The 288358-nt window shown below is 39.4% G+C and overlaps 4 protein-coding genes across 10 annotated transcripts in view; 3 read left to right on the top strand and 1 right to left on the bottom strand.

Annotated features, from left to right (window-relative positions):
* Window positions 1-63182: 63182 nt before the first annotated feature.
* On the top strand, window positions 63183-82700 carry GDNF (glial cell derived neurotrophic factor). 3 transcript variants are annotated; one of them, XM_075020533.1, is made up of 3 exons: window positions 63183-64094; window positions 65357-65455; window positions 80948-82700. In XM_075020533.1, exons 2-3 carry the CDS (start codon window positions 65383-65385, stop codon window positions 81430-81432), a joined length of 558 nt encoding a protein of 185 aa, XP_074876634.1. In that variant the 5' UTR covers window positions 63183-64094; window positions 65357-65382; the 3' UTR covers window positions 81433-82700. The 3 variants fall into 3 exon arrangements, with proteins under 3 accessions (XP_074876634.1, XP_074876633.1, XP_074876635.1); XM_075020532.1 differs by having other exon boundaries at window positions 65357-65554; XM_075020534.1 differs by lacking the exons at window positions 63183-64094; window positions 65357-65455 and adding an exon at window positions 69356-70327.
* Window positions 82701-107348: 24648 nt separating this feature from the next.
* WDR70 (WD repeat domain 70) lies at window positions 107349-249438 on the bottom strand. Its single transcript, XM_075019702.1, has 18 exons — window positions 249389-249438; window positions 249214-249276; window positions 248886-248969; window positions 246922-247036; window positions 242552-242756; window positions 209909-209968; window positions 204657-204790; window positions 199471-199624; window positions 197617-197693; window positions 166386-166560; window positions 144480-144579; window positions 138114-138198; window positions 136886-137024; window positions 120050-120150; window positions 118486-118565; window positions 116194-116310; window positions 115644-115806; window positions 107349-107825 (listed from the first exon to the last, which is right to left on the bottom strand). Exons 1-18 carry the CDS (start codon window positions 249408-249410, stop codon window positions 107741-107743), a joined length of 1959 nt encoding a protein of 652 aa, XP_074875803.1. The 5' UTR covers window positions 249411-249438; the 3' UTR covers window positions 107349-107740.
* Window positions 249439-253133: 3695 nt separating this feature from the next.
* NUP155 (nucleoporin 155) lies at window positions 253134-286586 on the top strand. Of its 5 annotated transcripts, XM_075019887.1 has the most exons (36): window positions 253134-253330; window positions 254693-254830; window positions 255169-255265; window positions 256398-256468; window positions 257065-257157; window positions 257970-258136; window positions 259621-259726; window positions 260272-260345; window positions 260654-260745; window positions 260878-260975; window positions 261069-261221; window positions 261483-261583; window positions 263016-263186; window positions 264240-264350; window positions 265255-265349; window positions 266881-266969; window positions 268283-268345; window positions 269462-269524; window positions 269631-269781; window positions 270646-270712; window positions 271618-271736; window positions 271941-272044; window positions 273906-274039; window positions 275825-276016; window positions 276676-276814; window positions 277481-277616; window positions 278048-278201; window positions 278473-278577; window positions 278711-278865; window positions 279368-279497; window positions 279767-279880; window positions 280360-280480; window positions 281447-281557; window positions 282836-282972; window positions 283733-283833; window positions 285087-286567. In XM_075019887.1, exons 1-36 carry the CDS (start codon window positions 253195-253197, stop codon window positions 285223-285225), a joined length of 4227 nt encoding a protein of 1408 aa, XP_074875988.1. In that variant the 5' UTR covers window positions 253134-253194; the 3' UTR covers window positions 285226-286567. The 5 variants fall into 5 exon arrangements, 4 of the variants coding, with proteins under 4 accessions (XP_074875988.1, XP_074875989.1, XP_074875990.1 ...); XR_012648881.1 differs by lacking the exon at window positions 282836-282972 and having other exon boundaries at window positions 285087-286586; XM_075019888.1 differs by lacking the exon at window positions 268283-268345 and having other exon boundaries at window positions 285087-286566.
* Window positions 286587-288007: 1421 nt separating this feature from the next.
* Window positions 288008-288358, top strand: part of CPLANE1 (ciliogenesis and planar polarity effector complex subunit 1) — a 61032-nt gene continuing 60681 nt past the window's right edge. The window contains exon 1 of the mRNA XM_075019913.1: window positions 288008-288301. The gene's annotated coding sequence lies outside the window, so the exon portion shown is untranslated. The remainder of the gene's footprint in view (window positions 288302-288358) is intronic.

Here is a 288358-nt window from a genome sequence, read left to right as displayed (position 1 = left end):
TGGGATATTCAGGCCCATGCTCAAAGGACACTGAGCGAGCATTACACAAGAAAGCCAGTGTGGATGTTTGAGACCTGCTTTGTACATGCTAGAGACCCTACTGTATGTGGAGAAGGATCATGCCAATCTCAGGGTCTCTAGGTTACTTGATATAGCATCCTCTCTCTCTGAAAGCTCCCGCCAGTCTCATACTTTAATCGTCTTGCTACACATATCTGTCATTGCCATGCCTCCTCTGTGAAAAGCCAAGGACTGTAGCTGACCCATGAACAGGACTCTGAGCAGTGGATGGATTTCCACTTTCCAGTCCTCTGCCACTTTTCCCTTCATGTTGTAACAAGCATAATTACCCAGTGGAAAACCCCTTCTACCCTCAGAGCAACTCACTGTAAGGGAGCAGGAACTTTTGCTCTCACTTCCAATGCAGGAGATGATACCCCAGGCAACTTCAACCAGGACACAAGTCTGCCCTTGGAAAACAGAGGCAAGCCCTAAGCCCATAAAGTGTACTGTGCTTTACGGTCACTTTCAACAGAGTTCAAGGCTTCAACCTTTATTCTAAAATAATCTGTTATCCTCTGCAAATACAAATGCAGCATCAGGATTTTATCTTCAGACAATAACAGTCACTTCTTTTTTTTTGCCTTGTCTCACTCTGCAAGTCTGCCGTTTCAAGTAGCTCTCCCATTTCTCCCATGCTTTTTCCTCCTGTGGTTTCAAGGTTCTTATTTTAGTAAATAGGAAGCTTCAGATGCCACCCCTGCATTAGACACTACATTCTGCATTATTAATTATTGCACAATTTTTACATACACAAAATCAAGCAAAATATCTGGAACCCTTCAAGAAGGTATTTTAGAAAATGCTTATTTCTGAGCACGTTAAGTAGTAATGCAGTGGGATCGCTTACATATTTCATTGTCTTGCTGGACAAATTTCAGTTTTATTCTTGTCCTAATTCTATTTAAAAATAAACAAAAATGTTATCTTTGATCCTAAAATATAACATTCATCAGAAAGATCACATTTCAATGTGTTAGAGTCTGAAATCCAGATCAATCGCCATGATGTTAACCACTTAACATTTCAATGCAGTTGTTTTTATTTTACTTCAATTGATAAGCCTGTGTAAGTTTAATATCAATGCCTAAATGATGAAGCCATTGCAAATATACTCGTACGATATTAAGCATTCAAGGTTATTAAACAGAGAGGTAGATGGTATCCCCCACTGTATTCAGACCATGGTGGAACTGGACTGTGTCTCAGAAAGAGGACCAACTCTTTGAATTCCTCATGATTTTCCTCTGCCTTCCTAGCAATTGATCCCAGCCCAATACAATCAGTCTAAACAATGGGATGGTCAAATTATTAATGCTTGTCTGTATTTGTGACAAGGCAAGCAGTATGTATGCATATCACTTTCTGTATTTTCCCATGTGTGCTATCAAGCAATAGCAGACTTGATGGATAGCAAGCTGCTATGTCAGCTGCATTTGTGTGCAAACCATAACCCAGGGATTATACTATTATTTCTGGGTGCATTTTCAGAGGATGCTTAGGCATAACATGTCTTACGAACAACAGAAATGAAAAAAATGCAAATTCTAAGCAGTATATACACACAGAGGCTGGGCAGATCTACTTCAGTGTTACAGCCTAATGGTATTTTTCTCTTAAGTTAAAAGAAAAACGTGTTAGTCAATGACAAGTTCAGTTCAGTTTAAAAAAAAAAAATCTTAAGGCCTGCAGAATGGCATTTAATGTAATAGGTTTCTAGAAGATACTCCCATGAATTCAATTCATGAAAGCAAAGTACAGAAAAACAAGATGCATGCAATACTCAATCCACTAAGCCTCTGTATTACTGTATATACTGAAGTAGTTTGCAAATTATGATTGTTGCTATAAGCCTTTTTAAGATCAATGTTCTTTCCTTTGCAATTCCTTGACTATAAATGCACAAAATCAATGTGAGAGTTTTGTCTTCTTAAGGACTGGATGGGGAAGGACATTGTACCAAACCATATTGCTATGCAATTACAGCAGAACAAAATGAATCCTAGTTGAGGAGGTTGTTGTAGGAACAAGCACCGTAGAAATCATATCATAAATTCATGATGCAATTACTTGAAGATGCAATTACCTAAAGACCAGCAATATGATATTAAAGTACATATTAAAAAATAATGTAGCATTTGGAAAGAGTTAAATAGACTTTTTTTTGAAGTGACAATCTTTGGGCTGTACAAATGTGTTCTCTGAGTGGCAAAATTAAATAATGGATTATAGGGACATTTTCTGTAAGTAACATAAAATAGTTTCTAAATCCCAGAATTTTAAAAGCAATTTTTCAACTCAAAGTGGAAAAGAAAACTTATTTCCAAGGACCAGCTCTACCATGAGGGTTTTGTTAGTTAATTCTTTCAGGAATATTTATTCTGTGTGTATGTGTTTCTCTCCCTCTCCAGAGATACACAAGATGTACAGCAAGAATTTCCTGAATTTGTCAGAAGACAGTGCTAACAGTCAGAAGCCCAGGAGTTTACACGAAGTAGAGCAACTTGCCCAACCTCAGGAGCTTTTTTGAGTGTAATTAATTTACAATGCTTCATTTCTGTTCAGGTGACATGGAAGAAATACACAGAACAGCAGGTCTTTGGCCTTCTGGGAGTGCAGCCAACAAAGCAAACAGATAACTGATATTTGTTGCTCTTGCTTCCTTTTGGAGAATTTTTTAACCTTTATCTTTTCTGTGGAAGAAGTCCTTAAAATCATCATCACATGCAGAATTAGAACACATCTACAGTCCCGTGAACAGTCCCTCACAGTCCCAGCTTGCTCCATAACCAGCTGCAATCCAGATGCCATGTGACTGCATCAGTGTAATGACAAGACTGGGCTATAAATCCTGCCTTCCAGAGAGCAGACATGCAGCTGTCGGCACCACACATGAGCGTCCTTGATGTCTCAGGACTAGCTCATCAGTAAGCCAAGGACACTGAGGGACCCAGTGAGTGTCAGCAAAGCTAGACTTGCCAGGGGAGGGAGCTAACATCACGGGCAGGGTTACCATCTTGCAAGCAGTGCAGTGACACTGTGTGCCTCCAACTGCAGACTTGCCCTGGACACAGATGCCCCTAAGAGCACAGCTTCACCACTCCTGCTAGCCCGAGGATGAGATGTGGTGTGTACACCACGTTAAGTAGCAGAGGAGAGAGTGTTGCTTTGCTAACACCTCTGAAATCTGTTTGAGCACAAGACCTGGCACTTCAGCCTCCTGTTTATTCTAGGCTTCCTTGTATACCATGGCTTGGTTGTGCCTGGGCTTACAGTTCTTTGTATGCTTTAAGCAACAAAGCTTAAGTTACAAAGCGCAGGCATTCCATAATTATCCTTAAGAGTGAGAGTTCTGTATACATTAAATCCAAAAATATTAATGGCATAACAGGCTGAACTTGAGTGTGTTTGAACACTTCGTTAATTGGAATTGGTCTCTCTCTGTTCTGGTCTCACAGATATGTGCGACTCACCACAGCCATATCATCTTGTTCACTTCTAGCATGACTTGCCCTCCAATTCCACAAGCTTAACTTCAATGGTTAAGCTTATTTCTTTAATGTTAACCTTCATATTCAGTACAGTTATTTTCTGTTACTGATTAGAAAGAGAACTGACACAAGTGGCTCTCTGCCTTCCTTTGGCCCATACTTGGTATCTCTCACAGCCCTGTCCCTTTCCACCAGAATGCATTAGTGCTGTTACAGAAAATCCAGAATGCTTCTCAGCTTTGATAAGGCTGTAATATTAATCTGTGTGCTGTACTAGAAATGCATTTAAAAGTTTTGTTGGCTTGTTAGCAGACATCACATAATCTCACTTATATCAGAATAGTATAAAATGTTATCAGCCTGGCTAACCTAAGATGCAGTACTTCTGCAGCGTAGTGTTATGTCTAATCAATGTACAGCTGCCTTATACTGAAGCTTGCAGTTATATAGTTTTTGAGAGCTGTTTCAGACTGACAATAATGAGTGTAGAAAGATGTTTTCAACTGTTCCCCAAAGACGTTTGACCTGCCAAGATCAAATAAAACTCTGTCATAATATAGGCACAATAGATTAAACATGGCGTTTAGGTTTAAATCTTTTTCCAGCAGTGACACTGTAATCGGCAAGCCAGAAAGCTACATGAAGACCATACACTGAAATATTCCCAAGAGGAAACCAAAGCAAAATATGCAAAAAACTCACAGAAGCCTATTGCAATCTCACGGTCCTGAAATGAGTATTTCCCTCAGAAGTCAAATCACTGAGCAATGGTGGTACAGTTATTCTGCTTTTTAGTTACAGCTGTGCTTCATTGCCTGTATAATTGTAAAACACAAAAAGGAAGGAAGCAGGGGAGGCATTAAAGTTGCTGAATGGTTTTGATGGGGTCTTTTTCTGGCCCAAGCGTGGGAGGTTACAAAACATCAGAACTTTGGGTGCAGTAAGGGCAGCTAATGACAATCAACTGGATGTGAAATGTCATTTATGGGATGGAAATATGGCCAGGGCAAACTGTTTTATGGACAGATGGGCAAAAATTTTTTGGAAAAAATCCATGGCAGCAGAATTGTGCTTTAAAAATAGTCCTAGTGGGGTTTAGTTTTCATTTGAGCTTTAGCTCCTTCTCCATCCAGAGTTCGTCACTGCAGCAAAATGATTGAGAATACTCACATCAGTGCATAGAAAAGTAAGAGCAGGTTTTCTGTACTTTTTCAAAGCCTCCTGAGGTGACTGAGAGTTTTCTCCTGGATTCCTGAAACTTCTATGAGTCCCCAATGAAAAGAGGGGGCTTTTCCACACAAGCACATCATACTTCTCCTGTATCATAGGCATCAATTTGTTGGACAGCAAATGAATACCTCAGTTGCTCTGTCAGCAGCATCACAAAGGGCTTCAAAGTTTCTCTGAGAGGTTCCTTTCTCCTATCTTTGTATGCAGGTCATTGAATTTTGTTAGCATGGGTAAGTTTACTCCTGCCATTTGTATGTCTGCACATCCCCCTGTTATCACAAATTCTGTAGATTATAATTATTGATTCAAGTAGTTTATAATACTAATCAAGTAGATATCTAAACAACATAGCTCATAAAATAGTGCTTTATTTTTTGCATAGGGAAATTATGTTTATGTAGCTGTGATATCTGTACGAACAGGACCCTATCCATCTGTCTCCTAGGTCTCCCCTAGTAGTACCCAAATCCCTTTACCAATTTCAGCTGAATTTAACAGAAAATTCAGCACCTGCCATTAAGAGAGAGAGAGATGGCAAGACAAGATGCTCTCATTCCTTATTCACTTAGTCCTGAGCAGGGCAGGCCAGGCATCTAACCAGCCCATGAGCCCCTCAAGCGGTGCACAAGGTCCCCAATGCATCACTGCACATGCTGTCTGCTGCCAGGCTGGCAGGATGGAGGTGGGAGAGTGTGCTGAGGACATTGGATTGTGATGGGCGATCTGAGGGGCTGCGGGGCCCAAAGAAGTGAAGGGCCAGACCTGTGGGTATTAAAGGAGGAGAGAGAGTGAGGAACTGGGCAAAACTGAGGGCACACCAGTGATGTTGTACAAAGCACAGAGGGAAAGAGACAGCTGTGGCAGGGGCAGGGAGAGGGAACCAGGAGTCTTGCAGGAGGGCCTGCATTGTAAGGACAATAGATCAGGAATCCATAGGAACCCTCAATTCTTCTGTTCAGGGAATAACTTGTTATGAACACTCCTGATAGGATATTTGGTGTAAATCTGCTTACACTGGCATCATACCAAAACCGTGGTTTTGCTGGTATTCTCTGAATCCAAGAGTAGGCTGACCTTCTATTTCCCATCTTTTCCTTTGTACAAATTCAGATGTACCAACACCCCAATCTATGGGAAAAAGTTGGTCTTTTCAGTAAAAACAGAAATTCTAGCATAAAGGTTAGAAATGGCTTCAAAACAAACCCCTCCTAATAGTTTCTGAGAAATCCTGCTTCTTTTCAGCTAGTGCTACCCTCTCTCCATTTTTCTGGATATGGAAACCATTTTTTAATTATTATTAAAGAAACATTGAGGATTTTATCTCAGTTTCTAACTCAGTATTTTTTTTAAAAGTTATGATTTTGTAAGTCAAGTTCAGATTTTACTTTAAAATGGTTGGTCTTGTCAATACTGGGAAGCAGTCTGGGGAGACAGCTTCTGTTCTCATCTCTGTCAATGACTCTTCATGGGACCTAGCCATTTAAATTTCATGCTTTCTCAGTTTAACCCATCTGTAAAATGAATGCAATAAGCAACTTCATGAAGTTGTTGGGAGGCCTCTTTAATGCCTGACAAGTATTTTCATGTCATCCCACAGTTGCTTGCTTACACAGGCTATGGTTATTTTAAGTGCTTTTTAATTCCTATTTCCCTTTCTCAGCCCAATCTTGTTTTCGTGTCTCTTTGCTGCAGCCTTGTCACAGAACACTCTGATTTCACCCTGTGGAATCTGTTAAATTTGTGCTAGATAGGGACCAGAAATAGGTTTGTCTTTTGAAGCACAGATACCATATTATGTGCTTTATAGAGATGTAACTCTTTCTCAATTAACTTTTTCTGGCATCTTACCAGTTTTTAGTAGTGTAAAATTTAAAGAATCTGGAATTCACATTGTACGTGTATACTAAGTTCATTTAATTAAATGGAAAATGCGCTGCATTGACTATTTTTCTTTAAAAACTAATGCTTCTCTACTTCCAAGTTTTAAAAACTACATGAAAACAATCTTAAGGTAGACTGAAAAGACGTTCATGTTCCGTGCAGGGTATTTCAGAGATTACATGCTCAAATGTTTTCCTGTGCAACTTCAACTCTGTATTAGCTACTGCAGTTGACTCATCTTTATTAAATTAAATTTGAAATAAAAACCAAACCATACAGTATAACTTAGCTGAACATAGTGTAATTCTGCATCCTGATACTAAGAATAAAAGTATTTTCCTGACATATTCAACACACGAGCTATCCCTGTCTAATGCTAAATCTGTGACAACCAGAGAAATCCAAGAAAATATGAAGCTAATGCTGACATTTTCTCCTTAGTACTTTTCAATACCTCATTCTCCTAGGAAATTATTCTTTGATTCCAATGAAAAGCAGATTTCCAGGTGTCAGGGTGAAGTGAGACCTAAAACATGCAGTGAGAACAACTCCTTATGTCTTTCCATGCAAGCTGTACTACAGGTTACAGCCATGAGTCTTATCAGAAGGACAGAGTGTTCGCCTGTTCAGAGTACAGCTGATATGGATTAGATTAGAGGACTGTGATTTAAGGTATTAATAAAGTGGTGGGAAACACAGGCCCTTTCCTCCAGATCTGGGAGTTCTAATCCCTTCGGGAGCAAGGCATACAATATACTCTACATTATGTTATTTCTTAGTAGCTCCTTGCACAATATGCTGCCTTTAATGAATCCTATCTTAAGTCTCAAAAGTTAATACAGCACTAAGGTAGTAACTTAATATGTATTGCATGGTCACCTTAAGTAAGATGCTACACAACTGATTTTATTTGTTCTGCATGGTTGAATATTGAGACAAATGGAACAAGAACAAGGGAGACCAATACTGAAAATGCCCTTTAGTATCCTTCAGGTACCATCTCCTTCAGTATCAAGACATCAGTGTCTATCTTCAAATTGCCCAGATTGTCAGCCAGCATGGTTTGCTTGTTAACATCTCTGGGCTTTCCCCAATAGTACATCTCACACACACTGTAACTACCAGCCAAATAACTCATTTTTCCTACCACAGCTCACTGCATGTTCCACATGTTCTACCTAAACTTTGATAACAATAGGGCTTATGTTAACTAGTGTACTAGGACCATGTTTATCAACTCTTTCTTTGTTTTCATCCTATATTTAAATTTCAAGTTTCTTTGGTGCAGAGAGTTTTTTTCTCTTTCTGCAGCACGTAACAAGATAAGGTCCTACTGCTTGACTATGCATTCCAGATCTTGAAGCTTAATAACACCAAATCCTACTCTGACATCCTCTGAGAAATTGCTCAGAACCATCAGACCACACTACAATACAACACATTCATGTTCACACTCAAAGGACTTAGAGATGGGTACCTACATGAAAAATTTAAGTCTCCAGTGCTCTGCTTACCTCTACAAGTACCTCTCTTCTGCTTAAGCAGAGACCCATGTTGCTGCAACCATACTGTTCCAGGGCACAAGGTGTATCAACTACCTTATCAGAGTGTGGGAGAGATACATGTGTGTACTGGCCTGTGTATGCTTAACCCTAAATTTTTCACCAAAACGTCTCTTAGGTAAATCCATTTTTGCTGCTGGCCATAGACATAGCTGCAGAGATCATGACTGTACTGTGCAGCTCAGTTCCTGCCTCAAATTTAAACCACAGTTTAAGATTTCACCCATGAGGTACTCTCTGCATTTTAAGGAAGAAAGAGTACTGTAAGCCCACTTCACCACTCACAAAATGGCAGACTTGATGCCAGAACCACCACCTTATTTTTATTTAGAAGTCTAAAGCTGTGGGGTAGACCAAAGTGCTAAATAACTAATAAACTAATAACCAAAGTATTGAAGTACTGGGATGTAAATAACCCAAATTCAAGGCCACGTAAGGTACAAATTGGAGCAGAGATCTGAAGACAACTTCCAAGAAAATGTTTTAACCACTAGGCTATTGAGCATTTGAAGGAATGCCATGTCTCCTGTTGAAGCTGTTGTGATACTGGAGCGAATGAGAACTGTGTGAATAACTGATTTGGGATGGTTTGGTGAACTGAAAGACCACCAGACTAAAGCTAGATAATTACCTATTTTTGCATAGATAATTAAATATTCACTGGAGCAGGAGCTTGAACATAACCCTCCTTTATTTCAGACAGATCTCTGCTGACAGAGCTGTTTGCCAGAAGTGCAAATGCACCACACACTCCTTCCCCTCCTCCTATTCCAGCTGCACTTTATGTGAGAAAGGCCTGGCCACCCACCTACTTGCAGGAAAGGATTCATGGCTGCAAATGCCAAGAAGAGACAGAGGCACCTTCCTTCAGAGTTAGCTGCCTAAGCCTCTTCGAGGGACAGAGTAGGATGAAAGGCTTCCCACATCCGCAGCTTCTCCATCAGCCCCTTGCTTAGTGTCCCAGCTTAACGGTTCTGTCCTTTCCTTGCACAGTGGGCAGACATTCCTAGCTGCCTACCTCAGGACTGCAAATTCTGCTGTTTGGGAAAATGGCTAAAAGATGGGCACCACAACACGAACCCAACAAGCTTTATGTTGCCCTCAGAGACTCCCCAGCAGTGCAAATTTCTGAACCCATTTTATTTGGGTTAGGAGGATTGCAGCATATGAATGAGAAAACTTTGACTACTTCCAGACATATTTGAGACTCATCCTGAACCAAGCTAAATCTGTAAGATTGAATAATGGTAACATGTGGCTCCAATCCTCCATTTTGGCTAAGCACTTCTATATAAAAACACTTTATTACCAAATGGACACAGATTACAGAATTACTATCCACTCATAACATTATTTTGCACCATTTGCATTTAAACCACCCTTGGCTAATTAAATTCCGATTGGGGAAAAAAAAGGAAATAAAAACCAGACTAGCAAATCAAGATAACCTGTTCTTTAACAGCCGTCTTTTCCCTACGTCAGCCAAATTCTCTGACCTATGTTATGGACTTGTTACAGAGCTTACAATCCCTTAATCAAAACCAAAAGAATTTGTGTGATATCAAAATGAAAATCAGGCTGAAGATAAGTAATGCCCATGTTGCTGTTGGTTTTAATTAAAAAAATATAACTAATTATCCAGAATTAATTGTAACAGGTGTTCCAAACAGAAAATGTGTTTACTATTGATTGATGCATTTTTGCCCTGAACCATGAAAAATGCATATTTATAATGCAATGTGACATTTGCTATCCATCATTTTTACTGCACATTGTTTCACACGCACTCAGCAGACCTGGCACCATACAAGCCACAGTCACTGCCTCTACACCCACTTTTAAAGATCATTTGGGGAGCAGGGGGCTACTGCAGGGTCTCTGAGCTACTGACCTCCATATACACACAGACCCACAGTTAGTCTACGGACTGCCTGCAATCTGCCCATCTGGGTGTACCTAGCACCCAACTCACCCACAAAGTCTGGCATTTTCCAAAGGACATTTCCAATTACACATCTGCCTTACAGAGCTTGCTTTCACTTGCTCTCAGTCTGGTCTTGAAAATGGCTACAGCTATCCTGCAAAAACTAACCTAGAACACCTTAGAGAAAGATAACCTTAGTCATGAAAACATGATGGCTTGATGCTTGCTTCTACAAGGACAAAAGGCACACATCTACACACACTCAGTGCCACGTTACTGCAGTAGGGATCCAATGCAGATGTACGCAAGAGTTCATTTGTCTTCACCTGAGTGCAGCAGCAGGGCCTGGGCCCATGACAGTTTTGTGCTGGTGAAGAGATCAGAGTGAATAACTGATTTAGGAAAACTGGGTAAAGCAAAAACCCCACCACCCTGAGACAAAACCTTCTGCTTTTATCCAGCAAAACATGCAAAAATGTCTTTCAGGTGATACATTTCACTTCCAAGGGGAAGGAAAGCTAACCTTAGGAGGGGGTTCAGTAACAATAAATCCATGCACATTACTGAATGGAACACAGCGGACTGCTGAAATTTTGTTCCTCAAAGATATCAGACTGCAGCATTTCAATGCTTTCCTAAAATACCTCTTTTTCTGTATAAAACAAATTTCTGAATTCTAGATGAATTTATAAATAATTTCCAGGCAACTGAAATCTATGAATTTGACAAATACAAGCGATGGTGGACACTAAACCAGAAGAACCTAAAGGTGTTGAGAACCTCCCAAAAGGCATTTGGTTCTGTACAGACTCAGACCATTACAGTGGCAGCCTGAACCTTATGTCCTTGTAGATGTGTTCCATAGCACCCAAAGAGATCTCTGATTAAAAGATCCAGTTCCCTCTCCAGTATATGTGGCAAATACCCATATGGCCTACTGGAAAAATCAAAGCTTTCCTTGGGCAGTGAGAATCATGACTAGAGTTTCCAAAGCTATTATAACCAAGTTCAACCAATATTCATAAATTTTTATCACTTTTTGCTAAAATGGCGTGATCATATTACTGTGATATTTAATGTTGTTGTTTTTTAAAGGGCACAAAACCTCTAATTTTCTAGCAAAAATACTGTTTTCAAATATGAAGAGATATAAAATGAGACCTTATCCCTTATTCATGAGAGACAGATGTTATTTTTGGCTGCATAGTTTAATGAATACCATATTATGCTCTTTTTAACCTTACACCAGAAATAACATACTTCTAGCATTCATGAACTTCAAGCCATTATCAGTAAAAGCTTCTATTAACAACCAGAACTTTTCTCGGTTCTCACTGCAAAAGCTTTAAGCTGTCAGCTACAGTCCCTATTCTGGAAGGATTTTTTTTTTATTTTTTTTTTTTTACCCATCAAAAGATATTAATGCAAAAGATATAATCCTTAGCAGTCAGCTAGCTGAGGTTGAAAACACTGCAATATTTTCCTGTTGTCTTCTTTACAGTATTGAATTTACACATGGTGCCTTGCTGTATTTTTGTATTTGTGTTTTGTTTTCTGGCCTTCTAAAAACAAAAACACTGCACCCTTTTAAAAATGCTATTATACTTCTGTTTATTTTCACTGCTTTGGAGTAATGCCTGCCAGTAAGTATGAGCTGAAACTAATTACCATCAGTACAAAATCTCCAAGCTGAACTGGGATGCTGACAAAAATGCAACCAGAAAATGAATAAAATGTTTCTTGGGAAGCAGAGAACAGTTTCGCCAGCCAATGACTACAATGAAAAATAAAACCCTGCATACAAACAGTTATTATTAGCATTTCAATTTTGTGTGGATAACTTTCTTCATAAAGGTTGTGGCTCATTCAAACTGCTCCATTTAAGCCAACCTCAAAAGATTTTGCAATGCCTACATGGCAACTGTGTCAGTGTGTGCAACAGGATTTTTCCCACTGCATCTAATACAATGACTTGAAACAAATAAGGCTGTTCTAGGAAAAACCTTTAAAATCTAAAGTCTTGGGCATCTGTCTCAACTTCATATATGAGAATACAGCAGGATATCTCCCAAAGAGGTAAGCACAAAACCATCCTGAAGTGATGGTTCCTGGGCCTGAAGTACAAATGAACAAAGCTCAGGAGCTAAGGCATGGAGAAGGTAAGATACCTTTATGGCCTGCCACAAGCTCAGGCTGTATAAACAGCTTCCCTTTGAAGGCAGGTGTAAAAGTGTCTAAATCACCACCTATGTTCTCATGGCCACAAGGAGCCATTCTAGCAATTACAGATCTCGAACATGTCTTTCAGCTACAGCAACCTGCTGCTCTACGCTTTATATAGGAACACACCAACAAGAGTGCTGAACTTAAAAGCTGATCCAAAAGCTTTACTAAGGAAATATCAAGCTGATGAGAGACAACAAGGAACAAGAGCAACACAAGATTAAACCAAAACAACAAACTTATGAGTAGATCGTGCCTCATATTGCATAACCGGGCTGAGGGAAAACAGAGCAGCACTTCCATGGCAGCAGGGGAAGACAAATTCCTGGCACTCCAATTCACCTCATGATTAGCCTGGCTACAGCACCAGTCAGCAAAGTTACAAAGCAAAGTGGATGTGATCAGAGGAGACCACATGTTGTTACTGTTCCCACAGAAGCTGACACTCTCTGTTGAGATAAAAAACAAGTGCCCAACAACACACTTCTTCCCAGGACAAGTGGAGCTTCTAGCTGTGTGGAGCACACCCAGTGACAAATGCCATCTGCAAAGACCCGCAGCAGTCCACACAGGCTAAATTCTTGGGACACTAAGGAGAGCCTCAATTTACACAGGCAACACAAGTGCAGGACATGCCACATTTCTCCTGGGCACCTTACTGTTCTGTTCTTTAATTTTCTTCTGAACAAAAGAATGGCCATGACACAGCCGTAAGTTCTTCCAGCTCTATATCTTGTCTCTGAAGGCAGCCTGGCAAACTAGCAAAATAAATGATAGCAGTAATACCAGTAATTGTTTGCATTTGCCATGTTACCAGTGGCAAAAGGGAGTCAAATATGAAGTCTGACTTACCCTTAGGGAGTCCACATACTTAGCACAATTGAATGGCAAGAGAACACACCCCTGAAGTGTAAGTGAAACCCAGCAAGAGAAAGTAATGTATTATTGGCAGTAACAAACAGAGCTTACTGGATAAAGCCGTAGTAAAGTGATTTTAATGCAGCTGATCAGAAGACAATTTACAGTATTTAGACTACACCAGTGCTGGCATTGACAAATATCCTGAGCAGGCCAAAAAACCACTCAAAACTTTTAGGTAAATTTAAATATGTCTGCACATGTACATGAATGACTATGAATGTTTTATCATAATTTCTTCGTTTCCTTTTAAATATTTCATATATAGTATAATTCACCCTCCTGACCACTGACCTGGAAATTTAAATAATAAAATGCCTCAAAATGCTTTGAAGTTGTAGATGTCAATGAAAAGTGCTCATAAAATGTCTTCAACTTTTATTACTGTTTGTACCCTTTTACCTCAAAAATCATCAAATTGCCTTTATCAGATGCCTTGAGACTTCCTTGTGTTCCTGCATTCAGCTGCTGATGGCCAAGTTTTATCCAAAAAGTCCCTCTTATGATTCCACTAAAATTAGACAGGAGTCAGAAATATATGGCTAGGGTATGCTGATAGAGAAAGGTTTTGATCTTGTAATAGGGAAAAACAACACATTTCTGTGGGACAACACTGCCAAGAAAGAACAAGATACAGGACAGAAAACAGCAATATTGTTCCTTCACAGTGCTGATTTGCATCAGACAAGCATTTGTCCCCCAGGTTTTTTTCCTATTAAATATTTTGCTTTTATCCAAGTGTTCAGAATGTTTGAGGGAAAAATGCAAGGTGTGGGAGCCAAAACACTGCCTGGAGAGCTGGTAGTTCCTTAAACCATTTCATCATACTGTCTCCACTTGGGAGACTTGGGATAAAATTCTTCCCTTGTTGACTGAGCTGATGCAAGGGCTAATCTATCAGTATTTCAAGTATTTTCTAAAGGACAAGTTCCATACAGATTACAGTCCTGCAGAAATCCAGTTCCTGGGCCTGGAGCTTTTATTCCTTGGGTTATATTATGTAAATAGTCTAACAGAGGTGCTCTGTAACCTTAGATGACTGCATATCAGCAAGCCCTGTATGTGATGGGAATACCTTGTTATAAATCACCAGAAGCCCTATTTCATCAAGACCAACCCATAACAGATAGGAGAACAGCTTCAGGACAGACAGATTCTGCACATAGTTAAGCACTTAATTCTCAGTCATTTCAGGAAAATGGTGATTATGTCCACATGGTGCAACAGAGAATGAGGTAGAGGGCTCCAAGTTAGAGCCAAACATGCTAGCATGTACCCACAGAATGGGGCAAAGCTGTGCAGAAGCCATACCTCGACCCTCAAACTAGACATTGCCTCAGCATGGTATGAGCCTGGTACTAATTAGACTGGATGTGAGGCTCATAGCTAAAAGACACTGCATCAGGGCAGCCATGTTGCTTCTGATTGCAAAGTTTCCTGAGTTGCTGGATACTTCTTTCACTGCCTGAGGCACTCAAAAGCTTCTACAGATGCTTCCCAAGATCTCTAAGCAGATTCATGTACCCAGATTTTAACTCAAGAGTAGTTCCAGGGCCTCCACTAATGCCACTCCTTGAACCAAAGTCACTGAAATAGCCAAATGTTTCACTGATGCAAAACAGCTGGGGCCATGCCTGAGGCAGGAAGGAGAGGCAAGGATGGAAGATACCAGACAAAAAGGGGAAAGCCAAGCCAGTTTTAGTATCTGACGGGAATCAGGGACTGTGTAACTCAGCCACCTGCATCTTTGCAGAAATATTTTTTAAGCCCAGAAGCTGTCCTTGATGGATGGACAGTTATTCTAGCTGGAAATGCATCCCACAACAGCAATTTCAAACCCTCCCATGGCAGCTGTCTTTTTTGTTCCACTCTCTTAACAAACCCTCCCTGCTCAATTTATATCTTCATTGCTGCTTCGTCTATAACTATTTCTACCATCCTCCTGGATTAACATGAACAACGATGCTGCTTCTCCTTGTAAGACTGTTTTGATGTGAGATAGTCAGGTCCCATGTTCCCATCAGTCATCTCTGCATTACATATTCTCACTTCTTTCCACATAAGTCTTCATTTCCAAAACATCTATCACATTAGCTGCTCTCCTCTGATCTCTCTCCAGCCTGTCTGGGTCTTTTTTAAAACATGTTGCCCAGAACTGAACACAGTACTACAAATCATGTGTTGACTACAGCAAGCTAAGAACACTTGCTTCACATGTAATACCCTTGGTAGTTCAATGAAATACAATAGTAGCCATTTTTCTCATTAATGCTGCACTGTTTACCAACTCATACTCAAACCACCATCAACTATAATCCCCAGATACTTCTCCATGGGTTCATGTCCTAAAAGATTTCCCACATTCTATATTTATTCTTTCTTATGTGAAACATGCTATGTTTGCATTTGAAACTTCACTTGATTGACTTCAGTCTTCTTCAACAGTTATCACCCAGGAAGTATTTTTAAGCCCTACTCTCCAAAACATTTATGACTCTTCTCAGACTACTTTTATGAAAAGTTAATAATGAAGGTTCTGAGAAACACTGAATCCTCCTTGAGTACAGGCTCCTCATACATCAGCATGTCCTGGCAATGAATGAATAGCAATTACTGATTATATTTGTTTAACTTAACCTTAGTCAGAAAAGACTTAGAGTTTCACTATGGCAGCTACACCTCCACCACATTCCTGAGTTTTTCAGAGGGAAACTTCACACAAGCAAAAAAAACAGTATGGGCACTGCATTTCTTTTCTTCATTAAGATAACCACCAAACACATAATTTAGCTTGTCATGAGTCATTTGTAACAAACCCACATTACCTTCTCTTCATTGTCTTGTTTTCCTCAGTTAAGATTTCCCTCTGGTCTCTGTGACTGTAGTATTTAAGGATATCAGTGGGTGAGAAATAACATCTATGAGATTTCTTTCTTCTGTCCAAGCCAAGAAGTGGGTTAATTAACCTGATGCAGTCTTCCATCTTTTGATCTCTTTCAGTACCTGAGCTAGCTAAGTCCGTATCTCTACACTGCACTCCAGTCTGGAACACACACAGAGAAGCTCTTTTTATCCTTAAGTACAGACGCAGAACACAGAATAAAGCAGATCTCTTGCAATCACTGATGGGTAACCGAGCATCCCATAACAGTAGGGGGGAAAAAAGGCATCCCCCTTTACACACCAAATATACTATGTGGGGAAAAACAAGACTACAATTAAACACACCTCCAGCTCCTCTCTCCTCCCATTATGACCACCACCAAGTTAAAAGTCTCCACAAAAGGAGAAACTTTTGGAAAACATTTATAGTATTTCATTCTGTATCTGCCAGTGGAGGGGTCCAGCAGAAGGCAGACTGCAGTGAGCAGCAGCTTCGGAAGCACTTGTTGCCTTCATCAATTTCCATTTATTTCTGGCAGAGAAGGCGAACTATGAAACTGTACTTAAGAAGTGGGAACAGTTCTGCATGCCACATAAAAATGAAAAATATGAGAGATGTGCGCTTAAATAGAGTGTGGAAAGAAAGCCAAGCTCTAGAAGAGTTTGGGGGTGATATAAACCTGAAGAAAAAATTCCTCATGTAGACAAATGAAGAGGAGAAAGGATAACAAGCCAGGTCCATAACATGAACTAGATTGTCACTAGGATCAAAGTCAAAAACTCTAGGAGACAGATGATTGAAACCTTTGACAAACAACCCTTAACAAAGCAGTTATGATTTGCAATGGGAACAAAACTACCCACTCTGGAATGAGGTGGGCATGGCTATTGTACAATAGACATGACAGACAATCAAAGACACTATAGCTGAACAAAGTCTGCACATCAGATTAGATGGGTATGCTTGAGCTTCACCATGATAGAAAACAAGATCACTAACAAGCAACAGAGCCTTACCATGGTTTGTGATTTTCCAGACCAGACAGGCATATGCTGCTAAAGATTATGCAATATGCTGCTCACATCTTCAAAGAAAGAAAGCACCAAGACTCTTGTTTTGTCCAAGAAAATGTCAGGCAGGCAAAACATCAGCCATTAGAGACAAGAGAGCCTCAGGATACAAAATAATTCTGACAAACTAACTCCTTGTTTTTGAAAACCAGCAGTGCTAGTAGTGCAGGCACCAGCTCTTTGCATACATTCAAACTTCAATCAGATCCCATAAGGACCTAACTAAACCTATTACAGGACACTGTTCATAAAGGCCAGTAAGAGTGAGAAAGACTGAATTAATCCAGTATCATGGTCAGACAATGCCATCCAAGGGCTGCATTAAGATTAAGTCTGCTAAAAAAATGAGAGAAATCAGCAGCAGAAATCAGTAAGCCCAAAAGGAAGTACTAGAAGTAATTATTACTCAGCTGATTAATGAAATTGTGGACTATTCAAGCCACATCTCTTTAGAGTCCTTCCAAAAGAAGAGTTTTGGGGATCAAAGAATAATTGAAACTATGCCAGAACACATAACTTCCTTACACATGCTTTGAACATCAGGAAGAGCGACCTCTGGGCATTACAGCTTCCACCAGTGACAGGAGAACCCCAAACCCCACCTCAGATGTGATTCTTTCTTTACTGTTGCCACCTCTCCCCTGCCTACCCCTCTTTTGCCTACCATCTCCTTCACACGCTGTTTCCCTCCACTATGTCTCCTTTTTTAGCCATTTGCCTCAGAAAAGTCTGGTTTAGATAGACCACAGTGTGTCTTATGGTGTGATCCAATGTCTTCACAGAAAGCTAAAACCAGTGTTCAGTGAACAGGTTGATGCTAGTAAGTTTGCCAAGTTTTGTAGCGACTGTAGTTTTTTTCTCTGAGACTCAGAAACTCAGAGTCTGTGTTTGCTATTTCTACTGCTCTTTTCTGCATCTTCAGTCCGCTTATCTTGCTTTGCTTCAGAAAGAGAATCAGATTTTAATGACAGCAGCAACATTGGGTCCAGCCACAGAACCCAACTCATGTCTTCTTTTTCCCAAAATGGAAAGGTTTTAACTGTTGCATCTGAAAGACTATTGAATGGGAGCTTTCCTTAGACAAATTAAACCCTCCACAGTAAAAGGAAAAAATCTAATTGAAACCATGCTTTTACTTTCCAAATGATCTAGCTGTCTCCTTTTTCTCTTTTATCTTTTAGAGTTACGAAGATTTTGAGAGGCTCTAAGCAAATTGAAACCTCTGTACTCAAAGCCTTTAGGACACTATATATAGTTCCAGGCCTATCACTTGGGCATCTCCAGGTTCACTGGTTCCCTCAGAATTAACAAAGCATAGGACACTGCAATGACTAATTGAACAAGTTACTAACAAGTTAAGTTCTTAGTTTGGCCTTAAGTATTTGCAATAGCCTTCTACTAATGCACTTACTCAGGTGTGCACCCTATACTAAGGAACAGTATCCTCAGGCCTAGGCTTCATGGACTTCAGGCATCTCTAGCCTCAGTAGTGAAATACAGAACTGCTGCTGATCCACACTGGTACGGCCTGTAGCGAAGTGTAGCACCAGTTATGCTAGCTCAGTCCAACTACCCCAGGATGATGATGCTCCTGAGCTAACCAGCCCTGACTACAGCAGCACCTCACTGACATGCTAGAGCTGGTTCACATCAACCCACTGCTGTATCTCAGCAATTATGCTCCATCTGCTTCTGTCCCAGGGCTGGCTCTTGGGTGTCTCTGCAGTAGCTGCAGATCTCTGCAGGGCAGCATGAACAAGACGTATGAAGCTCTTGTATATACCTGGTATTACCCAGAGCCAGCTGAGAAGCCATACTGAGAAAAAAATCTCATCCTTTGCAAACACCAAGAGAGGAGAAAACGTGGGCGTTTACTGACTGCATCATCACGATTTCTACAAATAAGGCTCAGTTCTGCTATGCCTCTTCTGTGAATAAGTTGGAATTTTTGTAATCAGAGACTGATTCTCTGAGGCTGTTCCCATTTTATGTTACCGTTTAGTTCTGATTCTGTGTTCTCTTGTGGTGGTTTTATCCCCTGTAATGAAGGGAACTGCCCAGAGAAGTAGAGTGCAGAATCCTTATCTCTTTTTTATTATAAAATTGTATTTCAAAGTGTTCATTGATTTCTGACTATTAGAACAACAGAAATTTTCATTTTTACTGCCCTGCCATCTTCTTTTGCCAGTATCATTACAAAAATGAAGTCAAAAGCCTTCCTTTCTACATACTCCAAAAACATCTGGAATTAGGCCTCAGAACTAGTATCTCAAAACTACAGCACATTTCAAAGCTCTGGCTTTCAGTGTTCTGCAATACAAACGACTTTTTGCTGTCACGTATACTGGCTCCATCTTAAAACTATGCACTTTCTGACTACCAGGGCTGAAAGTTAATACACAAAAACATCTTTGTAAATGAGTGTATTCCTTCATTACATATATCTTCTATAGAAATAAGGTATAAATGTTGTAGTCAAGTGATCTCCTGAATTTTTCTCCAAAATATCTCATCTACTGCTATGGATCAGTAGTCCAGAGGTTGTTACTGAAGGTTTTATGTTTGTTTCTAAAGACTGGAATGGATACAGATCCTAATCGAAACCTCACTCAAGTTAATGAGATTCTTTCCTTTCCTGCAGAATTTCTGGAGCAGTTTCATTACTGAGGCTTTTATGCTAAGATTTCATCTTTACACAATAGGCCAACATCAAATCTGCTGCAAATGAGTACAATTCTCATGATTTTATGTTGGCAACAAAGACTTAAAGCATTCCTTAACATCACAGTAACCACTGAATGTGTGATGCTAGGGTGTCAGCAAAATCTTTGTTGGTCAGGTTGAGTTTCCACAAACTTGTAAGATTCACGTTTTCCAAACTTGTAAATCCTACATCTTTTAAAAATAAAAAAAAAATCAAGGGAAAAGCAGTTCAAGAAAAAACATTAGCAAAATAGTTTATGCAACTGTTTCTATGATTCACTTCAACCTACTGAAGCAAGGTTTAGATAGCTATCATTGTGCAACTTTAGGATATAAATCTAAAAGGCAACTTGATAAATATATTGTGTTACGAGTCATACCATAAACTCTAAACTATTGGAAGTTTTGTTTTTGAATTTAAAGCATTCCACTGATGCTTTACACATGAATAAGTAAGAGCATCTCTAAATAAATAACCCTCCAGATGTTACCTAAAGAGTAACTGGTCTAACATGGGAGATGGATGAGTGAGTGAAGATTCCAGACACTGCATGGAACATGACAGAGATAAGTATCCATGTTGTGCACAGTTTATTCTGAAAATATACTCTGAGGTCCTAACGGTGCAAGGACCAAAGAAAAGCAATACCAAGGTGGCAACACTGGAATGTGAAACAAGGTCCTTCTGGTCCACCAAGCCCAAGAAAGACTAGTAAGGCTAATAAGGAAGCTGACAACCAAAGAAGAGAGTGCCAGATGAAAACCAATGGTGGTAAATGCAATATAATGCAAAATGGGGGAAAGAGTTAAATGTAGTGCAAATAGTATCCAAAAAGCCTGGTGGCTAAGATGCAAAGCAGAACCTGATAGTGCAAATCCCATTCTGAACAATTAGGCCTAGTAAATAAGTAGAGTTTATTAGACTTACTTACAAAAATCCAATGCTGGTGCCGCTATACAGCATCTTGGAAATGACAGTAGACTGAGCACCGCTGAATACCCATTGCATTGTCCAGTGCTGCTATAACTTGAAAATCATCATGCTAACCTTCACAAAGAGCATTCACCAAACTGAAGGAAATATTAACAGATATAGAAAGAGAGGTGGAAAATAATACCAAGTACATTCTAATGCTCTTACGTTTTGGTATGACATGCTCCCACCTGGAGTCTCACAAACTACCTCTTTGGCTCAAAAAGACACCCAAGCCTTTTATAGCCCTGAACTGCAGCTAATGAGACCCAGGCGACCTGGCTAACAAAACAAGTCAGGCAGTTCATTGCCCTCAAATCTTATGTATCCTCACATACTCCTTCCTTGTCTGGGGTTGGAAGCTCTCAAACTGAAACTCCTGTGCTATCCATTATATCACATCTACAAGCCTTAAAATTGTTGCTAGAAAACATTGTTCCCAGTACTGTTTCAAAACATTCAATTAAATACTGCTTTACATTAAGCTAAACCTGTGACTCCCTTGAGTCATTTTATAACATCTTGCCCTGTAAAATACATGCTGCAAATTGACAGTATTTCTCAGTTTGGAAGTAGAGATGACAATGGCAGCATTTACATTTGACAAGTCAAATATCTCAACCAGGAATTCTCCGTGTTCCCTGTTAAAACAGCAGTGAAGATTCTGTCTGCCAAGTGGTCTTGGGAATTCAAGTTCCCTCTTTCATCACTGGACTCTCAAAAGCCTAAGAAAGAGGGGGTCCAGCCCAAGAACACAAGCTGAACTGCCCAATCCAACCTAGGCAGCAGACTTTGCACCGAGCATGATGTGCTCAAGCAGTACATACCCTTAACAGCACCACAAGTGAGCAGGGCACAAATGGGGAAGGGGGGAAAGAGGCCTGCAAGTGTCACAAGATGTCCACCCCTCGGACCACTCTACCACTTCTGATGTGCTGCAGCCCAGATTAGCCCACGCCTGGTCCAGAAGGGAGTCTGCTGTGCCTTGCACAGAGCCCTGTACGTGGCTGCATACCAGCACCACACATCAGAGCCGAGTGCGTGGCCTCAGTGGGGTGGTTCTCATGGCTCAGGGCAATGAGAATAAGTGGGCTGCACAGCACTGTCCACCCTCTGTGTGCACCTTCTGTGTTCAACCGAGGATACCCTGGCGCAGGCTGTGCGTACCTCGGTGCGTCACGCCTGCTGGCTCTGGGCGACACAGACACACCGACGGCAGCAAGACAGGCAAGCAGCTGGTCCAGGAAGGATCCACCATTTCGGCGGGTACCAGGCAATACCGGGGTCCGGGACCCAACATGGCGCTCGCTGCCAAACTCCACCGTGATTGGCTACAGCCTGTGGGCGGGCAGCTGGTTGCTATGCTGCCTCGGGTAACCTAGCAACCCGGGCCCAAGCAGGGCCTGTGCTGGGCAGGCTGTAGGCCACAGAGAGTGGCCCAAGGAGGGGTCTCAGGTGGTGTTCCCACATCTAATGTCAGGCCCTGGTGAGGGGCTGGGGGATTCCTGCATGGTGCAGGGTCATCGGGACAGTTTTTAACACCTCGAGGTGTGTTAAAAAGCCACCACGTGGCTGCTTGCCTTCCTAATGGGAATGGGACCTTGTTACCATCCTTTGCATGCGTGTGGGTTTCCTGCAGCAAAACTTGGCTCTTTTCCTCCCAGCAATGGGGCATGAATTTTGTTTCTGTTGACTCTCAGCCTTGGAAAAGGCCTCAGGCAATACTCTTCCTTCACTTCGGTCAGCTCGGGATGGGCCTTACAGAAAACCCAGCATTAAGAGCCCTGCTGGCAGGTAGAAAACAATGCTGTGTCAAGTGCAGAAATTAGGAGCAATTTGACTGACTCTCATTTCTACAGTTGTCTCCACGTGTAGGTGGATGAGCAGAAAGCCACACAGTGATGTGAAGTCTTTGCTGTTCTTTTCCCCCTATTAAAGTCACATTCTGTCAGCCCAATCCCTCAGCTCTCGGGAGAAAGTCTCATTAATTTCATTTTCAGAGTATAAAGGAGTAGATAATCACAATGCTAAACTCATTAGCAAAGTTAAAAAAAGGAACTAATTTAAGCAGCATTTACTTCTCCGCTCTGCAACACAGTTCTTAGCCAATTCGAAATTAGGGGCAAATGAAGAAAACATTTGCAGCAAGGAAGAGGAGGTTGTAGCATGCCATTAAATTCACCCATGGCATTCCAAAGCAGAATCTCTCGCTCAATGCATACAGCTTGCTGGGGGCTTATCATTGGAATCCCCACACGTGCCTGCACAGAGAACTGCCATGGACCTATATATATAACTATTTAAAAACGCATGCGGGGGAGGGCGTGGGGTTTTCCATTTCCTACAACGTCTAATTGGAGCTGTGATCCTTGAGGTCAAATTCTTGCAGGTAGATCCAATAAGAGAGTTAACCCCCGCAGATTAGGCACCGAATACCTGGCCTCTAAGTCTCTGGCTCCTTCTGTGAAATTCAAAACCCGGAGCTGGGTGCTAAGCCTCCCCCCATTGAGCACATGCAAAGTTAGACCTCTCAGAAGGGCCATCCAAGAAAGCACATGTAAAGCGGGAGCCACTTGGAGCTGGAAATGCTAATTGCAGGAGCGTGGCCGAATTCTTGTCCCCTCTCCAGAGCCATGGCATCCACTCATGTCAGAACTCCAAATAGAGCCTGACCCTACTCCCTCCCGCCAGCAGGCAGCTCTCGTCAGGCTTCTGTTTTCTTTCTAAAACACAGCCAGGAGCCTCGAGCGGTGTCGGCATTCACGCATACATCATGCCTTGATGCTGGTAGTACCCGCCTAGGGAGAGGCACATGGGTGCAGGGGCTCCTCCACTAGACAGGTGGACTGTCTCCTGCCTCCCAGCAGATCTGCCTCACTGCAGACATTTTGGATGATGTGAATTGGATTTCCATAGCTTCCCCTGGAAATCCTAACTTTAATGATGACTCTAGCAGCAGGTCTCAGCACTTCAAGTGTACAATGAAAACGGATGGAGTTTTAATGCTTCACAGGAACTGACTTTCTATGGCCACCCATCCCCTGCTATCATCCTAGACCACTATGAGCTTTCATCTACCTCTTGTGAATGCCAGATATACCATCCTTGCAAAGATCTTTCTACTTGAAACTCAGGTTTCACCCACTAGAAACCAAATGCACTCTCTCTGGAGTTTGTCCTGTTGTATAAAAGGATAATATTTACTGATGATTTGAGACAATCCACCCAAACACACAGTGGCCTTTTTCAGTTGTTCCTTGTTAATTTTACAGTTTTCTCTTTTGGCCACAACACACACACCTGTACAGTAACTGCCATTGCTTTTACACAGGAATATATTTTATGACACAAAACAGGGTTTAGTTAAAGCTAACCTGTCATAAGCTCTGAGTTAAAAAGAAACACACATTTAGCAGTGATGTTTGACATTAAACACGTGTCCTTAAAACATATCACTTCTTGTGAAAAATATTTCTTTTAGCAATGAAAGAAATTTTGGTCAATATTGTCCCTGAACCCAAAACAAATAATAAAATGGCACGGTGATCTTTTCGAAAAATGTAAACTTCATGTCTATCAGTATTGATGTCCATAGACATTAGTGGTAAAATACTGCTCTGAAATGTAACTCTAACATGTATCTACGTTGTATTTCTGTTTTTTCCCTTTGCTTTGAGCACCTGCACCTGAATTCCCTATCGTAAAATCAGTTAAAGTCAGTATAATATAACAGATAATTATATTTAGGCTCAGAAGGAAAATACCGAGATTCAGATTACATGGCAGAAAATAAGAACTCCCATTAGACCTGAATCATTCAAAATAAAAGTTATCTTTTAAAATCTTAAGGCATGGAACTGGATTACTGAGAGACCTTTTTTTGCATCTGAAAATACTACTTTGAATTTGTCTGTGTTGCCTCACTGGAAAAAAAAATCTGGAAAACGAGTTATGATTTACACCCTGCAGCATTGCTATAAACGAGTAATTCAAGAAGCTCCACAGAAACCTCAAACACATAATTCCAAAATAAGTAGCATTGAAATGGAATTTAGCAAAATATGTTCCCTGACATGTAGCAGGAGAGTGCAGGGCATACACCTCCCAAGTTCACACCAGTCGCAAGTCAGGACTTTTACTTCCCGAAGAGAGGGACTGTGGCCTCTGGCTATTAAAACAAAAAAAGAAAAAAAAGAAGAAGAAGAAATTAAATGAAAACCAGTGACAGACTGTGAAGAAGGAATATGTCCTTGTTCAATTTGCAGTACCAATCCTAAATGGAAAATGTTGGCAAATTACTGAAAACTTGGGTGCACACTAGAAAAACAGGCTGTTAGACAGCTGGGGCATGGACACAAGAAGTTTTTAGGCAGACCTGCCATCTAGAGAGTGCTCCCTGCCACTGACATGTGGTACTATGGTTGGGGAAAGATGATTTTTCCAGGAGACAAAGGTTTTGTATTTTTCCATAAAATGGCATAAATGTGAAAGTATGTCTTCCAAAACAAGCTTACAACACTTGGGCAAATGAAATGATTACAACTAAAGACCTCAGCATCTGTTCTGGGGTAGAAGAGCCACTTTTGTCATTGTTCAATCCTTACGCCATTATGCAAACATTTCCAAGTCCTCCTTTTTAAAGCAGCTTCCTGCTAAACTGATATCACTTCAATGCTTTCCACTATGCATATCTGCTAGGCTTTCCTTATCTGGCGGCCCCCTCTGACTTAAATGGATGGAAAGAAGAAAGCCAATATATGCACAGGATGTCTCTATCTGAAAAAGCAGGAGCAGGTAGATAACTTTTATCACACATCCAGGCACTGAGCCAAATTTTCAGTGCATGTAAATAAGCATAACTTCACTGAAGCCAGTGGATATTTGCCAGTAGAAAACTCACCAAGAGCCTATCATTCTCTTTAACACAGTACCAAGCTGATATCCTAGGATGAAACCTGAATTCCTCAAGACAAAAAAAAAAAAAAAAAAAAAAAAAAAAAAGCAAAGGTATTGGATGAATAAGTGTCTGAAAGAAAATCAGAACCCTGAAACTGTAAGCTCTCACTGTTACCTTGATATAATCTATTTAATGAATATTGCCTTTACCCCTAGAAGTTTAGACAAGGTAACAGGTGATGTTCTCTGCACATATGACTGTTATTGAAGCTGCAATACTTCTCTCACCCTGGATGAAACTAAACAAATGATTCTTCAAAAGTAGGGATTAATTTCTCAGGATGGTATGGCTAATTTATCTCGTAAACTAAAATCACTCTTGCGCAGTTGTGACTCACTTCAGATAAATGAGGACTGATCTTGTCTCAAAGTACTTTGATACTGCATCTTATTTCCAGAAAACGTAGGCACTTGTATGACTCAAATATTATATGTCAAACATTCATATATGCTGGCAAGGTTACTAAAGAGCAAATAGGTAAATATAAATATACCCATAATATAAAGGAAAAACCTGTGCATGACTGTGAGCATACAAAGCTTAGAAACAAAGGGCAGAATCCATGCCAAAGTTTTATGTACAAAAAATGAGTACCATCACTTCAAACATTTGGGAGCTAAGTCCAGCAGGTCATGAACCTCAGTAAGAAATTTCTATGTGAGCATTAATGGTACGCATTATTTAATAATTCACCGGGAATCGGGGTGGAAAAATTATATTTCTTGTTATATTATTACTAAGTTCTTTCAGAAATCACAAGAGCTTCCATTAAAAGAAAGGCAATTTTTACAGAAAAATGAAAACAGCACAAGAAATTAAATGTGCAATGTCTCAGTCTGAATGGACTTGTAAGACTTGTGGCGGCTAAACTGAAATATATTTTACATTACTGTAAGGTTTTGGATTGCCCTGAGCCTAACATGCTGAAGTTGCCTCATCACCTAAAGTAATACTTAGTATAAATTGTTGCCACTATTGCAATTGTAATAACTTTAGTTAAAACAGAACAAAACAGTGTGGGAAAAATACAAATCAATTTGTAATGTGCTTGTACTATTTTTTTCATCTACAATCATACTATCGGAGCAGCATTTATTAGCATCCCTTTCATCTGTCTGATGTCTGCCTGTTGAAGATGCAGAAATAGATGCCTGATGGTCTAGTTCACCAAGTCTCTCAGTAATCTCCATTCTGGCACAGAGAAGTTTATATGAGCAAAGGCTTCATGTGCCTTTAGGTTTTGAATGCTTCCCCCCATACACATGGTTGGTTGAGTCAGATTTCCAATGCACAGAAGAGCTAGAGTGTGCAAGTTTGAGAAATTTGTGCCATTTTCTAGTCCTCTTGCAGTAGATTATTGTTATTATTTTCTGATTAGCATGCAAAGTTAACCCCATGTGATAATTTGTAGAAACATAGTCATTAAAATGTACACTTCTGTAGTCTCTGCATTGCAAAATTATGATCAGGCACAGCAGTGAAGCATTGGACCTTACTCACTCTCCCTCCAATTCAGTTTATACAAGATTTTTTCTATTAACATTTTTCAGAGGACAAATACTTCTCTACCGAATAAAGATTTATATTGTGGTTTCCTAGAATAATCTTCAAGAAGGAAAAGGTATTTCCTCCCTCACAAATCCCCTCACTCCATGCACACACAACACCATGCTCTGAATAGGATGAAGAAAAATTAGTGAGGATATGATTACTTTACTAGAGAAAGCCTACTCTCCTCCCGCGCCAACAAGATATTATAGGTCAAGTCAAGTAAGGTCAAGTGAGTTCTTGTCATGTCCAGGATCCCTGATTTATTCTGTCAGCTGTTCACTGTCATGCAGCACGTTGGGGTGAGTGTCAATACTGAGATAGTGCAAAGCGACTGGACATATTGATTTAAACTAGAGTGGCTCATGTTCACTTGAAACACACACTGAATCCTGCTGGGTGATTATGGATGTCATGGGGAGTGTGGGATGAACAGTATATTAGTACACATAATTTATGTACGGGGCTTTCTTTGCCTTTAAGAATAGAGCCCTTGTAATGGGGAAGTCCCACTGGTTCCCGTGAGCTCTGTTATGCCCTAACGGACAAGGAGATACAAAGGAAGCAAATGCAGAAGAGCTGGTGCAGTTAAAACCCACTGCCTCTCCTCTTAACAAACCTACTCAAGGTCAGACAGCAAAACAGAAATACAGCTAGGACCCGAAGCCATGAGTTCCTGTTTGGCAGCTACCTGCCAGCTCAGTGGGGTATATTACTTCCTAGCTCATGTGAAACTACACTTCCAAGGGCTGCAGTTCAACATTTCCATTGAAAAGACAAAGTATATATGCAGATTTGTAGTGGTGGTGTTATGCAAGTAAATGATGGCATCAACACCACAACTTTTTTTTTCTTTACTTTTATTGGTAGATTTTTATTTTTGGCTGTCCCTTTATTAGGGATTAGGCATATTTGTTTATGCTGATCTTTTTCACTCCTTTTTTATAAATACACATTTTCTGTGGGCAGAATGCAAAGCAGAACAGTTGCTGAAAGGGATCTGATGACTATCAGAACATCCTGCGTTTTCTTTAAAGCACTAATTTTTGGTAGCCTCAGATTTTACAGGCATGGTTTTCAACAGCTCAGGAGTCAAGGGCCTCACTTTGAGTGGTAGCTGCAGCCATTCATCAGATATGGAGCCAGAGGTACTATAGTTACATGCAATAGTTGTATCACTGTCCAAAATTTCAATTTGTTACAGCAAGTGTATATGGGAACTAGACTATTACATATGCATGCATTTTTGTGCATTAGCTTATGCAAAACCAGAATTTAATAAGGAGTCCTTTAATAAGTCTGGTCAGACTATGATGCAAAATACCTGGAAACTAGATTACCTAGAAGTCAGGTATGCCAAGAAGCCTTATGTATTGTGGGCAAAACCATGGCTCAGATGAATTCAGTGGCAAAATTTCCATTGATGCCAGTGCACACAACATTTATCGGTGTGAGTATGTTATTAATCAGGGTTTAACCAAGAGCGGAATGAAACAATCACCTTCTAGCTGTGATATACTACCTTTTGTCTAAATGATACTGATCTGGGCCTGTCCAAAGCCTGTTATGTTTCCACTTCCCGCAGTGTAGTGGCTTTTGTGCCAAAACCTTCAATGCCTAAGTCTGCATTTCTGCATGGCCTTTCATGGGAGCTGTGGCAAGACTAGGCTGACACTTTGATAAACACACCGAACAAGCATCTACTCTGTGGAGTAAAGGGAAGGGAGAAGACATCAAAATAACAGGAAACAGTGCTAAAAATTACTTTTCTTTACAGACTTTGATACCACTGGAGCCAAAGGAGCTGAATACTGTCAGGTAAAGCAGATGGGACTCCATGGCTGTACTGTCTCTGGAGCCCTGCAAGTATTTCCACTGGTTTCTCTTCACAGAACTCAATTTCATTTTGAATTTCAGATTCAGGAAAGAATTTACAGTTTCCATTTCTATTCAGTTCCTGAAACATCCCACAATTCATTTCTTTCAGATATCAAAACCATTAAATAACACCATAGCAACTTGGAACTTTGCCCAAGGCAGATCAAAAAGGCTGAGTCTTTGTGCCAAGTACCAATGCTGCCAGGGCAGAAAAGGTCATTGACATTCTAATTTTTAGCTTTGATAGAGAAAATATTTTATGATCAATATTTAGTGGCCTTCTTCATGGTAGTCCTTATTTCCAGACCTGCTTTTATTGGTTAGCGCTCCAAACAGCAAAATACTCGGGCACACACATAACTTCAAGCAACTGAATAATCCCAGCACTTTGGGCTGCACTGCTGAAGTGAGTGGGAGTCTTGCCATTGAATTTTATAGGAGCATTATCAGACCGTAAGTGCTTTGCTGGTTCAAGGCCAATATTTTCTCAGACTTTAGAGGAAGCCAGATTGGGCCCGATCTCTACATAGCCTCTCCTAGAAAGACCAAAATAAAAACAAATGATCCTAAGCAACATGAATGCACACAGCAAAAGGAAAGGATCATTGAACACAAGACAAGCCGAGCAAGCATTAGTCATTGAAATACCGGTATGGGAGAGAATGGTGGCAGGTTGTTTTCTTCACAATATCCTTCACACTGGGTTTTAAAGACAGACAATTTGTCCATCTAGCAAACAAGCATCTGTCTGACGGAGATCCAGACAGACAAATAAGCCTGCCGCAAAGCCAGGGCTGCAGCCTTTCTCCAGCAGAAGGGGCTTATGCTGCACTCGTTAGAGAATGAGCTGTGTGAAATACTGTGTGCAATTACCATCTATTTCACACACCTGTAGCAGCAGTGAGCAGGATCAGCCCCAGCTACAAGCAGAGTAGACAACTACCTGTGGAACCTCCAGCAGCACCAGAACAAGCCTGGCCCTTTTGCTCCTTTAGTCTGCACCTGCAGCCAGGGTGAAGGGAGAGGTGAGAGCAGTTGAGTGTTGGACCTCTCTCCTCGCACCAGGCACCCGCACGTCACTGCCACACCAACCCAAGCTGCCGTCCAGAAACAGCCACTTCTGCCCCTGGTGGGAACAACCTTTCTAGAGCAGCAGCAGCCAAGTCCTGAGCTAGCCTTGCCCTAACACCTCCACAACAGCATTTCGGGGAAGTCATTGCATCTGCATTACAGCACTATTTGGCTTAATACAGCTCTGTTGAAACTGTGTTCGGTGCTATGGTACTCTCCTTGCATTAAGAAATTCTTCCCACGTTAGGAATTGTGTAGACACCCATTTTGTCCAACCCGTGTATCATTTACACGCACTCAAAGCTTGATATATTCTGTGTATGACCCACTGTAAGTTGTAATGTAGCATCTACCATGTGTAGACATAACCATGGGCAGTGATCAACATAGCTCCTCTAAACCAGCTGAATCCTGCAAGAACACAGTCTCTCAGGTCCAAGACTGCTGGCTGATATATCTTAAATTAGGAATAAAGCAACCTCGTTTAATTTTTTATTAGTAAGCAGGGCTTTTTTTTCCCCTGTTGTGGCTGCTTTAGACAATGCCTTTTCAGGTAAAAACCAGCAGGTATACACTTTATGTCTGATTCTGTTACTCCTTTAAGAGTAAGCCAGTCACATGTGTTGCTACTCCCATTGAAGTCAGTATGATTATTTTTCTGGGTAAGATTTTGTCCTGGTTTCAGCTGGGATAGAGTTAACCGTCTTCCTAGTAGCTGGTAAGCTGCTATGTTTTGAGTTCAGTATGCAAAGAATGTTGATAACACTGATGTTTTCAGTTGTTGCTCAGTAGTGTTTAGTCTAAAGTCAAGGATTTTTCAGCTTCTCATGCCCAGCCAGCGAGAAAGCTGGAGGGGCACAAGAAGTTGGCACAGGACACAGCCAGGGCAGCTGACCCAAACTGGCCAACAGGGTATTCCATACCGTGTGACATCACATCTAGTATAGAAACTGGGGGGAGTGGGAGCGGGGGATCGCTGCTCAGGGACTAACTGGGTGTCGATCGGCGCATGGTGAACAATTGCACTGCGCATCATTTGTACTTTCCAATCCTTTTATTATTGCTGTTGTCATTTTATTAGTGTTATCATTATCATTATTAGTTTCTTCTTTTCTGTTCTATTAAGCCGTTCTTATCTCAACCCACGAGTTTTACTTCTTTTCCTGATTTTCTCCCCCATCCCACTGGCGGGGGGGGGAGAGGGCGGGAGTGAGTGAGTGGCTGCATGGTGCTTAGTTGCTGGCTGGGGTTAAACCACAACAGATTTATTCTTCCAAAGCCACAAAACCCAAACCCTTGGTTTTCTTCTGTATTTCCTTCAGTGGGATAGCCCATGCTGGGAGAACATTTATTTACTCCTCTCATTCCACTCAAACACACAATTAGCCAACTTTTTTAGGCATGTATGTCTTTTTATGAAATACAAACCAACTACCAAATGCTCTGTTGTTTCAAGCCAATTAAAATCAATGCTCTACAGAGCATATGAACAACTCAGTTCCATGAAAGGCACATACCTTGAATTGCTAACCAGCTCTGGATAAACTAGAGAATGCATTTTAAATGACAATGTCATATGCAGCTTGTGAGTGAGTAAGCAGCTATGCCACTATGATGTCTCTGGAAATAAGCACTACAGTTTTCCCTAGGCACCTCATGACCTTGTGTGTTGATCTCAGTCCATTTTCCAGGACTGTAAATAAGAGCACTTGGAAAAGCTTTTCTGTTCACACATTTGTAGTTACGAGGGAGAAGTCCTGAATGGAAGCATGGCATCCATCAGGGAAGCACAGCAGGTGGCACAGGACAGACTGCATTAAGCAGATCCTACAACAGGGATTTCTACAGCATTTTATTAAGGCAACAACTGAATATATATTTATCAAACAACATTAAATAGAAAAAAGTTGTTCCCATGCACAATAGTAAGCTGTGTTTCCAGTCAGCAGTTTTACTGTTGGCAACACAGACAAATCACTTGCTGGGTTCACCAAGCTGCTGGGAATCTGCAATTACTTTTATCCTGTTATCTAGAAGCACTTCACTGACCCAGTAAGGAACTTTGTTTGGGCACCTATATACTCCCAGAACATCTCAGATTTGGTTGAAAGAAACTTACACTAGTTAAGCTGAACTGTTTCATTGATAGTGTTGTAAACATGTTATAAAAATTACTTTTTTCCTCTTTTTCCCTTTCACAAGTGGTGACATTTTCTGCTTTCTGTATTAGTTTCTATTTGTATTGTTCTGTTCAGGGCTATCCATGCTGGATGACTAAGAAGCAAGTAAGATTACAAAGTGACTTTTATCAATTACAGGGGGTTTTCATATTGTCCCTGCTAGTGTGATAGAAAAAAAGGCTGCCAGCATAGTGTCTGGTTGCTGATCTGAACTAACTCTAATCCTAAAGGCAGAAAACCACAGAGACTCTTATCACTTTCACATAAGGAAAGAAAACCCTGACATGGAAAATGATATCTACAGGATAACATATGTGCTAAACATGCTGCCAAAACGAGAAAGCACTAAGTCCTCAACACCTGTACCTATCAAAACCACTAATGCAATTATAATGAGTGCATCACTATTTTTTAAAGAAAAACCTACATCATCCCCACTATTTCCTAGAATCGCCTTTAGTAGTTTCAGACACATAGAAAAGAATTAAAAATAGAAGGAGAAATAAGTAAATGGGAGACAGCCGTCATTGTTGGCAAAGTTTCTGCTGCTTCCTTCCTGTAATTTTATAGATTACATCACCTGCATATTGTTCTCTATATGATCAGCTATAACTCCTCATCTGCACTTGCAAGGCCAGACACTGCCTACCCCAACCTGCCTTGCAGCTCCCACCCAATTTTGAGAGGCCAAATGAAACACAAGAGATAGGCCCTTCCTAATGGCCCCATTACAAACTGCCATAATCTATTGCTAAATTGTGAAACAAGTACCTTCTTTTTTTCATCACATTAGTCCTCGCACTTGGGAGCAGCTCCCTGCAAGCAATCACAAAGCTGCCTCTCTGTCCTCCTTCAGATTCCTCCTTAAAATTTACTTTTGTGGTGATGTCCACCAAGAGCTGACAACGGCGAAGTTCTGAGGCTGTGGCGTAGCCCCCTCTTCTGTGTCCAGCTGCAGGCTGATTTTCTTCCACACTAAGTCCCTTAAGGCATGAGGGCTTATCCCAATGATCAGTAGAACTGAGAAATGAGGATAGCTTTTCCTTTCACAATATCCATTCCCCTTCACACAATATTGAAGGGTTTAATTAAAACACATTCTAGCTTGTCAATGACTTCTGCGATCTCAGAAACCTCCCTGAGTACAAGAGCCCTTCCAAACTCCACATTAGGGTGGAGACTGCTCATACAGGGATGAGAGGAATAAGACCAAAACCCCACAGCCTTCAGATATGCCAAGTAAAGTACCAAAAAGAGGATGTAGTAAACCCCTAGAGCTTCATATAGCAAAAAGTTCATTGGATTTAATACTAGACTACTGTTCCTTCTCATAAAAAAAATAAGAAAAATCCAGTAGTTTCACCAGGAATTACTCGCCCCTTGAAGTTCAAGAAGAGAACCTTTGCCAGGAGGAGAATGAGAAATTACAAAGATAAGCCAGAGAAAAGTCTAAAAATAATGCAAAGGGAGTGGTAAAGAGAGAGTGTTCAAAAGGATCCTTACACACTGCAGGACTAAGGATTTCTTTCCTGTAAACATCTTCCACTTTATTAAAGTCCTTACTGGCTAGAAACAAATCCCAGCCCTGCAGTACAGCATGGGAAAATGATGGAGAATTATAAGACAGAAAAATTACACTGAAGAAATTGCAGAATTTCAAGTAGGAGTCTAAATAGAAGTGGTTTTCCTCTCAATTTCCAGTCTGATAGGCTTAAATTTTTACCATCCTGTGGCATTACTAACACTTCAGAAATGTGGCATTTTATCTCATACTCAGTAACAGGGCAGGAAGGAGGAGATTGCCAGTAACAACACTGAAGAAAGGACATGTCTTTTCTCAAATCATCCAGTGTTTGGAGTTTCTGTAGGACCTCCAGCCAAAGTCACTTGTGATACTGAGGCCTTGTCCATCAATGCCATTAGGTTTGTCCAGTCTTTTTTGGAAAGGGAGACTGATAGTAATTTTTAACCCCTGCCAAAAACATGTTTTCCTATACAGTCTTTTGAGCTGCCAAACCTTGAGCCAGACCTTTCTATAGCAACAAAGCACAGTAGGAGTCATTCCTCCTGGAAGCTTGGAAGGGCAGGAAGAAAGATATGCCAGTGTCTCTCTATTTATACCTTTAAAGCCTATGAGGAGACTGGCGGGGCATGAGGACCATGGCCAGCTAGGAATTCCTTGCAGAGCTAGTATTGCTAGCTACTCTGAACCTAGATTTCTGTGTCTAAGCTAACTGCTGCTCAATGGAAATTACAATTACAACTCGTGTTTTGCCAATATTTTGAGACAAATAAATTAAGATATACTGGAAGCTAAGGGATCATGTGTTTTGTTAATAAATACAGACCGCATGGTATTTTCAATGACTTGGTTAAGCCACACAAAATAATCCATTAATTGTGATATTTTAAAAAATCCAAGTGTTCCATCCTGCAACTACCAGAAACCTAAGGAAGAGGCTACCACAACTGCCCACAGATATGGGCAACTAAAGGAGGGCCAGCTGCATGCAATAAAGGCACATATTTTATACTAACAAAACCAATTTACTATACAAGGAAAAAATATTTATTTGATCTAGATCTGCATCACATCTGATAAATATTTCTTGGTACACTAAGTTTTTCCCAAATGAGTCAAACACTTATGTGCAATGTTAATAATGTGCATAAATACCAAAAAAAAAATCAGCTTTGTTTCTGGAAGCCAGGAGGGAAAAAAAAAAAGCTGTCCTTTCTAAAGAGAAGAGTAACCTGTTTAAAGCATGGCTCAACATACAAGAAAATGAAAATACATTTAATGATGAAGCAAACCTGCTTGCATTTTATTGAGCTAAAAAAAAATTTGCTTCTATTCCTTCCAAAATAGGAATGTCTGTTAGGTAGATCACTAGAAACACTGAAGAGTGTTTTTAACTTTATTTTTAGAGCACTTCTTAATTGTTCTCATGGAAAAATATGTCCTTTCAGTACAGATTCTGAGAAACTTTCAGCAGATTATTTCACTTCTGTTTCTCCTCTAAGCCAAGGTTTTGGGTTTTTTCTTTCTTTCTTTTCTTCTTTTTTTTTTTCTTTTCTCTTTTTCTAACAGAAAGAGCCAAATCCTTCTCTGGTGTAACACCAATCAGTATACATCAGAAATTAAATTGCTTTATTCAGCCCTTATCAGATAAAACTTTGCAGCTTTGACTGTACCGATGCCCTCATTGATTGATTTCAATGGTTTAAACTGTTGCACATACCCAGAGAATTTCCCTCACTTTGCCTCATTTGACACTACTAGCTGATACAGGATTGCCTGGTCTTTTCCTTCCTTCTTTGGTTTTAGCTTCTCTCCATTTTCCAGGCTCATACAAACTGAGGTTGTTTTGTACTTGCATCTTAGCAGTACTCTTTCAGATTCAGCTGTATGCTCTTTATTGGTGCAATTTGATAATGCAGCCCAGAGTATTCAAATCTAATTTTGCACTGCCCCCGTTCTGGGAGCTTGACTGAAAGGGCTGCCCCAAGAGTTTTGCAGCACCTCAGAACCACTGTATCTCCACACCTCAAAGCAGCCCCAGGTCTGCACTCACACCCTCATTCTAGTCTGTCTTCTGCAAAGAGGGAGGGCAGTGAAAGGCTAAGTCAAAGCTGTTTTTACATCTTCGTATTGAGAAACTTCAGAGAACTTTAGATCAAACCCTCAACTGAAAAATATTTCTGATTATTCATTACCAACATACATTCTTCCTTCATGTGCTCATTTTTTAGATATTCTCTGGCAACAACTCAGTATCTCTGATCTGTTGATTCATAAAGTTCATTTTAGGCTTCATATTTCAAATCTGGTTCAGGTCTGCAGAGGTTTATCCAGGAACAAAACAGCACTCTTTCTAAAGAGGACCTTAAACAGTTGCAAATGGATGAGTGGTTTGTCTCAGCCCCATGAACAGCCATTATCCTTCTGAATAACAATACAGGAGGGAAACTGCTCTTGAAGTTTGGTCCCAATCATCCAAATGTTCCAGGATCTGCCTTTAACAAGTCCAGAACTAGTTGCTGCAAATGCAAGGCGAATAACCCAGCAGTAGACAGATGGAGGCATGATCTACTCCTTATGAGAGGTCTCATTCCAGTCCATAATTGTTAGCAGAAATAATAAATAAGATGCTATTTATTACATGATGTAGCATTTTGTCAACCTAAAGCTTTTTTCTTTTCTTCTTCTAGTGCTTCTTAATTAGTACCTGGCCTTTACCATCTGCTGAAGAGAGCTATGATAGCAAACACCAGATTATCTTCACAAGTATCCGATAGAGCTAACTGTTTCATGTCAGAATAACCTAAAATGTTTTTCACTGAAGGAAATGATAAATCACAGCCCTCGTTTTTCAGTACACATTCCAAGGCAATGGTTTCCAAACTGCTTTGGACCCTGCCCCGCTGTCAACTCTCAGCATTACTTACATGCCATCAATCACCATTACAGTCAAACATTTAGCTGAACTCCTAGGAAAATGTGGCTGTGTGTGCCAGCTGTACGACATGCCCTCGCAGGCCACCATTTGGGACACTCTCCTGCTAAGAAACAGGTTTATATGTACAGGCCACAGTACAGTCAGAACCAAGTGTCCCCTCACCACATAAGAAGGAGATCTGAGACACAAGAAAATTTCTGTCTTCCTGTAAGTCCCAGGTGAAGGTCAGGGATAAATAAAAAGCCCAATGTTCAGATGAGCTCAATGATCCTCTTTTTCTCTGCATGCTGAAAGATTAATGATAAAATGCTTTTGCTTGTACAGGCACGGTACAAAACATTGGAAATCATCTAGTAGAAGGAGTCCACCAGGACAGCAATACAGGGATTGAGGTGTGTGGAAGACATGTGAAGGGTACATGTTTATATACCTTCTTCATATCTCCCTGCCTGCACGCAGAGGAGCTCATGCAGCATGTGTACTTGTGTTACTCAGCAAGAAGCTCTTGAAGGTGCAGGTTTGTCCCGTACACCCTACCACCTTGATGAAACATTGTCCTCGTCACAGTGCTGGTCCTAACTAGCTCTGTGAGGCTGCCTTCCACTCCTGCACACTCTCCCTTGCAGAGCTGTTCTTTCCCTGTACGCAGCGGTGCCAGCAGTTCCAAGGAGCTGAACAAGGCCTTTGATTCACTTGATTCAGTGACTGTGAGGCTCCTGGCTCCCCTCAAACACCTGGGCCAGACCCTGCTGTCATTGAAGTTCAGGTTTTTGTGTTTGAATTTTATGAGGGCCACACTGAAGCCTGCTGCCTGCTCAAGGGACTTGAACCATCCTGACCAGACTGGTGGAAAGAGGGAGGGCTTGTGTTGTGTGCCTGCCCTCAAATTTTGATGCTTCCAAGCTTTCCCCAACAAGTCATTCTCCAAACTTGAAAATTATGCAAATGCCCAAAGAGACAAGATGCAGGGAGTTTCTTTCCAGCTGACTGGCTGAGGATTTTAACTTTCTGGCCTACAGTCAGCAGAGCATCTACCAGCTCATGTGAAGCTGTAAGTGTGTCATCAGGATACCACATGCTTTGATAATTACTCTAGTGGGTATTAAAGTTATTCCTGTGCTGTATAGATCACTTACAAAACACAATAACTGAACCAGAAATCCTTATGTGAGACAGTCATAAAATCAGTGGCTGAAAGTGCCAGCATGTCTCTGACACGTCCGGCGTAAACTGGAACCCAAAATTCCTGCCTAGTGCAGCCAGTCAGGAATCCAACTGTCCTGTGATTATGAAATCTGAGGCATGGCAGAGCAGCTTATGTCAGATCTACTGTCTATCCATGAGTCTTAAACCAAGACTTGTGAATATAAGCCATGCCCTTCCTGGCTTGTGAGAAGGGTCATGAGCAACTGGTGAAATTTCAGACTGAAATAGCCAATGCATCATTGAGAGCACCCAGCTCTTCTTTCTTTAAAGACCAGACACCCATCCCAGATGCACTGGTCCTACCCAGCTATATTCCCAGCACAAAACCCCCTGTTCTGGAGAAAGCCTAGAGAAAAAAAATTCTAGGCTTTCTCAACCCTGGCTCAAGGCAGGACACAGAGCTAAGTCACCTTTACAAGCATGATGGAGAGGGAAAGATACCCATCCTCCTCACTTGACTGCTATTCTTTGCTACCTCTGTGCATCAGCTGATACATTATAGTGTTTTCACAATAATTTTTCGCAATACTTTCACCATACAAGTGGTGAAAGTCCTCAGAACTATGATAAGATAGTTTTGATCTTTCCCAATAGGAGAAATTCAGTGAACTAAATAATAATGGCAAATAGCATGTCCTCATAACATCTCCCTTGGATCAGTATTTTCTCTGTTTTTTCCTACGGCTGTGTATCATACTGCAGTGAATAATAAATTTGATACAGAAGCAGGACTCTAACACTGGATAACAGTCAGCACCAAGTATCAATACCGAATATCACCACCTGCTGCCACGACAGCTGTCTAGAGTTTGGACGATACTGGCTTAAACGTGAAGAATGGTTATAACCCACTAACAATGGTTGAAGGTAGTTTTATCCATCTTGAATCATCTGCAGGCATAAAATTATTATCTTTGCCTGAACATTTCCAAGCAGCTGCCTCCACTCTGCTGGATTCAACATGTGCTCTGAAAGCAGTATTCATGAATAACCCTTTCTGTATATCTGGTTAGGTACAAGAACCTCCCTGTACTTTCAGATGGGAACTTCAGCTTTTAAGAGACATCAAACAGTGCAAAGACCAAAGTAGCACAAGATGTTAGGAGGATACCAAGCCCGTCCGTGCTATAAATGGGCTCAAATCAACTCCAAGGTCTTGATAATTACCTTCAAGGTATGCTTGTTGCCTAAGTCCAGGATATATAAAAGGCTATGAGTTAAGGGTAGGTAGGAAAAATTTCCTCAAAGACCAGGAGTAAAACCCTGGGTACCTCAATACTCACTACTCTACACATAAGGCTCTTTCTCTGATCTTATCCTCCCCTCCTTAAACAGACAGAAATATCCACAGTTTAAAAAAAAAAAAAATCCTTGCTAAAATAAGATATTTTACAGAAATTGTTCAGACACATTATGAGATGCATGGGGTACCACCAGATGTAACAGACTTTGCCTTACAATAAGCTGTCCTAGAGCTGCAGGAGGCAAAGGCCAAACCCAGACTGTGGAGAAGGCAGGGAGATGGAGAGGACACAGCTGGACTGGCAGTAGCTGGGGTAGCTGAAGGATGCAGTACCCTTTGGGAGCAGACAGAGGAGGTGCATCATCCCACTGGTGCAGCCTGCCTAGAAGTGGGTTAAGCTAACCTTCTGACAAGCACCCATGCTCATGTAGGAGCTAGTAGGGAATCACACTTACAGTTTCCATCCTGGATTATATAGAGTGGCTCCTCATGTACATCCAGCCTTACCTAGCAAGGAAGAGATGTGTCCTTCCAAAAGATATTCACGCAATAGGCTCCCAAGGAGGTAGAGCTCTGTTCTTAATATCACAAAAGGGATGATATTCCCAATTTCATATATGGCTTTAAGAATTTAGAGGGTTTGGGTTTTTTTTTTTCTATTTCATATGCAAAAAGGGGTTGGAACAGGGTTAGAATTTTCTATCAACCTTTGGTTTTGTCTAGCAGTCTTTTTAACCATGTTCCCTACCAGTATTATTTCCACTAGCCTTAATTATTTTAATCATCAGGCTCATTATCCTATTCATTAGACTTGAAGCAGAGGTAATTCTCAGTGCGCTCTGAGTTACAGTGCCACTAAGACTAAATAGCTATTAATATTATTCATCTAAATGAGCCCTAAGAACCAGTCAAATTGAGGTTAAAACCACACCAAACAGACAAATTAGCAGGAACATTTAAATTAAATGGCCATTTTGGTTAGATTGTCAAACTGAGATGGCAGGGAATAAATCTTCATAAATCCTTAAACAGGAAGTTAAAAGAGGTAGTTATGTAGGTAGTTACAAATCATATGAGCAAATTTTTGCCTGCAGCAGTAAAATCAAATTTCAGTTGGGTGTACGTTTTAGTGCTGGAACCAAATTACTGTTTATGTCTAGATCACAATCTCAAGGCCAGTGAAGGCTTCCTCCCTACATTTGTGTTGTATGAAGGCTAATCTGTTTCCTTCTATCTCCCCACAGAAATTATAGACTTCAACAGGGCAATCTTTGAGGGAAATGTCTAGCACCTTGATCTCCCAGATGCATGTGTATATGTATATATATATATATATACACACACATATATACAGCTGACAGCTTAATTTCTCTGTAACTCTTCACAAAATGGGACACACAGATTTCAGTCTGAGATTTAGGCAATAGGCATTTAAGAGATTAACCTTGGTCCCCGAGTAAGGTTTTTGCAGGAATTCCTAGGCACAGGACAGCATCAAGCCAGCTAGCGTTATCAACCTTCCCAAGACAATTTGCAGTCCTGAAAGATCAGGCCTTCACTTCATCTTTTGGCCCTCAGCTGGTCTCCCCAAAGCATCTCTGCTGGAGGCCCCAGGCAGTGTGAAGCATGCCTTGTGTTTGGACAAGTGTACAATCCAAGCAGTTGGTATATGTTGCTGAGACAGAAGTTACCTTAAAATAGTACCTGTGATTACAGTAAATACAATCATAGCAGTAGAAAGGAACATGTGAGGACATCTCTGAACCCTCCTCTCTGGAACAGGTGATCAGAACACACCTTTAGCATTACCAACATCGGGTCAAGTTTCTAAAAAGCCACAAAGAGCCAAAAAGACCTCTGAAGGTGAGCAGAGCACAGAGGTACAGCAGCAAGAATGGATCAGAACAAGTCCAGGTCCTTGCAATCTGGCACTGCCCACCTGGGCCCTCTACCTCCCTAGCACAGGGCAACTGGGAATGGAAAATTGTTCACATGCTTCTCAGGAGGATTTAAAAGACAAGTTCACATGCTCAGCATTTTACTGGTTCTCTTCCATGGAAGGGATCTGGAAAACTAGCTGTATAATCATCAGGAGGCATAATATATGAAGGTATACAAAACATCTTCATATCCAACCTCACACTTCATTCTGTTGCTTACTTCCTATACCCATCTGAAAAATATGTCCCAGGAAAAAGGTAATACCCAGGAAGGAAGGTGAGAAAGGAGCCAGGGGAGTTTTAAGTGATACTTTGTTGGAGCTGAATAGAATCATAGAATGGTTTGGGTTGGAAGGGACCTTTGAAGGTCATCTAGTCCAACCCTCCCTGCACTAGACCAGGTTGCTCAAAGTCCCATCCAGTCTGACCTTGAACGCTTCCAGTGATGGGGCACCTACAACCTCTCCGGGCAACCTGTTCCAGTGCCTCACCACCCTCATTGTAAAAAAATTTCTTCCTTATGTCCAACCTAAATCTACCCTTTTTCAGTTTAAAACTGTCGGTCCTTGTCCTGTGACTACAAGCCCTGGTAAAAAGTCTCTGTCTTTCTTATAAGCCCCCTGTGCTGGCTGAAGAGCCACTCAGCCACTCCAGTTTTGCCCCTGCCTATACAACCCTTAGATTATATTGTGGAAATTATTATTCTTGTCCTAGCTACAACTCCTCTCCTGCATAGACACGACTACGTATGTCCTGTCCCACTCATGCACCACCCCTAAAGCCATCCAAGCTGTGATTCATATCCTTTCCCAGGGCTCCTTTAAAAATTCCTGGCCATGCTTGCCATGGGAAGCCTGTTTGTCTTCAGGCCATGAAAAAATTTCTGCTACCCTGTGTGTTTTTAAATGATATCCCTGCCCAACTTTCTGAAACAATAGCAATTGTGGAAGAGCTTTTAATGACATTCACTTCATTAGGGCTGCTTCATAAGAAAAATAGTTTGGCAAAAAAAAGCACCAAGTGGAAAACAGATGCTAAAATTGGTTGGTCACTTCTTCAACCATCTATGGCTCCATTAAAAGGTGCACACAGCTGTTATGGTCAGCCACCTGCCTTGTAACACTGGCTTTCTGTATAAGTCTCACGTAGCCAGCTGCACCAGTATTTTCTATCACTTGTCAAATCAGAGAGCAAATTTATCATTTTCAAGGCAAAACAGACAGTACCCTGAATTAGTCACACGGCAAATCCACTGGTGACTGAGACCTCTTTCTCGAGCTTGTTGTAAAGTTGCAAGTTGTGAAGATTCAACAAGCTTTACTCATTTTAAATGAGCTGCTCTCCACACACATATTTCAATAGTTTACAGGAGTTTTTGAGTAGGCCTAGAATTTCATTACTGTATTCAGAAAAGTGAAATCACTCTTAAAAGGTAGTACTGCCTGCTAGTGTCTCTCTTCTCCAACTCTTGCTCCATTCAGTTGAGTTTTGCGTACAGAGGGAAGTGATTCAGAAAAGAATCATTTTCTGTGGTAACTGGTGCTGCAAAAGCATCAGTGAAATTACTACCACATCGATCAGAGCTCACTTACAACCTCCCCAAAGCAGATGCAGGCAGGGGCAAAGCATTCTGCTCTGAAAGAGTTCCTGGTATAGAACTTCACAGGAGGGCTGTAGTATTGATCCCACAGTGTGAAGCCATCTACTCTGGCCAGCTTTAGTTTTACTCTCTTTATCTTTTGAGGGAAAGGGGAAAATACCCAGCTGACCTGTCAGTAAGCCAGAGAGAGGCACCTGCTTACCCACGCAGGAAGGACTCTTTCATGAAGCCATGTAGCATGTCTTAGAAACACTGTTTTACTTATGTCCTTCTGCATAAATTAAAAAAAATGCTATGCAAATACTTCCTACACTACCACATATATAACCAAAATATAACTTACTATTTGAAGATATAATTTTAGGCCTTGTACTAAGCATATATTGGAACATACAATTCCGTATATTTATATAATTTTCTTGATTCACAGATAAGTGACAAACTTCAGAAATGGTTTTTTTTAGTAAAAAGAGCAGCAGACAGACAATTTCATATTGATCTGTAGAAGACAACAAGACTTTCAGGACTCTTTCAAGAATTATTAAAAATTACATTTGCCCTATGCCCATAGTTAAGAGTTCAGGGGCAGAACTGCAGTTGCCAGAGGCTGTCCAGTAACTGGGGTGACTGCGCTGTTTATGCCAGCAGATCTTACATTTCTTTACGGCCAGATGTAAGGAAGGACTGGATGCAGGCCCTGGTGGATCTTTGCAGTCATCCAGTCCTAAGAAATGACACAACACTCAGCAGGTACAGCAGATGAGGTAAAATCTTCAGCAGTGCCATACTTGCAAACACAGGATGCCCAGACTGGGGACAGCATGAGGGAAGTACTTACTCAGCTCACACCAGTCTTTTATCTATATCTTTCTTTTCCAAGCTATACTTGGCTTAAGGAATTCCTTTATGTCATTGTAGATTTCATGGAGTTGTCCTTTGTCTTCCAGCTCAGTTCTTTCATTAGCCTTGTTCATTATCTACCATCTGTCTCTTCTCCTTTTTTTTCCTGATCTGACTGATGTGGTTATTAGTAGAAAACTTCTTCATTCCATGATGGGAATTTGCACAATTGTCCACATTATTTACTTAGGGAATTCCAGTAGCCCAAAATAAAATGATCAGACTCTGATATTGGCTAAGCTTATATAAGCCTGGAATAACTCCACTGATCTGAGGAGAATTTGCCTGGATTTACATTGGTATGAGTAAGACAAAAGTCTGGCCCAGGGTTTCTCTATCTTCACTCACTTTAGACTTCACCAATCACACAACCCTAGATGCTAATAGTTTGACTAAAACTGGAGACAGGCTTTTTCACAGAGGCTGGCACTCCATGGTCTTTTCCAGCTGTGGAACATCAGCTGTCCATCCCAGGAAATTTTGTTGACTGAAGCAGTTTAAACCTCCAGCCTAAATTCCTATTAGTAATTTAAAGCTTCTACTAAAGTGTTGTCAAAATTTTTTAATAAGTCTAAATGCATGAGAAACTTCAAAATCAGCAAACTACTACTTGTTTGGGGTCCAAGTCTCATTTGTAAAATAACACAGCTCTACACTGGCTGTAAATTACTGCAGTGTCCTCCCCTTTGAGGACCACTTACACACTCCAGAGGGATATAAAGTGACTTTGCTGTAAGTAAGAAATGGGCACTTTATGTTTAGCATTTTTTTTTGCTGTTTATTGTCAGTAACTCTCTGCAGCACAGTGATTTCATCTTGTGGATAAGATGCATATGGTTGGTGATTGGCTTCTGCTATTGAGACTTTTGTCCCCTGTTGACTTTGCCTGTCTCAGGGCATGCTACTCTGGGAGCAGCACTGGGAGTATGCACCATGAGCCTTGCCTTGCGGTTTATTGTCACACACAATTTCCCCCAGGGCAGCAGCAATTTTCCTGCAGTGATGACCACAGACATCAAGTGCTTTCTTGTTATGGATCACTGTCTGTAGCAAACTCAGTAACACTGCACAATCGAATGCCGCTGAAGCCAGCGGGAGCACCATCAGGCTTTAGGTCAGCAGAGTTTTGGTAGCAGCTCATTCATCCCGCCGCATTACGCAAGGCATCATGGCTGTGCATTACTGGTGCATTGGATACTAGTCCCTGTAAGAAAATTATTTTTCTCCCTGGTGATTTATTCAAAGCACTCTGAAATCAGTGGAAAAACAGTGACACCCCGCAATTTTTACTTTAGCCAAGAGGCACAGCCATTTTCAGGATTTAAAATCAAGAAACTTATTGTGGCTGAAACTATCTAAACCCGTATCCATCAACAGGGTAATATCATTTTTAGCTTGCTGCCGGAGGGCACATAACTGACATTTTGTATATATAAAGTATTGGCGTTCTTCATATGCCAAAGTTTAAACCACAGAAGGAATCTTCTGGCAGATTATAACAGAAGCTCCCTAGAGGCAGCTGAAACAGTCTATTATCTGTGCGTGCCTGTGTGGACTAAAAGTTACACATAAGCCGCTCTCCACCATCCAGCAAACGAAGGCACAATGCTGCCCTTATCCCTGCAGTGCTTCAGAACAGGAGGTCCCACCAGCCTCAGGGCTGCTTTCCCACTTGCATCAAGGGAAGAGCTGCCCTCTGCAAACCCCAGCAGGAGCTGTGCAGCGAGCATCCAGTATCCCTCACCACAGCTCAGGAGGGTTACCATGCCACTCCGGCCACTGAATAAAGGGAGTGTACAGAGATGGGAGAATACCATGTTGGGTCACCTAGGAAATTATTTTAAAGGGTTAAGGACTAGCAAAGGGTGGAAGGCCTGTGAAGCAGCTTGCACAGAAAATACCAAGTCTGTTCCTAACCTCTTACGCAGGATTTTTTTTTCACCCTAAGACAGCCCAAGGCCTAGGAAGAGTGGAATTTTTCACTTATACTGGTTTCTTAGACCTGCTTGAATGAGCTCTCTTCAGTCTTTAATGTTTGTTTCCCAAATCCTCAATTTACTTGTAAAGCTAGGATGCAAATAATAAGAGCCACCAGAGAGAGCAGTGTTTACCTTTGTGTAGGTTTTTATAGAAAAAGCTTGAATATCTGTTTGCAGTAGTAAGTTTTGTGATTTTAATTATGAGAAAGCTAGTCAACATAGTGGGTCATTTTGGCTCTTCCATTTAAAATCTCGGGAGGTGAAAAGGAACAGGAATTGTCTGTTTAACTAAGCCTTTCTCCTCAAGTTAAAATGGCAACATTTTAGAACAAATTAATTTCTGTTACTGAGACAAGAGTTTATATTATTTTTTTTCTGTACAACTTAATAAGTCATACCAAAGCCCTCACTACTGTTCTTGTGGCATAAAAAAATATAGTCTTAAATTCAGGGTGATTGTAATTTAGATCCATTTTAAATTTTATTTGTATTTTCAGTCAGGCTTATTGTCAAGGAAGGTCTGCCACCACATAACTCACTTTTCTGTCCCTGACTCACCATCATAATCAGCCACTGCAGGTAAAGCAGTTAAGCATGTGCAAAGCTAAGCCATATTCAATGGGCCAAAAATAACACTTATTTATGGCTGTGTTTTGCTCCCTTTCTGTAGTATTTACCAGATGCATGCTTCTTTGTAGAGATCTTGTTTCCAATTTTATGAGAAGTTGGCACTGCGAAATTCCTGCCTCACCTACCTGATTTCCATATTCTAGTTGTCTCACTCTCCTGCAGTGTTTAACTTTTTCTATAGGTGTATATACTCATATGCAATAATATACCTACTTAAGACAGCCAGCATTTTTCTTATTGTTCAAAGCTATGATTCTGTTCTCTGCCTGTTCCCGTATTACATAGCTGCTGCCCTTCCCCCGCAAACATCAAGTTCATCTTGAGGGTAGGCTCAAGTGGTTGACCTATAACAAAGTAAACACATGTAGCTCAGTCACATGAGTTCAACGCATGCTTGTGTGAGGTTGCTTGACAGTCTGGGGTCTGTGAAACCAAATGTGTAGCTGCAGCAGTGCAGGCTGCTCCAGAGAGGAATAGTTTATACGAAGGTAAAGCAGAATTTAGATTAATAACCTCTGGAATAGAGATGTTGCAACCTTTGCCAAGATCACTCACCTCGCAGAGCTTCATTTCACAGCCTCCAGGGTGGTGAAAACCACACTGTCTGCTCCCCAGAGCACTCCCCCTGCTCATCACCAGTTTCATAGAATCATAGAATTGTTTAGGTTGGAAAAGACCTTAAAGATCGAGTCCAACTGTCAACTCAACACCACCATGCCCCCCAACAGGGCAGCCTGTTCCAATGCCTGACAACCCTCTCAGTAAAGAAATTTTTCCTAATACCCAATCTAAACCTCCCCTGGTGCAAATTGAGGCCGTTTCCTCTCATCCTATCACTAGTTACTTGACAGAAGAGACCAGCACCCACCTCACTACAACCCCCTTCAGGCAGTTGTAGAGAGCGATAAGGTCTCCCCTCAGCCTCCTCTTCTCCAGACTAAACAGCCCCAGCTCCCTCAGCCGCTCCTCACAAGACTTGTGCTCCAGGCCCCTCACCAGCTTGGTTGCCCTTCTCTGGACACGCTCCAGCACCTCCATGTCTTTCCTGTAGTGAGGGGCCCAAAACTGAACACAGCACTCGAGGGGCGGCCTCACCAGTGCCCAGTACAGGGGAACGATCACCTCCCTGCTCCTGCTGGCCACACCATTTCTGATACAGGCCAGGATGCCGTTGGCCTTCTTGGCCACCTGGGCACACTGCTGGCTCATATTCAGCCGGCTGTCAACCAACACCCCCAGGTCCTTTTCCACTGGGCAGCTTTCCAGCCACTCTTCCCCAAGCCTGTAGCGCTGCATGGGGTGGTTGTGACCCAAGTGCAGGACCCGACACTTGGCCTTGTTGAACCTCATGCAATTGGCCTCGGCCCATCGATCCAGCCTGTCCAGACCCCTCTGTAGAGCCTTCCTACCCTCGAGCAGATCAACCCTCCTGCTCAACCTGGTGTTGTCTGCAAACTTGCTGAGGGTGCACTCAATCCCCTCATCCAGATCATTGATAAAGATATTAAAGAGCACTGGCCCCAAAACTGAGCCCTGGGGAACACCACTTGTGACCCGCTGCCAACTGGATTTAACTCCACTCACCACAACTCTCTGGGCTCGTCCATCCAGCCAGTTTTTTACCCAGCAAAGAGTACACTTGTCTAAGCCATGAGCTGCCAGCTTCTCAAGGAGTATGCCATGAGAGACAGTGTCAAAGGCCTTACTGAAGTCAAGGTAGACAACATCCACAGCCTTCCCCTCATCCACTACGTGGGTCACCCGGTCATAGAAGGAGATCAGGTCGGTCAAGCAGGACCTGCCTTTCATGAACCCATGCTGACTGGGCCCAATCCCCTGGTTGTCCTGCACATGCTGTGTGAGCACACTCAAGATGAACCGCTCCATAATCTTCCCTGGTACCGAGGTCAGGCTGACAGGCCTGTAGTTCCCCGGGTCCTGCCTGCGACCCTTCTTGTAAACGGGAGTCACACTGGCAAGCCTCCAGTCATCTGGGTCCTCCCCTGTTGACCAGGACTGCTGATAAATGATGGAGAGTGGCTTGGCAAGCTCCTCCGCCAGCTCCCTCAGTACTCTCGGATGGATCCCATCTGGTCCCATAGACTTGTGAGTGTCCAGACAGCGTAGCAGGTCATTAACTGTTTCCTCCTGGATTATGGGGGGTATATTCTGCTCTCCATCCCTGTGTTCCAGCTCAGGGTACCCTGAGGATAACTGGTCTCACCATTAAAGACTGAGGCAAAGAAAGCATTCAGCACCTCAGCCTTTTCCTCATCTTTGGTGGCAACATTTGCCTCTGCATCCAATAAAGGGTTCCTCTTTAGGAACTGTCCTGGGCTGTTTTCTGCTCTACCCATGCTCTCAGCAGCACCAAGGTTGGGCACATCAGAGAAGGAAGAAAGAAAAGTCTAAGTGGCTGATCATCACCCCCCTTCTCCCACAGTGATGGAGATGATATCTCCCAGGGTCCAGTAGGAAGCATTCAAGTGTAGTTTTACCTTTCCCTCCAAATACATTGACTCAGGAGCAACACCACTCACAAATACCAGAAGCTGTAGTAGAAAGGATCCACAAGCCCCAGTAACATTTCTGCGACTGCCTGGACATCCTCTGCCCAGTGCAGCTTGGTCCTGTGCTCGAGTCCCACCCCACAACCGTTCCAGCTGCACTGCCCATGTGTCCCCTCACCCCTCTGCACCGCACACCCACTCTTAGCCATCTCCCTTCTCCCCTTCCAGCCAAGCTGCTCCCACCCTCCCTTTCCATACCCCGAGGGCCTGAAACAGAACAAATATGGTATTTGCAGGCACAGTGCAGCTCTCTGCCTGCTTGTCCTCTTACCCATTTTCTCTCTACCTGTGTCTATCCACAGCATTTGGGCCATGTTTCAAAACTCAGCAGTTAGCTTTCATATTTTTTGGTGCTTTTAACTTATGAAAGTGAAAAAATATCTCCCCACACTCCATGGGAATAGTTTGAAAAGACAAAATTCAAATTGCACCTGCATTTAATTAAGAGACAAATTTTCAGGCACCAACTGCCCCTGTCATGGGGAGCAAACCAAGCATACAAGTCATTGCGTGCACAGGCAGCAGGCATGGTGTCTAAGCACCCCAACCTTTGGCTGCAGATAAGGATTTACTCCAAGATAGTTGCAAATGAAGGTGCAAATTACTCACTGCAAAACTAACTCAAATTTCTGTATGGCAGAAGTGTCATACCTGATCAAGTCAGGCTAAAAGTTTGGTCCCAGTAATTCAGCATCTGCATATACTAAGTGATGACTAGACCTTTGGTAAACTCAGAAGAGGAAAAGGTTAGTCATTTGTATGAAATAATTATTCTCTGCATGCAGAAAACAGCTCTTTTCAGCATCTAGGGTCATTAATACATGTCATTAGTTGTCTGCAGAAGGGTTTTTTCTAGTATATGGAGTTGATCAAAATGCAGATGTGAACACTGCTTGTATCAAACAGAGCTTTTTTCTACTTTTCATTTCTCCTTTCCTTCTGCTCATTTTCACCACAATGTAAAATGACTGATTACAATATTATGATTGCTGGTGGTATAATATTTCAAACCCACCAGAAGTTAAGATTTCTGCTCATAAAAGAATCCTAGCTAATGCATTTATAAAAACAGTTTTTCTGGCAGAAAAATTTGATGTGAACCAATGGTTTAACCACCACAGCCAATAGCAAGAACTCCAGCTTCTTCAGCACACTTCTCAGGGCCAGCATTCAAGGTCTGACTGGTAACTCCTAAAAGCCAATGGGTTCTCTCTTAAAATACACAAAAAAATATTTTTATGCTAAATACATACAAGTAGACAACATCCTAACAGCAGGTAGATTATCTAGTTCATCTTCATCTTCCTCTCTCTTCATACAGTGCCTAGTGTAAGAGAAGCCTGACCCATGATGAGATCTCCTGGGCACATCCTGCATAGAGAACAGAGGTGATCCTGCCTCCCACGGCAGTGGGGCATGGCAGCATCTCTCATGCCCTTCAGGTGGTGTTTATTCCTGCTGTCAACAGCAGCAGTGGTTTGCTGACATTGTTACTAAAACTGTTTCGATCTTGTTGCGGAACCAATAAACAAACTCACCAGATTGGGACCAGCTCTACACCTCTCCTCTTAACAAAATCCATCCTGCATCTCCCATGGCATTAGCCAGGCTACTGTCGGCACTCCTGTGTATTTTTGGGGGTGGGGGGCACATGCATGTGAGTGCGTGTGTTATTCCGGCACTTAAATACAGAATATTCAGCAATTCATATTGTCACTGGAAACGTAACTGTTGAATTTCTAATAGTTTGGACTCAATTGAGAGCTAAAGGTCAGTTTGCATCAGGTTTTGTATTTAATGAGTAAAACTTAAGTGCTCAAAAATATGTCTCAACCAAATGAATGTACTTAGTCCAGCAGGTTTATTTCAGAGTAGTGTTGCTTTGAAAGCCTATAAGCACAATAGTTACTGTCCTATAATCAAGAAAATCAAAATCCAAGTGCTATCCTGAGGGGTTTTCAGAATTTTATCACCCACACAAAAGCAGCCAAACATTCTTTTAAGGGAATTGCCCTTAAAAATAGAAAAGCTATTTTAATCAAGCTGCTGGCCTGTTTTATCTTGTCACCTGTGCCCAGTAATGGAACACTTTTTTCCTTTAATAGATATGTTTCTTAGAACATCCTGATCATAAGTGACCTTTGATTTTTAAGCAGAACACAACAGAACAGTTTAGTCCTGCTCCTTTTCAGGTCAGTGGGAAACCTGCCACCCCTTCCAGCACAGGGGTCTTCCCTGCAAAGCCACTTCATTCCCACCAAAGTTCACAGACAAGAGGGGGTCTCAGCTCCTCTGAGGATCATAGCTAAGAGATGCTTTCCAAATGATCCACAATAGAATAGCTCGGCATGCAGCGTCCAGCTGACAGATGAGAGCACTGTGGGAAAGAAGCTTTCAGTTTTGATTTAAAGAGTGAAAGGGCAGCAGTATCTCTGGCATCTTTGGGCAGAGACTTTCATGGATGAAGTAGCAGCTGCCTAGTCCACATAAATTTATGAACTGGTGAGACAAACAGGCTGCTATCTGCTGGCCCTTTGGAGCGCGAAAGGTGTGACCAAATTGCACAGAGAGAAACCTGAAGGGCTTCACAGAGTCAGTGGAAAGCAAATTACCTCAAAGGAAATACTGAAACTGAATGTAAGCAAAGAAGTAGGATAGAATTCACCAGTGGCTGGCGGAACCCTGGAAGCATGTGCAAAACAAATTATGGCAATTTTTTGTGTGCAGGAAACCAGCATGAGAGGCACCACTGTTAAAAACAGCTAGAAACAAACAGTTTGTTGCCAGAGAAAGGTGCACTGGCAAAAATAAACAGTTTTTCATTAACTTGTGTCAGCCTTGGGAAAATCCCCTTTAAAAAGTCTAAACATACTTTTTGTCATCAGCCTGTGAGAACCCTTTTATTTTGCTTTGAATTTTATTGTTTTGATATTTATGTTTTATCATGATGCTTTTGTGCACACACTACTACTTAAATCTCCTAATGCAATAGCTAGGAGATGCAATGCTTACTTAACTTTTAAAAATTACCAGATACTGAATATAATTTAAAGACACGCAGTCAAAGAAGTTACTATTATATTCTAAGGAAGGAGCTTCGGCCAGCTCAATTCATTACAACATATCCAAATGAGACAAATACACAGTTAACTATTTCAAATGGGAGAGCTGCAGGTCTAGGAGACAGAATGCTGGTATTTCTAAAAAGGTTAGAGTTCATTGCAGGAAAAACCAATGACGCAAACATTAAATCTTCCTCCTGAAACTACGCTTCTCTGATAAAGGTCCTTAAGAAATAGCACCAAGACAGACAGGTCAGGGGAAAAGGGGTACAGATCCCCAGGCAATTGCTGGAGATGTAACCAAGGGCAAATTTCTAGATTTTCTAGTCCCTGATGCAGCAGAGAAAGAATAAGAATTTTAAAACAAAGCAGTGACACAGAGGCTTATGAATAACATCTGATACCACATCAAAACGCAAAATTTTCCTGAGTGAAGCATGTACAGATCTAAGAGCAGAAGCCAAGACAATGACACAGTAGCCTGAGGAGTGACCCCAAAGGAGTCCCTGAGAGCCACCAGGGAAGATGAAGGGTCTCAGGTGAGCAAGGACCATCAGCTAAGAGGCTGCAAGCCTCCAGGGATTCCCACAGACAGGGCAGCAAACAAATGACCTTCCCAACACACAGGAAGCCTGAGTCCACAGGGAAATAAATGTAGCACAGCATATAGCAGCCAACTCCTCTGAACACTGTCCCAGGCTCCTTGGGCTGTCAGTCTAAAATCAGCCCTTAGAGACTCTGATTTTCCCCCATCTCAGAGGCTTCATTACAGAGTTATTCCCCATGTAGAAATTTTGGGTTAGGTCTCTTCCCAGGTAAAACACAAGGAATACAGCTGCTTACCGTGTTTTACAGTAGGATTTAATATTATTTAATATTATCACAGATGACACTAAAAACTTGCCTATTAACCAACACTTCAGGTAATTTCCAAAAACTAATCAGCTATTTCAGACAGATCATTACCTTTACAATTAATTTTCTCTTCACAAACTGGCAATGACACAAAAACTCTTGCATGAATTGTATTGAAGTTTGCTAAAATTGCTTGTGCCAAGTTAACTCCAAGTATTACAAGAAAACTGATATAGCTGTGATGAAGCCAAGGGGGCGGGCTACTCCCATGTGTTTCCCATTTCCTAGTCAGCATAAACTGCAGCAAATACACAGAGAGCAGACAGAGAAATTACGCAGGGCTTGTTTCAGCTTTGATGGTTGTACAGCCAGTTATTGGGAATACAGCTGCTGAAAGCTGAAGGCACTTTGCTTCCCACTGCCCATCAGACAGGCGCTGATATCCCAGGCGATCTTACCTGGGAGATTGCACACTCCTAACCCCACCGTTAGCATTTGTCTTCTAAGGTATCATCAGCTTAGCAAGAATTCCTTAAACTTGGTGATTCTTAAATATTTCCTGCTGTGCTCAATGCCTATGCCCTTGCATTTTCCCATTCACCTGTGTTGCATTTCCCCTGGTGCCAGGGAACAAGCCAAGATCCATGTTTCTCCTCAGGCTATATCTTCTGTGAGAAACTGCCTGCAAACTTTCTGCCAAGAAACCCTGGCACAATTGAGGACAGAAGAAGCACAGCTGAGTCCCCTCTGGCCACTGTGCTCTGGGGAATTATGGAGGAATGAATATCTATATGTTGCATACATGTGTGCAGCGTATGAACGCAGCAAGGGCTAAACAAGAGGGGCACTCATCCCAGGACACTGCTTAGAGAGAGAGGAGAGGAAAACTTAGGCCAGAAATATGTCAGAAATTAGGTGGGCAAGCCATCCCAGCAGCAGCGGCTGCAAGGGAGGGAGCCAGAGGAGGGAAGGGCTTTCAGGACTGCAGGGCACTGCAGGTCAAGTGTGTGTGTTTCCACATGGATGCAAGTGTTCATATCAGCCAGCCCAGGACACAGAACAAATGCTTTGTGTGGGAAATACACCTCTGAGTACTCATGACGATGTGTACCCCAGCATCAGATAACAGGTCCTCTCTCCACTCCTCCCATGCTATAGACCTGTTCTCATCCAAGCTCATTTTGCAGAGATGCCTCTTTGATGAGACTGGTCACCTCTGTTTCCTCTAACACCGATGAAGAGACACAGAGCTGCTGTTCATCTCTTAGGTGGGCTGAATTGCCCCCTGGAGAGGCTGTACCCTCTATGAACTACTGAAAAAGCCTGTGGCAAATTGGCATCTCAGTTGGGCACCCAAGCTGCCTGCCAAAGCTGGAGGGGGTGGGGGGTGCTGCTAACCCACAGCATCTCTCTCTTGACCTCTTTCAGTGGGCTTTTTCCAAAATAAGGCAACATCAAAGGGGCAGAAGATGATCCAAAAGCATCCGTGTCAAGGGTCTGTGTGTGTCTACTTCCATTCCCCTGGTCCCTCTCTCCCCTAAAAAACCACAGGAAAAAATTATTAAAAGCTGTAACCACCTTGGTACAAAGTGGTAAATGTGATAAGGACTGTTGGAATTCCCATAAAGGGAAAAGAGATGAAATTACATGTTTGGAGGATTCAGTACCAAACAGTTCTGTTGGTCTGGGGTTTCTTTTTCTTTGTTTTGTTTTTAGGGGGGGAGGTCAAGGGTTTTGTGGTGTGGTTTCTGTTTGGTTTTTTGGGTTGTTTTTTTGTTGTTTGGTTTTGTTTTGTGTTTTTTTTTAAAGTGATTGTTTCCTCTTATATTGTCAGCAGAGAGGTAAGTGTTGGAGCTGCAAGCAGAGAGGACCAGTGCCTGGTACCTGCACCCTGTGCTCCCATGATCAGTGGAGTGGGTGCCCCCAGCTGCACACCTGCTGGCTGCCAGCACCCAGGCACAAGCCCCTCATGGCCATGATGAGAGCATCATCGAAGACTAAAAACTGGGTGGCAGAGGAGGAGATAGCAGGTTTTAGGCACAGAAGAGAACCTATAAAGGGAGGGGTGAAAAGCGATGCAAGGGTCACCAATAGCGGGTGGGAGATGTTGCTTGCAGCACCTGGAGAGAGTGAAGCGGGCAAGGTTGCGGTATGGAAAGGTGAGAGCCACTGTGGCCATCCTGACACAGTCAGACAAGTGTGAAGGAGCATCGAAGGATCCAAATGCCACTGAAATCTTGACTGAGACTGGGGCAAGAATTGGGCTTGTGTCCTGGGTTGTCAGAAAGTGAAGACTCCTTGATTGCAGGAACAGATAGTTTGATACCTTGGGAATGTGTCTGAATTAAGGAATCTGTTGATGTTTTGGGGTAATACGACTTCATGTTAAAAGCTATCTTGATTAGTCTCCCTGGATTTTTCCTCATGCATTGTACTGTTCTGACATCTGACCCCGTTCCTATAGGAAAGGACTGGGGTTTTTTTCCTGAACAGACAAAGGAAGTGTCTTGCAATATAGGTTCATCCCCCCTCTAAAAATGCAAGTTTGGCTTCAAACACACCAAGCAAAAAATAATTGATTCCTTGAACCAACAATCTTTAACAGCTCCCACCATGATATCACATGCTCTTCCTGAGGAGACCTGCCAGTTTTTCCCTGGCTCCTTTCTAAACATCCCAGAAGAAAAACGCAAAGGGAAACATAATGAAGGAAGGCTGTGGGGAAATTCCCCTTTTACCCATTTCCAGAAAAGTGAATTCCTTGGGAACTTAGCTAATAATGATATAATCTTAACTCCTGCACAAGAGTGAATTTCTTCTTACAAAAATAATGTCTCTTGTTTCCATTTCTCATTTCCATTCCCCCAACAAACCCAGAAGTTCTCAAAAACCTGATACAGTGGCTCAGAGAGTACAAGTGAGATATTTTACAGGAAGAGTGTTGTTGGGACAGGATCTGAAAAGAGAGGGAGTGGGAATGAGGTGGTGACTTGACCCAAGGCAGCAATAATTCTCCACGGGAAATAGCTTTTGCACAAGCCTGCTGGAACTATCCCTCATCGAGCAGCACCATACCAACTCTGGAAGCAACCAGTCCCTCAGGAAATTGTCACAATGAAGCCAATGGCAATATTGCTGGAGTAAGAACAGCAGACCCGTTGCCAATATTGATTTTGTATTGACTTTCATGGACCTAAGACAACTGATACTCAGAAAGGTTTATAGCAAATTTAGCAACAGTTATCCATGAAGCTGTGTAGCATCCTACCATCCCAAGATACACAATATGATTTTTGATATTTTTTTTCTGAAGCTGTGTTGCAAATTATAACATTTCTGACATTTCTTTCCAGCCTACAAATGACTGATCGTATCTTTCCTGTGAATTTGGGATTCTTTCACACCTTCCCTCACTTACACACCTCTACATTCCTAAATTGCTGCACTCTATTTCAGTTTGCTGATTAATACTGTCTATTTTTTTTCATTTCGCCTGCACAAAAGCAGTGTAAATATAACTCCATGCTGAGACATTTAAAGATCCAGGAACCAATTCAGCAAGAAGCTTCCATGTGTCTAAGTATGCTAATCATCCCTGGCTCAAAGTCAATGTTTCACTGCTTTGCTGAATTGAGATGCTAAACGTAATCTTCAGAGGAACTTCCTTGAAGATCACATACATCATTGCATTTCAGAGTGTTACTAACTATGGAGAGCTCGGAGATGTAGGCAAGAGCATGGTACAGTACCCCACGCTTTTCCTTGCTAAAAGAGATAGAGGTCTATGCATGATGCATGCAAAGACTTGACAAAAATCAAAGCAAAAGTGACTGGCTCCTACTGAGTAGCTTTAAAAGGAGCCCGGTATAAATAAAATGCATCAGTTTGCATTTTGGTGCCAGATTACAGCCTCAAGTTTTCAAAACTTTTTTCCTAACTGCTGAAGATTTTCAGATGGATAAGTTCACAGGTCTATTAATCATTGTTATATCTATTCTGCATGTCAGCTATTCCCTCTGAATTTGTAACGTCGTAAGTCTTCTGCTCTGTAAAAGTATATTCATGAATGCCTCTTTCTGAGCACAGAAACCAAAGAAATGTTTCTAGTTTCAGAAACAGTGAAGTTTTCTCAATGTAAGCCAGCATGTTGAAGCATTACAAGCTGATGGTCATCACACTTTATAACTGTTTTATGTAAAAAAAAATAAAAATTAAGCAAACACTGCCATAATTCCACATTCACAAGGAAAGAAAAAGTATCATTTAATTGTCTCTATATGACAAAGCACACATAAGCAAGGAGCACAAGATTTATAGCCCAGTTGGTCTCATAACCAATCCCAATTATGATGTGTCTCTGCTCACCCTAACAGAAACATCTGTCTAACCACCCAGGCTAGGGATAACCACTGCTATCTGACATTCCAATGGTTTACAAGGACAACACAGTTACAGCTGCAACTCTGCCATAAGCAAACAGCTGAATACTCTGCTGAATGTATCACAGTGATTCAGACTGCTGAGGTGCTTCTTCCTACCCTTAGGCTAGGAGGGATGTTCATCCAAAAGAACTGAGCTTCTGCTACAGATCTTATAAAATTTGATGGGGGGGGGTTTGTTGGGGTTTTTTTGTGTGGTTTTTTTACCACCTTGGCCTGGCAGAAGTTAACTTTAACAAGCTAATGAATACTTCTGATTCACCTTCCTTATGTCTTACACTGACATCTGACAGCAGAATACAAATTCAGAAATATGGAAAAAATCCTTGGGAGAGAGAATCTAAATGGAAAAGTTCACTGCTTTTGCAAAATGTCGCTGCTTGTTCCAGTTGTCCCTCTGCATGGCTTGCTCCTCTTGGCTGCTTTCGGCACAGATTAGTGACCTTCAACCCTGACAAATATGTTGCTCTCATGCTTTTATGACCTCCTAATCTCTCAGAAGGTGACACATTCTGAGATTAGAGTAAATACACCAGGATCCCAGTGACAGCATAATACAGATGCAGCTGTGATGAATGCCAATTAAAACAGTAGCAGCATGACACAGCTATTTACAATTACTTTTAATTAGCAAGTTTTAAACACTCTGTTATCAGGCACCTCTTTGAAGTGTGCAACTAGAATAGGTCCCAAATACATGATTCCTTTGAGTAGCTTTCTGCTAGAGAACTACTGCATGAAAGGCTTTGGCAGAAAAGCTTTGCATGATCTGCTAGTATTTCCCCGAAAAATGCCTCCTAAAGGAACTTCAGCTATGGGGGGAATTTGGGCACAGGACACTGCCCAGATGAACTGTTAAACGCAACTTGCCTACAGTGTTCCCCATTGCATGTTCAACTTTACCTATAAAAATACAAGTTAAACAGTACAAGCAGGTATCTACAATTAAGTTCTGCAAATACCTACCCAAAGAGAAGTTAAGGCTGCTTTTAAGCCCCATTTGCCACATCCCAGACCAATTTTAGAAACAGGGTGTCTTCTCTCCTTCTCGCACCTCAGTGAGAGTAAAGCTGCTGCTTAGGACTTGTTTCCACTCTGCTGGAAGGTCTGCCTGAACCATGTGGAGACACTCTTGACTATGCCTATCCCAGGAAAATAACACTGCCAGGGATGCTGCCAGGCCCAACCACTGATGCTATCAAGCTGGGAGAATGGTTGCTGGTGTGCTGGGGGTCGTGCTATCCCAGGCAATCCCATCCCCACAGGGGTGCAGGAGTCCGCAGGGACCAGGAGCCACTCCCAAGGCTATGTGCATGCGTCCACCCTCTCTGGGAGGGAATGGGAAGGATGTGGTCAAATGGCAGCAGCTGTCCCCCAGGCTAAGGAACAGAACTTGGCACTGGCTCACAATAATTCTAATAAACACAGCAATTAGGGCTAGCTTTAACTAGATTGCTTGAGCAATGCAGGTAGTCTGGGCTCCAGGAGAGGCTGGGAACCTGAGCAAATCTTCATAGGCTCCAACAGACCTGCACTGCTCAAGAAGGGGATATCTATGCTGCCACATTTTCACTCTGGTTCTTGCCTAAATTAAGGTCTCACCCCTTGCCCACCAGTTAAGTCACCATAATACACATACCATAGGATGCAGGAACGGCAGGTCGAGAGTTGGATGCCAGTGCAGGGCAGAATGGCCACCCATGTCCCCAAAACACATGAATTCATACAAACTTTAATCATCTTAAATCAAAGAAAGGGAATAAATGCTCAAAACTGAGTTTCATGCAATGGCCCAATCCTGCAGGGAGTTCCTGCAGGTCCAGGGATGACCAAGGGCGTTAGACATCATGCACAATCAGGCAGCTGTAGCCCACAACACTACTGCTTCCCCAGGCATGCAGCTGCTCGGTGCACTTCCCTGGTAGTCTGATGACTTTTGAGGGCACTTGCTTCAACAACAGCACAATCTCCTCTGTTACTAATACCAAAGAAACAACTGCTTATTGCCTGAGCAGTCATACTGCAACTAAGAAATCATGTTTCATATTTCAAAGGTAACAGAAATTACAATATGGAGCGCTTGACATCTTAAGAGATCTATACATCATGTTGACATACATAAACAAAAAATGAGGCCATACTGCATAATGTCAAGCAGCTTTTTAGCTTGTTTTAGAAGAGGCAACCTTTACAATGTAAAGACACACTTTATTTAGGTCTGAATGGGTCATTTTTCTCTTTCTGTTTTTTTACCTGAGAGTAGAAATTCTTTTTTTTTTCTTCACCAAAGTTTGCTCTCAAGCAGCTCCTAAACACCTGTGCTTAAAACTTCATGATCTCTATAGAAAAATATAATAAATTCTTAAGTTTTTGTAGCTTTTGTTAGCTTTTAATAGAACTATGGAAATTTTCCAGCAGCTGCGTTAGTTTTCACAAAGCAAGAGTGTGCAGAGCTCTTAGTAACCCACCTTACCAAGAGACTCACAACAGCAGTGCAAGGAGAGGCAGGCACATTATTTTTGTGATTAAGAACTAGCGGGTTTATTCTCCATTTATTTCAACCATCCTATTAGTGCAGCTAAGACATCTGCATAACATTTCCTTTTGCTATGGTTCATGTGAGCTAAATAACACATATGTTAAAACCCAGGCTTTCAGCAGCTTTTAATAGCAAGGAAAAATAAACTCCTGCAGTATTACAGATCCACATCTCTGTCTTGGCTTTCATTACCTGATGTTATTTAAAGAAAATTAGTGGCTTTGCACTGACAAAACCTATGCAAAGGAATAATGCATTGAGCTCATTTTATCCGGTATGTGCAGGGAAGGTTTAGATAATAGTCTTTCAGTTAAAATGCTAGGACTCCATCTCACTGCATGTTAATGGCGTAACTGAGACATCGATTTCGACATGTCTCAGTCCCTGACCTCTAACAGATGCACCACGTTGTATCCATTCCTCTAACCTTTCTGCCTGCTCTGTTCAGGCTGGGAGCTGGGAATGGGGTTTTGTGCATATGGCACTCGGTGTATACAGCACTCTGCGCATATGGCACTCAGTGCATACAGCACTTCGTGCATACAGCTCTTGCATCCATCACCCATCTCACAACTATGCGTAGATAACTTTGTGGCAGAGGTAGCGCAACCTGAATGGTATCGCTGAGCCAAACCAACCACCGCTTCTTGTAATGCCTTCTCCTGTCCCCTTCTGGTGTGCACATGTATATAAACAGATGCATTTATCAGTTGGCTGTGTCTTTATTGTATGGATACCATATACCTTGTTTCTTTTTAACAGATTGTTCTGTCATTGTTCCACTCATTTGTTGCTGTCTGTAGAGGCTGCACTTCAGAAACTTTTATTCCAGGTGCCTATCACTGGATTGTCTGTACTGAAAAAAAGTTAAGATGACTTTTAACTGAGTACTGATGTATAATACTGTTTCAAATTTATAACGGCAGGAAACTTTTGGGAAGTATTTTACTCCACTGTTTTTATGAGAAATCTCTTTTGTGCAAATTAGTCTTTCCCCAACTGGCACAGTTACAAAAATAAACAGCCTGAAATTTTAAAAAAAAATCTAATAAAGTAATTCATTCAGATATTATTTCTGAGTCACAAATCTGTTGCCCCTCTAGAGAGGGGGACACGTTCCCAAGAAAGACAGCCCCCTTCATCACAAATGCCCCATTTAGTGGAAGATAGTTGTGAAATTTCCCCTCAGCAGGCAGATGACTGCAGCGATGGAAAAGCCATGCTGCTCAATGGGCTTCGTGAGGAGGTTCGTGTTCATCTCTCCGTCTTGTCATCTGATGGAAATTTAGAAGATGCCTCCTGCAGAAAAATTTGTCCTGGCAGCCCATCCAGATGACGTTAGCAGCCCCCTCCAAATTTCCAACAAACACAACTTAAAAACGTTTACTTCTCAGACTGTGGAGGGCACAGGGATTGCATTTCACCCGGTGAGGTGACCATGACCCCCTCTACAGACCTACAGCCCCTGGCCCGAGATCTCCTCCAGAACTGGGTGCTTGGAGGATTCTGCCTGCTTCACACTGATGAAGAAGAGCAAACAAGCGTTGTTGGCGTGCACACCCCTGGCTCTGGGGTCTGTACTTGAGGTTCTCATCCTACTTCCCAGCCAAGGGGTGCAGAGAGGCTGCAAGGGGTGCAGCAAGGACTTTGCAGAAAGCCTGGGACAGGCAGCTGGAGCCGGTCCCACCTGCCTCCTGCATCCTCTCACTGTGGGGCTAGGGCTGGCTGGGACATACACAGGGGAATGGGGCAGAGAGGAAGGGAAAGGAAAGGGGAAAAGGGAAGGGGAAGGGGAAAAGGGAAAGGGAAGGGGAAGGGAGAGGGAAAGTGGAAGGGGCATACAGCAGACGAGGTGGCCCAGTGGGGGCACAGTCGGGGAAAGGCAGTCCACAGTGCCCGGGCAGGACGATCCTCGGCGCCGCTCTCCCCCCTTCCCCGCCCCGCCGGACCCCCCGGCAGCAGCCGTGGCCGCCCCCGCCGCAGCAGGCAGCCGCGTCCGCGGGGGGGCGGGGGGGGCTGGGACCGGGCAGCAGTCACCGGCGGGGCTGCCCGCGGATTTGCTCGCCTTTCCCGGGAGAGGGGGACGAGCCGGTGCGCACCCGTGTGAATGCACAACCGAAACCACACACGTGAATGCACGACCATAACCACACACATACACACACCCGGGGCGGGGGGGGAATATGGAAACAAACCCGCAGCCAGGTTACAACCCTCGGGGCAGCTCTGCCGCCGGCCCGGCCGTGCCCAGCGCGGGTCCCTCCGTCCCCGCAGCTCCGGTGCTCGGCGCTGTACCGGCGCGGCGCGCTCCGGCAGCAAAGCTGGTCGGTGTCCTGGGGGTTTCGCGGCTCCATCCCATAGCCCAGCGCCTCCCCTCCAAAACAAACACCCGAAAGCGAAAAATAAATAGATTTTTAAAAAGCCAGCAGCGCAGGGCGGACGGAGCGACCGGTCTCTCGGCCGCCGCACAAGCCCTGCCCGCTCCCCCGCCGCCCGCCCGGGCTGCGCCGCGTTAATTTCATAGCACCGGCGACATGAGGACCTCATACCTCCGGACAACTGGGTGAGTCATAAACACACGGCGGAGGGCTGAAAGCCGAGACTGTTTACAGCGACTTTGCAGCGGCCTCCGGCGACACCGCCCGCCGCCCGCCGCGCAGGGGCCGCCCTGCGCCCAGGGGCCCCGCGGCGCAGCGCGGCGGCCGGGGGACGACCCCGCGCCGGCGGCACCTGCGGCCGGCGAGGGGCGAGGAGGGGGCGGCCCGCCCGCCGCCGCCCGTCGGTCCGTCGGTCCGCCCGGCCGCGGCGGCGGGAGCGCGGAGGAGCGGCGCTGGGGCGGGGGGGGGACGGGGAGGGCGGGGGGCGACGCGGTGTTGGGTTACCCCGGCCCGGCCCGGCCCGGCCCGGCCCCGCCGCCGCTGCCGCGGGGCCAGCGGGTGCCGCGGGGCTGCGCCGGCGGCCGCGCAGCCCACGGTATGTCGGGCCGGTGACTTCAGCCGGGAGATATTTGGAGGCTCCGCGGGGTCCGGTGCGGGGGGCCAGCGTGTGTTTGGGTCTGAAAGCGAATCAGCGGAGGGCGCGTCACTGCCAAAGGGCCCTATAAATCCATCTGCGGCGCCGAGTCGCCCTGGCAAAGCCCCCGCGTCCGCGCGTCCGGCTCCGCGCTCCCCTCCGCCCGCGGGTGCGGCGCCCCCCGCGCCTCGCCCAGCCCCGCGCCCCCGCCCGCCCAGCCCCGCCGGCAGCCGGGAGCGCCCAGGCCCAGCCGGGGCAGCCGGAGCGGGTGCTCCCCGGCACCGGCCCGGCCTCCCGCCGCGCTCCCCGCTTGGATCTAAGCTTTCGCCGCGACGGGACCCCCGATCTGGAGGAGGAAGCCTCGCTGCTGCTGCTGCTGCTGCTACCGGCTCTACAAATCCCAGCGCCGGCCTCTGATTCTCCCAGCAGGCTGAGGGGGGTGGTTTGATTTTTTTATTTATTTTTTTTTTAGTTATTTTTTTCCCTCCCCTCCTCCGCTGGGGTGAGGTTTTTTGGTGGGGTTTTTTGTTTGGGGGTGGTTTGTTGGGGGTTTTGGGGTTTTTTTTTTTTCCTTCCCGCCGTTGCGTGCGTGTCCGAGCGGTGCGCGGCTCCCCGCGGTGCTGGACCAGCTGGCGTTACAGGAGCCCTGATGTCTTCATCTGACTCCCCGCAGTTGTTGATGGAGTGTCTTTCTCAGATTTCCAGGCAGGGTCCCAAGAGCAGCACCCAGAGCCAGCTCCCGCTGCCAGGCGGCGCTCCCCGCGGCTCGGGCCGCTCCCGCCGCTGCTGAGCGCGGCTCCGGGGCCGGAGCGGGCAGAGACCCCCGCGGCACCGCTCCTGCCGCGGACACAGCACCTGCGGCGGCGGCGGGGGAGGCCGCCGGGGCTTGTGCTGGCGGCTCCCCTCTGCCTCCATCCAGACTTGCGACCTTGCCCCCCCCCCAACCCCACCTCCACACGTCTCCTCCCCCTGCCCCCCCCCAACCCCCCCCGCGCAAAGAGGGTCCCGGCGGTCGGCTCCCGACCTGGCCCACATGCATCGCCCGTCCGGCCACTCGGCTCCCCGGCGTTAATGTCCATCTCGGGTCCGACGAGACCAGCTCAGAGGTGAGGGCGAGGCGGGGGCCGCGGCGGGGCGGGCGGGCGGACCGGGGCGGGCGCCCTTCCCGGGGGCACAGGGCCGACCCGCCGCCCCCCACCCGCCCCCGGACCCGGCGAGGTGCGAAGGCAGCGGCCGACGGGGAAAAGCGCGCACCGGGCGGCGGGCGGCCCCGGGCGGCAGCCGAGCCCCGCCGCGGGAGCCGGGGCCGCCGCGGGTGCCCCCCGGCCCGCCCGCCCCGGGCCGGACGCTGCCCTGTGCCGCCGTCCGGGCCGAAGGGAGCCGGGCTGGGGGCGGCCGCCATCCCCGGGCGGAGGGCATCGGGTGCGTGCCGTGGCTGAGTGCGGGCGGGGGGACCGGGGAGCGAGGAGGAGAGAAGAAAAAGGGAAAGGGAGAAGGGAAGGGGAAGGAGCAGGGAAAAGAAAGAGGAACGGGGGAAGAAAGAAGCGTAGAGGAGGAGGAAACAGCGAAGGAGAGGGAAGCGAGAAGGAGAGGAAGATGAAAGGGAGGTGGAAACAAAGAGTAAAGGGGAAAGGGAAGGGGAAAGGAAATACTGAAACAAGGGGAAAGGGAAAGGGGAAGAGAAGGGGAAAGGGAAAGGGGAAAGGAAGGGAAACAGGAAGAGGACGGAGAAAGGAAAGGTGGCAAGTGAAGAGGGAAGGAAAGCAAAAAGGAGAGAAAAATGAAAAAGAGGGAAAGAGAAAGAGGACTGGGAAGGGGATGGGAAAGGGGAAAGAGGGAAAAAAAAAAGAAAGAGAAAAGGAGAGGGGAAGGGAAGGTTTGCCTGTAGCACAACAAATCTGCACATCCCTGTACCCCGGATCAGCCTGGTCTGCCCTGGCCCAGCCTGGAGACAGGTGCCGTGGTGCTGCCCGGGTGCTGGAGGAGGACAAGCACAAGGTGACCTGCCTGCCAGCACAGGGACACGGTCACACCACACACCCCCACCCGCAGGCTTCTGGGACCTGCTTGCCCATATCCCCCAAAGCAGCTTGCTCGGGCACAGAGGGGCTGGAAGCCATCCTGTGCCTCCCGCTCCCACACCTCTCGCAGAGGAGAGCCCACCTCCCTCGCTCTGGGAGGCAGTAGGGGTGGGAGGCTGAGCTGGGCACAGGTTGTTTCCCCCTGCTCTGTCCCCAGGCCTGGCCAGCGTGGACCAGGCTGATCTGGGGTGTGAGGCTGCTCAGCTTTGTCTCTGGGCTGGCAGGGAGGGGGCAGAACTGGGGGAGTGCAGCAGCTGGGGGCTAACCCTGCCTCTCCTCTCTGCCAGGGGCCCGTGTTGGAAGGAGATCTAAGATGAAGTTATGGGATGTTGTGGCTGTCTGCGTGGTGCTGCTCAACACGGTCTCCACCTCGCCCCTGCCCACCGGTAAGACGCCTCTCAAGGGGCCCCCTTCAGTGGTAGAGGGGCCTGAAGACGATCTCTCCCCCATCAGCCTGCTGCCTCCCTATGCTGTGCACAGTGACTGTAAGAAACATTCCCCTTTGTAGCCACTGCTGTCTGTCTTGCTAAACCCGCTCCCCTTCGCTCAGGCATCTGGGTGAGGAAAGGACCCCCCCACACTTTCTGCCCCCACTTCTCCCCCAGGCAGGGTCACTGGCTCTGGTCTGGCTCCAGCAGCTCCAAACCAAGTCATCCTCCAAAGCTTGGGGTTGGCAACTGTGGTGGCAATGCTCCCCCTTCCCCCCCACCTCCAGTCCTACTTTCCTGGCAGTCCTAAGATCCCTTTGGTTGAAAAATCTGGAGAGATGGGAAAGGTAGTTGTATGCAGAGGAGCCGGGAGCAGGATCAGGTGCATACACCTTGCAGCGCAGGCGCTTAAACTCCTTCCCCACCGCTTCAACCTTTCCCTGCTCAGACCTGCCAATGCAATTATTCACTGCCTGTAGTGGGCGCAAGTCCTGATGGAGATTGGACTCCATGGTGGGAGGCACTGTACACATCCTAGAGCGCTGCTGAGTTCCATTAAATCCTCCTTGGATCCTGATCCTGAAATTAATGTGTCTGCATGGAAATTTACAGAATAGTAGCGGTGGCAGGGTTAGGAGCTTAGTGCAGAGCAATCCACATGAACCAGCTCACAGTAAGGCAGCTTACAGTCCAAATGACAGATAATAATAATGCCTCGCTAATAATAGGTCTCCTACAATAGCAGATACAGGATTTTCACAGTGGTATGTGAGCGTTACGCTAACTCTGGTGGCTTTTTAAAGTGAGAATTAATATGACTCAGTAAGAAGTGGCAAAATACTCACATGAATTGTGGAGATGTTCACTTAGCAAAGGCACAGACGCAGCTTGGAGGTTGCTGCTTTTGCCTTTGCTCAGCCCTCTCTGTTTAGCTCGTTGCAAGATGCAGAAAGTATCCAGTAATTGGGATTCGTTTTTATTCCCTTAGCTGGAGGCATGTCCTTTCTCTGCGCCTGCCGCAGCTCCGGCCACAGGCAGTCCCGCTATGGTCTCTCCGGGAGCAGCCAGGCTAACACAGCGTGGAGGCACCAAGTGGGGAATCCTGTGCCGTGACTCCTTTGTTCCCTCCCCAACACCCATCTCCTCTTCTGCACCCACATCTCTGTCCTTCCTCATTTAGTCTTCTCTCTTTCCTTTCCTTGCTTGTGTTTCCCCCCTGCTGGAATCTTGCCTAGGCTGCTGCCTCCGCCCATCCCAGCCCAGGCTCCTGCTGCTCACAGACCAGCAGCCCCTGACATGTTTTCAGCCCCTCCAGGCAGGGAGGTTGGCCAAAAGTACTTCCTCACAGGGCTCCAGCCTGCCAGGGCTGGGGGGCTGTCATGGTGACCTTGTCCACGGCAAGCTGCATGGTGGGATAGGTACTGTCCTACAAAAGGCCGTGATCAGCTTTTCAGGCCACTGTGCTGGTCCCGTCTGCACAAGCTTGCTGCACCACCGGTGGCAAGAAGAGCATTGGGGGGGAGGGGGGGGGAGCGGCACCAGTCAGTTTGTAGGTCTGGCAGAAGCTGCAGAGTGGGAGAACATTAATGCTCCATCTTTCCAGGGTGATAGTATTAGCATGATGCCTGCTTTTATCTTGAAACTTACTTCTGGGGATATGGTTCCTGGTGAGCTGGTTTCACCATAGCAGCTCAAGGGCACAGGTAGCAGTAGCAGTCTTGTCTGTTCCTACTGTCCAAAACTTCTCATTGTTGCATCTTTTTTGCCTGTGGATTGGGTAAACAAGAAGTGGGAAGAAAGACGACCTGTGTTTTAACTGAGCCTCTTCCAGAAATCTGTGTTTCCAGGGTACAGACATAGGCTTTGCCAGGCAGAGCTGGGTTGCAGGTTATTGCCCAGGATAGTCATTTGAGAAAGGGCTGATAGTTTGGTCTCAATCTCTTAACCCTGGAGATCACAAATAGACAGGCCTGGCTGTAAGGGGAAAGTAAGCAGTGCTGTTATTCACAAGGGAAGTTGGGGAAACCCCAGGGAGTTCCTGTGGTCTTTGCATGGCAGCAATTTATGCAGCACCCATGCCCAAAAGTCAGAAACTCCTCTTTGCTACATTGCCAAGTCGGATGAGTCAGAGGAGACCTGCAGAAAGGCGGCAGTAAGAGAGCAGTGAAATACTTCGATCCACTTTTACGCCATTTTTAGTTGATTTGAAAGCGTGTGGTGCCTGCAGAGCAGTCTGCAAACAACAGAGCCCATGAGGCTGATCCTACCTGGGCACATCGCTGCCTTCCCACTGCAGCGGCACTTTGTTCGAGTCATCACCATCAGTGTCTTTGACTTATTTGTTTCTCTCTGCTTACCATTTGGTGGCATGCACCCTTCAACACATGGAAGACATAGAACAGTATACAGAAGAGGAGTCACGTCTACACCATCTTGACTTCCCTGTCCTCTTCGAGGTTTCTCTTACAAGCAGAGGGCAGTGTGCCACGAGCATGCAGGCACGCTTGCAGCTCCCTGGCTCGTCTGCTGGTGGACCTGCCCTGTATTAATATCTCTGTGGATGCTGTTGGTCAGCAGCTTCTCCGAGGGCCTTTGCAAGAGGCAGCTCACAAAGCAGTGGGAGTGCTGTCATTACCCAGGTTGGCTCGTCTGCATAAGGCAGTGTGTGGGTGCTGAGCAGGACTGGGTGCTGTGTGCGTTCAAAGCGGGGTGCACTGCTGTCCCCCAAAGCAATCCCTATGCAGGCTGGGTGGGGAGTAGTAGCCATGCTCTGTGTGCATTGCTCTTAACTCCAGAGAGGTCAGGTCACCCGTATACCGCTTGCAGCAGGGGTTGGTAGGGGTTAGAGATCAAGTCCTGCTCCTAAGGCAGGCCAAACACATTGCTGGAGCACAGATCGGTTTTCCCAGGCCCTTGACACCTTTTTGTCTTCACATTTGGTGGGATTGCTTTCCCTGCAGTGCTCTGAGGTCACCTGATGTTACCCCATCCCTTTCAGGTTGGCTCGAACCCTTCCTTCATTCCAGCCTACGGGCAAGGTCCTAACCTCCTGTGCTGATCAGGTGTAATGTGCTGACCTTTGCTGTTCAGGGCAGTAATTAGAGACGGCAGAGGGTGTTGTCAATTGCAGTCTTCTGCATTTTTTAGTGGACTGGAGGCTGGAGTGAGAGTAGCCTCCATAAATGCAGTGCATTTGAGATGAATCCAGTGTTTGTAGGTGTTTTAGGTGTCAGTGTTCATGGGGTAGCTTATTTCACACAAAGAGCAGCTGTAGAGCTTGTGAGGTTAGAAAACCCTTCCTTTGTTTCCCTCATGCTGCAGTCTGCTGGGGGGAAGAACACAGCTTAAATAGCAAGTGCAGACAGAGCAAAGATAAACCAAATTATTATAAACTGAATACTAAGTCAGCAGCTTCAGAAGCGTGACAGCTCAGAAGGAGCCAAACACTTGGTTTGACTTACATGCAGTTCCCAGCGAGTACATTTTGTAACTGCTTGCCGCTGTATGGCTATAATCAACGTGTATGTGAAGACTGGAGTATCCTGAGGTCCAGGTTATGATATATAGTCTCTTGATCAAGTGAGCATCTTTAGTAAGAACTAGCGGTAAGCATGTAGAATTAAATGAAAAATCTCACCATGGACTTTTCGCTCCTAATAGGAGGAAAAGGTGGTTTTTTTGCATTATAACATCTGAGTTACTCTAAGGCCACTGGATGGTCATTTGTTGTTGGAGCTCCTTTGGTGTGTTTGTTATGCTATAACACACCATGGTATGTGTACATTATACCTCTGTTAAAAATTCTTCATACCCCTGCTAAGGGGTATTTAATGTTAAGCATTTAGCTGGCAACATTACCAACTAATATGGAAAGTGTCTAGAATAAACAGTGATACTGTAGGGCTCTTTAAGGCAAAACCAGTATTAAATTATACTTCCAACTGAATGCATTTCCTTCCCTACAATATTTATTAGGCACATTCAGTGTTACGAACCAGAACTCTCATGTTTCTGTCCAGGCTTTCCTGCTCAACACACCTACAGTGTGGCAGATGCACTTTAGTTTAAGATGCCCAGAAGCTACAGAGGTAACCTGCCCATGCGCAGTAATTCCAATGCATCAGAGAGGTATCTGCCACACCAAGCAGGTGCCACACTGCATCATTTGATCGGTGTGTATCTGGTGCAGCCGGTGCACCCAGCCAGTGTCAGACAGAGTGTGCCTGTGTCCTTGGGCCAGCATATATATATTAAAGTTCGTTCGATTAGGCACGCCCAGGTTATGTAGGCATCTAGAAATCTCAAGCATTCCGGCTGGCCCATTCATGGGCAAAATTCTAGAAAAAGAAAGAGCAGGACACATCTGGTTAAATCCAGATGCTTGTAGGCCTAGAAGCTGGCTTCTCTGCAGTCTCAGGTATAAATATTGAATATATTCCTACGAAGGGTATTCTGGGACTTAAGGAGGAAAGGATGGAAGTGCAAGAGAATATGTTTTTATTCTCATTTTAAGAGGTATACTTTGTTTAAAGTTTTATGTCTTTGCTGCTTTTCAATTTAGGGACCTCAAAAACTTCCCAGTGGAAGTGTGGATCCTTTTAGATGTTTTGCAGGTATGGGTTGCTAGATAACATACCTGAACATGCTTTTCTCGGTTACCTTTCATAGGCCTCTTCAATATATTTTAGAAATCCCCGTGTTCAGAATCTGCAGATGACAAGCTGCAAAACCCTTCTTGAAAGGCTGAAGAATTCAGCTGCATAGTGACTATTGATGAATTGATGGGGGAGGCATGATTTGTCCACTAGAAGAGGATCATCGGATTGAAAGGTTGTAATGTCTTTATAAATTATACTGTTCCTGATTAGGGCTGCATAAAGGAGGTTTAAAATATTTAAAGTTACAGAGGCTGAGATAAGCCATTGGGATCATTGAGTCCCATCCCCCAAAATTGCAGATGATAGGGATGGACATCGAGTGCAAATATCCAGTCTTCATCCTCCCTGCACACTATCAGCTAAGCAACTGCAACTTAAGACTTGCAGTACACAGGCAAGACCCTGCATAACTACACTTGTTGTGGATTCTCATACTTCTGAGGTAATAAGTTAATGGCAAGCAATAAATGAGGAATACTAAATATTGCAGCATAACCACATTCAGGACCATCAGACATCTAAATAGGCCACTGCCACATTAGTGCTGGTAGAGTGGTTGACACTGCAGAATAGTCATTTTTGATAAAACCCACTGTAGTCTCTAATTAAGTGATATTTGGTAAGGGGAACCAAAGGAAGGATTTCAGTGATTGCTGGAAATCCAGTCCTGCTTACAAAGAAGAAAAAAGAAAATAGAATCAAAAAGGTTTATTTGAGACAGGTACAAACAAAGCATTAAGACACAAAATATACGTTAAAGTATGTGTGTTTCTAAGATCAAGGATAGCATATTAATTACATGAGGCATTTCAAATATCAGCATTCTTTTCAAGGAATAAAGCCAGATTGTAGGATTTAGCAGATATTTAGGGTGTATGTATTGGTACAGCACTTAAACTGAAACCCACAGGTACATTTCTCTGAAGTCAGTGGGACTTGTACAAATGCTTTAATGATTATTGAACATGAATAAGCTTCAAAAGAAGCAAACACTGAAATCAAAGTACTCATTTTCCTGTGTCGGGGCCAGGCAGTGTTACAGCAGTATGCCAAATCTTCTCAGGTGGCCACGTTTTTAGAGGCAAGCTGGTTGTATCCCCTTTAACTAACAAGCTACACACAAACATCTGGACTACCTCTGCTCCCATCCCAAGCGTGTAAGATTTCTTTGGCAAAACCAGCTATTACTCAGGAAATTTCTGACGGGGAGGTGTGGATCCGGCGTAGCGGCTGAGAAGGCGCTTGCTCTTCTGAGCACACGCCAGCACTGTCTGGCAGGCCATGGTCCCCACATCCCAACATGAGACCTTCTGCAGCAGAGCACGTAGCACGTGCCCTAGAGTCAGGGACTGATTATTATAATAATAACATTTTCCAAACTGAAATATTAAAACTTTTTGTATTGTTCCTATTGTAAACACAGGGAAATGCAGGTAGTGAAAGGCAGCAATGGAAGAACACATATTGTTTATAGGTCAGATCAAAATCAGATTGTAGCAGAGATTGCCGCAAGAGGGGCATCAGACATGGTTTTGCCCAGACGGCTCTGCTTTTCTGTCCCCAGGGAAGAGACTGGGATAGGGTCCCTTCCCGCTGCTTTGCTGCCTGTGCTTGTTCCTTGGGAACACCCCTAATATCCAACAGGAGATGCAGTGTAAGAGCACAGGCAGCCCAGGAACAGCTGCTGTTATTTATTTAGGAATGCTGTTCCCATTCAGAGAGCTGGCACTAAAGTGGGGCTGGGTGACCGATGTGGGTTTTTAGTGATGTCATGCGAGGGCTGGGCTGGATCACTTCTGCACCACGGGTGCTAAAGAGAATTTCTTTTTATGACTGACAGTATTTCCTCTATTAAAGTCTCAGCGCCGTGCCTGTTAGCTGGCTACACACGTTCTTGCTAATAGAGGTCACAGATTCCATGTCCCACTCATATGTACTCCTCTGAGGTTCTCGCAGGGTTGGGACAGAACCAAATTTTAAGTGTAAACCCAGGTTTTACTGGGAAGCTGAGTATTTACTCAGCATGGTATGGATTTGGAGGGGCACAAGGACTTAGTAAGGAGACAATAGGCAGGTATGTGCCTTGCCCCGGTTTGGCTCCTGCTCCATCACTGGCTTCAGGCACGGCACTGCCACTTTTTCCTGTTTCCCCTTTTACACTTTTTATGCCATAACTTCTTGAGATGCAGAGACTGCTTCGTGGGTGCTTGAGTACCTGCACAGCCCATACAATAAGGCCCTAGTGCAGTCAGGCTCCTGGCAGCTGCTTCAGGAGCTGTCACAAAACCTCAAGAACTGTCCCCAAAGTCGGGCAGGATCTTGTGAACAACCCCACCTGGAGTGGATGAAGAACAAGAAACTCTTGTGGACAGGTCAGCTTGCCAGGCAGCTTCCTTTTCTTCACCCAGTTCATCTGACCTTGCTGTTTCCCCTTGGTCTAGGGGAATTCCCCCAGCTGGGAGCAATGATGATGGTCCTATTGTTTCTCCCCTTTCTTCTCCTGGTGGGAACCAGCATTTCATACCTGTGAGAAAGCAGGCACAGGATGCAAGGGGAGGCACTGCCAAGCGTGGCAGTGCAAAAATACCAAGTACTCTGCAGATTTGCCGTTATGACCAACACATGGGAAGTGGCAGGGTTAGCTAGTGAGCTACAAACACAAATCTTGGCTGCTCCATCAGGAGCAAGCACGCCAGGAAGGTTAACCCTGTGCCTTTTTCCAGTGCTGCCTTACCGTACCTGACTGGTGTGAGTGGCCCCAGAGTCATCCTCCAGGTTACTTAGCACTTTTCCTTGATGAGAGACGAGTGACACCGGTGAGAGGCTCCGTTTCTAAGGGCTGTCTGAGTCAGAGGAGAGGACACAGCATGTCCTGGGAGCTGGTGAGGCAGGGAGTATTAAACATTTAAAGATGAGCTGACCTTGGTGTGTTTGATGCTCTGTTTCCTAATGGACACAACCGACTGCTTTCCATTTCACTCTTAGCCCCACGGATATTTATGCAAGGCGTGAAAGCAAAGTCATGCCTCAGAGAGGTGGTATTTTAATTGTTTAAATCCTGAGAACCTTTCAGCATAACTATTTTTAACACCTGCCTTTGCTTTGATGCCTGCATGACAGGCTTTGTTTTTCATGAAAAATATTTCATTTTCAATAAAATAAATTGTTTATCCCCACCACAGTTGATGCTTTTTTACTTTGCAAAGCAGAATGATCATCACATTAGTAATTTTAACGTCACTAAGGTCGCACTTCCACAAACGGGTTACTCTGAGGTTCTGCTAAAGCGCGTTTTTGTGGTGTGAGATGGAGGGATTCTGTGTTCAGACAGGGCATGTCCACTATAATAAGTACCTGAAAACACTACTGCAAAGCAAGCTAAATACAAAAATAATTAATGAATAAATGGTATACCAGAGTAATCTTCATAAGCAAGAAAAAATGAGGATGATTCATTGCAGTCACTGTTAGAGGCACATTAATTGTCTCTTTCCCACTATCAGATAATGTAAGAAGAAACGTCTTTGTGAGTATAACTTTGGAGGAAACTTAAAAAATAACCGGGAAAGAAAGGAAGTTAAAATATTTCCCAATGAAGGGAGCAGATTAAAGTATCAGAACTGTTTTTGAAAAAGGGCTGTTTCATCCTAACACAGGTCTAGATCTGAATTTTCTAAATAATGCTTACCATTATAATGAGCTGGATTAACCCCCTTGAACTTTGAAATTGTACTTTAAACTATTAGAGTCTGAATGCTGCTGTTTGAACTCCTCTAATTGAAAGACAGCTGTGCCTAAGTGAAATATCCTGGTAATTTTATTAAATGTTTGGCCTGGCATTTTGATGTGGTAGCTATACACTGCCACAAATGCATGCATAAAAGCTACAGTGTAAAACAAAAATCTAATTTTATCATTTTTAGTATACCTTATGTGACTTCTATTACATCACTTTAGTGCAGGATATGCAAAGTGCCAAATAATGCTGCAGTGATGTGATTACATTTTACTGAGATCAGTAAGGAAAACTATTCTATAAAGTACAAACAGTTTCAAATAACTCAAAACATCAAGTTTCATGAGATTTAAAAAAAAAAAAAAAGGAAAACCCACTTATATAAATTATTATTTTGCTATTAATATAATTCAAGCTTTCTTGTAAACCATAATAGACAGCATGGTGAGAAGAGACTGTAGTTAGCCTTTTAAATCCATAATCAGGCACCAAAATGAGTAACTGGGTTTTTTGCTTAAAAGCTGAAGATCCATCTGTTCCCACTGAAATCAATTTGTGGTCAGGTACAAACGGAGGATTTCTTGCTCTACCATGCTGGGTTCCTGCCACTGCGGGGGAATATTTGGCTTTAAAATAAATCTGTTGCTAGTAAAATCAAAGGAATAGTTTTACAAAATATAATTGTGATCACATTTGAACAGACAGAAATAAATTGTCCATTTTTCCTTAATGGAGACTGTTTTCTTGAATGTGATGAGTTTGGTTTGGATACTCATTTAGATCTATTTTATGTAGAAGTCTATGTGAACACTGTATAATTTATTCTTCTAAAAAGCACAGGCATCAGACCCTGGTCGTGCTGGCACGTGGTGTCTCTAGTTAATTGGAAATGCAAAGGCAGACCCTGGGGGGTTTGCAGCGGGGAAGATGCCGGGAGGAAGGCATGTTTCCCTGTGTGCCCAAAGCAGAGCTCCGGGGTGGCTTTCTGCAGAGGCTGGTGAAGAGCACCGCAGGTGTTTGGCTGCAGGATCCTGTGCCCGTACACGCTGCCAGCTCTTGCAGTACCCAGGGGACAGGGACTGTGCTCGGGGACGGGCAGGTCAAAGCTTCAGGTTCCAGAGAGCAGAGCAGTGAGGCAAGAATTTAAGTTTGCATTCAAGAGGGATGTTCCTAACCCAAGAGGTCAAAACTATGATCTGAGTGTGCCCTAAAGGTTCAGAAAGCAAGCAAACAGCTTGCGGACTGCAAGCAGAAGATGCAAATATTCTTGGTCTTTTAATTATATTTTAAATGAGTCTCATTTCTTCTTTTTTTGTTTGACTCCTGGAGTTCTGGACATTTGGTGTTCATCAGCTCTGCCACCAGCCTGGTCACTCGTCTAGATTCCCTTGTGCACCAGTGCTGTGATGTTTCATTTTTTCCTTTTTTGCTTTTTTATTAATTTTCTGGTTATGTGAGAAACTTCTGGCAGATCAAGAGCCCTGGTTCAGCTGGACATGGGAGACAGAAAAGGTACCCAGAGGCAGACTAGCACCTCGGCTGCCATCCATACCCCCCATTCTTGGTACTCCAGCACTAGAGAGCAGAGTCATGCTCTGGTTGCCACCAGAGGAAAAGGCTCTGTCTGTTCTTGCCTGGGTGGTCAGGTCCTTGGCATGGCACTGAAAGAGGGACCGTGGAAGGGAGCTGGAGAGCGAGATGAGTGGGAGCAGGACACATGTGCTGGCCACAGCTCCCGCAGGCACCACTGCCTGCCCCACGCTCCTGCCGGTGGGGTGCTGGGCAAAGGAGATGCAAGAACACTTGCACGTGCCCACGCAGACACCTTCGAGGGATTTCCCCAGTGACTTGGTCGGTCAGGAAACAGATTTCAGAAACCTCATGACTTTGCACCGGCCTTGTGAGTATTCATGGCACCATAGTCTAAGTGGTGGGGCTCAGCCCATCACACTGCCCCAGTGGGGTCTGTCACCCTTTTTCTCGCGCTGGGAACAAGATACGAAGAGGCCCCATGTTTCCTGAGGGAGGATTTTATATTTCTAGAACATATGGTCCTTTCCCTCAGGAAATACGTGCATTGAGGTGCATCACATGTGTAAGCCAACCTTTGCTAACCTATATTGAGCACATGCTGTTGTGGGCTACTCCCATCCTGTCCTGTCCTATCCTAGGTGGCTCTGGATTTTTAAGTTGTAATTCCTTCACACTCTGGAGCTTGGTACCAGGGACTCCTGCTCAGAGATCTTTACTGCTTTTATTGCTGTAGTATCAAAGCATTTTCTGCTGGCACTTTGTACAGCGTGACAGGCATCTGTCGTGTTTGTTCTCTCAGCTTTTCCACCAGAAGGCAAGTGTTGTCAGCAAACTAGTTTGTTTTGAAAAAAAAAAGTGTGTGTATAATTAGATATATTTGTATGTGTGTATGTGTAAATACAACACACATATACACACATGCAAACTGTGTATGTTATGGGAAGGGATAATAATATGTGCTTCTCCCAGGGGTGTGAAATACCCACGGAGCGCTCTGCCTGCTGCACAGTCAAGTCAGCACAGTCCATGCAGTGTTAGAGAAGCAAAGCTGCTGGGCTATTGGCCTTCGTTCTGACACTACAAACATTTTCTAAAGAGTGTTGGAGACAGAGGGGTAACTGAGACAGAGGGGTAACTAAGTGCCCCTCAATCAAGTGGCTTTATTCAGGTTGCAAACCAGCACTTGGTGCCAGGGCAGCCCATATGACTCTGGTGGTGTTCCCTGGCCATGCAGATTGACTCAGCACCCCCTCCACCACCAGCAGCAGTTACCACAGTGCAGAGACCAAACAAGTGCTCGGCATGTTGTGCCTGTGGTGCAGAAAGGCCTCAGCATCCCTGGAGCACATCTACCAAGTGCCCATCAGGATGGGGTGGTCCTGCTGTCAGTCTTCTCCACCTTCCCTTCTGTCCATTAGCCTTTTACCATCTTTAGTCCTTGGTCAGTGGTTATTGCTTACTCGTGTATGATGTCTGGTGGTAGCTTTTTTAGCACTTACCTCTAGTGCCTTGTTTCAACCCATCATGCCTGGTGCTAATGCTGGCATTTCCACTTGGGTGCCCAGGGTCATGCTTCAGTTTTTTTACAGCATTTTGTTTCAGGCTCTCAGGCTTCGCACCCATACTTATTGGACAGCTGAATATCCCTACTGGGTCATGACTGGCACCTTGGCATAGGCTGCTAAGTCAACTCTTACTTCACTCTTGGCTGTTAAGGTTTCCTTAAAACCCCTGTGAGCTGATTGTGGGAATTAGAAGTGTTCCTTGAAAAGTGCTAAATTATGGAAGCAAATTTGGAGTACATTGGCAGTCCAGTTGGAAGCTCCCAAAAAGGGTATTGTTGCATTGATCATGACTAGTTTGGGGCCCCACAGGCAGCGGGTGTTGTTGCTTACAGCAGGTTGCAAGGACTCACTGAGTAGCCCAGTAACAACAGCTGCCATTGTGTTAACGTATAACAGCATGTGTGGTTGTAGGTGAGCAGACACTGACCAGGGTCAATAGGTCCAGCACATTTTCTTGAGGAGGCCTCTGTGCCCACTGTTCCCACTGGTTCCCTAATATCACCCACGTGCCTTGTGTCTTCTCCAGTGATGTAATCTCTAAATACTGGGGGTCACTGCAGGAGTCCTCTCGACAGATTTGGATATCTGCTTGGGATATTTTCCAATCCTGTGGGCTGAAGGGGAAGTCGACCCTGGAGACAGAAAATTGGCGTTCATCTTAGTCATAGTGCTGGCATCCCTCCCAGTGAGTCTCCCAAGGGGCCTGATATTGCAATAGTGGATGAGCTGAACAGGGGTCCCCAGCTCTATTAGATATATCAGCCGTGCACACCTCATCCCAGGTTACAGCTTGGAGCGCTTCTTGCATGGTTTGTGTTAAGAGCCCCAGTGAGATTAGCAGGATCAGTCGTGCTGCCAATTACCCCATTTTCTGGTTGCAGCAAGTCCATGTGTGTAGGTAGTGCTCCTCTAGTTGGATATGCTGTTGGCTTGATTACTTGATCTACTTTTTGCCCTACTGCTTCCACCTTCTGCAGTGTTGACACCCCATGCCTGCGTTAGCAGCGTTGCATAGGGCTCTTCTGTGATATGTTTCCTCCACCTTAAATATCATAGGCCACTCGCAGCGCAGAAGGCTCTCAGCAACATTAGATCCCTTGGTGCAGTTGGGGTGGTGATCATGCATGAACCTGGGTAGATATCAGCATGGGCTCTGAGCAGGGACACAGTCCACAACATGGGACTTTCCTCCTCCTTATCTACCCTCCAGGGTACACTTGGACTCACTTGGGCAGGACAGTGCCTGAACCCTGTAACTGTGTGAATAATATTTAACCAAAGTAGACTCCTGCATATAGCACTGTGGTATTTTTGCACCTGAATTGCAAGTTTAAAAATGATGTGCCTAGTTGGGTTGTTATCTCTTCAGGTAATCCACAGTTTTGTTTCTCCCTTCTTAGGCGGGGGAGACTTACTCCCCTCACTGCACTGGCAGCATACCAGGCTTAGGATAAGTATGAGGCTGAAGGTTGCAGACAAGAATCTCCACGTATAGTTTGGGTTTCCTTGTAGCAACCTTCTGTCCCCTTCCTGATGGTTGACCATTGCAGGAATTTTGTAAAACCCTAGTAGGTTTCCCTGATGGTTGTATTTCGCTCTCCATAGCCAACATAGGCTGTATCTGTGTCGGGGCCAAGCTTGTACTTCAGCAATGGGGGCTATGCCAGCTCCACGTGGGTCATCTTGCTTGACTGAGTCTAGCAAGGTGTCTACCCTTTCATGCTTTTAAGGAATGTAGCCCACCCATTGCCTTGACCTGGACCTTGCTCAGTAGAGTGGTATTCATATGGTGTAGACAGGCCAGCCTGTCCTGCAACAGAGGTGGGTGGCGCTCCAATGGACACATCTATCCAAGCTACACCTCTCCAGTAGGTATTTTGGTACCTGCTACAGAGGTAATGACAGAGGAGTGTAAAAAGGGTGCGCTTACCGTTGGTGTTGCAGGAATATGGGGCTTGGTGCAGGGCCCTGCCTTGTTCAGGTCCAATATAGCTGTATAGATATCAGCCATCCCTCCTTCATGTCTTTTGACAGTCGCTGGTCTGCGAGATTGTTGCCGTTAGCATGGATAGCTGTAAAACAAAGTGTAATTCACTTTTCCCAGTCCCAAACTCTATAGTTTATAGGATCTCACTTTCCGTGTGCTACCCTTATTATGTGAAGGTACAAGATTGCTTGCCTTCATTGGTCTTTTACCAGTCTGTACTATTTTGCTGGAGCCATCCATGAAAGACTGTCTACGTCTGATCCATCACTGTTTTGTCATGGAGGGAGTCCTCTAGGATGTGGCTGCTTCGGAGAGGGGTCCATGTTCCTCTTTATGTGCAGATGCAGTGTGTTTCAGCAGGTTTTTGCACTACTGCTGCCCCCACGTCCTCTGTATTTGGTGCTTCTGTTGAGGATATGAAGGTACACATTCGCTAGGCAATGGGAGGCAACCTCATGTCTTCCTCTCTCGTGTTAAGAGAGTCCATTCCACAGTGTATGGGCTGGGTGCATGTGCTGCCTGGTCTCCCATCAGGGCTCCTGTCCGTTACAGTGCTCATTAGGGAAACGTGGGGCTGAGCCTTTGCCTAAGGAGCTGTTCCTGTCTCAGCACCTGACCGGGTGAAAGCCTTCCTGGCTTAGTGGAGGTGCCAACCCCTGGCCAGGTGCACTGCGTTGGGTATTGCCTTTCCCAGTGTTTGCAGTACTTGGGATATTTGTAGGGATCCTTCTGGAGGTGGAGCTCCCGTACATGCAGGGCTGCGTGCGTGACACTGGTCTGTTGTGTGAGTGGGCACTTAGGAGTTAAGTACAGAAAGAAGCATACTCTTAGGTCTTACTGCAAAGGAAGTGAGTCCTCAAGTCTTGATTTTTGGCACAATGAATGAGAAAAAAAAAAAATCTCAATATTGCAATGTAGTTATGTGTTTAAGAGACAATCATTAATAATACAACCACCTACACATGGCTCCTGACAGCCTGACCCTCCATTAAATCACTGTATTCACTAAAGCAGATCACACTGAGGGATTTAGTCTATGGGAAGTTTAAAGGTTGCAAAATAAAATTTTTTTCCAAATCATGCTGAAAAGCTGAAATCTGAGAACATTTCAGAACACATTCAATTTCACCCTCCTTGAAGAGGTTTGTTCTGTTAGTATCAAAACATTTCATTGACTTCAACATTTAATTTACTTGAATAATTTATCACTGGTAGAGTATATATCAAGCAAAAAATGAAATAGCTTATGTTAACTTCATAAAAAACAAATGCATTAATAACATTTCCCTTGAAAATTAACATAATACTTCTATTCTGACCTATTTCTACTCAGTCTAATCAGCATCTTGTGATACAAAATACTTCAATGAGAAATTTTTCAAAAGCTCTTATTATAATTATCCCCTAGAAGCAGTAAAAAAGCAGGCATTCAGCCAAGAATAGCTCAGCCCGGTACCCAGGAAATTCCCCTTTCTGTCCTGCCCAAAAACCGTATTGGTAGGTGGCTTTGACAATACTAACTGCTGCTGGTGTGAAAAGACAACCATTAAAAATTATAATCATGAAATTGCTTCAAAGAACCCTTGTCCTTTTGCTGCTTTGCTGGGAAGAGCCTGTAAAACCTCTCTACAGTAGCTTCCTCCACCCATTAACTAATATTTGTATCATGACATGCTTTTCCTTCCCTCGATTGTGACAGGGCTCATTCAGTATTGAAAGATGTGCTGAAGTGCTACCCAGCATCAGCAGACACCTACAGAGATACATACATATCTCATTTGTTTTTGCCCAAATGAGTTTCCATTATGATCTAAACCATTCCAAATTCTCCCTGATTTCTGAGGGTCCTGGGTACGCGCTGTGAAGTGATGGGCAGAGCAGCTTGCATGCGTCTAACATTCTTGAGCCATGAATGGACAAACTTAATGACAACTGACATGTGACAAAGCCTTTTCTCTCTTTCCCAAACAGCTAATATGCCAGAGGATTATCCGGATCAGTTTGATGAGGTAGTGGACTTTATTCAAGCCACCATTAAAAGACTGAGGAGGTCGCCAGATAAACAGACTCCGATTTTTTCTAGGCGGGAGAGAAACCGGCAAAACGCAGCCGCAAACATAGAGAATTCCAGCAAAAAGGGAAGGAGGAATCAAAAGGGCAAAAATCGAGGATGCGTCTTAACAGAAATACATTTAAACGTGACTGACTTGGATCTGGGATACGAAACCAAAGAAGAGCTAATTTTCCGGTACTGCAGTGGATCTTGTGATGCAGCTGAGACCACCTATGACAAAATTTTAAAAAACTTAACCAGAAAGAAAAAACTAGTCACTGACAAAGTGAAGCAGGCTTGTTGCAGACCCACAGCCTTTGATGATGACCTGTCCTTTTTGGACGATAACCTGGTTTACCACATACTGAAAAAACATTCCGCAAAAAGGTGTGGATGCGTCTGATGGCTGCATGCCAGCAGCGGTGCCATTTTTGCATTCCTGCTATGATGCAAAGAGTGGGACCAAGGTTCCTGGGGATGTATCTGCTCAGAATGGAGAAAAGAGGACCAAGAATGCAGAATGAGGGGTCGTGAGAGCCGGAGGAGGGCGTGAGGCAGCATAGGAGGATGGAGGCTTTTGACGTTCTACGGGAAAGTAAATAAAAGCTCAGGTGGAGATGCCGATGGCTGGATGGCCTGCAGGCTTTCTTTCCCGTTTGACACAGTCCACCATCAGTGAGACTCATATCCATGAGGAATGTGCTTAAAAACACAACCCTGCCATAACACACTGTGTTGTAGTTACACCATCTGTGCCAGGAAGCTTAGCTGTGGACTGGCTTAGGAGTACTTTAGTCATCCCCTGTGCCCTCAGCTTTACTGAAAGACACATTGTGCTGCTGCTCATTGAAGGGTGGTTCCTAAGCACTTAGGACAACTTCTAAGCTGTAATAAGGTTAACCTCGTAAGTAAGATGATATCAGGCAAATATCAAAATTCCCAGTTCTCAAGTTCTTTAGGGCCAGTATCGATATGAAGCAAAACAGTTCCACTTACTGGTTAAGTTTGGTTATTTCCATCTTGTGTTTCTTCAGTGTAGGATTTAATTCTTCTGCTACCTGTGAAAACATTGTGTTTTTAAGCACTTCTTCCTAGTATGGTGAGAGAAATAACAAGCCCGGCCTACACAAAAATGTGTTTCTTTTGGTTTACAAAGGACTAATGTGACTTGCGTAACTACATTTCTATTTGGTCATTGTGAGTGAGCAGAGACTACTTGATGCAATGCATCCATTCAGAGTCATAAATATACAGAAGATATTTATTGAGATTAAGTTATTGTTATTTATTACAGTTCACTAATGAGTCTCCTTTCCTTATTTATTAAAGTTTCTTTTCAAAGGTGCCAAAGTAGAAGGTGCTTGGGGATACAGAGAGACAATGGAGTTGGGAACAACGGTCCATGTGTTTGATTGAAAGTGTTAACTTGAATGCAAAAAATCACTTACTTTACCTTTTTTTTCTTTTAAACAAAATCCTGATTATATGCACAAAATGTAGTGCCAAAGCCTGCAGCCCTTCCTCCTGTTCACTAACACTTTTGAAAATTACTGCAGCCATACATGCACAGGAGCAGCAATGGCTCTGGACAAGTGAGGGTCGCAGGACTTGGCTCAACATTAGCGATTTGTTAGGAAAACTAATTTTAGTCGTATTTAAATGTAGCCACGTTTTTTTCTCACACTTTTTGCCAACTGACCTCATATAACTATTGACAGATGGAAAATAATCACGTTTAGCCTTATAATTTCTTGTTATATTTATTTAAGCTTTTCCTTCCGTATTTCCATATAGAAGAGGTTAAATCCCTCTTACTAGTTAGCCCTGGATTTAATATAGCCTGCAGGTAAACAGTTGTGTTAAATAACCAAAGTGTTTTGTATAATTTGCTGAAATGTTACAGGATCATACCCACACAGCAGAACAGTCAGTTTCCTTAGGATGAGAGATGTTGTACAGCAAAGGCATTTATAACTGACCACTAATGCAAGCTCTTTTTCTGGAGACTTTTTTTCCCAAAGGAGCAGCAGTGCAGGTCACTAGACATACCTGACAACCCGTGAAGCATCAACTCCCATAAAAACAAAAGGAAGAAAAAAAATCCCTACTGAAAACCAAAAAATGATAGTCTGACCTTTTATCTCATGCATGCAACGGCTTTCCATACTCATTTTGCCCGGGGCCCCTTGGGGTGCCACAGAAGAAGGGTCTAGAGGTCAAAAAAGTCCAGAACAGGCATAGAAAGATATACCAGGTGTATGAAATGTAATTCAGCCCTGACCTCCACTGCTTTCCTGGGTGGACAGAGGGCAGCCGCAGAGCCCACCCAGAGAGTCCATTCTCGCGCTGCCATGGGGATATCTTACCTTCCATGCTGGGCAGGGCTGGTACAGCTGATACCACCACCAGCATCAACATGATTTGGGCAATAAAAGCCTGCCAAGCTGAGAGTCAGCTGCACTGCTGGGCGGTTGACCAGCGGCAGCACTCAGAGGTGCGCTTTCCCTTGCCCCAAAGCATTTTCTGTGCAGCCTGAAGAGGCTGCAACCAAAGCAAATCACTATGTTCAAAATACAAAAGGGTAAAGTTTGTGATTTTTTTTTCTGTTTTTTAGACCTTACTGAAGACAGGAGTGTGCTTTTCTGGAGTTTTTTTACTTCACCTGCGATTTATGTCTCAGTCATTTGTGTTAATCAACCAAAGTTCTCTACAGACTTTATTTTTGTACAATATTCATTTTATAACTTTTTACAAAATAAAACTCATTTCTATTGTTACTTGGTTGTTGCTTGTGCTTCTTCCCCATTGTACCACTTCCAAGTTACAGTATTGCCTGGTTCCCAACCCCATGGGGCAATGCTGAAGGGCCAGCAAGTCCTCTACAAAGTGGAGCTTTCCCTTCCTATCTCACCAGCATCTTTAATGTGGATCAGAGATGTCAGTAGCTTCTTAGCAGAACATAACATTAATGGGCCACTGCAGTAAATGACTTGAAAATGCATGGTAAGCAGTGACACAGTAATCAACCCAGTTTGATTGAAGCCTGGTCTTACCCAAGCTGTCCCTTGCCCATGTGGGGCTGCAGTGGCTCAGTGGTAGCCTTGGCTAGGCACAGCCACAATTCCTGCACTCAGAGATTTGCATTTTGCTTTGCTAACCTGGGCATTACATCAGTTGGACTTAATTCCATCCGCTTTGGCAGTCCTTTTCCCTTTGTCTTTAAATGGGAAAACACAACTTGAGGAATTTTCTTTTCCGCCACCATCACGGAAAAGATGAGGGCAGGTTTTGTGGCTGTGGCCAGCAACATGTTCTCAACTGTTTTGTGTTAAGTGCTGCAGTTCCCATCACAGAGCCGATGATAAACGCATGCAGACTTACAGGTTTTGACACCAGGCTCTGTACTCCTCGAAGCTGCTACAGAGAGGAAGAGGGAGCATCTGAGCAGTGAGCCAGTGAGCAGGAGATCAAACACTCTTAATGTACAGCATATGGATGACGTGGTTTCATTTGTGCCAAGTGAGGTCATGCATGCAGCTCTGGCCCAGCCACTGGAACGCAAAGCAAAGCTCCCAAGCACTGCTTTGGAAGCACATGGTATTGAAGGCGTTCTTCCTCACATGCCACCGCCTCCGCTCCTTGCAGCAGAAGCCCAGCCACCATGCACAAAGGCTGCTGATTGCAGTCTGGTTGGATACGGCACATATTAAATGTTTTGCATGAAAATGACCTGCAGCTGCACGTTCAGGGGAGATCGTGCACTTTTCCAAGAGCTGGAGGGAGTGTCTGCATAAAATACAACGATGAGGTACTCTGAAGATTAATCTCTGACCTTGTAGCCCACACCTTCTGTCTCCTCTTATGTGGATGGGGAAGCACAAGGCCAACACTGAAGTCTTGTTTGGCCTTATCAAAGGCTTTGAGTGGGCTACATAATACAAGGCAGGAGCAGATTTGCTTGCATGGAGCTGTTTCACGCTCCTTCCCCAACCTTCTTGGTGATATTGGAGTGAGCACATGGGGCTTTGCCATTGCAATCCCAGGCTCACCACTGCTAGGCTGGCACCTTCAGCCTCATTTTCTGGTTAAAGTAAGGCTTGCAGTATCTCCCTGGTATTCTGCATGCATTAAAACAGCTTGAAACCTTCAGCTGGCAGGTTGTGTAGAAGATTTTAAAAAGGACTTAAAATTTCATTTGTCACTAGATAGTGCCAGTGCTGGGACAGACATTGTGTTGCTGCTTGATTAGCAGGGCCAGCACTACCATGGGTCCCTTCTGGAAGGAGAAGATGTGTCTCAAGTTAGATAAATTATTTACAAGGGAAAGGATGGACCAAATTAAATAATTATTTACACTTACACAATACTAAAATAAGGAGGATGTTAAGTTTTATTACTCAACATTTTGATATGGATTTTTATTTTTTTTAATTCTGCATCGGGTTTTGTTGCATCAGTTAGCATTGTGCTGTCAGACAAGAAGGCTGATTAAGACTTGGGACAAATTATGAACATTTAAGGAAAAAGGAGGTATTTTTCAGGAGGGCATATTTAGTGACACAACTTGGAAATCTGGCCCTCAGTCCCCTCGAGCAGAAGTGATTGCAGCCATGCACATCCCGCAGGCATCATCACCCACAGGCAGGGCATCAAGAGAGAAACTGTAATAATACCAGGTCCTTCTGCAACCTCGCTGTGCACTCCATCCCACAGCTGTCTGGTGGTGCTGGTCCCAGTGCAGAGAGGATGAAGTAGGCAAAACTGTGTTTGATTTTGGGTTGTTTCACCTCTGCCCGCAAAAGGGGAGAAAGGCCAAAGGCAGCCAGTGCCTCGGTCTGGAACAGAACAGGAGGAAACCAGCAGCAGCCTTGCTCCTTGCAATCTGGATGGCTAACCAAAAATACAGAGGAAAATATCAGGATGAAGAAAACAAATGGAGCTGACACATTGTATAAATAGGTCTTCAAATGTCACGCATGGCTGGAACAAAGATGTTTTGTTCCAAAGCAAGAGACAGCTTGAAATGGCTCGGTAATACACATTGAGAAGTTTGCTTATTTGGAACAGAGCTCTTCTAATGAAAAGGTTAATTGTGTTGCAATGGAAAACAAAAAAGGCAAAGCAGAGGCCAGGTCTTTACTCCTCACCCTAGCAAAAATTTCCCACTGGCTTGAAGCAAAGACTTTCTCTAGCAAACATCACAGGACTGAACTACTAACGTTACAATAAATTATACAGTAGCTGTATTCATGGGTCAATAAAAATAGCTAAACAAACCATATATTCTAGCGGTATTAACCCCAGTGGCTTTCAGACAAGCCGCAGCAGTGTCCAGTGAGAGAAACACAGTGCTCAGCTCAGCCTGATGCCGGGAAGTTTCCTTGGGCAGGCACCGAGCACCAGTACTCGAGGTCAGCACTCAAATGTCTTCACTTGCAGTTGGCTTTTTCACTTCAAAACTGCGGCATTTTATTCTCTTTTGCCCAAAAGGGTCAGTCACAAGTGTGGAAACCTTTCTGCTTTGCAGCTGAAGAAATGGCAAAAAACCACGATGGGTTTCTGAAGGTTGGAAAGGGATGCTGTAATTACCCACAGGGCTGAACTTTTGTGAATAACTAACTTCTCTAGCTTTTTGACAGCAGTCCCAGCCCTGGGCCACAGGTGCAGGTATCCTCCCGCTGCCCCAAATTTTTGGTTTCCTGCCTGTCAGCACACTGGATGAGGAAAACTTCCCTCTCTGTCATCCCAGGGAAGGTAGATAAAAACATTAGTCCCTGGCCCAGAGCTGCACACCTTTATCCCCAGGTGGTCCTAGCAGGTCTAAAGCCACCGAAGTGCTCACCAGAGCTGCTCCACTGACTGTCATGGAGTTACTCCAGTTTCACAGGAATGTAAATAAGTATATCAGAGCTGTTGATTTTCTTGGTAATATTCACATACAAATACAAAGACAGGATCCTTGTACAATCCCCCTAGTCTTTCTGTTTCTCTTCCAAATTTCTCTTACTTATTTCACATGTCCTGGGATTTCCAGAGATTCAAGACATTTCACTGTGCTCTTACCATGTTGCTAATTTCCCCTTCTTTTCTCTGTTTCCATTGGTGCTGTCTCACAGCTTTCTCTTCCTTGACTGTCTCATCACTCCCACATTAATCTCTGGCATCACAGATACTGTAAACAGATTAAAATCATTCCCCTCTCAGATGCAAACAGGGCTTCAACAGGCACTCCTTGTTAGCATTTGGTATTATTTTTGAGAGCAGTTTTAATCTGGAGATGAAAAATTTCCTTAAAAAAACCCCAGACCTTAAAGATCAACTCTGGATAACTCTGAATTTTGAAAGACATGGAGACTCCTTACCCACAGGACTAGGCAGGTCCTCTGTGGGTGAGAGTGACTGCACAGCCAGGGCAAGGATGAAGATCTCCCAATACCCTATCTCTGGTAGTGGTCCTCAGCTGGGAAAGGAAAGAGTAGAATAAAAAGGCAAATTGGGAGTGGTATTTTCCCTGGAAACCCCACCCCAGCTCCAACAATTTGCAGTTCAGGGAACTTTCTGAGCCAGATGTTTTATTGGTGTCCAACAGCCCTTGGCAGGTCTGTATCCCTGGGAAGGCACCCAACGTCCTCCTCTGCGAATTTATTCTTTCGGGCTCCCCTGCACTCTGGGGCAATTTAATTCTGTGCAATGTGAGCAAGCACTTCTCTGCTGGCACTAAACCTCCATTTCATCGACTGCCCACTCATTACTGTGTCCTGATGAGTTGCCAGTTTTTCCCCACCTTCGTAATCCATGTGGGTCTGTCCAACCTGAGGAGCCCTCATACCTCTCACCATCCATGCCTCCTCTATCTCTTCCAATTGGACCACGTTCCTCCTGGGGGGAAGATGCTCCCATCAGGATGCTGGATGGAAGCAAACCCTGGATTTCCAGAGGCACATAGATATTTTCTGTTCTGTTCTCCATTCTGTTTCCAATAATTCCTTTCAGGTCCTGGATGGGGACTCATCAGAGGCAGGGCTTCAGAGGCAACATGTTGCATCCTTCTGGGAATCCCGTTCATTTAACACCAAATTTTTTGCCAAATATCAGGTCTAAACCCAACTACAATTGTGTTGGTCTATACAACATATCAAGTGGCAGCCAAATTAAGATTTCATTTTACTGATATGAAACCATTTTGTGCAGTCACTGTGGGGCCAGAAGGCATTGCACCAGGGCTGGGCCACTGTGCAGTACCAACAGATACCCACCTCCCAGAGCTGTCAATGCATGGAGACCCCGAGTCTCCAGGTTTGAGGCACCCAGCTGACTTAGGAACAAATCCTGTGTCTTGTGCTCACAGAAAGTTAATTAAAGGGACCTTGTCTTCTGGGAGCTACCCAGAGGGCTGCCTTAAATAAAAAAGCATCATAGGCAATGAGTAGGCCCTTCTTACTGGAGGAAGGGATATGGCAGTAGCCCAAGGACAAGCAATGGTGACCAAGTGCTGCTGCAAACAAGGGGTTCAGGGAGAACCCGAAATGTGGCACAGGCCACCCTGCCAAGCTGTGATAATCAGTGAAAAAGGGGTTCTGTCAGGGCAGGAAACAAGTGGGTAAATGCAAAAATGTTTCCAAAAGAGAAAGTTTCTGTGGCTCCCACATGGACTGTGTGCCTACCACAATGAAGAAATGAAGACAACCTAAGGGGCAGATATCTGGGGGGAGCTGAAGAAAGTCCTGCAGCAGTTTTTTCTCATGTTTATCTAGGAGGTCAAATTCTGCTAACAGCAAGTCTTTTCCTTTGAAGGATATCTGGTTTCATTTCTACAAGTGGGAATCTCATTTAAAAATCCAGAGCAAGCCAGTGATAACAAGGCATTTTTGCAAGGAGTATGGAAACCTCCCTTTCTGATTCTGACAACTGGTGGAACAAAATTTGGAATAGTTAAAAAAAACTTCTCCAAAACCTTGGAATTTGTTCCATTAATCTACTAAGAAAGGCTTGGTAACACCTTAGGCTGATTTCTTAGTGTCAGTAATATGTGACTATTATAGGACAATGCAAGTAAGTCTCAATAGTAGACCATGGTTTATATTTGACTATGAGTGAGTCTGTATATTATGGGCTAGTATGAACCAATGAAGCACCTCTGTGACACAATATCTCTTTGGCTAGCTGCTCTTGGGAGATGGTTTTAAATCCCTTTAAATCTTTGTCTATTCTTTTAGAATAGATGTGATAGCGGCCATATTTAATGTAATCAAATCTCATAGATTTTTCCTACACGACATCGGTTACCTGACATGACATTTCCCTACCTGACATACTTTTTGCACAAGGTGAAATAATGCACAGCCTAAAATTGTTTCCCCATCCCCACTGTCTGAAGGATAAATGGAAAACAGGAGTGGCCAGAATCAGAGGCCGCAGCAACACTATTGTATTTAGGACAAGAAAGTTCATTAAAAGTTTCATGTATTGGTTTAATTTACCCACCTCATGATAAACCATAAATCTCTGCTATCTTCTTTGACACTAACTACAGGGTCAGATGTGTACTTTAAAATTACACTGTGTGAAGGTTTTTGAGCAAATATGGTAAAGCCTTTCTTAAAAACAAAGGTAATCCCTCTGAGCCCACATGGTCTCAGTCATGTTTATTCACCTCTTCCAGTGTTATAACTCAATAAATACTGCTGTGGCTTAGCTAGGACAGCCACTAAATGTATAGTTTTATGGCTGAGTCTGCTCTCTGGTGCTCATTTAATCATGCGTTTTATTGTCAGCTCTTCTCAAACTGTCAAGCATTGTTCCTTATGAGAGAGAGAGACCTGGTTTCTGTAACACACATCCCCCCCTAGTCCCACTCATCATTTGGTACTATTGCCTTTCTTGTCTCTAGCCTGTTGATGACATTTATGGCTGTTTTTTCCCCAAGAAATAGCATATTTTTAAAACAGGGCCTCTTTTTCACTTTTTAGTGCTTTGGCTCAATAATTTCTCACACTCTAGAAATGGCCCAGCTGATGTCTTGATATTTATATCCATCCCCATACAAGAGCCGTAAGCAGCAGTGAAAACTCAGTGTGTGTGTACTGATTTTGCCTTTCTTCAGGAGGCCCCGTGGAAAAATCCCTTTCCTGCTCTGCTCACTAACACAAATGCAGAAGCCACACATGCCGTGATCCACAGCACCGGGCTGCTGTTCTCTGTGCCTGGACTCTGTCACCCTCCCTGAGCACAGACACTGTGACTGTGGGCAACAAGGCCAATGCACCTGAGAAATACAAACAGTTGCCTGCATTCACATCCAACAGAAGTCTACTACCAGTGGCATGACACTGCAAAGTGGTGGTATGTAAATGTGTAGCAGCCTCTGTTGTGCACAGGGGTTTACTGATGCTGTGGGGCTGTCTGTGTCCATATGAAGTCTCAGAACAGAATAGAATAGACTATTCCAGTTGGAAGGGACCTACAACAATCATCTAGTCTGACTGCCTGACCAGTTCAGGGCTGACCAAGTTAAAGCATGTCCTCTGAGACTCATCCAAGGAATTGCACACAAGGATCAGTGGGGAGAGATGCTGCTTCACTGGTTACCAGCCTCATTTAGACCTACAGGGATTCTCACAGACAACTGTTTAGCAAGAGGAACCAAGCAAATAATCTGCTTCTTGGACTTCTTAGCATTTCCATGTACAAATATTTTAAGAAGAACAGTAAAGATTGACTGGTTTTCCTATGCTTTTTCAAACTCAGCTGTTTGTTTCTCCATCAGAAGAAGTCAGCTCAGCAAAACGGAAACCTTTTGTGATAACCCATCCATTCAGCCAAGGCTTTCTATGGCAAGCAAGAAAGGGAGCTCAGCTCACCTCTCCCATGGATCTCACACAGCACATCAGGTTATATGGCAAAACTGAAACAAAGTGCTCTGGCATTGCAAAGATGAAATATCCTATCAAGGAGATCCTCAGCTACCCACTCCTGGCACTTCTCTTCCAATACTAGCCTGCAAGTAGGTTGTGTCCATCCTGATAAGTCCTGTGATAAGCCAACTGATGGAATGCTAATCAAGGTAGACATATTCACACTTTCTGGGACATGGTGAAATAAAAAAAAAACAAAGCAGAAAAAAAGCCACTCCTTTCTGATAGCTAACCACTACAGAATCACCCTGCTGAAGACGATGAGGACAGCAACAACTTTCACATCATCAGTTTAAGCGGAGGAAAATCACTTGAAAAGAGAGTCCTAATACTGCATTAAGTTGCACAGTTGTAATCTCATCATCCATGTGCTTTCTAAGTGTTCCCCAAAAGCCTAACGCTTGCTCTAGACTGCCTGTGCTGCTGAGAATTGCCAAAACTGCTTAGCAAATGGGACGGACGAGAGTGCAGTGAGAAAGCAGAAAGGTCCTTGGATCTGGGAGGCCGGGCTGCAACATCAGTATTTCAGCCCAGCTGAAGAAAACCTTCTTTTTGAAATCTTACAGAGAGCAATAAATGTGTGTTTCCTGACCTCAGCAGGGGTCTGGCTGAGAGGAGCCCATTTCAGTTGCCGAAGCCGTGCACATCAGCTTTGCAGATTTGCCAGCTCCCTCTGCAAGATGGCCTGCAACATGTGTACACATGGTATCTGGCAACAATAATTCAGAGAAAATGAAAAATGCTTCTCATTCATTGCAAACAAATGGCTACAGTGCAATCCCAGGCAAACTTTCCCAAAGCAGGCAGCTTCCCGGATTAAAAAAGAAGGGAGTGAAAAGAGAGTGGGGGCCCAGGGAACCCCCTGACAGGAAACGCGTGGGAACGGTTACTTCAAAGAAGGGAGTAGATATCGAGGGAAAGAGCAAGTTTCCAAAAGCAGTCTTTGCTTTCTGTTCTGGAAGAGCGGAGCTCTGCCTGTGGCCAGCACAGGCGCTTGCACATGCGCTGCCAGGGTTGCAAACCACAGCCACCATCAACGCCTTGCTCCCAGGATGGACACTCGTTGCTCATCGCCAAGTTATCCCCCAAACAAGTACTTCTGGCATTTTAAAGCCCTGTGACTCTGCAGGTCTGGACACCTTCTGAGGAATAAACAGGCTTTCATTTACTTCCAGGTTTCTGCCTTATAGAGGCCTTGTCTGCCAGAGCCTGTGATACCAGAATTCGAGGCCACTGGAAGAGAGAACCCATGGAGAAACTTTAGAGGGCAGCCCCAAACCTTGTCTAAACAGGAACGTTCTAGAGGAAGGCACCAGAGCCATGACAACGAGCAACTGCTGACATGACTCAGAGCTGCTTAGCCACACAAAATTTGAGGAAACCAACCTGTCTGTCTCTGCATCCACACCTTTACTTGATGGTCCTCCTCAGTCTCCTGATAAAAAATTGGCAACTATTCAGAAAAAGGCTCAGCAACTGTGTGGAGAAATGTATGGCATATGTACTACTGCCAAGTGTGAAAAAGCTACAGCATGTAACGTAGGTAAGAAAATAAACCACTTTTAGGAAAAGTATGATAGGACATTCAATTTGGATTTGGATTGTATCTGGTGTGAAAGCTAAGGCATATTAGTATGTGTGGATAAAATTTAATTCTTGTTTTACCTTTGGCATACACATATTTATTTATACATGTCAACAGTGTATACAGTACAGAGTTCATAAGTTGTCTTAGTGGTAGGACCTCAATGCAAACATAACAAATTTCATAGTCAACAGTAAAAATGCTAAAATCAATAGCTCATCTGATCTCTCCAAACCAATTGCAAACTGAAAGATTCATTGTGGCATTTCTATTATCATTGGTTTAAAAGCTATAAATGTGCTTTCCTGAAGGTTTGCAGGGAATAACCGCTGGTGACAACATCACCTGGGAGTCACAACGGGAGGCCTTTGGTTGGGAGTTGTTTTGCTTTCCCTTGTAAAAGCTCTGTTGTGTTTACTTCACTGAAGTTTAACTTGGCTATGATTTCATGACTCCTGAATTCACACTGCACCCCAGCCAAGCCATAGAATAGCTAAAGACTCAATAAAGATGAGTGACATCATTAACCCAATACAGTAGCTATTCAGATGTATGCTGTGGTCTCCTTACATAATCACCTAATTTTAGCTACTGAGTGAGCCACATACAGTACCACAGTGTATTATGAGCTCTGAATAACTGTCTAATATCCAGATGCTTCTTCCAAGGTTATTTTATTTTCCTGGTTTAAAATTATTTCCTTGCGCAAATCTTAAGGTGTTATTTTCCCTTAAGCAAACCCCCTCTTCAAAACATGTTCAAGGCTTCTGCTGCTCCTGATCACCTTGACACATCATTAGTTGGTCGTCACAGTTGTAAAGGTGCTCATGGCACTAATATATGGTACAGGACCTTAGCATTTTATAATGACTGTCAATGAGAACAGACTTAAGAAAACAGCAAGGTGACACAAGCTTTAATTTAAGCACCAGACACATACACATGCTCAAGTAAAGGCACCTGGTTTGCTGAAAGTAGCCATTTCTTGTAGCTTTACAAAATATCTATGCAAATTCTTTTTAAACCAGAAATACTTTTGGGCAAGGAATTGTTTTTGCTACATGCTACAACAGCAGCATCTGCAAGCCCTGGTCCCTGCAATTAATTAACAGTAGACACATGCATATTTGATGCCATTTATAGGTACAAACTCCAGATACCAATTAAATGTGGTAGCTTACACATGCTAGCAGTAGTGTTGGAAATCCCTCAGATGGATGTTCCACCTTTGAAAAAGATGTAAGAAAGTTGGGTTTTCATTGCAGGAATCCTACGCACAATTTGCACCCCGGGTGCTGTGCACGCCTTCCATATTATGCACACCGCATATACAGGCTCCACAGATTGCACCACATGCAAAACCAATCCAGTGATCCTATTTGATCCAATTTACCTTCAGCTTTTTGTCTGATATTTTTACATAACTATGCTCTAGCAATGAGAATCATAGGTTCAAAACCCTCCCTATTTCTGTAGTGTTTTTCATGTAAATGACTTCAACACACTAAATCTCAGTTCTGATTGCTAATTGCTCAGAAGTTCCTGTGCCTGTAGAAAGTTATTGAAGAGGTTGATGGTTTTCTTCACAATTACAGAAAAGAAAAGATACAAGACTATCTTCAGTGCTTGTACCAAGGCGCTTTATGATGGAGAATGCAGAAGGAGATTACATGTAAAAGCCGACTCATATGTTATGATCCCCAAAACCAGAGTTCTGTTAATTCCCCCCATTCCTATATTGGACATTTGACTTTCTCCCTTGGCACACTCTCCCTCGCTGCTGCCCAGAACTGTTCTCCAGTGGGGAGAGCTGGCAGTTGGTCCCCCTCCCTTGTGTAATCAACTAGCTCACCTCAGAGATATGCTCACATTGTTCTGGCGCAGACTCACTTCTTCCACTTTGCAGCGCTACGATCTGCAGACAGAACTCTGGCCTGGCTTTCTGTCTAGTTAAAACAAAACTAGTGTCTTTGTGACAATTTCTGGAAAAACAAACATGTAAAACCCAAGGCAACATCCTCTGCTGGCTTAAGTAATGGCAGCTCCTTAGCACTCATTTCCATTAGCAGGGGTGCTGGCTCTTGAACTCCAGTTCACTCTGCGCTATTGGCACAATATTTTTGATTGTGGTGTTAGCAGGAGTCAAACAAATCATGTTAATGTTGGGAGATGAATGTTCATGCTGCAGAGGGCAACTAGCTGTGCACAGCTTTCCCTCCCCAAACAACTACTCTGTCTAATGATACCATGGTAATTAACAATAAAAATTCTCCATGCGGTAAAAACTGACTATAAAATTCCCCGTAAAAAAATCACATTTAATCGACAGATTCAAAATTAAACCAAAGCCCAACCATACAGGAATGCTGAGCGAAGCAAACAGGAATGCTGATCGTGCCTTGGGACAAGGAAGACAGTCTAACTGTCCCACCGGGGTCCTGTCTGTTTGTCTACACATTTATAAACAGCGTAAGTGAAATAGCAAGGCTTGATTCTGCCCAGGACTGTCAGATTGCAGCCCCTGCATTCATTCCTGCAGGCAGAGGGCCCTACATTTGAGATTCCAATCATTTTTAATTAAAAAACCCCCTGGCTCCCAAGTAGTGCAGCGTGATTCAGTAATAAACATCAGTGCTGAGCCTGGGTTGCGGAGAGCCGGGGCAGCACCCTGGCTTCCCAAAGGAACTGAGAAGTTCCTTGGTTGGGCACAGAGAATGGGCACCAGGAGGAGCAAGTTAAGGAGCAGAGTGAACGCAGACAAGCACAGAGCAGAACTACGTGATATTGTCAGTCAGGGTATATTTCCAAAGGGGCCATTTCAACCTCAATTACCAGTGCGATATGCCCAAAACCTGAAGGATTCAGTTTCTCATGACAACCAAATGGCTGCTGATGCAGTGACACAGCATTGTTTGTAACTCAATTACAGGCACAAACACACAAAATTTAGATTACAACTGCAAGATAAGAGTATTTCCCTAGTTTGAAAAGATGTCTTACAGACTTCCCTGCAGCAGAGAGCTGCTCATAAAGAGCACCAAAGGGACACTGAAATAGCTGAACTATATTCCTAGAACTGCCACTGATCTGACTTTGATTAACTCTCCTTATCTTGTATTTCTGTTTCTTCAATGTTGCAGTAATAGTTGGTTTTCCCATTTAGATTCTTAGAGAAGATGATACTATCTCTGATCATAAGTTTGAGAAGCACCTAACAGAATAAAATCCTGAACTTGAACAAGGATTCTTGTAGCAGAGGATAAAGGGAAGGTGGAAAGTGGGGATACTCTCTAGAATTTGATGAAGTTATTTTACATCCCACCTCCCCCAGAGAAAAAGAAAAACATTTAACAACTTCTTTTACAGAACTGTTTAAACTCTTTTGTATGCCAGAGTAGGACAGTATGCTGGACAGTAAAACAAGTGGTTAAAAGAAACCGAAAGAATTTATACCACTGTGATACTTATCTCATTTCCAGAAGTAAAGCTTCCCTTTTATCATTTTAGTGTAAACATGTGTTAAAAGCTAGTAAAAATTAACAAAAGAATCCTACAAATGGACATTTTATAGAGCCTCAACCAAAAAGATTATCACCTTGTGAACAGCAAAATCTCTCAGTGCATTTGGGAATGTGACAGCTGTCACCTTCATTGAAACCTTCTTCTGTAATCTTTCTTGCATTACAGGATGATTTACAAAGTTTTTGGAAAACATTATGGAACCTTTGAAACTTGATTCATTAATTTTTTTTATGACCATGGGCTGTGCTGCATGAGTGTGCATCATCTTCATTCTTCACCTTCATATTACAACCAGCCTGGGGTGCCCATCTGCCAGCCCCACCACTCCTGGAAAGGTTTCCTAAAAAAGTGTCAGTGCAATAGGAACCCACAAGCCTGAACTTCACAGCTGAGGATAACCAAAAATGGGTGCCTCAGCACTGGGGAAAATCTCACCAAGAAGATAATTTTCAGCACTATGTCAGTCTAACTGTCTCCTTTTTTTTTTAATTTTTATTTTTCCATTTTGTGGCTCTCTGGGCTACTCCAGTGCATTGTTCCATTCTGCAAAGGGTTAATATCAGTGTTTTGCCTAAGCGTATCCCACCTGGGGTGAGGGAGACTCATGTCCCTCAGATTAAAATACTTACCCTAGATTCTTCCGCTTGTTCCTTCATTGGCTGTGCCTTTCATTGATTACATGGGCAGCTTCAGTTTCTCTGGTCCTCTACATTTCACTTAAGATACTGCCTTAATTAAGGTAAATATCCCCCTAGATAACTGCTCATCCACATGGTTGATGCACCACTTGAGATAAGTAGCATGTTATTCCTTGGGCATAATTCCCTGCATAGCATGTCCCCATCGATAGAAGAAACAATGTGCGTACACACATAGGTGTATACAGATGATTGTCACATTACAGACAAAGCTGATCTCAGTTACTTTATCATATGACCTGTTAATCTGCAAGAAGATTATAATTTGAACCATCAGGTTTTGTCATGTAATTTTGCTAATGTAACACAGAACACTCTCTTCAGTATAATTTTCTAGGCAATCCTTAGCATTTAAGGATAATCTGCCTTGTGGTAGTCACCAGTAGTGGTGTCACTGCAGGATGAGGAAGAGCATTCTATGAAATCAGGAGGCTGCTGTGCTGGCATTGTCCAAACACCAAATTTTACAAAGATCGTAGATCTGGAAGTTAAGCATGGGCTGTTTAGTAAATTAACAAACCAGGAAGTATTTTCCACCTTACTACATATGGACAATTTATAATGGGCTGGCAAATCCAATATTAGGCTTACTTTTTCATTATTGTGTTTTCTTGACCTGTATTTCCTTGAAATCTCTATATACTGTATACATGCGGGGGGCATGGAGGATGGACAGACAGATGACATGATCAATCCCCAAAATGTTTAAAGGTTGTTTTCACAAGGGAAAGACGTCTGTCCCAACAACTCAATATTCATGAGAAACTCTAAAACAGAGCACCTGAAGCAAATCTGTATGGATAACAGCATGGCTAGGAAGAGATCAGCAGAATTGCTTTCTGAAATGTGAAAATTTCCAAACTAGAGACAGAAAGAAAGAGATAAAAAGTCTCCTATCTTCCCTTGAAAACTCTAGGATTTTAAGGATGCAAAGAGCTGCAATTAGCAGCAGGACAGACAAAGCAGATTTTTAAAGCCAGTAGGAGAAAAGAGTTTGCCTCTCAGAAAGCCAGCTAAATTTGCAAGACCGCAAATAGAAAGGAGTACTTTTAACTTGTAGAACACGTGACATTAGCATCTGGTGCTCACAAAAGGAGACCCCTCTATGCTGTATTTACCAAGCCGATTTTCAGACGAAAGCCATCTCAACCGCTTTTGCATTCCACAGTGGCTGCGAGACAGAACATGCTATGTTCCCAGTCTGGTTGTCACTCAAGCTGCTTGGTCAGGAGCAATCCTTTTGGCAAAAGCTCCACGTGCATTTTTTTGTCTGCCTTGTCAGAGGAAACACAGAAACACAAACTGCCATCCACAAGCTCTGGTGTAACTGAGAGTCAACCCACCAGAGAGGAAAAAATAATCTGCATTTTGAATTATTGTTTCCCAGATATATTATCTTGCATTTGTCAGGGTGACTCCTTGTTATTTCCTGCTTCTCTTTTTTCAGTGGTGTTTGCAGTATTCATCTGCATCATCTGTTAATTTCATTAACATCCTGTTTAATGATCTCGATGGGGGTAGTTTAAAATTATGTTACATAAAACCGGACATAAACTCCCTATTCCTGCAGCATCCCACCGATCACCTCCCACTCATCTCTGTGCCCTGTTATTTATCATGGCCTGTTCCCTCGTCTTCTGCAAGAGCTCACGCTGTGTTCATATGACATGCCATTTTCAGGTGAAAATTCCTGAGTCACCGGGCCTTAGTTTCTTAGTCTGTGTTTGCTTCTGGTTTTCCTTTGACTGATATATTGTGCCTTTAAGGACTGAATTAAATTTCTCTGAATCATTACAATAACAACACAGTTTTGCCCCAAGTCTGTGATGTACTAGTAAGCTATGGGAACATGGCTATAGGCACTTTATTGTTACAAATTATAGTGATATTATTGTAACAAACTGGAAACTTCATATTCTCCCCAAAATGTTAAAATAAATGTATGTTTTTAGTATTAACTCAGCCACTTGATTAAAATATATATCAAGGCACATTGAAATTATTCTGTGAATAATCAAGCAGTTCTTACTGGAAAATGCCATAAAAACTTAGAGCCATTGTGATAACATTGCTTGCAAAGGCTATTTTGAAGATGCTGACCTCTCTATTTGGAATATTCCTGATGTTTGCTTCTGCTTAGTCAGGTAATTTTAAATGAAAAGCCACCTGCAAACTGTTTATAAACTTCATCACAGAATTGCCCCCTTACTGATGTCACAAGTCACAGTGTTAGAAAATCTGAAGTTTGTTTGCCAAGACATGTCTTTTATTAGAATCACATGCAGACTCCTAAGTTTCAGAGTCCTTTGTTTGCCTAACCATTGCAAACTTAGGTTTCACTGTACTAGAGGGATGCCACCGAGTGACAAGGGAAGTGAATAATACAGAAAAAGAATAATCCCCAACTGGCGTAGAATGGCTGCACTACCACTTGTGCAGTTTATGTGGGATGAAGAAGCATGTGTATATACAACACCACAAACACAAGTACTACTACTACCACCACCACCACCACTACTACTACCACTACTACTACTAGTACTACTACTACTAGTGGTGGTGGTGGTGGTAGTAGTAGTACAGAAATAGTCTGTGTAACAATAGAGTTAAAATTGTTATACACGCAATCCCTAGCAGGTATCCCTTCTCACCCATCTGCCATCCCTCTGGGTCCAAAACTGATGGCTCGAGTCTGAGGGGCAAAGAGAATATGAGTGTTGTGACAAGTTTTTAGCATCCCTAAGTCTTTGCCAGGAGATCGGTGTTGATGGGGAGTGGGGTGGGGTGTTTCTTCCTCCTCACTCTAGAATCTGCATGGGATTATTTTTATACATTTTGCAAGACATACAAACCCCTTGCTCTTTCTTTGCTGTTCTGTATTTCCATGTTATGGTCAGATTTACTATATATGGCCTGCTTTATATTTGTTAGATAATTGATTTTTTTCCTCTTTGCCATCCCTAAATACAGCTTATCCAGCTCCCAAAGCTGCATTCTCTGAATGACCAGTAATTACCACTGGCAAGTTCCTGGTAGCCCCAGGGCTGCTGGTATAGTCCCATGTCCAAACCTTCAAAGCCTCTGCTGTCACCCCCTGCCTGTGCTCCTCTATGCGGCATTTTAATTCTAGAGTCATCAATAGTTCATTCAACACAGAACAACCACATGGAGTTAATACTTACCAGTTACAAAGCCATGAATGGTAACATGAGTTTCCCCATCATTGTACATAGCTAAGTAAAACCTTAAACAAATGAAGCAGCACTCACCTGGTTGTTAGACAGAAGAATCTCAGACAAAGCTGCAGGCAGCCCAAGACAGGTCCAAACCCAGGCAAGTCCTGAGGACTGCGAACTTAACCCAAAATGTTGGCCTCTTACTAGCAATGGCAACTCTGTACTAAAGGGCATCCTAGGCTGCACAACAGATCCACAGAATCAAGCTAAGTAACCCAGGATGGGGATGGAACAGAAATGCATGTTTCACAGTCAGGTGCATACTCTGCAGAAATCAAGGAGAAACACCAAGATACAATTTCCAGTCCAGGAACAACAGTGCCCCTGGAGATGTGAAAAACAGAGATACTGGGTGGTCAGTGGTACAGACAGTGGCCTGAAGACAGAGACTTCCAGAGAAGATCTCAAACAAGGTCCAAGCTCCTCAGCATTTGAGCACTATGGAAACATGTACACTAAGTGTAACCTAACACCTGCAAACTGAGTGTCATGTACACTCCTGTGTTCTTAAATCAGCTGCAATGCAGTCCCAGTGATCTTGACAAGCATTAGTAATTGGCTAGAAAAATGCCCAAAGATGTTGATTTTCAGTAAAATGCTCCTGAGGCCACTGGAAGAGCAGATGGCGAACAGGAAAGCTGTGGAAGAAGAGACATTGCTGCTTCCATCATACTTGGAGTTTTGGGAAGTCAGTGTGCGGGCAACACAACCACCACAAGCAAGGCAACAGATCTCATAGCAGTATCACAGCTCTTGGCAGTTGTGAATGTAGTAATTCAGTCCTAGCGTAGGTCAGGCCAGATGTACATCTATAGGTGTGTGGCTAGCCCTTACTGCTAACTCACAGATTATACAAGATTATAGCAGACGACATTTTTTGTTATAGAAGAAGAATTAAAGTAAGTGAGAATTCAGGATCAAAACACCTAACTGGGACAGGCTGGACATATGTTCAGAATGTGGAGTGTTTGTGCTGGTTTTGCCTAGGATAGAGTTAATTTTCTTCATAGTAGCCGGTATGGGACTGTGTTTTGGGGTTGTGCTGAAAACAGTGTTGGTAATGCCAAGATGTTTTCATTACTGCTGAGCAGTGCTTGCACAGAGCCAAGGCCTTTTCTGCTCCTCACCCCACCCCACCAGCGAGCAGGCTGGGGGGACACAAGGAGTTGGAGGGGACACAGCTGGGACAGCTGACCCCGACTGACCCGAGGGGTATTCCAGACCATAGGACGTCATGTTCAGCATAGAAAGCTGGGGGAAGAAGGAAGGGGGGGACGTTCAGAGTGATGGCTTTTTTAATTCCCAAGTAACTGTTACACATGATGGAGCCCTGCTTTCCTGGAGATGGCTGAACACCTGCCTGCCCATGGGAAGCAGTGGATGAATTCCTTGTTCTGCTTTGCTTGTGTGCATGGCTTTTGCTTTACCTATTAAACTGTCTTTATCTCAGCCCACGAGTTTTTTCATTTTTACTCTTCTTATTCTCTCCCCATCCCACCAGGGGAGGAGTGACTGAGCAGCTGCGTGGTGCTTAGCTGCCGTCCTGGGTTAAACCACAACAGTACTGAAATGCTGAACACAAGGAGGTCTTGAGGTCTCCCACATCTAACCGTTAATGTCAGAAGGATTCCTGCTGGACACAAAGGAACAGAGCCATTAAAAAAATCCTGAAACCAAAGGACATGAAGACAATCCAACAATTTCTAGGAAAGCCAGCTGTTTTTCCGAAAATTTCTGAGTATATTAACTAGAAGCTTATGAACACTTAAAAAAATTAACACTGTATGAAACATTTCCCTCCCATACATATGGGAAACCTTATGGATTTGCCACTAACCGCCAGCTTCAATAGTGGCTTAGCTGAATGAACAAAGAATACATTTGTTACATCTGCTGACAACTAGAGGCTGTGAAAAGTTGCAGGCACTTCGGGGCCAGAAGAAAATTCAAAATAATCTGAATGAAATGGTGATGCATTTTGAGAAAATGCAATGAAATTCAGTATAAAGGACAAAATCCAACACTTAAGAATAATACATAACCACTAGACAGCGAATTGGCTGGGCAGCAGCTTTGTAGTGGAGGTTCTGGTGTTTGGGGGGTTTAGAACCTGAACACAAACCTGTAATGCCAAACTACAGAGAAAAAAGTGACTGTAATGAGACATGCAAACATTTTTCCTGTTTACTCAATAGTGCTACAAAAAGTAGCTCCATCTGACACACTGAATACATTGTAGGCACTACACTTCAAGAAATGTGGACAATCAGAACAAGGCAGACAAAAGCAAATAAATGATGATATGCCAGAAAATATAAACCATAAAGGAAAACTGAAAAAATAAGGGGACACAGGAGAAGATAATAAAATTAAAACATAATAAGAATCTGCTGCAAAGGGGAACGTCATAAACTGACTTTCATGGCTGCTGGGAACAGGATAGGAAATAGTGGGCTTAAATTGTTGCAAGAATGTTTTTCTTAGAGATTATGAAAAATTTTCTACTGCTAAGAAGAATGAAGCATTGGAACAGATTGTTTAGGGAGATTGTGCGGTGTCTACCATGGGAGCATTTAAAGAGCTGATCCAATAAATGTGCCAGAACTGGTTCAGGTATAACTGTAACTTGAGTCAAGGATGGACTACATAACTTCTCAAGGACCCATCCAGTCCAGTTTATCCACTGCAGGTATTCATCTCTTGCATCTACTATTTCATGATATAACAAGGAAAAAGGCCAGAGCCTGCAGGAATACTTCTTTGGAAGAGTAAGAAAAATCGTTAAGTACCAGCCCTGATATACAACAGCCCTGCATGATAGCTAAGGTAAAAAAAAAACAAAACTGAAACCGAAACAGACACTTATTGGCTATGCTTTCTGAATCAGCCTTCTTCTGAGTACAAGATGAACATACTGTCTGATCATCAACCATTTAAAAAAATCATAAACTATTGCCAAGGCACTCAAGCAACACATAGGTTATGGAGATTCCAACAAGCTGATTTGAGTATAAGACACTGCTGCCAAAGTGGGAGACTGTCAGCATGCTCCAATACCTTTGCATGTAGGATGGGAAGCTTTGACAATGGCAGCAAATTTCAACCAGGATGATATGCTATGGACAGAGAAATATCTTGTGTTTCAGAGCTATCCAGACTGCTTGAAGCAATTAGATGCTGGAGTCCCAGTGGAGAGATTGAAGTGCATATTGTATACAAAACTCTGTTTAAATGGGATTAGCCAAAAGTCTTAGCAGATTTAAAAACTGATGTAATAAGATGCGTCTATGCTTCAATGCCAGGCAACCATAAGGACATCTCTGCTAGCCAACTATACAGCTCTTCATTTACATGTATGCATGAAACAGTTCAACAGATGAGAGCAGCTCAGGGGTCAAGAACAGGGGACAGAACCTCACAAAATCCTAGCCTACCCATGGTAAAAAGTCAGAACAAGCCTGCTAATTTTTAACGAGGGTAACTGTAGGGCTTTCAGTAAGTTCCCATTGCTGAGCGACAGGCTAGGAGGACATACAGGCATTTGACATAATGAGGCAATAGAAGAGGGATTTCGCAAGACTACTGTGACTAACAGGCCACATCAAAATTCAAATGATTCAGTAGTAAAGGAGGATGTGAGCTACAAATGTCTCAAGCTGGACACCCCGAAAGGCATCAGAGGTCAAAGAAATTAATGGATAAAGTTCTAACCAAGAGGATGGCAGTTTGGCTTAGCACTGCCACGCATTGCAAAGCACTCCTCAGGGTCCAGCAGAGATTGGACTGACAGGATAAAGGTTCATGGTTTCTCTTCCCATAATTCACATTCTTCTACAGCCCAACAGAGAAAAGGCAGGTGTAACAAAGAATATCAAACTAGGCATGTAATTATAAGCAAGGAACCAATGACTGGAGGCCTCTGGGCACAAATTCACAGTTCTTGCTATCAACCACAAAAACCAGAGGCAAAACTATCATCTTCAGTAAATTATAGGTCATAGGAAGTAGGCCACAGAGGAACTTAAACAACCATAAAGTAGTTGCAAAGAGCCAGAGGAAAAGTGCCAGGACTCAAAGACAGCCTTAGCAATCTTCTCAACTGTTGCAGAAGACTTAAAAAACAAGTTAGGACAAAGGAATAAGGAGGCTAGGACAAGGCAAAGGACTAGAGAGTCAAATTAATACCTCTATACCAACAGCAGCAATACAAACAAGGAATGGGAAACCTGGCTGACCACTAGCTTGTGGGCTGCAATGATCTGGCAGGAAAAGCCTTGGTCCTACAGACACACATGTAGTACTTAACAGCTGGTCTTAACTAGTCATTAGCACAAAGAACAAAAGACCATAAATTGCTATAAAGAAACATCTAGAAGCTGTACAGAACATAGAAAGAAAAAGCCAGGTTTGGAGAAAGCACCGTGGAAGCCATTCTGCATGCCAAAATGCTAGTGATGATTGTGGCACCTCTGTAAGCAAGTCTTCTAAGGAAGCAAGCAAACAAAAAAAGCCCACCTCATTTCAGAAATATGGAAACAGAAGCCCATCTGGACTCTGGCCACATTAACACTAAATATGGACACATGGAGGACCAAGATTAAAGCTTGGCAGTTACTAAAACCTAGGTCCTTCGTGAAGCTTAAAAGAAAATTAGGTTCATAAAATATTAACACAAGTATAGTTTCTAATATTGCAGTTTGCATGTAGAGTTCCATCTTTCATACCAAATATTTAATCATGTTAATATTTAATCGTTAAGATTTTTCCCTGGACAATTCAAAGGTTTGCTGTCCCAATGTCCTTGGTTTGGCTAGGATAGAGTTAATTTTCTTTCTAGTAGCTGGTATAGTGTTATGTCTCAGATTTAGTACCAGAATAATGTTCATAACACACTGATGTTTTCAGTTGTTGCTAAGTAGTGTTTAGTCTAAAGTCAATGATTTTTCAGCTTCTCATTCCCAGCCAACAAGAAGGCTGGAGGGGCACAAGAAGCTGGGAGGGGACACAGACAGGACACCTGACCCAAACTGGCCAAAGGAATATTCCATACCATGTGACGTCATGTCCAGTATACAAACTAGGGGGAGGGCGGGGGGGGGCACGGATTGCTGCTTGGGAACTGACTGGGCATCTGTTGGCGAATGGTGAGCAATTGCACGGTGCATCACTTTTTTTGTATATTCCAATCCTTTTGTTATTATTGTAATTTTATTATAATAATTATTATTTTCTTCCTTTCTGTCCTATTAAACTGTTCTTATCTCAACACTTTTTCTTTCCCAATTCTCTCCCCCATCCCACTGGGTGGTGGGGAGCGAGTGAGCGGCTGTAAGGTGCTTAGTTGCTGGTTGGGGTTAAACCATGACACCCCAGTATGGTCAAGCACACTGTTCATATCTCCTTCCTGACTGGATTATCTCTTACCACTGAGCTGTTCAAGATTAAAACTGCTTTTAAAAATGTGTTATTTGCCTTATTGGTGAATATGCCTGAAAATCCAGTGTAAGGACTATGGCAAAACAACCAAGCCGAGAGTGAAGGTCTAAGTACAATTTAAGTTAGTTTTAAATCTTTCTAATACATACCTGCACAGGCACTCTTTTAGATTCTAAGCCACTAAAACAGTCATTCAAGACCATTAATCGCTGTAAGTCACAACGAACTCTTAGAGAAATTCTAACAGACCTTTTGCAGGGTTCACTTACAGAACTCATTCTTCTAAGAATTAAGAAACAAGATCTAGCTGATACGAATAACTAATATAGAAGGAGAACCGCCCATCAAGCTCAGAGAACAGCTGTAGCATTTTTCCTCACTTGTCTTTCCCTGCAGCTCTGCTGCCTAAGCCACACTGCCTCAGTGAACAACTAACAATAGACTGACAAACTGTTAATATTCATCCTAAAACCAAGGACATACTAATATCTTAAAAATCTTATTCAAGATTTTATAGAAATCTATTTGAAAACACTTTGTTTTGTAGTGCATTATTTGCATGAAAAGAAGACAAAAAAATAGCCTTAAATGAAACAATGCCATTTAATGTTTATTTGCTGAGGGGTACATTGCATAGGGAGGTCTTTAGCATGTCTTCTTAACAATAGCTGCTTTTCATCTGGTACTTCTTTTTCTCCTCCATTTACTGTCCACCCAGGTATTAAGTCCTTCATTCTACATATTACAGCTGCAATTGTAAATTAAGCTTTGGTTTGCTATTCTACATAAGTATGTAATAAAATATTTTTACAAGGGACAAATACAAGTTGTTTATTATTTAGTGAGGTTCCACTCTTATCAAAAGACTACACTAAGTGAAAGCAGTGGAAATATTTTGTCATGGCAATGTTATGACAATGCTCATTGCACCTTTTGAAGTCAGGCTTACTTTTCCCTAAAGCACAAAAATGATGATTGAAAAAGAAAGATAAGCCTGGAAAAGAAAATCATACAATGAAATAGTGATGCAGAACAATGCTTAAAAAAAAAAATCTAAGCTCTGCTGACTATTGGGGCCACATGCCTGAGGTTAGAAAGGTGATTAAGTGCTTTGCTAAATATAGCCTTAAAATATGCCTTCAGAATGTATTCATAATTAAGAAAGCTTGATTGTTTATGATGTCTATTACTCTCTACTCTTAGTAGAAATGCAGAGTACTTGCTATATTGTATATTATTATAATCACAATACTTAGCATATTGTGTATTATTATAATCACAACATAAATGCCTAAAACTAACCTAGGTTCCTTTCTCCTTCTCTAAAGGACTTTAGTTTTAAATCTGTCCTTCACTTTATGACATTCAGAATTGCAATTTTTTTGTGAAACAATGAAAACTTTCAATATTTAAGAAATCACTTTATAAAGGATAGTATCAGTCTTCCGAGAGTGTGAGGCAGTATATACATAATTCAGGCATAGAACAAAGTCAACAGATACAAAAGATCTGCCAACAAATACACAACTCTGCTCTATCCTGAGACTTACCAGTACAAACTAATAGGGACAGGAAGCCTAAACAAAACTCTGCATCAAGTAGGCAATAAACATGTTAGTTTTATTAAACCAAAATACATAATTGTCCATTCCTATTTCACATTTTTGCAAAATAAAGGCTGTACAAAATACTACTGTGAGATACTATACATATTTTAAAGGAACATCATTCAAATAAGGATAGACACTAGAAAATGTATTTTCAAAAATCAGACAGAAGTGTGAACTAAATTGGAAGTTGTGTGAGCACACAAATGAACTAAACTGGATTATTCCACATTAATTAATTTAAATAAAAGTATAAACTTTGTTACACTTGTAACAAAGGGAGTAATTCATTAGATCTTAACTAGAAAAAATAAAAAGGAGTCTGAGAAACTGTATCATTTTATTTATATACTTGAAATCATTGAACACTGTCATGACACAGCATTTGTAAAGTTGGCAGTAATTAAAAAAACATTTGGCAATATAATGAATTCACTAGAGTTCTATTTATAAAGAAATATTTTTCATTTAAATCACAAAGCTAAATAACTGACATTGAGAGGAGTTCTTTGCACAATATAATTCATTCCTTATTACAAAATTCAGATGTGGGACCACAATCCAGTGTAATACAACAATCCCTCTTTATACTGCCCAAGTTTTATGAACTGAAGCAATTTTTACTTTCAAACTTTGATCCACTACCCAAAGCAAAGAAATAAATGCTGCACTTTGTTTCAAAGGCTCTGAAATTATTCTTTAAGCCGAATTTTTCAAATTTTACGTTTTTTCCACTCTGGCTTGTCTGTTTCATCATCTTCTGGTTCCACTTCTGCAAAAACTGTTTTTGGCTGCGTTCTACAAAATATTAAAAAGATTAAAATAATGGTCACACTACAATTCTTTATCAGGAACTATATTAGACATGCACTAAAAACAAATGGCATCCCTTCCATACTTAAAAAAAGAGCATCCTAGACTTGCCCATTTTTCATTTTCAACATAAAACTATCAACTAACCTAAGAACTGAAGAAACCTGCAGCTCTCAGGCAAAGAACAAGCATAACAAACACACATCTTTTGCAAGTATTATTTCCTTATCAGCTCACAATCATTATCTGTGTATCCATGAATAAAATTAAGGTAGAAGGGAGGAACAAATCAATTCAATACAATGCTAGAAAAATGGAGCCACAGGTCTTCTCATTCCATGATTTTAAAAAAAGAAACCTCCACTTTGATACACTGTAGTACGACAGCAGCGAGTAAGTGAAAACAGAACAGCTAAGCCAGGTTTCTGGCTTAACCTATGCATGAAAAAAACAGGTTCTCCTCCAGGGACTTTATCCAGCACTACCGTAACATAAAAAACCTAATGATCTTCATATGAGAACACAGTGTATCCTACAGTCAAGCTTGATGGTATCTATCCTCCACTGTTTACTTGTATTTTAAATAACACTTAAACTTTATAAAAATAATTATTGATTACTTTTTAAACGAACACAGTATCAAGTACCATTTCAATAAATTGTTTGGACATTCAGTTCCCCTGTTTTACACTTTAATCACTGCATGGTCCCCTTCTCCAACCTAATTCTCAATCACTGTGGAGCTGAAACTACTAGATTTCTGAGGCTAGCTGTGCTCGACTTCTCTTTAAAACAGACACAACAAAGTATAACATGTAGCCAAGGCAGTCATCATCTCATTAATGTATTAACTGCTGTTTTTACAGCAGTCTAAGGATGTGACACACTATTATTGTAACAACTGTTATTTGACAGACTCTACAAAATGCATAAACCTTAACAAAATTGCATCTGCCTTACTTAACACAATAGGCATAATTCAATGTTGCCACTGACGTCCAAAAGTAATAGCAATCCATCAGCTTTTGAAGAGCAGGATTCTTCACGTGTTAAATATGTGGCACAAAATAGATTTAAAGTCATCAAAACTAGTCAAAGACAACTTCCCTTATATACAGGATCTTTCTATCAGCCTGCCTTCTCCTTCATCCTCCAAAAGTGCCATGGATGTGACGAGTATACTAAGATGCTCCAGAGAGGGTCCTACTGCAGGACTCTATTGGCACATCATCCATGGGAGCAGGCTGTACATCTCATTACGTCAGATCTTTTACCTGGATGAGGACCTACACTACTGGAAGTTAGACGAGTCATTCTGCTCTCCATGGAAAGCAGAACTATGATTAAAAAAAAAAATTTCAATTAAAAATTTCATTAGAATATAGTTACATAAACTCTACTTAACCAATCACTGAAGGAGGATTTAAAAAAAAATAAAAATAAAAAATCATCATTCAATCCAAAACAGACACCAGGGATGAAGGCTTTATTGGCCAAAATACTGGATTTTGTTAGCCGCTGAAGAGGTAGAATGTATGGAATCTTCTTTTTTCAAAACATATTGATGCAAGTTTATTTAGCCCATTTTAACAGTGTACCTTCCTTTTATTACAATAGACAAAAGGTATCTAAATGCCATATAGGATCACATCAGGTCAGCATTGAGATGCTTGTTAGCAAAACACAACTAATCATTTCTGACCACAAAACCTGCAACTGTCATAACTGTGGTTAGAAACTTCCAACCAAGAAGAATGACTTAATTTGTGAAAAAAGCAGCAGCACCTATGTCCATATTTTCCAGGATAGGAGGGGCACAGAGAAAAGTTACAGACTTCAGCTAATATAAGTGTGCTGCTGAGTTCAGTAAAGCTGGGGGTGGGGTGGGGTGAGAGAAAAAAAGGAATTCTAGCATAATCTAGCAGTAACCAGCTAAAGCAAAAACATACAGAGGCAATCAAGGCTGCTTGCTCTCTTGTTTTTTAAAATTACTGTGAAATGGCTGTAGCAGCAGCTCAACTGAAATGTAAACTGTTCCACCTCCACAAGCTACACAGCTATAACTGGGGCACCTAGGGTAACCACATGCCTGACCATTTTAAAGATATAAGCACAGAAAACACTAGTTTTGTTACAGCATTATCAGCAGTGATCATTTAATTTAAACACAAATTGTTCTGCTTAGTAATTGCACTAGAGATTGCTAGTGTAGTAGGAGTTTGCTGCATGATTGATATTTACACAAAATTATTGGAACAGGTTTACTACTTCAATTTTTTTTTATTTCTGAGGGCTAAATAACACGTGTGGAAAGCTGTGTTCTTTTTGCCCATCAACTTTCTCAATTTTATTTATCCTTGACTTTGAAGGTTGATTTCAGTTTGTTAGGGATCCGCTTGGCAGATCCCATGGGATACTGCCATGGAGTGCAAAGGGTCCCAGGAGAGCTGGTTGATCTTTGAGGACAACCTCCTCAAAGTACATTCTGTCCCATGCGCAGAAAGTAAAGTCTGGCAGAAGCCTAGTATGGATGCACAGGGATCTTCTGACTGAGATAAACCCCAAACCCCCCAAAAGAAGAACACAGAGGAAGCCTGGACAGCCTTAGCCAAGAGGAGCAAAGGCATTACGTGAACATGTAGGAACGGAGTTAGGAAAGCCAAAGCTCAGCTGGAGTTGAAACTGGAAAGAAATGTCAAAGGCAACACTAAGGGCTTCTACAGCTACACTGACAGCCAAAGGAATGCTAAGGAAAATGTGCTCCATGGGGCAGGTAACTCACTAACATAGGATATGGAAAGGTCAAGATACTCAGTGCTTTTTTTGGCTCCGTTTTCCCTGAGAAGGTCTGTTCTCAGGTCACCGAAGACCCCTACACTATGAGCAGAGTCTTTGGGAGGGAGTGAGACTTTACCAACAGAAGAAGACGACATAGACAGGGAGTACGTAGTTCATTGGACATAAAAAAATCCATGAGATCAGATGGGGTGAGGGAGCTGGCCAGTCAGTGTCACTGCAAGAACACTCTATCATCTTTGAGAGGTCATGACTAGTAAAGGCAAACTTCATCATCTTTATGAAAGGCAAAATGAGGATTTGGGGAACTACAGGATGGTCTGCCTCAGTCCCTGGGAAGGCTATGGAAGAGATCTCCATGGAAGGCATTTCCAGGCACATCAAGGACAAGAAGGTCATAGGGAACAGCCAGCATGGATTTAGCAAGGGCATACTATGCCTGCCATCCAAACTGCTGGAACAGGCTGCCCAGAGAGGTGTTGTGGAATCTCCATCCTTGAGGATACTCAAACTTGGCTAGGCAAGTCCCTGAACAACCCGAATCTAACTGGACCTGAGCAACCTGATCTAAGCAAACAGGCTTTAAGCAGAAGGTTGGACTAGATGACCTCCAGAGGTCCCTTCCTACCTAAATTATTCTATGATCCTGTGTTTCCACATGACTGTCAGCTGAAACCAGTCTCTCATACACTGACAAATGCATTTCTATTGTGCGTTACACTAACAGGCTGCAAACAAAAATGGGAAAACAAACTAACATGATTTATTCATACTGCATGCTTCTCTTTATTTCAGTGGTTTTCAACTTGTTCAGCTAAGCAGCCCCCTAAAAAATTTCCAGGGGCCATGCAGACTGCTTTAGAGTCACCATAATCCCTCTGGTTATGAGTTGTTTTTTTTAGTTACCTTTCAAGGATCCAATAAAAGTAGCTCAATGACATCTCAGGTTCATAGACCAGCAGCTAAAAAAATACTGCTACAGCTAAACTAGCTGGAGATGACAATTGCATATGACAGCATGTGACTCATGTCACAGTAACTTTTGAAATTTGTGTTTATACTGCACTGAAACGAAGAAAAGACTTTCTCAGGGGCTTCCCTCTCAAAATTACCAACTTCCAAAAGAGATTTAGCTTAAATATACCAACATGTGCCAGCAAAATCACTGTTATAAAACACCCTATTCAGTCCTGCTTCTTCAGCTAAAGATACTTGAGCCACTACATGACTAACACTTCACACACTGGTACTGCCACTGAGAAAAAGTTCAGTGAACACACCACAGCCACAGGCTGGTGCTTCAAGTCATCCCCTTTTGCCTGTGACAAGCAGCAATGACAAAGACAGCAAAATAGGGGCAACATTTCTGAACTGAAAGGCATTTTCTAAGAACTCTGATCTATCCTGGTGGGGAGGGAAATTTCACCCTCACCTCCCCTAAGGTACAGAAGGGAGCTACATCTGGGCCTGATTTGGTCCCCAGCTACAATGCTTAGTAATTCCTGCTGATCATTCAGAGGGACATCTGAAGTCATTATAGTATCTCTGTACAGCTGTGTTAAAACAAACAGCTCACAAAGAATGTAATTTTCAAACATTTACAACTGATGCCTCAAGTTCCTTTCCTGTAGTTCTTTACTTGAAATCTTCAATCTGTCCTTCCTTTCCTTTCACTCCACAGGAACAGCTCTTGCCAAGGTCTCTAACAAGCTTTTTCCTGAAAAATCTCAAGATCTTTTCTTTATCCTGATTCATTATGACTTTTCTCCTGTGTTGATCACATCTCTTTTGACACTTTATTCACACTGGGCTTCTGTGACCTATCATGTCCTGATTCAGCATGTACTTCTTAGCATCCCCAGTACCCTTTTCAGCAGAATCTGTTTTTCCACCCATCCTTTTGCCTTTTACATACTTCCCCCTCCTTTTCTGGCTCAAATTTTAGGAGAAACAGAAAGGTCAGGGTAATGACAACAAGCCTGGAAAAATTTTCAAGTGATACATAATGCAAATTACTATTTGGCCTTGAGAATAAATTAGCCACCTTTAACTCCAACAAAAAGGAAATATTTTAACATACGATTTTTAAACTAACAGCAAAAGTCATGTTGCAGGTATTTCTTAGAAGAATTATTGAAATGAAAACACAATTTGAAAAGCATGAAATCAGTTATCTGATTTAGAATGACCTAATCAGTATGAATCAGGACCAGACGAACTCTAACCCAGTCATCACAATCAAGAGTTATGAAAACTAGTTACGAAAAATAGCATTTCTTAGTCTTCTCAGTCTAAAATTATTTAATAGCCATCACTGAAGAAAATTAAATAACTATTAAGTGAATAACCATCCGTTAGACAACATAAAAACAAAAGCCTTATCAAACAAGAGATATATCCAGTGGATAGTTTTATGCCATATTTAAGTGAAAGTTTACTATAAGAAATGTGTAAAAACGGATAGCAGAGAAATAAAGGAATAAAAAGAATAAACACTATTTTAAAAAATGAAATGTACTGGATGTAAGTTTTTTAGGTCTCAAGACAGTATGTAATTTTAAGTATGTATCAGAGTATCACCTTTCCTAACTCTAGAGTATATCTTATGCTATAGCTAAAGCAGCCAGCTTCCCTAGTTTGTATACTGCTTGTTATTACGAACTCCCCATTTCAACAGGGCCACCAGGGACACTCTTACAATCCAGTATTATGTAGTAATTTACATAAATTACTTGTAATTTGCATATTTTCTTAAAGATGCATCCATAAGAACATCTGTAATATGCTTTATATACACAGGGTAAACATACATGCCCTGTAAAGTCAGATATAGGATATAATTAACACAGATTTCTATATTATCTGTGTGTGCAGGCAAGCAGCTAACAAAACCTATGACCACCACTGGTCTGCAGCTGTCAATATAGACCTCCATTTCTGAAAACTAAGAACATAAACAGTTATAAAGAAATGGTTTGCATTGCAGTGTCTTAGCCAATAATAATAACAATAGTAGTAACAACAACAACAATAATAATTTTAAAAATGCTCTTTGCATAGAATACATCTTAAAGTCAAGCTTTTAAAGCAAGGATAACGGCAGTTTCTTTCGCATGAGATTTATCAGCTGACAAAACCATCAAGGCAGCATGCCGTTGGCTGCAGTCCCATTCCCCCACACACATATCACCGTCTGGTGTGTAAGTTAATAGCAGTCTGGACTTGCATCCTCCCCACTTCTCAGCCAGCTCTCTTCTTCCCCTACAGCTACATCTTTAACAAGAAACTGTAATGAAATCTGCCCACCTGACACAGTAAGCCTTCTGTAATACAGCTATGTTTTAAAACTTTCATGTCTACTACATTGCAGGTGTCAGGGATGAAACTTAATATACAATCAGTGAAGTTACTGAGCCAAAAATATACTGAGGTATCTATCTACCTGATGGAATGTGTGCTTGTATTTACTTTTGAGATGGGATAGTTGCATATCTCAAAAAAACCCAGGTGCCTACACATTCAAAGTAAATTTCACCTCTAGCAAATGTGAACTCTCAAACAATTAAAAATCAATATTTAGCATATTCATTACAACAACTATTACAGAATCAGGAAGAATCCTTCCTTGGTACCAAGAGTGATACTGTATAATGCATTACAACATCAAATGCTATAGTTATTAATTACCAGTATGCCGTACTTATTAACTACCCAGTCAAAGCCAGGCTAGGTCACTGATGTTCTCAAGCTGCTTTGGAATAACTATTCAGCTATCTTTGTGAACACGTGGGTCAAGTCAGAAAACAAGTGTCATCACTAGAAACAGCTATGATTCTTAACATATTTTGAATTTCTGGACAGAGGTGGTGATTATTTCACTAAGGAGCTAAACACTAATAAAGAAAGTACAGTCAGTAAAACACTAATGAACGTACAGTGTAGGAGATAAAACACTGGGGTGCAAACAAGAAAAAATAGTTTGTTATTGGCAGACTGTTCTGTGCAGACTACTGCATCTCTTCCAAACCTTTTCCTTATGCATTTTGAAAATACTACTTATACTAGAGAGATGATTTTGTGGGGGGGGGGGGGGGGAAATCAACAATAATGACAAAATGTGAAAATTTCAGTCATTTTTAAAGTGACAGTTTCTGGCTATTAGTATGAAATGCATTTTTTTAGTATTTATTTTAGTACTGTTGTGAATGTGTTTAATGGTCTGAATTCTATTTATTTTTAGAAAATAAAAATCTTTGGAAGAAAGCATTCTAGAAGCATATTGCACAATTTTCATTGTAACATATACACACAAATACCACACTCACACATACAATTTAAACTAAGTAAGTCACCATCTGTGGGATTACTGAGATTTTACTACCATAATCTTGATGAGGCTCTTTACTTCATGTAACAACAACTGAACACTTATTTCTTTACATTGAATTTTTGGTTGGAGATTTTATCGGTGCAATATCTAATATTGCTATACCTTTAACACCAAGTTAATTCAAGCAGGTACTCAGGTCCTTACGTAGGAAAAATTCAAATAAAAACTTATGACATTCAAGAAATCATGTAAAATATGCTGTCACAACATGAAGTAAATATTTTGAAGGTTTAACCTAAGAATCAATCAGAACTAGAAGGCATATTAGAAAACTTATCATCCCAGTTTGTCAATGGGACAGTACCTTATTAAAAGGTATACTGCAATTTCAGACATTGATTTGGAGAAGATTCTAAATTCTAATCAACTTAGAAAGCTTTAAATTAATTTTCTAGCACTGATAGGTACATGTTAAAAATGGAAATGTCAAATTTCAACAGTTTAATCTCCTGAAAACTTTTATCTTCATAAAAGAGTATGGCATATTCTTGGTTTACATATACATGGCAGCAATCCAGCAAAGGCAAAGCATACCATTAAAAATGTGTGTCTTCTATTTTTACCAAACTCCCACTGGCCTCCACAAATATTACTTGTATTTTTAATCGTTTCCTTACTTAGCATATGCCGGAGCAACCCAGTATGGATTCTCTTCCGCTTCCTTTGCATGCCGTAAAATAGCCTCTCGAGGGTTGCTATCATCTGTCTTATCCAGTGCAATATTCTTGACTATATATGATGACAAGGTACCTCCGTGAGTTCCAACACGCCCACCACGACCTGTAGCAAAAAAAACCAGAAGAAGAAGGAAGAGTATTTTAGAGAAAAATATATAAGAAATAAACAGAGAAGTGTTGTGTTGTGTCTGTAACAGTGATCTGATACAAAGAAGTTATTTAATACTATAGGAAGAGTCTAATCTAGAGTTGCATTCACCTAAGTGTTTTACTGATCATATAAATTAAAGTAAGACATTGTGATTATTGATTTATTCCAGGCAAGCACTCCAATCAAAGGCAAACGTCCTACATTTGCTGGACACTGCCCGTACATATATAGTAGAGTTGCCACCCAAAACAGTTTGAATGCAAATCTGAATGAGTATAGGACCCAAGCATGATGGTTCCTTTGGCGTACGACAGTCTGAAATGATTATCCCTAGATTACCTGGTCCTGCTACTGGAGGTTCAGGTTTGTGAGACTTCATGGGGTCCAGTCTGTCCTTCTCCAGCTGTTTCCTTGTGCTTCGCTGTCGTGGTTCACGGAACATTGGAAGTGCATGGGCTGAAGGGTCACAGTTTGGAGAGAAAGAAATGTTAGAAATTCCATTTTCTTTTTAAGGTTTTAATTACAAAGACAAAGACTGGGAGTCTTCCTTGCAATGGAAAAGGTGGCAGAAGCAGCCTCCCAGTTTTTCTGTATCCAAGCAGTGGTTTACTGAGGTATACTTTAGAGGGCTTCTTTCTGCTGAATTTTTCAAAGATGAAAGCAGCCAGATTTCCAGGGTTCCTTCAGGCAGAAGCCTTTCATCTGAAATACTGTTTGCACAGTTCATGCATATTTAATTTATTCCTCTGTCATTCAGTTCTCAACATTAGCATTGTGACCAACTGGTTGCTCTTTTCTGAACTTTCCATGTTTCTACGGCTTTCTAATACTCTGAGAGCATGACAAAACCCCAGATGCAGTCTTGGATCTGAAACAGAGGGGTGGAATCCCTTCAATGATCCAAAATGTAATGTTTGTGCATATGAAGTCACAATCACGTTCTTTCTTAAATTAGGAGATTAATCAAGGTTGGAAGAATACCTCGACTGCATATTCCTGTTTTAAAAGTAACACCTAATCCCTCAAAACAGCATTCCTGATATTAAAGAGCAGTTAGAAGTTGGAAGGAAAAAGAAAAAAAAAAGAGAGAGAAAAACAAAAAAGAGGACAAGGAGAAGGAAAAAGGGGTCAGTTCACTTTGCAAAAGGACTTCTGAGATCTTCAGTTGTTTCCAGTTCTATCTGTAAGCTTAAAAGACAGACATCTAACCTCTGAAAAGTTTCTAAAAGATGCAACAAACTTAAAAATTTGCAGAGCAAATCCTTATAATCCTTTATATGCAAGCATCCTTATTTAGTCTCAAAATGATGTGGAAGAAACAGTTAAACAGCTAAACCTCAGTGATAAAAATCTGAAACTTTGCACAATTGGGACCCAAATCTTTGAATGGCATTTATAAATGCCACTGAATACACAAGTTCCATTGGATTTTAAGCAGAAAGTTTTTCCAAAATCACAAAAGCTCTGTACAGTATAAACACTAAAAACAGTGCACACAAAGTGTTTAGATAATAGACCATGTGCTGATATAGTCAAGGCTGTAGTAAGGATGGATTGAGAAGAGCTCCCAAAGGAGATAAATAGCCCTGATCTTTGCCAGCTGCTACTTTACCCACAGCTACTCAAAACCTGGAGCTGGACATCTGCAGCAGTGAGGTAAGTAGGAGACAGCTGTGGCTGGAAAGGACCTGAGAGGGGAACCCAGAACCAAACTGCCTTGATATGGGCCTGGTTACCAAGACTGCCCAGACTTTCTCATTCTAAACTTTCTTTATTATGCTGCCGAACAACTACTTGGTTCTACAGAAATGGTTTTAGCTATTTCCAAGACTACTGGAAAACACAGCTGAATCCAAACACCATGGAACCGGAAGAGAATGAAAAGAAGCAGGACAGCACAACTGTGTGACTGTTCTCATTTCACATGAGGAAACACTACGTAGGACAATGCTAATGGGGAGGGCCAAAATCTCTCAGTCAATCCCCTCGTCCCCTTGTAAAATTTGCCCTTGGGAAAAGGCAGATCACTAAACATTTTATAGTAACAGTGACAACTATGATGCATCAGTGAGCCTTAATATGAATATAAAGTCTTATACAAGTATAGTCCTGAGGCCAGAGAGATATTTAAGCTATATAAACCCCATATAACTCTGGGCAAGTTCTAAATTATGAAAAATCATTTAGAATTTTTTCAAGACCTATCTATAATCTCTGATTTTGGCACTGGTACTGTTAATGTTCCCAAGTGGCAAAACACTTCGTAAAACCATCTACACTCACCAATTCAGTTATTCAAAACTGAAGATTTAAGAAAGCTCCAAAATTTTGGAGGTTTTTGTTTTGTTTTATTTTGTTTTGGTTTTAAGGCAGTTTTCCTTTCAGGCTTTCAGTTGCATCAGAATCTAGAAACCAACCATTATTAATAACTTTACAGAGCATACAGAATATATGCCTTTCTGGTTGTGCAAGCCTACAAAAAAGCACAAACATCTCACACCAATTATCAATACTTAATGATATACTGCAACTTTTTAGAGGGGAAAATACAAAGCTAAATGATCTGCAAATATTTTCAAACCTGAGAAAGAGCTAAGGATGCTGCTATAAAGATATGTTTAAATTCCTTACGTGTTATAATGTAATCCTGTGTAAGAGTCTCTGCTTGTCTCTCTTTTCGTTTTGTTTTGACCACGCATAATTTTGCTCCCCTAGGAGGAAACACACAGCCGTTCCATTGGTCTGTTTATATCAAACAGAAACCATTTTTCATTCAAGACATAGTCTCAACAAAATTATGTAGCACTTTAAATATTCATGAATATGTGTATCTTTGCCTGTCCATGCACATGTGAAGGAGGGTAGAGAGATTAGTATTTCTGTTACAGTTTCTGCTACAGTCTGTTATATGACACGTGGAAATAAGGGTGGAAGATTCATTTCACACTTCATTTGTCCACAGCACTTGTAGCGTGCACATTGAAAGTGCTCCTCTCCAAACATGGGCAATGATTTGCTCCTAGTACTCTTCCTAAGCAGCAGAGGTGGCAGTTATCTAACCAGAGGTGTCTGGAACACTGCAGCAGGAAAGACTGCATAAGCCTGGCTGCAGCAAGACTGATTTAAACTGGTGGTATTTTCCCCCTCATGGTAAGTACCAGGAAACAAACTGGGCATAAAACTGAGCTAGGGCTCTTGTGGTTTGTGCCTTGGAGACTCAGGCTGCCCTCTGGAGAGGGGTCCAAACAATGGTGACCAACTCTCTTGTTCTCTAAATTGACAAAGACCAGAAAAATAAAACCTATTTCTGATAATCTTGTAAACCAGAGTTTACCTTCACATGTCTAGGTCACAGTAAGTATCCAGAAACTGTGAACTGTAACACAGTATGTTTTTGGATGCCAGTGAAACAAAGATGAGTGCATATAGGGGAATAACATCTTATTCATACCACTCAGTACAGATAAGTGTACATTTCCCCTCTGCTGACAGGAAGGAAGTATGCCCCAGTTCTTCAGTCAATCCAGAGAGTAAAAGCAAATTAATTGCAAAAGAAGTATTTATAGACTAGTTAAGTCCTCTTCTTTTCATTCCAGGCTGACAAGTCATCTTATGATGGATCGCTACCACCCTTCCATTAGATATACAGGCAAAATCCACACAAGACAGGTAGGGGTAGGGGAGAAGACTAGCAGAAAGATGGGAATGTGCTTCCTTGGTTTTCCCCCTGTCAAATTGGGTCTTCCAGTATTACTTCACAGACACTGAAGTTTAAGCTAATGCTTCTAAACAAGATTTTTACTTCAGGAAAAAAAAAAAAAAAGACATCAAAAATATGACTAAATACAATAAATATCCTTTTATTAACACCATATCAGCAACCTCCAAGAGATCAGATGAAAGGTTGGTTATTCTTACTCCGGACTTCATGCAATGAAAAAATGAAAGTTTTTGTAAATTCAGGTAGCACAGCCAGCATATTACACCATGAAAAGCCCAGAGGAAAATGTGCCACTTTTCAGAAACAAACTGTTTTGTTTTTTTTCTTTCTACTTTTACTAAATAAGTAAAACTCTGCAAAACAAATGTTACTAAATCAGTTTTTCTTCATTTCTTAGTATAATCACTGAACCCCAGAATCAGGCTAAATTTGGGAAAAAAATAATGTTCCTAATCATTAATCATGATTACGTACCTCTGGCTTTTGACAGGATCATAGTACACTTTGGCCAAACCATTTCCTGTACCAACCATGATCTGGTTCAGCTTGGGATGCCAAAGGCAACGCACAACACTCTGAAATAAAGCAACACATTGATAGTCAGTTGGTCATTCATCTAGATCTTAGAATTAATATTCATATTGTCAAACAGTGGATCAAAGTCACACTGCAGCAGGAACAAGCTTAGGCACATGAACGAATACGCGAATATCTGAATGAATAAAAGTTCCTCTCCAGAGCAGAATACAATGTAAAAGGAGTGACAACACATGGATGTAGGCAGAGAAGGAAGTACAGACTGGTGGCAGTGTGATAACCAGTGGTTTCCACAGGCTGACTGCTCCTGGGTCTTCGTGGGCATAATGGAAATGGAAAGTTAAAGGGGGATTTGAAGGAGAACAATGAAGTGCTTCGGATATAGCAAAAGGCAGGCCTTTATGACTTTTGCATTTTTATTTTTAATTCTTAATTCTTCCACCCTGTTCTTTACTTTATCTGTTTTTCCCTTCTTCTCACACAGCGCTGACCTTTCACTTGCTGACTGCAGAAACGGAAGAGCAGCTGATTTTCAGTCTCAGTTCTGTCTTCCCCACAACCCCCAGAAGAACTTGGTATTTGAAGCCAATGTCTCACAGCTTTGTCACCCATCTGGTCAGTGGAGAAACTCATTTTCAGACATTAAGAGTATTGTTCTTTAATGCACACAGCGTGGCTCTCCATGTGACTTTGAATCTCCATATGATTACTGTATTCAGTCTGATTCAGCAGGCCAGCACAGAAACTCTGTAAGACTTGAGCTTCTGACTCGAGTGAGCCAAAGAAGTGGGCCCAATCTGCCATGAAGGACAACACATCTTAAACACAAAACCTGTATGTGCATCTGACTAATTGAGGGAAAAAAAGTATCTATTTTTGAGAGATAGTAACTCTTTAAAGGGATACTGTCCCAGACTGAAGACAGGTCTTAACAGTGTTTGTGTTACCTATGTAATAAATGTATTCAGAGCTAGAAAGATGCATCATCCTGTTAGTATTTCACTGAACAATACTCATTTTTCTAGCCTCTTTTTTCCACCAAGCTTACTACTTCTCCTTTCAAAAGTCAAGAGTAGACTCTTCTCAAAGTGAACTAATAATTCAATATTCAAACACTATCATCCACCTATCATTGAAGTATCTATATGTATACTTTTTCTTTTTTTTTTACATAATACAGCACATGAAATTCACAAAATTGGAACCACTTATGTCTTAACAGGAGAAACACAGGAAAGTTAAAATATAATTAGGGGTATAATATAGCCCTATAACTTGGGAGATGAGAACCATCTAATCTGGAAGAGAATGGTTATTTATGTATCAGCTCTAGCAACTCCTGAATCACTTTGCATTTTGTATTCCGTACTATTTCTGGTTTGGTCTAGATAGCATTTTTTTGAATGTTACGAGGCACATAACATAAAAAATATTGAAAAAATTCTGATGCCCATTCAGCCATCAGGAATCAGAACTTCATTCTACTACAAGATGATGGATGACTCTCTTCTGAGTTGTTTTTCTGCTTTGTGTTCTTGTTTAAGAAGAAAAATTGAGTGAGATGAGCTTACATGAATCAACTGACCATTCTTTACAAGGTTCCTGTGTAAAACATCCTCTTTCTACATTGATATACATACAACATTATACCTTCCCATTTACTTACAGGTACAAATAAACCTGGCTTGCTTATTACAAGACAACTAAAGGACAACAATCCTTTTACAGGTAACTCTGAAGTACAAAGCAGAATTTTGATCATGCATTATGTCCATGATCCCTGCTACAAGTGACCAAAATAAGCAATACAGGGTTGGTAGTAAGTTGTTTGATTTAAATAAGAGAATCTTAGCTACTGTTATGTAATGTTCAAAATGCTCCAGTAACTCTAAAACACACAAAGCTAATAACAAGTATTGAAGGTCAAAGGTGGGTGGCCTTTTCTTTTATTAATATTTATTGCATGTGTTTAGCCAGCCTTTTTAAACTTTGTAGTTAATGTGGTTCTCCACTTTCTACTGTCAAGTAAATGTATTTTATAGCATGGTACTGGATACCAGCCAACAAAAACAAAGACTGAGACAGCGTGGCTCAGCACTGATGGGAATTGCTAAATTTCTAACTTGTCAAACATGCACAGCACACTTAAAACCACCACGGCACGTGCTCCAGAGCAGGCAAAAGAAACTGCCATTAAATGCAGCCCTATAAATCTTCTGAAACCGTAAAACATCCCCAGAATATAATTTGTTAAAAACTAAACAAATACAAGCTCTGAACATGCAAGTAATTTTATTAATCCACTGGCATATAAACCTACTTTACAAGAAATAATAAAAACTACTTAAGTAGATGTTCAGATTATTTTAGAAAAGGGCAATACTTCAAAAAGGCTAAAATACTGAATTCCTGAACTAAATCCTAGTAATTTTTCCCAATCAATTAATCCTAAAGAAATCAAAATTCTAAACAACTATACAACAAAGGGATCATTGTAGACTAGCTCTTAATATTGAGAGTGAGGGGTAAAGGGGAATCTTTATCATGCAAAAATAATTAATTCCTAAAGAGTACTTATCCTTCAGTGCCTCTTACTTTCCTACAGTTTACACTTAGAGTAAATCAGGTAGAAATCTTTATCACTGGAAATGCTAAACATCAAATTCCGGCTTAAAGAAAGTCTGACCTCCCAGCTTTCCAGGCAAATAAGTATGTTAATAGCAGGAAAATAAGTGTTTTCCTGGCTTGGCCTACCTATGCACATAGGTAGATACCCACCTGCTGACAGTGAATTTTACACAATTACAGAATGGTTGCAGTTGGAAGAGAGCTCTGAAGATAATCTAATTCACCCTCCCTGCTCCAAGCATGGTCAACTACTACAGGTAGCTCCAGACATTGTCCAGTTTCCTTTTGAATATTTCCAAGGATGGAGACGCTACAGCCCCTCTGGGCAACCTGTTTCAATGTATGACCACTCCCACCACAGAAAAACCAAACCAAACCCAAACCATTTTCTTATGTTTAAGTGGAATTTCCTGTAATTAGTTTTGTGCCTATTGCCTCTTGTCCTGTCAATGGGCACCACTGAGCTTTGCTTTACCTGCTTCACCCTTCTGTCCCTCTTCAAGTATTTATACATAAGGTTCCCAGTAAGCCTCCTCTTCTCCAGGCTGAGCGATCCGAGCCTTTCCTTCTGTGCCAGATACTCCAAGCCTTTAATCATTACCTTTGCAGTCCTTCACTGGACTCACTCTAATATGTTCATCTCCGTCTTGTACTGGGAGCTCAGAAGTGGACCCAGCACCACAGATGTGTCTCACCAGGGCTGTGTGGAGGGGAATAATGGCCTCCCTTGACCTGCTGGCAATGCTCTTTTGCCTGATGCAAATGCCCATGGGTTTCTTGCTGCCACTTTCTGTTTCTCTGAGATGGAAAGGGGATTTGCCATTCCACAAACCCTTTTAAGGTTGTGCTCTGCAATGGTACCCAAAACAAACAAGGCGGTACTTCAGTTTTAATTGTCCCAAGACAGGAGCTTAGGCTGGAAGCAATAACCTCAGCAGTTAAGAGCAAACTGCAAGCTCTCACTCTGCTTACCAAGGTGGCGTCATGCTTGGTAAAAGAAGTAAAAGAGCAGGGCCTTAAATTGCCTAACATTGCTTTATGGAAACCTAGCACAAAAGACTTGACTAACCGTAAGCACTGATTGTAAGGAAATCCTGTGGATGACAGCTTCAAGACTCAGCAAATAAGAATAATTGAACAACAACAAAAAACTTCAGCTGACTAATTCTAGATTCAAACATTCAACACAGAACGACTTAACCTGTTTCTAACAGCATTTAAAGCTGAAACAAGACAAATCTATGTAGATTCTGAAATCCAAAAAATTCCAGGTCATATCTCAGCTTTGCAAATGAAAAATAATGTCTTATTATAACAAATAAGAATGATAAAATGCAGAATATATAATCAAATAAAAACCATCAACATTTAAAAAAAAGATTTATGTAATGGGTGGATGTTTTGGACAGTATATCTTTGGAGCATGAAGTCCTGGAAGCCTGTCATAAAAATCCTGAAAATAATTTTATCCATGGAACTGATGTGGCCAGCTTCGTGACCATAAGATCTGAAACTACAGTACTTAAAAAAGACAATTACTAGTAACAATTTAAAAGCTGTTTGGTACTTTTGCTGTTGCAAAAGCTTCAAATGAAATCAATCTGAAAAGCCTTTGGCATTGTCTACTGCATACACAAACACAGTAGCCTGCATTGGGAAATACTGGGAAAAGATTGTGAAAATATTTTTGTGAAGTCAGGCAGGGTAAATATTAAAAATGTTAACTGAAAGAGAAACACTCCAAATTTACCTTCTTCACTGTCACTGTGAAAAAGGTTAGAACAGATTCAGTGGGTGTTATTGATAGTAGGCCTTTGTAATTATTTTCAGGCAACAGATTGTCTTGTAATACTTACTTAAGCTGAAAGTCAATTAAAAAATTATCTACACAATTATAAAGACATCTTTGTTTGCAATCTGGACAAAAATGTTTATCTTCTTAAACAACTGCCTAATAAAATAAGAATATATTACTGATTGTTCTTGAAACTAGCCACAACTTTTTCTAAAGTTGCTGTTCTATTGTTTTAAATAGAAAATATGAATTACCTGAAAAATACATAATTTTTACTTTATTTTTAAACTAAGCACTATACTTGCTTCAGACTCCTAGTTCTTTTAAAATAAACTCCAGTTTTAGAAAATTTTACCTATAATAACTTAAAACTTTAATAATACATGGTAATCTTAAATCTTAAAACTCATAAATACGTAGAAAGGTGGCAGGCAAAAGTGAAGATATCACTATTCCTTTGTGTGCTATTCCACCTGCATCTCTTCTGAGACACGTGCAGTCCCAGCCCACGTGCAATTCTGGGGTGGTTCGTAAATAGTCTCACCCCTAACAGTCCCTTCTCACCTGTGTGTTTCCCTTTGTATCATATAAGCAGAGCTGTTGCTGCAGGTAAACAAACTACACCAAATAGTCTTTCTGTTAGGTTATTCTCCATCTGAGTTAGCACACTAGGCAACTACATAAATGGCTTTGCTGGTACTATGCACGTAACAGTGCTTTGATGGGATTTAACAGCAGTGCCTCTAAACGAGAAACTGAAGCCTGAGATATAATTTTCTGTAACACAGAATGGGACATTTATTCTGGCCTAGAAATATACCTCTGTGTTTAACAGGCAAAGCAGAGAATAACTGAAGCAGATTTCTCAGCAAACAAAAGCTAATTACCTCAACTGAAACTGTCCAGAGCCCTTGGGTAACACCCTGACAGGAGTAAACAATGCTGAGAGAGCATTTTACAAGGTCAGCAAGAAAAGATTAAAATGATTTGTGGCATAGGAATGGAAAATTTACCCCTAAGATGAAACCATGAAGCTGGTAAGGTCATAAAACTACAGACTGATGTCAAGGATTGAAAGAATTCTCCTGGAACTTTGCTTATGGAGTTGGTTCAAGACTGCAGCAGTGAAGGCAGAATTCAGTTCCCTGGCCCGTGCTTCAGGAAAAAACATTCAGTTTTACAGCATGGGTAGAGCAGATCCAGGATGGGAAGAGCAGTCTTGGGGGGGTCAGTACAGGTTGGAGGCAGCATGGTGAGGAAAGGTTAATAAATTCTAGTAAGAGGGACTAGGAAGGGTTAGAGATGTTTTGCATTAGGAAGAGGATCTGGCAGAGGTTATGAGGGTTGTGCGAAGCTTCAGAGGGTATCTGCTACGGAAAACATACATAAAGCATACTAAGAAAAAAACCTGAGCAAATACAGCAAGCATTCCTAGTTCCTACACATTATAGAGTATGTATAGCCTTCACATAAACATTAATTCTTAGGCCTAAAATATTTTTCTGCCACATTCCAAAGCCTGAGCAGTCACTTAATCTCACTAGTATCTTTTGAATCTACCAAGATGTAAGTTTGCCCGTTATGTAACAAAATAAGGAGAATGTATATAAAGAATGTCTCTTGAAAGTATTACCTCTATCCTCTTTCACTCTGCAGCAAGAAAGCTAGGAAAAATTAAGGTTTCCCTCCATCATTGTCTTCTTGTATTCCTATACTAACATTTTACATGACTGTGAGCTGAAGCTGTACAAAAGCATTGATTTCTTTTTTTCTGCATTTCAGTCGAAACTTTGACTGATATCCAACAAAATGTAACTACCTTTATATGTATACAAACCCTAAGATAACAGCCAATCTTTTGTTGTTAGCAAGATTTTATTAAACAGACACGAATGTGTGTATGCATATACTGATATAATGGAATAAGGAGGTCATAGTTTGCGGCAAGACTGGCATGATATCAAGTTTCACCATTTCTCAAAGAATTCCAAGGACTTTTGTATTTCTGACATAAATACGAATCACCATACACTTCTGCAGTACTTAGGTCAATGGAGCTATATTCTTTCCTTGCTACTGCAAAATGAAAAGTAAATTAGGGGGGCCATATTTTATAATGATGTTTTAATTTCTCTTCCCTCCTTCAGGAGGTCTTACTGTTTCTCAATCAGGCATTGTTTTCTTTGGAAATAACCCCTTTTCCCTAAAGACAGTTAAGTTTTAAGGTTAAATACCTCACATTTGTCTTTGAAAATGAACATTTCATGTGAAGTGTATTTTCAGATAATGCATGATAATGTATCAGCCTTTTCAAGTTCATTAGTAAAGCTCCTCCTGCCATGCAGGGAAGAGGAAAGAAAAACATGCTTCCATATCAGTCATGCACTGTTGGAATAACCCTTTTGAATTTTTCTTTCTCTTCACCTCACATACAGCCTTTCACTGTTCTCTGATAGTTCTCAACTCTCAGCCTGCTTATACATTTGCTCCAAAATGCCAGAATTGATTGCTTAGTTATCTGCAGCTATCAGACTTTTAGGCTAAGTTCACTAAATTAATATCTGCTCCCACGGCTATTAATGAAAACTGCTTAAATGAAAGTACAGACAAACAAATCTGATAAATGGAGAAGATGCATCTATCTACTTCCACACCTACAGAAAACTACCCTGAGAAGGTGGAAATCTCTACTAAATGATACTGACATACAGCTAATATTCATACTCTGTCTGTGGCGAGTGTGCAGCCAACATCCCACTTGTAAACTCGAAAAAGCAGAAGTGATTTCCTTGAAAATTACCGCTAGAAAAAAAATACTGCTAATTCCAGATAAATAGTGAAAATGGAAATGGAACATGCTAATCCTAGGCTTTCACACGTCTAACTGTTGAAGCAAGAATTCATGGGGTTTTGAAGTTTCCTTCATGTGATGTTTCCACTGATTTAAAAAAAAGTTTGTTAAAATTTAGATAAAGTTCTGTAATCCTAAGGTGAAGTCGCTGGTTTTTTGACAGTTATGTTTGGAAATTAGGTGCAAGGAAGAGAGCATAGACTTGACTCTCAGCTAGCACAATCCTTCCTAGAGTGGCAGTAAATTGTATTTATTTGTAAATTGCCTACTGTCATAAATCCTTAAATCAATAGGAACGAGTGCAAAAGTAATGCATTGTCTTCTACTTTGCTATTGGTGAAGTCAGAGCACAAGAGATGAAACGTACCAGTGCTTTAGCAGGGCAGAATAAACATCAGTGGAGGGAAGTGGAGATCTTAGGTGGGACTTACCTCACTAAACTTAAGATGTCTACACCTCTAATCTTTAGAGGTCTACTCTTTAAATGCCTACAACCTTTCACCTCCCTTTATAGTTAACCAAGAAAAATAAGCATTTTACAGTGGCCTTTATCTAACCTATTTTAGATATCTATTTTTGGATGAGATAAAATCACAGTCTGGATGTGTTTATTTTTCTCTGCTGATTAGAAAAGGAGCCTAGGATGACTGGATCAGCTCTAGACATCTATATTTGGTCAGGTGAATCCCCACAGCCTACAATGGCCAAAATAACTATGTAAGAAAAACAGAAAACTAACAAGGATCTATATTACAGCACGTTGTGCTACTTACATAAAACTCTCCAGTTCAAGGATAAAGGATCCTGGAAGCCAAATTAAATACTCCTAGTGCAGAAAGAATACAGCAGATACAAACTCCTAAAACTGTCCAACAAATCTTTAGAATCTTAGCTCGAAAGATCAGGTCTAGCTCTGGAGATACTTAAAAAGTGAATGGGGATAAAACAGAAACAAATCCAGCCTGTGTTCACCCTTACTGCTTACCACTGTTCTAAACTACAATCTAATAAATAATTCCTTCAGAATCTGTTCTGAAGCTGTACAACAAAAAAAGTGACAGCAAGAGCTGCTGCTCTGAGAAAATATTTTCGGTTAGGAAAAGAAAAGCTTAAACAAACCTCTCTTTCCTATGTGCAAGCTTTGCTTCAGTGGCCGTGACGGTATGTGATGGGTTCTGTTTGAACAGCGCTGCTTGGATTTGCTGCAGTTGGCTGTCCAGACAGGCAGATAAGCAGCATGTCAGCAGGGAAGATAGTGAACGTGTGAAATGACATTTTGACCATGGTCGTGGACTCTGTAAGGACAGGTCACCACAGCAGTGGCCAAATGGGGCTTTTCTGACTGAACTGAATATTTATCTTAACTATACTTTTCACAAATTCCAACATTTCTGAAAAAAACCTCAGTCTGTCAAAATCTGGGCAAATATGGATGCAGTTTATTTAGAATATTTATTCTGTCTTTCCTCCTGTAAAACCCTACATATTCATGGTGAAGAACTGCTTGTGCAATGCAATATCTTTTAAATACGTAAGAGCTTAAAACATAATTAAGCAATACTACCTAGGAAACCTGACTGCTTATTAGTATCTTTTTTTAAGAAACAGTAATTACCTTTCAAATTATCATTACCTGTTACCTAAGCCTATAGTTGTATGATATTATTTTTATATCTGAGAGAGGTAAGCATTTTCAAGCTTCTGCTGGAGTGAGGCATCAAATCTCAGTGTGCCTTCCAGCTTAATCTTCTATAGTTCTGGAACTTGCACAACATTAAGTCCATCTGACTTCAGTGATACATATTACCAGAAGAGAAAGGAAATGTACAAAGTTATTTCAGAAAAAAATGTACTTATTTCAAAGGATTTCTATGTCTTTAATAAAACATTAAAATATTTGGAGGCTGACAGCTAAAGACAGCTTCTCACTACCACAAAATCTTTCAACGAGTGCTCCCCATCCTTGTTTGGCTACTGCTGCTTTAAAAAAATTTCTCTAAATAGGAAAGATATTTAAGCAGTGGCTTTCAAGCTTTTCAATTTTATAATGAAGGTGTGGAACCCTTTAGAAACTTCAGGTACTTAGACTACTGTACAGGGGATACAAATCTGGTCATTGTACAAATCTTTATGGGCATGTTTGAAGTGGCTCACAGTTTTCACAGATTGAAAACTTCTCTGCAACTGCTTATGAAATACATGTCAGCAAGAATGCATACACTACTTGTTAAAAGAGAGGAAAATGCCTCATAACATACTAACAATCTCATGATGCTGGGCTGCAGGAAAGGCCCATAAGCATTCTAACTTACAGGCAGCAGAGTGACTCCTACCTGTTTTCAAGATCTCAAAGCTTCAAAAGGAAACACTTATTTCCTCCCTTTCAGAAACAGGGCTAAGAGAGCTTTAAGCAAACATTTCAGCACAGTTTTCCCCAAATGTACAAAGATATATTTTCTCTCCTATTCTATGTGACTGTAATTTATAGAAAAAAAAATTCAGAAACTCAATATTCTAACCTGAAGCTAATGGTAATCTTACCAGCAGAAATACCACTATTTCTACATAATAATCAAGGATCGTTAATAATGATGGTTGACATGCAGAATGGAAAGTAAAATCAACCCATAAAGTTAGAATAGTAAGGAAAGGCTTTTATATAGATAGGTCTTTCATTGATTTCTCCACAGAAGACCTGCATGAAACATCAGCTACGTTAACCATCTGCTCCCCTCCAAGAACAACAGAAGTTCTACCTTAAGAATCATAGTAAGATAATGCTGCTCAGAGACAACATTAATTCCATCCGCACACTCCGTAATCTCTTTTTGCCGGTGTCTTACAGCACAGTAGTGATCCAAAAGCCAACGACTTGGCTTGCCATGCTGCTATATCTGGGAAAGGCTGGTCTGCCTCCTGGATGCACCCACTGACCAGAGGAGGGGAAAAAACGTAGACTGAGTAACTCTTGCAAAACTGGTGTATTTTTTATTAAAAAAAAAAAGATTAAAGAACAGATTTAGGACTATACCATTTCCAAACGTCTACGAAGCTGAACAACAAATGCTACCAGTTTCCTTCCACCTTGTTTCTTCTTTTGAGCAAAAAGATGGTTAACACTCGTATGTTGACACTATGCATGCTCTGATCCAAAAAAAAGGCTGCTCACACAATAAAAATATACTAATATTATATTAAAAATCTACTTTAAACCCCAATTGCAAAAATCTTCAGGTTTGAGATTCCCCTGGAGCTCTTCCAAGGAAAAGAGCCAACTACAATAAATAAGGTGGGAGGTTAGGGAATATCCAGAATGCAGTGACCTGCTATCATTAGATTTAAAATACTCATGAGAATACAGTAGTAGAGGAAACAACACTAATGTTTTTCCCTTGTGAAACATGACTTAGAAAATGTGTGGAAATATTCAATATAAAAGGGACCAGAAACGGATAAAATTTACAATTTTCTATGTAGAAACCAGAAATAGCCTCAAAACATTTTCAGAAGCCAATAATTTAAAGCAGGATCTCAATATAGAACATATGGATAGCCATGCTGTATCACTTACCTTTTAAGGTACAGCTATAAAATATATTCTTAGAAGTGAATTGAGCCCCTGAAGACCACTTTCCTTTTTCAATGAATAGAAGTGACTTAATCAAGATGGCAAACTGTTTTCCTTGTAATTGCAAGGTAGGGCATTTTCAAGCACCTGCTCTGTTAAAATTACAGCCACACTTTCATCACAGTATATCACAAAACTAAGGCAGACAACCTTTGCGTACAACCCCAACTCCCTGTTACAATGAGGAAACCTGCACAGTTTAATTCTCTTGCATACTTCAAACCTCTAGTGACAGTTCCCCTAAAACAAAGTACATGCTGCTTCAAGATATACAAAGGGAAGGACCACGTTGTCTTTAGATATATCTGAAAGCATAGAATAAAAACTGACAAGTTACCTCACTATAAAAACACATTTCTGTGATTCACCTTTTATACTAGATTTTGGTTTTTTACTTTAATCGGTACAAAAATTTACTGGACCTTAAATATTGTCTTTAATTCCTTATTGTGGAAAATGTGGATTTTCCTTTCAAATAAAATAAATGGCTTAAAAAACCCCCACAGAAGTAGCACAATGATCTCTTCCAGAAGTTAAAAGAATTTATTTTTCTTAAAATCAAAAGCTTTAAATCTTAGTGAAATGGGCCACAGTGGAAAAGCCCTTTACAATATTACTGCACCTTATAAATAGTAAATGATATCGTTTGAGGTCAAAGAAAGAAACACTGCCATCCTGTATCAACTGTGCATAAAGGATGCTGGAAGTTTCATATTCCTTACTCCTTCTTTCCTTTTCACTCTTTAATCTAAAAAGAAGCTTTATTTATAGCTTGTCTCAGAAGACCTTCCTGAAACATCCCTTAGAGGTATTTTGAGAAGTATTTAATAATTTAACTTTTGCTTATATTTGAGAAACTAAGAAAATATTGAAGAATCCTCCTAACAGAAACAGGTTTCCCAAACCAACCATAAATCTACATTTTTGGATTGTCACTTATCTACAAAAACCTGCAGGATATTTAAAAAACTAGCACATCTCATTTTATAATGTACACAATCTCATCATCTTGGCTCATTTTTAAATTAAATTATTACTTACTTTTTCATTTAAAAATAGCAATTTCTGTAATTGTACAACTTTTTTTTTTTTTTCTTTTTCAGTGCCCCCCTCTTCCTTGGCAGTAACAGGGTATACTACTTCTCCTTTCCATATGGGGAAAATGACTGCTCTACTGCTGCCAAAATCAATCTTGTCTGTAATAAGGATAACTACTGGGTGATCTGTTTGAACTAGTCAAACGAATGATAGACATGTGAGAGTGATTCAAGTGGCTATCCACAGCTATTTTAAATTAAATTGACATTGGGGGAAATGTTCTGTACCCAACTCTCTTTCCCATACACTAGGTATTTATAACTGGTTCCCATGAAGATCTCATACTTGCATAACCAAACCAAGAATTTGAAGTAAGCCCTCCCTGACTTGCATGTGACAATGAAATCTCCCTTCCATTCCAGAAAAAGAGTGTAGTTGCAGACATCCCAAAAGATGAGACCTCATCCCAAAAGATGAGACCTCATCCCAAAGCAGCTACAGGTCTTCCTTCCTCTCATACTATGTGAGGAAAGGAAAGGGAAATTGCCTCTGAGTTTCTGTGCATATACTTTGTACCCCTCTTCTGGCAGTTATATTTCCTGACATCTGTTTAAGTCTCCTCATCCATCTAAATGGAGTGAAGAAACATTCTGCATGCAATTGTAAGTCTTTCACATAAAATAAGACTCAAATGCTCAAATTGATAAAGTTTAATATAAATATTTTCTTGTGGATATTTGAGGTGAGAGCAAAAGGACTGTTCACAGTTAATACTGTCAAGATAGAAGAAACAGAGACAGATCAGCATACACAACTATGGTCACAGTACAAACTGAGCCAGAGTAAGGCTGAAGTACTGCACGCAGAGCATCAGCTTCCTTATGAGAATGGGAGAGGCAGGAGCTCCCACCCCTGAGTTTTGATCTAATCTGCAGTAGGTTAATGACTCTGCCAGTAATCTGCAGCATGGGTAATTTCACTCCTTGATATACTCATGGAAGAAAAATCCACTGAGTGCTATTAATTGTAAAATTCCTATGTCTGCATCAAGGTATCTCTAAGTCACAGATCACCGGAGGCAGAAGAGGATAGTCAGAGAAGCATCATTGTGCATTTGCCCTGTTCACACCTCCTCCTGCTGGCACACTGCTACTGGTCAGAGACAGAGCCCATGGCCTGCACCACTTCTGACATCTATTTAGTTTTTCTTCAAAAAGTATTGCTATTTATCCAAGAAGCTTGACTTCTACAGAAGATCCAATGCCTACATGGTGGGATGGCATTCAATAGTGGACACAACAATATAGTCACTAGTTTAGCCACAGATTAAAAAAAAAAAGGCTAATACATGGAATGAAAAGCAAATTAATATTCTGTATTAGCCACAACAGCAGACACTAATCAGACCATTAGTAAAACCACAAGGTTTCACTCCAGCAGCTCTGAAACAGTAATGGGTTTTCCCATGAAAACTTGAAAGAAAAGGTGAAAAAAGGTTTGTGTGGTATGATGAAAAGGAATGCCAGACACAGCTTTGGTCAAACATTCCCATTAAATATTTTCCCATTACCCCCTAGGTTCATTCACAGGCCAACTGCACTGGCTATTTACCAAGGAGGTTTAAGATAATGTTTACTGCTCTTTAGTGTTTTTCAATTTTCTAAGCTTACCGGCATTTCCTTTAAAAAATCATTGTGAAATTAAACAAGTTACACATTAATAGTTTATGTTTTCTCTTCACAGTAGATTTTCTGTTATTATGATTATACACGTCCTATCACTAAACTGGTATAGAATTGCCCTTAAAAAGTCTTACTATTTTCATTTTACACTTGAAATAAATGACTAATGATGCACTTTTTCTTTAGCAATTGGGACTAAATCCAACTGAAATATCTGAAATTATTTTCATGAGGAATGAGAGCAGATCAAGTTCTTTGCAGAGATACAGATTGGTGTATTTGTCTTTCACTACACATATTGGCATAGCATAACTTCATCTATTCAATGCCTAAAAACCCCCAAAATAGAAATATTGAAACGACATATTTAAGCACTATGTAACATACAAAAGGTAAAGAAGTATGATATTGAGTTACAGAAGACAAACTGAAATCTTACACAACATTATGTGTTTATCTTTAATTACACTAACTGCTATCTGCATTTTTAAGAGAGTATAAGAAAAAAGTAGAAACTAGGAAAGTAGACTGTAGAAAGCAAGTAATTACTGCACTACTGAAAAAACTTTGATAAACTACACACAAGATATTAATCTACCAATTTATAGGCCAATGATATTTCCAACAAACAGCATGTACTGCTTATAAAACACAAAAGCCAGCTTCTTGAAAATTCACTTGTTTTTAGCATGCCTTTATGTGTTTATATTTCATCAAACACTGTAATTTGAGAAGAACAAGCCAAGAACACTAATGAAAAAGCTGACAGATACAAAGAATAGAAAGATCTTGAAAAAATATACTGCTTTTATTTTATGACAAATACTGCTTTTATTTTATAAAACCACTTATAGTGATTTTTCTTCTTTTAGATTCAGGTTAATATGCTTAACTTTTTCTTAGTTGTGTAGTGTTGAAGCTGGGAGCTAGAAAGACTGATTGTAGAAGTATTATTAGTGCTGACTCACTAAAAATTATGTCGTAAAATCAGCATTTATAAGTCTCAATTCTTCACCTATTATTTCCATTATTTTCATTTGATCCATTATATTCAAAGCAGGAGAATGACAGTCTTAAATTTTATAACTACAAATGAAGAAAAACAGCAGCATTAAAACTCTATAGACAAAAGTAATTTACTACAGTCTTAAAAAGTACCATATAAATATCAGCACCTATATAAATTTATAGCATAAAATCACAAACCTGCTGAGATTTGTACACATACTTAAAATTTTACTACATGAGTGGCCCCAGTGAAGTCACTTACTGACCCCTAATTTTGTTTTTCCAACAATTTCCTACTGTTGGTTCTCAGCTCCATGTCTCTCTTGCATTTTGAAGTAGAACAGAAATTTACCTCTCAATTCTGAGAGAAGCTGAGAGCAAACCAATATTTGCTGGACCATCCTGGAGCATTATCTATCTCAGCATGTAAACAGACCCCTTATTTCAGGGAATTAAAGAACCAATTTTCTGGGAGACAAGGTTAGCAAACGAAAATTATATTTTCTTTGAACGCAAAACAGGTAGTTTGGTGAGTGGTAATTCTCACTATTTAATTTCTTTTGGAGATACAGGATCCACCATTGACAAACTTCTCAGTCTTGCAGTCTTAAAGCTCAAGTGAAGTTTCTGTACACTGCTACTGACTTCACCACCATTAAATGGAGATGCCATCATTACCACATCCAGACACTTAGCTCTAAGGAGTCCGAATTCATTGTGAATGGAATCACCAAGCTATTTTGTCTCCTGTGCCCAAGGACAGTAGAGCTCCTACAACAATTACCTCTTGCACTTTATCGTATATAGTTGTTTTCACTTTCTCTGTCATGAGGTTTCGGAGGGGATACTGAGGCATTCATGTTTTTGTCTCAGAAAAAGGTGACAATAATTGGTTATAATACTTGTATCAGAAAATAATAATTCACTAGAAATCCTTATAAGTTAGGAGAAAAATTTTAAATTCAATTTATGCTATCTTTGGAGAAATTCTTTAGTACTAAGTAAAACTTCAAATGTCATATAAAAAATGCATTTAATATACAAGTTTAAAATAAAAACAGGGGGTTTTTTTCCCCTCCAGAAAAAACCACATGCTTTCTGCTTTGACAAGAATTCTGCATTTTTAATTTGCAAGACTGCTGCCACAGAAATGATGGATGTAACAAATTCATTTGTAAGCCTATTTTGCTTTAGGATGAATTAGAAGAGAAAACGGGATTTGAAAAGAAAAGTAAATAGAAATGTAAATTCTGTTTAAATTATCTCCAGCACAAGGGGTTTTGGTCCACTGTGCTAGAAAAGACTGCTGTGCTGGGTTAAGAAAAGTGCAGAAGGAGAAAACAATATCCTGAAACAAAGCAACGAAGTTGGCAGACTGCAGACAGTCAGACAGACTGCAACAACTAATGGAACTTAAGCATACATTGCCATATTTAAGCAATGGCACTTCTGTTTGAATTTCTTTCACTGCTGTTTGCCATAATCTACAAGCTTAATTGTGTAGACCACAAGAGTGAAAGGACCTTTTTTGAACTACGATATTAAGCTTTTTCCTTTTGCGCAAGGGAATAGGTAGGCAGTTCAAGGCATACAGAGACTATTCTGTATTACAGATTCATAATTTTAGGGTTTTATATTAGTGCTGAGAATGGTATTTTTGATGGAGGGATTCCTATGATGCCTTCCTTTTGCCACAAAATTGTTGTATTTACACAAGGTAGAGTCCATTGAAATACATTCTGTAGTTAATCACAAGTCTAGTTTGACGGACAAATAGTTTTGTCACAATATGGCATTTCATCATGATAACTGGTGGAGTAAACAGCATAAATGCATAAGAATTTTAGGATTCATGCCTCACTTCACAGACCTAGAAGGATTCGTAGAAATCCTTGAGAAATGCAATGGTAACACCAAAGCAGGGACCTCCTAGTGCTTAAACACCTTGTCCCAAGATTTTGTTTTATTTTTTTTTTAATTGAAAGGAGAGTAGCACCTATTCAGGCCACTCTACCTCTTAAAGATGGAGTAGAAAAATTACAGTAGTGTTAGTAGGTCATTACCTGCACAAGGGGAAAAAAGGGTATGAATGTGATTTCATTCATAGTTTGAATAGTTGACAAAAGAAAACTAAAATACATACCGCATCTGTAACTTCTATCTCATACAACTTCTGGAATGTCTCCCGATAAAAGAAAAAAAGCTTCCCACTGCCTCCACCTTTCTTAACAGAGGTGCCTGTGACGAGTATTTTATCATCTGGGCTGAAGCAACAATCTGTCCTGTTGAAGAAACAAATCATCATACAGGGCAAACCATTAATTAATATATAGGGAACTTAAATATAAACTGCACTCCTTAAAAATAATCCTTTCTATTTGTTAATACTTTTAAGACAAAGCTTTAAAAAAATCTTTTGTCAGCTGCCAACTACTACTATAATTATCAGACACAGTTTACATGTACAATTACAGCTGTGCACAGTATGTGCAAAACTGGCAGATCCAATAAAAATCCTCCTCCCAACAAAATTCTCCTCCGCTCAAAAGTCTTGTGAAATTTTCAACATGAGAAACAAAAAAAAAGTATTTTCAAACCTGCTTATCATCATTAAGTAAAAAAACAAATCAACCATGAAATCTGGTTTTGCTGGTGACACATTCTTCAATGATGCAAGACTGTGTTTAAACAGTGCCCCAAAATGTTTGTCTGTTTACTGTTCTTCTGTGCTACAAATCACAGTCAAGATTGAGCTGTTCTTGACCTGCCTTTCCAAGACCTTATTTCAAAAGTATAAATTGTCCTTAAGAGATGGATTTGGCTGTGCTACAGCTATAGAGATGCAGATAATAACAATAACAATATTAAATATGATACTTAGTGCTATGCAGTACAATACGGTATTTTAGTACCAAAGAATACAGTCATCAGCACTTCTAACACTATAATCTAAATTCATATCATGCACCTTCATGTTATGTCTACTTTTCAATCCAGGTCTTCCTTTTATTAATGACAGACCAAATAAGAATGAGGATTACTTACATATCTCATTACACAAACATAAGGCAATGAACTGGCCTCCTCCCAAAAAGGTGCAAATCTAATTAGACCTAAGACATGTGAGACTGAAAAATGGCATAAAACTAGCAAAGTTAGCTATGAATTATCACAAAAAATATGATGAGATATTTTAATGCAATGTGAAGTCCTAAGTAGCCAAGAATCAACACTGCACAGTCCTCCCTGTGCAGTCCCTTCTGCACAGTTCTGGACCTAGTGAGGATGGAGGAAGAGAACTCCAGTAGATTCCCTCCTGTTCAGCACAACTACTGCTACTTCGAATAGCTGGAATAAATTAGTGTACTTACATTGGGAAGAAGCTGGGAAGTCTTTCTGCTGAATTAAGAGGCTTCTTAAATTGTCTAATATCCCATATCTTTAAAGTATCATCTCCTATGAAATAAAAGGGATGAAGGTTATCAATAAAGAATTTCAGTCAAGAATTTAGACATGTGCAGAAAATTTAGTCCTCTAATTCAGACACAAAAAGAACAGAATGACACAGTAGAAGCATTCAAAATGGGGATGGTTTGGAAGTTCTTTGTCCCTAAATGACTAAGAAAGTGCAGGGATAAGAAGTTCCACCTGCTACACTCCAGTAGATCAGAAACTTCTACTCAGTGGCTCAACTCCATCATGGCAACACCTCCTACCAAGAAACATTAGCCACACTGGAGTCAGATTCCCCAGACACTAACATATTCTGTGTTTGTGAGCATTGGTGCTTTGCTACTAGGAGTAAATTTAACTTTTAAGATATCGAAAGAAATTAAAATGTTACTGTGGATGGTCTAGATCAAAAAGTAAACAAGTTTTATGTGTCTGGTTTCCACCTGCCCTGAAAAAATGATCAGGAAAAATGGAAGGCATATGAAATCTTTCCCCTTCTTTAGCAGGTAAACACCAACAAACTGCAATCTCAATATGGAGAACAGGGCCTGGCATCAGTCAGAAACCCTTGGGGAAAGGGGAGAAGGGAAACAAGTGAACCCACACTTGCTATAACAAAACCTTTTCACAGTCCTCTACACTACCTTTGGCCATAAAAGCCAAAATTGAGGTTACAGCAAGACATTTACAGCAATTCTCATCTGTGTTTGATAAACATGGTGGGACTGTAGGCCAGTAAAAGTCAGGCTGTTTATTCCTTTTTGAAAAGTTATGACATATTAACAAAGTGAGAACAGGAAAAAAAGAAAATAGATTATTTAGTTATTCTCAGAGAGATCTACATCTCTGCTGATCATCCCTCTGGGATACATATTTCCAGTATGAGACAAGCTACAGAAGTTGAGCTTTGAAGCACCTCACTTGGGCACCTAGACATCTCCTTGCATTTGACATCAGTGCCTCAGTGCTTTCAAGGGTGAAAAGAAGGACTTTCAAACAACAATTACCTTTAAAAATATCCAGAGATTAATTTTAGACAAAAAGTTACAAAATCTTTCTGACCTAGAAGGAAAAAGGAGGCAAGTGGCTGGTAATCCACAGACCTGCTTTCTTCCAAAGCACAAACCTTGCAGGGAAGTAATTTTGTTGCCTAAAAGTTTCATTCACAGCCTTTGAGATCAAGAGCTTAAAGGAGGTGTTGGAAATAAAATGTTAAAGAAAAAAAAAAGTAACATGCTGTAACAAAAGAAATGAAGGCCAGCAGTACCCTTTACAGGGAAAGCAGTAATGTGTGGCCTCGTACATCATGTATATTTATATTAAAGACTAGGATAACTCCTTACTACAAAATATTTTTAAGAAGTGGACAACTTAAATAAATGAAGTCTAGAGCAGAGTATATTTCTGTTCATTGGGAAGCTATAAAATGACAAGAAAAAAAATATTGAGTCCCTATTTTGGGAATATGTGTTTTCTTATTGTTTCCCAGTAGACTCCATCCCAAGCACATTTCGTCTTGTAATATGAACCCTTCCTTTTTCCTCCCACACCCAACAGAAAAACACTTATCAGCAAGATGTTATATCAAAAGCACCAGCATTTTATAAATGTATGCAAAGGATACCACTTGGCCATTTTGCAAATCTCCTGAATAGGGACAGATCTAAGGCTAGCAGCCAAGGCTGTTCTGTTCTCAGTGGAATGAGCCTTGACATGATCTTCAAGCTGTAGTCCTGCCAGGCTTTAGCAGGAGAGATGCAGTCAGACATTTAGCTATAGCTCTTCTGCTAAAAAGAAAATGTAATCTGCTGGTTTGAAAAACTAGAAGACTCTAGAAGTTGTGGTTGATTTCAAATCAATACTGTCCTACACTGTGCAGAAATAGATAATTAAGTATTTGGAAAGGAAGGAATGCTAGTAGAATGACTAGGCCAATGCTGTGAAACTCTTACCAACATTAAGAATTTGCACAGATTCACTTTTCCTAATTAAAATTTTCTGTGTTGAAAATACAGTTATTGGTACCTGAATCTAATTTGCATTTGGAGTTGAAATCACTGTCACTAAGAAAACAGTCATACTTACTTGCCACAACACCAAGGACTTTTTCCAGTAGCATCCTTCCATCAATGCTTAAAGGGGTTCTTTATGAGAGCTGTAGCAGTACTAATCTATTTTTAATTATTTCATACATGGACAAAAATAGTTACCCTTAAATAAAAACATATAAACAGACGTTGTGCAGTTCAGTATGAAGCATTCAAAATAGTCCACTTGCATTATTCAGTATTTTTCTCAATGGCAGACTTCTCCAAAGCCTGGCAAGATTATTTAAAGCTTTTATAGCTTTTAGTAGCATTTCAAACTCTATTCTTTGCCTTTTTAATAAGAAGGATACCAATAAACAGGCTTTAGTCTGATATGAGCAGGTCAGACAGCATTATGCCAATGGTATTGAGCACTGGACTTATCAAGAGGTTAACAATTAGGTGTTAGAAAAAGTCTTTGGTGAGCAAGGATAGGCGTTTTGCAAATGGCTTTTAGTCAAAATAAGGCCAACGCACAGATAGTACAAAGATTTTACATGGTTTTTTTTCTTTTCAGAAGATACTGACCAGAAGTACATGGATGCAAATGGCCCCAAAAGGAGCAAAAGTGCTGCCAGAAACTCAAAAATCCTAAAGTCAGCAACACCCTTAAAGAAGCTCCTATTTTAAGAGGGAGTCCTATGTTGAAAGCAAAGCTCATGGACAGAAATTCACAAAGATCATTGGGGAAAGCAAAGAAACATAGCAAATGAGAATTTAAAAAAGAAAATACAGCATAGGAAAGGCATAGCATAACAAGGCTTACCATGAGGGAGCACCAGAATTTATAAACTCTGAGCATTCCTGTTGAAGGCTTATACTATATATGTGAGGAGAGGCACCTTACGGAACAAGGTATATGCTTCTGTGTTCTGCACTGGTTCTGCAAGGGGAGCTGCCACAGCTAAAGAATGACCTTCGGAGGCAGTAGAGGTCAGGACCACACTCACCCTGAGCCGAAGGCCTTGGAAGGGAAGTCACAAATTGGGGATTCTGCACTTAGGCTTGGAACAGCTCTTACTGTCACCTGGATCCATACCAGCCTGGCCAAATATTTAAGTGCATCATCCTCTTTAAACATATGGAAATGAAGGATACTGGAAGACTCTGAGAAAGCCATTTCAGCTCCAAGTGTTACAAATAGTTGGCTATGTCTATTAAAGCTAACGAATGCATTTTTGGTATTTTTTGAAAGGAACATCAGCGTTCAGCTCCCGAGAAGTATTACTTGACATAAAACCATTTGATTTTTAAAATGCTAATGTTTGTATTCAACATAAAGAGCAATATATTACTACTCTACACAAAATCGAAAGTCACAGGAAACTGTACTCAAGGTGCTTCTACTTTTTAAACCAACTTCAAAATTAAATGTTTTATTTGTCCTCAAGAACACTGTGAAAAGAGAAATACAGCTAAAACTGAAAAAAAAAACAAACACAAAAACATCAAAAGGAAACACAAAAAAAATTTTTTTGAGGTCAAAAGAAAGCATGTATCTGCATAAGCTATCTGATAGGCTTCCATGTGAATATTTTTTCTTGGATTTAACTACAGTGAACTTATTTTCCTATATAAGTTTACTGATTATGATGCCATGAGTCTGTACACTGTTCATACCACAGAAAATAAATGAACCATCCAACTAATAGCTATCATGAGATTCATGGAATTAATGAAGTCATTGCTTCATATTATGACAAAAACGAACTCCACATACCAGAAGTCAAAAAAAGTTTTTTTAAATTTTTATAAGACCCCAAGTCCAATCCTAATGCTTACCGCTTCACTGTTAAACAAAGAAAACATTCCTCAGATACAATCTTCACTGTATTTAGAAAAAATTACTTTCATGGTTACAAGTGTGCAAAAATATCACTTTCTTAAGATTCTGTCAAGTTACTACCTAATACCGAAGAACAGTAAGACTGGGAACTCTCATAAGCAGCTCCTTAGCTTTTCATTTTCCCTTGTGCTTGCAGCTGAGCCCTGCCTCAACTCTCTCATATCCAACACAGAATCTACATCAAATGCCGGAGAGTCAATCAAGCTTTCAATGAAAGTCCCCATTCCCCAAACTGCTATCCTCTCTTTGATCCTCAGCACTTGGCAGGTGTGTTAATCTATGAATTCTGGATCCACATCTGCTTTTGTTGGTATAGATCCAAAGCAATACTCATATTAAAGCACTAACCAAACAAGTCAAAATCAGGTATGATTCCTCCTTATTCTCTAGCATAGTGGACACAGAGCTTTTTCTTTTAATACACTAGACAAAGGTAGCACTTTTATCCACACTGAGGGGCCAAATTTCCGTACAGTCTTACATTCTGCAAACAATCAATCAACATTTTACATAGCTTAAAGCAGAGTATGGTAGATAAAACGTAAGTAAGTGAAAGTCTGTTTAACATGACACAAAATCTGGAGACAGATGAGGAAGAACAGGCAACCAAAAGTGCCACATGCAATAAAAAAAAGCAAATGTCATTTATGTGATCTACATTTATAAATGTGAAACATAAGAGAATTTACATAAATGGAGGTTTCAAGACAGCACTAGTGAATATTCCTCACATAAGTGTTAATTGTGTTTGCCGTTAATATTTAAAAGCACGCTGAGGTTTCTCTTTAAATCTTCTAAAGTATGTCTGTGTGCATTTTTCAGGGCCAACACCACTGGCAGGCAGATGCAGTGTTTCACTTAGCCCGGAACAGAAAGACAGATGGTTCACTCCTACTTTCCAAGGAGGAGAAGGTTCTCACACAGTAAATGTCTGGTTCAGTAAGGACCAGCAAGGTTGAGAGTTTTTACCTCAACCACTTAGGACTCATTCATGATAAGTACAGTGGCAATAGAACTCTGCATCCAAGAGCCTCAACAGCAATTAAGAAACAATCCAAGTGCCATTAGCGTGCCCTAGTTAAGTCTAGGGCTGTCAAGGACAAGACTACCATCATCTTACTCTGAAAGATGTGATCTGGGGAACATAATGTTTGGAATCTTAGAAACCTGGCAAGACATTCAAAGAAGTCAGAGGTAGCATCCAAGAGCAGCTGCGTATTGCTGTAAAAGCCACTAGTGCCGCTCTACTCATCAGGGGCAGGGGGAGTGGGAGGACACAAAGCAACTGCAAGCTATAGTGCTTGGCTTGGAAGCGCATCCCCTGCTTCAGAGCTTTTGCTGTCTAAGAATACCTCTGTCCTGGTGTTTTGTATATGTAATCTCATTCTGTCCAAGTACCAAACTGACCAGATGTCCTGTACATATGTGAGGTACAATGTTAGCCGACATTAACATACACTGCCTCTCCCTAGACCTGTTTATTTGGCCTTGGGGCCATGCTAATGCATAGACATAGCTTCTGGTTACAGCTGGTTTCCATCCAGACAGCTTGGATTGTATACTTGCACCTGCCTGCAAAATACTGGGTAGACAAATCTCTGTGTGAAAAGCTGTCTTAGGCAGACACCGTCCTGTCCAATACATCTAATACTGGAGTGAATGAGTTTTCAAATATACCTTTGCCTTCTCAAGACTTGTTCTGTTATCTAAGACTTTTTAATAGAAGGTTTATATGAAGTTTAAAAAGCAGGTGTTTTTTTCCTGTCCTGTAGACATTTCAAATTTTTTTGCCATTCAAGTTCATCTTGGCCACTCACTTCCAGTCATCACCTCTTGATGTTCATAATATAAATTAGATAAAAATTCCAATTAGAACAGAAAAGGACACTGCATAAGAAAGCTGCTTGGGGAATGAATAACTCCAGAATAGAGATACTGTTACCAAGAGGTAGTAATCTTCCCAGAAAGACCTAAGTAAAACTGGACTAGTTTTATTTTTAATTAAGCTAATAATTTCCTTTTGGTGTATTATTAATGCTAGACAAGAAGAGAGATCAGGAACTGTGTAATATAAACAGCAAAGTTCTCTTAAAATATTCCTTAACTGCTGAAAAATGCGCTTTCAGGAACACAGTATTGCATAGTGTATCAAAATAAAAGATGTAAATTGTGAAACACTTCAGGTTTAATTCACTAGTATCTGATTTCACTACCTTACCTCCATCATAAACAATTACATTTAATGATGACATGATTTAAATGGTTTGTTTACTGAACTTAGTAAACTTTCACTTAGTAAAGTTAAAATTGTCTTACATTCAACTCATCAAAGGGTTCTTTCAATCACTTACCTCCCCGGCTGGCAAGGACAGTACCATCATAGGAAAATGTCAAGCATGAAGTGTCGGTGCCCGGAGCATGAGCTTGCCTGCAGTGGAACTTTGTGTGTACCTGTTTGTCAAACAAATAAAACATTAGAAAATGTGCTTATATCAAGATAAGACAAACATTTATTTGTAGCATTTTATGTACCCTGCTGCTATTCCTACATTTAAATAGAAACCCCTGCATTTTTAGCAGGTACAGAAGCTAAATATTTCTACAGACATTTAAAAATGTCATATATGTTTTAGAATAGGCTTTCATAATAAAAGATTGAATGCAAAATTTGACTTTTTCATAGATTTAATTATACAGTCCACATTTACATAGCTTCAGCACTCCTGGAAAACTCCCACTAGCACTGAATAAAGGAAGTTACACCTGGTTAAGGTAAAAATACATTTTTAAGACAGTTCTCAACACTCCCCAAAGCAGGCTTATAGTTACAAAAAATACCAAAATACAATATAAATACTTTGGAAAGGACTTAAAAGAAGGATTGGAAGAACTTATTTTTGCCAAATTTAATCCCTGCCAAAATTCATGGCTTATATAATAGAACAAAGCTCAGATATTCTGAGGTTTGTGTTCCATTTTGCTGCAATAAAATTCAAGTTTGGGAATGATGTATGTTTATTTTTTATTTCTATTTTGCTGATAATCCTAGAGAAAGGTAGAAATTACTTTCAAGTTAACATTTTGCTCCTGTGTAGAGCTGAATTCTTATTTATTAAGTCACTATTTAGTAAAATCCCTAAAAATTCTATTAAAAATGGAGGAACCTCTAATTAAATTTTAGCAGTTTTGAAAATCAAGCTTTCCTACTTCCCAACCAAAAGCAAAGGTCTCAGCTACGATACCAAGATGCCCTTCATACACAGGAAGGGAAAATGGAAGAAAAGGGACAAGACAGAAACAGAGATGAAGGAATTTGAGACAGGTTGACTCCTTTCTTAACACCTAGGAAATTACACTTCTCATTTGCCCTTTTTTCCTAACACAAAACTAATTTACATAGTTGTAAAATAAAACATTCAAGAATTAAAGGTTGTCGGTACAACTGTATCTCAGCTTCTCATCTGTAAGATGAGGATTAAAACATGCCCTTCCTCATATAGAGAGGAAGAAGAGAAATTAGTGGCCTTGAAGTCCTTTACTTACCAGTGATGAGCAAAACAGAAAAATATGCGTAGAAGCGTGTATATTCAGAGGAGGGTTTGAACAGCATGAACTAAGTCAGATCTAGAATCGCACCCTAAACAGTAAAAGACAAAATACTGAGCAGTATTTTGTCACTGCTTAGTGATTACTATCCAATCTATACATTAAAAGAGACACAGTTCTACAGAATAAAAAAGGAGGATGTGATCGCAAAATGCAAACACATGGACTGAATTAAGCTTGCACAGGAATCCTCAGTTACTGTATCTTCTAATTTTTGACTATGCACCTTACTAAGGCACTTTTTAAGGGCTATTTTGTATGCAAAACACCCAAGCTAGTAAAGTAATTAATGTTGTTTACCCTTTTCAAATATTTGTTCTAAATTTGGTCCAAAAGCTAGAGAAACTTTGTGTAATGACATTAATAATGATTGCAAGCTTATTTTGGAGTGCAGATTTAGTCAAGTTTTGAGAGGAGTCACATAAGTCATTTCCTCCACAAATGACTCTTCAACAAAGGAGGATTTCAAACACCAAGTAAATGCTTCTTAGAGTATTTGGAAATAGAATGTAATAGCTTACATTTAGCAGTAGTACTTGTTTTGAAATTACTGTCACTTCCAGCCAATTGTGCATATCCTGGAGAAACTCTATGAACAGACTGCAGTTTACAACTCTACGTCTTTGGTGGGAGTGTTTGTAAATACTAAGAAACATATTTTATGCACCCAGTTAACTAAAATTTCCCAAGTATGTGGTAACATACAAAGGATAAAATGTGAATTGGCTATCAGAAAATAAATTTTCTGTAATATTTGTTAAACATTACCAAGCAATTAAAATTATGTATTTTCTGTCTAAGAAATAACATGGACACTTGCAAAAACATCATAAATGGTTAATAATCACACCTTAAAAAAATGACAGAAAGATTATAATATGGTATTTAGCTATTTCAAATAAATTGGAAAAACTTTGTTTGGGATCCACAACACTTGTCTACTCAACACTCCCATCCCTCCCTGGCAATGTCAGACTGATACACATGTATTAAAATAACATTTTTTCATTTTTCTGACCAACTTAATGTAAGGGTGAGGGGTTTTTTTCTTTCATTTCATCATTAATCAGTCTGAAATTCCTTCCTTTTGTTTTGTTTTGGATACAAATTAAAATAAAGAAAAAGATTTGGGGTCCCACCAAGGCCTCTTCTTTTATGTTTTACTAGTAAAAAACCCAAACATCTCTATATATGTAGATAGATAGTAAATCATATATTGTTTCAAGAGTTTTGTTATTTTTCTATGGTCAAAGATACTGATTTTATTTAGCATGAATTTATGAATCCATTAATCAAACCTGAACTGTATCTTTCAGGAATTAAACAACTCACCTGAAATATGTCACCCACTATGGAGCTTTCTCAGTGAAGTACCTCTACTTTGAACAGTTCTTACCCTTTTTCAACTGTCCCACAGAAGAAGAAAAATAGCAACATACAGACATGCAAGACTCAGACATTTGCCCCTTAATCACAAAAATGAAAACAACAGAACAAATTTAGCCCAAGTCTACCCAGCTTCAATGCCTTAGGATTTCATGTAAAACGAGACTTGTCTGAAAGGGACAGTAAGATTGCATCAGCAATTCTGCTTGTCTTTAAAAATAAATTTGCTCAGTTTACCAGTAAAAAGATTGTTTTCCTAACTTTGAGCTCTGCAAGCTTGCCCTCCATATATTATTCTGCAAAGGAATATAACCCTGAATTGTAATACTAAATCAAATATTCTAAAATGATTGAAGGTTGCTCTAAAAATGATAGAAGGTTGAACAAGAAGTTTTTACATATACTGGCAAATGTTCACTGCAGTTTTCAAACAAAATAATGTGTTTGGCCTCTGGCCTCTTAACATTTTTAACAGATGTCTAATCTTGCTAACAAATCATTAGTAAAAAAAAAAATTATCAGATTGTTTGTTGCTGGAAAGACATGAAACAACAGAACTAATGTACACAATTTAAAAGTTTGATTTTTGAAAGGGAAGGAGAAAGCATTGAAACACTAGATAAAGATGTAAAGATAATTAGGGCAAAGTGTATCTACATTTCTACCTCATTACCCCTCTCCTTTTGTTGCAGAAGTGCCTGCTGTTATGGAGTACTAGTCATGTGCCATTGAAGATTTGACAAGTTCATCACTCCTTAAATATTTTAAAGGTTTATTTATTTCAGCAAATTCTGCAGTAACACACTCTATCTTCTGCAACTTGTTTGAAGGCTTTCTAGCAACTAACTCCAGCAATGTCAGCACTTTCTTTCTAGCTTTGTATTAGCACATATATTTTTGTTAAGCAATTACAGCTGACTGGACTTGTGTGCAACATGAAATGACAGGCAGAAAACATGAAGCACATGTGAGAAAGGACGCAGTTGCATGTATCAAAAAAACTAGGATAACAGATAAATGTCAAAGTTTGCAATATCACCGCAGTCCTCATAGAGAGGATGAGAACCAGAAGAGGAAGCCAGAGAATGGATTGCGAAGGGGGAGGGGAGCGGAGGGGGGAGAAGGTAAATGACTGGAGCGTCACTAACTAACGTGCTTTGTACAAAAATCTGGGTGGATTGAAGAAGACCCATACGGGAAGTGAAGACGACAGTGGCCACATGAAGTGTTTATCACAAATGAATGACCTACAACAGAACCACATGGTTAGAGTTCTGCGCCACACAACTGCTCTCCTTCTCCAGAATCCTAAATAAAACATGTTCTAGGAAAAGCAGAAGATAGACCTAGTCAGTTTGTTCACCTCAGAAATCCAAGTCACATCCATGTGAAAATCAACAATACGCTTAACTAATAAAATTTTTTAACATTCCACATAGTTTCTAGGATACAATATTTCACAGTAATCCGATGCCTTCCCAAGATTATAATGCTCCCCCCACCTTTTTCTTTTAACGAAACAGTGAATGACCCAGCCAGAACATTCTTCTTCCTTCTTGTTCCTAACATCTTCAAGATTTTTTTTAAAAGCAGAGGCAGTAAATTAAGGGAGGCCTTGGGGAAAGTGAGATCTACAAAGATTGCTGTATAAATCTTTCCTTGTATTACAGACATGTAACAAAATTTTACTTATTTATTAGTGTGAACAGTCAACCGCGCAACCACAATTGTGTTGACAGCAAAAGGAACTCTATCCAATACTGAGTGCGCCACTAGCAATGTGCAATCTACTCCAGTTTGCTCCAGCACAAAGAAGGTGTATTCTCAACAGGGAAGGTCATCTCTGGAGATGCCTCTTATGCTTGCTTACCTGCTGTTCCCCCTCTTTCACATCAAGGAATGTTTCCAATGCTCCTTGAGAGAGCTGGAAATCGGGATTTACACCGGTTTGAAACATGAGGCAAGAAGGGGAAGACTGGCTGGGCAGAGATGCCACACAGGCAAGTCCCAAGCCATGTACGGCTCTTTGAGATTTAAACAGGTGATTTCACCCAACTAAGATACTTCCAGCAAAATAAGTTAGCTGACACTGACAATATTCAACTGCAAAAAAAGATAATTCTCAATAAAAATAAAAGCCTTCCAAGATAACATATTATCATAGGCCAGTCTCAAGGTGACAAAGGCATGAGCTATAAAGCTGCAAGAAGAAAACGAACAAACCAGAAACCTTTTTAGTCACAACTGAACAAAGCTGTCCAGGTCTTTGTTGAAAGTGATCCCATCAGAGACAGCCAGCAATCTCAGAGTTGTGATCAAAGCTGACAAGACAGACAGGTTCCCAGGGCATGAGTTACACTCTCCAAATGGCTATTTCCCCATCCCCCCTTCAACCATCTCCACTAAAGGAAGCATATTTGCTTTGCTCTCAATTATAATCCAGAAAAGAAATGTAACTGTACTTTCTGGGTTTAGTATATCACTTACACATTATCAGGTCTACATATGCCAGCTGAATTCAGGAATTTCTCAATTTTTTCCCTGAGTAGGCAGTTGCAGACTATATCAGATGCTTTCCTTAAGTCTCTGTAAACACGATCCCTGAACTTTCAATTTATGTGACAGCTCTTCAATACCACTTCCCGTGGTGTAGAAATAGATGCTGTTTCAGTAATGACCATACTGATGCAAAACAAGATTAACTCGTGAAATTTGAGGGTTTAGTGTTTACATGATTATTTGCTACATGATTTGCTCTTCTCCATGATTTTCTAACCCAGTGACATCTACAAGTATCATTAGCAGACCTGAAACACTCCTTCCTTTCTCTCAATCCTAATTAACCAACTATGAATACAGTAACCTAACTTTATTTGCCATAACCAGGACATCTGACTGGCAATCATATTTAACTGTCCTGTGTGTCCATTATATTCTCACCTGTTGCAACTAAGGTCTTTTTCTGGGTGGAGGGATGATATTCTAGGGGAGGCAAGTCTTTTGGATTTCTTTATCTCTCACACTCAGCAGTGGTTCAATACCCTCCAATAATCTTTCACATGTATTTCATAGAGAAGTTTTCCTAGCTATTTGAAATTACTGAACAGATAAGAGATTTTTTTTTTAATATTCTGCAGTTTTTCTTGAGCAATGGTTTTGCAATGAAAAACCTACATAACCAGAAAAAAAAAAAGAAAACATAATAGCTCTGTAACTATTTTAAAGTTTATAAAATCTTCAATCCCTTGCAATGAATCATGTGTTATATCATGGAACTATGAATGAAAATAAAAACACAAGTGTGAAATGCTTAGTCAGAAAATGGTGGGCTGTTACGGAAAACAGAATTCTTAGAACAGAAGCCATACATCAGTGTAGTCAGTCAAGGTGAAAAATGATTTAGCATTTTGTTAATTCCAATTGATACAAAAAGTAGATTTCTATTGAAAAAAAATCTCTAACATCTACACAGAATGCAATGAGGCAAGGCACCTGATACATTTGACTATATGAGGTTTTAGACAAAAGAAGGATGCAAGCAGGCTGGCTTGCCTTAGAGATGTCTCTGAACCACTGCAGTGATGAGAAAATCCTTCCTATCTGCCCATACTTCCTTCACCACTCAGAGCATTCAATGTCAAAGAATACTGCTGAACACAGAGACAATTTCTTCTTGTTTAAGTTAATTCAACAAGAAAGATTTTAGGAAACCATTTTAGAAGGATGGCTTCTTCACAGCATTGCTAAATATTTGCCTAATGGTTTGAAAATGAAACCCCAGCTGAATGTTTGGCTGCACTGTCAAACTTTGCATTTGAGAAAATAATCTATCTTGGCCACAAAAACGATAAATATTACTAATAAAAATAGCTTTTGGAAACTATTCCGTTGGCTTCCTTTGGGGATTTTTTACACTGCATGAGAAAAACATACAAGGATGTAAAAGAAATGTTCCTTTGTATCTTTTCATAACTTATCTAACCCATCCCATGCTATCCTAGCAAACTCATTATTTTCCTCCTTTTTACTATCATAAATATGGCTTCTGTAAACAAAACAAAAAAACCCTGAACCCTCCTTTTGCCTCTCTCAAAAATAATCACTCTTAGGCTTGTCCAGCTGTTGAAGGTTCATTTGTATTCCAGAAAATAATCAAATCTGATCAATGTTATTCTGTAAAAATTTCATTAAAAATTTAGTTAAGATATACTAGAAGTCCACTGAAAGTCCACAGATTGCTTCAAACCATCTACGCCAACACCAGATGTTTCATATCAATAAAAAGTAGCCTTTTGCCTATTGGCAATGAACAAGCAAAAGTATAAACAGAAAAAATACAAAGAAGCTACAAAGGTGTATTTAAAAAGTAACTACCACAAAGTTATTCCCACCATAATTCAATACAATTTTTTCATATTCTTCCAGTCTTCAGTGCTCCCAAAGCTTAAGACTGATTTTAGTGATCTTATAGGGGTACAGTGTGAATATACTGAAATATAACTGAAAATATACAGAAATAACAAAAAGCTAATGTTTCTCATTCAGTAACACTTGAGCTAAAAAAAGCTGTTGTTATTAAAGTGCAGTGCATTATCAAAGGTGGCTGTATAATAAATTTCCTTACTTGTTGAAAAAAAGTAGCTAAAACATGTATATTCCAACAAGATGTGTGTATTTCTAAGAAATGAACAGTCACTTTCACTAAACTTCTTGTAACATATAGTGAGCTATTATTTCTTCTACATTATTTGATTTTTCCAACAAAAATGTACTGCAAACCATTATGCTGTATTTTCTCTATTTATTACTTAAAATAATATAAAATTTGTAAAACATGGATTTGGTTTTATTTATTTGGGTGGAAAGGCGAGGAAGGAAGAATGTCTTGGTTAAAAAGGGTAAGTGGTATTTTGCCACATGACGTATTTCAGTGATAAAATGAGCATTCTTAACTCAGACCCTCAGTGGTTTATAAAAAATGTTGCATCAGGAGACTGCAATTATTAGCTCAATGTACTTAACACTGATTTTCAAGGACCCTACATATTTGAAATTTTTTTTTTAAGCCTCTAGAAAACAAAAAATGCCATCATCATTCAGCAAAATAAGTTCTTGAGAGAAGTTGTTTTTGAGAATTTAAAGGAAACTCCTTTTCTTCTGTTACAGGTCAGGTGGGCACTTCTGGATGACAGGGGATATGCATTTTTTTAATAACTAAAGATATGTTGTTATTAATGCACAAGATGCAGAGTTGCTAAATGCCCTCAATTTCAGTTACCTTTAACTCAGAATTTACCTGATGAGTTCAGCAGCTTTAGGATTAGGCCCCAAAGTTATGTATGAGTAAAATGTAAAAGTAAGAAGCCGGTTGGGAAAAAGAAAAAAAAAAAAAGGTAACTCAAGCAAACTTCATTTTCTTTTCAAGAAATATTCCTAGTTCAGTTTCATGATTACTTCTTTGACATTGCTTTTTTTCTTACAATATTTTTATATAATTGACTAGCTAAATAATCAAACAAATAAAAAACCCTACAGATTTGTAAGCAAAAAATACGAAGGTGGAAAAAATTTTCAAAAATTGTTTTCTGCAAGTGGTTTATACTAACTAAACAAGTGCTCCACAGGGAAAAGAAAGAAATTCCCACTTAGCTTCGGAAGCTGTAAACCCAAAGTTATAGATAACATATTTACAGGGTTTACAAGTAAAATATTACAGTGTTAATCACTGATTCCATGCATACAATATACAGTTGTTGACAAAATGTGGTTTTGTTCAAATACAACAAATTACAACTGAATATTGCATTTGAATTCATCTGGCATTTAGCACAGAAACAACACACTGTCTTAAATAACTCTGGCAGTTCAGGTTTTGTGGTAGCATCAACTTCAACCCCCCAAAACCCCTTAAAATCTTTCATGATTAAAGATACTTTGTAAAATAAATTAAAGTTAAACCCAAGATTTCACTGCTTCTGCAAGATGAGGCCCGGGTATACTTGGATTTGATTTCTGACACTCAATATTGAAATGACTTGAAAATGAATGTTTCCATCTTAAAACATGCTGTATATTTATCCATCTACACTGCACAGCACCCTGTTGTATCAAGTTTCCAAGCTAGCCTAGAGCAGGAATCAAGTACTTAAGCATCAGGTAGAGTGAAAAAAACTTATAATAAAGTGGCTTGCTGTTCTACAGTGAGATTCCTGAATACATTTCAAACATGGATCACTTCTAAAATTAGTTTTCTTTTCAATAGACATTAAAAACAGATTACTGTTTAAATATGAGAGGATAGAATTCTTCTGTTTGGAATTAACATCCTTAAATCAATTAATCTCTTCTCATTTCATACAAATAATAATCTCATTATCAAAACTATGGTAATGTAAAAATGTCCTAATCAATATTCAAGACTCCCTCAAAGAGGCTGCAGTATCTCCATACCAATTTGTCTCTGACAAGTACAGAACTGTTACAGAATCTTTCATTCTGCAATTAGCCTTCTCCTCTACTGTTAATGTTGCTTTGAAACCCTCTTTTCTCTTCTTTTCCTATTGCCATTTTTTATGACGCTCTGTAGTATCTTTCCTGACTACAGTTCTCTTTTACCACTAGCATCCCTAAAATTCTTCTCCATCCAACAAAAAGATACCTTCCATTTTCTCATCCTAGACTTCCAGTTTCATTTCAGCACAGTATTTCACACTCGTGCCTGGCAAATTCATATTTCTTCTCCATCAGCAGTGGCAACTTCAGAGAACAGGTTTGTTTGTGAAAGTTGTATCTCAGAAATCTCATTTGCATCAGCCACTTTTCACCAAATAGCTCCATGTTTCTTTCTGTCCATTACTCTTTTTCATACTTTGGCCTTTTCATCCAATACTGCCTTCTCCTCCATCCTCATTCCTTGTCAACCCCACTTAAAATCCTTCCTGAGTCTCAACAGATTTAGCCCTGACAAATCCAACAATACTAACCCATCCTCATTCTCATCAGCCTTAGAAAAAAGTGCTTATTTTCTATTCCCCTTCATTCTTTTATGAGGTCCAGTATCTCCTGTATACCTTCTACACATTGGCTCCCTTCTTCACTATTCCCTCTGGTACATGAATTTCTCCCTCTCAGTTTTGCTAGCTTTTCACCATTACTCAATCCCCTTGGTCACTGAACTTCTCACTCTACAATGTATTTTTGAAAACCTTATTCACAACCACGACTACCAATATTTTCATGCCATTAAAGTACTTTCCAAGAAAAGGTACATCATTCTCTGTCCACTAAACATCTTAATTCATCTTGACACCACTTTGTGAATGCTTAACTGGCAACTTAAATTCAACAAGATGAAAGCTGTTTCTGATTTTCTTACTTGTATACCATATCTCCTCAATTTCCCTGGAAGATCTAACCTCTTTTAATCATTCATCATAAGAAAAACGTTGTTATACACATCACAACATGTCATTTCCTTTCTGTCACATATTCTAGACCACACTGTAATAAATCCAATCAATAACCCGTTGCCAGTATTATTACTTTGGCTTCTTCTCCCTCTTTGTTTCCTTGATGATGGTTCTTTACTTTTACAGTCCACTGTTGCCTCCTTTTGTATTCTTTAACAGCTCTATTTTACCAATGACTTAAAATATATATTCTTCCAATAATAGCAATTACAGATCATTCACTTGATCCTCAAGCACATCTGTGGTTTACCCACATAAAGAAAAACGTCAAAACCCACACACCCACCACTTGTTTTCCATAATACATATGGACATACCACAAACTATCATTTAAAAATGACCAAAAAAAAAAAGGAGACAAGTAGCAATTGAGTTTGCACACTGCCTTGCTTTTGTTTGTCGGTGTTAACCTCTTAGCAACTTGACATCAAAGGATTCATTTTCCAACATTACCACATTTGTTTTGGAAGGAGAACAATCAAAACTGAAGTTTGTTTTATACACGCAGGCAGCAGCACACATTAGCGCAGCCCTGCCTTGCTCTCCTACCTCAAAGCAATAGCCAAGAAACAACAGCGACCTGTCTGGAGTACAGAAAACATTCCTACACCCCTGTCAACTCCTACCCAGCTTGGCACCACACTTTCACACATCAAATATCAAAATCAACCAGGCATTTGCACATTTGTGACAAGTGACAAGCCAATGGCTGGCAATGCAATGCTTTCTGCTGACTAAAACAGGTGTCCCTACTTCTGAAAAATCACTCAGGCTGTTGAAGGTGGTCTTGAATATAAGCCAGTCCTCCCATTACAAGGGCAGGAACACACTACCTGTACTAGTTGTGCTTTTGCAAGCCCCGGTGAAACAGCCTCTATGAAGGTCACAGCTGTATACTCTAGTGACCTCAACAAGGTGAAGTTTGCTTAGGTCTCGGGCTCAATCTGGTCTCCAAACAAGACCACAGACCTGCACACTGGTGAGGACAATGAAACAAGACTAGGGAGCTAGGATACAGTGCCATTTATCTGCTCTTACCAGTGTATGTGCTGATCACAGCAGCTTCATTCATCAGGAGCTCTTAGTGTCCATAAAAAACACAGTCCATCATTATATGACAAATCGGATTTTTTCAGAATATTTCACTCTTCGTATGTGAACTAGCACAGTACTTTCTAATTTGGCCATCCTATCCCAACCTTAATAAAATGCATTAAACTGAAAATTAAATATAAATTAAGTTTTAGTGCTGATGACAGGTGACTGCTTTGAGCACAAAACTGTCATAAGCCAAATCTGGAAGTGATACATATACATGGTAAAAAGTGAAATAGTAAGCAGAAAGGCAATTTTTAATCCCCTACATATTGTTTAATCTGAATGAAAATTACATACATTGAATTACCAAAGAGTACCTTGTTTAAACTACTAGCTCTTAGAATGATTATACACATTCAGAAATTCTATTAAACTAGAATTTCATTGTAAGTTTGTCGGCATACTTAGACACACAGAGACACTGTATATGTATTTATGCATAATGTGTGAAATATATAGGTAGTCATATCCAACTCCAAATCTAGTTCTCTATCTCATGAGAAATTTAGAAGTTGGTTCAAGGAAGGCAGCTGTTCCATGGATGTATCCGATTTCAGTCTGTGTAGTATCACTGCACTCATACATTAAATAAAACACAGCTGGACAATGCTCCACCTATTTCACCACCCTCTCTGCTAACTGTTTAGCACTAACATCTGTTGAAAACAAATTTTAGGAAACAGGGAGATCACGAAAAAAACCCTTTCTTTTAAAACATTTTGCACTGGAAGAAGTTTTACTTATTTGTAAAGAAAGCCTCACATATATTCAAGTAGGTTTTAATTATGAGATTTATACGTAGCATTGAAAGAAACTTGCCCACTGAAGGCTGTCTTACAAAGAATATAATATTATTACAAATACTTTTCATTTCATATGATTGGTTTAGTTCTGTACCTGCTGCCAAGAGATAGTGTAGTTCTGTAGTTTATCTTCTCATTGATAATCATGGACACAAAAATAACTTCTTTGATTTATAATCTTACTATGAATTTTCTACAAATGCCATGCAAACTTTTTAAAATTAAAGTTAACTCTTATGAGATGTTCTTTAGAAATGGAGCGCAGTCAGTACTGTACTACGGCCAACTATTTAAGCACATTTAAAACTGTATCCTCACAGAAGCGTATCTTTTCATGGACGCAGCCATGAAACAATTGTTCTCTATGTAGAAATAGGGTTTTTTTAATCAGACTTCCTCTGAGTCAAGTGTATGTCACCTAATGTTACATACAAAAGCTATGCTTCATTATAATTTATCTTATTTTTTTTAGCTTGTCAATTTTTAACTGATTCATGGGGAATATTTTTGTATTAAAAATATGAGTATATTTCTTAATGTCATAAAACTGAGAATATTTCACAATAAACCACTCTTATTCAATTGAACTAAAAAAAAATTTAAATACTTTTCTGTCTGTTTCTCTTTGGTAAGTTTATTTTTTCTAAATTAAACAGTTATGAAAAAGGTTACACACAAGCACCGCACAACGTTAAACTATTGGTTTCCTAGGCCACTATCCACTTTCTGATAGTGGTCAGTGACACAGGAATACATGAATATCCCACAGCTCTTAAATGGGAAGAATTTGTTACCAATCTTCTACATGAGACCTCTGGAAAAGTTAGAAATTTGGTAATATTTAAAATGAGACCAGGAAAAAATAAGAGGTAAAAGAAAAGTTCACTCTACTATAGTAATGAGAAGAATTGAGGAGGGAAATATATATTTCTAAACTTTCTATTAAGAAAACCCAAACCTAAAACCCCAACCCAGCTAGCTCCTAGTACACTCTTTTCTAAAATTCACTTCACATTATTCTTTATGAATATCCCAAAATAGGAAGCTTTCTAGAAGTTATGAATTGATGAGAAAATGAAGCCTGCAAGAGATATATCCAAATATGAAGATGGAGGGGGGCGAAGGGCCCATAAATTAACCCAAGAGATAGAGCATATGCATATGCAGACAGAAAGTACCTAATATTCACTCATAATGTTCCACAGATCAGAAGTCATTACTTCTGCCTTCTTTGTTCTTACATAAATCCACTTGATCAAGCTGTACCAGCTTTCCTTTCCTAAGTATTTTAAAAAATAGGAGTTTTAGGCTTGTCTAATAAAACAAACTTAATGACCAAGAGTTGTACAGAAATATACTTTTCATTGCTTTTAAGAAATTCACAGTATAAACCTGCTGTTCATCTCCTCACTGGCTTCAAGAAATAGTGACATACTATGAACCACAATGAGAAACATTTGGACACAAAACTAGCTTCCTAATACACACATCAAGCACAAAATTCTTTCTGTAATTTACAAATCCTATCAGGCTCTAGACCAAAGCCATTTTTCTGATAAGCCAGACCACTCTGGACCTCACTTCTTCTTAGAATAAAACGTAGCATCTGTACTTTTAACTTTTTGCCTCTGCATAAAAGGAAAATCTTCTCCAAAATAACAGAGCTAGCTCAAGAAGGCTGTTTCATTATTTTTCATTATTTTATCTATTTCTGTAACATTATTCATGTTACATTAATATTAATAACACTACAATATTAACAAAGCCAATCATGTTGCTATAATGCCTACTGTTTTCTTCTCAAATTGTCATTTTAAAATTATTTCTGTAAGCTCTACTGTTATTTTTCTAAACAGTAAATCAAAGAAAGAGATACGATCCTTGTGGGATAAGCTTTTTTTCCTTTAACCATACATGAAACCAAAGTAAAATCCTTTATGCTATTTTCATTGGGGTGTGACAGACTTCGAGATTTAGAATTGCCTTTCATCACTATATTAGATAGTGCAAACATTTAGATAGTTCTTAACTATAAACTGTTTATTACATAAGAGAGAAATGCACTTAGAAATACAGCAGGGCACATTTTATCTTAGCATATGATTGTCAGATTCTTTACTGCAGCTAGCTTCAGGCTATAGATAGTGATGTACTCACTAAACTAGACGTATACAAAAAGGAATAATATATGAATCTGTTAATATTTGCTGCTGGCAAGCTTGTGTGTGATTTCCAGTTTCTGGAGCAGAGGTCTGGCACATACACATATGGAACGAAAGGGTGGGATATTATGGATATGGAAAACTTACCTTAAGTTTGAAAAGGGAATACAGTATATTTGGATATCCTTCATCTTGTATTTACACAAGAAATTTCCAGATGTAGGCAGACTGCCCTCTTCAAAGCAGGAAGCATGTTACATACTTGGGAGAAATTGGAAGTTTTGACTGCTGTTTAGCTGTAGTAATGATATTCAGCAAATTTAAGAATAGTCATTGTAAGTTGTTTCTATTAATTTTTGACATTTCACTGGAATAATTTTAATGCTGTGAAGATACCAATATAACCCCCAAATTCTATATAAGCAAAACCAAAACAAAATATCCAAATAGACAAGTGAATATTCCATGGCCAAAAGAATGAATAAAATCTAGCTCATGTGAAAAGAGCATAATCCTGGCATGCTGTGATAGACCAGATGCCAGAGACACACTATGATCATTGCCTGGTAGAAACTGTATCTACAAAGGCATATGCACACTAGTAAAGCTTTCTAGTAGACAGACATAAGACATACATTTCAAGAATTTATTCTTGAGAGCTATGTCTTTTGCTTGTCAGCATATGCAAAAAACATCCTGTAACTGTGCAAAGATCCAACAATCTTGTCTTCCCAAAGCATGGGTATAAATCCCCTCAAAGGACCTTCCAATTAATGAAGAAAATATTTACAGCAAGTCTCAGATCTTACTACTAGTTTTCATTACTCTGCCTTGGCAGCATCAGCTGTAAAATCCATCAAGAACAGCAAAATAAAGTTTACCAAAAAATTTCCAAATAAGATCTGGGCTTGGATTCCCATTCCAAAACAAAAGGGTCACAGTATTTAGAAGGGCAGGGAAGGGGAGGGGAGCGGGGGGAAGTATCTTACATGATCTTTTTGCATTATCTAAATCTGTGTCCTTAGTTGTACAGTATTTCTTAAAAATAGGTCCAATACTTGTGAAACTTTTCATCTCTGAAAACTCTACCTTAAAACTTTATACTGCATGCCACAAAACTAAAGCTTACAAAAACCCTTTCAAAGCAAACAAGCACTAAATATAGAAATGTATTTATCTTACATCTATAAATCATGCAATTATTTGGAAAATACTTTTAACGTGAGTATTTGTAATTAAAATGTACAGAGCTTAGATCTGCTTAACTTCAGTGCATACTGCAACATCCCACTTTTCTTCTCCTTATATTTTGAGGATAGGGTGGCTTAAGGGCATGTGGAAAACAGGTTATCGGGATTACCACTTGATCAGACCACTTTTGGGGATATTCATGTGGGCAGTATATTAGTATAGTGTTGGATTTCATTATTATTGCACATTTTAAGTTCTGCAAAATCACTCTGAGCTTTAGCTCAGTAATTTAAAACTGATCAAAATACATGAATTATTCTAGCAATTTAAAATCAAAGTAAGGTTTTAAAACCAGGAAAAAAGAAAACACTAGCAAAGCAGTAGTTCAGCACTGTAGTAAATGCTCACTTTTGAGCATGAAATAGCTGAGGAATGGAGTTAAACATGCCACTAGGTCTTTTATGAAACAAGAAAGTAAAAAAATAGAAGTTAATCACTAGCTATAAAAATCTCCCTGAGCACTGAATCCATTTGTGTTTAATGAGAATTAAATTATGTTGAAAATCATAAAACATCGCATCTTTCCTGTTCGGATTTACACTACATAAAAAGATAAACCTGTTACAGATATATCTGTCAAAGCTCACTCTTTACTACTTATAATGCAGCCATTAGATAGCTAAAAGCTTATAAAAATTACTCAAGATTTCTAGACAGACCCAATTTAATACAGCTAGAAAAAAACAAACAAGATTTTGGGTGTACAAGCTGTTTTCTTAAAGACATTTAAAAGACATCACCACTTCTTACAAACTCTGCCTCCCCAACATCCTTATCAATCTTTTTCTATCACAGCTGCAATGATATACCATAAAATATGTGATGTGTGAAACTGCTAAACATGACTCAGGCTGCCATATTCAGAGAAGTTGTTTAGGCAGTCCTGGGCTGAATGCACCAGGAAAAGTTGGAGGGAAAATTCACATAAAAGGTAGCCTCATCAGGTGGTTTCAAAGACTAAGGAAGGCCAACTAAGAAGTTCAACTTTTTCACGCTAATAAATCCTATCTGTAATCAATGAAAAACACCTCAATCCTTTCCTGTTTAGTGTGGAAAATGAGGGGAGCTTTTTTGTTTATTGAAGAGATTTTTATCAACTTTAACTCACAATACATTTTTAACGTCCCCACCAAGTGTACTAAGTCTTTACCTAAATGACTTCAGTGTTTCCGTATCTCTGTGAATGAGATAATCCCACTTCTACACAGGAAAACTGGGCACACAGAAGAGGTTCACTGATTCAAAGACACACTTCATTCTTGATACTAAGGACTGGCTCCACGGACAGCGTGTTCAGCAATATGTATTACCACTGGTCTTGCAAAAAGCTCTGAATGGGCAAGCACAGGCAAGATAAGGAAGTTGAACCTATTTGAACTGCAGGTAAATCTAGCCGTTTTACTGCACTGCCCTATGAATCAGTAATTTTCAAGGTCCTATCTTACTTATTTTGACCACTAACACTCTCCAACTCTCCATATTTGCCAGACCCTTCCCCACATCTCAGAACATTTAAATTGAGAGGGTCCTAATGTATTATGTTATGATTGACTATTTCACACTATTGTTTCCACTGTTCATTGGAAGTTTGAAGGAAGTTATTTTTTACGTCCTTTGAAGCTGTTATTTTAAGCCAAGTTGACAGTGTTCATAATATTTCAAAGACACTGACAGATCATTCTGCTAATGTGCACTGTAAATGCACATGTACATGAACCTTAAAAAAAAACCATGGACTGACAAAATAACATACATGAGAAAATAACACAGATTTATGACAAAATGAAAAAATCCTCTGAGGCAGGTGATTATAATGGATCATGATCATGCTGAGGAAGTTTGGAGAAAGGCAAGGCAGAGCCAGAATGCGTTTGGCTAACTTCAGCATTAGCAAGTTACCAATGTCAGTGTCATGAAGACCAAAAAAGTCTTCCTCCAAAAGTTCCAAAAGTGTTTTTACTCTCACTACATACAGCTGGGTGATTTGGAATTTCACCAAAAAAAAACGTGGAAGCAGAAAACTGAATGAAACACTTAAGGTATGCATTACTAGTCAGAACTAAAGAAGGAAATTGATCACTATCAAAATCACTTCCTAGGCACAACAACTTAATGAAAAAAAAGCAGATACTGAGGCAGCTCTAAGTGGCTTGGGAAAAACAACTAACTCATGATGATGACTTACAACAAACAGCTACTTTGACTTCAGCAGGGATGATAAAACATGGGATAGAAAAGATCTTGTTTCTATAAATAAATAAAAAAAATTCAAAGAATTATTTAATCACACCATTCTGCACCAAGTTCTACACTACTGAGCAGCAAAGGCAAGTGATGCCACAGTGGTGATGGGGACACCAACACACAAGTTTGACTTTTAACTTGTTTGCCCTTTGATAGACACATCAGTAGGATTCAGGTAGTCAGGTGTAAAGTTAGCAAGTCACATGTGGAGCAGAAGATAATAAACCTATAACCAGCAGTCAGAAACTACAGCTACAGTGGCAAAGACAATTTCTGGGAGCTTCATCAGGGAGCTTCTGCCACCTCGTAAAGTGGTACGGTCTTTGTGAACACCCAGAGGAAGAGTGGCTTCCTACCAGCACGGCAACAGTGTGCCTGCCTCTAATGAGTGCCCCTTTTACTCTAGGAAGGGGCATTATCAGACCCTCCTTCCTATCAGGGTATCCACTTCTGCCCTTGGTACTGCTGTTTTCATGACCCTTCTCCTATGGGAAAGCAGGGGCTTTACATTTTCACTGAAGCACAGAGAAACTTCCATCTCTCTGAAGTGGGCTCTGTGTTTGACAGGAGTTTTTACTCCTGTCAAAAATAAATGTGTCTAAAAACCTTCACAGACACCTGGATAACAGGCACTATGGATAGTACATAGTGTAAGCCATAATATCTCGTAGGAACACCTTCCTGGATTTAGTTTGTGCTGTTACTCTCATACGCAGGAATAGTGGTATGGGCATTCAACAGCAGGGTTGAAATGTCATTTATATTTTTGCTTAAATGCAAAAATGAATTCAGACAGTCAAAACAGGCCTTTATCAGATCAGCTCTGGCATGGCACTACGGTCAACTAAGTTACAGTTAACTTTAAACACCTTCCTGAATCTGTCCTTCCTGCTGTGTATGTGCCAAATCCCTATCTAAAACAATGATGCCAGAATCATTCTTAACTGATCAAGTACAAGGAACTATAGCAACTATTTTCTGCTTTCAAACACTAGTGATTTTTGTTACAGATTCAATAGAGCCTTCTCAAGTTAAACATAAATGCTGTCTTAATTTTGACTTGAAACAGAGCTGTACTGTAGTACAGCAAAATCTGTGTATACAGCTCTACGCTTGTTTCAACAAAGTCAAGTGATACCTGCTGGAGAGGAATTAAAAAGATTCTTCTTCAAAAACCAGAAGTTAGTATTTCTACTATATATTTCTTCAAGCAGCTTAACCCTCAAGTCTTGATTCTCCACAGCTTTACCTATTTTCCTGTCTCTCATATAGTTCATACCCCCAAAACTGCATGTTTGCATGTTCACTTTGTCATGACTTAACGTTTTCTTGTTTGTCTTTGCAAGCCTCTCTGCATCCTGTCAGGCCAGTAAGTGTTTTCATCATCCCAGTGCAGGCGTCATTCCCATCCTCCTCTTTCTAAATCCTACTTTGAACACGTTCCTTTTTAAATTTTTTTTTCATTATCCCTCCCTCACCCCCCAAATGTAAGATGAAAGCTTTTTCTTTTCTTAATCATTTCATCAAGATGCCTTTTGAAATGCCTGATTTTAACTATACACGGAGATTTCCAGAGGGTACCAGCAGCTTTAGATAAGAATGTCACTAAAAAACCAATTCACACTGCTTCTTTACACAAAAATCTTGCACATTTCTTAATGACACCAACAAAAGCAAAGACAAAAATTCTTTAGGCTTTGAAAATATAAACCCAAGGACACTACCAACTTCATTTCCACTAGAAAATCACTTTAGTCTTGTATAGTATAACCCCATTGTTATACAGGGGTCACCAGTTGGAAATTGCACATGATGCACAGGATATATCTTTAAATTATTCATAATCACCTTAAACTGCACTCAATCAGCATTGCAATATGTCATCTTATAAACACACTAAAGTTCAAAAGGAAAAGCACATGAAAAAGCAGACTACCAAGTGCACTATTGTTAAAACTACACCAGAAAGCTTAATATTTCAATACTGTATATGTTAAATTAAACAACATACACAGGTGATGAAAGCCAGTCTCTGAAAAATTTATTATTCTGTTAGAACAAGTTTACACTTAGGATGAATTCTCAAGCTTCATGCCATTAGGAAGTTTTACTGGGTTTATAGTGGAAATAAAAACAGAAATAAAAATAGATGACAATCCCAAAATACAGGCTGTACTTTGATTATGATCAACAGGCTTTCTTCTCCTTTTACATCTATACATTTCCTCTTGCCTCCAGCAATCAAATTTAATTCAATCTTTGTGAAAAGTTCCCTAAATTGCCTGTTTTCCTTTTTAAAATCAAATGTTTTGAAAGATGAACAGACTAAAGTAACTTGTATTGGTTCAGTATTATTTCCCTAAAGCCATCTTATTGGAGTTGTACAGCTTTCAAAGATTCATGATGTCATTTTGATTCAAAGGATCCTGCCCCTCTCCCCACTTCCTCTGTAATCTTACTTTGGCTTCCAAAAAAATTGACCCCAACCTCATTTTCTCCTCCTATGCATGCCATAAGTACTTATCCCACTGAAGTGAAAGGGACTGGGCATCAATTCTTTGGGTAAGATGGGCATAAAGGAGATATGGATGATTATTAGGATGATTAATTTTAAAAGCAGTAAAGCTTTGCCTGGTGAATTTGCACTCGACATTGCAAAATTAAACTCTTGGAACTGGACTGGTTTGTAAACTATACTACACAAAGCAACAAGAAGCACTGATTGCTCTAGCCTTTGAATTATAAAGTAGTAGCAAGAATTGTACATATTCCTTGTCGGTTATAGAATCATAGAATCATTTAGGTTGGAAAAGACCTTCAAGATCATCGAATCCAACCATCAACCATGCCCACTAAACCATGTTCTGGAGTACCTTGTCTACGTGCTTTTTGAACACCTCCAGGGATGGTGACTCAACCACTTCCCTGGGCAGCCTGGTCCAAATCCTGACAACCCTCTCAGTAAAGAAATTTTTCCTAATACCCAATCTAAACCTCCCCTGGTGCAAATTGAGGCCGTTTCCTTTCATCCTATCACTAGTTACTTGACAGAAAAGACCAGCACCCACCTCACTACACCCTCCTTTCAGGCAGTTGTAGAGAGCGATAAGGTCTCCCCTCAGCCTCCTCTTCTCCAGACTAAACAGCCCCAGCTCCCTCGGCCGCTCCTCACAAGACTTGTGCTCCAGGCCCCTCACCAGCTTGGTTGCCCTTCTCTGGACACGCTCCAGCACCTCCATGTCTTTCCTGCAGTGAGGGGCCCAAAACTGAACACAGCACTCGAGGGGCGGCCTCACCAGTGCCCAGTACAGGGGAACAACCACCTCCCTGCTCCTGCTGGCCACACCATTTCTGATACAGGCCAGGATGCCGTTGGCCTTCTTGGCCACCTGGGCACACTGCTGGCTCATATTCAGCCGGCTGTCGACCAGCACCCGTAGGTCTTTCTCTGCCAGGCAGCTTTCCAGCCGCTCTTCCCCAAGCCTGCAGCTCTGCATGGGGTTGTTGTGACCCAAGTGCAGGATTAGATAGAAATGCAGGATTAGTTAGATTCATAACTACTGGAAATTCAATTTTAAGTTCATTATGAACAGAAGAATTACAGAGTATATTTCATAATCTTAAAAAATTTGAAATAGTTCCCATCTGACTCCTTCTGACCACACTGTATTTACATAAATTGTTCAAATTTGCCTCAGTGTTAATTTTTACACATAAGACAATGTAACAACATTTGGCATTTAATGTGCAGCATTACCCTTATCCTCACCCACTTGGGTACTCTTCTCTGCCTATTATCTGGATGAATAACTGATTTCAGTATGAAGTTTTATGAGTTACTGCTTAATGTATTCAATATCTTGAACAACATACGGAAGTATACATTTTTAATTACTTAAGAACCAACAAGAAATTACAGCTTTTTCCACAAGCATCATATCTTAAATGAATAATATTCTAAATACATGTATGTGTCCAACTTTTCTTTTTTTTTTTAAAAACAGACTGCCGAGAGTTTCCTCAGTGTTCTGAATTGAATAGCAGCACACTGAATGATCAGTTGTAGAGATACAGAAGAAATATTAAATTTTGCCTATGATTTAATCAGGGGGGGGATTGTTTAGGGGGTGGGGGTGGTGTAAATATAAGTATAAATCTACCATAATTTATTTTATCAGGTTCAACATTCAGCACTTGATATATTAGTAGCATATATTGTAATCAAATACTTGACTTACACTCATATTCCTATCCCAGATCTGGATGGAGCCATCCTGGCAGCCAGCTGCAATAAGTTTACCATCTCTGCTGTATGTGCAGGTTGTAGGAATCACCCGTTTACCTTGAACTGATCGTGGTTTAAATACGCTTTTGTGCTTTTTTTCATTGTTAACATCCCACGTCCTCACAGTTCTGAAAAAAGGTTTAAATAAAGAGTTGTTTTAGATAAAGTTAATACATATGAAATAATTCTTCTTATGACATAATCAAACACCTTTTTCAGCATAAATGGCATATAATATTATTCAAATAAAGTTGTAATGGCAAAATAGCACTTAAGATATGGTATGGCAGTCATGAAACTAACATGACAACTTTTCAGGTAGGAAACATCATATTCACTAACATGCATGTGAAGGTTAAAAAAATAAACAAACAAACAAAACAAAATCAGTTCTTCCCAAACTCTTATGTAAATACATAAAAATTATTTACAAGTGGACAAATGACCAAAAGTTACTATGCAGGTACTACATAGTCTCCACTGTCACTGGAAATCAGGAAGATGAAAAGTATTCAGTCCTTAACAAGAATGAAGACTTAGGAAACACGCATGAATGTTGATACAGATTCATTAACTAAACAGATTGTCTTAATTGTTCTGACATAACAACAACTGATAAACCTGCTTTTAACTGGCTGGTTATTCTTCAGATTTTTCTTTATTTTAAAAAAGGCATTTTTAAACAATTAATTGTAATATTATTGTAGTTCTCTTCCACTAATCTTGAAGGTCTTAGAATTCTGTTGTAAAACTTTACAAAGACTCATTTATGTAACATTGTTTTTTCAAGTTGAGTTTTTCCCACATTATTAGCAAAATAAATACATCCTTTTTCGTTTTAGTGGAAAAAGAATATCTGCCTGGATCTTCAATGTTTCTTAGATACACAAAAACATCCAAATGAGAGAGAACTAAACCACTGAGATACAGGTGGACTCTTTTAACTGTCTTATACAAATGTTTTCTGTCCATTTAATATGTTGAGTTCCTTCCAGATAAAAAAATTCAAAACTCTTCTAGCATCTAATGCAGAGAAGAGTTTCAGGATTTGGCAAAGGAAGGAAGATCATTAATTTAGAAAGAAAAAAAAATCACTAAGTTCTCAAGACAACCTCATTTGTTTAGACTATACAAACATTGCCTATGATCCAACAGCACGTAATTCACTGGTCTCTAGCAAAGCAAATACCACTTTAACAAAGGCTGCCATCTCTCCAGAACAAGACGAGACACTGTGGCATAACATTAGGAACTTCCATCAGATCTGAAAGACCAGACAGACTACAGACCTGATATATATATAATTCTAGGATAAAACAGACAAGAAAATGAGCTGGAAATAGGTCATAGAAGTTATATTTAATTGCACATTTAATGACAGTAATGAGAAATCAGTAACTGACATAAAATGAATCTCCAGTTGTCCATAATAAAGTCAAGATTAGTCTCATTTTTAAAAGTCTTCAAATCTCATATCTGTAAGGCATCACTTCATTGCTCTATTTGGAACTCTAGCATAAGACATGCAAGCGTTCTGATGGTTGGTTTGGGTTTGAGGGTTTTTTTTCTTTCTTTTTTTTTTTTCACTGGGTCACTTAAATAAATCCACACTGCTATACAGAACAGGTTGCCCAGCAAGGTTATGGCGTCGCCTTTCTGGGAGTTATTCAAAACCTGCCTGGTCTGCACATGGCCATATGCTAAGTGCCTAGGTGACCCTTCTTTGAACAGGATGGTTGGATTAGAGGATCTTCAGAGGTCACTTCCATCCTCAACCATTATGTGATTCTGAGATTCCCCTTTTCCACTCCATGTGTTGCCAATAACCATCTCAGTCTTCTACCTTTAAACAGGCCCATTGACAATTTCTCCCATTCTGATATTTACTCAAAACTTGAGTCTTTTTCCAGTTCCCTTCCCTCATAATATTCAATCCTTCCAGAGTCCCATTTGAACGTCTTGTACCTCCAGGTCTCTTCCTCCTCTTGTGATGGCCATTTCCTGCTGGAAAGCTACTTCCTTTCTTACAGTGCAAGTTTCCCAGGACTGCCTAGCATACCCACTTCTCAGAGGGTGTACCTGGTGACATGGTTATGTGCAGGGAAGTTTAAAGCCCGCCTCCCCGTTTGCCTTTTTATCGAAGATGCCTCACAAACATCTCAGCTGCAATTCCAAAAACAATCAGAATCCTTCACCATCCTAATTCCTCATTTCTGCTGGCACAGAAAGACTTTTAAAAATCCTTCAGTCTCCCCTTTTTAGTGCCCAATGTCCTGTCAAAACCTCAACTCATACACAACGCTATAGAGCATATTCAAACCTTCTTACTCATTTTACCTTTCAACTGTAAAGGAAGAAGTAACACTTGTATAGTTCTCTCTCTTATAACACAGATTAAAAAAGATGTGAGCCCTAAATCAACTGTAGTATCAGCAGGTCAGACAAAAAAATCCAAGTTTCCTGAGCTGCTGCTTCTGCTGCAGACAGTTGGCCACACTCCCTCACATATGAGTTACATGCCCTGTTAAAAATGCCTGCAGAGCCTATGGTATGTTTAACATCCCCCCAATGTTTTCTTAATATCTCCACACTGAATATGTGTTACTGGTGCCTTGCTGCTATTGGATCTAACTATAAAACTTTTTGACTAACATAAAAGAAATATTATATAAGAAATCACCTATGTATTACTTACAAATTGATCAACCATTCCCAGAGTGGCCTTAACTCTTGAGCTAAGACTGAGCTCTTTAATCTCTTCTTTCACTTCAGATCTTTTAAGTATTTTTATTCTTCATGGAAACATTTCCAATTTTTATTAAAAAATGGACATCATATTGCAAACACATCTCATAATACTATAGACAAAATTTCAGCTTACCACATGAATCAATCAGCCCACCATTTCTGACTGAAGCACCACCAAAGAAAACATTAGGAGTCATCTATAAACTATATATGTTTTATGTTTTCCTTCAGAACAGTGATGGACTAGAAACATAGGGATCACTGAAGTACCTCCAGGAGATACTTTCACTACCCCGGTCTAAGGGCCCTCATCACACAGTCTGAGTATGACATAGCCTAATTTGCTCTGACATTCCCCTTTTAGCCTCCATGCTCTGTCAATAACTACCTCAGCATCCCATCTCTTCTTTCAGCAGGCACTTTGATGCTTTTCCCCCATCTGCTGTTCACACTTGAAACTCACTTGAAGCCTTTTTCCAGTCCCTTTCCCTCACAACACCTAAAACTTCTTAATATTTAACTCCTCCCACTCTAGCCAGAAGGAAAAGGGATAAACAAGAAAGGAAGCACAGAAAGCCAAAAAATTTACCTTCACGGAAGATGTCTTTAAATTGGCAATATGGCAAACAAATGCTAACTAAGGCTGCTTCTGTATTTTCTCTACATTTCTGCTGCTGACCCTCAGTCACCATACCTTATCACAGTCAACTCAGAGCACAATTTCTAATCATGCCTCTGTTGTTTTACAGAATATTTTGTACCATTTAATGATTCCTCCTCCTCCTCAGACATAACAAAAAAATAACTGAGATTATTACAGAGGTCCCATTTTCACTTCCTGACCTACTCTGGGTCCAATCTTATGTTTTTTGTGTTGAAACAAACAAAAAATTTTACTCCTGCATCAATCAGATCAGCTCCAGGAGACTTGTTTTGGTCAAAAAACTGTCTTACTGAGAGTATCTCTCTAGGCCTAAGTAAGTGTGGATGGAAGAATAGCATTATTTCACACTCTATGTTGCAGCATTTAGCAGAAGTATTATACTAATGTTTATCTGTTGATAGGTATAACCGAGATATTTTTGAACTCCAATGAAAACAAAAGGAAACATTTCCTGAATTAGGCTTTTTTCCATCTGAAAACAAACTATGTTTAATGAAACTTTGTTCTTTAGTAAAAAAGTCATATAGGGATTTTTTTTTAAACTATCTCTCCAACTTATAATGTCATTCTGTCATCACATCAAATTTTAATATACTGAATGATACACACAGCCACATAAATATTTTTAATTTATCTGTCATAAATTTCTTTTCAAAGAAAACTTCCATGAAAAAGGCTCCACATACAAAAGTTTAAATTTAACTTTTTAAAATGGTGGATTCCACATCTGCAAAACAGATTTTGTAAAGTTCTTGTATTTGCCAAGAGCAATTCAAAGCAACTTAGAAAAGGATGGGAATGCTCTTTTGGAAAGGTAATGCGGATATTTTCCTGACCACCAAGAAATTAAATGACCCATAATAAACAACTAATTTAATTACTGGGGTTCGGGGGGGGGGGGGGGGGGGGCGCAGTGGGGTGTATTTTTTTTTTCCCCCACAAACAGTTTTTCTCTTTTTCCCCCCTTTTTCTAATGTTCTTATGGTGTTATTCCTAAGTCAAAATTTCTAATAAAATTAATTATTGACAATGCTGCTATATTACACAGATTATTAAAAGGTATTTATGTAGCTGTATTTCCCAGCCTGCAAGCCCAGAAAATTTCTCTAAATCCTGATTCAGCAAGCCACTGACCATTCTAATCCTATTCTACTACAATCTGCTGGAATTCAAGGAGTAAACCAATTCAAACATTAAAGTCCTGACCTGTTGAATTCCACTAAGCTTCTCTGCCTGCCCCATCTCCTCTGTTTGTACTGGACTGCAATACTGTCTTGCACAATATTGAATGCTACTGGCATTTAATGTAGTATAAATATATTAAGTCTATTCTTAATAATTACGTCTATTCTTATCATACTTAAAATACAAAAATGCAACAGAATACATTACTGCTAAAAGTACAGATCAGGCTTAATGTCGTACATCTAGTAATTATATTACAATGCTTATCTTTGTAATATATAGTAGTGTTTACCTTTTGTAATATAAGGTTGCCCAAAAGGCTACCTTGGAAAGCTATAACATACTTTAAAATCATCATATAAATACCACTGCAATGGTATTTATTGGCAAAGCACAGAATTCCAGGTCATCAGTGATAGAAAACACATTTTTAAAAGTGTTAAATTATGCCTCTTTATAAAAAAGTAACTGATCTTAAAGCAAGATTTTTTTTTCATCTTTTTTATGACATCAACCAACATTACCTATACAGGAATGAAATTAAGATGCTTACATAATATGGTGAAAAATTACCTAAAGCAGAGTATGTAAAGACAATAGATAGATAAGAAATAGCTGAAAAGTTCTGTTAACATGCACTTCATGCAGATGCTGGTACAAGACTATGTCAGCAAGAAAACTTTCATTATTGTATTCTCTTTGCCCTCTTTCAGCAGAAGTTATAGTCTTCTTCTGTTGAGCACATGGGACCCAATGACGGCTGAATCACCTGCCAGACACTGAAAAAAATTGTACACACAAACAGATGGAGAAATCCAGAGAAACTTTCCATACTTGCTTGGCAGAAAAGCTTCTAAATAAGCTACCTACTCCCAGCATCTGAACAGAGTTAAAATAATTTAAACCAGAATACAAGAAAAGTCACATCCAACATAAGTAAAATAATAACTATGGAAGGAACTGCCAAAAAAATTGACACAACTTAATAATTTATAACAATTTTTCAGCTTCTCTTTTACTTAAATAATCCCTAAATGTAAAAAAAACCAAACAAAAACATTTAACAGATAAAACATTTTACCAGAGTAAGAAACAAACAAAACCATCAAAACTCATTTTTATGTGATATGCATCAAATGGGTTGAAGCAACTATGAAACTATATTTTTCCCTATTTCCAAGTAAAATTGGTAGCCCTTTTTTGATAGGAGAAATTACCACCATTTGGGTAATTACAGCTGAATTATAATGACTACTCTGGGGGGGGGAAATTAGACTGAAATCTAATAACAATGAATGGGAACTACTCCCATTGTCCCATCTGAATCTATTACACAGCAACCAACTCAAAATTGAAATGACACATAAGCATGTCTGAGAAAGCATGGAGAGTAGATGTTCTAGATTTCTAAGCAAAAAACTTGATGCTGGCCAATATATGCAAGATTTGAGGAAAACTAAATTGGAAAAGGAGACAGAGAAGAACTGGCTATGAATGAGTATCAACTGGGCTAAGGAACCAGAACCCCTAATGGAGGTCAGGGAGAAGAGTAGACATGGAAAGAGACAGTGCGGGTAAGGAGAATAAAAGCAAGGAACAGAATATAACAGTTATAATGGCATCCCAGATTTAGTATGACTGCTTTCAAGTCAGCTGTGTAGCATGTTCACAGGAGGAAAACAGCAGCAGCAGCAGCAAATACTAGCAAGTTATGACATATAATCACATCTTGCTGAGGAACTGGTCAACAGATGCATTCAGATACAAAGAGTTACCCACCAATAATTCTATATAACCCCTTTCAGGTTATAATGAACACACAGTTGTAAAGACACAGTAGAATACTTGACAACAGAACCTCTTACTTATGGCACAATAAGTCTGTTTTTATTAAAATGCAAAGCTCACTAGCTTTCCAGACTGAGTAATTTTTGTGTTTTCCCAGATTAAACTACTGGTCAGGCTAACAATACAAAAAGGCATTCTTCAAGAGGGTAAAAATTTAAAAGTAGCAACAAACTTCCTAGAAATAAGCTAGTAATTAACATACTACAAATCTTACCAATTTAATATTGACACATATCATCCAAGCAGAACTCAGATTTAGAAATTATTGGCTTAAGTCATTCAGCCATCCAGTCCCTTCCTTCCTCAAGGTTATCAATACGAGAAAAGAATCTCTTCAGTCCATACAATTAATTAGGCCCTTGACCATGCAGTGATGAACAAGGGGGTATTATCTATGCATCTCTTCCTTGCTTCAGTTTTTGCATTACAGGAAGAGCACCCCTTGCAGAATAAAAGCAGAGCTGGAGACACAACTAATGTACAAAGCAAGCCAATGTGAAAAGACTATGTTTTCTCAATTTCTTGAACCAGCAGATCCTGTACATAAAGTTATATTGTATTTGCATATGAATGACTTGCGTATTTCAGCTATTCCCTTCTAGTGGCCTGTCCAAAGTGATGGAAAAAATACACTGTGGTATTTTGCACAATTTTTTTTTAACTACATTGTTACTTCTTTTAAAACCTGAAAATTTCACCAAAGTATTTGCAGATCAGCTTATCAAAATGACCAACTCCAAAATTCCATCAAAGTCAAAGATTATAGCAGACATATTTCAAACTCAGATTGGTAGAGAGAAGGAATGACAAAATACAACATAGAAAAAAAAATAATCCTGCATTATAAATGTTGACATTTATCAACTATCAACAGCAGCTGTTAACTCAAAGCACAAGAAAGAGCATCCAGTCACACAATGGGGAAGATTTCAGAACGGATCATGAAAGAGATTCCAATATTCCGCTCTAGACTCTTTTTCTCCCTTGTGAATTCCCACTGAACTATATTGCGCAATGCAAAATTCAGATAAATACCTTGCTATCTCCAGTCTTTAACTTCGAAGATTCTGAATGCTTTAATTCAAGCCAGTAAGTTTCACCTGGGGCCTAAAAGTTTTACAAGACATTTTTTCCTTTCGAAAAAGATTTTTATCTATACCTTCTTCACAGATTTTCAAAAGACCCTCAAAATTTAAACTACACTTGTTCTTAGCATACCTAACGAAGAATACATTTGTTTTCTTATATCTGATTTGTTTTGCTAGATGTATAGATCTTGAAATAGTTATTTGTAAATCAAGTGTTCTTACATAATTAAAACCAGCTAAAAAATACATTACATATAATACATCATTTTTACTAACAGATGAGGATACCAGCAATCTGCTCAGAATGTAACTGCTATCCTGGAAGACAGTATAACTTATTAATATAAATATTAATATAAATATAAATCATATACAGAAAGGTAGAAGATCAAGAGGAAAGTAAATGATAGAAAATCTTAAGTAAAAACAGAAGAGTAACATTACTATAAGTCTTTTCCATTAACAGTTACTGGAAAGTTCCAATGTAGTTACTAATGCCCAGCAGAATTTTCCTCACATCAAAACAAATAGTCTGAACGTAAGTAAAACAAAAGGCTTGGTGGGAGAAATTTTACAACCTCAGAAAAAAGATATGAAAAGAAATACTATGGGAATGAACATTAAAGTAGAAAAAAGAAAGCTAAGAAGGAATATGGAAGTGAAAAACAGATCAATTGTGGAAAAACAGAAAAGGTTAACTAAGCTAACTGCTGGACAGAAAGCAGTAGTAGAGGATACACAGGCCTGCAATTATTATGCCAGTAAAAGTCCATATTTCTAAGGAAGGAGGATTAAGATTCCACACACATCTTATATTCAGTGCTGCTTAGAATACAGAAAAATAGAATAAATCTAAAAACAGTGATTACATTCTGAAGACAGGATAACTGTTGGGGTGGGGGGTGAGGAGGGAACAAACACCCCCACCCTCCAAACCAAAGCAACAAACAGCTTCAAGAACCAGTGCACAAGAATAAATTACATAAAAGGAAAATTATGTTAAATAAAGCTTTAGATATTATTGAAAGGAGAATGGACTGCACTGAGCACTATCTTAAATAAATTCAAATTCTGTAGAAGATAAATTGGAAGGCAAATCACTGAGGCATTTAAAAAAAACCCACAAACACGCTCCAGGACAGTTTAGATTACCAAAAGAGTGATACAGAAAAAGGCCTCTTCAGACTAAGAAAACAGTCTTCAAGTTAAAGGCATATAGTATACTGAAAACAACAGTTGCAGGGCTTATAGATTACTAAAAAATAATTCATTTAGGTGTTCCAAACTGTGTGGGTGTGATGGTTTCTTCCTTGAAGAATTTTCTCTCAAGTTTAACTCAAGGTAGTTACAATGGATTCAGTCTATTTGACAAAACCCCTTCTGTAGGCCAATGTACAGGCAAAAACTGAACATGCCCATCATGCCCACATTTCTATAAGCCTTTCTCCCTTAGTATCTCCTTAAATATTAAAGTATTTCCTTTTGTATTTCTCTAAAACAGCGAATATGTTTGATTGCATTAGTGATGAGCATTTGGGCAACTAGACTGCACTAAGAAAAAAACCTTGGTAGTTTTGAATTACTTTCACACTGGCACTGACAGCTAATTTGCTTTGTTTCTTGTTGATGAAGTGTTCACATACAAATTTGACTGGAGAAAGAGGTTGTTTTAATTTGCCTCAGCAATTTGGTTGGCAATCATGGATGCTTGCATGAAAGCTTATCACTTCTCCAGTTCAAATCAGTAAAATATCTAAGCAAGTCTTCAGAAAACCATCCATAGCGTAGGTTAGAGAACCACCCCCCTACGATCTTTTCATCCAATGAGTAACAGGTTCAGTGATTTTAATGAAGTATATTGAGCTCTATGAAGAGTCAATATGCTTTTGAAATAATAATAATTCAAAGTCTATGTTAATGCTGTGCTATTTAAAAAAACTGAGCACTGGTATTTTCCTGAGACTATGTAGCACTTTGCACACAAGAATTCCTTCATTTACTATTCCATCAACTTCTAATTTCAGTATCATTATTTCTATACAGAACATTAGATGAATTACAGATGTTACGTGATTCACTTCTGAAAGCTGTGACAGTAAAAGGAGGTATATTTTATGTCATTTCCAAATGGGGTAAGAAGGCAACAAACTTGAGATCTCATCTCCCCCTGAGTAAAGATAAGAGTGAGATGTAATCAATCTCCCTGTGGGGTACATCTCATTAAGATCAAAGGGGAAGACTTCTGGTAAAGAACATCTCAACAGTTCAAGTTACTGTCACCTGCATGAACTGAAATGACTCAAGAGCAGTCTTGCATGATACAGCAAAAGCAGGAAGAGTAAATCACTAGGAAAACAGGATGGTTTCTAAAAAGCTGATTAGTCATGGCTATAAAATAGTTAAGGCTCATCTGGATCTCAAATTCTTCTTCACTCCAATAAATAACTTAGATCGGAACTAACACTCAGCAGAACTCTCCATTAAACCAGTGAAAACTCAACTGAAATTAAATTAAAGCAGTCAAGCAATTAAAGCCTCTCTGAAGCAACACCTCAGCGGATCCTATATGCATGAGAGTTAGTTTTAACTGGTTTTGCTGCCCTCTTAGATCTCACTAACAGCCACTTTTCCATTAACAATGAACCACAATCTAACAGAGGTAAGTAACACAAGAGAGCAAATTTTAAGTCTTAAATGTATTTTCATTTTTAAAGTTACACAATCTATTCTAAACAATGCAAAGTTTGACTCAGCTGTACAGATTATCTATGCACTTTGGGCTACAGAAAATTTCAAGTGAATTTTACTTTGTATTTATGTATGAAGTAACAAACTTTGTATGTTTTAGTACAATCCTCATAAAAACTTATGAAAGGCTTATAATGACCAGGCCAAACTACAACACATAAAGTATAAGTAAATGCAAATATATGTATTTATCATATCTTCTGGAATACACACCAAAGTGTATGACACTTCCCTTCTCCTCTCAAAAATTCAGGAAGGAAGACAGCATCTTTTGCAGATAAGAATAAGGTTCTTAGCCTCAGGGCTCCAAAGAGTCATGATACAGTCCTATATTTGTCTGGATAACCACGCAGACCATCACTTTTTCATACACTCGTCACCATAGTCTGCTCACATCACAATATTGCTGCTACTGAAGAAGGCCCTATATTCCTTTCTGACTTTTGTGTATGGTTAAAAGTCTAAAGCAAAAGGTTAGTGGACAAAGCAGTATTAAATTTTATTATTCCTGAAGATAAAAACTAAAGGACTTACGCTCCCATAGCAGTTATATTCTCCACACTGGGGGAAATGTTATTGTTTTGTTGGAGTTGAAAATGTGTAGATTTAAAAATAGTAAAGACAGGACATAAACAACTAAAAAATATTTTTAACACTCTGTTTTTCCTCTTAAATAAAAAAGACCAGAGAAGCAACTTGTTTCATAGACCAATCCGATAAAAAAAATCAAGTAGCTCTAGAGTTTGAACATGTTACTTTATAGTGCTCTAGCCTTCTGTTTGCCTTAAGCCCTGAAATTTCAGTCTGTTCAGAAATTCACCTTTTAGTTCACTACACAGCCAGCTCCTACCTGAGGAACCTGATCTAAGTTGGCCTTGCGCAAAGCAGGGGATTGAAACAGATGACCTCGAGATGTCCTCTTCAACCTAAATTATTCTGTGAGTCCAGACAACTTGAAATGGTGCTTTATGATGCATTCGGAGCATATGAATATTCTTGGCAGGGACCCACACTTCTTATATCTAAAATTCTATGAACCAACATAAATCTCTTCAAAAGCTAGCAAGACTAGAACTAAGCTCAAAATCACAACAAAGACATAAAAATAGCATCAGTATCACTGACTTAAGAGCTACTGGGAGATGGATATTGGGAAAACTGCAGAAACTTCAGTTGGTGACTCAAGTCAGTTGCTCCTACATGTTGTAAATGACATGTCTTACTTCTCCACTCCTTTCTGCACTCATGAGTAGTTAACAAGCAACTATCCCCACACCTATTTGGATACTTGTCCTAGTTTCAGCTGGAATAGTTAATTTTCTTCTTAACAGCTGGTATAATTCTGTGTTTCGGATTTAGTAAGAGAATAATGTTGATAACACACTGATGTTCTCAGTTGTTGCTAAGTAGAGTTTAGTCTAAAGTCAAGGATTTTTCAGCTTCTCATGCCCAGCCAGCAAGAAGGCTGGAGGGGCACAAGAAATTGGGAGGGGACACAGCCAGGGCAGCTGACCCAAACTGGCCAAAGGGATATTCCATACCATGTGACATCATGTCCAGTATATAAACTGGGGGAAGTTGGCCAGGGTGGATCATTGCTCGGGGACTGGCTGAGCACCATTTATTTCGATTATTAAACTGTTCTTATCTCAACCCACAAGTTTTACTTGGTTTTGATTATCCTCCACATCTCACGGCAGGGGCGGGGAGGGGGGGCTTGCGGCAGGGCAGGGAGGAGTGAGTGAGTGGCTGCATAGTGCTTAGCTGCTGGCTGGAGTTAAACCACGACAATACTCCACAGCAATCAATGTTTAACTCGCATCTGAAAGCCCTCCTACATAGGTCAATCAAGTAGTAGGAAGATTCTCAAATAATTTTTTTTTTCTAGTTAGAACTCGTGGATGCCTCCTCAATAATTCAGCTATTCTTTAAATGAGTGTAAATGCCCAGCTCTACCCTTACTTTTTACCTGGGGAATTGGCAACATTTTAAATTCTTTTTTTCTTAGAATCACAGAACACCTCAAGTTGGAAGGGACCCATCAGGATGATTGACCTCAGCTCCCTGCTCCTCGCAGGACCACCTAACACTAAACCATATCACCAAGAGCGTTGTCCAGACGCTCCTTGAACTCCGACAGGCTTGGTGCCGTGACCGCTTCCCTGGGGAGCCTGTTCCAGGGACCCACCACCCTCCCAGCGAAGAACCTTTTCCGAATGTCCAGCCTGAACCGCCCCTGAGGCAGCTCCATTCCATGTCCTCGTGTCCTGTTGCTGGTCACCAGAGAGAGGAGATCAGCACCTCCCCCTCCGCTGCCCACCACCCCCCCAACCCGCGAGGAAGGTGCAGGCGGCCATCAGGGCACCCCTCAGCCTTCTCTTCTCCAAGCCCAGCCAGGCAGGTGACCTCGGCCGCTTGAGTCTTGCCCTCGAGGCCTTCCACCACCTTGGTTGCCCTCCTCTGGGCACACTCGAACGGTTTGATGTCCTCCTTACACTGAGGCGCCCAAAACGGCACACGGGGCTCGAGGTGGGGCCGCACCAGCGCGGTGTAGAGTGGGACAACCACCTCCCTCGAACAGCCAGCTGTGCTGGGCCTGATGCACCCTGGGACATGGTTGGCCCTTTTGGCTGCCAGGACACACTGTTGACTCAATTCAACTTGCCATCAACCCAAGCCCCCAGATCTCTTTCCGCAGGACTTCTCTCCAGCCTTTCGTCCCCCAATTTGTATGTATAAACAGGATCACCCTGTCTCAGGTGGAGAATCCTGAACTTGCTTTTGCTAAATTTCATACGGTTGGTGATTGCCTAGCTCTCTAGTCTATCCAGATCTCTCTGTAAGGCCTCTCAACACTCAAGGGAGTCCACAGCTCCTCCTAGTTGAGTATCATCAGCAAACTTACTTAATGTGCGTTCAATTCCTCTGTTCAGATCATCTATAAAAACATTAAAGAACATTGGCCCTAAAATTGAACCATGGGAAACCCCACTGGTGACTGGCCACCAGCCTAATGTAACCCCATTTACCATAACTCTTTGAGCCTGACCCATCAGCCAATTGCTCACCCAACATATTATGGACTTGCCTAGCTCTATGCTGGACACTTTACCCAGATGGATATTGTGACAGACAGTATCAAAAGCTTTGCTAAAATCCCCAAAACTCCTGTGCTGGCTATGACCAACAACTGCATTGTCTCTCAAGTGTTTTTCAGTAGCTCCTGGAATAACCATCTCCATATTTCTACCAAGTACTGAACTGAGACCGACAGGCCTGTAATTACCAGAGTCCTCCTTCTTACCCTTCTTGAAAACTGGGACATAATTTGCCAGCTTCCACTCGACTGGAAGCTATCAGTGAAAAGCAAGTTCAGGACACTCTGTATGTTTAGCTCCTTCCTACTATGGCAAAATGTAGCTAAGGAAGCTCTTAAAAAAATAAGCCATTTCTGAAATACAATTTTTAATTTTTGTATACTTTAATGTTTAAAATCCAAATGTGTTTTCTCTTGAAGCAAGACAACCATCAATTATATGTGCAAACAGGGCAAACTGGTGATCCCAGGCTGAATTTGGCCCTTCCACAATTTTGTAATGCCTGGCACCCTCAATTTTGTGGAAAGATAACAACAGCTTTTAGAAGTGTATGAGATGTCAAAACCTCCTCTTCACATACCTGTGAGTGGTTGTTTAGACCCACAAGCTACTGCTGGTTTTACACAGCCCAGGATAGACATTCCTAAGTGGCCATTCAGTTCCTACCACTGGAAAAGTTGAACCATCTTATCTGAAAGTGTGTAGAGTAGCAACGGAGAAGTTAGTGTCAGAATTGTAAGTTTACCAGATACTTTCAGCCTTTGGTGAAATCATGTTAAGTTGTAAACTAAGTTTACAAAACCAGTTCCATTTCCAAATGGAGGAAAAAACCCTATACTTTAATGTCACATCTGCTGTTTGCACATGAACAACATGAACAACTTCACATGCTCACTAAAGTCACTGCATTTATACAAAGATAGATGTGCATATATGTGTATTTCAAACTACTGTGAAGGAACTACAAATTCTTAATTTATGATCCATCACCACTGGGTGGATTCCCTAGCTTTTCCTTGGTGAGTTTCTCCATCTTACACTGACAAACAGAATAAGCCTCCTCTATTTCATATATGATAAACTTGGAAGGTGTGGATAACACGAAATTCTAAACTTATCATTTCAGAAAAACAAACTGATTGGTCTTGGAGTCAATATATGAGGCCAGGGGCAGAATCTCAAAATGAAATTCGAATATCAAAGCACAATGCTTAACTGAAAACCTAGTCTTCAGCAAAAGTTTGTGTTTACATAAGCTGCAATGTAAAAACCACTTGATTAATCAATTTCACTGCAACCATGCTTTGTGGAAAGCAGAGTTTTGTTCCTGTCTATGTGCATAAATGCATATGGATTGTAAAATTAAAACCATTCCGTAGGGCCTAGGGACAAAGCACAAGCCACACTCACTTCCACAGAGGCATGGACAATATAGCAGCAAGACCTGCTTAAATACCTGAAGAAAAAGAATTGGCACAATTTGGCATGCTTTGGTCTCCATTTTCTCTGCACTGCAGCAAGTTTTTCCTTTTGTTTTAAATTTTTAGTTCTGAAGACAATCTACCTGAAACTGTATGAAGTCTTTAAAAATGAAGTTATGCAGTAAAAATGTCAGTTGAAAAAAGTTCTCAAATGCAAGCTCTTACAACTGACTGCATTTTTTATTGCAGCAATGAACATTTTAATCAAGAAAAACTTCAGAAAAAATATTAACATAAATGTACATAGTTTATAAAGACGAAAATAGCTCTCCTAACCCTTTTGTAAACATACAGCTTTCAGCAAGGGCAGCACAGTCATTATTCAAACTCCTCTCAACCAGGCCTGCTCATTTGCTGTGCTCTCTTAATCAGCTCTGCACTGCATATATATCTATTAATAGATAAGTCAGTCTAGCAAAAGCCATCCTCACATATCCGGAGTGGACTTCACACCTTTACACATGTCAAGACAAAAAGCAAACTACTATGCCAGTGCAGTGCAAATTACTACACACATGTGAGATAGCAGTGATTTCTTGATGAACGCACTCTTGTATTATGAACAAGTCTCCAGAGGTGATTTTTCCAAAGACTCAAAATTTTGACTAAATCGGGAGATTTTCAGAAGAGCAACAGAACTTTACCCCTACACAACCACAATGCTCCCTCTTCCTCCAAAATACCATGCCTGTATGCCAAAGGATGAGAACTCGTGCTGTGTCAGAGACAGGAGAAAAAAAGTCACCAGAACTTAACATAATTGACACATGTAATTCCTAAGCCTCATAATTGGAAAGAGATGAATTGCAATGGCTGAAATAAAGAATAAAGCACCAGCTATGTGAGGATATATAAGGTAGATATACAAATCCTTCTGTGTAATTTGATTTGCATAAATGCCAATTTTGCTTTATTTTTACCTCATGCAACTCTTGAGAGCAAGTTTTTAGATAATCTGCATGGTATTTCAATGTACATATTTAAGCAAAACTCTGTAGCACACAGAGTATATAAAATACTGGTTAAACCAAGTTTGTGTGGAAGCAAAAAGTACTGTATTTTACGCAAGTGAAAACTGAGATGGAGACCTAAAACCTCTGTAGCTGACAGAGGAATAAAAAGAAATTATTTTAAGAAATTATTTTATCATGGGACCAGGTACAAGACTATCAGTTCCTTACTCTCTGTGTTTACTTGCATGCATGCACACAAACATCTGATTTCTTTGAAGCCATATCATTTTGTTACTTCACATACCTCTAACTTTCTTCCTGCTTTGAATCTTATGAATGTAACATTAGTCACATACATTTGATATTGAATTCTAAGTAATATTATCTGCAACAGTTTGAGAGTGCCTTATTTAAGCTAACTTCCGGTTCACAAATAGTCACTACAAGAAATAAAGCTTGCAAGGCTTACTACCTTAAAGTCTTCCTATATTATGGCACTGAATATACATGGAAAACTTTTAAGCTATATTCCATATAATTATAGGCATTTCCAAACAAAGTGGGCAGATCCACCACATCTCTACTGCTTTTGGAAGCCTTGCAATATTTTGTACTTGCCCAAGACGCTCTTGAAATTGGTAGAATGCAAGAGTATTTCAGCTTTCACTTGAAAGAACCACAAAGAGTTTGAAGTATTAGTATTAAGCAAGTTCAGACTAAAGGCTCAGAAACAGGGAAACAAATAAGCAACCTGTTAAATATTTATTTGTATTTTGAATTAATAGATGTTATTATGTATCTACTTGAAAATCTACTTGGCATTGTCTAAGATGTTATCACCTGGCTGCTTCATTGCTAAATCATTCATTTGAATGTAACCTGGTGAGAAGGCTTTTTAAACCAAGCCACCAACTTTCTACCAAAGCAGATGAGTAATGTTCACATCACTCATTCCACCTATTCTGTCACAAGGGTGTTAACCTTCAGCAGAGGATAAAAAAATGGGAGTTTGCATGTGAAATAGCTACTTTACAACTGCATGGACTGTTCCTCAAAATACCAGCATCTGTGAAACTAAACTATAGTATTATTTTTCATGTACAGTGCTCAGGAGACTATTAATGTAATCTAGATCCATCTAAACATGGGTCCTGGGTTTAAAAATTAGATATTCTAGAGTCACTGAGAGACTTGTTAATTCAATGGCTAAACTTCATGTAAATAAATGTGAGCTATGTAAAATATACAAGACACCCTTTGTCTACTTGGAAAAGTTTCTACAGCAAAGAAGCCCTGGCCATGGACTGTATGAGTCCACCCTGGTCCTCTGAGGTAGTCTCTCTGCATGCAAGAACTGGAAACAAATATTCCACACTGTATTTCAATGGCAAGTATGATTTAATGATCCAAAAAGACAACTACAAAAAATGTATTTTTATATTAGCACTATACTCATTCAGTGTCCTTAAAAAAATTAAGAAGAAAATTCCAAAGGAAAAGCAGCTCATGCTGTGGACAGACATATGCTGGGATGAAACATCAATTTATAGACAAGTAATTAAATCTATTTTCAGAACCATTATAACTTGGATGAAAAAAATAAAGTCTTTTTTTATAAAAAACACTCCCCGAAAAAGTTCCAAAGCCAAATTTTAACTCAAACCAACTCTGTTTAAAGTTAAATTATTTGCTAGGATTTACAATAAACATGCTGATAGAAGAATTAATTTTTAAAGCTTAGTATGTACCACCAAAAAAGGGAAGACCTTTTTTCTTCTCTGAAACTATTCAGTACCTGTTATTCTGCTATCCCTTTAGTTCACTGTGAATCATACAACAGGAGGAAGCTACAAATAAGTATAAGTAAATTACTTATTTTGAAGGGAGAAAAGTATATGGTCTATTAAGTTTATGATGACAAAATAAGATCTGCATCTTATCTCACCAAAAGTTCAATCTCAGGAGACTGAAATGTTTGCCAGCAGGTTCTAAATTACACAGACACCAATTAATGTAGATCTTAATTGTAGAGATTAGCTGACCAGAAGTTTCCACTACCATTAACAAGCTAAATTGCAGAATATCGATCAGATGTTTTCTGTCCTAGCAAACAGAAGATTTCACAAATCACAGATTTGGAAACATTTCAAGGAGTTGAAAGGTTTCCAAAACCAAGATAATCTCTCTCAAGAGAAATGCATTTACTATACAGCTTTATTAGCAAATACTTGAATGATAAAATTAGCTTAAAAAATTAACATCATTGCCATAAAAGGACTGTACAATAATCTACTGGGGAATGATTCAGAGACAGCAAGGGGGAAAAAATCAGGTAAAAAGTCAACAAGGAATTGGTTGATAACACTGTGGAGGCAGATTGATTTTAAAGAGATAACAAGAAACTAAAAAAGCAAAAAAAAAACCTTGTAACTGATGTGCTACAGGAAGATTATATCCATTTCCCACCAGAAGTTCCTCCTGGACAGTTTTGCCACCCTAAGAAATTCTCTGTATGGACTTCTTCCTAGCCTCAAAAAGCTGAATAACTTTAACAGACATTCACAGCTCAAGCCCCAAACCCTTACCCACCAGTACCTAAGTCACATATATGAGTTGATCAGCTTTTATCACCAAGAAATCTACATGCTCATTCCAATCTCAGGTTTATTAACTGGTGCTTTCTGAGCTCACTGCTTTGTTTGATGATTAAAAGAGAAATTTCATCCACCAATTTCTATGTGAAGGCTACAAATGGTAAAAAATTTACTGCATTCCTTCCTTAATAATAAGTTCCAGCGTCACATAATCCCTCTGTTGACAAAGAAATACTTTTTCTCTCCTATTCAAACCTTGCTAACTTCCGATCACTGGATCTAGTTATGTCTTTAACAATTCAAAGAAATTTCAACTCTCAGACATTGTATCTCCATTTCAATATTTCTTTATTATTGCCAAGTATTTTAATATCCTATTCAATAAACTGAAGCACATTCAGCTCCTTGAGTCTCTATTAAACAAAGTTTCAGGATTCTTCTCTGAGATTTTTCCTTTTCACTGCCTTTCAACTTCCTTTTAAGGCTGCTGTCATTGGAACTAGACACAGAACTCAAGTGTAGTCTCAATGGTAATTGCTGAAACAAAACATTAACATCATATCCTTTACCAGTGTCATTAGTAAGAGTTAATTCTCTGTGTATGTATGGATTTTTAAAAGATGTGTATCTGCTCTTCCATAGCTTCGTACTAAGAGCTTATATACAATTAACCCTAGATAACTTTCAGGAAAGCGGTCTAATTTTGAAAATATTCTTCTCCATATATGACCTCACATGCTGTTGTCTTCACCCAGTTCACTAACCAATCTGCTTTCATTATCAGTGATTAATACTTAGTGCTCAGATTTTACTAGAAATATTCAGACTTTCTCTAATAAAATGTTTTAATTAAAATAATTTACATAAATATAAAAGTTTTAAGGTAACAGTCCAATCTTATGAAACTGCATTAGAAACGTGTTGTTTTGATTACTTCAGATGACCAGTTTTAAGATCTCTTCCCATTAGCCAGTCCAGCTGAGATATGACAAAAGTCTCACATGTATTTACAAGATTAATCCTTTGAAAGTCACAAAATTCACTGGAATTAACAGAAAAAAATTAACAGATTTTTGATTGTAATTTACTACTTGTAACTTACCAATGGCTACTATACAAAAATTTCTAAAATGTTTGATTAAATAAACAAGAGAAATTTCTCTCACAAAAACCCATACAGAATTTCCATGTTACTCTATCCTGCTTGCAAAATGGGATTTTTCAGCCTTAAACGGAATTTTCTTAACTGAAAGCATTTCCAGACCAACCATCATCCAGTGAAACCATATATACACCTTTGAAAAGACTCTCAATTGAGAAATGCAACTTCAGACTGTTCCAATTCATTTCATGAAAAACAAAAACCACCCGACATACATCTCTTAGGCACTAAACAAGTAACTAATCAGTGGGATTTTAACTAAAACATATATTTATACAACATGAGGACCCTGATAAGAGGAACAATTTTAAATTTCATTATACAAACAATGAAATTACCTGCAATTCCAAATGTCAAAAAACCCAAAGCAAATATTTTCCCAGAATTTTGATCTATAGGATATTAGCTATCATTAGTCATTACTGCATAACTTTAATACAGAATCAGATCTGAACATTAATCATGGCAATTTAATTTTATTTTCTTAGACAGAATACATATTTTATCTTTGTAAGTAAATGTGCCAAAATAAATTCTTGTCTACCCTACTTTACTTTCTCATTATCAAACAAAAACATTTGAGTTTAGTTTACTAAGTCTATTGTACTTCCCATTATTACTAGAATAATCAGAGAATTCTGGTCATTCAAATAAGATGCATATCTCATGAGAAAACAGTCCTTTAAATTGAGTTATAGGTTAAAATAACCAGTGAATACTTGAGAGGAAAGGATTTCATCTTCATATAATAAAAGACATAATCAATTCTTCATGGGAGAGGACAGGAAAGGAAATTGCCTTAGTGAAAGATACTTGTGGAACAAAGTCATCACAATGGAAGTGTTTGCTTAACAATCTGTATATGACCAAAAACATGGGAAATTTCCTATTAGTTTTAAAAGCAGCAAATTCCTGTCTTCTTTCCTACCTGCTATTGAGCTGAGCTGACAGAAATATTAAAACTTCTAGTCTCCCATCATTTCTATCCTGCCAGAATTTACTTACCCCTCAGATCTGCTAACGGGGCTACTCAAAAGTATCACCTAACCCATCTCAGTCAAAGTGAGCCAAGACCAGGAAAGATGTAATAATTAAACAGTTTTTCCAGTCTGTCTCATTTTAACAGAAAGGAGTTAGAGAACAAGTCCCAAGGTTACCCATATAAGTTAAGTTGTGCACAAGACAGGTGAGAAGTGAAATATTAAGTGTTCTGGGACAAGAGAAGCAAATACATGCACTGAAACTACTGCCTTTCCATGCTAAGCCAAGAACATTGTGATTGATTAGCAAAAGCCGACTTCCTTTGAAAAGGCTGTCCCTTCTTGCTCTGCTCACTGCACAGTTCTACAAGGAGCAAAATGTTCAGAAGGCACTGAAGTACTGTGAATATTTAAACTCTGTGCTTGCCAGATAAGCCAACCATTTTTTTAATGTATATTTTCATCTGACCCACAAAAAACCTTTCAAGTTTCTTGCCATAATAAAAAACAACTTTACTTTGGTATAACTAAAAATAAATCATTGAATGGAACTGTATTCTATTATTTTCTAAATTAATATTCTGAAAATCTGCCTAAACTGTAAGTGTCCTGGGAAAAATGTATTTCATAAAAATCTTGAAGAAAAATTTTCAAACTTCAGAATTTCATCTTCATATGGAATATTGCACATTAAGCAAACATGTATTTGTATGCACACCTGTATACATATGTGCTTGAAATGACTTGGCAAGAATTTTTTTATTTTTTTTTCTTAGGATGGAACTCCAAGCCACACTACACTACTGGTTAGTTCAGTTGTTTCACCTCAATTTATTTGCATTCCCTACCCTATAAAGCAGTATGATGCAACTAGGTATAATTCAGGTGACCTTTCTGGGGAGTAGTAACTTCAGACCCCAAAGCAGGTCCTATGCTCTATTGCATGCAGCTTCTTTTAAGAACTAAATCTAGAAACTGCAGAAAAGCACAAGCCTAAGACTTTACAATAAAACAAAGATTTTTAAATTATCCCCTAGATAAAGGTGAAACATTAGTAATTATTTTCAAGTACACTTTGCCAACTAGTGTTCAAATTTATGAACATAAATATAGTGTTGAAGCTTAGGTTCTAAAGAAAGTTTATACAAACATCTTGGTAGTAGCCTTGGCATTACTATCTTAATGATCTCAGCAGTTTTCAAAGCTGGAGACTGATCAGTGTTAACTGTATTTATTACACATAAAATGTTTAACACACTGAAGGTGTTAAGACTAATAATATTTATCCAAAAGCTTTCTTCAGTGTTGTAGTTTGTTTGATGCTTTTAAACAAAAAAAGGTCGGTAAATGTAACAAGTTTAATTGTCATATTTCTTCCGATACGTTATTCACAAAATCTTCAAATTCTGTATAACAGCAAAACAATATAACTACACTTACACTGGACTGCTCAAGTCCAGAGTCTGCTCTCACCTATGTTTTCATATGCACAGTATTACTGATACTTAAAATACTCAAGAAAGAAAAGTAAAATTATAGCTACAGTTCTCCAGTTGTCAACCAAGCTATTCCAGGCCTTAACAATGTCCAGACAGACTCCAGGGTTGTATTCACTTAAAGTGTAATCAGCTTAGGCTGAGAGGCTATCAACCTAGAGTGAGCAGACAGTATGTAACCTGAAGATTAGACTCTATAAATCCAGCAGAAATGCCATGTAATCCCAGTTTCACAGCCAGCAGAGCTGATCTTCACAGTGCATGGCCCAGCAGGCTGGAGATACCAAACCTCGTGCTCTCCTGAGAATATACTACCATGGAAAAAAAATCTAAGGAGCAAGTATGTGAACTCTAGTAGGTGACTTGGCTCTAAAGTTTACGGGGCACAGACCTCATCAACTGAATGAAAACAGAATCATCTGGGCTGAAGGAAGCTTGCCAGTTCAAGACAAGCGTCGTGGGAGGAAGAGCAACTGATTGCTCTGTGGGCAGGAAAACTGACTGCTGGCCATCTTCAGCAGTACTATTCCAGACCCTGCTCAAAACTCTTTTCTGTCAAGCTATCAAGCCTTTATGCAGTTCTGGGCCTAACTAAAGGAACACTTGCCAGAAAACAATGGTCATGAAGGAGAAGTCATATACTGATAGCTGCCACCTACACAGACATAGAAAGAAGGCAGCTAATTAGAAGGAAACAAGACAGCAGCTATTCTAGACGTGAACCTCATTTATAGGATGGAATTGGAATTGGTTAACATATAAAAAGTGAAAGGTAGCTGAGATAAAAGTGATCATGAAACAGCGCTGTTCACTAAGATGTATCAAATTTCAAAAGCCCCCACAAGTAGTATCTAGGACATAACGGATGTCCTGAAGGAGAGAAAATTCTTCTAAACAACAACGCTTGCAAACATTAGATGGTAGTTATGCAAAACTACTATCTACACCACTTGTCCTTCACAAATCATATTTTGCATGCTTGAAACTACAACTCGTATTTGCAAACTTAATTACACTTACTGTCAACTGTTCCATTAAAAAAGATAGTTAAGCTACCACTGTCAAAACAGTTAATAGTTTTAAACCTGAAAAGAAGGATTTTAAGGACGTATTCACTTCTCCTTTCTGAATACTCTCTATGGTCTTCACTTATTCTAGTTAACACCCCAAGTGGCAGAAATCTATCCCTTTCTTTTTCCTTAAGACACAGAGAACATATACTAAGCAACAGTGTATGATTAAAAAAAAACCATTTAACACCCTATCCCATGGAGCAAGTAGCTTCATATTTGAAACATACATTTGACAAAAGCCTAAGGATTAAATTGTACCTTAAATGTGAATTTTTTTTCTAAAGATTTGAAGCTGCTTCACTGAAATAAATCCATCTAATTACTTGGAGATACATCTACACTGACACACAATTTATCCCTAAATAACTTATTACAGAGGTCACTTGGTGATGGCAGTCAATATTCTCTAAGATACTTTTTAAAGAGTATGACCATTAACTTAACTTACTAGAGGGTGAGAGAGGGAAGACTTGTGAGAGGAATTTTCTACAGTAAACCAGCTATTAAGCAACCACAGCCCTAGCTGCAATGACAAATCACAAAGTTCAGGACTGCTAAATTTCAAGTTTCGCTGCAATTCTACTTCTAAAAGGAAAAAATATATGAGAGTAGGGACATAGAACACCTGTTGCTGGAACATTTAATATCCCTGAGCTCTCTTGCTTATTCATACAGCACTACCTATCACATTTGTGATAAGAAAACATCCAAATAATGAAAACAATATTATCCGTTTCCTCTTCCTCCTTTAACATAGAAGTCAACTGCTATTTTGGAATGATATAAACAAGGAGTTAGTTAAGTCTTAAATAACTAACTTAAAACACAGGGTATTTTTTTAGGTCACTCTGCTCAGGTGTATTTCTAGAGAGGAGAGTAATTTTTAAAGTCATTCTCATTTTCAAAATTTTCTTTCACTTTTAGTCAATGCATTAATGTTGGCATTTCTGTTACTACAAACTTTATTGCAGCTCTGTAGACATGCTCAACATACTGCTGATAAATTGACAGACCCTTGCCTTAATAAGTGTATGTTCCAAATAAACCTGAATAATGTGGTAAAGGCATTATGAAAAAGACAAAGATGCTGTTGATCACACACTGTATCTGAACCTTATCTAGAATGGCAAGGAGTACATGCAATTACAATGGACTGATCTTTCAGGAATAACTGTGGGTTAAAGTTCTAGGCAACATATAGCCATAAAGGTAAAGACAGCCTGTTCAAGAAGAGAGTTTACATCAAGTTAATACCAATACTGAAAAGAGCTTTGTATGTATGCTTTAAAAAACAGTGAAATGTTGGTATGAATTAACAACAGCCAAATTAGTGAAAATTGAAACTATGATATCTGTAAGGCAAACTTTTAAAGACAGTTACTCAAGTTCCATGGAGAAGACAGTTGAGTTTCTGTGTCTGTCTTTTCCTTTGACACATTTTTATTCTAATCACTTGAAATGTTGGAAAGCTAAAAGCAACATTACACAGTTCTAAGAATATATGCACAAGATTTAACCTAGTTTAAAAAATACGTTCAATAAAGAACTCCTTAGCTAAATCTCTAGGTTAATTAGTTTTATTCATCCATACACTTGAGGTTAATCACCAGGTTACTTACAGAACTGACAAATTTCTTACTTCCTTCTGCAACTAAAAGCTAACAAACTCTGAACAATCTGTAAAAGCCCAACAAAATTATTATTAACCTCTAATTCAAGAATAATGAAACTCTTTGTTTAAAAATAAGGTTTTTTCCCCTTACTATAACATGGTATTACATGTTTTAACAAGCCATCATCTGGAACACTTTCAAGGAAAACAAAATGAAGTGAGCTACTCTAAGTTACATGTATTCACTAACAATTGCGTAGGTGGACATGAACTTATACAAGTAAACAAGAGGAGTTTTCCGACTTATTCTGTAACTCCTGGGTCTAGGGTCTGGCTTATTCCAACTGTGTAAGCTGACCAGCTTCTGTTTGTCTTAAACAGGAGTCAGAAGGAACTCTGTCTTTTTCTTATGTAGTCCCGAGTTCAACACTGTGTCCTTGAACAGTCATACAAAACACAATGAGACTCCCTGCTGGTAACCCATATATCTGCAGTCTGAAGTAATAAATTTACAAATAGCCTAATAACCACAACTTAGAATACATTACAGTTAAATCCTACTTATAGGATTTATTTTTTTTAAATGTATGGTAAATTTGAATGCCATGAATAAATCACAAGAAACAGACCACCTCTCAAAATATTTCTTTTACAATAGCAATTCTATGAGCCTTCACTTGAATTTTTAGTTAAGGATACTATTACAGCCTTAATCACCTGGAATCAGAAGAAACTGTCAAGTGCATGTAAAGACTATCTCCACGTAAGAATCTGAGTTATAGCAAGTTAATTTAAAAGAAAAAGAAATCTGTATTTAAAATATTTTTAAAGCATTTATTTAAAGCATATTTAAAGTGTGTTATTTTCTTTTGACTCCACAAGTCTACTTGCAAAGTTCGCTTTTTAACTTCTTTATGCATCAGGAAAAGTCCTGCTTTCAACATACCAACCAGAAAATGCAATCTTCTTTCCTTCCTTTATTTTTAAACTGTATGCAAATGGCAACCACTCAACTAAACAGAGAGACAATGCAAATGCTACAGTAGTCACATAAAATACACTCCACAATTTGTAAATAGTTCTAACATTCAGTTTATGAATGACTGTTTTCTCTATAGGAGGTGCAAATGTTATCTAGATGCATAGAATGTACAGATTAGGGTTTAATAGTACATTAACAACTCTCAGGTGCTCCCCTGTGTTATCTTCTCCTTCAACTTCAGACACTGCCATTCAGCATGCCGCAAGGAGCATGATATATGTGCTTCAACTGCTATTTTCAGCAGCTTCCAAATTCGTAGATGATAAACTGAAAACCTTTACACCTCTTCTTACAAGCATCTTTAAAAACAGGTGTTGGTTCTGGCAATCAGGTTTGGAGTACACAGAAACTCTACACACAGAAATACTGATCAAGTGAGTGGAGAACTCGCTATTTAAGAGCTAATACTGTCTTGCTTTAGTGTTCTGTGTGATGTCCAATAGAGACTAAAGCCAGCAAAACCGTAAGATGTAACTGTAAGATGTTCAAGCCTTCCTTCATGCCTATTGAAGGCAACACTGGTTTCATTCTACATCCATACACTCAGGATTGACCCTCCAAAGGGTCCCATTTTGGTGTTCAGTGTTAGGTGTCCTTCTCCACACATGCCAGTTGTGGCAGTTCCTTTTCCAGTGTGCAGATTAAATCTCAACATCTAGAGATACAGATAGCACCACATTCCCTATTAAAAGTTCCACAGCATTCACCATAATTCGAGTACCAATTTTGGAACAAAACTAACACAATCTACTGCAAAATTTCCAGAGCTCATCTTCACCATATACAAGAGCAGCAGTGCACTGGCAGGATAAAAAACTTTACAATGAGTAGGTGTTTGATTTCACCTTTTCCTCCAATATGCAATACTGTAAAGCCTTGCATTTATCCTGTTACAGATACAGATCTTCTTGATAAAGTATGACAGAGAGGAATATGTCAAGGACTGTGAATGCCAAATCACATCCATGTATAACGTCAGGAATGTCAAAATTGGCTACAAGCAGGTCTCCTGCCCTGTATAAAGTCTCACACAGGACTGGGAGATTTTTATTTTTTTTTAAACTAGATGAAACATTCTTACCTAAAATGTCTATGTATCAAAACCACATAAAGATATGGATCGGGCTCTGTCTCAACATCTTCCTCAAGGGAGAAGACCTTACCAACAGTTAACCTATTTGCATGAAAAGCACACCAACTCTATAGAACTACTGCAAAAAGCATTATATCTTGAGAACAATACACACACTACATTTCCAGCAGTAGTATAGCATGAAATTCCATCTTAATTATTAACTGTCACTGAAGAATATATAAAAATATAAGAAATATCCGACTAAATCTGACCACAGGTTCATTTAGCCCTGTAGTCATTCAGTCTTTGATCACAGCAATAATAAATGCTGATCAAGTCTGGCCATTATGGTGTATTCCCTTCACTCCCCCCCACTATCCACAACTGTCATAAGAGATATTATAATGCCTATTGCATTTTCTACCTGTTTATGAGACCTTCTAAACAAGAATTTTTCTTATCCCTTTTTAAACCTGCCTTCACAACCTCCTGTGACAACACATTGCAGAATATATTTGGACAGTATCCAAAAAATAAGTATTTTTTATTATTATTTTTAAACTTAACTCTAGCCCCTTTCAACATATGTCGCTTAGTATAAGAGGTTTTGGTGAATAACAGTTCCACACTCAGCTCATCTACCATCTTGAACGTTTTGCAAACTTTCATCACATCCTATCCGCATTTAGACTTCTCTCTAGACTAAAGGCTGCCAGTCTTTTGGTCTGACCTGATAAGGCTGCCATCTCCAAAGTTCAAGTTCTGTTATAGTTGTTTTGTTGGCTTTGCATGCAACATAAACCAACTTTTCACACAGACTCTTCAACCGTTTCATATTTCTCCAAGAGTTTCATTAAGTGCAAATCTATTGACTCAAACAAAAAAAGCCAGCTTTACAAATCAGTGAAATATAGTTCTTCAACACATAAGGGTCAGGTATAAATACTGGATTAAATGTAAAAAATTAGACAGGCAGATAGATATATAAACAGCTGTAACATTTAATCACATCCATAAACACATTCTATGCAAGATAGAATGTAGAATAATCAGTACAAAATGCAAAATTTCTGGTTTCTGGAATGTTTGGTATCAAATTTTTAAACTGTTTTTACTTGAAATTCAGAAAACCTGTTTCCTTTAAGCATAAATCAATAACAGTTCTCAATTATCTCTTGCTGGCATGGCCCACTTCTTTCTTTAAACAGATTTAAACTTCTCTCTCCTCTGAAACCTAAGTATTCTAATGTTACTTCGCTATGCAAAATACTCTCTGAAATTACCATAATAAAGCAATCTTACAGCAGTTGTTTTTCCTTATTCAAAAATCACTAGACAGTACCTTAATTTATTTAGAGCCACATTTCCATTTGAGCATTCTGCAACATGATACAAGCAATAGCAAGGCCCACCACGAAAAAGTCAGAAATTAATCCGATACTGTATAATACCAAAAACTAATGAAACATACATTTGCCAAGGTGCTATTCACTAACAAACCTTGACACAACATAATTAATGAAAAAAACCTTTGTTTTATCTCTTTGAATTAATTAAGCTTTCCAGCTCATTAAACACTGGCATAATCCCATGACCTTCCCTACTCAGACTCCTCCATTCTTAGTTCGGCAGGCTCAATACGAGTCAGCAGTGTGCCCTGGCAGCCCAGAGGGCAAACCCCATCCTGGGCTGCATCAAACACGGTATCACCAGCCGGTCAAAAGAGGTGATTATCCTGCTGTATTCAGTGTTGGTGCTGCCTCACCTTGAGTGCTGTTTGCAGTTCTGGGCCCCACAATTTAAGAAGTATGTGAAGGTCTTTGAGTGCATCCAGAGGAGGACAACAACGCTGGTGAGAGGGCTGGAAGGAATGTCCTATAAGGAGCAGCTGAGGACTTTGGGTTTATCTAGTTTGGAGAAAAGGAGGCTGAGGAGCAACCTTGTTGCTCTCTACAGCTTCCTGAGAAGGAAAAGCAGAGAGGGAGGTGCTGAGCTCTTCCCCCTGGGATCCAGTGCCAGGACACCTGGGAATGGTTCAAAGCTGCATCTGGGGAGGTTTAGACTGGACATGAGGAAGCATTTCTTTACTGAGAGGGTGGTCAAACACTGGAATAGGCTTCCTAGAGAGGCGGTTGATGCCCCAAGCCTGTCAGTGATTAGAGGCATTTGGACAATGCCCTTAACTACATGCTTTAACTTTTGGTCAGCCCTGAATTGGTCAGGCAGTTGGACTAGATAGATGATCACTGTGGGTCCCTTCCAACTGGAACTATTCTATTCTAGTTTACAGCTCCAGTCTTAAGTTTAATTACTGAATAAACTTTGGAAACTTTATAGTTTGTGTTATTATTAAATTTCACAGATGGAATACTGTCTTTAACATTTAAGTCGTGGATCACAAATCAAGCAATCCACATTGTTTCTTTTCACATGATGTGTCCAAATCCTGGAAAGACTTGTCACTAGCATGAAACAAAATGAAATGGGTTTAAAATACTTTTCCTGTATTGTCAGCCATATGTCTGTTCAGCCATCAGTGTCTCTGAAAATGCAATTATGCAGCCATTTACAGCAGTGTTTATCTGGATTTTACTTGACCAGACCATTTCAGTTCACAGCAATTCAAGCATCAGGGATGCACTGAAACCATATTTGGTATATTACTTAGGCACTGCTTAGGCAGTACAAAATTAGACAATCTTCATTATTTATAATATCTTAATTTGTTTTTCTCTACCTACAAAATATTCAACCTAATTAAGAAGGTGTACTAATGTCTAACTACATTCAAAAGAGCAACAAACTTTTAGAAGTATCTACTCTACCATTTAATAAATATTTCTACTATGGAAGTAAAAACTTTGTTTATAACTTGCATGTATTTTTAAAATTGAACTGCTCTGTTAAGCACATAGTAGTATTTAAGGTTTTTTCCTTCTGCCACACTCTTGCCAGAAATTGTGAATTTTCCTATTAAAATCATCTTTTCATGTACCTGTGTGTTAAGCCAGTTAAGTTGGTGCCTTTTTAGAAAAAATACATATGTCATTTAAAGTAACTGATAATTGGGGTCTTGATTGCCATGGACCACACTACAGATACATTAGTGGGGCAATTCAGTCTTCCCCCTCACTGTCACTCTGGAGTAAAGCAGACTGCATACTTAATATATCAGTTCAAAAATCATTCACAATCCTGCTACTGCGGCAGTAACTTTATTAAGTAATGCAATTGCCACAGTGACATTTTGCAGTTTGAGTCTAACCACAAAGACCAAGACTGAATCCACAAAATGATTTCTAACAGCCTTTCTGGCACTCGGCAAACAGCATTGTCCTGGTTTCAGCTGGGATAGAGTTAACTGTCTTCCTAGTAGCTGGTAAGGTGCTATGTTTTGAGTTCAGTATGCAAATAATGTTGATAAGTCTGATGTTTTCAGTTGTTGCTCACTAGTGTTTAGTCTAAAGTCAAGGATTTTTCAGCTTCTCATGCCCAGTCAGCGAAAAAGCTGGAGGGGCACAAGAAGTTGACACAGGACGCAGCCAGGGCACCTGACCCAAAGTGGCTAGCAGGGTATTCCATACCATGGGATGTCCTGCCCAGTATATAAACTGGGGGGGAATGGGGGTGGGGGATCGCTGCTCAGGGACTAACTGGGTGTTGATTGGCAGGTGGTGAGCAATTGCACTGCGCATCATTTGTACATTCCAATCCTTTTACTATTGCTGTTGTCATTTTATTAGTGTTATCATTATCATTATTAGTTTCTTCTTTTCTGTTCTATTAAACCGTTCTTATCTCAACCCACGAGTCGAGTTTTACCTCTTTTCCTGATTTTCTCCCCCATCCCACTGGGGGAGGGTGGCCGGGAAGTGAGTGAGCGGCTGCGTGGTGCTTAGTTGCTGGCTGGGGTTAAACCATCAATATTTAAGTACACTTAACATAAACCTTGCAACTTCCGATTGAAATACTCTATCTTCCCTGCGAATTCAGCTACATTTGAGACTCTCCACAGGAATTATTTTACTCTGAAGATATACTGGGTAAAGTTAAATTTTGCCCAAGAATTTTTGTAAAAACATATTTAACTGAAAACTTTCACGAAATATCAGTAGAACTCTTTTTAAATTACAAAACTAAAATAATACAGACAAAATACATCAATTATCTAGAGCCAAAACAAAATTTTTGCTTCCAGATCTCACCTAATATTGTCCTGAGCACTTGCTCAAGATTTAAAAGGATGATATTTAAAGCATATTAGGGCACAGTATTAAAACACAAAAACGAAACAAGTTTCTTAAAAAAACCTGACAAAGATAGACCTCAATACTCACCCATCATTAGAACATGTCAGAAATTCTTCCTTTATTTTTGGATGCCAACACCCTGAATTGAGCATTGCTGTGTGACCCTAAGGAAATAAACACAAAGAAGTCTTACCAGGTTTTGTAAGGTGTCTCATAAATTTTACTCCAAACCTTCAAGTGGAATCACATGAAAGCTGAGGGCCAAATCAGACCCTTCTGACCACAGTAATGGCTGACTGACATCACAGTGATTTAACATATTTTATGTACTCTAATCTGTTTTATCCTTGCTTGTTTTCATTTTTTAATTATAAAAATCCTGCTATTGTTCTACTTATATTTTTTCTTTCAGAAAATGGCATGGAATCATACTTCCCCTTTTTCTCTTGGGAGAACTGTAATGCAGAGAAAGCATGAAATGAGGCATCAATATGGTGTCATGCAATTTGTTCCAAGCGACACAAAAATAACAGGAAGAACAAGAATTACCAAGGTGACACAATATACATACTCAATGCCAAACTACACTAGCCAAAGACTTTGTTGGAGAAAACTGAGGAAACAGAATTTGAGAGACTAGGTGGGTTTAACTTCAGGTGAATTTTTCATATAAGATTAGAAGTTGCAGATTGAGTAACCAGACTTGTTTCTTTGGGATGGAAAAAACAGAAGGTAAGGATTTTATCCAAAGTAAGTGATTGCCATTATGATGACTATGAATATAAAATGTCTTTGTCCAGTTGGCTTTACTTCTTTGACTGAGCAAGTGCTCATTTACTACATTGAAAGAGAAATTTGGAAGCTACTCCTGCAATGCTGGAATCGCTTCAGTTTGCTTTAATATGGAGAGAAATACTGAAAAGTTAATGGAGCGATATAACAAATATTTTAGCATTTTAACTGTTGGACCACAATACACAGGAATTCTAGAAGTTTACATGAGAAGGAAAATCTGATTTATTTTTAAGTAAACAAGAACTAAAGCAGGTGTCACTATTTGATGGCTTTATATACGTATCACTAGCCAAAAGAAATAGTTATCTGACAAGAACAGCTTTAGGCAAAACAGCATTTAGCCTAGTTATTTGGCAATATACTTTGCAAGCAATAAATAAATCAACTCTATCATCAGTTTCAGCAGTAGATTTTATCAGCACTTCTTAGGCTTAAGCTATTTAAAAAACTGACCCAAATTTAAATCACCTACGGAAACAGAATCCTTGTCTCATATAGTTCGTGGAAGTACGAAGGCAAAGTGGTCAAAACCCAATCAACTGTTGTTAAAATACTTCAAAACTATGAATCAGCCCTCCTCCATCTGCATTTTTAACTACCATTAAAAATGTACACATTGTTGCTTATTAGTCTTACACTCATGGCATGCAAATAACATATTAGCAACCTCCATCCCCTGCCTTGAAAGAGGTAAACTGTATCAGCAAAATGATTGAGGGTAGAAGAAAGAAAAAGACTAGACCAGATCAATAGTTTCTAATACTCTTTTTGGTTGGTTGGACAAGTGTTTGAGGGAAGCTGACAATTTTCACAAGATACACTTTTAAATAGATGAATTTTTTGTAGCATCATAGAAACTTTAATTGGAAAAGACCTCTTTAGTTCATCTTGGTCAACCTCCTGCTCAAAGCCGGATTATAGTCAACACCAGTTCATGTTGGCCATGGCTTTGTCTAGCTGGGTCTTGAACACCTACATCGATGAAGGTCGCACAACTTCTAGCATGTATCAATACACAGGACTATTGCATCCTAGAGACAGGGCTTTGCATTCTTCCTTACTGAACTTTATGAGGTTTCTCATTAAGAACAAAAAAAATACACTACATTGTCAGTCTTCTGGCATTCAATTAATTTCTGACTTTACCTTTGTGTTTGTCATATCCACAATGTATTGGTCTCCTTTTATGCATTCCATTACTGGGAAGCCATCTCTGTCAAGAACTTTTGCCTGAGAGTTACCAGAGACAACAAGAATGACATCTCCTGTGCTGCTATACTGTAAAGATTTGATTTGGTGACTAAAAAGAAAAGAAAGAAAATGTTTCAATTAACTTCAGTTCCTGTAAGACTACACTAAAACAAAAGTGTCAATGGTGAGAAAACGTATTGCAGAAATAGACCCACATACAGTCCTATACTAGAAAGATGGAAAAAAAAAAATACCTGGTATTCATGGATTAAAGCTTTTTATTCCTCTCTGTGAGTGTGTGTGCACATCACACTTCCTTCTTCAACCACACAGATATTATTTACAAAGCTGGCACCTAACATGTCATTTCTGGCAAACATATTTAACTTCAAGAATGCTCTTATAACTCCAAGTGAAAAATACTATGTGTCAGATTTAGCTCTTCAGGGCTGAAAGTTCTTTTTCATCTTCTCAAAAGCAACTTGTGAATTTACAGTAATCTATAAATTACTATAAAAGGATGTTGTAGTCCCACATAAAACTCCACTGTACGTTGTACACCAGGAAATTAGTCATATGTCAGCATTCGTGCATCTTTTTCTATTTTCAGGGCTACAGTTTCATCAGAATCTTAGATGAAGTTAAATATACCATCAACACCGGAAACATGACAGTAGATAACAATATGCCTAGTCTATTATGTCTTAGATGACTGCTCATTTGCGGTAAAGGTTTTATTACATACGTCTTCTATTGATTAAGAAGACCTGGGACAGAAATCATGGAATAATACCAGGACAACAAAAATTATTAATTGAAAGTGGGAAGATGGCTGATGAGTGAAAAGTCCATTTCCAGCTTCAGAACTTCTCTCAGCATCCTGCTTTATAAGCAAAGTTCACTGCAGTTGCTGTATCTGAAGCAGACATCCCTTTGACCCCCTACCCAGCTATACTCCATTACAAGGATGGCAAGGAATGCAAAGCAGTCTATCCACTCCACAACCTGCCAGAATTTATATCCTGGCACATTAACAGAACGTGCACAATAACAGTACTTCATATTAATGCTTCAGCTCTGCAGCTAAATTAACCGCAAACTAAGGATTGGAATGCATTTGCCCACTAGATTTGGATTCCCATGGCATCCAAACTGTCCTCAAAGGAGTATCTTCCTGTTGGTGAAGTACATAACCATGTGCATTCAAACCCTAGAAACTTTAAGGAAACCTTTTTAACACAATTTCACATCAACAAAATTAACACTCAGATGATCAACAAAACTATGCAACTTGTAACATAATAATTTAACGTTTCATGTCTTACAAGGTGGTGACTTCATGACTGACTCAGCAGTAGCTATTACCTGTTAAATCTGTCCTCAAACTGTGAGTTACAACACAAAACGCATAAAACTTTGTAATACATGCTTTAAAAGTTCTGCACCGATCATAGTAATGCTAACTAAGCCTAAGTTTCTCATTCAAAACATGTTTGGCAAAACTGATTACATTATGATTCAAAAGCCAAAAATTGCTTCAAGCACCCTATTATGTAATACAAACTGGCAGTCGAATTGGCCGAAGTATTATAAACTCTGATTTTTAGTAGAAAAGAGACACTCAAATCTGGGAATTTCTGAAATATATCACAGGCACTGTCTGAAAAAGCATCCTGAGCCTCAGGAGCAAAAATGGATACTTGCTCAGAAGAGGGGAAAGAAGGCCAGCCGCATTAAGCTCAGAGGAAAGACTGAAAAAATTAAAAAGAAACCAACAGGAGAAACAATATCTAAAGTCTAGAATATTCTCTGGAGAAAGCTGATAAACCTAGACTAAAGAATCCATCAGACAGAGCTTTAGAGCAACAAGTATATCTTAGGAATTAAAAAATTATCCTCAGTTGTACATCCAAGTGCTCTTGCCGTAACACAATTTGTACAAAGCTCAAAATATTCCTGAGCCCCACCTGAGTACTGCATGTAGAATGAAGTACTTACCTAGTTATATTTCTCACGCTCTAATGCTGAAATTGTCAAAAGAAAATACCCAACACATCTCCAAAGCACAGATTCATGTTTTGCACTTTTCATTGTTGAAATGTAAGGACCAAAAATAAACATTTAAAAACTACACTAAAAGATTATTTTTGCTTGATGCATACCTCATGCATGAAGAGGATTTGGCTCCTAGATATGATTAATCAGCTTGCCCAAAAGTAAAATTTGATTTCCGAGAGAATCCACAATATATGAAGACTCCCAGAGTCTTGTGAGAAAACTGTTTTTCAGACACTTAAGTACTGAAATGAAAACTACAGATATTAATACTGTTAACATGGCACTGTTCATAATTTGACCAATACTGTCTCATTGCTTCTTTGTAGTTCTATATCAGCATGTTTGAATAAACCTTGTTTTCATCTTAGATTTAGATTTAAAGTTTATTCTAACAAGAGCACCTGATTTTACCATGCCTAGCACAATGGGAACATAACTAATAATTCATCAAATCAGTCCTGTGAAATAAATTAGTCTGAGAGACAAGATTTCCACCACCTTTATCTAAAGGAAGAAAAAACCCCTTTGTGACTGTGCAATACAACTTTTAAAAACAAGTCTAAAAACTGGTTCTATAAGCAGGGTATTTGCAGAGCCCCAGAAGTTACCGCTTTTCAGATGTTTATTGGAGTATGACCAAGAGTGAGGCTCTGCAGAGACAGTTCTTAAAGAAAATATTTTTGGTTCTTATAAATGTTAAAGGAAAAGTCTTGGGAAACTTACAAAAACAGTTCCCTTTAATAGCATTAATCCAAGTCATTTTGGTTTAAAGCTGCCAAACGTGCATAGCACTTTCTGCCAGGACTTGCAGAACAGAGCCACATACACGAGTAGAATCGTGATGCACAAATAATTTCTACACACGTAACACAGCTTTGCCTTACCCTTGCCTTCACCTTCAGCACCAAGGTGTGGTTTGAAGGTACTAGTTTTTTGTCAGGCTCTTTTTTTTTTTTTCCTTACATCCCAAATCGAAGGAGAAATTAACAGAGTAATCTGATATTATGTTACAAAAGGGAGCCTGGACAATATAGAATTATTCTCAGGCTTTCTTATTCTTACAATGAAATCAAATTTATGGCTCCAGAACTGGATTTCTGCTAACACCTAAAGCTTCCACACCTCAGAATTCTTTGAAATTAAGGTCTAGGAACGGTTAATAGTCCTTGCAATAAATTCCATAGTGAGAAAAATAATATAAGAATATATATACACCTAGGCATAAGTTATGTAATACTCTACATAGTGTTCACCAGCATGCCTCAATGTCAGCATGAAAGAACTTTTTCTTGAGTTTGGATCTTTTTAGCAGACAGAGCTATAGGTCCAGTTTTATGTTTTCAAAAAGATACAGAAGGGGTATTTAAATAACATATTTTTAAAAAACCCAAATCAGTACATGAGACTTGCAACACAAGTGAAATTCCCAAACTTTTCACCAGTCAATTCTATTTTTAGTATTGTTTTATATTTACATTTTTATGTATTTCATTTATACTTCAACATACTCAAACCACAAGAACGTACATTTCACTAAGAACATTCATATATTCATTAATGTACACTGTACTTGTGGGTTTTATACTATATTTATGTCCTATACCATTATTACCAAGTGCTACTAAATTTGAATGCACTCTTCTGCTCAATTTGGAAATGCTTCAGTTAAAATAGTCTCCTACTGTGGGAGTGAAGACTGTCAGCTCTTTCTTACTGCTCAATTTTGACAGAGGAAAGAAAAATACCATTTGTATCCTGCTAACTAATCATGTAAATGAAACTCATGCCAGAAAAGTCTGAATGTGACTTCATGTTTGGAGAACTTTTTTTTATTTATTTCAAAGTGGCATGTTTACTAAGTTATGTTTTCAAAGTAAATGTGCCATTCATCAGTTTATTATAACAAAATAAGTCTGTCAAAGAGATTAGAATTGCTTAATGAATCAAAGCACACTTTTTATTTCCCTGATTTTTCAGTTTAGAACATCAGTAGAACCCCTTTCTATTTTGCTCCTTTTCAGGCTAACAGCCCCAGCTTTTTCTTGTCTTTCATTATCTAGATTCTCGGCACATCTATAATTAGTCATACACACTGTAACCTTCCAAACTGACCAAAATTCAGCTGTAGCTTTTAAAGACAATAATGATTAAAAATAGACATTCTAAGTACTACTTACTGTGCATAATAAATTTCAGTCCCTTGTTTAAGTGTACCAAAGTATCTTATCACGTGCACCACATTAATTAGATATTAGAAGGTACCTTGCTAGAACAACTGTGTTACTAATTTATGAATGTGTTTATCTGGAAGTCTGCAATGCATGAGACATGCACTTCTTTTGAAGGAGTTCCTTATTCCAATTCTCTGGAACAAGCAAATGAACTCAGCTCATTTACTTGCTGAATTACCAGTGAATAGTATGGATAGTATGGAAATCACTCTCTAAAAAATGTTTCCTGTGCTTTTTTTTAAATTTACATACATAGAAAAAATATAGATAAATGTAAAAAATATACAGCTTTTTTTCTTTAAAAAAGACAATAGACTTATACTTTTTTTAATGCACACTACGTAGTTATTCAATCACCAGTGCAATGCAAAGGACCAGTGCTTCCAGAAACAGAGGATTTAATGAAAATTAGATACCCCCTCTCAGAAATACTGGCAGCAACTACAGAGGCTCTCCACAAAGGGGTCAACTGTTTTCACTTTCTTCTCTTCTTCATTAATTTTATATAAGCAGAGTACATATGGAAAGTGTATTCTATTAATTTTGATTACAACTATGAAAGTCAACCTGTCTCTTTGGGAGGTTCATAATCTATTTGCTGATATGCTGTTAACAATTTCATCTGCAAATTCACCTGTAGCTTTCTAAAAGGGGAATATATGCAAGTCATTGGAAAAAGCATGAAAAGACATAAGCACACAAGTTCTTAGGTTGACATTCCATTTACCACAAAAATGGTACAATGGGATACAAAGCCTTTTAAACAAGCTATCTTACAAGCTTAGAGCTTCCATTCTGTTACGAGCTTAACATTGGCACGGTCTTAGGTGAAAAGGCAGTCTTCATGCCTACCATTCACAAGGCTGGAGTGACCGAAAAGCTTGGAGAGAGGCATCCATTCCAGCAAAATCCCAAAATTTAACATCATAGTCATATCCACCAGTTATCAAACGGGCACCTGAAGGATCCAATCCCAAAGCAGAAACCTATACAGGAGAAAAAAAAAAAAAAGTTAAGATCATTCAAGCTTTTTTTTTTTCCCTACAGTCCTTCAGGTGTCACCAAAATATAAAATACTACTAAAGTAGAAAAATAATTCGGTGTGCTGGTGTCTTTCTAAAATACATCAGCTATATTTTGGTTTTGAATTTTCACTACCTTGTATAATGTCCGAGTACTTTGGAAGGGGTAGGGAGAACAGAAATGGAAATTACATAATCTGAATAAACCAGCTGAAGACAGCTGAGAAAAGTTAGTTTACAGTGTTTGCTTTCTAATTGTCTCATTGCAGAATTTGGATATGTTTCACTTCTATGAAAAAAAATTGTACTCTGAACTTTTCTCAAAAGTACAAATCATATTTCTAGGAGGATCCTGAAAACCCATTTAACATCCATCAGTTTAAGATTTTGCGCTAGTTTATTCAAGACAGTTCATCTGCATATATATGTTGTTTGGTTAAATTTCTCTTCTGAATAAAAGAAGAGAAAAAAAAACTTGATTAAAAAAACCCACAAATTTAAAAAAGATACTATTTTACCTAAAAAAGCTCAAAAAAATTTACAAAAACCCATTTGTTTTATATCAAAACTAGCTGCTTAAAGCCACTCAGAACTTTAAGGGAAAGAATGTTTAATGTTCATTACTCTCATTTGTTATCCTCAAATCAAAGGTTGATTAAAATGGAATTTTGAGTGAAAATCCTGTTTTCATTCCTCTATTTGAAGAACTTCATTATAGTAATATTCAAATCACCATATGGAGAAGAGTAGCAGACAGCATCTCATTGATTAAACATCCTTTCACTTACCTTCAAAATTATTTCTTCTCTTTTCTCATTTGTGAAAATACTATCTACTAATATGATTTCAAGTATTAATACAAGATCAGCTAGACAAGGTGTTAAATTAATTAGTAAGACAAGAAAAGAGATTAACTCTCCAAAATTAAGTCATCTACATGAGATAGTGTTGAAAAGTGATATCAAAAACTGTAAAACGTGTATTTTTAGAATTATTCAAAATTACACGCAACCTGAAATGTTAAAATAACTGAAAAAGTTTTCAGGAGAAGAGAAAACTCATATAGAATTCATGCTTAGGTTTTAACCCCTAGAACACAGTTTAACCTCTATTAAGGCATTTCAAGTTAGGCAGACCATGGGTAAAACCTAGACTCCAACCAGCGGATGACTTTTAATCTGGGGACATTGGACAAAAACCTGGGTCATCCCAAACATGTAAGATAGATAATCATCAGATTCAGAAACCCTTTTACAACAAGGAAGACAGTCTTCAGCACAAGAAAATAAAGTAGGAACAAGAAGAAGATGATGAAGAAGTTCTAGAAAATGCCTGGAAAGGGATTTGAAGAAATGAGCCAGAAAATTCTGAAGGAAAAAAAATAATCTTATACTTCACCAAGAACATTCAGACTTATAGAAACTTGTGTGGGGAAAAAAACAACCACACAAAAAAACCTGTATACACAATAAAAGAAGGAAAAGCCTTAATTTCTGGGTGAAAGATAACACCTAAGCATAGTGTCGTAGCTATAGGCTAGCAAGGCAGAACTTCTTTGGGAAAAAAAAAAATCAGGCCAATTATTTTCAGATGCCTAAACCTATACCAAAAATTCCAGATATTGATGTGAAAAAATTACAATAATTTGCATAAAAGGTTGCTCATCTGTATGTATCTCCTTTACATGTATATATGAAAAGTACTGACAGTCACTGATTTAATGCAGACACATAGAAGTACCACCAAAAAACCCTTCTGTCAAAGATGTATCAGTCTACTACCGTATTTTATTTTTAAAGCTTTAATATATAGACTGTGCTATGGAGACTTTTAAAACTTATGTAAACTGTTAAATAGTTCCCACAGAAAACACTGTTTAAAAAATGGAATTTAGCGTGACATATTCTTTTCCATGCCCAGTTGAAAAAATAACCTACAGAAAAGAAATGTTTCAATAAAAACACCAGTTATGAATGGAATTTATTCTTTAAGATGGGCAATATGCTTTGCTAAATTTAAGGTTTCCTTTTCTGAAAGAGTATGGGCTTCTTCTGAGTTTTCTTCTTCCAGTTTTGTGTACAAAAGGCTCACTTAGGTATTCCTTATTTTATCAACAACTCATTTCTAGTCATCTTCTCATTAAGGCTCACACTGTTCCTCATGCTGGTACCTCACTATATTTCAAACACAGAGTGCCAACATCATACAGCCAACAGTTTGAAAAAAGTACTTTCAAGAAAACCAAATTGTTGCAGAAATGATGCTGCTGTTCACCAGGCAACTGACTTCTCCTTAATCTAATTGTCCTGCCTTATTTTAGAGGCATTCACTTGCAGAAATCTTGTCTTTTAGAGAAGGTCTAAAACCTCATTCTTCTAAAGAATGCAAAGTATCATCAGATGTCCTAAACCAGTGCTCCCCCCAAAAATCTAATTCACAGAGTTACTAATAGATTCAACATTTTTCTTTGTACTTCCCTGAGTCAAATGTTTAAATGTACTGTTTTGTGCTATCCCTAAGAATGAATTAAACTCCAAGTGGTGATTATGTCACTGTGACATACTTGATTTTTAAAGATTGCAGAGATGCAACCTCTTACATGTTTAAAAAAAAAAATCCCCTTTTACCATTTAAATGCAAATTTTGAACCCCATTCATTCCATACATGATTTCTAAAATGCAGAAAAACTGGGCATCTTCAGATTAATCATGCATTCAATTAATAGACTCAAGTGTTTTATTCTACAATAACTACTACAGGAAAGACCAGCTGTGACATGAGACGTTAGCAAGCACACTGTTCAGAATACTTCTGATTATGTATTCTTTCTCATACCCACCTATGTATCAAACGTGTCAGGAGGAAAAAAAAAAAACCAAATAGCCCTGAAGTTTCATTGGGAACAGTAACTCCTATTACACTGTATAAGCAAGACAACCGGGAAATTAATCAGGTTTCTGGAAAGGCTCTCCAGCTTGGGAAATCTTTTCTGAGACTTTTCAGCTGCACAGGAATAGAGTCATCATCAAACCCACATTCATTAGACTGAAGAGGTACAGATGGGATACGTAAGTTTAGCTGAAATACAGTACTATGTATGAACATAATGCGAAGACTGTGTTTTAAAATGTTGCGGTGCAACACTGATATTAAGATATGAAGTTGCTCCCATCCTTTTATGTCTGGAATGACATGGGTATTCTAAAACAAACAAATAAAACAAAAAGATAGCCCTTCTACATAAGAGCTCTTTTTTTAATGATACGTTTCATTCACTGCATCCAGTCTAATCCAGCTGTGCTATATATACCCACATTATAACTCACCCCTGCTCTAGGTGATGACAGCTGCATTCTTATGCAGTCAAAATACTTCAGAAGTCTTCCAAATTGTAACTTTCACTTTACAAAGCCTCTTAGAAATAACATGAGCTTATGCTTTAAGAAACCACCAAAAGATTTACTGGTTTAATACAGAGAAAAAAATTTACATAATAAAGTTTGTTAGGAAATGTATTCAAGAAGTACTGTAGAAGCCGTTACTGTCACATGTAAAATGGGAAACTGGTACACTAGTATGCAAATCCTAGTATGCATAGGAATCAGCATGCAAAGAAGTTACGTGCACTGTGTGTGTAAATATCCACTCTACTTTTGTTTAGTGTAATACAACGAATCTTTTACAGGTCTTCAAAGTGAATATTCTTCTGTTTTCATTTATAACACACTTGCTACTTCTATACTCTCCTCCCTCTATGTTTGTATGTCTAACACTATGACAAAACAAATGGGTAAGCCTTATCACCTCTCCACACTCCAAGATAGACCACAAATTCTGATGCCAAATTAATGAATGAACACTTCTGAAAATAAATATTACTGAACCCCCCATGCACACACATTTATGAACTTTACTGTTAAGCTTAAACCCCCAGAAAATGGCTTTCGAATGTCTGACAAATATTAAGAAATTATTAAAAATTGAAATGTTAAACACATTAATTATTGATGTTTAATGTTTTAATTTGATATTGTTAATTTAATAAGTTTATTATTTAATATTGTTGAGTGTTAAATTATTAAGTATATGATTATATTAATTACATAAACAGAAAATTAATCCACGAGTTTTCCTAAAAATCCAGTAATGGAAAATCATACATTTCCTTAGATTGTTTAAAATGTCATGAAAAAGCATTTTTCTCAAATAATTTTTTGTTTTATTTTTCTTTCCTTTCTCCCCCCCGCCCCCAAAGAAATTCTCAGGAATGCCATGAGTGAGAATTCTATTGATTAGCTGACAGTACTTTCACAGGCATATAACAACAACAAAAGAAATTCTAGTATTATTTTTTCATTGAAGCCTAAGTCATGGCCCAAACTAAAGAGGATAAACAGCAGTAGCATCTTTTTTAATGGCCAAAGAAGAATATGGGGAAAGGATTTGGGAATAGATTCAGGGCTATTCATGGCCAGAAAATAAATTCCATTCTATAAAAATAGATCTTCGATCAATCAGCAAATAAAAGCAATTAAATTTGTGTTGGAAGATGAGATTACCCAGAGATGAAAATATTGAGAACCAAGAAATGATAGTTCCAAGTTGGACAGTGGTTCTTTAAAAGAAAGTGAAGTAGGTGAAACCTAGAAAAGATGCAGTCAAAGACAATGAAGAACAAGGTTTCAAGAAATTGAAAATGGTATATAAAAGGCACTTATAAGATTCAAGGAGAATGACAGCAACAACAGAATGTTCAGCAACAACATTCTCTTTGAAATTCAGGACCAGTCCAAGAAAGGCCTAGATTAGACCTATGTATAGATTAGGAAGGTCTAGCCTAGAACAGGAACTCCAACAATTACAGAGAGTGTATTTGACAACAAGCAAGAAGACAAAAAAGCACAGAAGCAGTCCTAAAACACACTTTCAATTACAGTAAGAAAAGACCTAGACTAAAATAACAAATTAGGAAAAAAAAATTAGGTCCTCGAACTTTAGCTGACTAAGTATTTGTTAACTCATTTCATAGACTGGCTCACTTCTGCAAAAACAAAAAGTGTTGAAAATGTGTTATCACTTACTGTTTTTGTCCCATGTTGGAGTGTAATTTCATGAGAATCTGGAATTTTCTTGACAGGGTTCTGGAAAAAAAAGAAAAATCCACCTCTGTGAAAATAGTGCTATGACCAAAAAAAACCCAACCAAACAAAAAAAACCAATACTACAATATATATAAAAGTAAGAAAGGTTTCCCTCACACCAGCCATAACCTGAGGAGGAGAAAGCAGGGGGAAATCAGAAACAACAGGACAGATCCAGATTTTTGTTTTTACGGATATACCCTTAAAAATATGAGGAAAAATTGCTAAAAAAAAAGAGACTACCTTAATAAAGAACAAAACCAGGAAAAGATATCCTGGTTTTCCTCTTTAGAAAACATTAAAATTCTGTTTAGTTCTTAATCACAATATAACAATCTTGACTTGTGATTTAGTCAATCCATCATTATTATACAATGTCTTTTCAAATAAAAGGACTCTATGAACTTAATGAAATTAATGAAAAATCTAGAAATTTCATTACAGGAGCTAAGTTAGCTATGTGGTTTACTAAGATCATGGACTGGCTTCCTGCTTCCACTTACGCCATTATTGCCAGCTCTCACAGGTCTTCACAACTGCCACTTTGATGGCAGCCAACATAGTCAATGTAATTCAGGGAATTTCATTTAATAGCAACATACAGATCAAAGGTAATTGCAGTTTAAAACATTTAATGCATCACACTAACATCCGTAACACAAATATGAAAATAGTTTATGCAGAAAAAAATGTACTGAAAAGTACTCAAGTGACTGCAAGGTTCTCCAAAGGTCATTTGAATCACTATTCTCAAAATGCTCATTTGTCCGGTACCATTTAAGTTTCCTAGAACAGACACGATCTATCATTCTGATGCTTGATATTTTTGTTATAATTTTCTGTTGCTAAAGTCTGATTTTAAAATAATTTTTAAACAGACTTTGTATTATACGTTCTATCTCTTTTCTTATCCATCTCTGCCAATTCCTTCCCTTTTTTTCATGCTTGCCACAGAAAGCCTCTATAGCAGCAGGCTGACTTCCTTTATACTCATTTTATCCTGCAGTTCTATCACCTTTATTTCTCAAATAAAAGTGAAACTTTCATTATCTTTGGTTTAGCCAAACCTACCCTTCTTCTAACTTTACCTCTTGACACTAACAGCAGCTCTGATTCCTAAAACAACTGTATAATTTCTTTCCCTTTTCACGCACACATATATACAGAGATAAGCCAGCAGAAGACTCATGCCCTCTGTTTTCACATTCACAGCATATGCACATCTTTAATAGTCACAGGTGTTTGAAGGGGAACTTGGGTATTAGCATGGAAATCATATATGTACCTGAGCAAAAAAAATATTTATGGGACTGTGGTCCATGCTAAGTCTGAAAAGGTATGTATTGGGTCAGGCTGAGATGGAGTTACTTTTCTCCGTAGCAGCCCTCACAGTGCTGTGCTTTGTACTGGTAGCTAGAAAGGTGTTGATAACACACCAGTGTTTTGGCTGCTTCAGAAGTTGTTGGTACAGAAGCATAACTCCTCTTGGCACTGTGACTGCCCATGCTACACTGGATGTTTAAAGAAAACATCCCCCCTACACATCACACAAGCAGTGCTACATGGACTAAGTGGGTTGTGTTGATCATACAATGATCTCAACCGGGGAAACCCAATGACCTAGGAATCCTGGAAGAGATCGTGGACTGGCCAGAAGGGAGAGATTTTGGAGCATTTCCTGAGGAGGTAGCTTGTGCCCAAGAGGCCCCACCATATAAAGAGTTATCAGAAGATGAAAGGTGTTATGCTTTGTTTACTGATGGATCCTGTTGTGTGGTAGAAAACCATCAGAGGTGGAAAGCTGCTGCATGGAGTCTGACATGACAAGTTGTTGAAGCCACTGAAGGAGAACATGAGTCAAGTCAGATTTCAGAAGTGAGAGCCATCCAACTAGCCCTAGAGATTGCTGAACAAGAGAAGTGGCCAGTACTCTGTCTCTATACTGACTCCTGGATGGTGGCTAATGCCCTGTAGCAGTGGCTACAGTAGCAGAAGACCAATTGGCAGCGCAGGGTTAAACCCCCCTGGGCTGCTGCAGTGTGGCAGGACATCGCTGCCTGGGTAGAAAACATGGCTCTAAAGGTACATCATGTAGATGCTCACATGTCCAAAAGGCGTGCCACTGACGAGCATCGAAACAATGAACAGGTAGACGAGGCTGTCAAAATTAAAGTCGCTCAGGTGGACCCGGACAGGGGGCATAAGGGTGAGCTATTCATAGCTTAACAGGCCCATGAAACATTGGGACACCTAGGGAGAGGTACAACATATAGATGGGCTCGCGATCAGTCCATACAGTTGGACCTGACCATGCAGGCCATCACACAGGTCACTCATGAATGTGAAACATGTGCTGCAATCAAGCAAACCACATGAGTAAAATCTCCCTGGAACTAAGGGCTGTATCCGGGTTTTCAATATGGCGAGGCCTGGCAAATTGACTATATTGCACTACTGCCACGAACACACCAAGGCAAGCGCTACATACTCACTACTGTGGAAGCAACTACTGGTTGGATAGAAACATACCCTGTAAACCATGCCACTGCCCAAACCACTAACTTAGGCCTTGAAAGGCAAATTTTGTGGTAACATGGTACCCCAGAAAGAACTGGATCAGACAATGGGACTCATTTTGGAAATAACCTCATAAACTCCTGGGCAAAGAAACACAGCATTGAGTGGGTGTATCACAGCCCTATCACCCACAAGCCTCTGGAAAGATTGAGAGATATAATGGACTGTTAAAGACTATGTTGATAGCATTGGGCAATGAGGCATGGAAGCACTGGGATGCAGATTTAGCAGAAGCCACTTGGCTGGTTAACACAAGAGGATCTGCTAACCATCCTGGTCCTGCCCAAACAAAACCCCTACATACTGTGGGAACAGAAAAGGTCCCCGCAGTGCACATGGGGAAGTGGCTGAGGCAAGCAGTGTGGATTGCTCTTCCCATGGGAAAAGGCAAACCCACCCGCGGGATTGTCTTCGCTCAAGGACCTGGGTGTACTTGGTGGGTAATGCAGAAGGATGGGGAGACCTGGTGTGTGCCTCAAGAAGATTTAACATGGAGGGGGAAATAATCTGTGATGAGAGTTTTATGCTATAGGAAGAAATGTAGCAGGAAAGACCTGAATCAACGAAGAGTGAGTTTCACAATGAACCAGAGTGTGCAACAATGACCCAAACCAAGCCCATGGTGGTGCCCAACAATCGAACATATGGGTTCTCCTGTCCTGAGCACCCATCTTGACAGATGGGGCCCAAGTCATAGCCTGTTCTTATGAACACCTGGAGGAGAGGAGGAAGCCCATGGAATGGGAGAGTAATACCTATCTGTTAAAGGACAGGGGATAGCAGTTAATGGGAATGTATAAATCTGTATATTGGGTATAAAGATGGCTTAAGTATGTAGTTTAAGTTGCAAGTGTTGGTTAGAAGGCATTTCAGTAATGATAATTAAATACAATGGGATGGTTAGAAGATATATATATGTATTAAATTATGTGGAACCTGAGCATGATGCAAATGGTATAGAATAAGGGGTGGAGATTGTATTGCATCTGGCTGAGTTAATTTTCCCCGTAGCCACCCTCACAGTGCTGTGCTTTGTACTGGTAGGTAGAAAGGTGTTGTTAACATACCAGTGTTTTGGCTACTGCTGAGCAGTGCTCACACAGCATCAAGGCTGTCTCTCCAACATTCCCCCCTCACAAGTAGGCTGGGGCTGGGCAAGTTCTTAGGGGACATAGCCAGGACAGCTGACCCAAACTGACCAAAGGGATATTACATACCATATGACATCTGCTCAGCAATAAAAGCTAAAAGAAAGGAGGAGGGGGGGGGGCATTTGCTATTATGATGTTTGTCTTCCAGAGCAACTGCTACGTGTACTGAAGCCCTACTTCTCGGGAAGTGGCTGGACATCACCTGCTGATGGGAAGTAGAGAATAAATCTTTTGTTTTCCTTTGCTTCCACCTGCGGCCTTTGCTTTTGCTTTATTAAACTGCCTTTATCTTGACCCATGAGTTTTTTCCCCATCTTATTTATTCCTACTGCCCATTCTGCTGAGGAGTGGAGTGATACAGCAGCTTGGTGGGCACCTGGCATGCAGCCAGCGTCAACCCACCACAAAGTAACAGTAAAGGTTTACAAATAGCTACACATTACACTGTGAAAGGTATAGCCAACATGGCATTAAGAGGTACTTCCACAGACTCAGTGGTTTACAAGTTGAGAAACAGATGTAACTCTAAATTCCCAAGTGAAGCTGACATTATGAAAATTAGTTTATTGTTCAATTGACACTATAAAGCACCCAGACAAAGGTATAATTATAATACAAATTAAGTTTTCTGCGCCTCTTCGTTCCCTGCACTATAAATTGGTATTTGCTGTTCTCGGGATGCAAAAAAACTGCTCAACAGCCACTGCCTGTACTTGCCACCTAAGCACATTCCATAAAAACAAAAGTGTGAAAAGGAAACAAAGGGCTTCCAAGATTCATACCACCATCACCCACAACAAAAGATGTACTACTTCTGTGAAGCAAAGGCTTTCACAGAAACTGTCTGTTGCTGGAAGGAGAAAGAGCATTTTGGTCATTCTCATCTTAATTATTGCAAGGTTGCTTGTATTCCAGTCCACTTATTCTAATATTTTAAGATTGCTCATTTCATATACCTTACCACAAAGGTAGGTATTGTATGTCTATATTGTGTCCACACTGAATTTAATTTTGAGAGGGTATCTTAACTACTTTAAGAATTCTTTCAATATTTCAAACAAAAAAAATTAAATTAAATTATTAATAAACACAATGTGCTAGAATTTACTTAATTTTAATTGCTAGCTCTTTCTTCCAGGTGACAATAATGAAATCCCTCTTTTAATGAGAAGAGTGAACCACTCATATAAAAACATTTCTGCTTTACAGTGCACTCATGTTGAACACTGTTCTGGCTACTTATCTTTAAGGCAGAACAACAGACAGGAATACATTCTGCCACCTGATAAATCAAACAGCCTGAGCCTGAAAGTCAGACATTTGGCGAGTGCTAGCGGTGCTAAGATCTGCAGTGTCTAAGGGATGCCTAACAGTTAAAGTAACTGTTTAGACTACTCAAAACAAAAAATTAACAAAACATCCAGAACATATCTTGCCATAACATCTTCAAATCAGCCAAACATTTACAAAAAAACCAAGGTGGCTTATTCTATTTTAGTAACTATGAACTTCCTAAATGACTGATAATGCTATAAATATCTCTAGCCTGCTAAAACAAATGCCCATATGTGCACACAAAAATCAGATGCAACTACCACTTTTCCAGTTATTACATTCCGAAGAATAATGAATGCTATAAAATCCTTTTTTTCACACTCTCAAAGAAAATATACTTAATACATTTTATGCTGATTTGAACATCAGGTTCCTATGTATACTGGAATATTACTGTAAGTCTGAAAAAAAGTAGTTTGCCCACAGTGTACCTGTACTTCCAGGCCTTCCAGTTGTTGCTTGGATTTCAGGTGTTAAGTTTACACAGATTGATTTTAATATTTCAATAATGCTGTTCTAGAAAATTTGTATTGTAATTAAAACTAGAAGACATGGAATCTTTCCAGGATTTTTTGTTGTTGGGTTGTGGTTTTTTTTTCCTTTTTAAACCATATCAGGAAAAGACAATATGTTAAATTTCTCTTTTTCTTTTAGCAGAAACAAAGGAAAACACTTTTGGTGTTGACCTATCTCCTAGTTTTTTTACAAAAATTCTCAATTCCCCAGCTTACATAAGATTAACATCTATTAAATCTGTGAAATAGTGTATTCTAGGAGTTCACAGTTTTTCTCAAAAATGAAAAGTCTTACCTTTTAAATAATTTCTGCACAAGGACACTGCAAGTCAGGCATCACATCTGCAGTTTTCAGTTACATTTTTTCAGGGAATTTCAGCTCTAGCTTACTGTTAAGCTCCTGAGCCTGACAACACTCTTCTGTTCACTGCGCCACTGCCCCTAAATACTGTGGATTTTTTTTTCGTGTTTCTTTTGGGAGCTTCCTTATCCTCAAGCAATACTCAGAAAATATGCCACTAGAAACCACAGGCTGAAACTAGGTCAGAGTCTCCAACATCTCTTGAGAAAAATCAAAGACAAAAAAAAAAAAAAAAATCAAACAAACCAAGGATGCAGGTCAAACCAGAAAAGTGAGAGAATAGGCATACACAAAAATAATTAGGTAAAATCTAGATTTCTACATCCTACAAGATATCCTTCAATATGCTCGGGATTGTGAATATAGGCAACAATAATCATTGGAACTTGGCAGAAGACAGAGGGATGCAAGAGGTGGGAAAAGAATGGGCTGGTATCTTTATGATAAACTGAACATTTGGCTTGGGAAGAAAGTTAGGCCCTACAGAAGTAATAAAAAAATCCACTAAACAGTATCAGAGAGAGGAATTTACAATTAAAAAATACCTCAAACTTTACTATCTGTTAGCCTTTCTAATAGATTGAACATCCGAAAGTCATTTTAGAATGATGATTAGATTATATTCACAGGCTTAAATGGATAAAAGCAAAGACTATGAAAAACAAAATGTAAATGCCACAATGACATATTCTGCTGATCTCACATACACAGTAACTGCGAACTGCACTTGAAATAAATGAAAAATAAATTCATCCACTAGAATCCAACCTCCCCCGCCCGCTAAAAATACCCCTACAAGTTAGACTATAGGTCCTCAAATGACTTGCCTCTTCATGGCCCAACCAGAGAAGGGCAGAATGATGTATTTATGCCCAAAAGTACCTGTACTTCTCTGTTTGCAGAGGTCTATATTTCACTAAATGGAAACTACCCTGTGTGAAAGAGACTTGCAAGCTACAGGTAATCTTTCATGTACCAGGCCCTTAAATAGAAATTTTTATGGGCACCCACAGGACTACAGTTTAACAGAGGAAAACAATACAATTTTTTTCTCTGTGTTTGCAACTGTCATTAGATTCCAGTATAGAGGATCTTGCCTTCCTTGAGGATTTCAAGATCATATGGTGCCCTGGAAGAAAACACAAATTTCTTTTTCTGGATAGCTCCTGTGTTCTTAGAGCTCTCCCAAAACACTGACTTGATGGAGACTTGAAGAGACTTCTCATTTGTAGGAGCAGAACTATGGTACAGCATGGAGAAAAAACATGCAAAGCTAGAAGTGGTTAAACTAAAGGTAAGCACTTTCCCTGTCTTGAGCAGAAGAAGAGGTTAAAGTTGGCTTGGCTACTACTTACTTTAAATACCTTAAGTATTATACTAAAAAATCCCTTCTGCTGTAATAGTAAACACTCACACCCTGCTCTTTTGGGTCTCTGGTTTGGTACACTCCACACAGAAGACCCTGTCTGTTCATAGACAGGAGTGAAGAGAAGGAGGCAAGAAATACACTTTACAGAGATTTCTCCATGTCTGGTGAAACTGCGGGTTTCACAGAACAAATTCAACAGAGGTGACCTAACACAGATGATCTCTGCCTCACTAGAAGACAGATGGAATAACTGGGTTCCTAATGGACAGCAGGAATAGATAGTGGAAGTGGGAGAGGGACAAAAATCCCTAGCATCAAATGGTGATGGAATTACCATCATCTGCTTAAGAAACTGCAGCAATTCAAACTTCCAAATGAAGCGCTCCCTGCACAAAGCCATGTTTTAATCATCCAAATCCCACGCTTTCTGGCAATTAAGAAAAAAGAACTTTCTATTTTCAAGCATTTTGTTTATAAATGCCATGTTTATGTTTTCTTTTAAGCTTGTTTTAAAGCCTCCTTTCTTCCCCTCCAAAATGACTGTATTGCATGGAAAAGCAAATGCCACACTGCTGGGGGATGAGGTAGGGGGAGCAAGAAAGCTTGAGACCCTTTGAAAGGTTTTTATTTTAGACTCCAGCATAAAGACTGACAGTGCTGAAATCACCTTCCTTGTGACCAGACAGTAACAATTTTCCATATCTTCCATTCTTCTCCAACAAAGAGTTCAAAGTAATAAGCATGATTTAAAAAGAATAATCAATAGTGACAGGAGTAGTTAAAAAGAGAAATGTAATGTCTCCTAATAAAAATGTTTGTGCTGTAAATTATGTAACAGATAAATGCTCTTAAGAAAATGCTCTTAATAAAATGCTTTTAAGAAATTTTAAGAAGAAAACAAATGGGCAGGCAACTCATCAATGATCACAACAGAAAGGATGAGATTTCTGACACAGTAATTCCTGAAGTAGAGAGGTACACCACCAGCAGCTCTTCAGTTTAGACAGATAAAATACCACAGAAAACCACTGAATTGTAAAGATAAATGCTTAGAACAGCATCACAGAAATCTGGTCCAACTGCTGCAGTATCTAGGCTCAACAATATGCTAATATCAGTAGCAGAAGGCTTTAAACTACTTCTATTTTAGAAGTTATAACAAAAAAGCAAATCATGCTTGTTGTTGCTTGCTAATTTCTGCATCACATGTTCAGTTTACAGGTCCAAGTACTCTCTCTCAGATGTCACCTAAAATACAACCCAAATGCTTCTCTTTTCAGGGGAAAGAGTTACAGAAGTCCATCAAACTTTGGAGGGGAACACTTGCACAACCTCTCTGTATTGCAGTTAAGTTCAGAGCCACAAACATGCAGTTTTTCCTTTCTACCTCACATCCAACTTTGATAAATACTACATCTGTGTAAGTGAATGAAATCAAGAGACTATTGTAGTGATGACTAACAGAGAGAATAGAATCTTGTTCCATCCTTCAATATTGAGCCTGAAACACTATTAGATGAAAGACAAAAGGGTGTGGAGGGGACTATTTCACAGATCTGGAAGAAAACAGGCCTTATTCCTCTTTTCAGTCTAGAAAAAAGTTTTAAGCTGTTAGGCATCCAGCTGAATTTTCCATGACAGCAGTGAAAGCTGAAGACAGTAATAAGAGTTTAAATAGATTTTTTCTGTTCTTTTTTAAACTCCTTTTGCAAACAAACACACACTGATGTTCATGTTTTGTTCCACAAGTTACTCCTCACGCACTTATTAAAACCGTATTGCTTGTAAAATGGGCAGGTTTTCCAACCCACAATTTTTCGTTACTTTCCTCCATAACTTAAACTGAAAATAAAAGCCTAAGATATACACTTATGTTGCACAAATGTACACTCAAGAGAAAGATGGACTATGAAAAAACACAGCGTGAGAGATGAATAAGATGCTGTTCTACAGCAACAGAAAAATAGAAATGTTTCTGGGTTTGTAGGACTGCATTATCCACAAACTTGCATGGAGAAGGAAGCATCCAGATTTGAAAGGACATTTCAACAACTTTTAATTTCCTCACTTTTAGGTGTTAAGAGTTGACAGACGTATTCTGATACAAACTTGCATGTTATTAAGCTCAGTTTGGCCCGGATTCATATAATCTGAGTTTCTGAATGTGATGCATCTAAATATGGAAAACACTTCACTTCAGACTTCCTACACAGCCTTCAAAAAGAGACAGATAACTCCAGAAGAGGAATCAGCTATCAAAAACCTGAATCATCTGGAAACCTTTCCTCTTAATGAATTATTCAGAGAGTACAAAGCAACTGAATTCCTAACATTGGTGCCTTGATTAGCTTGGATGAATCGGGGCCTATGTGTGTGTATTCTCTAAAATTTTGGTCCAAAAAAGATGAACAAAAATATTGTGGAAAACAGGAGGATACATGCAAACACCAGTATGAATCATCTTGGCTGATATTCCCATGAAACATCTACAATATCTGTTACTCGTGGAAAAACATAGATAACTCATAACTCCATGATAAATAAAGAAAACCTTAAAAATTAACTGAAGTATTGGAAGGGCCCTACAAAATACTCTCTCTCCCAGTTAGCCTTTAATTCAGTTTAACAGTCAAAACAGCACAGAACTTGTGTCTTGAATTTTAAGTACAGGAAGACTAAGGAGAGGTTATTCTTCAATGAGCTACAATGCATTACTCCAGGGTGCATTCAAGAATTAAGGAGGTGCTTAAGTAGATGAACTTCCTTTTGAATGCCTACAGGAAGTAAATTTATTTATTCAATATGGAAATGGTACTGTGGCTCGCTTCTCTCAACATCATCTAATTCACAGCCTCATGAAATTTTTTCTTATGATCTAAACCAGAGTGTTTTGTCAGGTTTAACCAGCAAGGGAAAAGACCTTAGATTAAATCTTCGTTCCAACACACGACTGCCTAAAAATAATAACTCTGTAATGTTATTATAGGTCAGATAAAACAAATTTTCTTAGATGATGAGTCAAACGGTAATTCAGTGACTGTTCCCAGACACAACAGGTAACATGAATTAAATCTCCTCTTCCCTTTCATGCCACTTACTGGCATGTCCCCTTCTGAAAAGGCTTGAGTGATTTAAGAACTTAGAAAAGGTATGCAGTTAAGAGTCTCAGCATGTTTCGCAAATATCTTTTTTAGATATAAACATCATACTTCTAAAGTACAGCAAAAAGCCTGCTTGATCTGTCTCCTGGGAGATCATTTTAGATAGATTTCAGGAGGTTACTATTTTTCACCTAGATTCTAAAATCTCATTCAGTTAACTTCTAAATTTATAACAAGCCCTTGATTTACAAAGTCATAGTTTATATTAATATTTATGACCTGGGAATTGTTCTCACAATCTATACCAGAGAAATTCTCTTGAGTCTTCTCTAAAGCAAGTTGTAATCACTGATAAAACTGATCTAAATCTAAAATTGCCTGCGGTCATTCAAGTTTCCTTTGCAGTATCTTGGAGACTGATTTATTTAAGCTGAGTGTTCTGGTGATACTTCAGATACATTACATTCTGCTCACATAACCACCTACCTACTTCATACTTATCATCTCAGTTGCAAATGCGTATAAATATAAATACTTCATATTTGCTAAAACAGTATGCACAAGTGCCACATAACACCAAAAAGCACACATGTTCAGTCAAGACAGTTTTATAACAGTAATAAGATACACAAAATTACTACTACCTACATGTTAAGAATTAAAATAATTGCTAGCATTTTCAGTCACACATGTCCTTTATTAAGATTATTCTGTAGACCTGAATAGAGTATTTCATTTTAACATAAAGGAATACTTCTATTTACTCCAAAATAGTAAAATGGCACACACAACCATAGATCAATGAGGAAATACAAAACAAACACACAACTAACATCTTCGCTCTGAAAGCTCTGCTCAGCCTAACCAAAGAATAGCTTAATTCTGAAATCAGAAAGGACAAATAATTGTAAACTTTCAACTCTTTGGAGTTTAAGTGCCAAATGCTTAGTTCAGATGCAAACAGGCCTCACTTATGCATTCACATATTTCACATCCAGCTTGGTAAGAATTTCTGTACCACACAGGTTCCATGTGGGATTTCTACCACAGGGAATATGCCCTAAAACACATACATGAAAGAATCCAAGAACACAACATTGGATGCAGGACCAGACTGAACCTAACTCTCGTTAATGCATAACATTTTTCAGCTTGCTAGCCAGTTCACTTAATTATTTACATTAAACTCGCTCTAAAACATCTTTTATCTAAATTATACAGACACTTTATCACCTTTTGGCAAACTTTAGAAGAAAAAATGCTTGCAGTTCTTTCACTTGACTTACCAAGAGAAACCATGAAAGCCAAGGTTACACTAAGAATTCCAAAAGCAGTATCCTGCCTTCTAATAATAGAACACTTTTAGATGTTTCAGTCATTAAAATAGCTTTACTGTTCTGCAGATTTACCTTCTGTCTTAAAATAAAATTATTTATGAAATATTTTAAATTTAGAAACCAATCATGTACAAAGTTTAACAGTTTTTGAAAAAAAAAACCCCAAAGCCTCCCTCCTATATATTTTAAAAGTCAGTGATATTATTAAGCTTTTGTAATTCATGCAGCAAAAGGCAATTTTAGTTACACTGACTTCTATGGAAGTACATTAAGATAATATATGCAGTAGAATAAGTATTAATGTTTCTTTTGGAAGTTTTGTAAGCAGTGGAATTAAGACCATCAGCAGCACTACACTCTAAATCTTAATTTTGAGCTCATCAAAACTTAAAAAGCCAACACAACCAGTAGATGTTCAATATTTGGCACTGTCTGAAACAGACATGGCGTTTAAAACAATTAAAATAAAATGCATTTTTCCTCTCATGAAAAAAGAGCCTGATATTCACTTTAAGACTTCTGGTGATCATGTTAGCATTGAATTTCATAAGCATTAAGACAATAACAAATAAGAACCTCCATATCAATTTAACTTCAACCTTATTAGTGAGCTATGCCCTTTAAATTATACATGTTTTAATAAACAAAATTAAAACAATACACCATTGGTGTAGACCAATCCTTGACCTTTGACTTTGTGCAATTAATTTCATTCCTACATACCCCAGTTTTCTCACCTGAAAAATTTGAATAAATAATATCTATCATAAGGAATCTGCTACAAGGTTTTATTCAGCAATGTTGGTGAAGTTCTTCAGATTCCTCGGGGATCCTGTTATTCTCAGCAAACTCACTACAGTCAGCAAAACTAAACAATCACATCTCTAGAGAGAGAGCTGTCCACAGACTACAGTTTTCAACAGTTCTCCAACTGTGATTGTAAAAAGGTGTTCACTCAAATGTTTACTCTAGGATCTTAATAGAGACACAAATTTATGTATACCATCCCACTTAGTGACAAATATTCCAGTTGTCTACAAACTTATTGATCAATTAGGATAAGGAATTAAAACTCGGGGGGGGGGGGGGGGGGGAGCGGGGAATCATCAGTTAGTCATGCAAAGAAGATCTACAACCACAGGGTGAAGGTAGGGGTGGGGGTTAAAAATTACAGCATGCCTAAGTTACTGCAGGAAGGAAGGACAATTTCCTATCTAGCTCCCACAGCTGGTTCCAATTCTATCACTGTTTCGATTACTAATTCTCCCATGCCACCCATAAATTACCTTCAAAACATTAACATTTAAGCTGTCTTAGAACAGCACAGTTTTATGTAACGTGACATGAAAATAAATTGCTAAGTGACTTTAACTATGCATCTGGAAAGAGGAAAAGATACATTGGTATTGTACACATGTGAGGTCCATGCTAGGAAGAAACACACCTTTCTCCACACTTCCCTCAGATATACTCCTTTAACTAAAGCTTATGCCAGAAGGTAGTGCATTATGGCCAGATGATGTATCTCATATTGTTAAAGCTGTTGTAATACCCAATGACACTGCAAATAGTTTTCAAAATGTTCAGGGCAAATACTAAGCACTAGGTTAAAAATCACAGCCAGTGTGAATATGTTGGTTTTATTTTTAATCATAAAACCCATCATTTTTAAAAGTTGCACCCAAGAATTGTAAAACATTTATCTTCTATGCGTTTATATGATGTCTTACTATAGTATCTATAAATGTTGAGATTCTTCCAGCATACTGTATCAAAAATACTGATTTCTATACATGTAATGTAATCTGAAAATTCCAAGTGATTACAATTAAACCTGACAAGACACACAACTAAACAGAGCGCCATTGATTTCCACATAGCAATTAAACAACTATTATTCAGTATTGCTCAGTTGTGGGTTATACAGGAACAAAGTAAAGACTCCAACACATTTTCCAGTGGAGTGATGCCCACATGTCACATCCAATGCTTATTATAGTCATTCCTCAAGGAGCACGAGTTATAAAAAGCACACAGAAGCAATGCTTTCACTTTTTCACCCAGACTAAGATAAAGATCCATTGTCTAGACAATACATAAAATTTTAGCTGTGTCCATTGAGAAAGAAGGCAAAAATTCAAGAACATAATGCCTTACTGAAATGCCTCATTTCACAGACTTTTACTGACATTATGTTAAGACCTTGTATATTTTTCTTATTCTGTAACTGTTAGAAAATGTAGAATATTACACACATCCTATGAGATCTTTTCTTAAATTATTCAATCGGCTTCTTGATCTTCTCCCCAAGAAGCTATTGCAGATACACTATACTATACAAAGATTACTTGAGTTACCAGAAAAGTCTTCTTCCTTTTACAATCTAAAATTTAAGTTTGGATTATATGATTCAAATTAAGTCATTATTAGCCGTGTACATAATAACCTTGTTAATTTAGCTGAAATGGATTAATAGCAACATGAATCTTCAACTTTGTCATAATAGATAGTTAACAATATGTTTTTAATTTACACTTATATAGTCCAAAGATGACAATTTCGGATGTTCAGATGATGCTCTACAATTACTTTCTTTTGAAGTCAGGAAAGAAAAGCATAGTCCAAAGACAGAAGGAACTCCAGGTTTCAGAATGCATATCTACTACATATCTGCTGTGAGATTGTCAGTAAGACAGTTGCTTGTCTGTCTAAGTATCATGTCTTAAATGGGATAAAAAGTCCCATCTTGCAGGTGTACCACAATGATACATTAATAAGAATGGTAGGTTTGTTCATGCATTTGAGGGGCTCAGATTCTATCAAGCCAGAAGCCATTATTAATGCCTATTATTAATATAAAACAATATAATAGTTTGGGTTGGAAGGGACCTTTAGAGGTCATCTAGTTCAGGGACATCTTCAACTAGATCAAGTTGCTCAGAGCCCCGTCCAACCTGACCTTGAATGTTGCCATGTACTGAGGACTGATTCCAGAGCTGAACGCAGCACTCCAGGTGGGGTCTCACCAGAGCAGAGAAAAAGAAGAATCACCTCCCACAACCTGCTGGCCATACTTCTTTTCATGCAGCCCAGGATACAGTTGGCTTTCTGGGCTGTGAGAGCACATTGCTAGCTCATGTCCAGTTTTTCATCCACCAGTACCCCCAAGTCCTTCTCCGCAGGGCTGCTCTCAATCCCTTCATCCCCCAACCTGTATTGATACTGGGGGTTGCCCCGACCCAGGTTCAGGACCCTGCACTTGGCCTTGTAGAACCTCATGAGGTTCAACAAGGGCTTACTTCTCGAGCCTGTTCAGGATGCTATGTCATACTTTGAGATACCCTAAGTTCCTTACAAGCTCATTTACAAAACAAAGTAAAAACAAACAAACAAAATAACACATTAGGAAAAAAAAAAAAGAAGAGCTCTGTGTATAATGCTCGTATTGCAAGTTAAATCTTGCAATTGGTGGGAAAATAGATCTGTGGTAATTCATATCTCCTGCTTCACTGATTGGTGCAAGTTACCAGGAGTGCACAATTCCATAACTACTGTTTCCATATATAAGCAAGCTAAGAAAACCCTCTCTTCTTCCCCTGTAACAAGCAAGCACTTAAACGTAGGTCCAACTTGCTATTCTATCAAAAGAGAAACAAAAGTATAAAATAAGCTAAAAATAAGCAAGGGAGAAACAGAGAGCTTATAAATACTGGCTTTCCACAGGAAAAGTTGAAGTGGTGGGAAGGAACATATAACCCATAAAATAATCTGACCCAAATGCAGTCCAAGAATTTTTGCTCAGATTTGTTCAAATTCCCTGCTATGGACATTTTCCAGACAACTAACAAGGAAGCCAAAACAAGGATTCCTAATTTTGCATAGTTTGCTGGGCTTAGGCAGAATTTAACTCCTGTTTCTGGAATTTGTTCTGTAGGCCTGAATTCTTCACATTAACCTTGTGTTTGACATCCTCCTTGGACATGTGATCCAAGAAGTGACATGGTTTAGTTCTGAAACTAATGCTATGTCACACAACACCTACTGCTGTCCTGGGCTTGACTGTTTCTCAGGCCTTTTAACAATTTACATTTCACCTCTGGGGAGCCACACAAAATGGCCAGTAGATAAGCTTACAAAACAGTTTTTCAATGCCATTATTCTGTTTACAGATAAAGTGCAAAGTACAGATCATTTGAAGGCACTTTTCTTTACCTGCTTGCTTTTTAAGTTTACCTTGCCTTCTGTATCATACATTCAGATACTTTGGATCCCCACTTCATCTGGCTACCACAGGTAATATCCAGTCTGATTTAGCAAAAATGGATCTTGGAGTAGAGAATGATGGCATCTTCTTGTCTTCAGGTTCCTCTCACAAGATCCTGATAAACCTCTACAGACATGGAGAAATTCCTACCGGGACACTTTATTTAGGTGAAGTGTCCCTTCATAAACCAGTCATTTCAGAAACCACTGTATAGGGCAATCTATTAAAATGGGAAAACCCTGACACTGATGGTAACCTGTTCCTACCTGTGAACCACCTGCCATTGGAATTTCAGTGTAATAGAGAAATAAGAAATTGGAGAAAGAAAAAGAATCCTGCTTTTAAAACACAATCATCAGTTTGACACAAACATGTACAAAAATTATTAAAACCCATCATAAGCTGTTCATGCATTCTTAAATCCTCACAGTGACTATGATACCAAACAAATCCAGTAGGGTGGAACATAGGTGAGGGAACAAGCTAGCAAGAGTGAGCAAATGCATATAAATAGTTTTTTGCAGTTGGTTGTGGGTATCAAGAGCTTAGAAGTATCTATTAATACTGACAGGCACGGGGTAGATACACATTGCACTGTCAAAATTTTGCACAATGAAGGGAGTGGGGGAGTTCTGGCTAAGACACTGGTATTTTTCATAAGATTAGATATTTGCTCTGAGATTATAATTACTGTTCAAGTGATAGGCTTGCTTACAAACTTCCACTTAAAGAACTCAAATGACCCATAAGCTATATTGTGAACTGCATGCAATTTAACCTATCTACCCCAATGTATGAAAGACCTGAGATGACCTCCTTAGAACTTGCAATTACAACAAGATATGGTATGTTAAGCCTAACGTTTACACAGTAATCCCTGCTCATTGTAAAAGTGCCAAGATGAGAGATTATTGTCAAGTGTGCCTCAGAGCTTCTCCTCCATGCCTTTCAGCAAGAACAATGGCACAGCGCAAAGTCAGGCAGTGTATTATCAGGGGCTGCCACACAGTGTTTTCAAAAAACCTATGACATCTAAAACTACATTGTTTTCTTTGGTGAGAGATGAGTGGTTACAGATGAAAGATAAATTAAATATTATTTATTCATCTTATTTCAAATACAAACATTCTGCACATGTGTTTGGATTCTCGTAATCAGCCCCTGGCCTGCAAGACATATTTCCTAACAAAGCAAGCCTAAAACCACCAATAATCTTTATTTTAGACTATCTGTGCCTCAGCCACTCCTGATTTAATTTTTCTGTCTGCAAAAACTGCAATATGTACAAACAGCTTGGAACCAAACCTAGTTATTAGGAAGTTCTCCTGCTCAATTTAGTTCTGAAAGTGAGCCAATTACATTAGCAGTTATGCAACCATCAGAGAAAACATAGCTTAAAGACATTTTCTTGCCTACATATAAATTAGGTTTAAAATGCTCCAAAGAAAAATTGTATCACTAACTACTATTCCAAAAAAGTGAACAAACAGGAAGTGCCAAGGTTGGCTCCAGATGAAAAATCTTCTTACTATACTTAGAAAGCAAGTATGTTTGATACATACATAACAGTCAGAAGGAAACATGAATCTTCGTAATCCCACGACTTTATTTTTTCTCTCCATACTTTTCAGAGCAATACTAACTCTTCTTCTGACACCTCCCTCCCTCACAAAAAGCAGAAGATCAACACTCTGTTCTTACCCCACTGACTTACTGTACTGTTAAGTGTTTTCTCGTATTACTGATTCTTACTTGCCTAATTCACCTCTGTATCATTTAACTGCTGTGTATGATCTGTATTATAAAACATCTGCTATCATAAATCTGACTGTATACAGCACTTCAGGATGCAGCCAGACACAAAATTTTCTCCTAATCAGCCAGAGAAGTTGGGTTATTTCTCTGATATTCTGCCACCCACTCAAATTTGGTTGCAGAGTCCATGATGAGGTTACTCCCTAGAAGTATCAGACAGGGTTGCAGCTTCCATCACTTCCTATACTATGAGACAACTCCCAAGAGGTAAACTAATGCAAATTGCATTAAACTACATAGAATTAAAACTACAGCTGACAACTATTATTTTTTGACAGGATAGAACTAGTTTTCATAACTGCCATGTGATTTGGGCAGATGCTCACTTAAAATAGCATTATCAATAGTGTAGTTATAACTCATTTAGATTTAGCAACATTCATCTTACTCTGGGGAGTTAATATTTTTGCTGAAAATGCAGTGAATTAGTTGACTACTGCTCATTCTGCATTCAAACACTGATTGCAGTTTCTTATTTGGACTACAAGTCTTCGGGAAATCACGGAAAACTACCATTGGGCCTTCTCATAAATTCATTGTCTATTCAATGTATCATAATTGCCTTTCCTAAGAAAAATATTTTATGGACAGCAACTGAACTAAGCCTGGTACTATTTATACCTTTAATTTAGAGATAACTGAACAGATCTGCCCTTGAAATTGCGGCTGTTAAATGCAGAAACTTCCTTTATTACTCTATTACTTATAGGCTTGCACAATAACAATACAAATATAAACATTTATTTGATATTTCAAAAACCTATTTTTCAGAGATTCCTTTTCAGAAAGGAGAAAAAAGTGACATGGAGTCACCAGAGACAGGGATACAAGCAGGAAGGGGACACAGAGGATCAACAGGATGTCTGACCCCTACAAGGCACCATAGGAAGAAAAATCAATTATGACATAGTACAGGTCTGTCGCAGAGAAAAAAACAAAACAAAAGCCTCAAAACAACTGGCTGCCCTCACCAAGGAAACTGCTAGATAAGGCAGCATTTAATCATAGAACAGAGGAACAACTCTGAAGGACTCTGTGTAAAGAAAGGTAATAAATTCCAATTTAAAACAAATGAAGTCATTAAAACAAGTTACTATATCAATGGCAGAAAAGAGATCTACGTCAGAATTTTTAAACTATTTTCTATTGAGATATACTGTGACGTTTACTCTGGCATCGTTATTTCTAGGATTTAACGCTGGATGGCACACATACTTCTATCTAGTGAAGTCGATCACAAAATTATCGCACACTTCTATGCGACCCAACATTTCACCTTGTGTACCTGCACGTCCATGTATGTTGTCTAAACAAGGGAGGGAAAACCTGAAGAAAAGTAAATATATGAAGAATACACAAGTAATATAAAAAAGCAACTCACACATCTTCTCCAGAATTTTAATATTTTCCACAGGAGAAATTAATGGAGTTAAAAAACAGTTTATTTTTTTGATGGTCTTAAGGCACAGAATGCTCACACAGACCAAGACTTAAAACTAGTACAAGAAGTGATCATTTGTAAAATGATTCAGCACTCTGTGTCACAGTGGTCTTTTAAAATACGTATATACAATTTTTAGCCACTGAGGATGATTAAGACAGTTATTTTTTCTTCTGAATTTCCATTCCTGGTATTTTTGGTACTCAGTGAAAAAGGTAGTAACACAATTAGCGTACTTGAAGAAAGAATGTCATTAAGAAATACATTTATTCTTATATTTAAGACAACAAAAGCAGTTACGTCATGACATTTGCTTTGCAAAAGACATACACTGACTATTTGTACTGAAAAAGATTACTAATCTGGTAGCACTGGAAGCCATCTGATCCCTACAGATGTGTTTATAGCCTGATATGTAAGTTTGCTTTCTTTGCAGAGAACAGCATGCTCCAAGACACCCTAAGTAACAGGTTGGACAGGAAGAGGCAGATAAATCTCTGTAAATCCAGATGATGCATGAAACTCGGAAGATTACTGACTTGAGAAACAACCAGTAATTATTCTATGAGCTATGAACCTTCTCACCCCAATTTATATTTTAAGTGAAGTCTAGCAAGTTCTTGATATATATAGATCTATGTTACACTCTATCTTAACCAAAACCTTGAAAGATTCCAGTTTGAAAATTGTGGACTAAAATTCTGAAAGGTTGAAGAATTGTTTCAAGTGCCATAATTGCTGCCATTCAGATGCAGTTCAAAAGTTTAAGAATTAATCACTGTTTTCCCCTTCTGCTTAGAATATTCCCGATATGAAGAATGAGAGTTCACCTCCTCCAAAGAATTGCAAATTCATCTTGCAATCTAATGCTGACATGATTTGCCTTTTCAATTGAACCATCTGCATCAGCTATCATATTTATAGATAGTTTATTTTTTGAATGAAATCTGATCTTTTACTCCTAATTTGGCTCTTTCAGTCCTGTCAACCCAGCATTTTTACAAAATTTGCTTTGTGCCTGCACAAGTATAGCACAACCACAACCTTTGCAAGTAAGACACCTACTCCTGCAGTAAAGATAAAGGCAGGCTTCAAAGTAGGCCCAGACACAAAGGCTCAATAACATGCAGAAAATATGTCACCCATTTTTGGTAGCTATCTTTTGGAGACAATGACTAACAGCAAAATAAGAAGGCAATCTCTGTGTATTCCAAGAAAACGAACGTCTTTTATTACTTTCCTTTCTGATATTTCAGAACAGGCATGGACTAGCACAGCTGTACACTGAGGGGTCAATGAGGCGTCAATGAGGCTTTAAGTCCCTCTAATTAAATTTGACTAATGAGAAAGTGCTGAGTCATAGGACACAGCAACAGAAGTGTACTAATTACAGCCCCCTTTTTACTGTGTTTGCATTTGTCCTGCCATGAGATTTTGTTGTCACTGAAACTTTGGAGATTTAGCATCATCATTGTTTTCCCAAGACCCAACAGGTAAACAGTGAACATGGTGAGTAATTCTTAGTCACCTGGCTAAACTTGGAAAAGAAGGGTGTCCTACTCTGGCCCACATCCCGCTGTTTTCTAATATTGCACTGGATAAGATGCAGTATGTGGGCCTGATCCATTTTACATGTGATCAATACAAAGTCACACACATCACATAACATACATACATGGTATCACAGAGACTGACTACATTTTGGCCACAGGACAGATTTTTCCTCCTGTACAAGGAAACAAAGAATGAAGTACTCCAATATGCAAAAGCTATATAGTCAAACTCAGTCAAAAGACCTTTCATACTTTGTTTAATAAATTGAAATAAAAGAAAAAGAAATTGGACATGGGAAGCCTCTGTTAAAAAGCCTTCTGTATTTTCCCACTACTTTTAAAGATGTGGGCTGCTGCATAAATCCTAAGTAACTTCTCCATCCTCCAACTAATCTTCCAAAGTTGACAATTCCATTTTTTAACAGGAGGGAAAAAGAAAAAGGCTGTATGTATAGCATAAATAAATATTTTAATTTTTTTTGTCTTCCTCTTTAAATTAAAACAAAAGTACTAAGTCCTATGGTTTGCCTGTAGTACATGATAGGAAGAGAACAGCTAATTCATGTAAGCTAGTAGAGGCAGACATAGGACACTCTAATACAGGTCCTCAGCTCTTTCTGACACCTGAATTAATCTACAAATACACACCATACAGTAAGTGTTAGGGAAATATCACCTATATTGTGATATTTGTGAAATACTTGACTTAAAATAACAAGCCAACCTTTCTAGTTATTTCCATGCAAACAACTCACTTTTTAGTGAGAACTCTAGCTTTTGCTTTAATTCCAGGTATGTTCTGAATTAATTAATTGAATATTTTAACTCTTTAAAACCATTTTTTCCATGACAAAAGTTTTGGTCATGCATAGAAAAGTAAGTTCTACTCCTAATTTCTACAGCTCTTCCAGGCTGTATACCGGTATACAGGATTTATTTCCTGCATTCACACTCATTCATATATGAAAGATGACCTGTGAGGCCTCTGTATGTAAAAGGGTCACCATGACTAAGTCCAATCTTATTTAAGACCTTGCGTTTCACCAAGACAACGGTGAAAGGTATGAGAATGTACATGTGTTCACTGCAATGAATTCCACGTATGTCAATAATCCCAATCAAAATCTTTACATAGTACTATTTACTCTGAAAACTGGTTCCAAGCTAGTTGCTGAAAAGGGCTGCAGAAACTATGCAAGACAAATAGAAGTCCCAGGCAGACTGGTATGCCTCTAAGGTGTTTTCACTGCCCCCTAGTGCAATTTTGGGAGAAAACAAAAAAAACCACCCACCCACCCCCCCCCGCCCCGATGTTAGCTGGCAATATTTAGGTTATGGTGTATCAAAGAAATAGGAAATTTTTTTTAAGTCAAACATTGACTGCATCTCACGTAGACAAACTTAAACTTGTGTACCAGCTAGGTAACTCGTATATAAACTGCAGTGCAGTCACAACAGCAGAGAATGAACAACCTGCCCATGCCCCTGCAGTGTGCTCACTTTGCAGCTACCCTGCGCGGAGCTCAGTGCTGTCCCAGCAGTGGCTATTTGGGGAGTCCATCACTGCTCTCACACAGACACACGGAGGACAGCTCAGCTACATGAACTCCTGTTTGCACCTTGAGAGCACACTTTGCTGCAAAATAACATACATTTTTATTTACTAAACACTGGTAAATTAATTAAACCTGGAAATAAAAGTAGAAGTCACAAATCACCTTTTTGTTAGTAGCAAACTATGTTTTGTCTGTATCTTCTGTCTCATCAAAAGTGTAAAAGCAAAGGTACAATGCTAGTAGTTTCACCGATAATGCATACTCAGTCCCACTTAAAAACTGCAAGTCCATGACCGTAGTCCCACTGAAGTCAACACAAGTATTTACATGGAAAAGGATCTAATCCTCCAACCTTAAATAATGAAACTGAGCTGCATGATATAGCTATTTATCAGTTAAGTGCATCAAGCCCTATTTTAGAAAACTGAACAGAAAGCTCCAAATCCCTACTGCACAAAGGTCCTGTCTGAACTATGTTTTTATATTGGGAAGTAAAGGTTACATAATTTATTACCTTTTCACTATTCTTGCACATGATGCTTATGATATGAAAATAACTTTTGCTTTACAAAGTAATGTTTTACTTGAAAACTACGTCAAACTCATCTGACATTAAACTACACTAGGGTGCTCATATAAAGAGATACAAGATCTTAAAGGCTTCTTTTCCAGTTTTTTTCTATCTTATCTCTCATTAAGTAGGTATTCTTTGAGACATTACAAAAAAGTTTTTCTACAAAAACAACAGATGTAAAACCGATAATTTTCAAAGTTAAAATAAAATACTTCTAATAGATAAAGGAATAAATAGCTTACAAAAAAGCAACAAGTGCATTCACTGGAATCCCACTAAGACCTTTAAACGCATTTGAAAACCTTCACAACTGGACTATGAAATGGGATGGTTAATAAAAATTCATATGAATGATTCTTCATGATTCTTCAGTGCCTTTAGACAAAGTAATTCTTTTGGTTTATCAAAGGAAACCAGAAAAAAATTTGTAACGAATTCCCATAACATTTGGTTATATGAATATTTATCAATCTTCAGTGACAATGATGCATCAAATAAACATTTGTAAATAGTAGACAAGGTAACTCAGCAAAATAATATTCAAGAACCTAGTAATTTGAAAACAATGGTATTAGGTATTAAAATACAAAAAAAGAAGCAGGAGTAACAGAAGGAAGTTCAGTATGATTGTTGTGCTATCTGGATAGCGTTAGCATCAAGTATGTATAGTCCCCGTATACTGTTAAGTGCCCACCTGCAAATAAGAGATGCCATTGCAGCAGTTGTAAAACATTATATGTGGTAGTCTCACATTCATAAAAATCCAAAGCCATCTTTTAAACAAACAGCAGACATTCCGAAAGTCAACATAATTGCTCTCCAAGGATACTGCTGGAGCAGTCTGCAGTTCCAACAGTTTAATATAAATCATTTGTTAATTGAAAATCCTGTGAAGACTTGTTTTGGAAAGGAAATGTAACTGCATGTCACTTAGACTCTTCCTTCAAATATAGCTCTTCTAAATTATTTAATCATCCCCACCATAAATATTTCAAACACTTGTTATCATCCACTTTATTCTCCTCTTCATTCAAGCAAGAGTTCTCTACACGTGTATTTCTCATTATTCTGTTTAAAGCATAAACAACTTTTTCAAAAGGTAACATTCACATGCCAGGTACAAAGAAAATCTACCATCTTCTGTTTATGTATTCCACATTGATACCAACAGTGTCGAATACAGTGTTAATATTGCTGTTAGCTTCCTTTCCAAATTTAGAAATATTTTATATATTCTAACACTGACAGAAACAATATGGTATTTGTGCTTCTTTATAAAAGCACATTGGAAATTTGTTGCAATTGCCAACAAAAGCATCATGTAAGAAGGTAGTCATCACTTTCTTCCGACTGTGTAAGCATTTTAGGGTCCCAAAGAATAAATTCATTTTAGTCTCTTCACATCCAAAGATCCCAACTTCTACTGGAAGTAAGAAAAGTAATATTTAGGATCAGATGTTCATATACCATTGCATGAATGGAATTTCCTAAGATTTCCAACTACATATCCTTGTTAAATAATACTGTATTGAAAGTATGGTCTTGTGACTGAGATATGCATGTAGAAGATGTGCTTAGAAAGACTTGGAATTTTTTGTTTTAAGAGGTGGGTCACAGAACTGTACAGCCTCAAGGTTACCCATGCCTCAAACATACCTGCCAGAAAAAAAAAAAACAACCTGACATTTCTACTGTCCCTCTAAGGACAGTAGAGGATATTAGCTTCCACAAAATCTTCTGGCTATAAAGAAACCAATGGTCTCAGGAGAGATGAGCATGAGGATCCCACGTTTCAAGCGTGGGAGCTCTACAGCCACAGCGTATCTGTCCCAGAGATGAAGAACACTTTGCATCACTTTTCGCAGCTCCCTTTCCAAATACAGAAGTGGTACCAGCAGCTCCTAAAGAAGCCTTCTACGGGCTCCATCAAGTCAGGCTGACCTGATAAAGGGTCTCTAACGGAGCTGGCAAAGAGTAAAAACAGGACATAATAAGATCTCTAAACTCTGTTAAAAAGGACAGTAGTAATGATAATTATGTTCTATATTACATTTTATTTAATATTACTGAAGTCACCTCTCTCTAGGTACCTTGAAGTCAGCAAATATATGCCTATTAATTTTCTCACAAAATATTTCTAAAAACAAACCCATAGGACTAAGTATCTATCTGTAGAGGAAACATTCTATAACTTCTTATATTCAGTCATATTACTAATTAATCAAAATTAATATCATGCCACCAAAAAGGCATGGGATGATATACAGCAGAGAAGTCTTGGCCTTACTATGCTCTGCAGAATTGATAGAGATCTTTTAAGTACACTTGTTTCCTCTGGCAACAACTGGTAATCATGAACTCTGGGGCATCGGTTTGGAAAGGGGAGGAGCAAATACTCCTTTCTTTTTTATGAAAGGCAAACATTCCCTAAGGAAATTACCCTGTTAGCTTCCTCTTGTGCATTGTCAGTATTATGCTCTCAGATTCTAACATTAAGTGTTCCTTCCCTTCCAGCTTCTGACTGATTCTCTCACATTCTTACACTGAGCATCATTATACAAAATTTAGGGGTTTGATTGTGCTTTCTTTTAATTTTTGTGAAGCTTGAGAATCCTTTCTAGCTCCCTTTTGAGATAATCTTTCTCATTCTTTGCAACACCAGTAACCATATCAATGATCCTTAACAAAAATTCCAGTACTTGTTCCAAGTTTAATATAAAGAAAATACATTTTCCTGATTTTTACAGCAGAAATAATGTCAAGAGCTAAGAACGCATTATGCACATATATGAGAAAAGTATTTTTCTCCCAATTAACACAAAAGGAAATTGAAAGCAGCAGTAATTGCTACCTATTTTTCATCAATGTATCAATGACTAGAGTTAGTTCAAAAATAATGCCTCTCATCTGGTAACCCACACTTTTCTGTTTGTATTGCACACCCAAAAATTGCTTTGTTCAGCTTACTTAACTTTTTCTTCTTTAGAAAAAATGAAATATGACTGGGTAAACAAGATTCAGCAGTTACCAGGACAGACAATCCTCAGCCTAAATGTTATAACTCCTTAGGATGACTAAAAATTCCCATAACATTTATTTATTTTTATATCACCATGATTTTAGCCTGGTACCATAGCCAAATTCTAATTGAAGCAATTACAGTCTACTTAAATTCTCCATCTAAATCAGCAGGAAATGGCTTTCTTCCATTCTGAATGCGTGTTACTGGTATGTCCTATTAAACCTCCGCAAAAATTTAAAAATGCCTCAAAACAATTCTAAAACTTGGAATACAGCTACACTATCATTTTGGAAGTATGCCTAAATCAGAGTATAGCCTTGGAGAGGCCCAAGGCTGTACTTGTTTCAGGGACATAATTACAACACGATTAGTATCTCTTTGGTACTGCAGGCAGAAATAGTTCTCCATTCCAGAGAAGAATCAACTGTAACTAAGCTCCAGACAGAAGATAAGGCCTTGCAAATCCACCCAGCAAATTCTTTCAACAACCACCTCTATACCTGTTGCTTCAAGTGAGGAAAAGTGTCACAAGATGCTAGCACTCCATTAAGTTCTGTTAAAGATCTCAGCACATTTTCTAATGACATATAGAAGAGAATATTAATAAATACACAATCTCTTTCTACTGTCTTTTAATAGGTGTCATCCACTACCTTGAAAAATGCTTACATCCTAGATTTAAAGCTGTCCACCCACCAACCCTGACGTGACAACTTTGGCTGGTCTCCTGTCCCCCTCCAGCCAGATTTTGAGTGCACAAACCAGAGATACACTCCCAGTGCATCTTGACAGGGCAAAAAAGCTGGCAAAGACTACTATATGTCCCAACCTCAAAATTTACCCTTGTTAGGAATGTGCCCTCTGAAAAATGAGCCATTTTCCTTTTAAAACATCCCAGCTTGGAAACAAAAATGTTTTCTTCAAGTTTTCCAGAAAGGCGTACTTTTCAGGATAGAAACCAAACCTGAAAAGCTTCGGACTACAGGAGAAACTCTGCTTCCTCCCTCCCCTCTCAGCTTACAACCATGTGAAAAACTGGCACTGACAATCCAACCAGGTTTTTACACCATTAGGAGAAAAAGCACTACAGAAAAGCACTGATCACAATTCAAATAAACAACTCTTCGTACCATTTTCCACGCTCCCCAAATTAATGCCAGTCTTTCATACAAGAAGGAAAACTATAACAAGAGAAAAATATCAGAGGGAATTGATACCAAGTGTACCTATTGTCCTTAAAATATACTTGATACAGCAGTACTCCTTACACTACTACAAAACAAGCACTGCAAAATACTTGTGTAAGTACTTATAAGCATATTGTGCCTCGTTAAGAATCATCAATTCTGGCACAAATGGAGGTGAATTATACTAAATAAGTGATTAAATCTACATATTTACTTGTTAAATGTAACTACCATCAATATTAACACAGAATTTAATCAAACATAGAAAAATGCTTTACAACAGCTACCACGAAGACTTGAGTATATAAAATGAACTTACAAAAACTCAGAGAAAAAAGTAACCCAAGTCAGAACTCACATATGTGATACAATATCTATGGCTCTCCTCAAAAATTTATGTTCAGTTTTTATCACATGTAAATGTAAATTATAGAAACGTGTAATACTCAAAAACTAACAGTGCTGATTCAAAACATTCAGCAATTAACTGTTATTCATTTTTCTGTAAAAACACCAATAAGGCATGAAAAATTCCCATCAAAGATAACCACCAGCTACTCCTTCCACCTGATGATTATTCAGTAAAATACCAAATGTGAGCTGGGCAGTCCTGGGCCAACCCTAGACTCAAAAGACGCTAACCTTATAGCAAGCAATTCTGACAAATGTCTCTATTGACAGTCTCTCATAAGAAAGCAAAAACAACTGAACAAGCAATAGTGGAAAAACCATGTTCCTGTAATAAAAATCACATCTAAAGTCAGGCTTGAGAAACAGTGGCAAGCTACCAGGGCAAAGCCAGTATTTTGATGCATTTTATCTGTTACACAAAGTTCACAAGATTTCGTATTACAGAACTGCAGCTCATATAACTATTAAAGAAAAATTTGTTTACTTCAGGGTCAAAATAGAGATACTTATGTTTTAAAGAAGTTACTTCAGCAGCAAAATACAATAACAAAAGAGAGGCAGTCTCACAGTACCTCTGGAAACACAACAAAAGAATTATTCAATGGAGCTTTCTGTTTCTCCTCTCCCAATTCTGCCCCCACACATACCAACCACAGCCTGATGTACAAGAAAGAAAAAGGAATCAGAGTTCTCATAACAGCAACACCTGCCTTCCTTGGGGCTTACAGGATCATACTGTGATCACCAATCGATCAACAGGAAATCAGGAAAGCACAGCTGCTTCCTGATTCCCTTCACAGGAAAGAAAATAACTGAGTTCATGAGCAGCAGTAAGGGGAGGCTCTAGACCCCAAAGGCCTCTGGCATCCATGCTGACACAAAATCTTCCCAGTTATAAATTAACTGTTTAGACTGAAAACCCACAAGTCTCATATTTCTGCTGCTCTGCTTATTCTCAACCAAATCTATTCTAGACTGTTTTGTAACTATTGTCTTAAGTTCAGACAAACTTAAATCACACCAGTCTGCAAGTTACTTTTCTGTCTGAAACTTTTCACTGGGGTCTTTTAATTCCGGTTTCCAGTAACTCCACTTTATCAAGCCAGTTGTAGCATTATTCAAACACATATAATTAAAAAATTAATACCACAGTCTGGCTAGAAATTAAAACAGACAACCAGCAAACAAAGTGACTGCTGAGAAAGACAGGCTGAAGTTAAGATCAGCTGTTTCCACACATTGTTTTCCCTTTGGCATTCTAGAGAACTTTACAGAATTAAAGCAAGAGTTTCGTTAAACAAGATGCCCACTGCCCTTTGGGGGGAGATAACGAAAATAAATTATTATCAGTGCCCAGAATCCATAAATCTGACAGGCATAAAAGCAATTACATAATGGTTTTTTTAAAATCCATAGCTCATTTGCACACGACAGACATCAAGTTAAAGTAACAATCCAGTTGTTTTTTACAAAATTATTTATATGTATAGTAGATGGCATTTGAGAGATTCCAGTGCATAAAGCCCTACTAAGGTGAAGCCATCTTCAGTTGAGAACAACAGAAAATAGGTACACAGCACACTATAGCACAGAGGGATTAAAAAGAAATAGATATTTTCTATTACATTGCTGATAACCCCCTCTTCTCTTCATAAGCTACCTCTACTACTAAAAGCCTTACTCTGTTCTGTGGAACATACATATTGCCTCAAAAAATATACACAGTTTTACCACTTTACCATTTTCCTGCAATTTCTCCATCATTAAGTAATACTGTTCTCCCACATTGCTATGCTACATAAATAAGTGCTCAGGATTTAGTTACCTTCTCCTACAACACCTCATTTATTCCATAAATATGAATAAATGAAGGAGTCTGCTACAACTTGGCACTAATCTATAGTTTGAACATGATTACATTTAGGAATCCATATAGCACTCACTACTGAGATGAAAGAGATGATACCATAAACTGGAACAGTAGTATGTATAGGACTCTTGATTCATGTGAACCTAATAAAATTACTCAGCTAAAATTACTCAACAAGAGAGATGTCAAAGGATGCCAGCCTTCCTCTGATGATGCAATAAAACAGATGTTGAATATTTAGTGTACTTCCATTATAGTTTACTTGACCAATGTGGTGAAACTTTATTCGACGCAACTGAATAATTTTGCGAGTTCAGTGTAAGTAGGCAAGACCATTGCCAAATACACTTAATTGGAAGGTATATATATTTTTCATTTCAGAATGGAATTACAGCAGGCTAAATATATACTGCTTTTTGCTAACTGCAGAAAGTGATGTCTGTAACAGACAATGGAACCGAGGGAAAAGTATTCCCAAATTCTAATCCAGTCTTACAACAAAATTACGGTTAAACCACAAGCTACTTGTATCAATTTTCATTTGGAAAAGAAAACTCAAGCAATTTCTGGCATGAGTTACAGGAAAAATTTAGGTATACAAGATGAATGACCATTGTTTAGCTAATCTGATGTATGGGTTTTGAGCAAAATTCTCTATGATTTTCCAACACATGCAAAATTCTCTTAATTGTCAAGAAGAACAATCTGGACATCCTCAGTTTAGAAATCAACTTAATTCCTTAAGATCCCGACAAGAAGGCATTCCACAGAAATATTACTTCCCTAAGAACTTCACCTAGTTCTGGTGTTTTCAAACCTCTGTTGCTCAAGAAAATATGGAAGTACATAACAGAAACAGAGCAATGAACATTAAAGTCTGTGTAGAAAAGATCAGGATGAATATCTACACGAGATTTCTGATGCAAAGGCTTGTGCAATACTTCAATGAAATACTAGCAGACATGAGGCATAACCTTGGGTTTAGTTGCCAAGATATAACATGATTTCAAGTTTACACTGTTCTATTTCAGTGTCATATACACTGAAATCCTTTGAGCATCTTGGAGAACTTTTACTCTCCCAAAGATTAAAGATACCTGGCAGGACTTGATTCCCAAGCCTCATTGTTTCTCTCTATGTGGCTTCAATTATCCAGTGCTATAAGGCAGTTACCAGCTTCAGAAGTGCTGACAGCATAGCAAAAGATTGGTTTTTTGGGGGGAGGGGAAACGAGGACAACTAGGGAGAGCTGTGATTTAGGAGGGCATTCTGATGAGACCCCAAAGAAAGAACAAAACACCTGTGCAAAGCAAGCACACATTTTTGAGATTTACCACTTCCTAGTGCATACATGCACAAAGTTAGCAGCTATTAATAGGTACTTTCAGAAGTTGCTGTTCTTTGTGTAATACATTGTGGTTTCCAAAATGACCAGCATCTGGGCTTACCAAAATCTGTGTACACACTAACACTCTGGATGATACTGAAATAGTTTGGAAAGTATTTAGAGACAAGACTGAACATGGCCAAACATTTCTTTCAGCATCAATAAATGTAAGCACTTTTCAGGACAGGAACTATTATTCTGATTATCTGTTGAAGAGATTCAAGTTTGATAAAATTTCTTGACAAAGCACTGCATTTTAAGATTTTACTGTGAGTTGAAAAATGTATGAACAAGCAGACTTGAGACAGGACAACAGATGAAAATTGGCAGAAAAGAAGTAGTGACTTCAACATGACATGATCCGCAGCAGCTGAAATCTGCTGAGTCTATGACACCCTCAGGAATATAGACTCACTCCACAGTGCCATAACAGCTGAAAGTTAAGAGAATTCCTGATACAGATCAATAGTAAGTCATATAAGGCTTACAACATTCTCAAGGAAAGTTTGGGATTTAACCGCTTGGTTCCCTAAGACAGAACAAGTCATATTGGGGGTACAGATGAGATCACAGGAGATATGGCACTAAAATGTGCAGTTTGATAATGAAAGAAATCCATAGGCAACAGTGAATCAAGTTCACCAGACAAAGAAACAAAAAACCCTAAGGTATCAGAATTTCCCATCACTTATCCCCTGGGGAGGGGGGTGGGGGTGGAAATTGTGATCATACAAGGTTAGGCTTACTCTAAAACTCAGTTATGTCATTGCTTAAGAAGTTCCTCTCGCTCATTTTAAATGAGTAGTCTGAACTTATGTTTTAAAGTTCACAAGATGCAAGGTGAGAGATTTTATAAGAAAAGAACAAACAAACAATACCTAGTCAAAACTGAAGAGGAATTTAGAAGAAACCCTTGAAACACCTGGGAATTTGTTTTTTAGGATTAGGTCTATATTTGTGCAACAGGACATACAGACTTTTTCTGCTACTGAATGGTTCAAAAAAAGTAAGACTGTTTTTACAGGACTTCTACCATTGTTGCTACAAAACAACATGGAAACCATCATACAAAATCCACTGCCACAAAATATTCAATCCAGGAAGTTTTGGAGAATGAACATCAAACCATTAAACTTTTAACTAAATAGAGAAAAATTTGTCAACTGAGTGTCTGTGATACCCAAGTTAGGCTCTTAGGGGTTTTCTTGCTTTTAACATAGATAGAAAAGACAACCTATATTCACCCTGACAAACCAGTCTGGCACTTATTTAGATTTAGAAAAAGTACAAACCAAATCAAACAAAAAGAAAAAAAGGACCCTTCAGTTACCACGGTTCATTTTCTCAAAACAGTTTTGGCACAATTGTTCCCCCTAGATTCAAGCTCAGCGCTACCTCCTCTTTCCTGTAAAAAATTCTACACATGCATTGGGAAACAAGCTACATAAAATATTTATAGAAAATATTTATCTATACAGTTATTTCATAATGTGAAAACAAAAAAGAGTAAATGTATACTAATTGATGATTAATTTCCCTTGAGATTCACATGCATACATTTTTTAAAAATCCTGGTATTTTTAAATGAAAACAATTACTTGTATTTATTGAATAATCATTACAAAACCCACAAAAAACCTGCATTTCAAACAACAGTCATACTTCACCTACAAATTCAATCATAAAGGAAAGAGCACACTTACAAGTTAAGAGTCTACTCAAAGCATTAAAACATTAAAGAGGAACAAAATACTTACAGTATCTTCCTCCTCTGTATCATCATTGTCATTATCGTCATCACTGTCCTTGAACCCAGGTGGAAGTGGTGGCCCAATGAATTCATCATCTTCATCATCATCATCAGTATCCTCAGCTGGACCTTGAGCAGAAGTCTGGGATTGCACAGACGGACCAGTTAACTCTTCATCTGAGCTACCTTCACTTTCACTACAGGCCGCCTCTCTGCATGGAAAAATTTTAAAAATTAAATATTTCATGAACATTGGCACTTCCATAGGAATTTTCAGATACAAGATGCTGAGCACTGTTGTAAACTTGTAAACACTGAAATTAGCAGCAAAACATAAATTAATTTTTATTAACAGAGTGTGGGCCCACCATCACCTTGTAAACATAAAGTTTTTTAAAAAAGGAACATCATAGTCACAGGCAGTTCAAAAAACTGGACAAAATCAAACAAAGAAAAAGTTAGACAGATTGTAAAAACAACAGTACCATGTCACTAGTATGGATTTCAATATTGCCTAGAAGCAAACAGAATATATTGTTATAGAGCATTTTCAGGATTCTGCTTCAAGTTGCAGCTTGTGCAGATGCTCTGTACCTCTGTTGGCTGGGTGGAACTCAAAACAGTAGCCGCCCAGACTCACAACCAGAGTGAGAACACAAAGCATGGCACTTGCTTTATAATGCTGGCAAAGAATAACAGGGAATCAGGCACTTTCAACCAAATATTTGATACTGTAACAAATCTTGATTCTAAAAGTCACATTAAATTATCATTTTGCTGTTGCTCAAATCAGTTGTGTGGACACATTATTTTTGGCATTGGAAAATTTCTGAAAAGTCAGTAGAGCGACTTAGTCCACGTTCATTCAGTTTATTCAAAATAAATGTGCTCCCTCTGCTGGTAGTTGTCAAGTAGGCGGTACTCTAACTGGCAGAAGGTCTAAAAGTGATATGCAGAAAACTTTGCCTTTTGACTAGATACAGTGTATCATCACAGTGATACCTTGCAGTGGAAATCAGATGTTCCTTTCAGATTCAGTGAGATAAGGTCAAATTGCAAGGCTTGGTTTAGAAGCTTGTATTTTAAGAGTGTGTATGTGAGTTTTTAAGTGAGCAGACTGCAAAAGATAGTTTAACAAAGAAAAAAGAAGACTACAGAGGTATTGGGGGGTTTAAAGTTTAGGTTATCGCTTAATAACTATAATAAAAACACACAAGTTGAAGAACATAATAAAGGATTAAAAAAAAAATGTTATAAACTATGTAATTGTGACAGAGAATGCAGCCCCACTCCACCTCCCAAACCAGCTGTACACCAAGCAGGTAGCAGCTTACACAGCAAATATTTGTGTTGGATATGCAGTCAAAATTCTATTCTAGGAAGAAATCAAAACAAACTAAAACCAACTCAAATTAGATCCTGAGGTGTTACAGTGATAAGAAGTGTTTGCGTGCCTGAAAGCTTGTCTAATTTTTCCAACTATATTTACTAGCCTAATAAAAGATATTACCTCTACATGCAAACCTTGTTTTGCATAGTGATGAGAGACATTTGAAGACCTAGATCAGGATATGATGATCTAAGAAATCTAACTCAAACAAAAAGAGCTTCTCTTACTCTACAACAATGGGGCAATCAATGTCCTTTTACCAAAAGGAAGCTTGCAGCAGGTGAAGAATGGGTTGGGACCTTCAAAGTTCTTCAAATTAGGTACCCCCAAAACTAACAACTTTACAATATTATGTGCAAAATAGTTGTGTTTTAAGAGTCAGTATGCGTTCCCAAACTAGCAAACCACATATCTTTTCCCCAAAAGCCAAACTATTTCATTAGTTTTGGAATGGAACCAAATATACACTGTACCTGCCAGTGAGAATAATGTATACAGCATAATGATTCAAGGAGGCCTTTCCAATCCTGGAGTCACAGATTTTCAGATCTTTCTATAGACACCAAAGAACAATACCTAGCTTCCCTCCTAATTACTTATCGTTATCATTCCCTCATTTGCTAGGAAAGATAAATCGATCAAATCAAACATTCCAATACTTTGAAGGGCAGTGTAATCACTCTGCATGTGAAACGGTCAGAATCGCAGTGCTATTTTTCACCACACTCCAAGCTTGGCAGGGACAGCCATGTACTACAGCTACAGCTACTGGTATCCTCTGTCCTGACTGGAGGAAAGTCAAACGTAATAACATCCCAGTGCAGCCAGACCAAAAGCCCATCTACCCTTCCGACAGCAACCAGGAGAGCTGCTGACAGAAAAGACAAAACAAGTGGTGTTTCCTTCAACTTTCCAGCCTTACGGTCGTACTCTACCAGAGGCTGTAAAGAAAGAACCAGTTTGCCAGCCCTTTTCCCAGGCTTCAGAAAAGTGTAAGGAATTGTTTTTTGCTTTCCCTCATTACCTCCTCAGTAAGTAAAACAAGCTGCAAGAGGAAAAACAGAAAGCTGCATTAGAGCGCAGATGGCACACAGGGGAAATAAAAAACATTCTGAGAGTTGTACAAGTATGTGGGCACATCCCCCCCAAGTGTTCACTCTCCTCACATCATCCACTCCATTGGATATACTATCCAAATACTATCAGATACTTTCATTTCACAATGCATAATTATTATTATTATACTTATGCATAAATATGTTAAGTCCCATAACTATTGTAAACATTTCTCTACAGCAAAGTAGCTCAAAAGCAAAAAGAATCAGTAGCTGTTCTTCACGTCTTTTTGGAGCAACCAGCCCCTTTTTAACAACTAAAAAATTAGTTTGAGTGCTACTATGACAACAGAAATTGAAAAGAAGTAATATTCAGGAAAGTGTTACCATTTTCAGAGAACAGAACAAGCTATATATATTACATCAGTTTATAGTAACTAAAATCTGCATTATAAAAAGAAGTACTGAGAGTCCTGCATTTCAGACTTAAATCATCAGTTGTAGGATTGTTCCTTTGAATTAAGGTTGAGTCACAATGCCATGTCTCCTTCAGTAGCTTCCTGGCTTTAGCACTAAGTACTAAGCTACACATCCTATTTCACAAGGAAATATAAAACTTCCAAGAAAGCCTTTCATGTCATGCCCTCCCTTCTCCCTTCTCAATTCTTGGTAAAAACAGAAAAGAAAAACAAAGAAAACTTAACATCAGCAGAACTCCTTTATACAAACTCCCTGAAGGTCTATTCTGACAAGTCCATTAGCAAAATGAGATGATTAGGGAAAAGCTCTGTATCACCTGACTGCTTTCCACTGTACCATTTCTTTTAAGTGATTCTTTATATTGAAGTCACCCCTATATAGCACACAATCACATTACATTTAAATTCTTGTGATCCTTCATTATTTCACCAGATAGGTATCTAAGATTATCAAAAGCAACTGGGAGCACAGAATATTTTTCCCACATGCACAAGACATAACACAGGATCTATAGGGTAGTATATTGTGCGACCAGTTATTTCAGTGAGAGTGCATGGCTCATTTGAGATTTCCATAGACCAACACCCAAAAAGTAAATTTTTTAACAGAAATTTGTTCACAGTCTGAAACACTACAAGTTTGTCCATAACAGCCTACCACATACAGGCTCTATCAGCCCCTAATATATATATATATATATGTATACTAGGGTCTTGTATGGGTTATTCCACTTCCATAGATACAGAAGCCTAAAAATTTACAGTGCACTGATCTCCACAATACCTGCCATGCAATAGAGTTGTGTGGCCCCCATTACCTTCAGCTACTTTTGATTTCCCAGCACCTCAGAATTCAAACTGTCAAAGCAGTAGCATTTATTGTTTGTCAATAACAAACAAACATTGGCAAGTTTGACAGTAGATTTCAGACTGAAGTCAAAACAAATACTTTCTCAGCCCCACCACTACTCCATTCAATACAATGTGCACACAGAGGCTCTCCACCTACTTTGCTTTCTTTTTCAGCAGGCAGGAACAAGTATATTCTATCTATGGGTGGGAACAATAGCTGCTTACTAAGTCAGCACATGTAGCCATTATATTTGCCCCAATATTTTCAAAAAATCCACAGATAACAACGTTGTTGTCACTTCAGAATAAAAAGTATGCCAAACAGGATTAGGGAGGAGACTGCAAAATTTACTAAATAAATTTACTAATTTACTAATAAAATTATTAATACTATTAAATATACATAATCTCAATATTTACAAATTATTGACACATCTTTAAGAAAGCACAGATTAAAAAAAATCTAAAATCCGTATTTCCACTGAAATACTTCAGATAGTATAGATATGTTCACAGAAGTTAGATGACACTCACGCTGCCAACAAAAAAATCCTTCAGATAAGAAAGCTGTTACATGGAATCTCCCACAACATTTAAGTACCTTTGGGTTAATGTGGACCCAGCTCCTGTTGCACTGGATGCTGAAGCTGATGAATCAGCACATGGACTTCTAAACTCTTTTTCAGCCTGGTCTTTCTTCTCTCTTTCACGAGCCTCTGAATAGAGACAGCACATAATTGACAAATAACCAAAAATTTTAGAAAATAATAAAATTAGAGGCTTGCTGAGGACAGTAAAACAATTTTCTTTATTTTCAGACCTCTATGAAACATTTGAAAAGGCAACAGCAAATAAAGGATTTCACCTGAAAATAGATTACTTTACCATATAAATTAAATTTCCATTGCTACTGCAGTGATCCCTCAGAAAAACAAAATGTCACAAGGAAAATGCTAACACCCTCTAGCTGTTTGTTTGCACACACTGTTCTCTCTATACAAGAAACATCACTGTTAGCTAAACTAAAAACATGTTTTGCAGCAAAGCTAGGAACATTTTCCTCTGAAAAGAAATACAAACACCTGCAAAATACTGAACCAAGAAACATATTTTGATCTCAGTTCTTTTTATCCACAGTTGGGATGGCAGAGGAGACATTTCCAAAAGTTATTGTGGGTATTCCAGAAAGCTAAAAGTCAACAGTGTATCTTAAGGAATCTGAAAATAAAATGCTCACATTACCTCATCCTCAGAAAATCTGTTTCCAAGTTAAACAGCTGAATTACATATAAAGCTCTGTCATTTTTGGTAAAATGATCAACCTCACAAGCATCAAAATGCATTGTGCTTCCTTTCTGGGCAAGAGCCTAGAAACCTGGGGGGCGGGGGTCACAAGGGAGGGGGCAACATTCAAGATGGAGTTCAAGATGTCTTAACTTAAAAAATTACGGGTTTGTATCCACTTACTGGATTTCCCTCCTAAACTAAAACATGGTGTAAGCAAATGTTCTGTCATAAGGAAGGACAGATCAACCTGAAACAGTATGAAACATGAAAAGGTTTCCAACATGGAAACACATTCTTGTGTTTAGATTCAGCCCACAGAAAAAAAATGGTCCAAATCAAGTTTTGGAATCCTCTGTATATTTGAATTTCACAGTGTCTTAAAGTCCACAAAGTCAACGAGCCTCCACAGAGGTCTGTTCTTGTGATTCTGCATAGAGCCAAAACAATAAAAACAACCAACATCATAATTGTCTCAGTCCTTCATACCGAACTGCTTTCTTCATGATAAGGTGCTTCAAGTCTAACAACTTCATAAACTGCAACATTTTAGAGAGCAGGTTAAGCCTAATCTAGTAGCATGGAAGCAGCTCAACCATGATGGCATCACATGAAACAAACAAAATAAAAACCAAATCCACACACATTCTGCACAAACTGTCGAAGTGGAGGGAGAAAGCATGGACACTTGGGTTGGCAAAGGGATTTCTAGAACACACACGAGTGTCTCCCAAGTACCACCTTTGGAATGATGTTTGCTTTGATACAGGCAGCAAAAGACACAATTTTCTCCATCTCCCACTCTCAAACTACCACCTTGAAAACCTACCCCCTCACAGCACAGCAGAAGACAGAGACAAATTTGTGGGCTGCTATATAACCTGCTGTTTGGTATAAGACACACATTTCTTCTTTGTTATTCTGTTCTCTCTAAATTAAAGCTGTCTGTACCAACTTCCTTTCCAAAATAAATACACAGCTAGGTAAAATAAGGAAGAAGTCTTGTGTTTAAATTCACCTTTTTTCTGTATGTGTAAGCAATGCTTCACAACAGGAACCTTGCACACGCAGACTACACTTGCATACTCAGACAACATACATAAATTAATAACTATACAATTTATCAAGCCCCAAGCTGTTTAGGACTATCTTCCTTGAACAAAACTGCACTTGTTTTTTGTTCTCTAGACAGCTAGTCTGAGCCATTTTAAACACCACCCCAAGTCAGAAAAACAAAACACGTTTTTAAATGCATTAGCTGACTACACTCGCGTTTCTTACCCAAGACCTTCCTACTCCTCTCCACTGCAGTTCTTCTCGTTTGCTCAAACATGGCTTCGAGGTCGAAAGTCCGAGCTTTCTTCCCTGAAAATGAAGAAAAAGGAGAATGCAACACAGACTCACCCTGGCCACAGGCACTCCGGCAGCTCCAGGCCCGGAGGGGGGGGCGGGAGAGGGGGGGTCACAGGCACGACCGTTTCATTTCCACCTCCAACCGCCAGCCTCCCCCAGGGGTCCCCACCAAGGGCCGCCGGCCCCAAGCAACCCCCCCTTCCCCCGCGCCCCTCAGCCGGGCGCCCGGCACCCCCCGGCCCGCATCGCCACGCACCGAATCCGGAGAAGCCCATGGTGGCCGCCAGCTCCGGATCGGGTCCCCCCAGCATCTCAGCGTCTGCAAGGACAAAGGAAAGAAAACCACGGAGGTCAGCCGGGGCCGCGTGGTGGGCTCGGCCGGGTCGGGTCGGGTCGGGTCGGGTCCGGCCCGCCACCGCACCGCCGCTCACCGCCCTCCGCCGCCGGCTCCATGCTGGGACTGCCCCGGAACCACAACCGGCGCCGGCCGGAAGCGCCCGAGCGTGGCCAGAGGCGACCGGGGCCGCCCGCCAGCGCGGCCCCCCGCCCCTCCTCTCCCCTCCCGTCCCCTCCCCTCCCCGAGCCGGGGCCGCGGCGTGTTTCATCTGCCGGCTTCGGGCGTCCGCCGCCGGCCTTGTGCCGTTCTCCCGTCGCTGCTCGGAACGCCTCGACTAAATCTTCGTAGAATCGCAGAGTATGTCGAGTTGGAAGGGACCCATCAGGATGACCGACCCCAGCTCCCTGCTCCTCGCAGGACCAGCTAACACTAAACCATATCACCAAGAGCGTTGTCCAGACGCTCCTTGAACTCCGACAGGCTTGGTGCCGTGACCGCTTCCCTGGGGAGCCTGTTCCAGGGACCCACCACCCTCCCAGCGAAGAACCTTTTCCGAATGTCCAGCCTGAACCGCCCCTGAGGCAGCTCCATTCCATGTCCTCGTGTCCTGTTGCTGGTCACCAGAGAGAGGAGATCAGCACCTCCCCCTCCGCTGCCCACCACCCCCCCAACCCGCGAGGAAGGTGCAGGCGGCCATCAGGGCACCCCTCAGCCTTCTCTTCTCCAAGCCCAGCCAGGCAGGTGACCTCGGCCGCTTGAGTCTTGCCCTCGAGGCCTTCCACCACCTTGGTTGCCCTCCTCTGGGCACACTCGAACGGTTTGATGTCCTCCTTACACTGAGGCGCCCAAAACGGCACACGGGGCTCGAGGTGGGGCCGCACCAGTGCGGTGTAGAGTGGGACAACCACCTCCCTCGAACAGCCAGCTGTGCTGGGCTTGATGCACCCCGGGACATGGTGTCACGACCCAGGCTGGACAGACCAGGGAGGGGTCGTGGTGAATTCGGAATTCCCTCCGGCTAAATTAAGGTGAAACAACACCAAACAATCAGTTTACTGTTTTATTCATGGGAGAAGCAAACTGAACTTGGAAAGCATTAACAGCAAGTGGTGGGGGTTCTCTCAACAGGAATTGGTATGAAATGACCTCAGTGACCAGCATAACCCATGGTAACCATATACATCAACTAAGGGAAAAAGGAGATCCCTCCCATTGGGTCACAAGGTTCAGAGCAGACCCCCTTGCTTTCTAGACTCCTCCTCAGAGAAGGGCCCAGAGCCGGCTGGATCCACTGCTAGTCCCAGACTTGGTCAATGGTTTTATGTCTTAAAGGGATGAGGAGTAGAGATTGTAGAAAAGGAAAAAGAAAGAGAGAGCGAGACAGAGAGAGGAAAATAAAAGAGAAAGATTTCACCAGTCCTATGTCCAGCGCTGGTCCTGCCAGCTGAGGGGTTCCGTTCTGGAGGGGGGGCACGCATGGGGCTTCAGTTTGTGTCCTTTTATCATCTCCTTGCCCCTTCTTCAGGCAAGCACTCAAAATTATTAGGCTAATAAGGTTTAACCTTTGGGAAATGGGTCGGTGGGCTTGGGGGTCGTTTGGGGAGTAATTTCTCCTTCCCTACAGACATGACCACTGTTTGATCTTTGGCCATGCATGGTGAGCTGCCCATTCAGCACCTCAGAACAGGGAACTGCACACCCTCCGGCTTGCCCTCCCCATCCTGTCGCTGATGTCCTGTGCTGCTCGGCTTCTTTTCACCTGTGGTTCCTTGCTAGGCAGCGTTCATCGTTAAGCAGAACTTGACCCACTGCAATGTTTGAGACATTAACTCTTTCAGTCTCTCACACACGGTTGGCCCTTTTGGATGCCAGGGCACACTGTTGACTCAGTTCAACTTGCCATCAATCCAAACCCCCAGATCTCTTTTTGCGGGACTTCTCTCCAGCCTCTCATCCCCCAATTTGTACATATAACCAGGATTACCCCATTGCACATGAAGAATCTGGCACTTGCTCTTGCTAAGTTTCATACGGTTGGTGATTGCCCAGCTCTCTAGTCTATCCAGATCTCTCTGTAAGGCCTCTCTACCATGAGGGAGTCCACAGATCCTCCTAGTTTTTTATCATCAGCAAACTTACTAAATGTACATTCCTGCATCCAGATAATTTGTAAAAACATTAAAGAGCACTGGCCCTAAAATTGAACCCTGGGAACCCCACTGATGACTGGCCACCAGCTTCCCAATCTTGAGAAGATACAGGGAGAATTTCCCACTTTGCTACATAAGCCTTGTGGGGTTTGGGGCTTAACTTAAGGCTCTCCATGTGGAAAGCAGAGCAGGAGGGATTTCCTTTCTTGTGCCAGCTGCCTCTCCCATAAACAAAGCTTTCCAGAATGGGCACTGGACTGATCCGGGGGCAGAGTCAGTGCAGTCAGGGCAGCAAACACGACGTACAAACCAGACCCACTCCCTGAAACCCAAGTTTCACCCAGCCCTGAGACTTCCTACAACTGTTTTGGAATGCCTCCACTGTCCAGAGTGGACACATCGCTCAACAGAGGCCCAACCTTGGTAAGTTAACAATCTGCTGCAGACATTTTGATGCATCATCCCACATTCTGGAAAAACAGCAGCCACACCAGGTCAGCGCAGTGCAAAGGCGACTTACTCTGCTTCTACACCTGAGCTCCACAGGCACCGTGCATGCCTTTGAAGGGGAGTCCCCTCCCGGGTTTTGGTTTACACCACTACACACAAAACTGGTGTGTTTTTGAATAACTAATGTGTAGGCTTGCCACAGTATCACATTGGGCTCGCAGTACAAAATATCCTTGACTGGGCTACCACAGCCTCCTGCCCTCCCAGCCCCCTGAGCTACAGTGACCACCGAGCACACAGGCAGGTGGGGGACCGCCCGGGGCCACACACCTCTGGCAGGAACTGCTTCCTGCTGCTCTCCTTGGGAGTCCTGGGCCTCCGGGGGCCATCAACAGAGCACGCCTGGCCCTGGGGCAGCCCACAGGGACGGTGCGGCAGCTTGCCGGGCCACAGGGCCCCCCAGAGAGACACCGCAGCCCCAGCCCAGAGAAGGGCAACCAAGCTGGTGAGGGGCCTGGAGCACAAGTCTTGTGAGGAGCGGCTGAGGGAGCTGGGGCTGTTTAGTCTGGAGAAGAGGAGGCTGAGGGGAGACCAAATCGCTCTCTACAACTGCCTGAAAGGGGGTTGTAGTGAGGTGGGTGCTAGTCTCTTCTGGTGGGTTGTAGTGAGGTGGGTGCTGGTCAGGTGGCTGGAAATAGGACAAGAGGAAATCGCCCCAAGTTGCAGCAAGGGAGATTTAGATTGGATATTAGGAAAAATTTCTTTACTGAGAGGGTTGTCAGACATTGGACCAGGCTGCCCAGGGAAGTGGTTGAGTCACCATCCCTGGAGGTGTTCAAAAAGCACCTACACAAGGCACTCCAGAACATGGTTTAGTGGGCATGGTTGATGGTTGGAATCGATGATCCTGAAGGTTCTTTCCAACCTAAACGATTCTACGATTCTATGGTTCTATGGTTCTATGGTTCTATTCCTCTATGACCTGGCTTTCACAGCCTGCCCGGCCTCGGCAGCTGCTCTCCGGCAACGCTCGACCTCCAAGCGCAAGATGCCTTGTCTGCCGCTTCCCCGCCGCAGCCCCCCTTTCCGTCAGCCCGACCGGGTGCTGCCGGCGGTCCGGGCCCGGCCGCTCCGCGCCGCCCTGCACTTCCCCCTCCCGCCGCAGGCGGAAACGGCAATCGGCGCGGTGGAACTGTGTCATGCGCGCAAGGCCTGCCGGGATTTGGCGGGTGGCGAGTTCGCGCTTTCTGGCCGTGTGGGGAGGCGGGCCCCGACCCCCGCCGTCGCCATCGCCGCGGCCATGCCCGCCGCCATGAGCCCCGCGGCGCCCACCGCGCAGGAGGCGCTGGAGATCGCGGGCCGCATCATCGACCGGCAGATCCAGGATGACCGATGCTACCCGGACCTGTCCGAGCTGCTGGCAGTGCCGGCGCCTGGTGAGGAGCACTCGGTGGCCCTCTGCCTCCGGCTCTCGTCTCCTCGCCCGCCCCGGTGCCCCGGTCGCACCGCGACCCCCTGCAGGTCGGCCTTGGCCGGCGCTGCTTGGCCGGCCACGCGTGGGGGCCCTCGGCGGGCAGCCAGCCGGGCACGATCCCCGGCCCTTGGCGGCTCCCGCCCTGGCAAGGCCCCGGGGACAGCGGCTGCTGGCCCTGCCTTCTCAGGGACGGCGGCAGGGCTGAGTCTGAGGGCTTCTGAGGCTTGGGGGGGGACGTGGGGGGTGGGCGTGTAGTGCGCCCTTTGGTGCGTGGGTGAAAGTTGTGGATGTGGGATCTCTCCGTGGTAGGGGGAGCACTGCAGGAGGAATGAGCTTGGGTTGGCTCTTCGGCCCCGTATACCTGCAGAAGGTGAAGAAAATGGCACGTTTTCCATCCTGTCTCCTGGGAAGTCTCTTGCAGAATGCTTATAGGGTCACCGAGTGCCCAGCACCATCCCTAGGTTACGACCAGCCTGAAAATCACTCTTAAGCCTCTTTGAGCGACTTTGATTTGTCTATAGCTGTACGTCACATGTAGTTAAGATGTAAGGTATATCTCTTCTCCAACATTTGTTTTGTTCTCCTTAAAATACCAGGACAGCATTTCCTACTTCATTGGTGCCCACTGTCTGGCCAAGTGGGCTGTGAAGAGGCACTCTAGAGCTGTAGGTGACCTAATTAACACATATCCAGGGGTGTCAGGATACAAAGAAAGTATGTTTTTTGCTATGATACAATGTGATGTGCATGGCCAAAGTGTAACTGCCCTAGCAGCATCATGGATACACATCACATCAAATAATGGGTGTGCATGGGTGCTTTAACTTGTTACTAGGAGTACAGATCAGCTTTTCTAGGTGAAGGAATATGCTCCTGGCTTATTCACGTGGCATATTTAAAGTCTGGCGGTACAATGAAGAAAGGGCTGGAGAGTGTCACACAAAAAAATGGGGTGGAGAGTCGGCAGGGGTCCAGATGAGTTTTTGTAAGAGTTTGTTTGCAGATCTGTTTACTTATGTCTGATCTGAGATTTAGATTTATTGTTTGTGGTCCTGCTCCTACAGAAACGTGTGTTTGTGCATATGTTGTGGGTATTGGTATTTATATGCTTAAAGTCTCCAGTATCAAGACATTTTTTTCTGTGTAGTCTGAAGGCCTGTGTTATTCATCTAAAGTAAAAAGGGAAATGTGATTAGTCTAATTTAGATTTCACAGATTAGGAAACAATCAGGTAAAGCTAGAGAGAGAGAGAATGTAAACCTTTTTTTGTAGATTTCTCATTCTTTAGAAGAAGTCTAATCTTTTTTGTTGTTCTTGCTTGCAGGTAGCCCTACTGTTTCTGGTATGTCAGATATGGATTATCCTTTGCAAGGACCAGGTTTGCTGACAATACCTAATCTTCCGGAGATCAGCTCAGTCCGCAGAGTCCCACTTCCCCCGGAGCTAGTGGAGCAGTTTGGACGTATCCTTACAAAAAATAATGTGCTAGGTTGTGTAAGTAATAATATCAGAAACAAACTTTTTTCTCCCATAATCTTTTTCCCAATCTTTCTGTCAGACTCCCAGTAATGAACTTTGATATTGTTCATGTTCCCTTCATAACACTCCAAGTGGTAGCAAGGTCCATTTGTGCACACTTGCTGGTGGAATTAGTTTCTGTATGAAGAACTTTGAAGGTTTATGGTACACAGTTTGTGTACTGCTGTGTATAAAGTAACATTATTTTTTTTAGATGCTTCAAAAGGGATTTTGCCTTTGCTAGCTGAAGTGCTTTTAGTCCTTACATCAGCAGTGCTTCAGATATGCAGTGCAATTGTATGATGGGAGTATTTCCAGAAATTAGCAGAGCTTGGCTGACCATTGACAGTGACATCTTTATGTGGAACTATGAAGATGGGTATGTAGAAAACACATTCCTGATGATTGGTATTATACCGGAATTAAGCAACTGCAGTAGTGGGAGATTGTTTACTGGTAGCACAGAGGTGTGCTATTCAGTTTAACTTACTTTGATTCCTTTTAGATTTTACTAAAAGTTTTGGATAATAAGTGTTTAAGTATTTTTAAGAGTTAGTAATATTGCTGCCAAATCCTCTAGAGATGAAAGAAAGGACGATGCATTTTGTTAGAGTTAGACATAGCTGATACACTAAAGTTATTGCTGCATTTATGCTAGGGCTTTGCTTATGCCAAAAAAGAAAAAATTATACTAATTGCCTAACTTTTCTAAGTAGATTTAGTAAGTACTCTGATTCATGTACAGTGGCCAATCATTCCCACAATAATACAGCATTAGTACTTTGAAGTATTGTAATTGAAGCTCTCCTGCCTAGCTTATTTTAAGGATGCATAGAACTGAAAATGATTTTATTATATTTTCAAATGGCAGCGATATGTTTATAATTTGCAGGCTTGCTCTTTTATTTGCCTATTCATTAATTATTTTAGTAAGAATTGCTTTGTACATATTGTTGCATTTCTTAAGAAGATTAAAGTTCAGATTGTGGCTCATAGCTCCTATCCATACATTTACATTGTGTCACAGTACATTAAATACATTCCCCTAATAAAACAACACTGCATGGTGTTAATCATAAGGTGCTGGGGAGCAGGTTGGGAATTCTTGCTTTAGATAATTTTCATGGGGAAAAAAAAAATCATGTAAGTTCCTCCCTCTTGGTGTTAATCAGCAATACACATGCTGCATTGTGTAATTCAGAATAGACTGTATGAGTTAACAAAATCCAAAAATATAAAATACTGCAGTTAGGTTTCAGGTTTGAAACTCAGCTATAGGGGCTTCAAGCAGATCAAATGATTGCCGATACAGTTTTGCTGTGAAACTTCTCTGTCGTTCCATTCTTCTGGACCTGCTTTCACCCAAAGCAAAAGATGTAGATGGCTTCAGAGTGTTACAATAAGTATTATAATTTTTAAATATACAGATTTTGATTTTATTTACTTTGTTGTTATGTGATACTACGTGACAAGTTTTATGCAAGTTTTGGGTTTTTTTTTCTTGTTGACAGGGGAGATCTGGCTTATTTTGACGGCCTCAGTGAAACTATTCTTGCAGTGGGTCTTGTAAAGCCAAAGGGAGGTAAGAAATATATGACAGTAACTAGAATTAGGCAGTTATTGAGCGTTCTATATGGTTTTTTATATATGTGAAAACCTGTATTTTGTGTATGTGTATATCTGTATACACAAGATACATGGATTTGTTTCGTTTTTAGAAACATGATATTAATTACAAGCCAAAAATAAGTATAGTTTAACATCATTTACACTGATAAGCTTGCATGTTTTTGCCACATCGTATTCTAACATTTGTGCTGTTTATAAATTTACACATTCAGGTGATAACTTCCATGAGATCCTAGTTTCTAGCCCTCCCAGTTCTTCTTGTAGCTACTGCTTAGGTAACACTGAAGTCAAAGTTGAATTGGCAATAGGTTGAATTTAAAAGAAGCACATTATAAGAAAATGTCATTTTAAAGATCCTGTATTTCATGAACTAGAAGCTGAACTGCTTACTGATCCCCCTTCCTAATTCTAGAGTTTCACAGATCATTAGGTCTTAAATATGACTATTCCCTTTAATCAGTTGATGTGTCTTTCCAGTTGATATATTGGATACATCATTGTGATCTGAGAGGCTAGCTGCAAACTAAAATTTTATTTTCTCCCCTTTAGGTATCTTCCAGCCTCATGTACGACACTTACTCGTTCTGGCTACCCCTGTGGACGTTGTGATTTTAGGGTTGAGTTGTGCTAATATACAAGCAGGTAATTCTCTCTTCTCCCTTCATTCTCACTTGTGCATTAACAAATACATCTAGCTGTTTTATTAGTAGTCATTTAAAAAATAAGTTACAAAAAAAGGTAAAACAAGACCATGTGCTAAGTGCCTTGCTAATTTTTAAATCATGTTACAGTCAGGGGGAAATAATTTTTATGGGGTTTGCCGTTGCTGGCTTCTGGAGTCCCATAGGAGCATTGAGTTTTATTACTCACCTGTTTAACATAAAAAGAGCTTCTGAAACAGGTACTCCTGTTAATTAAACAGCATGTTGGAGAGGGAGAGAAGAGATGGGCATCAATCTTGGAACTGGTGAATACAGTTCATTAACCTGGTTGACATTTATATTCCAACCACAGAAACTGAGAACCTGATACCTTTTTTTTTATGCTATATATATTAAAAGAGAAAATACAGAATTGTTTGCAGAAAGTGAGAGGATTTCAATCTTCTGCTCTCTGTTTAGACTATCTTGATGTGAAAGAGAAAAAAATTGGAGATCTGTGTTTTAGACTTGTGATTTAGAGGAGATGACAATGTATGGAAATGAAAAACACTGCATTTTCTTACTTGGAAACTTATACAGATAATTTACTTTCAATTTTTTTTAAAACAGCAGATTTCTTACTCTGCAGTTCGCTTGGGAGAATAGCTATTCGAGAATGTGTTTAGTAATTAATGAAATTTGCTGTAAATTTTACTGTTTTTCAGAATACTTCTTTTCACAGACCTGTAATATTTATTAGAACAACTTTAAAACTGAAGAAGATTTATTTATTTAATTATTTATTTATTTAAGGTATTGGATCGCTCAATGACAGTATGTCCGGTGGAATGCAGCTGCTACCAGATCCTCTCTATTCACTCCCTACTGACAATACTTACATTCTGGCAATAACATCTACTGATAACGGACGTATCTTTTTGGCTGGAAAAGATGGCTGCTTATATGAAGTAGCATACCAGGTGACTATAGGTTTTACACACAGGCATTTTTCATTGTTTCATTGTTGTGGGATCTAGGCACTAAGAGTTCTAAAACGTGTCAGGTTTGCCGTTGTTTTTCTTGCATAGTTATGTTGCATGTTGAGAAGGGCAACCAAGCTGGTGAGGGGCCTGGAGCACAAGTCTTGTGAGGAACAGCTGAGGGAGCTGGGGCTGTTTAGTCTGGAGAAGAGGAGGCTGAGGGGAGACCAAATCGCTCTCTACAACGGCCTGAAGGGCGGTTGTAGTGAGGTGGGTGCTGGTCTCTTCTGTCAGGTGGCTGAAGATAGGACGAGAGGAAATGGCCTCAAGTTGTGGCAAGGGAGATTTAGGTTGGATATTAGGAAAAATTTCTTTACTGAGAGGGTTGTCAGACATTGGACCAGGCTGCCCAGGGAAGTGGTTGAGTCACCATTCATGGAGGTATTCGAAAAGCATGTAGACAAGGCACTTCAGGACGTGGTTTAGTGGGCATGTGGTTGATGGTTGGACTCGATGATCTTGAAGGTCTTTTCTGACCTAAATTGTTCTATGATTCTATGGCTTCTGTCGTGGTTTAACCCCAGCCAGCAGCTAAGCACCACGCAGCTGCTCACTCACCTCCCTCACAGTGGGATGGGGGAGAGAATCAGAAGGGTAAAAGTGAGAAAACTTGTGGGCTAAGATAAAGACAGTTTAATAGGTAAAGCAAAAGCCACGCACACAAGCAAAGCAAAACAAGGAATTAATTCACTGCTTCCCATTGCAGCCAACTGTTCAGCCATCTCCAGGAAAGCAGGGCTCCATCACACATAACTGTTACTTGGGAAGAAAAAAAGCCATTACTCTGAATGTCCCCCTGTTCCTTCTTCCCCTGGCTTTATATGCTGAGCATGACATTATATGGTATGGGATATCCCTTTGGTCAGTTGGGGTCAGCTGTCCCGGCTGTATCCCCTCCCAACTTCTTGTGTACCCTCAGCCTACTCACTGTTGGTGTGGTGTGAGAAGCATAAAAGGCCTTGACTCTGTGTAAGCACTGCTCAGCAGTAACGGAAACATCTTGGCATTACCAGCACTGTTTTCATCGCAAATCCAAAACATAGCCCCACACTAGCTACTGTGAAGAAAATTAACTGTATCCCAGCCAAAACCACAACTTGCTTGCACAACAGCTATGACATCTTAGTGTAGATGCATTTCCTTTGAAGAAGTAGTAATTATATGAGGAATAGCAATGCAGCTCCGGTCAACTTAAAAAATAAATTAAAATCATGACATCCTGCATCCTTTTTTATGTAAAATTTTCCTTCTAATGATAACGTTACTATTTCTTTCAATTGAATAATACATACTTTTTCAATTAAATCAGTGGTGTGTAGTTAGATTTTTACTTGTTTTCATACTTGTCCTGTTAAGGACTTTTACTACTAGTTTGGTTTTTGTTTTGTTTTTTCTTTCAACGCTGTATTTGTTTTAAATTGTAGGCTGAAGCAGGCTGGTTTAGCCAGCGCTGTAGAAAAATTAATCATTCAAAGAGCGCGCTGTCTTTCCTTGTTCCTTCATTGCTACAGTTCACGTTCTCAGAGGATGGTACGTATTGATGTTAAAGACTTACCCAATAATTTAATGTAACCTTTTAAATAATACTACCAGGAAGTCAGACCGAAGAGTTTCCTCATTCAGAGCATTTAGTTATTGTCAATGAAACTTGCAGTGGTTGACAGTTATAAAAATCAGCTCACTTGTTTGTGTGTCTAGTTCAGATTATGGATACCAAAGCCTGGAAAGTTTGACATTTATGACTAAGGTTAGTGTTCTGTAGTACAAAATTAATATGTGCTTAGTGGGATCACTGCAAACAGAATCTTTAAGTGAAGAATTTTTCCCTGTTTCACTGTTCAGTGGAAAATAATTTGAAATTATGATACAATTTGTCTTTCTTTTTTTTTAATTTACTAATAATTATGAGAAATTGATTGCTGTTTTAAATCACTTCTGGTAGGAGTCCTGTGTGGGACTCTGCAGTTTTTGTTAACTTACAATTAATGATTTTACAGATATTCTGTCTTAAATTTGTTTTCACCAAATCCAGTGTTGATTTGCTGGTTCTCCCTGTTTTTCCCCCCCATCCCCAGATCCTGTAGTTCAAATCGCCATTGACAACTCTCGAAATATCTTATACACCCGCTCAGAAAAAGGAGTGCTGCAAGTATGTGACTTCTTCTAATGACTATTGGCAATGTTACTAATGTGTATATAACTTCTTAAGTTTTCCTCAGTACCTGGGAATTCTCTGTAGGTATGTCAGGATATTATTGTAGTTTATCTTTTGGTAACAAAGTGTGTGCTGAAGACCTAAAATACTTTCTTCTGAGGAAAGGGTAGCCTTTTGATCTTCCCCTCAATTATATGGAAACATGAGGATGAAATAAAAATAGACTTTGAGTTGCTGCTTGATAGGTGAGGCTGTATTAATCATTCAGCTGTAAATCACTAAGTTGTATTATTGAATTGCAGGTTTACGATTTGGGACAAGATGGTCAGGGAATGACCAGGGTTACTTCTCTTTCACAAAATGCTATGGTTTCTGCTGCTGGGAGCATTGCCAGGTATATTTATGATAATTGTAATGTAAGAGGTTTTCTTTAAGGCCAATAGTTTCATCCTGTATTTTTGAAGAATGTTGTTTGCTTATTTCTTTGGATTGAGAGTGTATGGGATTTTTTTGCTTTGTTTTTTAGAACAATAGATCGCTCTGTATTTAAGCCTATTGTTCAGATAGCAGTGATTGAAAATTCTGAATCCATAGACTGCCAACTACTAGCAATCACACACGCAGGTGAGAAAGCAATAGCAATTCCTCCCCTTTTAAACTGACAAATGGCATCTGCACAGTTTAGCAAAATTGTGACTTTTTTTATCTTTTGTTCAGGTGTCCGACTGTATTTTAGTACTTCACAATTTAAGCATCCAACAGCTCGTCCCTCCACGTTAACATTGGTTCATGTCCGTTTGCCACCTGGATTTTCAGCTTCTTCTAATGTGGAGAAGCCCACAAAGGTTCACAGAGCTCTGTATAGCAAAGGTAAGCAGTGGAACGCAGCTCAGAGATTTTATTTTAGGCCCATATTTGTTCATACCTTTTAGAGGAGATGGCAAATGGGGTTAAAAGTGACCTTCTGAAGAACCCTATGACATACAAACTCAGGAGATACTATTTGCTGTTCAGATTGCATGATTAGGACTTAAAGATTGATTTTTACTGCATAAGGAATGAGTTAATGAATTTGCAGCTAATGCATGATTATTGCTTCTAATACAAACTTAATATCGCTGTTCTTGCTAGGGGTCCTGCTGATGGCAGCTTCAGAAAATGAGGATAATGACATCCTGTGGTGTATCAATCACGATTCTTTCCCTTTTCAAAAGCCAATGATGGAAACACAGGTACTAAAGCAACCTTTTATACAATTTTGGTGGAATCTAGATAAGTTTTCCTTTCTGATAACAGGTACTTGAATAATACTATCTGCAAATGGGTAGTTCACATAAAACTTCCATGAGGAGCTTGGAAATGCTTACCAAGCTACTGATCTATATGCTTCAAAAAAAAAAAAAAATAGTAGGCATTTTTTCTGTCAGTGAATGGGGACTGATCTCTTAGGAATTCCTAGTTCAGCCATACTTCTAGCTTGATGCATGCTATGTATCAAAAGCAATTGCCTTGACTTTTAAGAACTTGACTTCTAATTAACATGTTTGGAAAAGTTGTCTAGCATGCTGCATATTGTGCACAAGCACAGGAAGACATGGTCCACAGTCCCTAGTGGTGTTTTTTGATGAGGATAAAATTTGGCAAAGATTGTTTTAAATATAGGTGCTAGAGACTTTGAGTTTCTTCTTAAACTGATACGCAACGTCTTCATTAAATTTCAGACATAATTAATCTCTTCATTATTTCATGGGGTTTTTTTCTGATTTTCTTTTTCCTAATTGTTACATAAATGGGTTTGTAGGAGAAGTTTGGAGTGGGTTAGTTGCCTTATGCATCAGTTCAGGGAGAACATTCCAGGTATTCCAGCTCCGAAGGAAGTCAGAAGTCTGCTGAAGTAGAGGAGTGACATGTCAAAAACAGTATTATTGGAGGAGCAGTGGTAAAGTTGAAGTAAATGGAGAGACTGTATAAGTTAAAAGTTTCAAAGTAAGGTTTTGATTTATCTGCTGGTTTAATAACTCACAAAGGAGCTTTATAATTTCTCCAGATCCCTTGCCTGCAAAAACTTACACATAAATATCCTAAGTGCTGACCTCTCTCTTTTTTTCCAAGGCATTTGACAGTAACAGACAGCTAGGTTTCCAAAACAAAACTGCAGTCTGTTCTTGAGCAGCAGTTCCCTTGTCAGCATACATAGTTTTCTGGAATGTCTTCATTACCGTATGTCTCTTGAGTTGCATTTGAAGTACTGTTGCCAACTGTGAAAGTCTTTTAAACCTTTATCATTCAGCTGCCATATTTTTTGATTCTTTAAGAAATTACGTAAATTCATGATACCTTTGGTAGTTTGTTCTGATATGGTTAGCAGATTGTTGCTGTTTATATTGTAGCAGCATTAAAGGATCCCACTTTGCAAGTTGTTTTACATTTAAATACAAAACACTATCCCTGTCCCCCAAAAGCAACAGTATATATAGAGCTGCAAATTTGGTGGTAACCTTCTGTTAGACAATACAAGAACTTGCTTATTTTCTTTGGGTTTTCTTGTGTCAAGAATAGATTTTGATCTGTGTAGTTTTAAATGGTAAATAATAAAATATCATCATGGATGTACAAAATCCATGTCTGTTACCAAAATTTGGATAATATCTGTCTGTTGTTCAGATGACTACCCGTGTTGATGGACATTCCTGGGCTCTTTCTGCTATTGATGAATTTAAAGTTCAGAAGATCGTAACACCACTAAATAAAGACATTATTCCAATAACTGATTCACCTGTTGTTGTGCAGCAACACATGCTGCCACCTAAGAAGTTTGTTCTCCTTTCAGCCCAGGTGAGTATTAGTTTCCTTAATATAGGCAATCAGGACACTAAGTATAAAGTTGGCAGACTGATCTAAACCTGTCTATGTTTATTAATTTTGGATATGTTTTATGGATTATATTCTGAACATAAAAAGGAATAAGGAAGAAGGTTGCTGAAACCATCCTTACCTATTTTAAATTTACTCAAAGCTATTGGGCCAGCTTCTCTTTTACAGTGTATTAATAGTTTTTGTTGGTTTCTGGAGACCCTTGTAGGTACAGATCATCTGAGAAGTTCTCTTAACCTTGGTTACACTCATGATTATATGAAATTGAAACAGACACCAGCTGCCCAAAAAATATAGTTTGAGTCAATATTCTTGGCAATTGAAATTTTAATAAATAATATCTTCTTTGTCATAGAAGTCATCTCAAAAAGGTTTTTTGAAAGGGTTTTAAAAACAAAACCCACAAAAGGAAAAAAGAAATTAACTTCCCTACTTCTGTTTTCTGGTTACATATAGCATGTTTTAGGGCACTTAATGTCTTAAACAAAAAAAAAAAATTCAATCATTAATGTCTTGCAACCTTTAGACTCAACCTGCATTTGTTTAATGGCAGCTGTTTTGTTAAAGGCACTAATTGGACCCTCTTCAGTAGTTAGTATGGATGCAAGCAAGATGATCTGCATGTAGAGTCTTACCCTGCTCTTGATCCTGAATTCAAGCTTTTTTTTCCAGGCAGTTTTGAGGATTTGCAAGATACATAAAGCCTTTCTTTTCTGTATATACTTGCTATATGTTTGTATTGTATGCTTCATGTTAGGCTAAGAACAGCAAAATTAACTCAGTTCATGGAGAATTTATAGCCGTTGCAGTATTTTTCTTGCCTTTCCTAGACTTATTAGAGAATTTTCTGCATGTGAATGGGAACTGGGCTTTAGGCACCATTCATGTTACACGTTGATCAATAGTGCGATGAAGGAAAATTCAGAATGCTAAAGATAAGCATTGTGAGGAGAGGGTGTTGGGATGGCCAGAGGAAAGACAACTTTATCCTAACTTAGTTTGGGTTACTTTTAGGGGAGTTTTATGTTTCATAAACTCAGACCTGTTGATCAGCTGCGGCATCTGCTTGTCAGCAATATAGGTGGAGATGGAGAAGAGATTGAAAGATTTTTCAAGTTGCATCAGGTAAGAACTTTTGACCTGTTATGAAAAGTGGAAGATTTATAACGTTTATGTAAATCTTATCACTTTCTTTAACATCTTTTTGTTGATGCTATAAACTTCTAGTTAACATTTCTTTTATCAGTTAAAGTATTAGCTTTTCCTCCTGTATTGTGTTCATAAAACAAGAATGTATAATGAGAAACAACTTCTCATTTTATGATATCTAAAAATGGAAGTGTAATACACTTTCCCTGAAATTCTCATGTGTCTTGTACACAGAAGTATAATGCATTTCTTAGTTTTGGAAGGAGGTTCATCTAAGAGCAGGGGAGGAAGAGTTTCTAAAAAACTTTAATTCCTACCACTACAAGAGATTTTTACATTTTTAAGGCTATTAGAAATGTGGATAATTGCTCTAGTTTTTTTGTTTAAGGTAAATAACAAGCAGGAAGGAAGCTATTGTGGATTACAATTTTAATTTGACTAGTACTGATTAGTATCTGTAGTGAATGTTCACTCTATTCTGTTGTGCTTTGATAGGATGTATTAAGTGATATTTTAACATGCCATTAGAATATGCAAACCATTATTTATATAGATTTTTTCTTCAAACACAATCTTAATTTATGTTTCTGTAGAAATTGCATGAATCTTAGTCATAATTAGGTGACAGATGTGGATATTGTCTCCTGCCAGTAATCGTACTGAGTTTGCAAAAATTGCGTATAACAAAAACTTACCTGCTACAGTGGGATGCCTCACCAGGATTGACTTCCTGTCTATAATCGGGAACAGCTGATTTCCTTGCCTTCTAAATAAAACCATGCAAAAAGTAGTTACTGTTTAGTTATTGAGCAATATAACCTTTATACGTTTCTTATCAAGGTGATACAAGCTGCCACACTAATAGTATAATATGCTCTAGGAGGATCAGGCCTGTGCCACTTGCCTTATCTTGGCCTGTTCTAATGCTGCATGTGATAGAGAAGTATCTGCCTGGGCTACTCGAGCATTCTTCAGGTAAGTTTCAGTTCTGTAGGCTGTTCTGAATATTATGCTCAGGATCACTACAGGCACTAAATAATTGTACAGGCTCTTTAACCTGCTGCCTGAGCAAGCATTGTTTTAAAATGAGCATAGGCTATTAAAATCTGGTAAAGTATGCTTTTGCACTAATTTAGGGCTCATCAACAAAGGAAGCATCCTGTAATGGTGATTTCTGGTTCGTTCCCCTTTTGGATGCTTCTATTCCACATGTAGAGGAGGCTATTGAAAATGTAGTTGAATCTGCTTGAAATGCCCTTATCTGTGCTTCACAGTATCCCAGTTCATTGAAGTGCAGTGTATAGTAATATCTTTAAAGACACCAACTCAGACAGCTGGAAAAAGAACAGACAAATTTTTTAATTTTTTGGAGTTTTCGGGTTTGGTTTTGTTTTGGTTTGGTTTGGTCTGGGTTTTTTTTTTCTTAATGTATAGTAGTTATGTATGCTGTTCACCATTGTGCCAAGGAAATTTATATTCAAATAGACTTACCCTGTTCAGGGGCTGATGGCTCTTGGTCATAGATGTTGATTTTTATTTTTGGAGGGAAGGGGATTGTGTGGTTTGGTTTGGGTTTTTTCCACTGCAAATTGAGTGAGGAAGTACGGGCTTCTACTCTGGAGGATTAATTTGTCATCTATGTATCTTAAGGACTGCATATCCTTGGTATGGTGCGGTTACATATATTTTCATTAGCTGCATTAAACAAGTTGGTGTATTGCAAGTCTCTTGGCTGTCCTCACAGGGCATGTAGCCTGGAGGAAGAAAGGGTTTTGCTGAGATACAGCTGTTGAAAGTGATGATAAAATGTGCAGCTTTGACTGTGTGTTTGTGCTAGAGTTCAAGTGTTATGCTCCCAAAAGCTTGCTTGTTCTTTTCCAAAACTTGTGCAGGTGTTAGATCAAGTCAGCTATTCTGAGTAGGCTGTGAATAGTTGCTCTTTGTTAAACTCAGTTACATTACAAGATCTGAGAGAAAATGTGGATGATAACTCTGGAGAGATGGGAGTTAGCAAGGGAAGATGTAAGAAGGTGCTTCTGTAGAGGTACAGGAGAGAGATGGATAGAAATTACTTGTGGACAATAGAAGGATAAGCACAGGTCATCTCAACTGTGTCCTTCCTTCCACTTCCCTGTAGAGGCAAACCTTAAAAAGATACTAAAGCATAAGACTGATTTTGAGAATTGGTAAATTTGTCTTCAAAGCCAGGTCATATCATATCACCACAGAACTTAAAACATCCACCAAAAAAAAATTTTAGTTGTTCATCTAACTTACTTTGCAATTGCATGTGTTAATGCTTTTCATATAACACGTATTCAGTTAGTTTTCTTTTCTTCTGCCAAAAGTATCATACAGTCACAAATATTTCTGAAAAATTATGCTGTTTTTTTTATTCCCCACTTTAAAAGAACATCAAAATTTCTGTTAATTCTCAAAGACATGCAAATTAAATGGGACTGTATATGAAATGTGAGGAATTTTTGTCTTTCCATATAAACTTTAGGTATGGTGGTGAAGCACAAATGAGATTTCCGTCAGCTCTGCCTCCTCCAAGCAATGTTGGACCTATTTTGGGTTCTCCTGTTCCTGCCGGTAAGTAGCAAGCATTTCATGGTTTTGGACAGGCTTTTTTTCCTTAAATATGTTGTATTTTGTCTTCTCACAAGTACCTGTGTTCTTTTTGTCTGAAATAGTCCTTGATTTTCCACTCACTGGCTAATTAATTGCAGAGTTTTTTCCATTTCTCTTGAGTGTTTTTGGATTTAGTGAGAGGGTGATGTGACCTCAAACTATGTCTGGGTGTTGCATATAATCTGTTAAGATTATGTGAAGAAGGTATACATTTGTTGCTGCCAGAGGCACTTCAGCAGCCAGAGAACAATTTATCAATACTATAGTTCAAACTTTACAAAGATTAGTTGGTTGTTGTGTGGCTATAGCAGAGTGTCTTCTTATAGTGTCATTGTCATACCTCTGCAGATATGCTTATGAGAAGAAAAGTTTTGATCAAGAAATGGATTAGTTGTTTGGAGTGATTCTCGCTGTAAAAGCTCTAGCTTCAACACTGGGTTTCTGCTTAGGTTGTCAGTGCCACCTACAAATGAGAACAGTGCCTATTCTTTTTCCTCAGAACTTGATGTTTATTGGAGTGAAGGCCTTTCTGCATTACTCGAATTCACTTAAATTTCTACAGTTGCTTCAGGAAGTTGTCCCTTAACATGTATTACTCAACTCCAGATCTTAAGGGTTTTTAAAAAAGAACTTCATAATCATGAATTTGGAACTCTGGTTGAATTACTGAATTTAATTAATTAACTTTTTTTATCAGTAACTTGTTAATTTCCAAGATCCTTTACCCTTATCTGACATGTGGCATTCAATCTTGCATATCAGACTTGGAAAAAAACTTGATTGTCTGGAATGCAATAAAAGTCCATTTCAGTACCATTTTTGACTTATATCCAAATTCCTAAGTATTGGAGAAAGGTGTGCTGAACTGGGATGAAGTTTTGGAAAAACAGTTGACTGTCTTTTTCAGAATTCTTAACTAGTACTAAACCATTATGAAGCGTACCTATTTTTAATGCATCAGTGGCATCACTTTTCAAGCTTGATGGTGTGTAACAGTAGCAATGTGGGCAGGAGCTGAGGCAGGACTTAAGAATGGAAAATTAAATTGGAGTTGGAGAAGACAGCAGCTGTGGGGAGGACAGGTGCTAGAAGCAGGCTGAAAATGAAAGTAAGGTGTGGAGGAAATAACAGGAAGCTCTGTCATCAATAACGTGTCTCCTTTTAGAAATAAATATATTTTTCCCAAGTCTAAATGTTTCAATATTGTTACCATTTGCTGTGTATATGCCTCTTCGAAACCTAGTATCAAAGCACGTGTTTCCATTTTGCTTCAGTGACAGGTCCAGGTGGAAGATGGCACCATTCTTCTGCTACTACTTACTCCGTTTGCTCAAAGGGTAGAGAACTGTCATGTGACATTAAGATTCTGATATTGTGGATGTCCCACATGGTGGGTCAGGCAGTGCTGACAGAAATTGATTAAAACACCTTGAAATTTTGCATGTGAAACTACATTGCAATAATGTTATCATTAAAAAGCCGGGCACCTTTAACGTAGTTCCCACTTTTCTCACTGTTAAAGTCTAGTCATGCATTCGCATGCTGCTTTTCTGTAAGTTTGTGCTTTGCTTGGCACACAGGTGAATGTGCTCTGAGAATGCATTGGCACTGTTTAGTGAAAGACTTTGTTATCCTTTGTGCTGTTATTTGTTGCCAAGTTGAGAGAACTATAGTGAATGTGGCAAGAAGGACTGATTCTTTGATAAAAGCCGAATTTTCAGATTGTCAGTTTTCTTGCCCTTTTGTGATATATCATCCCACGTTCTGAAGGTACATGGACATTTTTGTAGATGACCACACGTGTTCCTTATATTTTGGGCTCTAAAGTTAGGTATTCAGACTTAATTTGCAGAAGAGTTGAGTATTCACAGCTAAATCTGAGGCCGTGGACAGTCTCAAACTGAACATTCCAAGTTAACGGTGTTGCTGTAGTGTTTGTCCAACAAACATGTAAAAAATGCCCCATGTAAAAATGAAGAGTAACAATACCAGTTTCTTTCAGTTGAGTGCTTTGAAGGTAAAATTGATATTCTTTGAAAACATGTAAATGACTGAAAGTGAGTGCTTTGAGAATAGGTGCCCGTATCAGGAATGGGAGCAGTCAGAAGGTGAAGAGCAAGAAAAGGTATGCAGACAGTATTATATCCAATGCAGGGAACAGATGGTGTACAATAAATAACACATGAGTGCTGGGGAAAAAAAATGCTTAATAACAGCACTTGAAAGAAGCGTATCCATTTGGCTCACTTACAGAGTGTTGTTTTGTTAAGAAATTAGTGCAATTTGGTATTTAACTGTAAATAAAAGCTGTTAGAAAGGTTCTAACTTAAAGTACTTGATTTAACAACTTTGCTGCTTTTGCACAGGGATTTTATGGGTTATATTTTGGTTTGGGTTTTTTTATTTGTTTATTTGTTTTTAACAAACTTACCTTTATTTCTTTTCCCTTTTAGGTTCCCCCTTGACTGTTGATAGTCCATATCATAATCTTAGCTTTTTGACAACACCTGGGCAGGGTAATGCCTTCTTTTCCCTTGCTGGAGAAAGGGGAGAATTTTTTTTTTTTTACTAGGCTTTTTTATTTGCATTCAAATGAGTAATATTTACCTACTTTTACCCTAGGTTTACAACCTTCTAGTATGTCAACTTCCCTGTTTCCTTCTGGGAATTCCATATCTCACCCTGGTACATCCATTAGTGGAATGATGGGTCCTGAGATAGTATTTTCTGGAAGACACAATGGCATCTGCATATACTTTGCTCGGATTATAGGGTGAGTGTTTGTGTAAAAGGAGATTCTGTCACTCAATTTGTTTCACAGTTTTTCTTTGCCCTAATGGTTGTATGTGGTGAATTGTATCTTAATAGCGTTTAAATTTGCAATCAGTAAAGTGCTTTTTTATGTTCTGTTTATGAAGTACCCATTGATATAATACATTCTCTTTACAGCTCTATTAATAATAATACATTCAGTGAATGGCTAGGACAGGAAAGTTGCTTAGACATTGATCCTGCAATCACGTTTATATGCACAACTCCAAAAACTGCAGTTTTATTTTTCAAACTTATGAGCTGTATGTTTCAAACTCTACTAAGAGGTGAAACAGAAATGCAGAAGGACTCACAGGATCAAAGTCCTGGCTTGAAGTCTTTTCTGTTAAGAAGCTTTAAACAGAATGCTCAAATCAGGGCAATGAAGCAAGACTAAAGAGCATTCAGTTACTTGGATGTTGAGTCCTGTGTTACTAAACACTCCAAGCAAGAACAGAACTCTTCATATGTTGGTCATCTCTGCATGCTGGTTGGGAAAGAAATTTTTGTTACGACACTTGTTTGCATACACTATATTTCCAGAGAATAATATTAAGCTATATTTAAAGTATTTGAGAGTGTCAAACTTCATTTGATTAAAGTTCTAAAATTTGAAATTTTGTTCATTATCTATATCTGTACCATTCAGAAATGTATAATAGTAACTTTTTTTGAGTGTTTAATTTTCATCCACATTAAATCCTTATTTTAGACCTTGAAGTGAAAAGCATTACCATCTCTTTCTTAAAAAATGATACGTAGAAGACTTGCAAAAATACTTGCTTAAATTACTTGGCTTTTAACACAGTACTGTTTTGTGTTGCAGAAATATTTGGGATGGCAGTATAGTTGTGGAGAGAGTTTTCAAAAGTGGCAATCGAGAAGTTGTTGCAGTACGTAAAAGAATATTTTTTATTTTTAGAAGTTCCTTATAGTATATATTTTAAGCCCTGTTATAATTCTCTTCCCAATTATAAGCAGATAAGGAAAAAAATGTTGTTGTCAATTTGAATGTTTTCTTAAGTGCTGTGCTCTTAACTGAGAAGTAATTGGGTAATTGTAGGTTTTAAATCTTTTTAAGCTACTATTTTGAAAGTTACTTTTTAAGAAACCTAACTGTAATTTGATCTCAGTTGTTAATTGGCAATGGCCAGTTTTCTCTGTGTTTAGTGATTGCACTTCCTTCATTTCTGCCTACCCCCTCCAGACAAAGCCTAAAAATAAAATGCTTTAGTGGGTTAAGGGTAAACATTGCAGTTATGTAAGGACATAAAAAAATTTCCAGCATCTTCTTGGTGTTTCACTTTTTGTCCATGATCAAAATAGCAAAATCTTTTCTGACTGTGGATGTTAATAGAATCCTAAACTAAGTCATTTCAGCAATGCAGATTAACTGCTATATGAGCTTTCCTCTTCCAGTTAAGATAACTGGGAGACTCTGGAAGACCTTGGCAGTTACACTCTGTGTATTAGCAATGCTCTATCATTGTTTTATTTCAGAGTTGGAAATAGTAAAACACAGCTGATTTGGTTATCAGAGGGGCAATGAAAGTAACATCTTGAATACCGTATGTCTTCAGAGGACTACTGCCTCTTCACACACGTGCCTCTCCTCAACAGCTGTGGTGTAATAATGTTGTGTTATAGTGATAGCATTACTCTTATGCTATTTATTTATGTCTTTATGTACCCTCTTTGCATTTGTCTTTTTAGTGGCTTTAGTTTAAAACTGCAAATTTTTTATTTTTTAAAGTTTGGAAACTAAGCTTTCTGTAAAGAAGTCTGCTTTCTTTTGCAGGTAGAAAGCAGTGTTCCATCACATGTGCTGGAATGTGTACTACAAGAACTAAAAGGTTTACAAGAATTTCTGGATAGAAATTCACAGTTTGCTACAGTAGGAGCCCTTGGAAACCCAAGGTATTATTCATTGTGTTAAATTTACTAATGGTATTAACTGTCCAGCTCTTGAAAGACTACACCATGTGTATTTCTGTTGAGTTGAAGTGTATGTATGGTCTCCAGCTTCAACTATTCAGATGCTAAAAATGAGTTGTTAGATTTCATCTTTAAAAGATTCAGTATTTGTAATCATATTAGCATCTCTTTATTTTGGAATTGCAGTTTCAGCACACCAGCCAATCTGCAACAGAGGCTTCTGGGTTTCATGCGGCCTGATGGTGGAAGTTCTCAGCAAGTCCAGCAAGAACTCCAGAGGAAATACCATGGTATGTAATTACTTTTTAACAGGAAGTACCAGGGAATGGTGCGTTTCTGTGTTGCCTTTCTCACTTCTCTTGTTAAAACCTCTGAATAAAAATGCCTTTTTTCTATACAAATTTGACATTAATCAATATGCCATAATTGGTTATAAGTTCTTTAGAAAAAGGACTAGTTTGGAAACCAACTTTGCTAGCACCTTGCTTTTGCTTCCATACCATATCATACTGTTTCATCAGGAGCAGTGCTTCTGCAGTGATGTTGATGTGAAAAAATCATTTACATATGACTGTACTAGGGATGAAGTATATAACCAGAATGAAAACTCAACTCTAGATAGAGAAACATTCCCGCCTTTAGGTTGACTGTGGCAAGAGACTTTGTTACATGCTGCAGATGTTACCTTTCAGTTTGATATTGAAAGCTATAATATTGCAACTAACTAAAGCAGTCCACAAAGGAGGATCTCTCTCTGGGAGGGAAATCTGGGTTTCAGCACAGTAACATCTAGTGGTCTTGAGCCACTGCAAAACACAAATTGTATCTCTCAATTTATTAAGCTAAAATAAAAGTGCTTGAACTTTAAAGCACTTTTAAACTTAATAACAGAATCTAATTTCAATTCTGTGTAGACACATGTCCTCTTTATCCTATTTTTCCCATTCAGATAGTCTTGAAACACAAAACTAGAGGTTTCTCTGCACACTAACCTGTCTTCTTTTTTTTCTTCCTAAAGTTCTCCATGTTCCATAAGGTTATTTTATCTCCTCATTACAATACTTGGTAGCTGCACACCCATTTGTATTTTCAGGATAGCAATAGTTAAGCAATTTGTTTGTGAGACAAGTATGTTGTTCTATTACAAAGAAATACTGTAATGCAAATTGCCAAAGTTACAGTCACTGAAACGTCTACAAAACTTTGTTTAGAAACAAGAGGCTTGTCACACACCCCATTTGAACTCATGTCCTCCTATAGTGTAGCTTTTGCCCAGTACTTGCAGGCAGGTTGGAAAGTGTTGCTGATGTGTATACAGAATTGAAGATGGTTGCGGTCTACGTGAGTATAATCCTGGGTTTTAATTTCTACTACTTTTTCTGTACAGCTCACTTTTTATACTGTGAGTAAATTTTTTTTAAAAAGTCATTATGTGGAATTTGGTAGACATTTAATAATTTTATTTTTCATTTTTATGCATTCCAAAGTCCATAAACACTTCTGGATTGCTAAATGACACAATATAATTACTGCTGCCTCATTTCTGAACTGTAAGCACTCAAAAGTAAAGACCTAAATTGTTGCAATTATGTTCCACCCATATAATAAGTATGTCCATATTATTTTTTCAGTGAATATAATACATCTTATGAGATTTAAATATTACTGGTTTACAGAGTTGCTGTTCCTTTACAGATAGTGTAGACAGTGTTGACCAAAGTTGTAACTGTAATTGTTCTTTCTAAAAGCATACGCAGGTAATCAAACAAAAAGGGAATATGTATGGTTTTATTTTTATTTTGTTTATGTTCATCATAAATACCTTTATAATAACTATTTATGAAAAAACCAAGCAAAAATTTAAGACTGAGAGGTAAATCCAGTGCACTTACATGAAGCCATACTACTTCTCAGAAAGGAATCCTCCATTGTTGCATAGTTTGAAATAAATGTTAACAGATGGTATTTGCTTTGGGGAAACGTTAACATGGTACTTTTCCTCCAAAGACAGTCAGACAGCATTAATCAAGAATGGAAGAGAAAAAAAAATTAGAAATTTAAGGAGATTGTTATTGTAAAACCTCAAAAATTTACATGCTAATTTGAAACATGTAGAACAGTTACTTATTGACAATCTGTTTGCTTTTTCAGCTGAGGCACAGCTAACTGAGAAGACCTCACTTCAAGGCATCCAGCAGCTTGTTCGCAAAACCTGCCAGGCATTGGCTTTATGGAAGTTGCTGTGTGAGCACCAGTTCAGTGTTGTTGTAGGTGAGCTTCAGAAGGTAAGATTTGAATCATATGATTTTCTTTGGTTTTAACATCTGAATTTCTTTTGCTACCTAAATCCTCCCAAAGGAGTGTTACTTTAATTCATTGAGAAACATATAATGAATCTTAAACCACATATCAAGTTTTTACTTGGGTTGCAAGTGTTCATTTTTAAGAGACTAACATGTAGTACTGACCTCATCACCCAGTTTTAGCAAATTGGAAGTATCGCTAACAATAGATTTTATTTGACTTTTATTGACAGTTAATAATGAGTCTGGTTTTATAAATTACTGTGTTTTCACCTTAAGCATATTCTGCAAAATGTGCTGAAAAGAAGAGACCAATATTGTCCAGTCGAGAGGAATTGACTCTTTGCCTTAGTGTTGGTAAAGGTTTAACAGTAGAGACCAATAGGGTTGTAGAGTCTCAAACCCTTGCACTTTTGTGTAAGTAGGGGTCCAGAATGTATCACAGAATAGCTGAGGTTGGAAGGGACCTCTGGAGATTATCTGCCCCCTCTGCTCAAAGCAGGGTCAACTAGAGGAGGTTGCCCAGGGCCATGTTCAATAAGGTTTTTAATATTTCCAAAGGTGGAGACTCCACAGCGTCTCAGGACAACCTGTTCCAGTTGTTCAACCACCTTTAGCGTAAAAAAGATTTTTCTTATCTTCAGGTTCCTTTGCTTCATTTTTTGGCCATTACATCATGTCCTGTCACTGGGCATCACTGAGAAAAGTCTGGGTCTGCCTTCTTTATACCTTCCCATAAATATTAGTAAGATCCCACACACTGCCCTCTGAGCCTTCTCCAGGCTAAACAATCCCAATTCTTTCAGCCTGTCCTTGTTTGTAAAGAAGGAAACCTGCAGAGCTATGCGTGCTAACTGCTGTGTACCCTTTGCTAATGTTGAATTTGCAGCTAGCCATTGACGAAGCTCTTAATTCAAATACTAGGCATTCTGTCCTAGCACTTGGCAGGAAAATAGATTATTGGAGAAGTTGTATTCTTTGCCAATAAAAAGAATTTTTAGACTTTACAAATGCACAGAAGCTGGAGCTCTTCACACTGTTGCTTTGGGGAGTTAGCATGATTTCTAGCACAGGCAACTTTTCTCTTGTGTTGGACAAGGAGTTAACTAATTGTTTAACAAATAGAACTTTTTTCTCTGTCTTCAGTAGTTCTAGAGTTCTTGTAATAGTATTTTCATGCTGTTAGTGATCCTACATAGACACTACATAGGCACTACTGCTCTGTGTGAGCAAATATTCCTAATAATTAAAAAAAAAAATAAATTCGATGTAATTTAGTATAAAAAAGCATAAAGAGTACAAACCTCAAACTTGTAAAATTCCTTCTTTTTATGCATCTGTCATTTTTTTATATATGACAGTAGTCAGATGGTTCCTATTACTAAAAACGGTGACATACTCATTTTAGATGGTGTGCATTCTGATGGTGCGCTGTGAAGTAATGAGAACTGCTATTTCCATTCTTACAGAGATCTGAAACAAAAGTGACACATAGTGAAGATAGCAGAGGAAGTCTGCTAAGAGTTCTCACTGTTCTTTGGCATCCAAGGGTCTAGTGCCGTCATTGATAGGGCTTTCTTTATTATTTCGATTTTGCTATATAGTATGTATTTTAAATATGTATTTCTATGCCGTGCATGTCAGTCATTGCAGTTTTGTGTGGTTTTATTTACTGGAAGCCATTGATTTTGCTACTGTTACACGGTGACTTGTAAAGAGAATAAAGTAAAAACTTTGGTAAACTAATGAAATTCTGTCTATCTTCAGGAACTTCAAGAACATCTGAAGATTACTGCTTTTAAAGACCTGGTAATTAGAGACAGAGAGTTGACTGGAGCACTCATTGCTTCTCTCATAAACTGTTATATCAGAGATAATGCTGCTGTGGATGGCATCATTGCCCATTTGCAAGATATCTGTCCTCTTCTTTATAGCGTTGATGATGCTGTGTGTTCCAAGGTAAGCGCACTTTTCTACAGCACTAAACCACAACTTTAGAACATGTTCAAATGAGAGAAATTGGGCAGCTTGCAAATCACTATGCTTAAGTAGTTTCAGGAGCACAAGAATTAATGAAGGGAAGTCACATGCCTATTGGTGTCTTCTAGTTGATTAATGCTGAAAATTATGCAAGCTCTGGTTTGAAGCATTTCCAGTTATTTGTAGTGTTCATAGGGTCTCTACTTCCAGTGTGATGTCTAATAAAACTGTCTTCTTGATGTTTATAAAATGTGTTCTTACTCCAGTCTTTCCTTAGCAAGTCTCTTGTTTTCTGTCTGTTGCCTGGTTTCACAGAATTTGTGGGAAGATGATTGTGTTTAAGAATTTCACTCTTTCAAGCTCTTCAAATAAATTTGAAAAAAGTAACTGGTGAGGGGAGAACAAGGAACCAGTTGGTTGGTCAAGTCTTAAGCCCTTCTCTCTACTGCCATTGTACAGTCTTTCTGCTCGAAACTTAGTGTTATCAAGTGGCGAGAGAGTGCTTTTGAGAGGATGATGTTTCTACTGTTTCAGCTTTGAAGTTTGGAATAATGACTCATTAACTTACAACAATAGCCATGATCTGTTCATGATGTGTTCATGTGAATAATTTGCATTTTCCCATCATTTGTCTTTAGGCAAATGAACTGCTTCAGCGGTCTCGACAGGCTCAAAGCAAACTGGAAAAAGAGAAGATGCTAAGAGAGTCACTGAAAGAGTACCAGAAGATCAGTAATCAAGTAGACCTTGCTAATGTTTGTGCACAATATAGGCAAGGTAAGAGGCAATCACTGATCACTTTCTGGTGAATAGTTTCTCTAGTATCCTTTAGTGCCATCTTTTTTGTTTGTTTTGTTTACTAACTTTCAACTCATTTTATAGTGTTTTACCATAAACAGTTTCTTAACTCTTACAATGTACAATGAACAATAGGTCATGTTCTTGTTTAAAGCCTTTCTAGATTTCACCAACCAATCAAAAACCTCACTTCTGTATAAAAATATTCCTATCCATTTATTTCACATTACAGTGTCCGTTTGTTTCATATATGTAGTAAAAACATTTTTAGGAAATTTGTTGGGCTGTTTGTAAGCAGAGGGTAAATGACTGTACTTTTGCAGATAAGGTTTTATACCAAATATGCTGTTTGAAAGATGATTCTGAATCCTGCCTTGTGCATTGGAAGCTAGTACATAATTTAAATGTAGATATAACTGTTGTAATAGTCAAGATTTCGGCCTCTGTACAAATATGTAACTTCAAACTTGTATATAATCCCACAGGTTAGGTACAGGCATAAACATGTATATGATACAGACCAGGGGAATGGGGTTTATTTTTTCTTGCTTGCTAAAATGGGAAGTCTTTGATGTCACTTAAAATTTTGGCATACATTTAATACAATAATGAATGGTGATATTTGTTGTGGGTTTTTTTTCCTAGTGCGTTTCTATGAGGGAGTAGTAGAACTCTCTCTTACAGCTGCTGAGAAGAAAGATCCCCAAGGTCTTGGCCTTCATTTCTATAAAAATGGAGAACCAGAAGAGGATGTTGTTGGACTCCAAGCCTTTCAAGAGAGGCAAGTTTTCAGGATACCTTATTACCATTATATGGTGTCCTTTATTTCAAGTGACTGGAAAAGTAACTCTTTTGGGGAAGGTATGCAGGGTAATGACAAGCAAGCATTTTATAATAAGGGACACAATATAGATGTTTTTGCCTAGCATGCTCTCCTTGGTTATCATTAACATGGCACCAACTTAGCCTGGAACAGAGGGTAAACTGATAGATGCAGAAAACATTGTGATCTGAACATTACAGAAATACTTGTTAGAAAGAATATTGAGAACAAACTAGACTGTGGCAACTAGCTGGCAATAATCTGTGACCTTTTCTAAATTTTAGTAATTGTGTTTACGAAGGCATATAATAACGACATTTGAGAAGAGTATTTCATAGATAGCTGCAATGAAATTTGGAGGCCTTTATGTTATTTTGCTCTATTTACAGATTGAACAGCTACAAGTGCATCACTGACACCCTTCAAGAGTTAGTGAATCAAAGTAAAGCTGCTCCTCAGTCTCCTAGTGTACCCAAAAAGCCAGGTCCTCCAGTGCTGTCATCTGACCCCAACATGCTAAGCAATGAAGAAGCAGGGCATCATGTAAGAAACTCAGAAAAAAATCATGACTGAACTCCAGAAAATAGTGTGATTTGAAGGGGTGTAGAATTTATTATTTTAAAAATTTAATGAATAGTTTAGCAAAGTAGATAAAAGTCAAGATTTGTCATGAATTGGCTTCTTTTTGTACAGAAAGTTCATAGAAGTGATGACACGCAAATAATGTGAACCTAAGTATTGTCCCATATGTATTCAGTGCTTGATGTAATGTAACCACTTCTGGAATAACAGCTTTGGCCTTTTCTTCCCTTAGTTTGAACAAATGCTAAAGCTGGCCCAGCGTTCAACAGATGAACTCTTCAGTATTGCACTTTACAACTGGTTGATACAAGTTGACTTGGCGGACAAACTGTTACAGGTGAGCTTATCTCTATGCAACAAAGTAATTTGTTGGAGGGTTCCACTGAACTGGAAGAGTTAATTGTAATACTGCCAATGCTTTAAAAAAGGACATAGCAAGAATATAAATGTTATCTTTATGACTTTTGCAGGTTACTTCCCCCTTTTTGGAACCCTACCTTGTGCGGATGACCAAGATTGACCAAAACAAAGTCCGTTATATGGATTTACTGTGGAGATACTTTGAAAAGAACAGAAATTTTAGTAATGCAGCCAGAGTCTTGGCTAAGTTGGCTGACCTGCATAGGTATGGATTATATGTGATCTGTTGCATATATTGAGGTAATTGGGGAAAAACCAAACAAACTTAAAATCAAAACTTTATGTGTAGGTATTTTAAGAAAAGCTCAAGGACAACAAAAGGCCAATGCCCAAGGATGTTTGCTAAAAAAATTTTAAATGAATGATGGAATATATTAGCTTCTAATCCAGGCCGTTATTGGAAAGAAATTCTATGTTTATGTATTATACATTAGCTTGCAATGTATTTCCTATTGTAAGTACCGTATGTTACGTGGTTGTTTCTTACACAGAATTTTATAATGCGATAGTGTGATTATGGACCAGTGGATTGAAGTACACTAGAACTGAGCCTGAAACAAATTGGGGTTACATGGTTGGATAACCTCCTGCATGTTTTAGTAAATCAGGAGAAGTCGCATACTAATTCCCAGAGTCTAGTTAGAATATAACTAACCCTCAAATAATTATATTAAGTACCCATTTTATTTTGAATATTTGTTTTGCAGCACAGAAATTTCTCTTCAGCAGCGTCTTGAGTACATTGCACGTGCCATTTTGAGTGCCAAAAGTTCCACTGCCATATCCTCTATAGCTGCAGATGGTGAATTCCTACATGAGCTAGAAGAGAAAATGGAAGTAAGAAAAAATATTAATCTAAGCCACACTGTAAATGCATTATTCACTTTGTCTCATTGGCACATGACATTTTTATTACCAATTCTGTAGAAACAGTCTTCTGTGCTTTCTTCCCAACGTGGCAAAGTTATGCAGTTGATAGGAGGCTCTGAGGTGTAAGAGAGTAACATTTCTACATTTAAATAAGTTAAAGTTAATTCTGGGTGTATTCTTAAGGTTTGATTAAATTAATCCAGTCTTGAAATATTTTATTTTTCTTTTTAAACAAGGTTGCAAGGATCCAGCTTCAAATACAAGAAACATTCCAACGGCAGTATTCCCATCATTCTTCAGTGCAAGATGCAATCTCCCAGCTTGATGCTGAGCTGATGGATATAACCAAGGTGATTAAAATTTCTCTGTATTAAAAGTCAGTTTATCACATTTCAGTGTGGGGAAAATGTTTTGTAAAGAATGATTCTATGCTGGCTAGGAAAAGTAATAGACAGTTTGGCATTCCTGGTCTCAGAATGTCTGTTACCCTCAGCTGTCTTTTTCTGTACTTTGATATTGCTTCAATCATTAGTACTTTAATTTCTTCCATGTGTTTATCTTCTCTATTAAGTCTCTTAGATTTCTTGATTTAATGGGAAAATTGTTAGAAAATTAACGTGTTAATTATAACTTCATATAAAATTGGGGATTGTATTTAAGAAGTGAACCTAAATGTAGTAAAAAAAAAATCATTTAGTGTTTGATAGTAGTTAACTTCAGTTGCACCATTACTAGTCTGATGTCCACCATACAAAATACGAAAAAGCTGATTTTACAAATTTCCTTTTTATCCTACTGGAAATGTAAAGCCTGGTAATTTTTCTTTCAGCTCTATGGAGAATTTGCTGATCCTTTTAAGCTCTCAGAGTGTAAGCTTGCAATTATACATTGTGCGGGTCATTCTGATCCTATCTTGGTGCAAACTCTCTGGCAAGAAATCATTGAGAAAGGTAGGTCTTAATGGACTAGGAGTGGTACAAGCTAGAACTACAGGCAAATGGTACAATTAAAGCTTTTAAGACTGTGCTGCTACTGACACATTGTCCAAATGAGATGTATCTTTTCTGGACTATTCTGCAATATATTTGGTAAGCGTAGTTAACTAGCAAGTCATTAATGTTATTACCTTTGGCTTGTGTACCTAAAGGACAGAAAAGTAATATTTTTACATGTATGCTTGAACATATTGCATGTATGGCTTGCATAATCACATTCGAGGTAACATTTAAGAAGTCATTTCCTCCCTTCTTGTTCTTAGATGCCATTATATGTGGACTACAGAATATCTGTGAAATTTTGTCTGAAAGTTTCACTATTAGGAAATTACAACAAAAACGTTAAATTTGTCATGACAAAAATTAAAGAATATTCAGGGACTTCAGCATTTTCATAATATTGACAGGAGTGGAAGTGTAAGGGTTTTGTCCATTTATAGAGAAGCAGAATATTGGGCATAGCTCTGCAAGCATAGCCACTCTACTGGGATAATCTGCCTCACCCTTTACCATGAGTTTGTACTTCACTCTTTCTTCCTGGTTCATTTTTTGTTTTCCTTGGATGTTGTGTTTGAGGTTGCCATTGTGCAAACAACATTGACAGTGATTTGAGGGAAAAGCTATGTGGTAGTGGTTTTTTTGTGGGTTTGGTGGGTTTGGTGGTGAGGATTTGGGAGGGGTTGTTTGTTGTCTTTTTTTTTAAGTAGATTTGCATGGAACTTCAAGGAAACTTAAAAATCTGTGAATATATGTGCATACACACCAGAAGTTGTACTTTCACCTCCACATGCTGATTTTGCACTGACAATAGCATAAGATTTTGATGTGTTAGTAGTAAATTTAAGTACCTCAGTGTAGTTGTGTATAAGTGTGGAACTTTTTTTCTGAAGTTCTCTCTAAATGATTTCTTTTCACTTTCAGAGTTGAGTGATAGTGTGTCTCTGAGCCCCGCTGACAGAATGCAAGCACTTAGTCTGAAGATGGTATTGCTTGGAAAGATGTATGCTGGCACACCTCGTTACTTCCCTTTAGGCAAGTTGTTTAGCTTGCATAGGAAATAAAAATATGCATTACCTGAGACCCATTCAGCTTTCTTTTTAGTGTCTTAAAAAAGATTTAACCTAAGAAATGTCTCATTTTTTAAAATCTAAAAGGAAAGCATATTGATAATATTGTGATAAATAATTTCATGCTTATGATACATAATTACAGTAGTAATTTGTTGCTTCAGCTACAGTGAAAAATTTCACAAATAATTTCAACTGTCAGCAGTGATGGAGTTGATCTTGAGGGTAGCAGGGTAATACCTTTTAGTTTTGTTCAGGAAATAGGAAAAAAAGCATTGTGATACTTGCTCATTATTACAGTAACTTTCACAAGGGATTGTAGAGAGGGAGTAGAAGTAGAATTCCTATTGGCCTCTAATTTTTTAAGCACAGTATAATTGTATGATTGTAAAAACATTACAGTTTTTACAGGTGCACTTTTTCTTAGAATTTTTCTAGGGATTTAACCAGAATTTACAGTTTTTCACCCCGAATGGGAAGTAAATGAAGCTTAGAAGGCAGCAACAGTTATTTTTGGATGGCTGTGCAGATCCCGTTTTAGAAAATAGTAAAGTTTGTTTGTATTAAAGTACAAAGTAAAAATGTGTATTTATACATATAATAAGATTTTAGGCAACAAGATTTATCTGCAGTCTTTTGAAGTATCTACTGCTATCTGCAGGGGCAGATTCTAAAAACAATTCAGGAGATTTCTGGATCTTTTTTGATCTTCTTTCTGCTGTTGAGGTGCTCACGTTTTGACAACTTAATATTATATAAAAACCTGGAAAATACATTGTTCAGCACTAAACTATATTTTTAGTATACTAAAAGAACATTTAGTACTGAACAATATACTGTTAATTGTTACTGACACTTAAACATGATAAAAGATGCAGTAGTGTCGCTGGCTATTGTAGCAAATTAAATGATAGTGTGATCTTTTGTGCTGAAAGAAAAGTTAATGAACTTTTCTTAACAGCATGGTTCCGTGGCAGAACTGTAATAAAGTATTTAGTATGAGTAATCCCTGTCACGCATTTCTGATAGCTTAATACCATCTTTGGAGGTGGTTACATTTTGCATACCCTTCCTTCAGTGCAGACCGGGGAAGCTGTTACAGTACGTGTTTCACAGGAGAAAGGTACAAACTGTAAGGAAGACAGAAAATTAAACTTGAAGTAAATCACTTTCAAATGCCTTTCTTTGCTAGACTCCCATTAACAAGTTGGAATCTAAACATCCCATTATTTTTGTCCTCCAGATTTTTTAGTGCAGTTTCTAGAGCAACAGGTCTGCATTTTGAACTGGGATGTAGGTTTTGTAACATATACCATGCAAGAAATTGGAGTGCCATTGCCAAGGCTGCTTGAAGTGTATGACCAGTTGTTTAAAGCACGGGTAAGGAAAATAGCCAAAAAAATAAAAATACTGTTTTCAACTACTATCAAGGTCTGTCTTTAGGGGGAAACATATACTAATTTAAAGCGTGATATATCAAAATACCAACTTCATAGCTTTTGTTCTCTTTTTTTACTCAAAGGCTCTTAATGCTCCTTTTTTTCCCCCTGATGATTGTATTCACTTCAGTCCTAAAGTATGAGGAAGATTGTTAATCCTTTTGCTTTACCTAAAGCTGATTTAGGATTAAATAGGATTAGAATTGTTATGTTTCAGAAGGAACAGCGTATCTTGAATATATTAATTTTGTTTCCTATTAATGATTAAAATTTTCTATATTACTGCATCTTGTCTAATCTGTTGATGCAATAGGGATAAAGAATAAGAAGTAATATTTTTAACTTTTAGTTTGTAGAACAGGCTTAAACAGCATTAAAATAAAGAGAACTGACTTGCTTCTTTTTACCCAGATTCCTTACAGTGTAAGGAAATCAGAACTTCCTAAAATCTATTACTTTACAGACCGTTAGGTAGTGGCAAACTGAGTTAAATTCATGTATGTTTTAGTACTCAAAAATCAAAATAGTACTTAAATATAGACTTAATATAGATTAAGACAGAATTCCCATTTCTCTTACATTTTTGCTACAATGAATAAATAATTACCACAGCTGGCAATTTGTGTACACACATACAGGCTTTTTTTTTCCTTGTCTCCTTAATATTTGTCTCCTTAATATTTTGGAATCTGTTTTTTTAGGACCCATATTGGAATAGAATGAAAAAGCCTTTACACCTTTTAGAATGTATTCATGTATTATTAGCAGGATATGTACATGATCCAAGCAGAGTACTTCTGAGGTAAGAAAGGCAACTATATCCTAATAAATACTTAAAGATATAAAGTATCCTAAAGCACTGAACTTCAACAATCCCCAAAGCTTTTCATCTTTTCTTTTGGGTGAATTTACTATTTCTTTCCTAGCAGTCATTAGTGAGATGACTCATTCAAAACCAGTTGGTGGAAACTTGCAGGGTCCTGCCTATAAACTACTTCAATTAAGATAATTTTCTCCACTTCACTGAAGGTTCATGAGGAACTGAGAGGATTATTTTGTGAATCTTGGCACCATACTTTAAGTAGTACAGATAAATTCGAGGGAATCTGGGAAGAGTGGGGAAAAGTGAGAATCAGGCATTTTGTGAATGAAGCAGTGAACTGTTTCATGAAGAAAGGCTAGAAGCACTGAGTTCTTGTATTCTGGAAAAGAGAAGACTAAACATGAGGATAGATCTTCCCAAATTGTTTTTAAGAGGTTGGTGATGAATCACTCTCCAAAACTAAAATTCAGCTTAGTCTGCAAGAGGAGAGAATTCCGGTTTAATATTAGAAAAGGCTTCTAGCTAAAAGAATAGTTATGTACTTGAACAAGTTGCCTGCGTATTATACAATCTCTAGCTTTGCAGCTTTTGTGAATAGATTTGTACAAACCTTCAGTCAGAACTATCTTGTCTCAGAAACAATGAGCAGAACTAGGCAAAGTCTTGATAACTCTTCTAACCATAAATTCTTCTGATTCTTTTGAAAATATACCTGTAAATACTCCCGTTCACATATAGAGTTTACATCTTTTCTCACTTTTTTGGTCTTTTGTGGTTAGCTGATTTAAATACTCTTAACTTACCAGAACTTTAGTGAATGTTGTCTAATTTTAATATCTACTTAGGTATTAATACCTAAGTTGTTGTGATTTGATACTAATTTTAGATACTTAAATTGCTGTCTAAAATAATAACTTATACATTGATTGTATTCATATCTGAGGTAATCTAAATATTAAATATTTCATGTTGCTATTAACTGTATAATGTTTTATTGTTTATATATTTAATAGCAGGGAAATAGTAATGATTCATCTATTTTCCCATTATGCCTTAGTCACAAGCATTAGATTTCAAAAATCAGTTTTTCTAATAAATAGTTAAATACTTAACAGAAGCTGATAGATGTCTTGCTGATATGTTATTCCATTAAAACTTACTTTCTATTTCAGATGAATTCTAATATACAGAAACAAAAAGGAACTCGTTATTATTCTATGTTTTCTTTACAGGCGACGATTCACAAATGTTTGCTTGGATGCTGTTAGTTGCTACCTGGTTGAACTTCAGTCTATGAGCCCGACGCTAATGGTGCAGACTGCTGTTGGGAATTTTAAATCACTACAGGCTAAATTAGAACGGCTTCATTGACTGGCTAATGTAATAACAGAATTATTAGCTCAGATAAAATGAACTATGAAATAAGAGCTCAGATGCCTGCACTGAATCTCTGGAAAAACAAATCCTCAGAAAGAAATTCTGAGAAAGTTGTATCTCCTACTGCAGTTATCGATTGTGTGGCCTGTATTTATGCTATTCTAAAGGTATCTACAAATTGTAAAATTTAAATGTGACAAATGAGTTTTCTTTTACTACTACCAATTTTTTTAACAATAGAAAGCTTTTTTAATACTGTTGAAATAAAATACATTGTGTGATCATTCCCTTCAGGATTAAAAGTACTTGGAAAATACTTTTCTTTTTCTTTACTTAATGGAGAAAAATAGTATGTAAAATCTACTTGATCGCTGTTTTACAAGTATCAAACAAGAAGTGACAACTGCAGAAGGCAAAATGATGATAAAAGCACATGTGGATGAGTCAAGTTGTAAATGTGGTCATACCAGGGAGTAGCAATGCAGTCATAACTCTCTGCATGAGTTTATTGGCAGGTCTTTCAGTAATGAAGATAATAATTATTTCATAACTCTCACTTTAAACATGGCTTGCCTCTGTAAATAGAATGTTTGGGATGAAATTGCAGAAAGAACAGTATTAAAAGCCCATCAAATTATTTTCCTTATTCCATTTTAATAAATATGTTGTATCTGTTAAAATCAAATAAAGAAGTCAAGAAGTGACTTCTATCTACTTTCATTACATGCACATAAGCACCACATTGTGTATATTCCTTAAAAGGAGCAAAGCCTACGCATCATCCTGTATGCATGCTTTCTAAGATTTTAAAATCTTATCCTACAAGGAGATTTGTTTTGTCTCTGTTTTACTGCTATGCATTGTGTACATATTCAACAACATAAACTCTATATAACATGCACAAGAATAGTAGTTCATGTTAGCCTTTAGTCTTTCTCAAATAACTTCTTCATGTAAATAAATAATCAGACACTTTGGAGAGATTTTTAATGGGGGAAAGAAGCAAATATCTTTATGCCTCCAGAGTAGATTAATGGTTGTTTTTTTCACGGGAGAATGAGTAGTTGATTCACATCCCAGGTGTTCAAAAAACAGAAAAAAGGAAATATGGATTAAGACATTTATTTACATGCAAATTGTCTCCATATAACCTTTAGTATGAGATCTGATTACTATGCTCTAAACTTTTGTTTGAAGTACAGCCATTAAATTTCTTTCCCTGTGTACTGCCAGGTAGATTCTGATGATTTTCAGGCAGAGAATGCACCCAGCAAAGTTAATATGTAAATTAAAATACATGTCTTTTTTTTACCTCTTTTTGGATCAGAATAGAGCTGAAATCTTAATATTGGTTTTTCTCTTTTGTCAGTGTTGAAATTTCCCCACAAAGTATTTAAATAGACGAATCACTATATGTCCTGGGAAAAAGATTTGCATCTTTCCATATGAAGTTATTAGATACTACAAGTTATTTTCTGCCAATAGCTATGTTTCACACCAAGGTTATCATGTACATTTACCCTGGTCTTGTTACTGCAGTTCTATTAATACGCCATACAAGTGGTGTACCAAGTCTTGCCTGATGTATTTAACTTTTATTTCTAAATTTTAATATTTGCATGAAATTATGTTGTGTTGAGCCATATTCTGTAATCTAGGCAAGTAGATTTCTGTTTTCAGATCTAGAGAAATGCCTCAAGAGTTGGGAACAGGCACAAGTCATGGACTTGTTTCAGCTATTCTTGTTTTTGTCCATTCTTCCAGAATAAGAATGCCTCTGGCAATATTAACAAGTTTTTCAAAGTAAGAGTATTTCGAAGTGTATCAAGAGTTATCTTTGATATTTTTCAGATGATAGCAGGTAATTTCAGTGTAGACATTGCCTTTTGTTTTCATAGCACTTGCCCTGCTCTCCGATGGAGAAAGGGTAGGTTCTGCTTCCCCATTTAAATTTGGAGGGATGGGGAAACCTGAGGTCAGAGGAGAGGGTTGGGTGGATTAATGCAGTGGGTGAAACAAATGGTGACAAGTACAGGGAAGTAACTGACCAACATGAAGGTGAACCACTTCTCATTAACAGAATTATCAACAATTGGATGATTACTTTTGTTGGTCGTTTTTTTTTCTTCTGTCCCAATGTTACTCATTCTTGATGAAGACTGTGGTTAAGGGAAGGTAGAAGGGGACTCGGTCTAAAGTGGTTTGAGGAACAACAGCCAATCTGAGAGAACAGCTGGTTTGAGGGAGTCAAAGGCATTTCTTCAAGGTGATGAAACAAAATGACTGCTCACCCCTCCTTGTATTTCACCTGAATTCCTGTATTTGACAGGGAGCACTAGTCTCTAACAGCTCTGCCTCCTACAGTCGCTCATCCCCCCATCTCCGAATACTGATGAGGATGCAAATTCTCCCCTACGGAACCGCGGCAGCGTGACCCATTGCGCCAGGCTGTCGCCACAGGCGGTACGAAGTGCCCGCCTTTTCCCGCTGAGGGACGGGTGCTCACCGGCTCTCCCGAAACCGCATGAGACTTCTACCCAGCGTGCCAAGCCGGCAGGTTCGGGGGCGAAGGGGCAGCGGGAAGCCGTGCGCGGAGCCCGGCCAGGGGACTCGGGGAGACAAACGGGAGATCGGCTCCGGTGACGAGGAGACAACTCTCCGGCGGCCGACGCGACCCAGGCGACCGGGGGGCGGCTGCCGGGGAGAGGCCGCCCGTCGGGCGGGGCTCGCCCCCGCGCCTGCGCCCTGCGCGGCCCGTGCCCCGCCTCCGGCCGTTGGCGAGGCGGTGAGCGCGGCCTCGGCGGTGGCGGGGCCCGGCGGGGGCTGTGGCGGCGGGGTTGGGGCTCCTGGGCGGTGCTGCGGCCCGTCGGCGCCCTGGCTCTGCCGAGTGTGGCGAGCATCGATTTGGGCACGCACCGTCTCCTTCGGCCTGTGCCCTGAGGGCCGCAGTTAGCCTGAGGGGCCGTCTCTGCCCAGACTCGGGCAAAAGTGGCGGTGGAGTTCTTGAGGATGGCGCCCGGAGGAGCGAAGGGAAGTCCGTTCCCTCCCTCACTGTCTCGGCAGGGGTAAGGTAAGCGGGTTGCTTGCGCTCGGCTTGGCTTCGGGGACTGCGCCGCCGCCCGAGGAA

Source organism: Buteo buteo, chromosome Z, assembly GCF_964188355.1.
Source record: "Buteo buteo chromosome Z, bButBut1.hap1.1, whole genome shotgun sequence".
In the NCBI taxonomy this organism is placed as follows: Eukaryota; Metazoa; Chordata; class Aves; order Accipitriformes; family Accipitridae; genus Buteo; species Buteo buteo.
This window is presented reverse-complemented; position numbering and strand designations above follow the sequence as displayed.

Coding starts and splice junctions, on each gene's coding strand:
- GDNF (XM_075020532.1), top strand. CDS start 65,383: ATGAAGTTATGGGATGTTGTGGCTGTCTGCGTGGTGCTGCTCAACACG. Junction 65,555..80,947: donor CTATGCTGTGCACAGTGACT/GTAAGAAACATT, acceptor TTTCCCAAACAG/CTAATATGCCAGAGGATTAT.
- WDR70 (XM_075019702.1), bottom strand. CDS start 249,410: ATGGAGCCGGCGGCGGAGGGCG. Junction 249,277..249,388: donor GGAGCCGGCGGCGGAGGGCG/GTGAGCGGCGGT, acceptor TTGTCCTTGCAG/ACGCTGAGATGCTGGGGGGA. Junction 197,694..199,470: donor TGGATATGACAAACACAAAG/GTAAAGTCAGAA, acceptor TTATTTCCTTAG/GGTCACACAGCAATGCTCAA.
- NUP155 (XM_075019887.1), top strand. CDS start 253,195: ATGCCCGCCGCCATGAGCCCCGCGGCGCCCACCGCGCAGGAGGCGCTG. Junction 260,346..260,653: donor CAGAAAAAGGAGTGCTGCAA/GTATGTGACTTC, acceptor ATTGAATTGCAG/GTTTACGATTTGGGACAAGA. Junction 271,737..271,940: donor GGAGCCCTTGGAAACCCAAG/GTATTATTCATT, acceptor TTGGAATTGCAG/TTTCAGCACACCAGCCAATC.